Source organism: Neodiprion virginianus, chromosome 6, assembly GCF_021901495.1.
Source record: "Neodiprion virginianus isolate iyNeoVirg1 chromosome 6, iyNeoVirg1.1, whole genome shotgun sequence".
Taxonomy (NCBI): domain Eukaryota; kingdom Metazoa; phylum Arthropoda; class Insecta; order Hymenoptera; family Diprionidae; genus Neodiprion; species Neodiprion virginianus.
Genome location: NC_060882.1, coordinates 15918957 through 16207314, shown reverse-complemented (window position 1 = coordinate 16207314; position 288358 = coordinate 15918957). Strand labels below are relative to the sequence as shown.

The 288358-nt window shown below is 37.8% G+C and overlaps 6 protein-coding genes and 1 long non-coding RNA gene across 14 annotated transcripts; 3 read left to right on the top strand and 4 right to left on the bottom strand.

The window, feature by feature from the left end:
* Positions 1-89558: 89558 nt before the first annotated feature.
* LOC124306996 (RNA-binding protein MEX3B) lies at positions 89559-130958 on the bottom strand. The gene is made up of 2 exons (XM_046768245.1): positions 129600-130958; positions 89559-91435 (listed from the first exon to the last, which is right to left on the bottom strand). The coding sequence occupies exons 1-2, from the start codon at positions 129859-129861 to the stop codon at positions 90456-90458; spliced, it is 1242 nt and encodes a 413-aa protein (XP_046624201.1). The 5' UTR covers positions 129862-130958; the 3' UTR covers positions 89559-90455.
* An 18159-nt stretch (positions 130959-149117) lies between these two features.
* LOC124307181 (methyl-CpG-binding domain protein 3) lies at positions 149118-153891 on the bottom strand. 2 transcript variants are annotated; one of them, XM_046768620.1, is made up of 5 exons: positions 153647-153891; positions 153361-153502; positions 151475-151528; positions 149705-149950; positions 149118-149593 (listed from the first exon to the last, which is right to left on the bottom strand). In XM_046768620.1, exons 1-5 carry the CDS (start codon positions 153775-153777, stop codon positions 149495-149497), a joined length of 672 nt encoding a protein of 223 aa, XP_046624576.1. In that variant the 5' UTR covers positions 153778-153891; the 3' UTR covers positions 149118-149494. The 2 variants fall into 2 exon arrangements, with proteins under 2 accessions (XP_046624576.1, XP_046624577.1); XM_046768621.1 differs by lacking the exon at positions 151475-151528 and having other exon boundaries at positions 149120-149593; positions 153647-153888.
* Positions 153892-161988: 8097 nt separating this feature from the next.
* Positions 161989-163176, bottom strand: LOC124307168 (holotricin-3-like). Of its 2 annotated transcripts, none has more exons than XM_046768606.1 (3): positions 163071-163176; positions 162675-162955; positions 161989-162586 (listed from the first exon to the last, which is right to left on the bottom strand). In XM_046768606.1, exons 1-3 carry the CDS (start codon positions 163080-163082, stop codon positions 162406-162408), a joined length of 474 nt encoding a protein of 157 aa, XP_046624562.1. In that variant the 5' UTR covers positions 163083-163176; the 3' UTR covers positions 161989-162405. The 2 variants fall into 2 exon arrangements, with proteins under 2 accessions (XP_046624562.1, XP_046624563.1); XM_046768607.1 differs by having other exon boundaries at positions 162735-162955.
* A 1848-nt stretch (positions 163177-165024) lies between these two features.
* LOC124307167 (helicase swr-1-like) lies at positions 165025-170421 on the top strand. Its single transcript, XM_046768605.1, has one exon. The coding sequence runs from the start codon at positions 165448-165450 to the stop codon at positions 168823-168825; it is 3378 nt and encodes a 1125-aa protein (XP_046624561.1). The 5' UTR covers positions 165025-165447; the 3' UTR covers positions 168826-170421.
* Positions 170422-176453: 6032 nt separating this feature from the next.
* Positions 176454-185858, top strand: LOC124308223 (galactosylgalactosylxylosylprotein 3-beta-glucuronosyltransferase I). The gene is made up of 4 exons (XM_046770730.1): positions 176454-177212; positions 181828-182372; positions 184475-184771; positions 185678-185858. Exons 1-4 carry the CDS (start codon positions 177083-177085, stop codon positions 185774-185776), a joined length of 1071 nt encoding a protein of 356 aa, XP_046626686.1. The 5' UTR covers positions 176454-177082; the 3' UTR covers positions 185777-185858.
* A 970-nt stretch (positions 185859-186828) lies between these two features.
* On the bottom strand, positions 186829-262075 carry LOC124308222 (fasciclin-2). 4 transcript variants are annotated; one of them, XM_046770725.1, is made up of 10 exons: positions 261723-262075; positions 218757-218922; positions 218285-218308; positions 215224-215393; positions 213601-214923; positions 208578-209018; positions 195479-195604; positions 194621-194690; positions 193451-193576; positions 186829-191643 (listed from the first exon to the last, which is right to left on the bottom strand). In XM_046770725.1, the coding sequence occupies exons 1-10, from the start codon at positions 261775-261777 to the stop codon at positions 191502-191504; spliced, it is 2643 nt and encodes an 880-aa protein (XP_046626681.1). In that variant the 5' UTR covers positions 261778-262075; the 3' UTR covers positions 186829-191501. The 4 variants fall into 4 exon arrangements, with proteins under 4 accessions (XP_046626681.1, XP_046626683.1, XP_046626682.1 ...); XM_046770727.1 differs by lacking the exon at positions 193451-193576; XM_046770726.1 differs by lacking the exon at positions 218285-218308.
* Positions 259524-280890, top strand: LOC124308224 (uncharacterized). Of its 3 annotated transcripts, XR_006908948.1 has the most exons (5): positions 276060-276288; positions 276421-276519; positions 277885-278367; positions 280226-280422; positions 280491-280890. It is a non-coding gene; the product is annotated as an uncharacterized LOC124308224 (long non-coding RNA). The 3 variants fall into 3 exon arrangements; XR_006908949.1 differs by lacking the exon at positions 276060-276288 and adding an exon at positions 259524-260082 and having other exon boundaries at positions 280226-280890; XR_006908947.1 differs by having other exon boundaries at positions 280226-280890.
* The last annotated feature ends 7468 nt before the right edge of the window (positions 280891-288358 follow it).

The window sequence follows — 288358 nt, the reverse complement described above, 5'->3', positions numbered from 1 at the left end:
CTCGTTCACCTCGTCCCCCTAGTCCATCTCCTCCTTCTTCTCATTCTTGTCCTCCACGTCCTCTTGACCCTCCACCTCCGCCTACTCCTCCTACTCCGACGACCTTCAACCACCGCCAACCATATCCAACGACCATCGCTAGCCACCTCGGGTCATACCTCGAATACTAATAAATATTATCAGTATTAGGACACATCAAAAATATTATGTAAGGATTAGTATAATTTTTTTATCGATACATTTCGCCGACAAGATTGTGAGATAATTATAAATAATTATATAAGTTTTATCAGCGCATTGATAGCTACTGAAGTTGGGCTTGCGCGAAAAACGAATCTAAATGATTTATTGTAAGTGTCAAGTTTACAAAATTTCAGATAAAATATAATTACAGTTGCCATTAAATATTATAAAAACGTTATACTTACCGGGCACAAATAGTAACATAGTATTTGATTACAATTATTCATTTTGTACTATTATCGTATACAAGTGGTTAAAAACTGAACGCAATGAATAATTATATAACTAAATAATTAGGTAACACCGAAAAAAGATCAATCATAAAATCAGATAATGAAGAAATAATATCTTCTATGTCGGTTCAAAGTGGAAACCAGGTTCTTTAAATGCTGCCGTATGAAAGATCGGGAAAAGTACACATATTTTCTTTCAAATCAATCAAATACGATAAGATTTAAGCGAAGCGTTGATTGTCGGCTATTTTTTTTAATGGGAGATAACTAACGAAGCTTTTTAAAAAATCGAGTTTCACCAGGTGGCGGACCTGGGGCGCCGGAACCACGGAGCGCTCGTCCTGGAAGTTGGATTTCACGAGGTAGTGGACCATGTGCGCAGAAACTACGGAGCGCTTGTCTTGGAAGTCGAGGTTCACCAGGTAGCGGACCTGGAGCGCAGGAACCACGGAGTGTTTGTCCAGGAAGTCGAGTTCCTGCAGGTAGTGGACCTAGAGCGCAGGAACCACGAAGCGCTAGTCCCGGAAGTCGAGTTTCATGAGGTAGCGGACATGGAGCGCAGGAACCACGGAGCGCTTGTCCTGAAAGTCAAGTTTCACCAGGTAGCGTGCCTTGAGCGCAGAAACTGCGGGGCACTTGTCCTGGAAGCTGAGTTTTACCAGGTGCGTACCTGGAGCGCTCGTCCCTGCAGTCGAGTTGCATCAGGAAGCGGACCTGTAGCACAGGATCCGAAAGGTAAAGAATCCGGTACTCGAAATCTGCGGAGCGCGATTTTCATACGTCCGCTCTACTGCGCGGTTGTTTCCAGACTGAGGAATTCGGCTAGCTGATTTTAGATCGATGACGTCAAGAGAAAAAAAAATTTGGGTGACGTCACTTTCTGAACAGCCGTACATCCAAACTTTGGTTTCGAACTTTGATACTATGTATACGATGTATGATGTATGATGTATAAGGTATGATGATATGATATGATGTATAATGATTTTAGCTTTCACATTTCATACAAGAAATACACACTTCATCTCTCCTGCCGATTCCAGACTCAAGCGGCCAGGCCCTTCGATGGTCAGCCGTTGACTAAAGATATATTCTTCAGTTAACGGGTCAGCTAATAAAGCTGCCGTTCTGCCACAGTTGGATTTTAAATAATTTTGCTTGTACCGTTCAAATGTGTGTTAAAATACATTTGAAGTTTCAAGAAGCTTCGTACTTTCTCTCCCTGTCACCTTTTCAGGTCGTTAAATCACTACACTGCGTTAAATATTGTCTCACATACGGAGCATCCATTTTATCTTGATCAAAATTAGCGCATCCCTGATGTCATGCAGTTACTCTGAATTTTTTTCCATCCGAACACTTTTCGAAAAACAATTCTGCTTCTTTATCCAACGTAGACATGTCACTTGCGACTAGATAAAACAGCGTTTCGATTCTATGCCTACGAAAATTCAAGATCGAGAGAGCAAATGAAAAGTTGTTGGAATAATTATCAATACTAATGTTATGGAATACATCGAGCGCGCGTCGAATAGAATCCCATTTCGAAATGAATAATTCTTCACTTTTCATATTATAGACGTATTATTGTAGGGTAATCTAGTTTGTCTCTTGGAAAATTATAAAATTTACAGTATGCATTACGTATTAATCGCGAATGGGTCATATACATATATTAATATCGTACATAGACCGCACATAAATATATACTGTTTGGTCTCTGCATCATTTTTACATCTGATCTATTATTATTTATGATCTATGTATACATTATTCTCTCGGGTACCTATACCTCAATTAAATCACTGTTTTGCCACGAATTTTGGACGAAATTTATTCTCATTAATAATTTCTTGTATAGCCGACAAGTCGGTTAGTGTACACACAGGCCAAGTACTGGTTTGGGTTTACCATTGCAAAGACTGTGTTACTCGGAAGGTGAATGCAGCCAGCATCATGTCAAAATCGGTAATTCTCTGAATTTCTGCAATAATTTGTCAACTCTACCGTTGAAATATCTCAGGGAGCGCAAACGCACGACGATTTTCGGTTGACACACCAAAGTCCATTGGGGCAAATGTCTATATTCTTCAGTCAACGTAGGAGGTGTTTGGAGGTGTATGGCGGTGATCGGTCGTGGTCGAGGAGGATGACAAAGACGACGATAACGAGTGGTCGGCGGAGGACGAGGAGGAGGACGAGGAGAACGAAGGTGGTCGGTGGTGGTTGGAGGTGGTTGGCGGTGCTCGGAAATGGTAGGAGGTGGTAAGCGCTGGCAGGAGGTGGTAGGAGGTGGTTGGTGGCAGTAGGAGATGTTTGGAGGTGATAGGAGATTGTAGGAAGTGTATGGTGGTGGTTGGAGATGATTGGTACTAGTCGAGGAGGACGCCGACGACGAGGACGACGAGGGGGTGGAGGAGGAGGTGGAAGAGATGGCCGAGGTGGACTCAGTCAACGCGTTTATTGAGATGGAGTTTGTTTCACGCTCAGCCGACTATGGCGCTGTAGTTTTCTCTGTGTTGCCAACATAACTGTCTAGTGTAAAAAATTAGCCGTCTCATATTCATTGTCCCCAAGTTTACATATGAACTATGCAATATCCAAGTGCGCGATGGAATTACAAGACATAGTCGTACGTTGAATCTACGAAACAATGTGTGGCAGGTATCGAACTTGAACCGTCTCCCTTGATAATTCTAACAATAAGTACAGTTAACTGTGAATGCTCATAAACCATACATAAATTGACTGAAGATTTTTTAGACATTTTTTTGTGTTCAGTAGAATAGTCGTTGCAAGCGCAATTTACTCACAAGTCATAATGTTAGTTACGTATGACACTTGCATTCGTTGGTCACATGAATCAACAAAGTTCTGTATGATCCAAATTATAGAGATTCGATTGTGGGTATACATCATCTAATAAAATTGTAACAGCTTTCTCCCTGCGCCCAGACACAATAACAAGTTTCGACATATCGTCATGGGGTGCACCATTAATAATTTTTTTCTACGTATTCGATTTTAGCAGAACATTTGCGTTTACCTCCAAAGCCAAAACTGTTCACACCGACATAACCGCCGTCCCATCGCGTCGGTTCGGTAATAACTCAGATACGATCAGTCTTCAGTACTTCGATTTCATCGCGAGGGCAATGATAATTTATATTCGGCGAAATGATTCCACTCTCTATCGCAAGTATAACCTTTTATTGAAATGTCATCTATTACTATTATGGATTAGACAACACGAATTTGGTTAATAGTAGTTAATGAAAATCAGTTTCTAGACTGCCTTTACCCATCTCTTCAAAAACAATCACGCTTGTAATAATATATAATAATATACGTATTTAATACATACGAGTGGCATTAACTTCTTCAGGGTCATCTGCTTTGGTCCCAGTGCGATGAGCTTCTAGGTATGCCAAAACAAATGGTCAGATTTCGCACTCTTCATAAAACTGTTCCAGTAAAATATGTTGCATGTTAGTCGACTGAAACGTAATTCCCTCTTCTTTGAAACCATCGCAATTTGTTTTTGTGATTTACATCTTCCGTCTGCCGAAAGTATATCTGGTGAAGAGTGAGGAGTAGTAAGAAATATTATATTGTGCAGCGAGTGAGCAAAAGTGTTGATTCTAAGTGAGTGCGGATATCATACCATCTCAGAATCGTCGTTGCCCACGAGTTGCACACGGTATTTTTCACAAGGCGATTTTGGCCGCCTCCTGATATGAACAAAAGATGCTATTTCCATGAATGAGTAGTAGTTGGGAAATGGTCAAGCACTAATTCACTATTGTTATTGTTGTTGTTAATTTTGTTGCGGGGTAGACCGGGGGACGACGGACCCCCCAAACCGCTAATTATTTTTTTTGGTTTTGAGCACCGGGTACAAGTTATTTTGATCTATCTGAAATTCTAATTACACTGAGAGAAATTTTTAGTTCCGGTTACCGCTCAGTCCTTAAATACCTATTTTCATTTTTTACCATAATCGAAAAATATAATTGTAGGTACAAAATGAAGATTAATTTTGTAGCCGTTAGCAGAAAGTCTAGTATCCCTTATGACTGTTTTTGGATGCGAACTTTTATCTTGTGCTTGCGAATATTCCATACAGTCAAATTCTGATATATTTGGTAACATATACCATAAGGGTCATTTTTCAAAGCTGTGCATTTCGAGATTGAAGTAAAATGTTGATGCCAAAACGTATTGTACTTTCGTGTACACGTAAATAAATGAAATTATAAGCTTACTTCGATCTGAACATAGTCACTTGTTACCCTATGACTAAAAATGATAAAACTTTATAGCACTTCTCGACGAAGTGCACATACTATTTTCCAATGTGTTATTAATACGTACTTTACGTCATAAGCGCACGGTGTTATACCTAATGCAACTTCGAAAGTAACCGCGTTAGGAACAACACTTGTGACCGAAGGAATCTCAACATCATTAAATATGGATACGTTGTCTATGATCATAATATTTCGCTGACCGTATGAGACTGCCACATGGTTACCATACATAATACATTTTAAACAAGAACTAAGGACTCACTATCTGTGCGGACATGCTTACAATTAGTCTGGGATAAGAAGAACCGCATTACAGATTTCATCGGTACACCGTTTAAGTCACATCATAATAGATGTCATTCTACATAAACTGTGTCATTTTGTTAAAACTTCGGGGAAAGAAGTTACACAGTTGTGAAAACATCGGAAGCCGACAAGTTCATGGAAAACTGCAATAATATCAGCAACACAGAGCATAAGTACTTGTGGCCTATGCAATTTGAAACCCTACACGACTTAGTAGGTAACTTTGCGTCCTACTTTTGAATAGTAAATAATTATATTGCCATATGCGATACAGTTCACAAGAAAGTATAACGATAAGTGTTGCGTGTTGCAATTTCAATAACCCACTTGATTTTTGAAATACTTACTATGTATTTGAAATACTTGATAACGGCCGATGATTGTGAATCCATGCAGATGCTTGTACCGAAAAGGTCAACAGTGTCCATTTTTAGGTTTGCACTGCAATTTCAGGTCTTCCCAATGCTACATAATTATATATCACCGATATCTCCAATTCGGTAGGAAATTGGTAATACCTACAGGAAGTCTGAGGATTGTTCTTCAATCTTGAGGAGGTCAATCTAAGACCTAACAAGACGTATCAAATGCGAGTTCATGTCATAAGAGATCATTTGCAAGCTGAGAATAATAATGTACATCAAGAATTGATCTGAAACACACCAGCTGGTATTTACCCAACGAGTATTCGGAAGGTTCATTTATGGTTTTACAAACATTAATAGCTATCGTGTAGTACGTGATTATTATATAAAAGGTAGCCATTTTCGTTCGAATGCATCTGAATCAGTTGAGCATATTGAATATTAAAAATTTTCGATTAGAATTCGTGTCTTATCAAGTCGATAGAAGCTTGTGAAAACTTCAGTCCACCGTGTAGAAATTCACGCAAGTGCGCACGGATTCGAATGGAACCAAGAAAACTGCGGTTTTTACGCAAAAACGTGTGAAATTTTCCAAGAAAAGTGCTTACTTCATACTTTTACTAGTCCAAAACGGTTTGGAATAGATGAACTATTATAGAGAGATTTGCGATGTACAATATCTGTTCGAAATGATGTGACGAATGATCAGATCCAAAAACGAAACCACCAAATATAAACTCTGCTGATCTGTAATGTTATGTCCTTTATATTCATGATTGATAGAATTGGGCAAAGTCCAAAACTTGTCTGTTGCGTCTGTGCCGTCGAATCAGCCTTGAATCGATTCAACAGCGGGGTTTATATTTAATTACGCCATCGAAACGTTTTTATGAAAAAATCTTGAGTAATAATAGTCACCGAAATAATTGCATTATGACTTGTCCCCAGGCCACAATAAACCAACGGATTTCACGTGGATTCTACAGGATCATGGAAATGTGAGATTGGAATTGGAAGCATCCCGATGAAAAAATCTTTCCATTTTCCATCAATGCATATTGAACTTCTGGCGATGAATTTACTCTGAACTCTAAATACAGTCTATAATCGAACATTGTAGGTTACGGGGAATCATAAATGTTACAGAACGGATGTTCAGTTTGCATCTTCCTCGATATACAGCATTTCCCTCCGTGCAGTAAATCGGCATAACATCACCAGCGAAGCGGCTCTTCATCTTCTTTCAGTACCATCCAACGTAACATTTAGGGACTGGGAGAAACGAGAAAAAATTATCATCGGAAATATTAGCAAACTCAAGATTCCTAGCGAGGAAAATCCTACGCGCAATATTATAGTCATTGTAAATATCAAGTCAAACTTGACCTGTAAGTTGGATAAATCCGATTCATCTATGCAAAAAGAATTTTGATTGCAAGAATCCGTTTGCCAAGAGGTGACTGCAGTGTAACAGGGTAGCCCAAATTCTTTGCTGTTTCAACCACCACGCATCTATTTGAAAGAAAATTCCGCTCTATTAGTAAATGCATACCTAGAGCTTAAGTCTAACCGAAGACTGTTCGGATTTACAGGTCAGAGACACATTTCCCAAATATTTTTCTATGGATGCCATTTTGGCTAAAAATTTTGCAAACAACTATGTCATCCCACTAACCCTACAACTAGAACGATCTCTTGAAAACGTGTAAGAAACCATCAAAGTCTGGTACTCTGGGTCGACTACCAAAGTCAGGAGCTACTCCTTAATTTCCAGGACTGTAACTAACGGACAATACGTTAACAATTTGCATTTGCATTCGAAATTCACCAAGGTTAAACTGACTTACGCCACTTGCATTCTCAACCCTTAGATCGTCCAACATATTTTTTAATATGCTTAATTTGATAACGGCATAAATTTCAAGTAAAAAAATGTACAAGTCCAAGGAATCCATCGACAAGGTAGTTTCGTTTCTCACAGTTGGTAATTTCAATGGTTCTAGTCAGTAATCTTGAAAATCAGGGTGTATTTTTGTACTCATCCTCTGCGCGAAAACTGTAACCCATCCCCCGTGTGCAAGAGGAAAAATTAATGAACTACTTGGCCATTAATACAGAATTTATGTCTATGCACTGTGCTTCCACGCTGGAAAGCGTTTGTATTTCTTGCGGGCAAGCAGAAAATTGACCAGCCGATCGGAATGTGATCTATAGTCGGATATTTACCTCACGAAGAAAACACATCGATGCCAGGTTGCCTTCATACCACACGCCGGTTGCCTGATGGTAATTCAGAACTCTTATTGCAGAGGTACCTACATTCAATTTTACGAGTAGGTACAACTCATGTGAAATTCAAAAAGCGCACCGAATTCGCATTTTGTTCTCCTGCTCATCATGTCAAATAACTGATGAAAAAATGTTGAACGATTTTACTTGGAGAAAAAACCAATTAAAGCGTGGGATACCAAAACTGTTCGACCCTTATATTTTGTAGAATGTCTCATTGTTATCATTATGCTACCTACTGTGTATCCACGTGTAGAATATCGAGAACCTTAGGTAGCAGCAAAATGTATTCATCCATCAGAATCAGATACTGCAATGTATTATAATCATTTGAAAACTTTGCGAATAGTTACCGTGTAGACAAATGGTTCTTCGTAGTTATGTATTCCCTCTCGCAATCAGTTACAGTTTAACAATTCTCTTTCTGTCCGTGAGTGAATGTAGGCGTCGTCTAAACTTTCTCTCCATCTTGGTGTATTCCAGTTACTCGAATTTATCAACCACTGGATTGCGCTTTGAAGGATTGCTGAGCGAGTATTGAGTGGTCTCTGTAACGGAGACAAAAGGAAAATCACCATTCATACTTACCACCAACAATGAACTGGGAAACGTGATACTTTGTCCCTAGTACAGAGTACAGGTTGCACGTGTACGATGGTTTGTGAAAATTCATCTCTGATGCGGAAGAAACGACTCATGATCGGCAGTTTACTTTTTACTTGAAAAATATGTGTAGATAGTAGTTGTAAAATTGATTTTATTTTGTCGTACTATATTTTTAGTTTGTTGTACTATACAAATATTGGTGTACTATTGGAAAACTATATGAACACTACATAGTAGTCACAACTATATATATTTCGCTCAGTGCAGACTTCGGCCATATTACCTAATGTTAAGGGCAATAGTAACTATTGACAATACTAGTCCATCCGTTCTATAAATACTCAACAGTTTTTGTTTTACTAACATTGATTAATCATTATTATTTTTTGTTACAGTATTAAATCGTACTATAGTAGAACCTATTACCATGATCATAGGAACTTAGATATTAAACCCGATATCGCACTCTAAAAACTAACATTGGAGGTACTGTACTAATATAAACGTATAGAGACATGAAATTTAACTATAGCACCGCTCACAATCTCGTTTCCGCATTCGGGAAAAATCATTGGTTGTGGAATTTGTTTGACCAGTTACGTCCAGGTGCACGTTTTGTTTAACAGCCCCTACTGCTCAAATAATAAGGTTAAGTATAAAAATTACATATAAAAAATAATAATTCCAAATTTCGTGTGCTAGATGATCAATTGAGTAGCAAGGTAAACTATTTATTCTTAGCCGTGCACCTTCTAAGAAAAATTCCAAACTCAGCCGGTTGCAATTGAATAAACTGACAATCAGAAGCGGCGATTTTTCTTAGCATCCCGATAATGAGCAATTCGCTTCGAAATGATGTATCAACTATTGGCCATGCAATAATTAAACATTCACATGGTTCCGATTATTTTTTTCTCTTCAGACAGTTCGTTCGACTCCGACGTAATTCCCCTCTTTTCGTGTAAAATAGTTAGCTAGATTTGCGACTGCGCAAAAGTTATTAACGTGTGTTTCCACGTGTCTCATTTGTTTATAGGTGACATGAAAATGTCCATTGATTAAAAAAAGTGGTTAAAATTAGAGCGAGGTGGGTGTTGGTCGCACGCAGAGGAGTGGAGGAGCGTGTTCCCCGTCATCTCGTCCCCTCGTGTCGCCGACCCTCCAATCCTCCCACCCTCCCTCGCTTTAAGCACCCCCGAGCTACGACCCTGGTATCGTGTCTCCCGGGCTGCACCGGAGGGTGAACGGCCTCCTTTGACCCAGACTCGGAATCGATCCCCATATTCACTGCACAGAACCGACGACGGCCGGCATCCATTCGTCACCGTGCTCACGTCGTCTGGTTTCATAGCTTGCTGAAAGAAAACCAAGGAAAGCCACGAAGCGTTATACAAGTACACGCATGTACCGACGAATTCGATCGATCCGATCGATAGTCAAGGGTAGAAAGTAAGTGGAAAAATCCGTTTGTTTGTGGATCAGAGTGCGACGGCAGGGTAGAAACGGGTATCCATTGGATCCTTCCGCTACCCGGTAGCTCCTCGCATCGCGGTCGACAAGGAGGGAAAGGAAACCCCTCTAGACGCTCGGAGAGCGCGAAGTGGGCTTCAATCGTCGGGGTGCGCGAATTAACGAGATCAGCTCGACGCCCGGATGACAAAAATCGACGGGGCCGTCCCGGAGACGCGTGTACGCACTCCTCCTGGGTGTGTACGTGCGCTTCGAGGCGGAATAAAAAATCCGGAGCAAAGTCCAGACGCGGACGGTGGGACCGGGGATCCGCGTGAAGGGGCGATTTGGCGTGTGGTTCTCCTCTTGGCCCCTTCGCCCCTTTCGCTGGAGCCGCGCAGGCGCCTTTCCATCGCCCGTGACTGCAGCGTCGGATGGTTCAATGTTACCCAGGGCCACTGACCTGGCCGGAGCGAACGACCACCCCGCTGATGCACCAAGGTGGATACACCCCTGCGCCTGCTTACCCATCCGCCGCTGCAGGGTGCAACCCCCTCGGGTGACGCCGCGGCTGCCCGGGAAACCAGCTAGAACTCCCTGCCGTATAGATTCTGCCTGCACGCACGTTGCGACCCGGAATTCGTCCTCCGACCTCTGACCCTTCCAGTCCTTCCGCCGTTCCCTGGTTATCCGCGCACCAGCCATTGCCCTCGGGTTACCAGGGTCGACCACGCTGCGGATCCCGCGGCCGTTACCCCGTAGATATCGACACGGCTCACTTTTCTTCGACTTGCAGGACGGATCACTCTTCGATGATCTTCGATGCGACATTTTTTACACCTTGACTCAGTTGACGTGCCGCCTAGCTCGTGAATAAATTACCGTATAACTACGAGTATAATACTTACGTCCAATGTATATTCAAATACTTGTTACGTCAATATTTACTCCTTCGTTAAACTTTTATGACTCACCACGAAGTACGCTAGATATTTTCTTTTAAGCCATTCCTTCCTTCAATTCGATATTTCTGCAAGAAAATAATTTATATACGTATTGAGCACAGATACCAAAAAAAATGATAGAATTACACTTACATCAATATTCAGTGAAACTAGTTTCAGTTAGAAGATTCGTGATTTCAGATTTCGAAACAGTTCCAAAAATCTGTCTGCATTACAAAATCTAAGTATTCAATGAGCCGAAATTTGGTCGGCGCCTTACATTACTCTCGTGTCGTCAATTACTATTCATTCTCGAGTGGACCATCCAGGAACCTTAAACACTTATTTATTTTTTTTCTACAGTGTACGTGGCTTTGTAGCACGGCTCATAATTTGAAGCTGAATTAAGAATGCAAGAACATCGTTAGAATCAACCTTGCTGTTCAATCGGAGATCCGACTGTGAAAGGTGAGAAAAACAGCGGCGGAACAATTCGCTGCTGCGTCTTTGACCGTGGTTGAAAAAAGCTTTTAGATTGGAGTGCATTAGGCTTAACGTTAGTCACCGCTATAGGCAGCGTCTACAATTTTTGTCAACTTCCTGCCTACCGCGAATGAAGAAGGCAGGAGCGATACGTCGGCGACATCGATCCGTTCGAGTGGATATTCCAGGACATCCCGCGTCGCCAAACAAACACCACGCTTTATCCCCGAAGCTTAGGAAGATCTCGTTGCCCGAAAATACATACAGGGAGGATCGATGAAATCAATTGACGAGGACGTGATGAAATCACGTCCGACTGAGTAATCCGTTGCAGCGCCGGGGCAGAAGAAAAGTGGTAAAGTCAATACTTGGCCAGACAGACTCGAGGTACAGCTGGAAGCGTCGAGTCCCCAAGCGGAGCTGGTTCATGGTTGGAAATTCGTTTACCTTTCAATTCAGTTACGTTAACGATAATTAATCCCTACTTTTGCCTGAGGCTAATCGTAAAACAAGAAAGCACCTCGGTAGTCGCTGACGAAATAAGTGGTTCGTTGTATGCTTTTATTGTCTGCTGGATAGAATTCGTAATGCTCGTACCTACTCCGCTTTTAATACTCGTAGAATTTTTTTACTCGAGTGTTGACTTACAGCTACGGAGGTACACACGACGCGTACACACTTGCCTATCTGTGGGAGCTTTGAGCAGGTAAGAACCGCTGTAAGGTATCGTACGATATTCGATGCCGAATCTCTCGATGCTGCATGCGTGTTGGATTGGCCCTCGAGACAGACCCACGGGGTACAGGGAACGGACTCGATGCGAAGGGGAGTCAAAGGGGCTGCCGCGAAGGAGGGAGGGAGGGAGGAAGGGTATCGGGAACCGTTGGGTCGATTCCCTGTTATGCTAATTTGTCAACCGTCACTACGAAACCTGGGGTGGCTAACCCAAAACGACGGAGGTTTTCCTAGCTAAACGAGCACTGCGTCAACTTTACCTTTCTAGTTATTGGCTTGCCGCGCGTATAAACACATATCTGTATACGTGATATACATGCGGTACACGCACTGCGTGTGACTTCTGATTCTCTATCACTATACGTCACGCCCATTCCCCATTCCTCCGTGTTTCACACTAATTGAACGTCTAAGTACGCAGGTTTACGTCGTAATTTGGCGATCCACCTCAGGTCAAGGATACAAACACGCATGGGTACCTGCCTAATGTCGTACGTATATCATTTCGTTGCATAGCGAAACGTGAGACGATTCCTATTTTCCTAGATCCTTTCCTGCCGGTTCGACCTGTGATCTTGTACAGCGAGGAAATATATTCACTCTAAGAGTTGTTGCATACTGTGTGTACTTACGGGGTTTATTCGAAGAATGTTTAGTCCTCTAGTAGGTATTGTGTATCACGGTACTACAGAGAATTAGTTGAAAAAGCTCGGCTGACATTCGAACGTTCCTAACTTCGCGAGGTGCTGATGAAATGAATTATTTATTTTTTGTAATGTTTCCTCAACTGTTTCTTTTTCTTCAATTGATATTTCATGTACTTATCCCGCAAACAAAGCAGAATCTACTAAAATTTTTCAATATCCACCAAAAGTGTGTGAGAAGTATAATATAAAACGAGAAACAGATCAAAAGTCATTGATATCAAACTTGAATATTTCTGGCGAAAAATTTGCCATTTTTAACGTCAACTTATAAATAATGATTCGCAATCAACAATTCACAGGATTACACGCAAAGAAAAAAATTTGTTAAGCAAATTGGAAACAAGTTGCACAATTAACAGAATTACAGTTCAAATGAAATTCACCGAACTAAAATTTTAGTATTCTCTTTAAAAACTGCCAAACACTTAACGTTTTCGCAGAGAAATCAAGTACCGATTTAGAAACCTCGACCTCGATGCAACAGTGACGTGAATTTTGGTAGTTACTCTACCTAGAATTTTCGACGTAAATATTTTCCAGCAAATTGTGAGGAGTAGTAACAATGTATCAATACAATTTTTTTCAGACTATTTTCAGGCTTACACAAAATTGAATGTAATTGGTGCTGCATATATAGGTATATGCGTTTCGAATATCTTTTTTTTGTAATTCGCAACACCAAGGCGACAGATGTTTCCCAGGCCGAGATCGTCTTGCTTCACGAAGGGTGTAATTATGTTGGTATAAGTATTAATCCGCGACAGGATGCAGCTGTGTCCAGCGATAGCTGTTGCAGATCATGCACATATGTACAAAGTACATATGCATTCAAGTTTCGTACCTCGTGTACTCATACTTTTATCCCAGTGCATCATAACATATAACTAATGATTCTTTGCAAAAACGTCATATACACGCGTTATTTTAATATACAGGGTATCCGAGTTGCACGTTTAAGGTACATGATTTACGATAGCACCGAAGTAGGTAAAAAGGTCTATGATGCACGATATGAAATTCAAATATCAATTTATCGAAATAATCATAAATCGTATCACAGTCAAAGGTGAAAAATTTTCACCATCGCTACACTTTTCATCTGAATCTCTGGTTACAAAAATTGAACCACGTGCTTTCCGATGTCGGAGATGTTCGTGGCTTCGTGAACGCTAATTATCGGTAAAGAGCACCGTCCGTGTTTCTCTAAGCCTACATTAAACATATCGGTTACAAATCAATACGCTAATTAAGTATATCAATTTGCACTATGCAGTAGCAAGGAATCTCAGGTTTCCTTCGATGGGAACGTGACATGTTCAGTGAGCGTGAGCCGCGGGCGGGATCGAAGTTACTTATTTTATACCTGTTCGCAGTTTGAAAGAAAGCGAGGATTCGACATCAAGCACGATTCACCACCAGTTCTAATTGTCTCGCCTTCAGCGCGCTCGTACAACGCGTTCCAACAATGTCCCAGCTCCCGTTTCTGACTCAACTGTCACGACGCTATTTACGTACTTGTCGGGGTACCAAGTTCTAACCAACTACTTCTCGAGCCAGTTTGTGTCTATACAATTCCCACAAGCACTGCATTATCTCCTCCACGTGTGCGTGCGCCCGTTGCACCGATATACGCATGCATACCCAGTCGGGTTCGTTCGTCGCGGTTCGAAGCCACCGAAATTTGTGTCTTCGTTATGCATGCACGCGACACACTACTTAAAGACTACCGCTTGCAGGGCTGCCTGTGAAGAGAGTCATCTTTGCTCGCATAAAACTCGATAATCACGGGTTTAAAAGACATCAATATCTGTATGAAAGATGAGGAAATACATTGAAGAACACATAGATGAATTTTTCGTTCAGCGCAGGGAGTGATAAATAGCAGCGTTTGCCTTACTGAAAATATACGATGCTTATCATAAATCTATCTTACGATTAATGAATTCACGGAATATTTTTTTACAGCTAAATGGGACTTGATTCCTTAAAAATTGATTATATTTGCAAGAAAATTCCTGTACATGTACACGAGATTTAGAGCTCTTTAAGGGGGGGGGGTAAGGGTTCGCACTTTCGAAAAATCGATTTTTTTTTTGTCTTATCTTATTGTTAAACATTTCAAGAATATATTCCCAAAATTTTAAGTCGAGCTGAGCAAAACTCTTGAAGTTATTGTCTAGTTAGTCTCCTGCCCTTTAACACTATAGCTCTGACAGCAGGTATACAGCTTATTCACTTCTATCGTTCTAGTCCATTATCCTGTTTCGAGAATATTTTATTTAGTAAAGACAGGTAAGTAAAGCCATAAAGACATATTCTTTATTTGTATGTATACTATACACTGTACAATATTTTAAAACGAGAGACGAGCGTCAGTTTGTCGTTGTACGTTCGATCGTGCGCTTGTGATTTTTTCTCAAAACTACTTTTTCAAAGTCCGTGTTCACTGCGATTTAAAAACTACTTGACCGATTCATTTCAAACTTGGTACACATTTTCTACATATAAAATACCTCCCCCGAACGGTTAGTTAAAATTTTTTTTTCACTTTAAGGGGGTTTCCCACTTACAAAATGGCGGAATTTTTCGTGGAAAATAGCAGTCTACACTTTAGATGGCCACCAAAAATTTTTGAATGAAAAAAAAAATAATCATAGAACGTTGGGGGGAGGATTTGATGATACTTTGACTAAATTTTAATGGTTTTTGATTTCAGATAATTTCCGACCGAGATATAGTGAACACCGCAAATTGTTTTTTTTCTAAGACGTTCTGGGGCAACCTCTGTCACCGGCTTGTATTTCAATATTTACGCATGAAAAACTGACATAATATTGTTAAAAGTATTCTTAGTAATGTGCAAAAGGTTTGAATAAATTTGCTAAATCAATACTTTTAAAAAAAATTCACAAAAAAGTGTTTGTTTTTTACGCTGAAACCCTTACCCCCCCTTAAGTACAGTCGATGAAAATGGTCTTTCGCCATGGAAATGTATGGACTATTTCCAGAACTTAATAAGTCTTGAATTATGTACCCTCGTAAAATACATAAAAGTGTTACGTTGATCCTGTGATTTGAATTGCAATTGAATTTTTTAGCTAAATATAACTACCCCTTTTATAGAATATAACTTTTGTGTTCTTGGGTCGAAACTCAGTTTTCAATTTATCGTTAAAGATTGTATCGAAAATTCTAAACAAGCTATTATTGAAAATGCTTCAAATACGATCATGATCGCAAACATTCAGGGCTGGATCTAAAACATTGCAAAAAAGGTCATACAGTGTTCCAAAGTAGAACAAATATTTCTAGAAAGAACTTCTGTTAAAGTTATTCGTGTACCACGACATTGAATGTTTCGATACTAGATGAAAGAAGGATTTTCAAGTATTTCTGGTTTACGACTATTGATAATAATTTTTTCACCCAATTAGACGAATATAAACCATGTTTCCGTCGCCTTAAGCGTTTACCCATGATATTACTGATGCTGTATTATAAGAACTGAATAAGTACATGTAATTTGTTGCGGTTTTTCTCAGCAATATTGTATGTATAAAATTTCGTGGTTATGCACATTACCTTAGAACAAGTTGTTCAAACTACCATAGCTAAATCCCATTTTATAGTCGTATTATGTTTATTTTTTCGGACAAAGTTGCGATATTTTTATTCTGGTTTTTTCTTCGTCTTCCATCATTTAGTCGTATTATTTTTCGGTTTTCCGTAACGTACTGGCAGCGGCAAGTTAAACCGGAGTGTTCTTCAGCGTCTGCCTGAGCACCTATCAATGCTTTATTCACGCTCGAGTTAGCACGGCAAGTTTTAGTCCCTTCTTTTCATTTTCACCTTCAGTTTTTTCTCTTTCTTTGTCGCTTTATTTTTATACGTATAAGGCAGACGAAATTCAGGCGATTTCAAGACTACCACAATTGAGTGATCGTGCGGCCAGGAAAATCTCTAGTTACAGTTACCCAAATTGGCTCGTTAAATAAGACCATGTTTCTCGGTTTTAGATGGTTGGGTTAGAAATTTTTACGCAATTGCCTATGACTATCATATTCAATTAGTTATTCAAGCATAGTAAATTACACTGTACAATATATGATTACCTTATTCTTCCAGTGATACACCATTTATTTGCAAACAAGTTACTGATAAACATCTACATGGTTGGGTACCGTCATATAAAACCTAAGTCAACTGTTTCTCTCATTACGTGTACCATTTAGGCTCTGCTTATACATAAGAATTTACAAAATCTGCTCACAAATCTATGCGATAATCCATTTCGTTTGTTGTCGAAACGCTGACAAAGAAGATGTGCTACGTAAATCAAGGCCAATTCAAGATTTCTTTTCATTAATTATGACACATTATGCAAGCTATCTCATCAGTTGAATATCATTCCAATCTACAACAAAACGAATTCTTATCAGGGAATGTGTAGCTGATGCTAATCTGGAATTTAAAACAGAACAATATACTAGAGACTAAACAGGTGCCCAGATAAAATCAGGAATGGTTTCGACGGTCTGAGTTGTTAGATGTCATTACAGCTTTGAACAGCTTTAGTCAGCAACGTGCCGGGTGTTCAGTGATATCTGGTGACTATCAGCCGACCATCTAACCGTTCGTAGTTCTCGATATTTTGTGTTGTTTCGACCAAAAAGTAAATAGTTGACCTTTTCGAAGCTGCAAAGAAACCATTAGCGTTCTGGTTGCGTTAAGATTCGCAAACTTATATAGACTAGTTTTGCCCCAGATTGTTTTACATTAGAAAAATATTTTTTAATAGGTATAAGGTCTAAACGTTCCTTTCTACCGAATTAAATATCCTCTCGAAGTGTCGAATTTTTACGTCAAGTCTACAAGAGATGTCTTATACCATGAAGCTTTTTTCTACTTGAAACAACGTGTAAAAAGAACACTTATACTAGTTTATTTGCACAAGTTTGAAAAATAATAATGTAGTTTCGGCTTCACTATCGGATCAGAATCATTTTAATATAAATTGCACCACACAAGCACGATTGCAAATATTTTCAACAAAAATTACGAAACGTCCTGATTTTTCTAATACCTGGTTTCATGATCATTCGGAAATGAAAATTATTTCTTTCATTTTACAGATAATTTAGTTATATACACAATTACTTAGGTACGCATGTAGGATCGTAAACACGGTTAATTTGAAAAATTCCGCAAAGAAACCGAAATAAATATATATTTTTCTACGTGTTATTTAAATATGAAAAAGGCACCATTAGACTTTATCCAAAAATTCTATACTTCAGGAGGATTTTTTGCTCAACAAAGTCTAACGTTTAGATATTCTCGCAGCGAATAAAAATGCGTTGCCTTAATTTGAAATAGTCCACCTTGTCCACAAAACATGGTTCAGAGACCTTAAAATAAATATGATGGATCTTGGAAATTTGAATATTAATAACACACTCCCGAATACCGGGAATAAAAAATGCGTCGATTCTGCGATATGCGCCGAACATAATATCCCTCAGGTGCAAGTTATACTTGTCGGAGTTTGCCAGCAACGTATATAGCTTGTAGCTTGACATACGAGCAGGGGGGCATAGGTACCTATATCGAACTATATGTATCACCTTGCGCGATAGAGTGGGTGCAACTGCTAATTTAATTCACCGAACTGAATTAAGCTGTACTACGAGCGCGTTAATCTTGAGGAAACGCTAGTAAACGAGAATTATCGTCTGTAGTGGCCGTGGCCCTGGCAACCTCCGACGTACACCTACGCACACCTGCAAGGCGGTTCCGAGCAGCGTCCGACTGCTCGCGGATTTCCCTGCAGGGTACGTTCAACCCGGCGTGGCGCGGCGGGCCGGGAGAGAGTCTGACGGTGCAGGAGCGAATTCGCCCCCATTCCCCACCCACCGCCCCCCGCCCCTGCCGCGCACTGCCCCCGGGAGAAGTCATGGCGAGAATGCCGGAATTCGAGTCCGCCAAGTTTACGGGGATGCAGGCCGAAGACTGGAGCACCAGAAGCAAGAGCGGACCTGTAGACAGAAGCGGCTGAGGAATCGCGGCACCCGGGAGAACGGCGGGCGTTACCCGCGAATAGAAGCTCCTAGAACTCATCGGCCGGTGGAGAACGCGCCGCTACGCTTTCCGCGGCCGCTGCACGCTGTTCCGCCGCTCCTTCCCGTCACGGATGCTGCGGGATCAATAGCAAGCGCAGGCGAGCGACGAAGACGGCGGGAGTCGGTGCACCAGTGACGCCGGGGGGATAAAGACAGACGACAAAGGGTGCGCACCCTCACCCTCGTGCCACCGGCCGCCGCCCCTCCCGCTTCGCCCCCTGATCCCGCCCCTTCCTGCTTGCAGCCGCCGCCGTTCAACCCCAGGAGTCGATGCACATCCAGGGTCGTTGCTACCGACCCGCCGCCGCCGCCACGCCGCGCCCCACGCCCCGCCGGGCGAATAAACGAGCAGGCAGCGCGGCTCTCTATAGTCTGTGCCAACCGGGGGATTTGCCTCGGTCTGAGGCCGCCGCCGCCGCCGACCCGCCGGAGCCCCGGAATCCGCGCCAAGAGTACGTGCTGATCGCCACGTGTGCTCCGAAATCGGGGATCGGATTTTCAGGGACAGGCAACCGCGGGACCGATATCGCCTCGGCAACCCCGAAAGGGATAATGAGAGTGATTATGATTGAATTCTCGTTTCAGTTCGTCTGTGAGAGGTTGGGAATGAAATTGTAGAAGGTAGAAAATTTTCTGTTTTTCGTCCACATAATTGTGCAAATAACGGTGAATAATGATAATAAAAGTTCATGAAAGCTCACTGCAAGGATTCAACCAATAGAGATCACTCGTCTATCCAAGTTTAAAACTTCTAGTCTACTTATATATTTGGTTGGAAAGTCGATTCTACGTCTCACAGTTGCTATTAATAGTGAATTTGATAGAAATTCACACATACTTTGAAGCAGTTGCAACGTGTCAACAGGTTTTCACGGACAAAGAATGCCAGTTCTTTGTTACCTCGTTGAAACAATAGGAAATGGAAGTTACTACTGTCCGGGTGGGTAGTTGTCACCAGATGTCACCAAGGACTCACCATTCCCGCTACGAAAGTTTATTATATTCGGAAACTTGTGTAACCTCCGGCAAACTTCAACTGACAACGACACCTGTTTGACATTTAGTGCCTTTTACCTTTTGTATTTTCGGTGCCGATTCACTACATCAAATGAGTTTTTCATAATATTTGTAAGCATCCATTTAGTGTTCGAGTTATATAATTCTAATTCAAGCAAGTATAAACTGGTGTTATGGCAATATTTGCGTTTAGAATGACCCGCATTAACATATAAACTCAAAGATCTGAATTTGATGTCACTCATATCGAGCAGTAATCCACCCCGTCTAGAATTAGATCCGTCATTATTCGCTGTCAAGGTGATGCCGTAGCCAGACTTTACCGACCGCGTTGATGTCACTTATTTTGACTAGTTTTAAATGATTAAAGGCTAGGCATGACTGATCTGAAAATGTCGCAGTCAGGGCCAGTCTATTTTTTGTTGCCGAAGACAAAGATCCATAAAAAGAATGTTTTACCTAACGATACCAAAAAATTGTATTCCCGTTATTGAATTAGCACTTATTGCAGGAATACATTTTCTGGTATTATTCTCGCGTGAAAGAAGAAAAGCTTTCGAATATTTTTGTTCAACGCCGCATGTAGAACTGCGTCGACTATAGAATTTTCACGTCACTGATGGGTAGGCTTTAATAATAGTCAACATACGTGACATTTCACCCAGTCGGTAAAGATTGGCATGTTATAACATTGTCTTAATCGATAGAAAACAACACCGGGAAAGGTGCATTTTTCCTCAAAAACGTCAGTTTAACTACTGGAAGACCGTCGTTCTCTGTCAAGTGGCATCAAATTAATAACGCTAAATGTTGGATCAAACAATGTAGAACACTGTGGACTTTGAGCATTTAGTACTCTAATTGACATCGAACATTTTTCACGGTCCCAAAGGAGAGGACTGAGATCATAACGATTTCACGCGAAACGATACTAAGATATCGTGTAACTCTGCTACGCAACTTCAGCGACTGGACGTACCCAAAAGCTGTGATGGGGTGGATGGCTAACACATGTGTAATTAGGAGTAGGTACACCGTGATTAAGAGACCGATTTTGAGCTGCGTCCGCTTTAAAAACCTCCTTTCGTCCACCGGGTAAATCCGGGCGCCGTGGCGTTCCTCATCTCTAAGAACATTGGCTAAAACACAACGAAGATTTTGGAGGCGAGTTCTTTGTACTCCAGACGCTCACCACGAAAGAAGTCCGCCACGCTTGATACGCCGGTTTCTACCGTGATGATGCTTGGGTAGACCGGATTGTGAGACAGTTATAATGTACGCATTTTCCCTCGAACCTTTGAGTGGTCGTACTTGCTCTCGACTACAGAGGTATAACACACCGTTCTGGGCTGAATGCGCGAAGGTACGGCGGTTGCGGATCGAGCTAGGAAAAGTCAACAGCCGTAAGAATTTTCCACAGGAAGTAACTAGGAGAGGCAGGTAAGGCGATATTTCCCCTCATACAGCCGCCGTGTCAATGGTAGAAGAACTGTCTGGAAATTTCAAGGGAATAACGCTCAATAAAGGCACGGTCGGAATTTGTATAATGTCTGCTTTTCTCTCTCCCTTTTCCTCTCCCTCTCCATTCGACGCCCCTATCGCACCCTGTGCTACCCAACAAACTCTCCCTCGGTTAGCCTGCCCCACCTCACCCCTGCAGCCATCTCCGTTTGCTAAGAGCGTTGCTATCGATTCGTCTGCCTGCGTACATATGCATTCGCTGCGTGCAATTTCTTCCAAGAGACATTGTCCGCTACCCACGTCTCTCATTTTCCTCCACGTTGCTCCGTCGCAATGTGTTCAAACCATTGAAATACAGAATCCCGCAAATTCCGCCAAACCAAAATCACCTCAAACCACTGCAAACTGCCACTGTTCAGACCCTTTACCACATGCGGCGAAGGTAATCTTCAGCCCGTACGAAATTTGTACCGCCTCTCTTCATTTGAACACAAGAAGTTAGTCCGAACTCAAAGTTGCAGTTTTACAGCTATTCATGTATCAGGAAATGTTTGTTCACCCATGCAACGGATATTTACTTAAAATGTACCAGATGGATAGTCACTTCCTTCTGAAACACCATGTAACCAACATCGTTAAAGCAAAGGAATGTCTAAAAATGTAAGTTTGCAATATTTTATTTTCATACGACAACTTATTAATAATATTTAATAATGGCACTTTTGTACGATAACGTAATTGAAAGCTCTGTTTGTGAAATTTATTATTTATTGAAATTTAAGAAACCTGACGATCGCAGGCGGGGTCCTGCCGAAACGTCGAAATAAAAGCATCATTCATTGTGAATTGCATCTTGTCATCATTGACTTTTTCACCCAACGAAAATTAAATCATATAATAAAAACAGTCACGAACTTCGAACTCATTTAAAATGTACCGTGCCGTATATTTCTCTAGAGTAAGACAGGTATAAGTAGATAAAAGTAATCTGACGTTATTTAGGAATATACTTGGTATAGTAACTGTATATAAATATTTACTTTTGATCATATTCCAATAATTTTTATGAACCTATCAGAGTCAGTTTCGAAGATGCTTTGGAAGTTTCGTAACGCTTGATGCTCCGGCATTACTTACTGCCTAGCTTCGCTTGGAAGTTGCACGAAAATGAAGTTCAAGAACTTCACTAATCACTACGCAAGTTAATATACATTCTTCAGTGTGGTAATATTTTCTTTCCAAATGCTTTCGTCTTGCCAGTTATCGACGTTGTCGTTGACCTGTTCCGGTTCAGAATAAAATCATCCAGATAGAGGCATCTTTAGTCAGATGCGTTCAATGTGCCTGTCGTATTACAAAACATGCACGTAGTATACAGTTCGTCAGGTACACGAGCACCTTGTTGCCGGTGGTTCTCGACCCGCGCGTCTGCCGTATGAAATAATAAATAGCCAGACACGAATAATGGGCCTACCTGGGCCTCAGCTAAGAACGCCGTGGTATAGACCGAGCAGATGGTGTGGCGGTCACTTTTTTCACCTTTTGTTCAGACGAGTTTGGGTCGATGCCGCGGGTTCGAAAATCCTGAGATGAGAGAGCTGAATACACATTTCAAGGAATCTCATCTATACTTTTCGGTCCAACTTTCACCTGTGAAATGAGTGGGCATAGCAGTTTTCAGGGGACAAAACAACTGCACGTTGTTACAAAGGTGGACTATCAGTTTGGAAGTATAATGAATCGCAAATTTTAGAAAACATCCGAAAACCTCGTTTCGCAATAATCGTAGTAACCAAACATTGTACGGGTATTTTCAATTAAAGTAAATAGTATAAATAACTCATTGCGTTAAATAAACGTGAAAATTCGACGTGATTGTAATCGCTCCACCGCCGTTATAATCGTTTAACAAAGTCCTTCGTATAGTGTAGATCAATCACACTTTTTGACCATGCGCAAACAAAATTTTCTAAATAAAAAATCCGTTCATCTCTATGCATCGTATGTAGACGAAAGCCTATGGTTGACAATATTTGATCACTAGTTCGGTGTAAATCGTCGAAACCGTCGGCTGTACGAAATTGGGAAAGAGGAATGAATTTCATCCCGAAATCTGCCTATCCAGGGTGAATTAGGACCCGGTAAGGCACGGGTCGACCGAAGGGGTGGATCGCTCGCGTGGCACGTGACACATCGCGTACCTCGAGCGTTCCTTCTTTGCTTACTGCCTGGTAGAAGGGCAGCTCGAGAAGGCACGCAACACAAAAGTTCCTTAGCTACGTCGCAGCCCGGCCAGGTGATGCTCAGGTCCGAGCTGCACGCACCCGGGACCGGGAGTCAGTCAGTCAGCCGGGACCAGGTGGGAGGCAGCTGCGAGATGGACGCCCAATGCCGCCACCTGCCTGCCTGCCCGGTTCCCGAACTGCCCATCGCTGGGACCGACCCGCGAAGACGCGGGCCTTGGACACCCAGGCGCCGTAAGACCCGATCCTAACCTCATGCGGGCGCAGGTGTATCGCTCCTGGCCCAGCTGGCTGATGATCGGCGCCTCTTAACCGCAGCCCGCCGACCCGCGCGTCCTCCGGATCGCGTGCGCCGAAGAGGAGGATGAGGGAAGAGTTCGATTCGCGATCTCTTTCCTCCGACATCTTTGCTTATTCGTCCATTTTGTATGTATGGTAGACAGTCTCGGACGAGTGAAAGCGCAAATAATGTGATTACATGGAGAGATTTAACTATTTCATCTTGAGTTTTTCGTCTGCTTGTCAGGTTGACCAATTTAGTTACGGCCAGACGGTGGTGACTCTAAAAATTTTGGTAAAAACCAGACGAAGTTGGTCAGCCTGCCTAAGCAAATGGAATACCAGGCGCATGCGTACTTGGATGATCAATTTACTGAGATTATTGTGGCATGTGAATTTATCATGAATGTTTGCAGGTTCTGCCGGACGAGCATACACGATATTCAAACAAGCGGTTTGGCCAAAAAACTGATTTTTTTCGCGAAATACGACCACGAATTTTACCTCCCATTTTCACCTGTGTACTTTGTTTTCCACCCTAATTTTCAAAATCTGTTCAACGGTGTTCAGAATTCTGCTCAGAATACAACTCGTACGTCACCCGTGAGATTAAAAATTATGGCAAAATTCCTGAAAACGTATTGCAACGATGGAAAGTTGTATTACAAAATTCAATGATTCATTTTGGAGAATGTTGAATTTAGCAATTTTCAAACCGGATGTGGAAATAATCTGATAAACTTACTGGAATGCCGTCTAGATATAAACAACTTTTCTTAAAATTTCAGGCAAATCGGTCAAATGGTTTGCTCTATATCGTATTCATCAAAATTCGACACGCAGGCATCCGTTTTTTAAAATACTTGCGAACCATTTGGTAAGTGACAAACCATGTTTCCAACGTGGTTCACAGATTTTTTCTCAATCCGACGTTTTATGCGAAGGCAAACGTATAAAGCACACCGCTCACGAACGGTCGGACCTAAAAATGTAGGGTACATTTAGTTTATACCATTTCAACTTTATCGTCAAGTGCCATTAATGTGTTATTATTAACATCTAGTGTGTCGGTCGGAAGGAATGAAACGGAGAAGACACATTAAGGGTATTTATACAATAGAGTAAATATCATAATACACGAGAAACGATACAGTGTATCGGGCAGAGTAACAATATGAGAATATACTGGTTAATTTTAATACTCATTAATGCGGATATCGTAGAATATTGCAGGAACGCGAGGGCTTTTTTTAGATAAAATAAATCGTTGTGTTTCAGATGATTCCGGTATCATTATTCCCGTGGATGTCAAACAATTGTGATAAATTTTCCATCAAAGGAGGAATTTTAAATCGTTTTTTATCCGTAGTGCTGCTGAAGTATAATTCCACAATCTCCAACTTTTCATAACAGAAAATTCGAAGAGCGACATTACGTGTCTACACCCGCGGCAAAAAAAACATGATCTGAAATCATTCATGCGCAGCTTACAATTGGCTAACTCATTTAAAATTCAAAAACGCAAATGATATTGAATAGTTGCGATGTCATTCGTTTGTCAACACTTTCTCTGCATAACTCGCATTTAACAACGAACAACCGCCAAATTTCAATACGCCGAACAATTAACCACGCATCTATGCTGCATAGTGATGCCCAACAATGATACGGTGCGGTAGATAACACGTGTACCATGCGTGTAATATAAATTGAGTTACGGGAATCGACGCGATGCATACGATAGAGTATCGAAGTAATCGACTGCGGTTGTCCCGCGGGATTCGCGTCAGGACGCAGCGGACCACCAACTTCACTTCGCATGATAACCGAAGTTGTTCTCCGTGAGCAAACACGCCGATTACTCTTGCGGGTGGTTCGTGTCAAAAACGAGATAAGTCTTCTTCCTGTCCCGTAGACTTATCTTGTTTTCCGCGCTAACCCTCGACCCCTGTTATACATATATATATAATATAATATATACGAGGTTTATACCGGGCGACACGGAGACCGCTAAAAGCGATCGTGACCCGCAGGCAGATCAGGACGTACGCAACGGGTTTCCCCGTGTCTAAATCCGCGACATTGTGGTGTTTTCAACAATTACCAGCAAATTATTCCATATGCCGGAACATAGTGTCACCGTCAAAACTCTGTTATTTTTTATGCGATGTGAGATTTTTTCATTCGATTTAAACTAATTCGAAATCAACAGCAAGATACTTGAAGGTAATATGTTTCGTCGATTCCACCGGATAAACTTGTCCTCGAATCCTCGTGAAAGAACATTTCTTAAATTTTATTTTACAAAGCCACTCTTGGAATTCCAAGTTTTTCCATTTAAATAACATCACGGGGAAGATATTCGTTTGTGGAATTGGGACCGCTCACAAGGAAAATACCCGCGGTGTAGGTACCTCGTAATTTTTTTTCATTCTACGATATATTTTCTTACATCAAGAAACATTGGATACCTGTTTTTTTAGGTGCTAATTCAACCGTTCAAGGAGTACAAACCATCCTCAAACCTACTCCGAGAAATTGATTTTCAAGGATTTCTCTATAATGGTAGGCAATATTGTGATTAAACTAATTGAAAAATATTCTCTATACTATCAACAAAGGGTAATTGATAACTTAAATTCTTGTTGTAAAGTCAACAATTTAGCTACCGAAGGTATCTGAAGAAGTATTTTTACACAAAGTTCAAGTTGAAGCAGAGGCTTCTAACTTTTAAACCGTTTTAGTTGCGGCTTTTGCTTGCTAAAAATTTCAGAAATGTGATGATTAATTGTGAGTAGTAACGATTGAAAACGATAACGCCTTTCCTGTGTTATTTGACAGATCAGTGTAGATTTCGTCACCCGAAAAGGTTAATTGAAAAAAGTAGTTCGTCGGAAAAGGTCAGGGATTGACGTGTGGTGAAATAATCAAATCATATCATTTCTTATTTCAACTTTTCGGCTGGGCCCTGCCAGCCATCTTCAGGATAATTTTGCGTGCTATTTAAATGTGAAAAATTCAAATTTTAATAAAGGCCTTTCAAAATTGGATTTAAGAAATGCTCTCAGCGAGGACTTTTGTTTTTTGACGCGGCAAAAATATTGCTTCAAACGAAACACCCTAAGAAGCAGTTATTGAAACTAAGATTAAAGAATCTAAAGTTTCTGCAATTGGCAGGTATATACAGAACTCTAGTTTGTAATACGATGCATGCAGAGTATCTATTACGAAACGAACGTAATAATCAACAATTTACGACTGAAATCAGTAATAAATTATACACTAAAATATCGTGTCCAACGACTCAACGAATTGCTGCATTTTGCCTTCAGATTCACAATCAGTAACCTTAAAACCCCTGAATCCCAAATTTCAAGTAGGTCAGAGGTCATGAGAACTGTACACCCCAAATGGGTAAATAGTTACACCATTGTTGCACTTCATCTTCGTCAATGTGCTCGACAAACCGCGCTTATGAGTATCCATTTTTACCTTTCATTCACAACGCCGATCTCTCGACACCGAAAGATGATCCAAAACTCTGATAAGCAAATCGAAAGACTCGCAGGTACGATAAAAAAAAAAAAAAAACGAGGCCATTGCAACGCTCGTTACAGCGCGTAAATAAATTTAGGTACACAGTCAGCTTCAGGGTTTCCTCGACTAATTGGAACTTAAGCGACTTGTGGCTCGAGCCTGACATGAATCTCTCAATAATACGACCGAGAACCAACCGGGAGGAGAGGGGGGGGCAGGGCGACGGGGGGTTTGGTAAAGAAACAAACCACCGGGCGCATTACGCAGCTGCACCAGATCGCCGCTGCGGCTTTCTCGTTACACTTCTCGTCCGTTCCCGTGCAAGGTGCGCGTGCCGAAAGCTCCACACATGTAGGTAGGTACGTAGATGGCGCGAGGGCGCGTGCGGACACCTGCTACCCATGCATCGCCCTTATGGCTATGGTTATTTTTCTTCGTTTGAACAAGAGACTTCGGCTCTTCGCGTTCACGCGCAGCTTCGTGTCGCCGGTCTCGGTTTTGAACCGCTGCCGCGCTGCTGCAACCGTCGAAGCGGACAATTAAAGGAAGGAAATTTAATTTAAAGGAGCGATTTTACACGGGTGTAATGATTTCACGAGATCGAAAGAGAACGATGGGCTTCGGCTGTCGATCGAGTTTAATCGAAGACCCAAGCCGCTACTGATACTGCGATTTAAGGGTGAATGACGAATGTTTGAAGAGAGTATGAAACCTGATTTGAGTAGTATAAAATAGTAAAATTATTGTGCGACGTTGAATATAGCATTGATATATTTGTTGATTGTTCACAGTCATCCCCAAGTTCAGGGCCGTAGGGAATGAATGTGTCAACGCAGTGGTGAGAATTTTTATTTGCCGTTTTAGAACTAATCGTATCGAACTGCGCAACGTATGCCTACGGTTTTTGTTTTCCTGTTTTCTCTTCTTTCAAGTGTTTTTAGTCGGCATCGTTTCAGGGCGAGGATCAACGTCGATGACAATCGGAGCCTTCAGAGGCTTAAAAATTAATATCAGTGTCGAGACTCAAGACGGGGAAGATTTAATACCCTGGTTTTGCGACCAGAAATAGATACCAATTTATCGATACTGCATCTAGACTTTCTCGTTGAAAACATTTTTCTCAAAATTCCTGCTTCAAACAAGTTTGTAGGAAATTTTATGATTTAGTCTTCAAAAATTTGAGTGTCCAAACATTCGAAATACAGTTTCCAGTGTCTTGCCGTTTGCAGAAAAACTCTCAATTTTCAAAAAAACGCAACGAATAATTGGAAGGGTATGTAAGATAGCCAGCTACAATGTTGCCGTTGTAGTTAGAGACTTTTAGATTAGTCACAGAAACGTACGAATCATAATTTGTACGATTTTTTACCTCATGTAAGATCCAGAACATATTTGGGATTCACTAAAATTCACTATTCAAAAACCTGTAGAATGTATGAATCCGGGAGCTTTTTTATAAAGATACAGAAATGCAGCGAAATCTATAAAATTACAAGAAAATTTCTCACGTCCTCGGATATACAGCGATCTATGAAAAATGAGGAACGCAACATTCATATATACAGCAATCGTTATACCAAGCAATTTTTACGAGTGATTTGATGGCGACAGAGTTGGAGAGTCAGGTGATCAAAATTTCAAACTAAATGGCAAAACATGAAGTTATGGCAAGAAGAAAATATCCGTTCGAATTGACTTGAATTGAAAATTGAATACCGCGCGAGAAGAAATTTAATAGAAAATGGTCTCAGGTCAACAAAGGGTTTATTGTGATAATACTCATCATACCCGCGTGTAATGCGCGACTCAACGCATCGTTGCACAACGCTGCACGTGACTTATGCATCGATTCTATTCTTCCGGTGCCACTTTTGCCTGTCAATTTTGCCATCGTACAATCAGGGGCTGTACATGAATTACGTGAAGTATTTAGGTTCACTTTTTTACCCCTACCCCCCAGTCTAACAAACCGTAACAAAATACTGACATCCTCCCCCTTCCTTTCTCATATATTGTATGTCATTTTTCAATTTTTGAACATTTCTGGCCTCTTATTTAAAATGTGGTTGTAATTATTGACTAATTTTCAATTATAATATAAATTTATAGTGGATCTGGATAGTTGTGGTTTTGTTATAACACATTACTCGATATTAAAATCAAGTACATTTTATTTTTATCTTTCAATTCACAATTACTGGATCAGCTGGCAGAGAGATGTATTCTGCGTGAACTAAGTATCGATCAATTTCCATACGATTCCATATTTCACAGAGGACATTTCCTGTCTGTTCGAAATTTTTTATTTCCAATTCAGCATCAACGATCGTGCCTTGGTCATTTAAATGTGTTCCAAAGTTATCATAAGGTAAAATAAGACCAGAAAGTTCTCTGCTCTAGGGTACCATTCTTCTTTCGACTCAATTAAATGCCCTTCTATCTGGAGTGTTTGCAAAAATAAAAAGATCATCTGAACTGCTCTTTGAACATCTTTGAACTGCTTGATCCCTTGTGCGATTAATTTATCATTCCTCGTATTTTAATCTGGACCATTGTCTGCTACCAACATCCAAACAGGTTGCGGCTGTCCATCACTATTCTTCATAATAATATCAAACCTTTCTAGATCTAGCAGTCGTCTGAGATCGTTAACATGGGTTGCGGTAGTGGAAGAGCCGTGTTTATCACTCCAAACGGCGATATATGAAGGCCCCGAGTAAGAAACATCTTCGGGTTGCCTTTGCTGGGGTTGCAAATGTCGCTACAAATTGTCTTCAACCGAGTGCTACGTTCTTTATAAAAAATTCTTTGTCTTTCTGCATTTAGATGTAAAGTCTTCGACTTTGATTCTCATTTATCAAGATCCAGTCTTATTCTAGCCTTTTCATAATTCGATGATTTTCCTCATCTCCGAAACCTGTACCACACTTTTTTATTTCAAAATTGAGTTGACTCTGGAACTATTGAATTTTCGATCGTGACATATCTTGAACATGTGTACAAAATTTATGAGTTACTAATTCACATGGAGTTATACCGATACCTTTACCTTAATTTTTATTTGCAGACTATGGTACAAATTTTCTTTTTTTTTTTTTGCACCTATCAGTTTGAAAATAATTCAAGAACTATCAAATCTTACTATTCTGTTAGAAATGTTTCTGCAAAGAACTCAAAACGTAAAATACGACGAAATATAAAAATTGTAAGTGAAGAAATAAGACACATACGAATTAGGGTTCTGCAGTATAGGCGAAGTATATGTATTAAAAAAGATAGTATTGAAAAAGTATTATTGTAAAAAATGACACGACTACTAAACCTAACCGTTATTTCAGAAGCAATAGTTAGCTATACCAAGTTATTCAAATTAATGTTGTATGAAGCTTAGAAACATCGAAAAGCAACTTTGCATGACAGAAAAAAAAAGTAACGTGGGAAATGTATCATAAGTCGTGGTTTTTATTTATCATAGAAAAAACTGCTGCCATAAAATTTATCTGAAGGAATAAATAAGAAAGAAAACATCTTCGAAAACAAAAGAATATTTTCGAATTTTTTTACATAAATAAAGAGGTATATTCTTTTATTATTTTTTCTGCTTTCTCAGCTATCTCACTTTTCGATTTACGTGACGCTTTTAAAGCTTTCCATGTTTCATTATCTAGACATTATATCGTATATTGAAAAAATTTTATTGAAAATTGAAAAACCTTTTTCTTTCAATAATTTATTTCTGGCTAATAAAAAAAAAACCTTCAGCTGAATATTATACCACACTTTATTAACAGCTTGAACTGTGTCCAGTAAAATTTTCAGGAGAATCACGTAAACGTCCAGTTTCGCGTGGAATAATCCACACGTTAGGGTCGTCCTTAGTATAAGCATAATCAAATTTTATCGAATCCATGGGTAACAATGTCTCGGGATAAAATTAGAAAAAAAATTAGCCGAAACCTTAGACTCCTGTCTCAATTTTCAGTTCTGCTATCAGAATCTTCGAATTTTTTCGTTTGAATAACACAAGATTTTTGATACTCCGCGTTTAATTATTTTTACCCGAGAATGTGTTGCACAGAAAGAATCTGAAAGTTGGTAAATTTATTACTCAAAGTCAACCACGAAACCCCGAAAAACCCATGTTAACCAAATATGAAAATTCTAAGGCTTCGATGTTCGTTTCTCTTTCCCAAAATCTCTACCAGTACTTTGGATAAAAACGGATTAAAACCCAGTAAGAAAACCTAGAGAATAGCGATAACGAGCCGCGTATCGTGCCGGATGAAATTCGAGCGTAGATTGCGAATATCCGGCGCACTGCAGAACTCGCGCGTTAATTAGTCCGACTTCTGCGCCGGTTGAATTGGAATGCTGCGGTAGTTTCTGAACGAATCTTTTGCTGAATACTCAACCCCGCGTATGCGAGCCACAATGCAGGAAGTGTGTTCGCCGCGCTTGAACTTACAGATTGATTTTTCGCTTTAATCTAATTAGTGCAGGTCGGTCACAGGATGCTTGAATATCGTTTACTTCACCCAATTAAAGCACATACCTGGTACGGATATGTATTTATTAACGTTCGAAATACCGCGTACTATTCCATAAAATTGCGATTTGCAAAATAGAATGTACGGAAAGAAGATGGTGAAACTTAGTAAATTGAGCATCCGACCGCGCAGGCGCCAGATTTGTTGTCTTTTCATGAAGGCTGACCATCTCAAACTTTTAACCGTCAAACGCAATTTATGAAGGAGTAGGTAACGCGAACTTTTGAAGTTGAGCAGATCTCAACAAGTTAATGTAGCGATTCGCGAAGGCTTGGCAAACTTTGATTTTTTTTTTTTTCCAAAAATTGTTAACTGATCGATGACTTGTCGCAGCTACAAGTCATTGTAACAACTTAACGTTAATTCGCCACTTCACGTGAGAAAGTTTGACACCTCGTACCTCGTGGGTGGGGGTAAGAAATGAAAAAAACCGAAAATCAGAATGGCCAGAATTCCGAATCTAATAAACTCGAATAACAAATATGAGAAATACTATGAGAAATTTTAAGTCCCGAATGGTGCCCAATGAAAAGTTGCAGTTTACCTAAAATGTATTCAGTAGAGGTCTCTTTTATCCGAACTCACCTACTTCAGAAAACGTTAATCCAAGAATTCAGAGATGCAGAATTTAATAATGTATAGAGTCAATATTCTAGAGAACGAATTTGTAGAAAGTTTCATATTCTCAAATGTCCAAATATTATAAAAATAAAAGTTGGAACTTCATCATCTAGAAACGGCGGAAAACAGATATCCAGAATGTAGAAGGGTCATTATTCAGAATCGTACAATTCAGAATTTCACATTAACTAATCTATTTTGAATTGTAAAATATTTTATACACAGAATCAAACAAATTCCTAGGTGCATCGGGCGTATCTTTTCATCTGCAATATTTTTATCTCATTAAAAGATTAAATACGACTTTTGATGTCGTAAACTTATATTTCTTGGCTTCTAATACGATATGAGTTATTGACTCTTCTGATATATTGGGATTCTTCATTCTGACGATTCTGATGTACTTCAATTCTATATTCAGAGCCTTCTATGAGATTACTACTCGGAGTTCTAACCGTTCTGATCTGATCCTTCGCATTTATAAATTCGAATAGATGAAAATTCTACTTTACGATTCATCTGAAGGTTATTTATTTGTGTTTGTGAGCAATCGCGTTTGCCGCATTCTGCTAATGGCCTTTCGGAATTTTCACCACTTGTGTATTCTACAAATTTCGATACTTTTATATTCTATTTCCATTATTTCTGGCTTAATAAAGATTCACCACTTTGTTCTTTCGTGATTGTGAGTTTTCGATATATTTATGTTCAGAATTCTGACCATTCTGATTTTTGGTTTTTCTGATTTCTTACCCGCACCCATACCTCGTCCCGGGTAAGTTGGCTCCTCTGCCTTCCAGACGAAAAGATTGGCGCGGTACGAACTCGCCGACTTATATGGAATTCAATTATTTTGCGTGATCTTAGTCTGTGACTCAGCTTACTAAGATGAGTTTCTTGCGGTATATTGGTTCTCTCGATTACACACTGTGCTTTCATGACTTTGAAAAACTTGGCACCAATATTTCACGAAGTGCTTTCCACGACGTGGTTATGCGTTTTTTGCGACGGTCGTCGTTTCACGTTTCTTACGACAATGATCAACGCACCAAACACACGCAACTTTCATTCAAGTATTACTGAATTCTACGGTGGGCGTAAAAACGAGGAGTTAATCGAACATGCGGCTCAATCATCGCCCAGTCTGCAATATTTTCGACCGTCTGTGGAAGACTTGGCATATTTGAATACACGGAGAGAATTTTAATATCAATGTTTGCTTTGTTGCTCATTCGCAATTATTACAATAAAATGTAGTAATGGTCATACCTATAATAATAAAATATCATAGAAGTTCTATATGATTTATTATAATCTTGATGAACAAGAGTCAGTACTGTATGTTTAGAGACAGTATTATTGTTGGTGTTGGTAAATTGGGATCTTGAGAAAGTGATAGGGACAAGCAATAAGCTTATCAAACGCAACTCTGAAAGTAAGTTTTTTGAATAACGTAAGTGGTGAAAAATGTGTGAAACTTTAATACTCTCAATAAGAACGCGTATCGAACTGAAAGTGACTTATATTTTCAGCAACTGGGATTTGAGATAAATTTTAAAAGACTTTAAGACAAGTTTCCGAATTCTTCCGTACTGTTCCGATTTTATCCAACTATCAGACCCGCCATTGCGTTAGTTTGCGCCAATATGCGTGATGCGTTCATGATCTTACACGTGTAAAGTGCAAAATGATTCTTCAAGAAACTGTTTTCCCGCAGTATGCATGCCGAATTTTAGTCCCTGACTTGTGGAAGAAAAAGGTGTAGCTATTGCCCAAATATTAAAGTAATTCGAAAATATGTATCACCTAGTAATGACGTAGGCGGTTATTAAGGTTAAGAAAATCACATCAAATACCGGCCTTTTTTAATGCAAGGTAAATTTTCGTCAGATTATAATATGTAGGATCAATTAGTTTTAAAATGTTAAAGTACACTGTTATTTTGATTGTACTGGTCAACACAACATTTTGCCGTTGTTGAAATGTTATATTTTTCGTATGTCAGATGCGTAAGTATTATTAAAAAAATATTAAAAACATTTCGTTAGCTCGAAATATGTAGATATACGACAAAGTATATATTTGACATTATTTTTTAGGGTTTATCACGTATCAGTATTATAACTACCTGTGAATTACTGTGGATAAACAGACGATGTACCCATCTCTATACATTTTACACAATATTGACAGCACGTAAACTGTTCACTCTAAATTAATTGATGTTCACAATTCTCGACGGAGAAGAGATATCAAGGAAAATGAGTGTCAAAAATGCCCGCAGATTTTTGTTGGACGTTAAAACGAGATAATTTATAATAGTCTAGTCTAAATAGTCATCAGAATAATTAAAAAAAATAAAATAAAAAATGAAATCAACAGATTTTTCCACGAAAATGGGTTTCCTTTTTTTTTTACAGATATATGTCAACTAATCTCATGCCAAGGTACGGAAAAAAGCATTGTCAAAGTACGGAAAAAAAGTTTTTTTTTGTTGAATAGTGTTATTTCTTCTCTCCACTCCGTGTGAAATACAATTCTTTCAAATTTTATGACCCTTACTGCTACGTTGATTGACATTCACATTCTGGCCGATCCGGTAGAATCGTGGTAGTCTGCGATATCTATGAGTCCACATACATTAAAAAGAAAGTCATTTCGTTTCAGTTTCTCCTTAACGATTTTGACCTCCCAAATACACAATCCACCGATTTCATTATTAAAGCCTTCGCCTAATGTACGCGCTAGAAAATGCCGCGTAGAACATACGTCGTGTGTTCTGTATCTAAACCCACTGAATAATAATACTCAAATAAGAAGCGTACGATAGAAACATCTGGCGACTGTCTGGTGCTTTTATGATATTAAAATTTTTATCGAGCATTGATTCACACGATCACTGCACCGATTATACCTGCACGCTTTTGTTGATCCGTATCGATTCAAGCCACAATCCCTGCATTTTTCAAGCTTATAAAAATGGATTAAGGAAGCCAATAGAGCCAACAAAATACCAACTTTTTGTCCTTCTTCCTTCAATTTGAAATGATCGAAAGTCACGCTGTCTTCGAAGCCGATGCCTTGAATTGACTCACAGTTAACTTCCGATGTATACCTAGATCTATTACTCAATCGGTCAATTGCATCCAAAAGACTGAGCACTTTGAATCAAATTCAGATTCAAATACGAGGATTCAAACTGACTCACGATATACGCACTTTTTCATCGCTCTCGGCTAAGGACACTGCGAAAATTTATAAATAAAAATTCCGTCACAGTTGCATCATAAGTTTCGCAGAAATGATAACTTTTTTTCGAGGGTTATGGTACGCAAACTTTTTCGTTCAACCCATAACTCTGCCGTCTTAATATTTAGAAGAAAAAAATTTAGCATTATCCAGGAGTTGGGCATGCGAATTTACACCCAAGCTGGTTCTTTTTGCCGTAAGGATGTGCAAACCGACTCAAAGACTGCCTACTATTTACTAAGGCAGCATGGGACCATCACGAAGTGCCGAATTCTGTGGACGCTAGAACAGGGCCCGGAGATTATTTAAATTAATAAATTTTTAAACATTACAACAAGGAAAATGGTCCTTATTAATTTAGTTACTTACCATATAAAATTCATTCGAAAATCATTCCATTGCCTGAAACCCTGGAATTTTTCCATTTGTCATGAAAATCATATAAGCATCGACAAATCACGCAAGATAACCTCGCTTTTTAGCCTCGAAATTCAATAGTTTTACTTCCGACCTCGACACCTGCGATCTTGTTTCCACCTTAGGCCCTTCTTACAATGTGTAAGGGACAGAAGCTTTTCCTGTTTTATTTTTCAAAATTTCTCCACCCACCGTTCCAGAGGTTTACGGTATCGACAAATTTTAAACCGATCTTATCTCGGGGTTCACGTACCGTATCAACAAGAACACTGTGGGTAATGTGGTTTCGACGTGAATGCAAAATTGTGAAAAAAATATTTTGAAAGCTTCAGGAAACGCTCTGGTCGCCGAAAGTTAATTTGACAAAGAAAAACTTTAATTTTTGTCGATTCGTTTCCTTCTTTAAATTGAAAATTTTTATTTTACGATTCTCCAATACATTTTTCAACACTTGACGTATCCCTCCGGATGGAGGAATTTAATTGTTATTTACCACAAAATGAATTCTCATTTTTTGTTATTCTATAAAAGGTCAAAATACTTTTTTCGAATTTTACAAATTGCTCACATTTGATGAAGTCTTCCCCGAGATTTAAGGAATTCAATTTCCCTACCGTAAACTAATTTAGTATTTATTTTGGTTCTCTTTACGACAAGTGGAAATCGAATTCTTTCATCTCTAGAAACATATTGTTTTTTATGAAATAGCGTGTAGATTCCAAAAACAGGATAAAACTTTTTGAAAACGACAGCTTTTGTCATAGCAATATTTCTGAGCTGTTCCGTGGTGAATGAAAATACAATTTTTCCATTTCCAGAAAGACGTTATTAAATATTAACCAATGTGTACAATCCGAAAAACATTTCAACATTATTAAAAACGACATAATCAACAATATATTGGTTTTTGTCTGGCAAAGTTTCGACTCTTGACAATCCTGGAACAGGGATCCGTTAGATTTTGAAAAAGTAACGGGAATCACCCTTTAATAGCGTAACAAAACCCTCAAAGGGAAACAAGGAAACAAAAACGGAGGTGTCGAGGTCTAAAGGTGGCGCAATTTACGTCAAATACCATATTGACAAGTCTTTCTTACAATACTAATCTAGATCTACACTGCCGTTATAGAAAGAAAGCGTTTGATTGTTGTCCATAATGTTCAACGCTACTAGACTAATTTTCATAAAATTTTAACAGAAGCTTCTGTACCATACCTAAAGTGTCGAAGGTATGAAGTAAAGTTTTGTTGTCAAGGAGTCGAAAAAAAATAGGCCTGCCTCAGTTCCCTATCCTTCGCCAGGACAAGGAAGCAAAAACTTATCCCCGTAACTGAATCGGCGTGTCAAGGATTATAACCCCCGTGAAGTCGAATGAACAAATTAATTTGGTTTTCATCAAAAACGTACATAAGTAACCCCGGGTGGAGTATGCCAGTTTTACAACAACTTACCACAGAACTTGACTGTTCGAGAGAATGAAGATTTTTTGCCGAATGGAGATCCGCCCAACATGCCACATTACCGCTCTGTAACAGTGTAAATTACACAGCCCTGAGTCGGGGCGTACGACTGGGTGTCTAACTGTCCAGGAGTGACGGGGTGTTGCTGCGGTTGTAATAAGGCAAATTATGCAAAGGGCTACTTAGGCCAGATATGTATGTATATGAATGTGGAACAGGCAGCCGGTGCCGGGTTAGCGTAGAACCGTGCGCAGGTGGAAACAGGCGCGTAAGCGCTGCAGTAATCAAGGTGCGCATGCGCGCACGTACGTGTATGCACCGAATGGTAGTTACGTACGCAGCATCGCGCGTAGAAGCCACATAGCAAATCGCACACATACACGCATGGCGTACAGAGCTCACCCCCGGATCGACGTCCGCCCCGTAGGGCATTGCCTCGTGAAGCTACCGGTAATAAAAGCGCCCTTAGAGCTTAGCAGCGCGGATAGCGCGATACTTATAATGCGGAAGATGCGTGGCTGTGTCTGCGCAATCCGTGTATATATATACATATATATATATATGGCTCCGAACTGCCCTCGCGGATGGACGGCTGGTGATTCAACAGCAAATACGAGTAGATGAACGGTTAGGGTTGTTACACGGCCTTGGTAGGGACGTCGAGGTTCGCCACTCATGTGAATTGAATACAAGGTGCGAGATAGAGCTTTCGATATGGCGGACATGGGCCAGTCGCTAATTGAGAGAAATTTGGTGACGGTAGTGGGACACAAATGTCAAACAGAAACCAAATCAGCGTGTTATTTATAAAGCCAACTAATTTTTCTTCATTTTTGTTTTGCCTATGAACCCGGAAACTCGCTTTGTCGGGGAACAGATCAACCGTAACAAAACGGTCCAGTCTGCAACTTCGACGTAGCAAGTACGACGCATGGATGAATTTCTCGTCGTAGAATCGACAGGGTACTGTAATTAATGCTAAACGATTTTGTGCCAGTGGTAAGATAGGAACATCAGAATATTTTTTAATCGAAAGAAATCAGCACCTTGTTATTATTATCTATTCTACAGTTCAAATGCCTCGTAAAATTACAGAAAAAAGTCGTTGAGCGGTACCACAAACGTTTTATCGCCCTTCCCGTTTTCGTACCGCGAAAAATTATAGTATCGTAGTTATCTCACATATAATGATTTGAAAAAATACCATTTCTGTAAAAAGCTGTTAAAAAGCTCAAGACTTCCTGTGTTTGATTCGCGTTTCCTCGAATAAGTCTGAATAATGCGCACTGAGAATGTTGGGTAAGTACGATCAATGATACGTTTCGACTAAATGGCTTCGTCGATGAATTATTTATAGGTTTAAAAAAAAAGAAGGAAGTAAACAGACCTTAGCATGCAGATCCTTTTATAAACAGGAAAAATACGCCCCCTCCAATTTCTCGTTTTTCCGGTTACGCTTCGATATATATATGCGTATAATTACGTACATGTGTAAAGACACCGGTTAATGTTTGTTTCGCTGTTTTGCGTACCGAGTGTAGAATTATAATGACAAGTTATATCCGCTTGGACGTTAATAATGCTGGCGGTGAAAGAGAGAAAAAGAAGGGAAAAGAGAGAATTTGAATTGAAATTGCCGAGCCACGATCGAAGTAACAAGTAATTAAAATTAAAATTTTAATAACAGTACTTACATTGTCGTAACGCCCCTTATCAATTAGCGCGGCAACTCGAGCTTACACCCACTTCACATCTCGATAACTATAACCCGTCGTCGCGATATTTCAATTAGCAAAGGTCGTTCAATATTTCATGCTTTTGTACCGTTCGCTGTGCAACTAAACATAGTGCAATAAGTATTTCCTTCCAATTTGGTATCTTACACTTGACCAGTAATCGACGAACGGACGAACATCAAACCACGAAGTGATAATGCCTCAATTACATAAATTCGTTCGAAAAATTTCATTGAGTTTTATACAGGCTTACTACATAATCTTCTCCTAATTGTGTCATATTTCATTAATAGCAAAAGTGAATTTCAAAAGATCGTCAGAATTTATACATGTATGTACGTTTATTTACACTTGTTTGAGAACAAATTGATATCATGAAAAAGAACGATCAAATCAAGCAACAATTTTGTTTCCTTTAATTCACATTAATTTTAATGCACATATTTCATGAAACTGTAATATTGGGCTGTGCATCAAGGAGGTAAGCTAGGTATTTTTACACTTGGAGAAAATAACGTTGCCTCCACGGTGCTCGCGATATTTCACGTAACAAGAATGCGGTAAAAAGAAGATCACTTTTTAGTACTGAAACGTAAAAGTGCATTTTTCTTTACTGTCGCAGAAACGATAACTTCACCTACGGAACGCGGGTAAAAAAAACACGCGTAAACCATACCATTGTTGCATGTAAAAAAAAAAAAAAAAAAACTGCTCCGGTTCAATAAACTTGACTTTCAATTACCGAACGAAAATGGTAATTCGCTCGTTTTTCCCGCATGATACTTTCCTCTGCTATTGAAAATTGTCACGGGGCTGAAGATAATCTCGAGTGTTGTTGAATTATAAATAAAACAAGCTCCGTTCTACAGGGCAGTTAAAGCTCATGAAGGTGAAATCGAACTCGATCGTTGCGAATTTTTATAAGAGCCGGTAAAGAATACTGCGAGTACACGCGTATGTACGTACGGGTCTGTACTTACCGTGCTCGTATTTTTCACCTGCAGGCTGCCGCGCCGCGCGGTTCTTCACGGGAGTTTAAATTTTCGCCCCTGGTCTGTTGTATTGAATTTTTTATACCCCACCCTCCCATGGAGCACCCCTACGCTCCGGAGAAAGGCTCGCAGCACGTACGAGCCCGGCACCCGCATCTGCAACTTCTACCTGAGTTTACCAATTTATTAACGCGCTTTTTAGAATTCAGCCACTCCACGGAGCGGCCATGAGCGGCGTGGCTGTAAACGGAGGACGAAAGGCTCCGTCGATAAGTGGCGGTATGACCGCGGAAATTTATACACTCGAGGTGCCGAAACGAAATTATTGACGGTCTTGCGACATTTTTCGATTTTACATTTTCCGCGTGATTTATACACAGGACAGTTCGTTTCTCTTGGTATCGCTCTTTCCGAGCTCGTCGAGTATGCAGAGTCTATATATATGTGTGTGCTTCTTCGTAATGTAGTTTCGATCGGACGTGGACGAAGAGAAGCATCGCTTCGCTTTTATCGCCGCCAAGTATTACGCATGCCGTATTTTCGCGAAAATCTTTCATCGCGATGTAATACGGTCAAAGCAGAGTCGAGCTGTGAGAATATACAAAAGCCTCTCCTAAATCCCGTCGATACGTGTCTGCAAGAATCCGAGACCTGGTATTCGGGATAATTTTAGAATTCCGAATAGTGGCACTAGTTGAGAAATTCTTGGGAGTAATCGTTACCTGTATGTAATCATACAGTTATATGATTTATGAATTTCTCGGTGTTAACTGTAAATCATGCCGTTAACTTGCCTGCCTTCATTTTAGCATTTTTTAATCGTAAGTTAAGAATGGTACGCTGCATGAAAAAAATTATGTAACCGAAGTGACATATCCGCGTAGTTAAACAGTTAAACTTTATCCACTTATGGTGAGACTCAAATCATGGATTTAAATACAGTGCGTCGATTCTCATTCTAAAGATGAAACGACTACGCTTATTATTGAAGTTTGTATCACCATACGCACATTTTGGTTAGAATAACTTTCGGTTTATTCAAAGTCAGTGATGAAGCATTTTGTTAGTTATTTCAGTATTTTGAACTAATAAAAAGTGATACATTTTCTAGCTCAAACAAATAAATTAAGGATTGATTTGTGTATCAGTCTGTCGACGACTGTGAATGGTTGTAATAAAACATTACTTCGTGGTGGTGAACCACGCGTCATCGAATAATTTCTACGGTAAAGTGCCTAGCATTGTTGATTATACATTTGAAGATCGAGGAAAATCAGTTGCAATAACATAGTTCGGTAGCTTTGTTTGCAGGTCCGAAATTCAAGCGTGTCGAAACTTTCTTACTATTTCAATCAAAGGCCGGGTCTCAAAAAATTACGCGGCCACTTCCACGATAGAATCAAATCTTCACCGGTATTACACAACGACGGCGTATAAAACCACTTCTATCAGAAATATTCAATATAATTTACCTTTGTTCGCCGCGAAAAAGACATCCTCAAACGACATTTCCATAAAAAAAAACCAGTCGTCGCTACCACAATATACACCCAGTTGTATAGACACTAGACTGCTTCGGATTAGGGCAGTGTTTAATTTTTGCTCCGGCAAAACTTTTGTTCCAACAAGATAGAAACCTTAGTTTCTGCCTAATCAAAAATCCTCCTGAGGTATAGAAGATTTTCAACTCGAATCTAAAGGGTGCCGCACAACATCACGCATGTGTAAATACTTTCTAAGGTAGAATTTTCGTAAAATTTTACGAAACAATGGTGTAGTACAGTTAGACGATTGGACTGGTTTCATTTGAATACAAATAATAACGTTTTTTTCATAAACCTTGGGACGTCGAGTTTAGTCCGCCATTTTGAACGGAACGTACGAAAAGTCGCGGTTATTCTAATATCCGATTTGTCTTTACTGCAACGTAAAAAGAAGCCATTATCATTTTCGAATATATTGCGATTATCTAAAGGTTAATAATAAGCCCATACAAGTCCGTTTTGTCATTTATTTTAGAAAATTCCGCGAACAAACTGATATCGGCACTTCTTACGAGACTTGAGTTAAAAGTTCCATACTTCAGGAGGAGAAAAATAAAATCTTTCGAAACAAAAACTGTTACACGAGACTTTAGTCCGGTAGAGAAAAAAAAAAATAAAAAAAAAGAAAAAAGTTTAAAAAAGAAGAAAAAAAAATCACCGTCCCAATCCGAAAAAAATTTTGTAGATACGCTAGACCGTGCATTCGAGGCCCTCAGTGCCGGGGTCACCGGGTCAACTCTTAGCACAGGTGTGCAAATCGGGGTACGCGACCTCCGAAGAGGTCGTAACCAGGAGTACAATAACCTCGATCAAGGCGAGCAACGGCCGTAAGAGAGATTCGCAAAATGGAACAGTCGAATACGAATAGGAACACACCCTCATCCCTCTGCCCCCGATAGCGAGGGGCGATGCGGAGCGGGATCGGCGAGGGATGGAGGTGGTTGAACCAGGCAGCAACACGCAGTAGTAGCTGGGTTTCCTGGGTGCGTTGCCATGGCGACCTCCTCCGCAGCCCGACCAGACAGATTCGTATCCCCCGCAGACCAGCCCAAACCAACCCCAGACTGTACCAGCTCGCCACCCTCGCGACTTAGAGTTCGCCCCGAACCCCGATGTCTGCAGATTTGTTGCACCGTTCTCATGCCATTCCAGCCAATCTATGCGCGAGCCGATGCCCTGCGTCGTGACGGGCTTGCGATTGTATTTTTAACCGAAAACATGTACGTCGAAAGATGGAAGGAACAAACCAACGTGGGGCGGTCTTATTATGGCGGAATGAGCCGGACCGTCGGGATCAAAAGTCGGGAAAAGAGAAAAAACTTGAGCGATTTTATTTGCGCCACTGATGGTGGACGCCGGTGAAACAACGCACGGCTGGAGGCGATAGAACCGAATCTGAGTGAGCTCTGATTACCCAAGCTAAGAGACGTCGGCAATATGAGAAACGGTTTTATAATTAAAGCGTTTCAAATGACCGAACTTTGGTATTTTTCATTCTATCCTAATGTTCTTTGACATTCAACAAATCTTACATTATAGTATTGTTATTGAACGTAAATGTTATTGTTGGCCGACAGATGTCGTACGGTATTTACACAAATTTATTTTGACCCATCGGAAGATAATTATTAGTAAAGTTTTCTCAGGAAATCTATATCTGGAAATCCCTGCGGTGAAAAAAATAAGCTGAAAAACATTCGGATCGGATCGGATCATAAAAACACCAGAGTTCAAACGTTTGAAATATTCTAATTGCAAAACCTTTTCTGAAATTGTCGACATCTTATGGATTGTGTTTTTCAAATTAGCTTTAATTCATTGCTATTGCAAAATAGGATATTTCTTCAATTCTTTCTCGACGTCATTGGCGCAAATAGCAATACTGAAAAGTTAAAAAAGTTTTTTCCTCTCTTTCTATCTTCCAATTTAGAAGGTTTTGCCCATTCATGCTTAATGCAACGCCATGCCAAAATTCTAGATTATACCGCAACAGTTTCTTATTTTCACGTATGGCAATATCGGAGAGTGAAGTTCAACTTCAGTGTCCAGGTTATACAAAGATGAGAATATTCACGTGGGGTGCTCATCGTGCGAAGCTACGTATGCAAGAATAATTTTCAATGTTACAAAAAACTGCAGAAATATCTAATAATATAATTTATCAACGCTAGGCTTGATAAATAACTTGAAATAGACACCTACAAAAGAAAATCGTCATCCCAATAAGCTGGCAGTTTTTTGTAACTTCATTATATTTTCATAGTGCAGATTTTGAAAGTGAGAAAGTGATTACAGCGTAATGAGAAACAGCCGAAGTGCGTTAAATTACGAGGTCTTACTCAATGGCAAAGTGTTCGGCACCGAGTAGGAGTCAAATTCCAGTAATTGACGATTGTCACCCAGATGTCGCAATTTCGGAAATTAAACGAACTCTCGGCATATGGGGCGGCTTTCGTTTGTGCGGTAGAGTATATATACCGATATACCATCAGCCAACCGCGTGGCAATGGTTTTCAGTTGATGGATGATAGACGAAATATTAAAACAGGACCAACCAGCAGGTGAGGGATCTTACTCCTGAGCCAGGAGAGTAATATTACCTTGAATAAAAAATTCTTGGCTTTATTTCAGAGATTCAATAAACGCGAACCTACTGTTAGACCTACAATTGTGTGGTCGAGAAACGAGAACTAAAAACAAAACAGAACCCGAACAACGCAAAATATTGCAAAACGTCTGAGAAATGTAACAAATTGTTAGGTGTAAAGTACATGATTAAATTTGGAACTCTGTTTTCATATTCTATTCCGCGATGTGTCGTTTCGCACATTGCAATATTACAAAAGTGTAGAGATTTGTAAACTGTTAAGACATCGTTACTGCAATGATCTGCATGATAATAATGGTAAAGTTTTTTTTTAAATTTGGTACGATAACTTTTCACATCTGACTTCAAGTTTTCAATTTCTTAGTTTCTAGACTGTTCCAAACTCTGCGACTCTAACTTCTATTGTATCGCATCCAACTCTTACGCTGCATACATACTCCTGTGTATATCGCTGTTGTCACGCCGGGACGATGGAGACCCCACAATAAAATTCATTGCATAGAAACGGAGATATCGATTCAAATAGCTTGAAAAATTTCTGGGATACTCTTTAGCTATTACATTTCAGAGCAAATTAGTTATTTTTAACACAATGAAATTTTGAATACGAAAAACAAAATTCATACAACAAGGAAGTACCGAAAAGTGGATCATTTCAATCAAAAAATGTCTCGCTGAATTTTTAATATTTTGAGCTGAAGATTAGCTGAGTAACTCTCAAAACAGATATAAAAAAAAAGAAACATTGAGATACTGCGCGATAAAAATAAACACATTTTTTGAGTGGGTGAAGTTAAGTTTTTGGAAAAGGAATGAATTGACGATTTTTACGATATTTCATTACTTATCTAGGATCAAATCAGATTATTATAAATGTTTTTCATACAAGATTTATGGTGAACATGTCATGGGGTCATTTTGACCTCGATATGCAGCGTAAGGGCTAAGTTTTATAGCATGAACTGACAATAATCTACGACAATTAACAATGGAAACTGCGTCCTTTCCCCAGTATAAAAAAAAGATTCAGTACATAATATTCTTGAATGTTTACATTTCCTGCTCGAACCCGCGTTCGCACAAATAATAAAAAATAAGGTTTTTCATTCTGATACAAAAGTCGAGAAGCGGCGTAGAAAACGGTATTGTGCTCGAATTAAAGTTTTCAAACCTGAATTTATACATCACAAAATTTGTACAGCCAACCTTAATTATTGATTTCACAAAATTACTCAAAATTTATAATGCCGTAGACCTTCACCATTACCACACACTCTGCTGCTGAGCTCCCGTCACGGTAGAGACTCACTATGGGTTAGTTCACTTAGAGTCAATGATTCTGAGATGGTTAATTTTTTATACAAGTCGGTTACGTTGGCAACGGAAAATCAGATCGCAGCGCCACCGCCGACCGGTCGCGGAACAGGTTCAATATTTGTAAACATAACATAAACTAGGGCTGAAAAGATTTATCGAAGAATCGATTCTCGATTCCGATTGCGAGTCTATATTTTATTATATATCGATTCTAGAATCGATTAATTGACTTTAAGAATCGATTCCTAAGTTTGAAATTAATTCTAATTGAAAAAAATTATAATTATTCATTAAGTAAATCTTTATGGAATGATTTTTCTTCAATTACAACGGCCCAGCAAAGTAAAATAATAATTCGTGCAAAATGTATACGGTAAAATTTGAGCTGGAGTAAGATTAGCTGATATTAATTTGAAAATCAATCGCGCCTCTAGCCGAGCAGCAAACAAAAAAGAGTCTGCGGCGCGCGGCCGGCAATGCAAACGGTGCTCATCCAACACCGTGGATCGTAAAATTTGTAAATAAATCGAAAAGTCGAATACTAAGAATCGTTTGTTGATCGACTTTAAGAATTAAAACTCGATTCTTAATAATCGATTGCTTTGACAGAAGAATCGATTCTCGAGTAGAATCGAAATCGCCTTTGCTCTCCCTGTCGTAACCCACGACCGTCGCATCTAACCTAGAAATACAAAATTCATCGGGTGTGTCATGTTTGCAAAGATTCAGCCTGTTTCGCAGCCGGTCGGCGATGGCGCTGATAGCTGATGTTCCATTGCCAATGTAACCAGCTTCTCCAAAACATTAGCCGTTTCAGTATCACTGAGCCCAAGTTTATGCTCATACTTGATTTATTTTAAACACTAGATTGTTTTTGTTTTTTATTAATTTACTTTGCACGTAACTGCCGAGTCTCTTAATAAATTGAATTTAATCAACGATCATGTTTGATCAATAGTAAACAAGCTTCGGTCACGGGTGCAGCTGCATTGTCATTCGGAAAACATGACGTAGCTTCCGTGTCTCCCAATCATGAATTCTTTTGTTAATAAAATTGCGTCTTCAACAACGTCTAATATCACAGAACAATGTTGTTGATGTGAAAAGTAATCGAAAAATCGATTATATGAAAGGAATGATACCATGTACGATGCCATACAAGATGTGGTCGAATAGCTGTTGAAAGTATTAACTCAACTTGAGTACATTGTTTAATGTAATTAAGGTTACCGGTATCTAAATTTGCCACGTGCTAATATTTTATGCAGTATTTAACAACAGTGTAGTCGAAAACATGCCTTCGCTCTAAACAGACGAAATTTTATTCTTTTTCACACGGACTTAATAGTCATTTTTTATCTCAAAAGTCACTATATGATGACAATTGCGTTGATGTCTATTCTTTACTGTTTTACTGAAAATTCTGTAATTCCCGATCAAATGGAGTAACCGGGATAAATTATTTTCTTTAATGATGTCTTTTATTAATATTTATTAATAATTTTAGACATCATCAAAAAAACTCTTGTCAGTATCTGTGAAAACTTGTAATGTTTAAATGTTTAAACACCGGTGTCACGTGTTAAGCAAAGCAGGATTAGAAACAGTTCTGCGATAATTATAGACGTTGGAAAAAAACAAGTTGGCAAAACGTTTGTTTCAGACGTAGATCTTCAAAATGCATAGCGGAGTTTTTCTAGTAGAAAAAAATCTGAAATCACGTTTCAGATGACCCTTCGAAAAATTATTTGGCGCACTCTAGCCGGTAGAATGTAATGGCTGAAACGGCACGGATTGGAAATTACCTCCTTCTTCTCTCCTTCCTTGCAACTTTTTCCCTCATTCCGTTTCGTTGTCCTCGTCCGTTCCTCCGTTTTCCGCTGAGCGCAACGCGGATAAAGTACGGCTAGTGCTTGGCACCTGCTTGCACGAAATGAGGGAACTCCGACCCTCGCAGACCCTCCGAGAAGTTATTACCTTCCTTTCTGTATGTATACCTGCCCTGGGAGGAAGAAATGAAAATATTTACCGATAATCGAACGGAGAAAGAACCTTTCTTTTTCCTTCTGCAGCCCTGATGGATAGAGCTAATGAAACTGACATATACGTCTGCACCTCGATATGATTGAGCCCTCTAATTAGGGAGGTTGATTGCCCAGAAATCGATAATTTTTATTAATTTTGTTATCAGATAGCAGTACATGGAGTATTTATTAAATTATTATATTCGCAGATCAAGATCTTTTTTAAAAATACAAAAATTCATTATACTGGAATTATGAACAAAAGCTTGGATATTGATGCATTATTTCAAATAGGTTCAAATTAGTATAAAATCTGATAGATTCTTCGTAGATTTTACTTTATAAAGGTTAATTTTTTCCCGAAGATTATTTTCTACAACTTTGACCAAGCGCATTTTTATCATCTCTACATTATTAAATATTTAATTTATACAATATCGAACCCATGTTTTGAACCCAATTACGATCAATAAATGGACGAGTTAAGTACCGAAAAAAAAAGAAAATTCGTTCCAGTGACTCTATAAAAAACAGTCTTCTCTATAAAATGCACCGTCGTAGAGTACAATCGAATAAATTAAATGGATTTTTAATCAATGCAAACCGTTTTGAAATGAAACATCGATATTCAAGCTTTAATTTGTTTATAGTATTTTTTTTTTGTATTTTAAAGAGATTTCTGAAAGTAAATTAGAGAGATTAGAGAAGAGATTAAAGAGAACAATTCGATGAATACTCAATGTACGAGTATCTTAATAAAATTCATCAAAAGTATCGTCTTTTGGCCAAGCATCCTCCCCAACATCTTTTTTATATAATTCCATAATAGGTTCACGATCATACGCTACACGAAGCGAGCAAATTTTACTTAAAACTGCAGGAAAAGAGGCACTCATCAGATTTTTTGGTAAAGTATAGTTCGTAAAATACAGAATTTACTCTGAAACTAGTAAAAACCACCAAAATCTCCTAGATTTCTAGTAAAAAATATAGTTGGCATGGTTATAGTTTATCAAAAAATTAAAAGTGCTCATGTTTTTCTGCATTTTTGAGTAAAATCTGCTCTTTTCCTTCTCTCCGTGTATGATAAGATAAGTTAACTTAACGCATATGGTCAGGAAACTCGTCCAAATACGTCAACTTGTTACGATTATAACCTAGCTCTTCCTATCAGGCTATAATGTAAATTAGTTAAAATTACGAAATAATTGTTTCACATCATTTATTCACGTGCCATCTGTACTGGGCGCATATGACAAACATTCTTGAAAACTCGAAATAATCCGCAGTCAAATCGAGGTTCAAGTGTATCATATTTCCTCTGCTTGAATTTACACTCGACTACACTTTTATTTACGTAAAACTGTTCGTATTAAACTCTAAATTGATCTCAAACTTTCATACAATATTTCTTAACTTCTTCTGAAATTTCATTCTGATACAGAATAGGGAATTAATCGCCAGACAAATACAGTTTAATTGAAAAAAAAAACTAACTGTCAGAATAATTTTGCTTGTACCAAATTCAACTCACTGAACTGCTGTTGCACCTTCTATCTTCTAACACTTTATTGTCTTATTATTTTATTTGTGTTCCTATGTAAATGAAATTAAGAAATTTTCAATTTACTTTTTAATATTAATGCGTGCGCATGTGCGTTTAACACTAGAACTACATCACCAGTAAAAACGACTGGTCCTCAAAAAATTATAATAATAAAAAATGTTTATATCAATATGATATAAAAACATCCCATCACATATTACGTATTTTTTAAAGACCAGTCATTTTTACTGGTTTTAATAAAAATAGCTTCGTCTTAATTTCAGTGGTTCTAGTTTTAATCGATTTCCTTTCTGAAATTTGTTGCCTACTACGGTTAAAGACACCGGGGGGAAGGTAATGGATTTCCTAAGAATGATGGAGATGCGATGGTGGGGATCTTGGAGGAAAGAGTACGTGCACTTCTATGCGAAGAACCCCATATCGTTAACGCAGATTCAGAATTTTTAATTACAACTGCAGGTTTGAATATATTCCCCCGTTCCTTGCATTTATTACATTTTAACGGCAGAGGGAAGGAAAGTCTCTCAATGGTAAAATTCATACGATATTCTTGATCGAAGCGTCATCACTTTTGGTCTATATTAAAATTTCACCAGTGTTTCCATCTGCTATTCTCTCCCACATTTCCTCCCTGTACGTCCATTCATAATACATTACCTCGAAGTAGAGACTGTGTCTCGTCCCGATCCAAAGAAATGATTTTAAAGAACTTTTTTGTAAAGATTATACGCCAGGTTCGTCAATAATGTAACGATCGACACACACACACACACACGTGTTCGAAAATCTCCTTCAATGGTTAGGAATAACAAATTTCCATTGACCTACTAAGGTACTTACCAAGTTGTACGTAAATTTTCCTCCAAGTTTTTCTAATACCTTTTTCTTGTATTCAAATCGTTTGCCTTTTTTTAAAGATTTTGAATGAACGTACATGAAAACTAGTTTCTTACAGATCACAAAAAAGTTGGTTAGATTTTTTGTTCGACGTTGGCACCAAAGGCATTCCCTCAGAAATACCAAAATTTCCAAATTACCAGCTCGCACATGATTTTCTTACTTGTGATTAAAAAAACTGTCAAAATATCTATATTTGTTTATAAATTTAATAGTTGTTCTATATCTTAAACAATTAACTGTTTTTCTACATTTCCGTAATTTCGTAATTAGGCAGAAATTAAAATTCGCTATAGTGACCCATCTCATTCTTGTTTTTTTGCATTTTGTCCTCCATCCAAGAAAGTCAACCTACTCGAAACGGGGCACAGGTAAAATGATCTGTAAAACTGTTTCGCGTCAAGTAGAAAATGGAGATTATGTTGTTGTGATAAGTCCTAGCAGACGTCAATTAGTTCACTCTTTGACACGCTTACTTCTGGCAACGATTTTGACACACCGGGTCAATTTGACCCGGACGTTGCTTTATCCACCTATCATTACAAACTTTTGGTCGGATTTTGGGTAAAAAATTCAGGAATATACTTTAAATATTCGTTAATACGTCTGCAAAATTGAAATTCGGAAAATATAAAATAAAATTATTTAAAAAAAAAAATTATTGAAAATTAACAATTATGGAAACGTGAGCATTCAATGAAAAATTAGTCCGTGTCAAAATGACCCGACGTGTTAACGTAGGATTAACAACAAAGGATTGTCAAGCCTTTTCAAATCAATGATTTGAGATCCGGTTATGCTAGAAAAATTTACATCACCTACGTAACTTTTGTAATCCGCGTTTAACGTCAAAAGCTTTGGAGGGTCAGACTGATTGTGAATGAGAAGATAACTGCTGTTTAAATAGATTGCAAGCACGAGTAATAATACTGTGGGTACATATTTTTTTATATCGTTAAAGTGTACCGAAAAAGTTCTATTTCTCGCCAAGGTTTTTAATATACATTAATTTAACCTGAATGTACTCATCCGTCAAAATAAAGTACCTCTTGTGTCCGCATGGTTTACTGCCTGAAAATGGAACGACATAAGAGGTTTTACGAGTGAAGAAAAATATGTACACAAACATACCTCGCTGACTCTACACAGAGCCATATTTTTTATCCCGTGGTGTAATTAGAATTAATCGAAGATCGTATTCGACGATCTGATATAAGGTATTCTTGCATTCCTCGAATTTTTAGTAACTCGCGTGCATGTATTAGGAATGAAAAAAAAATGCCAAACCATAGAAGGGCTCACCCCTATATATCTTAAAGCATTAATTTAACACGAAATTCCTACTCCTATTTTATGAACCATTTTCATTATACATTCGCCTAGAAATCAAGGTTCGAGGACCTCAAAACTCAAAAGTCGCGGTTGTGGATATGAAAATGAATTTGTAACGGTAAAACGATGTCGAGATTCTCAGTACATGTATAGATACTATTCACAGAAAGAAAACAAATCAGGACTCGTCGTGTCACAGTCGAAGATGCTGCTTAATAACAATACAGGGCGCCATAACAAACGATAACAAAAATAATTTATTAACAAAATAAACACAATACTACACATGATGCAATATTTTGAAATGTGTCCTCAAGTTTTTGGAAATATGTACCTTTACCTGTGATTACTAATTGCATTTTACGTAATTGTTCCGATTGTTTCATCTAGATTTTGGAACCTGATAATTCACTATTTACTAACAATTTATAAGTGAATCCGATTTCAGAATGAAAAAATATTCACGGTGAGATTGAATTGGAGTTTTCTTTCTAAATAAAAATAAGCGGGAATCAGCCGCGCCGAAGAGGATTTTCTGAAAATTAACATTTCCAAGATTATGTTGTATCACTTATTGTTAAATCATTTTGTATTTTTTTTCTTGCTCACATCTAATCTGACAGAGAGAAAATTTTTGTTGCAAATTAAAGGTTGATTATATAGAAGAATTCAAATAGTATAAGTTAGAAAAGCGACCTGCAAGAAACTTTCAAACTCTAGCAACGTTACATAGAATAGGAAATGTTTTCCGTAACAACTTAACACGATGAACATAAAAAGTAGATTACAGAGTAAGACAATATGCAGTTTTGCAAATACGATCAATAATAATTCTACAAGTGATGGCTTCGTAAATCTTCGACAAGATTATCTTACCTAATAAGTTGATGGAACGGTACACATCCTTTACAATTTTGCATGGTTAATATTGCACTGTAAATTCGTTTCATTGATGTAATCATAGTCATTTATATGATTTTCATGATGATACTTATTATTCATTGTATCGCTATTAATTTTCATAATAATACAGTTTTATTTTTCAAACAGTGTGCTATTTCAAGTTCAAAATATGTGTGCGTATTCATTTGTATTTTCTATGTGTAGGACTTACTATTTATTGATTCGGTAGCGACTCTTCGTGTTCACTAAATTAATGAAAGTCCAACAAGTTTCGCATACCACCGTTTTTATTTTACCAGAAATGTGACAACTTGTTCGAACCCTTAAAAGACATCAAATTTTCAAATTCCAATTTTCATCGTGAATGTCGTACTTACCGATCCAATAATAACTTGGATACATATTGTGCGTTTCACGCGTGTCTGATCTTTCCAAATCTTGAATTTTATTTGTGACGGATATTTAAAAGCCATTTGAAAAAAGTTTTACTTGTGATCGGCTATTTAATTTTACCGAAATTAGGATTCGTTTTTTTCTACACAACCGCGAACTCATCTATTTTATTCTTAGATACCATCAAAAGTATATCAGAAAGTGGAAAAAACAGCTTCGGTAACAATTTATTGAAATGGATTTCTTTTACAAGATCACATGGCCATCCATGTCTGAGCGCCGAGTGAATTTTTAGTTGGCATAATGTAAATTAGACAAAGCTGGTGAAGTAATCTCGCATCACGTTTTGTTTGCACGAAACACTCAAATGCGAACCCGAGATCCTAGGCGTGTCGGATTTGTCTGTCTCGAATAACGGGGACCAGCAACTTATACAGACGACATTAAATCTCGGGGCGTGCACCAAGAACAGTAAATATTACTAGCTTCGAATCGGCTTTCAAAGTCCAAATATATCCGTCAACTATTTTTCGTACACATATTACGGACGTTGAGTAGATGTTTCATTTGAATTGTCGTTTTTAAAAATTTGGAAAGAAAAAAACAGCCGTTCAAAAGATCTCCAGCAATGTTCTTTGCAACACTGTTAATGAACGCGAATGAAACATCATCCTTTCAGTCAAATGGAACAGAAGTTAACATACCAAGAATTGGAGGACAAGTTTTATAAGTAGAAAGCTGAAAATGATTGAACTCTGCTGTCTTTGATCTGATACTAACATTTTGGGCTCATTCTGCAAAACGGTCAAGAAATTTTACATTATAGGTAATATGTATAGTTATAACTCACCAATGTCATCCTGGACGAACATCTGATTTATCTTACTTATAAAAATTAGATTTTATCCATCTCAGAGACAACTATGAGTAAAAAAAAATGTCATCTGATCTCTGGAGATATCTGCAAAGAACAGAATACGTCTAAAAAGTTTTAAATCAGATTGAAAAGACAAAATTTGAAGCATTTTAAATGTTTTACCAACAAAACCTTTTCACAAATTGGTGATATCTTACAATTAGGTCTTGTTATTCGAATTTTCTCGGATTCATTTCCTCCATATAAGGGATGCCCTTTCATTCGCATTTACTGTCACCGAAGCAGACAACATTGCTGAAGATTTTGCAACTGGTTTTCTCTCATTCGATAACTTTTGATTTAGATTAACCAGTACTTGGACGAAGATTTGTTTTTCTTCGATCACAATTCATTTCGCAAGGCAATACGTGGTGTAGAGTTTACCGAAAATTGTACTTATTTGCATTGAACTCCGCTGAAAATTCAAATTTCAATTTCTATTTTTAATCCTTCTACTAATAGAAAATATTTGTTTTTTTGTTCACAGACAAAGCTAGCATGAGTTATCGTGTCCACCACAAAAATACTAGGTTTCCGAATACCAGGTCTGAACGGCTGAATTTTAAAAAAATTTTGATGAAAATTTTATGCAATATCATTTAAATATTGTTCTTTCAAATGCCTTAAGTTTGAATCAAATAATTCTTTGATTATATTCCTTTTTTTTCAATTAGAGAAAACACGTTTTTGTTCATCCTTTGAAACCCATGTAACCCGAAGTTAATCAGATCTCAAATACTGTATGTCGTGATTCGGGAATGGTTAGAAAACTTTTGTTAGTAACTGACAGATGACTGATGATTGCTACAATTCATCAGAACAACATAAGCTCAATTTGCTATTTGCGTGGTAGACTTCGATATCTCACGTTCTGTTTCGAGTAAGTTTGCAATCGAAAATACTGCCACGATATGATCCAGCCGACTAATAGAGTTCAATTATTTTGCGCATACTCGGTCGGTTATTCAGCCTGCCGATCAATTTCATTGTTTCCTCTCGGTACATAGCAACAGCATATAGTACGTCATCAGTTGAAGGCAAAGATCCCTCGCCGTTGCATAATACTAATTTATGTTTAACCTGCACACCTCCGCCACGACCCGGTGACTCGACATGGGGTCGATCTGACCCCACTCGATATTTGGCTTTGAGTATCTCAGCAGCTACGAACTTTTCGATAAAACGGTACAGATACTCTTTGTAGTAAATTGATTAAACTTTAAGCCCGTGCGGTCAGATTTGCAAAAATGAAAAATGTAACCGTCGGAAAACATGCTTGAAGTGGACCGTACCGCTCGACGTTATTGAAGCACAAAGAATAAGTTGGGATCAAAATGACCGTGTGTGCAGAGGAATGGTTAAGCTGGTTGTGAGCCTGTATGCGGTGATGTCGGCAAAAATCCCTCCCCCTCCCAATTTTGATCATAGAGAATCGGTCCATGGGGTTCGAGAACAGTTCTTGCTTCCATCAATAGTCAACCAGCAAAATAATCCGATAAAATGAAATTCGAAAACTTCTGACTCCAAGATGTCTCTCGCGTTGATAAAGTATTTCAGTATCTGTTACACGAAAAACATTAATGGAAATGAGCCGAAATGAGTGCGAAAGCTTTGTTGGTGTTGATAAAATATCGAAATTAATAACGACGAGTCCAATATTATGGCGCACGTAAATGTAATCAAAGATTACGATTCTCCCGAACTTGCATCTTTTCCAAATCTTTTTCGTATTGTTAATTAATAAATCGTTAGATCGAAACATTAGAGAAGAGCGTCAACTTTACCATTAATTGTTATGTCTTTTGATCGGAAAAGAGAATCGCAATATTATTTACCAATTTGTTTTGTAACCGCGTTCGCAAATTTAACGATATTTTGTTGAAATGAGGAAACGTTACTTCGGACGAAGATAACTGTGAATGAATTGTTGGCGAGGTTAGGTGCGGATAATTGATCACTCCGTACGTTAGATATGATATTATTTTATTTATTAATATAATGTATTTTATAATGTATATATACATATGTATATGTATATGCATATACATACATGTATATATTCGTATTATTAAACATACATGAAACCCTGATAGATTAGGATTAGCTGTGCCATGTATTTTGTATTACCAAGCACATAACATAAAATTCCATTACACCGGACTTCGTGTCATTGCAATGAATCGGAATTTAATTCTATACTTTGAAGATCGTGTTTTATTATAAAACTTATACGTATGCAATTGTGTATTTACGTGTGTGCGTGTCAGTGTGTGTACGATCGTGAGGAATTTATCTGGGGAACATGTATCATTAATCAATAGCTATATATTATTAAATATCATAATAGTATATGCAGATCATATAAAATACAACCATCTAAACAGTACTTAACAAATGGAAAGCATGTCGCATGTTTTCATGGTTCAAATTTAGTGCTCTTCGTTATTATTATTAATATTATTCCCATTATTACTATTATTACTATTATTATTATTATTATTATTCAGCATATATTATAGTAATATCCTTATTACAGGCTAATCTGCCGATTTTCCTTCCCTTTATATTCTTCTTTTTTGATATATATATATATATATATAATAATAGTATATGAAGAAAAATATTGGTGGTTATAGCGCCGGTCGCGAATACAAAGCTGTTTTGTTTCTTCGCTGTTACAATATTTCAATATCATAATATATATGTATATATAAGTATATATGTATATATATATTTACGGTTATTATAATAACGATTATTATTTTCATAGTATACGTATATACGAATATATTTTCATAACCACGCGACCACAAACAAAATAGCCTCGCTTTCGCCCATAGTCGATCCACATACATCTTTTCACATTAATACGATTGACCTTTTTTTGGATTTTTGTTTTTATTGTTTTCTTTCAACTTACATATAGCATAGATATATAATAAATGTGTGTAAATATTATTATTAATATTAATATTATTGTTGTTGTTATTATTATTATTACTATTATTATTATTATTATTATTATTACGTTCAAGAATGGGTATGTATAGAATATGAATGTTCACACTGAATGTAACACTTAACGACGATGCAATACACTAAGTGTTACACTAACAGGACAGACATGCATATAATATAAAACACTCAACGAACATAAATTTCAATGCAACGTACTTTTACACAGTACCGTTGGGCAATATAATATCATATTATTTATTAATCGTCGATAATTGCAGTCGATTATATAATACGTAGGTATATATATGTATATTATATAGTATCATTATATCGGAGTCCAGGATGAAAATATTTCGAGACTCAATTTGTCACACCGTATTATGCATCTGCACGTGTGTGTGTGTATGCGTGTATGCGTGTGTAATAAGTATAGATATATATATCATGTGTATTTATACAAACTATATATTATTGATGCATATTATATATATGTATATATGTATAGTTTATTACACTTTGTGAACTGATGTACGCATTTTGTTATATATGTACTATTAAACGCTTAGGGTACAATCATTATTCTGTTCATAACATAATATTTACTCCTATACAGGTTTTTCCCCCCTTTAGATTATTACTTGTTCTTCTCCATTATTCGTTAATTAGATGAAAAAATGTTTGGCACCAATTCATTCTGCGAGATTGTTTTCCGAACACCTACGTATAATGTATATTCATTTATTTATTTATTTATCATATGTGTGTGTGTGTGTGTAAATGATTATGTACGATCGCGATTTCTTGGAACACAGCGATCATTTCCCGGCGGCGCATATGACGACGGTTTTTAACCATATATAGGAATATATATATATATTAGAATTTATATATTTAGCATTTTTAATGCAATCCTATCGTTTGGTCAGCTAAGTAAATCTAATCGCGTGTGTTTCCCAGAAGCCGCGAATCGCGTGAAAATCTACTTTGCGAATTTTATATGCTGCAAGAATCTCGGTTTTTTTCAATATATATATATATTATAATGATTTGGTATTTGAGATAATTCAAGTTCATATAGCTCGAAAGTTTCTTAGTTTCACGTTTTTTTTTTCTTTTTCCTTTCTTCTCCTATGTTGGGCGTAGGTAGGGCATGGAGGGAGGTATAAAATATGCATCGGTACGTATATCGTGTTCAGAACTATCTGTAATACGTTCGATAAAAATGTACGAAGAAACCGATACGGTGCAGCTGATCGTACGTCAATACTACGATTGCTTATTCACAACATAGATAATACCGTGAATTTTCACAGGGATCGAAGCAAGCGTGTAATAATACAGGTAAGAAATATCGAACCACGATACGATTCTAATTGTATACATTTTCCGTAACCTCCGCGTGTAGGTAATCCTCTGATGGATAAGTTATGTATGCATATGTGAGTGATTAGTAGAGTATATTAATGGGCTATTAATCGAGTATATTAATCGCCGCATACGGGTTTCCACGTTTCACAGGTTACAACATCGCACGGGTTCGATTTCATCCAGTCTTGCATATGCATGTCAATGATATTATACATATCGTAGATGTATTATTGAACAATTAGTCAATGAGATTTGCTTCCCAACCAATGCCAGCTGGGGCTTTGACGCGTAGGGTGTGCTGGTGTGGGTTCTTATGCGCATAGATAGTCGGAATGATTACGCGTATGTTATAATTATGTAATGATCGCGATTAATGACGACCTAGCGTCAATGATTCAGCCGAGTGAAATACGAGAAACGAGATCCTAACCTAATTACGCATGGCATGAACGAGTGCGCTTCAAACGTATCGCCTTGTACGCAGCTTGCGTCGATTGATTTCACGACACCGATGTCCTGTTTTCAAATTCTTTTCGAATCATTTTATGCCCCTCCTTTATTTACAGGATGGAATTAATCGATCCTGCGACAGCTGGTCACCGACGATTGAGGTGAAATCAAAACACGAGGTGTCCGCGTATCCTGCGAATTTTGACAATTTTTGAACACAACGTAATGCGTGGTGGTGGTGGTGGTGGTGGTGGTGGTGGAATGAATGGTGCGCTTACAACGGTTATAGGGAATAATGAGCATTGATCCTGGAGCTCCACGCAAGTAGCTGCTTTTCGTCGGGATCTTTTTTTTCTCATTCGTTTACTCGTGATTTTTTAGATCTGTTTTTTAAATATCGATAGTTTTGAGATTGGTAAGCCGATTTATATATAGCGTTGCTTGAATGTTATTGCATTTTCTTTAAAATTTTAAACTAATCAGTTGTACACATGTTCCTACAAGTATAGTCAACAAGTACAACACGCTCTAATTTATAGGATATATATATTAAAAGTTTATAATAATATTTTTATTATAGGCATATTTTTAGCTGTTCCAAAATATATCGCTCTCCTGCTGTGCCAATTGATTAGAAATTTGCTTTTGCAATTTGTAATTATTACTTGTTTTATTTATTTGTTTTTTTTTTCGTTTTTCTTAAACTTTGTTTTTATTTTCAATAAATCATTCGTCATACTCTTATTATCATTACATGAATATATATCTAACCGATATATGTGGGTGCAGAGCGATGAAGTGTTCAATTTTAATCGACACTCGTTTCAAGCCCGCATGAAATATCTTCCAAAACTATAGATTTTCTCTTTGTTTACTTATTTTTATTTTATTTTCTGTTTGTATTTTTTTTCGCTTTTTGTTGTTTTTTTTTTTTTTTTTTTTTCGTTTAAATTATTTATTCTCCCTTTTCCTTACCATGTAAGTTAAATTTTATTTTCTATTTACTTTGCTTCTTTATGCTTAGATAGAGAAATATATTTATCATTATTACATTATATATTTCATTTCGTACTTCGTTATTCATCTCATTTCTTTCCTTTCGTCTTCTCCTTCTTCTTGCCTTCCTTTTTTTTTTTTCTTCTATCATCTACCGTGTATTACATACCTAAATACGTTACGAAGATTAGACAGGTAAGTATTACTCTGTACGATTGCAGCCTTTTTCGAAAAAAAAATTTTTGAAAAAACTTTAAAAAAGCAGAAAAAAATACTCATACAAAAGAATTGGAAATGGTTTTGCATACTAACAGCGATATACCTACGCGGGGTTTGGTGTATACACGCAATATGTGTGTATGCGAACAGTGACGGACAGATAACATTTGAGGAACGGAACTACGGAATGTTGCGTTACGTACAATGCACATACGTATATACGATGTATATAGATACAGTTATAAATACTATATTTTTATTCGTATTACAGTTTATTTGGAGCTTTATAGATCGGGACACGAGAATCCATCCAAGGGGTGCATAATTAGAATTGTTTGTTAATTTAATTTAATCTTTAATTTATCCATTCAATATGAATATTACAAGTTATTACCAATATTACTGTCAACTTCTAAAATAGATAACAATTGTTATTTTAGTGAGTATGTAATAACGAGATTGCGAATGTCACGTGCTACTGGAAATATGTATAATTTTTTATACAGAATAAATGTATATGTATAATATTACTCTCGTGTACACGTGTTTGAAACACATAATAAATAACGCAGTGCACCGCGAACTAGTGTAAATCTAATATCCGCCTCGTCGGAATGTTTACACGACAGTTGACGCTTTTTAGTGTCTAGTTTGTCAAGTATCTAGTCAGATACTATTTCTTTCACGCAACGGTACATGGTTTTAATCCCCCCGTCTTGATTGTACGAATGTAAGGAGCATGTTGGCATTTCTAAGAAGAGATGGATCAAAATCATCTTTGTAGATAAATGAAAAACCGCTACGAATGTTGGTTTGCCAAAAATCGGTACTATTTGTACATTTTTTTGTTTTTTTACCGAGATAATCGCGCATGAAGTATTTATCAAATTATTAGATTCCTCAGCGACGAGGATCGCTTTGAAAATACAGAAACGAGAAATGTTGAATTTATAAACGAAAGTTTAGATACCGATTTTTCATTTCAAATCGTTTCAAAATCTAACAGATTCGTTTTATTTTACGCTACGATAGCGCATTTGATTCAGAACACTATTTTCTACAACGTCGCTGAAACAGTTTTGTTTTTTTCAGCAATCAATCCAGTATTGCTATTTGATGATCATGATCCATAACGGTGCAATGTTGTAAAATTAAATATCTAACGATGCCAACATGATAGAAAAATATATTTCAGTCAATTGGTACAAGATAACAGTCTTCTGAATAAAACGAACGAATCTATCGGATTCTGAACCATTTCTAATGTAATGGATACTTAATGTACGCCCATTTCGTAATGAAATTGATTCATAGTGCTGATTTTTGGCCAACTAACCTCTTTAAAGAATCTATCATTACCCTCAAATTTGCGTACGGTATCATAATGTTGTAGGAAATGGCGACTGTACTTGCTTGCATATTTAGGGTGTTGACGAATTTTTTTAAGCCAACCCCCCAAACTAATTTAGAATAATTAAAAAACAATAGACTAATATTTTGAGATTTTTATCTCAACTCTAACCCGAGTCAACAGGGTGGATTTCCCCGTTAAAATACGTGTGTTTCGGACACGGTCTCAGTGTATGTTTTAGTATAAAGGTAATAATGTTAAAAAAAATCTGTAACTGCCAGGTTTTAGCGGTCAGCATGCAATCGCGACGAATTGCACACCCTCGAAATCAGACTTTTTTTCCATTTAAAGGAAATACGATTCGTCCATATTGCATTGCACGATGATGTGAATTTTATCTCAGATAGTAGCACTAATAACCAGTAAAACCTCGCAGTCACAGATTTTTTTCAACGTTATTACTTTTATAATAAAATATATATCGATAACGCGTCCGAGACACATATTTTAAACATTATAGAGTTGAGATAAAAATTTGAAAAAATTAGGCAATTGTTTTTGAATTATTTAGAATTGATTTGAGCGGTAAGCTTGAAAAAATTCGTCAACATCCTAATGTAGATATAATGTGTAATGGTTAAGCTCTGTATGGTAACGCAACGAAAAAAGAAAAAATGGCAACAATGGTTCGTTTTTCGAGAGAAGTTGAATGTTACCGTTGTAACGTTCGGTCGTTGTTGTCAGTTTGTTTCTTTCTATTCTTGTTTAAAATATTGGCCACCTCGGTGATACTTTTTTGTCGTTTCATTTCGTTTCTTTCATTTTCTTTGTTTTCTTCTAAAACGGACGATCGGCTTCGGTGAATCACAGAAAGCCTTGATATGGCCTTATTGTAAACAAATTTTCTGCACAGATTTTTAATTTTTAATAATTTTCTTTTTCACTTTTTAGTTATTTTTTTTCACTTCTCAATATTTCTTGAGCTTTTTATGTTAAATATTAATAAATCATACATATTATGCATATGCATGTATATATATATGTATATATCCAGTTCAATTATGTGTACCGGTGATAATTATGATACGTAGAACCGATAATGAAAATTATACAGCTTGCCAAGACAGATGAAAATAAGCTGATTCCTGAATGCAGCTGCAGTCGCAAGTACAACGCCATTTTCTACGATCCATGTCGCACGTATCAAAATTCTGAAGGTTGTACATTGCAAAGTATACACTGTTAGAAATCATCGGCTTAAACTGCTACGGTATAAAAATTTCTATTTTCCACTGTCAAAAGTCGGATCACAGAGAAAAAAGAAAATGTTATGATTCCTGGTTAGCCTTCAGGTTTGTCGAAAGAGTTTCGGTTTACGTGTATTATACTCACACACTCACACGCATACATACGTATACATATACTTATGAAGTACCGTACAATGATCAGTTATTGTTGCGAATGGTGGATGATTCTATCGCGAGAAAACATCGAAACTCGGCAGATTGAAGGCTCGACTGCGCATGCGCGAGCTTTGCGCGTGCTGATCGCTCAGACGCGGCTTTTTGAGGTTACGTAGGTGATGCTATTTTCTTAGGTTGAGCAAGTAACTCAAATATTTCATGTAGTGATTCGGAAGGTCTTGGAAAACTTGGGTGGGGGTCAAACTTGGAAGGGTCAATATTACGAATGGCCGATATCTCGAAATTTCAAACATACGAAAATAAAATAAAGAAAGATGAATTGTTCGAAATCTTGATTTTCGTATGTTTGAATGACCACTGATCAGTGACACATTCAAAAATCAAGGTTTCGAACGATTCATCTCTCGTTATTTTATTTTGGCATATTTGAAATTTCGATGTATCGGCCATTCGGAATATTCACCCTTCGTTTTGACCCCTACCCGAAAACTTTTATTGTCTAACCGATGACTGCTACGAATCATCGTAGCGGTATGATTCCAATTTCTCATTTGACGAGGGAGAGTTTGACATCTTACGCCCCGTTTCGAATAATTTGAATTCCTTGTCGAAAATATAGGCACGGTACGATTTCGCCGACCAATGGAGTGGAATTATTTTGCGCAAGCGCAGTAGGTTATTCAACCTGCTGATCAGTTTCACCGTTTCCTCTCGGTACACGTATCTGATGACGGTTTTTGTCGGACAAGTTCGTCGGCACTGCGTGTGTCAATTATCAATAATTTTGAACAGAGTCATTCGCGGAGTGCAAACGTTAAAATAAATGTAAAATTAAGATATCGTTTCAGACAGTGCGGTGTATATCATGCAGCGAACTACCTGCATATGAAACGTGTAATCGCAATCTGCATGAACAATCTGAAGAATCTTCCGCTACAAAAATCTTATTTATAAAATAGTTTTGTGACTTGTATATATTTTCATAAAACTATAAAAGCAGACAATTTGAGTAGTTTGATTTATTTGAATTAACAAACGAGTTAGCGTCCTGCATGATATATACACATATAATATGCCAAGCTTGGAGAGAATGCGTGTATAAATTCGTGCAAAATAAAATTTATATATCAAATAAAAGTGAAAGAACTAAACTAAAAAAACGAAAAATGCGCAGGTATTATTGTGGAGTGAGGTCATCGGATTTCGCAATTAACAATAAGAGAACTAATTCGAACCGAAGGTCCAACTAATAGGATCGGATATGCGACAGCCGTACATTTCATTGAATTGTTCACCAGAGCCACACTTTCCAAAAAAATATTCTCCGTTTCAATCATTCATTATTAAGAACATTAGAAGAATATACCGTTCCTCTCAGCTTATAATATACGTTTAAACTTTATCCATACGCGGAAATTAAACCGATGAAACCAATATACCGATCTCATAATATATAATAGAACATAATTATTTCGATTCACATGCCTAATAAATATTTATGACTTTTCGATTCGTCTGAAACTGATGAAAATTTCCACGATGCTCGACCGCTATGTAACAAATTCCATAGACACGATACATGTTTGTATATGTAGGGATTCTACAGGTATATACAAGAAACCTATCAAGGTATTGAATTAATTATAAATAATATTATTTCGGGTATATAAAAACGTCGGCATTTTACAGGCGCAGTTTACGTTCATCTATTATGCGCAGTTTAAAAGGGACATTAAATATATTAATTTAATTTTTGCTTGTTTCTATTTAAATAAGTTTATTCGTACAATTGTGCATTATACGAGTTAATACACACATACATATATATATATGTGTGCGCTTGTGTATAATATATATTGTGTTTGTTTAAATTTTCCCGCTAACTTTTATTTTATTCCATATTTTTCGCCTTGATTTTCTTATTAAATTATTGCTTTCAAATTCCGTTTTGAAGACATGACGCGTTTATGTACAAAAAAATCATTGCCGGTAATTCGTTCATTAGCCGGGCGGATAAGGAAGGAAAGGGACGATGACTTACAGGGTGGGGGGGGGGGGGGGGGGAGTAAATTTAAAGAGTGGGCGAAAGAACAGATATGGGAAGGGGTAAATGGACCAGATAATATAGACACGATCGCGCCATCTGGCTGTTTACCCGAGACACTCTATGATCTCCATCTATTATACTTTTATTAAAATTATTATTACTGTTGGTATTAGTATGTTAAATATAATAAATATATCGATACATTACATGTATTGTGTGTATATGATATTTATATATTTATATACGCATATGTGTGTGTGTGTGTGACGGGTGGGCGGGGGGGGGTGATTTCTGTTCACGTTATGTTTTCATTTAGGCCTTAATCATGCGTCGATAAGAATATATTTATATATATATATATATGTGCATATGCATGCGTGTGTGTGCATGTGTGGATGTACATTATATTCAACGCATCTGCGGGATAAAATGTTGAGAATTTTAATATATGTATATATGCTGTATGTAATTATACAACGCGTGCCTAAGATAGGATTTTACCGTCTAACATTAAACTTCCGAAGCGATGCGAAAACAGAGCCTGAATTTCTTACAGTTAGGGTATATAAAGGATTTTAACAACTATACCACCACGTTTGAGCTTTGTTGCCTGTTTTCCGCTCACTGGAGAGTTGAGATCAAAACGATAGGAATTATCTGGAACCGTTCAGATCGCCCAGTGAAATAAAAATTGGATGTTAAAAAGCAATAAATTTTCAGAATAATAAATAGACCGTCGTCAAATTTATGGATGGTTGTTACGCTGACGATTTAATTCCATCGAAATTATCATGCGAAGTGGGTACAATGTGTTATAATTTGTAATAGCAATATGGTGTGGTCAAAGAAGTATCGTCGACAAGTGGCGTCCTATAATATTGACCGGTAGTCACGATAGTTTACCGTCTCACAATCGGTATAATGAAGGGATGAGTTTTGATTCACGGCCTTAGCATTTTTCTACATACGACGAACCTAATCAACGAATTGAACTTGAAATTGTAAGGAAGAAATATTCCTATTTGCAGAACAGTCATTTGCTCAGCAGATTTTTGTGATCAGTTGCGTCTCGATTGCATCGACATTTTCACCACAGAAACCTTCACTTGATTCGTGAATTTGCAAAACTTCAAAATTACGCTGCAGGTTTCTAGGAGCCAGGATTAATTTCTGTAAAAAACAGTTTAAAAGTTGCAATAATTTACCAGAATTGATGATACGAGATGAACTGAAACGGTTTTACTCCGAACTAAAAAAAACTTGCGTTCTTTGCTCAATCCGGCAGTTGATGAAAAAAATTGTAGTGACCTGGCAATAAGTTTTACAAGCGATTGCTCGCGTACTTTTGTTCGAGTTATTCGCGTGAGTCAATGAAGTTTCCCTGATAAAGAAGTTGAATCAAAACCGACACCGAGTTCGTGATTCAGGGATAAAAATTTTTGATCTTGCCGAAAATTTTCGCGCATTTTTCATACGAGCCAGATTCTAAACAATGTTCTCAGAATATTTCATCCCCATTATCGCAATGAAGTTGTTATTCGCTGATTTGTTATGCGTATATGCTTCAGCGGCAATCTTGCTGTATTTTTTTTTATTCTTTATTTTTGCGATAAAAAAGGACTATCCGTCGATACGTGCGTATCGTTATTACTTCGCTCCGCGTGTATAGGTATACCTACGTGCATACGTGTAGATATAATGGAATAATTTTAGAATCGCGGCGGATCATCGCATGAAAAGATATATCGTTAGACAGGAAAATCTGCGACTTGCTATGTATTTATGTATGTGTATTCAATGTGCATTATACCGTATTGTTTCGTCATATCATTCCGTCTGACGATAAATTTAATAATATGTATTTACGTATGTATACATATATATAAATATATGGGGCATTCCATACCAAAACGATCAAGATTCTACGGCGAGGTCTCAGATTTTTTCAATAATTTTTTTTATAAAAGTACATGACAAAAAACTCATTCGGTAATTTTTTCAGAATTTTTTGACCCAGCGTATCTGAGTTATGATTTAAAAACTCGAAAAAAAAACCCACTTTCTAAAACCTGAAAAAATTCTGAAAAACCTTATAAAATATGACAAAATTTTTTGCGCTTATTAGAATACGGAGATTTCACAAATTCAAAAGATAAATAATAAAAATGATTGAACAAACATGTATTATTATTATTGGACTGCATTTTTGACCAAAAAATAAATATAAAATCTCATTATAATATCTCTGAATAGAAATATTTCGGCCTGTATTATAATAAGGTTTTATGTTCATTCTTATGTAAAAGATGTAATCCATTAATAATATTTTTTTTTTTTTTTTTTCAATTTATCGTTTCAAGTTTTGAAATCTCCATCTTCTATTGTTTGTTATATTTTATAAGATTTTTCAGAATTTTTTCAGATTTTAGAAAGTGGAGGTTCTTTTTCGAGTTTTTGAATCATAACTCAGATACGCTGGGTCGAAAAATTCTGAAAAAATTATTACAAAAATCTGAAACGTCGCCGTAGAATCTTGATCGTTTTGGTATGGAATGCCCCATATGTATATATATGTATATATATTGAATAAATACTCGTGACAATATGTAATGATAATAATATATATATATATATACGTATGTATATTTGTAATATTTTGGTATTATATAATAATCAGTCAAAAGCTATTATATGCGTATATACAGATACATAGTAACATATTATATATCACTTATTACAATAGATCGTTCGTTAAATTTATTCAATAGGTGAGTGTGTGTATGCGTACGTGACATTAGACGAACGAACGAACCTCTGTTATTCTTCACCCTTTTATTTAGTCTTTCTACCTTTTAGTCTCTTCGTTTCGTTTACTCTTGCCACACCATAGTAATTAGATAAGAAACTAATAAAATACTCGATGCTTGAATATATAGCGAACTTGAGTTTCATCTTTCTTAGAAATATTTTTATGCTATAGATACCACTTAAAAATTCTCCTCTATTCATTCTTTCATCGATCGGTGATCACGATTTTATCCGCAGGCTAGGAGTGGAGAAAAAGGTTTCTTTTCGCTTCTCGTGCGGGATAAGCGCTCAGGTTTGTCCGCAGGGCCGAGCGGCCGAATCTCACAGTTTTAGCTGACAAGCTAGATAGAAAAGGGTCTCGATCAAAATGTCCACTTTTTTCAAGGTTGGTTAAAGATCTCTCGTTTCGATTCCTGCATTAAACCTAAATATGATCAGTTAATTTACTAATTACGTAGGTCGAACCGCGCGGGTCGTATTAGCAAAATGGATAACATTTTCCCGTTTTGCCAACACGTTGCAGAAATAAACCCGCCGGCTTCTTCGGAGCTTGAATATACTTTCAAACCGTAACGGTATTCTTTAAAGATGTAACAAAAGAAAAAAGAAAGAAAAAAAAAAGAATAAATACGAGAGCCCCAATGTCTCGAGTGGATGGTACGAATGTCCGTCGAAATATGGGGTCAGTAAATAAAAATTTTCATTTCATCCGGGAAGTGATTGATTATTAAATAATTAAGTAACTGCTCGCCTCAAATGTGTCGGTGCTCGTGAAATCATCCCCGCGTACATGATTCAATTGACGTTGAAAGGATGTTAAGGGCATACAAAGCAATACAAGAAACGGCTTTGCCACGTTTCTCTCGTTAGTCTCAAGACACGATTTCTTAACCGACTGTTACACCCTTTCCTATCCGACCTCTCAAACCAAACTATTTTGGAAAATTGGTGGATTGACTCGTATCTGTGTGCTGGCTGTGTACGTGTGCGTGTGTGTGTGTGTGTGTGTGTTATACTCTGTAGATATATAATTTCGCGCGAGTGACGCAGGGTACAACATGGCGGGAAAAGGCATATCGCGTATGATTGGGATACTTGAATATAATAACGATGATTATGATTTCACACTGGCTACAATTTCATTCGTATCATACCTATTTAGACAATGGGTATGATGATTTATTATATATGGTTTTAAATACAGTCTAACACTACATTGAAATATGCAATAATTTCATAGTATTATATTATAGGTAATTGTAATAATACGGGGTGGGTTTTATTATTTGTTATTAAATTCTATTGCAATCAATATATTACTATTATTATTATTGTTATTATTATTAATATTATTGTTATTATTGTTATTATATATAGGTATAATATTCATCATTTATAGTTAAATTTAATATTACTTTAGACTTTTATAACGTTTCATAGATCGAAAAATAATTATAAAAATAAACCGGGTATTTAGGTATTAATATTTTGTATCAATAATTTTTTTTTTGTTTTTTTTTTTTATTTCGATAATTTTACTTTTATTTACTTCTTCCTTTTCATTTTCGTATTCTTTTTTTTTCTCTTTTTGTTATATTAAACGTTTTCTTCTCCTCCTATCAATATATTTTATAATCGCGTAAATGGTTTCCATATAGATATATAATATATTGTACATATTATACATGTATATACCATTATATATGTATATATGGGTAGAATTTTAAATGTGACGTATGCATGTGACTTCCCTCGAATGTACCTAACGTTGTTTTTCTTTCCTTTTTTTCATTCACTTATTAGCTGCAGTAATGACACGTACGATTACAAACGTGGTTTTAATTATCAGTGAATTTTTGTGCAGTTTCGCTTGAACTGTTTCATCCATCTTTTTTCCCATTCCTTTAGCTATTTTTTGACGATGAGTACACTTTCGTCTCTCGTTATAAGGCCGGCAAAGGGGCTACTGCGTAGCGTACTGCGTCAAGTGACTTTTTAACTTGCAACTTATCCTGGATCAAAGCGACAGAAGTAAAAATAAATGTTTCTATAAAAATCCCGCGAACAGTCATTTTGATGAGAATGCCTCTAGAATATCGTCGAAACGTAAACGCTGATCTATTTCGTGATCGACATTTCACAGGCGGAGAAAGTTTTTCAACTCTGCAAGTTAAGCAAAGCGGCCGTATAACGTGAGAAGCTTGTAAAATACGATTAATTTTGTATTTTTTCTTTCTGGTTAATAATTTCTTTTCCCGCATCCTCTCTCTTTTTTCCCCCCACTCTGGATACATATACATATACTATAATTGTATACATACGGATATATTGCGACTTTGAAGCAATCTTTCGATTCAACCTGCATAAGTCAATTGCACGTGAGAAGAAGACCTTGGGTGGCAGTATTTATACATACACTCGTATTATGTGTGTAATCTCGTGTACACTTCGCCCAGATTTGACGTCACGTCCGGTTTCAATACTCGGCTCTTTTCTGCCCGAATTTAATAGCCGAATACAAACCTACCCACTCTCTCTCTCTCTCTCTCTCTCCCTCTCTCTCCTCTCTCTCTCTCTCTCTCTCTCTCTCTCTCTCCCTCTCTCTCTCTCTCTCTGTACCCAAACTTTACGATCATTCCGCATTGCTTATAGTAGTTAATTAATTGGCGAATCTGATACCTTCATCCGGAGCTTATTTATACGTGACTCCTGAAATAATTCGCTACTGCGTCTATTATATAGCGTATATATAATATAAAGTAATAATAATAATAATATAAAGTTTTACACGCACACACACGCACACACATACATGTATATATATGAGACATTTATATTTTTGAGCATTTCGCAACGTACATCACGAAAAAGTACAAAATTATTTCTTTACATAAATACTATTATTTCATTTCATTTCATTTCCTTTTTTTTCTTTCCTTTTTTGGATGTGTTTCTTGTGATTATTATTATTATTTTTTTTTTTTTTTTTGGTTTTTTTATATTTGTTTAATATAATTACTTTAACATCGCGTTTTTTGTCGTTTCACCCTATATACGACATATTCAACCATTCAACACCACGGTTTTACGCCTAAAATATTATGTATGATGAAAAATTATAATAATATTTTTCATTCTTTTACCTTTCAATACTTCATGTACGAGTATATAATATACGTATGCATATATCAATCGCCTATCTTATTTATATATTTTTACGTACGCTGTATCAATAGAATATATATTCATATTATATATTTATATATATATATATTGTATTTTTTTATGTTTGTATCGATTATAAATATATTATTCGTGCACCGTACTCAGTACACCGTTTCGCATGCGCAGAAGATTATATGTATAATAAAATAGAAAAAACTCCGCAACTCTCAACCTGTCGCAATTATAAGCTATTTGTATTGAAATATATGCGTAATTACGCAAATCACAAGTGAACAATCACGTGCAAAAATTTCGATTTGACTACAATTCCGCTAATTTATCATCTGTAGAACTATTGATTAAAAAGATCCCTCAAATTTCAAATATCCAGGTTTTACCATTTACGGTAAGCACGTCGATTCATTTTTTCTTCTGTCATTATTGGCGTCAAACGACGATATGCCGCGGTGTCGTTCCACTTCGAAAATCCAAGTTCTCCATGGTGAAATTCTCAACTTTTTAGTGGTATTGTCAAAATAACTTTTTTAGTTGCGCGGTCCATAAAAAAAAACAACTACTTTTCTTGAAAAATACGTGTTATTTTTTAACTGCTGCTGAAAACAGTACTGCAAAAATAGATTTCATATTCGAAAAAATCAAACTTTTTTTCGAATGAAATACACGTTAGGTGTATTTATATTCTTTTCCACTGACGAAAAATGCCGAAAACCAAAAAATTTGTGTTCGTCGTAAACGGTAATGACTAAACGTCTAAAAATAAGGGGATTTTGATACTTAGTATGTATACCAGATCGTCAAATTTTAAGCTTATTAAAAAAATTTTGCACGTGACTGTTTAACTGTAATCCGCGTAATTACCAGTGTTTGTGTGTATTTGTGTGTAACATACTCATCGGGTTGTGTAATATATATTAGATTACAAATGAATTTCCGACTTTTTTGAACATATGTATATATTTGATTAGATGTTCAGCTCTCAATCTTTTACTTTCGCCTCGTGTACGTAAGTACATATATCTTCTTAACCTCTGATAACGCTGATATTATTATACCTATCTATTTCATGCGAGTTCGCGGAAAATCTCTATATTTACCCCTATATATACGTGCATGCGGGCTTTCAACTGAAAATAAAAATAAATCCGAATTATTGGGATTGTCAATGGTCGTAACGCACGTTACATTTTTGCGTATTTAATATGTACCTATACTAAAATCATCTCTGATACAAATTTCGGCCAACAACGGTGTATAATGTATATCAGTTTACTTTCCGCGTAACCCCTTTATCGTTCCTTTCAGATGAAACGCGGTCCTTTCTTTTTTAGGAGACGTATTTTACTTTCGCTACACTTGTTTTTCAAAGCCCCGCTGCAGTTTTAGATACTCGACGGCGTTAATAATTATATTCAACATGTTATCTGTGAAACAAAAACAATTTGTACGTTTAAATGAAATAAATCGTAAATAAATGTATAAATCAGCAACTGTAATTGAAAAGAAAAAACTGTGTCTCTGTCGCTTGGTATATTATATGCTAGGAAAGATTGATTGCTTCAATTTCAAACCCTCCGGCTGGTTATTTCAAATTTAACAGACAACCGGTCTCGCACAACCGTATAAAAATTTAATTGCATATTCGTCGTTACACGGTGGTTATAAAAAATTGTATCGAAGTCCCTTCGATTTTTTCTACGGGTCCTGCGTAACAGGAAATTAGATTTGTTCGATGGGCTCGAGCGGGTGTTTTACAGTCACTTGCTTTCAGTGAAATAGTCAGAATTCTCTGATATTTTACCAACATCTCTTGTCTGTAAAATATTGATAACAATTCATGATATTCGGTATTCCAAGCTTCTATTGCCACTTCGAGATACTTCAACATTATGATTCTCATTTCAACAGCACGACGAAGTAAAGTGTCATGAATTTTCACGTCAAGATGAAAGGCGATTCCTACAGTGGAATATTTTTGATGGAAGAAAGTTTGAATAACATGACAAATGGCGGTATTTTCCCTGTGTAAGTGACTTCGGCGGAAGGTTTGACTCGATTGCAATGGGAAAAACCCCGGCAGAGTAAGGGAACGTTATCGGATTCACTGCAACCGCGATCTGCCAGGGTGTAAGTTCGAACAGTTTACGTCGTGCACCGTAAAGTGAAAACCTTGGCTGGATAAAAATCCGATCCTCGGAGTTGACCTAAGCGAAGAATCCAATTCCGACGCGGGTTAATTCGAAGAATGGTACACCGATCGAGCGACGTCGCGACGCTGAGCGTCACTGGCGTCCCGTCAAGGGGGTGAGTAGGGCGTCGCCGCGTCTCTGGCACGAGGTATCGACCGTCCCGCAACCACTCTATACGCGTTTGGACAAAAGCGTCGGACTCGAACACTGTGTTCCGCGTGCGGGAAAAAAAAATTTCCACACTGGCGTGCGATATTGTAAGAAAATCAACGAGGAGAAGAAATTGCAAAAACTAAGACGTAATCAACAGGGTGTGAATTTTTGCTTAAAATACGAGGGCCGATCGCATCTCCGGTTGTTACAAAATGGCTACCGATACATCCCAACGCATTCAACGCATATTTCTACCGCAGTACGCGATCTTCTGCAAACAGCAAAATACTTTGAAATTGGTGATATGATGTGCAAAAGAGTAGTCACGTATACAGGTATTCTTTACAGTTTGCAGTTGAATCGGCCAGATCAACTGTTATTACAAAATGTATTCAGTTTTAAGTTGTTTCCAAAATTCCGCGACTGTTTTACGGTTCCACGGGCTATCGGCAACGACCCTGATTAACGAGACACTGTATCTTTCCAACTTCTTCCGAACATCGCTCCCTCGCGGTTCGTTGAACTTGAACAAGCATTACCGATTTATCTTTCAGAAAATTCACGTGATGACAGTTTAACTCGAATCAAGCTTCGTGAAAATGTCGCATATCAAAGTTAAGTTTCCCTAGTTTTCTTGTACGGTGGCGTTAAAAATTCCATCATGACGTATGGCGTAGAAGTATGTTTTAAATTCGTAGAGGATTGGCTAAAACGCGACAGCGAGCGATTCGTCGGTCATTTTATGAAAAATCGGGAAAATAAACTTTCCCTCTGTCGATATCCAGTCCTTTTTTATCGACCCAACGATATTTCGCCTGTCATTCGGTCCTGTCGCAGAGACCTTATTTTGAAAGTCTATCACTTGCGTTGCAACGGAACGGCGGCACAAGCGATACAAGTCAACGTTTTTGGGTTAGATACTATCGTTACATGATTACGGCACCTTTTTCGCAGAGGTTACATAACCTCCAAATTGGTTTTTAGCTGCTTCAAAGGTAAAAACTCGATGAATGTTATTTTGAGGGTATCGACAGAGCTGTACAAATACAATCAAACTCTGTTAGAATATCCCTATAAAATTATCCACAGTTTCCACTCGGAACTTCTCGCCTTGTTAACGTTTGATTAAGTGAGATTTCAGCAGCCAGTGTATCCCATAGACGAATTTTCTTTAAAGTTCGCATAGTAGCTCTTTACGTTTTTCGATGACCGAGGTTAGGATTCGCGGAAAATGTATGTAAAAATATTACCCAACGAAAAGACATTGACCCCGACGACTCGTATCGCTCTTTCGCCGTGTCGAGTAACAAAATTTCAAAATTTAGAAGGTGGCGACTGTACAAAGAATCTCGTATAACTTCAGCTACACCCAACATTGGCTTCGGCCTGGTAGGTATAAAAAAAATCAAAACATCTCCCCGATCGTGATCGCGAGTTCGCGAATTTCCATCCAGCTCCCATCGTCGCCTCCCCTCGTCGCCGCGGCGCGACCTTTCATTTTCTTTTCTCCGACAAAACGGGACCCCGCTGTTCAACCCCCGTTGTATTTGCGGCGAGAACGACGCGCCTCGTGCGAATGGCGTTGTATCGATCGCGTGGAGGAAGAGGACGCGACGGCTAGGGAGGGTGCGGAGGGGAAATACGATGGGGGTGAAAGCGAGGGTGGTTCAAGCACAGACTAGCTCGACGCCCCTTCGGCCCCTCTCCGTGGCATCGACCGCAGCCCAACGCTGCAATGCGACGTTGCCACCCCAACACGAGTCTGCGGAGGTCGGAATCCTGGCCCGTTTTCAACGCTTATTGTTGGATACCTATCGTTTTCTTCCGCAGCGTTTCGTTCGCGGCGTTTTTTTCACGTCCCAGGGATCGTGCCGTTGTTTTTAAGATGCGCCGAATTGGACTCGCTGTTATTCCGGCGCGACTTGTCAATCTCGGATTAATTAGGGTCGTTGCGGAGGGGCGCCATCTTCAAACCACCGTCTTCGTGCTTAACGTCTACTCAACTTAGGCTGACATAAATTTATTATCGGAGGTGCGGTAACCGCCGAGGGTGCAATAGTATCATAGCTGGCATAATTAGCTGGAGAGGAGTCGCCCGTGTTGAAAAAAGTGACACCCGTGATATTACAATGTTTCACGATCGCTTACATTTTATTGTTAGAGTGATTACGAGAGATTGCTTGGCAGATAAATTTTACTTTCAATTACTAACGCAGAGTTTTATTTTCATATTAACGATTTTCAGTGGACTTTTAAAAATTACGAAATCATTTCGAATGATTTCGACACCACGATTACTCGAGCGGATGGTTTCTCGTTAGCTCTCAAGTTTCATATGCATACGTATGTGATATACGTATAAATGATTCTTGCGATTACCTCATTCGAAGATATTATACCCCGTTAAAAAAAGAAGATTCTCTCGCAACGTTATTCGTTTTTCTAATTTTTTTTCTAAAGGCTGCATTATTTTGCAATTTTTTGCATACGGTTAAAGTATCGTTGCTTATTCCTTTTCGGTAACCACACCCCAAATTAATTCTCGACGTATCTCTGTTTGAAAAACAACGATTGCCCCTGATTCATCATGTGTGTTATGATTGCAAGTTTGGAAGAATTACAAATTCACGGATCAATGAAGTAGAATCGATTTTTGTACTGCTCTTCTGCTTTTCCGCTTCGCAAACAAATATTTACACCATTTTACTCGAATCGATTGCAGAACCGTGAAAATTTTTATACAAATTTCGACATATGAACTTGTACGTGTACTGAAAATTAGTGTATTTGTTCTAATGAAAATAGAAACAAGAGATCTAATATTAGTCGTTCTTTGCTTATGCAGCTTTTTGGCTCATTATCATTCCGACGTTATTTTACATTTCATCGACTTTCGCTTTTAATACATTCAACCTTTTACAAGTTTCAAAAATTCCAAACTCGTACTGACGCAACGGTGTAATTCCTTGTACTGATTTACAAATTTTCTTTGAATGTCAACTCCAAGATAAAAAATCAACTCACAATACTGTAATTGTTCATATCAAACCGATTCAATTGATGACGATGCGCGAAACAATTATTTTTTCCTTATCAAAATGGCGCGGTGTTTGGTATCCAATTTTTTGATTCTCTTTTTTAGCTGCTCGCGTTTGAACTCTTAACGAGTCAAGATTTAGCGTTTACTGTACAACGCCGTCGAAATGTTTGAAAATCGTATAATAAAAGAAATAGAATTATTGAAACAGACATACGAAATAAGAGCGAGATAGAGAGAAGGAAAAAGAGAAAAACAGAATGAGTTCCAAAGGAAAAAATAAATACTTTCAACGTGTGTATACGGATATGAAAAATAAAACGAATATTTATGTTACATACTTGTACATGTGTACATATACATATAAATATAAAAATTAAGAGGCAATGTAAAAATTACGTAACATTTTATTATTTTTCGGCAGGTTTTTCTTTTTTTTTCCATTTTTTTTTTATCAAAATATTTGGTACCACTTTGTAGACATACTTATATTAGACTTTTTCAATCCATTTCTTATTGATCATCTTTCTTGAGTCTGCAGTCAAATCAATAGTAATACAAAAGAAGACACAGCTAATTTATTACAATAAAATAAGAATCATATATCGTACAAAAATAAACAATTAAAATTAGAATAATACTAATAATAATAATAATAATAATAATAATAATAATAATAGTATGCTTGAGTGTGTGTATTGAGTGTAGGTATTGAGATTTTGAATACAATATAAAACAGTTGTATAAAAAAATAATTCGATGAAAATATATTATCGGATAAAATATGTATTTTGATAAGTAGTGTTATTACGTAAGACATATATATATATATATATATATCGTCTCAGCGTAGTTCGTGTGTTTATAATGTGTGTGTGCGTGCGTGTGTGTGTGTGTGTAACATAGGACAGTCAGGTTCCCTTGTCTCGCATGTGTTTGATTATAATATTTTTTTGTTTCTTTTTCCCCTCTATTTCTTATTCCCGTTAATTCTGTACTTGTTAGCATTTATTTTAGTTTAATTTTTTTCGTTTACTTCTGATCAAAATGAAATCATCTGTATCATCCTCGATATCATCTATATCATATGTAACCAAAATATAAAGGCATAATCAGCTCGTATTATATCAAAGTCCCTATTCTCCCCTACGCATATATATATATATATATATATACGTTCAAAAATTCTGCAAACAGACGGACACAGAATATTTTCATTGCCGGGTGTTCAACTGATCAGCAATGAAAAAAATTTAGGCAAATGGTAGACGAAAATTATATAGTTATACGAGAAGCGTCTTGACTGCATCGCGATGCGGATGAAGCGACGCGCCCGAAAAAACATAATTGCTTTACATGATTAACAAACTAATTAAGTAATCAATCGATTAAATATTGGGAGCCGATAATAAGGAACCATGAAAGATGTGTAGATACAGGGCATAAACAAAAATTAAAATAACAACATTAATAACAAGTAATGGATGTTATATACGTGTCACACGAGGTAACACGTGTTTGAAAAACAAAAAATTTTCCAATCAAACACAGAGATACTTATATAAATAAGAAAATTGGAAAAAAAAACCAGACGAGAACACAGGTAGGAAATCATAAGTGCGCATTATATTAAATAATAATTATATGATATATATATATACACATACACACACGCACTTAAAAAATATGAATAATAATGTGTGTATATATATATTATCGTGTATTCGTAGAATTACATAAAACAATATAGAAAATAAAACTAAACTCGTACTTTTTTATACTCGCAAAATATCTCATAATTATATAATCATCATTGTTTCCATCAATTAATACTATAATAATAGAAACAGCAGTGTTGAACTTTTTGTGTTCAATTTTTTTTGTCTTTTTGTTTTTTTTGTTTGTTTTTTTTTTTTTTTGTCATCAAAGTATAAGTCAAGTGTAAATGTCTTCTTTCCGTCAATTTATGGTTTTACTTTTATAATAATTATCAACTCGTTGAATACATATATTTATTTTTTGTATTCATTCTGGTCCTCTCAATTCTTCCAAACACCCGATCGCTCTCTCGTCGAATAGTCTTATTTCTTATTTCAGTTCCGGTTTTTTTTTTTTCTACTTTTTTCTTTCAATTTCAAACAAAATAGTAATAATAATAATAATAATAATGGTGATGATATAGAAAAGAAAAAATCACGTATACACGTATGTAATATATCAATTAATATTTTCTTAATGCCCAATGATCGCATTTCGTACGAGTTGGATATATGAACATTGACGAACAATTAAACGTTTATAAAGCAAAGTATATCAATTTAATAAATAATCACGTATTGGCGGTTATGAGAATCTGACGAAATTGAGCCACGAGAGATCGACTCTCTAAATCTAAACAACAATTATCAGGAAAAAAAAGGAGAAAATTTGCAAAAAAAAAAGTACAAATATATGTACATATACATACATACATACATATATATTACGACACACACACGTATATATGTATACACATATATATGTATGTCAAGATCATACGAAAACAAGAATTTAACCGTGGCAGTTACGATATAATATATTATTTGTAATAGTAATAATAATAATAATAGTAGAAATAATAGTGATAATAATAAATTATTATTATGAGTAAATGCAAATGTCAGTCAGTCAGCGTCTCCGCGTGTCTCCGCAAATATAATAATATAAATGTATAAAGAAACACGAGAAAAAAAATTTAAAGATATATTAATATTAGATATATAAAATGAATAAAAATATTTTTGAGAGCGTCATACATATATATATATATATGATACGATATATGTATATGTGTATATGTATATGTAGAGAGAAGATCGGAAAATCATTTGTTATATAGTATAGAGAAGTATTATATTATCAATATGTATTATATGTATATAGGCTGCAGTAAATAAATTATATACAAAATATAAAAACACAATTATATAACGCGCATCATGACTCGGCGCGAGCAGTTTGCAGCGGCAGTTAAACGCGCGCAAACGCAAACACACACACACAAGGGCGCGAAAGTTTACAAGTTTACATACATAAGTGTATACATGATAATATTCAATGTTGTGTTTCCTTACACTCGGCTGTAAATAGACATTTCTTCATAGTACACGTTAAATTATACTTTTCCTTCTTTTCTAGTTCAACGCACAATACGCCGCCTACAGCTTTTATAATATTCTTTCCTATCTATAATACGTAGTTTACTAGATAAAACCCTACTAATAAGTCCGTGTAATAACTGTTTCTTACAAGGTATAAACTCCCCACCCCCTCCAGATTATTATTCTCTCTATAATACCGTGCAAGCATATCTCTCCGTTTATAATACATATACGTTATCAGTCCAAAATCGGCGAATCAACCGCAATCGCGCCACGGAAATAACGCGATCAATCTAACAATGTCCTATTAGCTATATAGATTATTTTGTTGTGAATTTCGAAAACTGGAAAGTATAACGTAACCCAATTGTCTCGTGCACGCAATATATACGTACGTATAAAGAAATGTCAATCTGCGTAATTGTGTCGATGCATGATGTATGTATGCGTGTTCGTTTTATACGCGGCGGTCGCTCGCAGTTGTCATGTGAATAATGCAATGATAATGATAATAATCATAATTTTAGTAGTAATAATAATAATAATAATAATAATAATAATGATAATAGTAGCAATAATGGTAATAATGATAAATTTAATAATAAAATGTCAAATATAAAATATTTTTCACTACATATATTAATGCTTTATTAATTTTCATCGCGACTGAGTTATACTTTTTTTTTTTTATTATTTATTTTTTTTTTTTTAATTTTTTTTTTCCGTGTTTTTCTTTACTGCTGCAGGGTATTTTGAAACACTACGCACAACATTCAATATATAATAATAATATAATAACTATATGTATAATAATGCATGTAATATACATTATATAATTGCTATACTTTTAGGAAATATTAATTTTCATATTATTACTGAATTTTCTTAATTCACTTTATTTTCATTTCATTTTGCCGTCAAATTTTTTTTCTCCCCCTCTCTCTCTCTCTCTCTCTCTCACTTGTTTTTTTTTGCATTTTCGTAAATCAATTTTACATCGCGCGGTGTTCGCGATTTTCTTTCGGATATCCGAGTAAAATGATCGACAGAACGCGCGTATAAACCTCTGTTAAAGAAACGAAAATACCTTAAATTTCAATATTATCAAACTCCTTTCCTTTTTCTTTTTTTCTTTTAATCTAGTTTTAATGTTATATTTTTATTTAGTTTTGTCTTCATGCTCTCCCTCTCTCACTTTTCACTCTCCCACTCCATCGTTCGTTCTTATATTAATAATAGTTATTATTCTGAAATACTGATTCTAGATTTGGGGTGGTTGCCTCGCTCGGTTATCGCAAATATACGTTCATGTCTACGCACACACACGCAGGCACGCAAACACAAATTAAATGTAATTATTATTATATACACGTAATAATGTCATGAGAGGTGCGTCGACGTGGCATTAACTATAATGTTAATATTCCAGCAATAGGTGCCTCGCCATTATAATGGCAAGAACAATAATGATAAAGATAATATATCTATAATACGTATATATATAATTTATACGGGTAACTAATATGCATATTCATATCGTGACTCTCATATGTTTTTACGTACGCGGCGAAACTTTTATGCATATTACATACTAAATAATGATAGAATTTTGTTTAATGGGAAACGCGTCGGTATATGTGTATATATATATATATATGTGTGTGTGTGTGTGTGTGTGTGTGTGTGTGTGTGTGTGTGTGTGTGTGTGTGTGTGTGTGTGTGTGTGTGTGTGTGTGTGTGTGTGTGTGTGTGTGTGTGTGTGTGTGTGTGTGTGTGTGTGTGTGTGTGTGTATATTATAATCATGGTTACATTTTTTGCGGAGCAATCTGATAGCGCCGAGTGAATAAAAATAATGAAAAAAAAAAAAAAATTAAGGTAAAATAAAATAAAAAATCGATACCATCAATTGTATCAAGTTGTACAAAGTACACAGAGTTCGAATTTTTTGCCACCATTTATTCAGTAACCAACAATAGGAAATATCTGTTCGATAATAAACTGCGTGTTACGGGTGCACGCTATTCACGCGAAATTCGAATATTCACTGCCAGCACACGTCGTGTACATAAGTAGCCTTTTATGCACGTGATTTCAAAAACACGTTAATTAAAGAAAATTCCCTGCAATTCGTACCCGCGTCTCAACTTTCGAACCCTAGATAATAAACAAGATGTGAGATACGATTGGGTGTAATAAAGTGTCGCGAGCTACGATCAGTTCCGGAACGCTTGTATACTCATTTATATACTTCGTCTCCTTCGCTCTTTATCTCTTTTTCACATTCCTTCTCTCCTTCAAACATATTATATCGTACTAAAAATCAAACGAAAGATTAATTTAGCGGAAAAAAGTACAACAACAAGAAACAAAAATAAAAGAAAAGCTTTTCTATGAGATCGAGTTTGTGGGCTGAGAGACGAGCTACGTTGTTTTCTTTCCCCTACGTCGTAGAATGCGTAGGTGTCGTTATTGTTGTTGTTATCGTTATCGTTAATGTTGTTGTTGTTATTATTATCACTATTATTATTACTACCGCTACCACTACTACTGTTATTGTTGTTATTATTATTACTACTACTAGCATAATTATTATTGTGGAATATAGGTATGCGAAATTAACTGCATTAAATTGTATACATAGATACTAGGATATATGTATATAGTTTTTTTTTTTCCCGGGTATAAATATACGAATTTACCACGTACATATAGTTAGAGCGTGTTATTATTTCTTTAAATATTTCTTCGTCCCTTCCACCCCTATTCGCGTCTCTGGACCGCACATCCGCTTCCTCCCTTGCATATATATTATACACCGTGATATTATGCGAAAAGTGAAACAATAACTTACGCATCTGTTCATCAAATGTTTCTATTACAAATATTGTGGGTTCTCGTTATTATTTTTATTATTATCGTTGTCGTCGGTGTCGTTGTTGTTATTTTTTACCATTATATCAAATTTCCCTCTGAATCCAAATGTACTATAGGCGGAATTCGAGTACTATGCACAAGTAACCAGTTAATGTGCCAGGTTACGTTTGCTCTTCGTATCGCTATGCGACACTCTCAAGTTTTTTTAATCGAGAGATACGGCATCTTATACGTTGCAAAACCAGCCTATCAAAATGTGCACGGTGACGAGAATCAACATTATTCATGTATCATCGCTTACTCCGACTCATTTTATGTACAGCAGTGGTTTGCAATAGTGTCGATAGTGATGGATAATGATAATAACAACAACGAGAACAACAACAACAATAATAATAATAACAATAAAAATGATAATAATGATAAATATCTACCAATAATCTCTGTCGATTTAACTTTTATAATGTTAACGCGCGTCGGTTTTCCATGTTAAAATTTGAAAAGCGCGCGCGTTTTGTTTACCATCGTCTACGCGGAGAATAAACACACACCGGCGAAATATAAATCACGTACCGATCATCCGTTGAATTTGAATATATATTTTTATACAATAAAATGAGATAAAAAATCGAGATATAACAACATTGAACATATTATAATAATACTAGCGCAGTAATATATCGGATACATCAATCAAAGATATATATATATATATATATATATACATGTATAAACCTAAGACTGTAAACCCCAGACGTTTTTACTTACGACGGAAGATTTTTCGTTCAGAAATTACAGCCGTTCGAAATTGGTTCATAAAAGTGCTTCATCGGATTGCTATCGGATTGGCCAATTTCGAACGGCTGTAATTCGTCAATGACAAATTACCTATCGAAAAAAAAAAAAAAGTTTCAGTCACACATTGGTAGCCTACGGGGGCGATATTCCTGGGTCACCTTGTATATATGAGAATATATATATATATGTATATATATATATATATACGCAGGTATATAATATGTACGCCTACACGCACGTCAAAGTACACGAGAATCCGTAATTTTTTTTTGTTTTCCTTTTTTTTTTCTTCGTTTTTATGTTTCATACTATATATAAGCAAAAATCTAATTTAAATATAATAATGATAATATACCTATTCAATAGAATATAATAATATAGTAAATATAGTTAAATTAAGCAACAATGATCATCTATTCGTCTATTTATTATATTCATTCAATATTCCTATATTTTATTTATAATTCCCTTATACTTTAGTTATTATTCTTTGAGATATGTATCGTAGTTCATATCATATATCATAGCGTTTCCAATCTACAGTAATTAATGGAAAGTCGGACTGTGTCGCCAATATTCCCAGTTTTTGCCGTTACTATTTTACTAATTACTTTTCATTTCCCAATTTATTATCTTTATCCTCGTTGTTGTTTTCTCTCCCCCCCCCCCTCCCCCCACCCACTCTCTCTCTATCGTTCCGTCTGGTCAACAGCGTGTTCGCGAGTTCAACGTCTTTTTTCCGTACCTCTGCACCGCTTAGCTTCGTATTTCAATGCCGCTGTAAACTCTGTGACAATTCATCGGTAAATATGATATGTGGCGAGTTGGTGTTTCGCGAGTGAATTTTTTTTTCTTTCTTTACAATTATCATTATTATTATTATTATTATTACTATTTTCATTTTTTTTTTACATAACCCTTTAAGAAAATGGCAGTTATCGGTCACAGCCAATGGCTATTTATATATTCATTATATTTTATGTCCTTAATACGTATAATACGATTATCATTATAATATTACTTCGTGTTACACATACGTTTTTTTTTTTTTTTTTGTTTTTTTTTTCAATATAATAAATTACTTCTTAAACGAAGGTGTCGTCAAAGAGAATTAATATCGTTAAACGAGTTACGCAAATTCGCCACATATTATATTTCATACGATTAAATAAATCTTAACCAGTCTCGACGATTTTTATACGCCCATTTTAGTATATACGAAGCATTTCCGATTTTTTACAGGTGTACCGGTAAAATTTATAAACGCACTTTGTGCACGCAATATGATACGCATAGTACAATGCTGTGTAAATGTCACGAGTATTTTCGAACGGAGAAAAACTGAAGTCGCTAATGACGAACGTATTGGGGAATAAGAGATTTCATGCATTTCCTTGCGGGATCACCGAAAATTGCAAACACCTGTCAACTTCAGAAGGTTTTACACCGTCGCGTTTTATATTCTTGTCAATCCTTTTTTTGTCTTTGTAATGCAAACCCCTCGACGACGGGATACTATTTGCATTGTCTCTCTCAATTCATTACTCCTGGTTCTTCGCAAAAATTCAGCAAGTTTGACGAAATTTAAAAGTGGTCTAGGTATCCTAACCTCTTTCTATCCAACTCACAATCAGTTCAAACACAAAGCCAACGAGTCTTTCCTGTTGACCACCTTTCTTCTTTTTCAGTAATCAAAATAGACCGAAAGCTCATCTGCTTTTTCATAAATTAATGTTATCATTAATATTATTATCAACGCTGTCATTATCATTATTATTATTATTATTATTATTATTATTATTTGTTTGTCATTCATTATATTATTACTATTATTATTTATAACTAGCTGCACCTAGATACGTACAAGTTGTATAAGCAAGTAAGTCTCACCGTCTGATGTGACGCCGAATACGGACGAAAAGTATATAAATGAAAGTAGAGATAAAAAAAAAAAAAAAAGATCACCTCCGTAATTAATAAATCGCATGTCAGAACCTCGGCCAAAGTGAAGGCTGCCAAATGTTTAAGCTTGTTATATTTTTAATTTTTTCAAGCTCAGCTTATTTTTTTTGTTGTTTTCTCTTATTGTTTGGATCCCTTGCGGTTTTTATTAATTTATTATAAAATCATTGTCTTATATTCTTATTATAATTATTATTGTTGTCATTATCATATTAATTAGCGTTGATCACTCAGGCAGGGATTTCCCTCATGTCTAGCGGAGATTCTAGACAAACTATCATGCCACGTAGTTGCCTAACAATCGAAGCTGCTCAGTAATATGTAGCAGGGATGAAAAAAAAAAAAAATAATGAACCGAAAAACGAGAGGAAGTTGAACGAAAAATTCACCTTGCGAAAAGAAAATAATAAATATGAAGATAATCGCCGCGTATCGAACGTATCCACTATGAAACGGGTCAAGTTATGCCTAAAGTTACTCTCTTTCTCTCTATCATTAGAGAGACATTGTTTTCTTCCTTTCCTTTACAAGCATTTGTGTGCGTGCGCGTGTCATATATATATATATATATATATATATTTTCTATCAGAGTTTCACTCTTCGTCTTTCGACGGTGCGTGGTTATTACCATTCTCTAACCCCGTTGTAGTTTTCCCCACGAGCATCGGCAACCACCCTACGCCTCATCTTTTTTTTCGCTATATACTTTTTTCGTCACTCTTCAATTTTTTTTTTTTCCCTATTCTCTTTTTTCACTTCAATTACACGTAAAAACTTCTTTTCACACGCGCGATACGTATAATAATAATAATAATGTATAGAGATACGAGCATTTTTTTTTTTTTTTCTTTTATTACTGTTAATTATTTGTGTTGTTTTTTGTTTTTTTTTTTTTTGTTTTTTTTCACCGTTATTCTTTTAATTACTAATATATATTATATAATCTTATAGATCTATATATGTATATATATATATATAATATATATATGTATATACACGTATACGTATATATATATATATACATATATATATATTGAGAATTTTCATTGTTCATCTAAATTTTCACTAAAACTGATTATATTAAATTTTTTTTTCTGATTTTTGTATCATTTTCTTTGCATTTGCTCATTTCATTTTCATACTCGAGTTCAGACTTATATATCGAAGTAAACAACATAGGTATCATATCATGTATGCATGTTGTGTTTTGCGTGAGTGATGTACCATACATATTTACTACACCTATGCGTATGTATATAATGTATACCTATACAGGCGTCGAGTCGGATGATCATTACTCTGGCACAATCCTACCTGTATACATGTTACTATACGTACGTATGCATGCACGCTTCACGACATCATCACACCGTTTCTGCCTTAATTAAAATTTAAAACATAGAAAAAATATATAATCCACTTTTGCTTTTAAACTTAAATAATATGCGACTTTTTCTTGTCTTTTTTTTTTTGAGTTTTTTTTTCCTTTCTTTCTTTTCGCGTATTTCTAGTATGCATTGTTCTTTCTCGCTTATCTTTTTCGAGCATCCATTTTCTGATACATACACATACACATATATACATATACACGTACTGTATATAATTGGTGCAATAATGTAAAGAGCTTCGGTGCTCTGCGAGGGTAACGAGAAGAAAAACGATCATCGATATTGTGGGAAGTAAAAAAAAAAAAAAAAACAAACAAGAAAAACTTCATCACTAAATCACACCGATAATGGCGGGTCAATTACGCGCGCGCACACATACACACACACACAAACACACAAATATAATAAATATATATATATATATAGAGGTAAATATAATTATGAAGTCGTTAGTTTCTATGAAAAACAGCGTAATATATAATTTACGTAATACGCACACACACACACACATGTATACATACATACATACATACATACATATATATATATATATATATATATATATATATATATATATAGACACACACACACACGTTATGTCATGTTATTAATATACTATGTGCATACATACTTAGATATTATATACGTAGCGGTAAAAAATATTTCTTTCACCGATTGGATATTATTCGAATAATGTTAAGTATTCTCGTCGGAGCTGCAAATTGAGCATTTTTTATATACGTTTACACCATTAGCAACGAGTCAAAGCATATCTTAATGACTACTACCTTTTTTCTATTCAAATACTTTTATTTTCTATCTGTTTTTTTTTTTTTTTGAAATTAAATTATTATTATTGTTGTTATTGTTATTAATTTTATTGTTATTACCGAATCATTATCATTATTTTTATTCCATTTTTCTTTCAACTCCCGTCATTTTTCGCCGAATGGTTTGTTAATTTGCCTTGTTTAATTCATGTGATTTTTTTTTTCTTTTTTTTTCCTTTCTTTTCTCACCCCCAAATGCTACTGTAAAATTATATCATCTCGCCGATAAAATAGGCGAATTTTAGCAAATGTGGCTCCGAAACAGAAACTCCTCATCGTGTTATCTTTTCAACATTGAATTTCACCTCTTCGTTTAGTTTTTTGTCACGTTCGTATAAACATATGCAAATGAGTGTTTTGTGTGTGTGTGTGCGTGTATGTGCGCACATATATATGCGTTTTGCAATCCGGGGGGGGGTATCAAAGTTCTATATACATATATAATACGTCTCTCTTCAAAACGAAAGGTCTACATGCATTAAAATTCTAAAATATTCATTAATTATCATTAGTTATTACTTGATTATTACTCTAGTCAAGAATACACTCACGGGTTAAGGAGTGAGATAAGCCCGTTCGCAGCCTACAATCCGTCCACTCGTGATCCGTCACCATTTTTTTTATATCAACAATAGTTTACAGTCGTAGTTTTCCTTCCTCTAGCCCCCTGCCAAGTGTTCCGTTACACCCGTCCGAAAAACGTCATCCCCTCCATATACAAAAATCGACAGACGCGCAAAAATACAAAATCTAAGACTCATCCGACGAAACATCGTGCACGTTTCACATATACAATTTAATATCTAACACGTGTACGTGCGGGGGTGTGTCATACTACTCGTAATTGTCGAACCATGTATGCAATTTCATAATAATCGGATATATATAGATATATATATATATAATGTTTAATACTCCGTGTGCGGAGGGGACATGTGTGTATAAAGAGCGTCATAAACGTGTGACATGTATAGTCGACGATCGTGACAGAAGCGGGATGGTTAAAATACAGCGATCGTGTTGCCGACGAGTCGCACTGCACGCTGCAGCTTATTTCACCGTCATTAGAAATTGTGTGTTCGAGATGAGGTGGAAATGAATTGGAATAAAGTAGAAAAGAAAAAAGGAACAAAATAAAAAAAAAAAAAAAAAAGTATCCGTACCGTGTATACAAACGATATGCATGTAAACAAATAATGGGTAATATAAAAAATAGATTTAAATGGAATGAAAAAATCGAGATTTTCTTTTAAGCTGACACGTGATCGCTATTTTTTCAATATTACAAATATAACGTATAAATCGGCCGGATCAGGAAATAATGTACATCAACAAGTAAACAGCGGCTGTGCAACTCCACGCGTGTATAATAGAATAGTAATATACGGTAAGAAAAAAAAAAAAAAATAATAACCGGGATTGATTGCAATTTTCTTCAATTTTTTCTTTTTTCTTCCCATACATATATATTTTTTCTCTTTTGACCGCGTACGTATCGGTACGCTTATTGCATCGCCAGATCGTATATCTTATTGTGAGAGTAAAGAAAAAATTTAACATATAATAAAAAAACAAAAATAACGAAATCCGGTTGAAGTCAAAACCAACAACTAATAAAAAGATCAGGGGCAAATATAGATAATGTCCGTTATTAAAAATTACCATTACTTGAGTGTTTATTATTGCTGTTATTACTACTACTACTACTACTACTACTACTTCTACTAATACTATACTTGTTACGCTTCGCCGAAGCCTTCCGAGAGAGGAAATTTTCGTGAGAATATAATAAGAATCGTCGTAAGTAGATGTACCACCGAAGTAATGAAAATACAGTACACTGCTGTACAAAATAATAATAATAATAACAGTAATAATAATATTAACAACAACAACAACAACAACAACAACAACGAGTTGTCGTTAACCCACTATTCACGGCAATGTAATATATCAACGTGATCGTCGCGGTTGTCGTCGTCGTTGTCGTTACTGTAATTTTTTTTTTTTTTTTTTTCAAACCACCTTATTTTATCATATCTATCGTAATATTACATCGTATATTTAATTATATATTTCGTTGTATCGGGTTGTGGCGGGAATTTGCAGCGACGGTTCATAAAGTCCCCCTGCAATCGGTATTTTACATATACACATATATGCATATATTGTGTGTACGTTTCTGTGTGTGGCTGTGTGTCTATGTACATTCATACATATATGTATACATGTATGTATAATTACACGCATATCCATACATAATAATCCAATAGTATTTAGTAATTATTATTGGCAGCAGCGTTGCGAAGGCTATGCGATATATATATATATATATATATTAATAATTAAATTAAATATATATATATATATATATTATATATATGTGTGTGTACACACACACACACACACAAACGCGCGCGCGCGCGCGCATGTATACACGTATATATACATGTGTATATATGCATACATATTTTTGAATTCTGATAATTTTTTTGTTCGTCGGTTCTAGAAAAGAAATATTTTACATTGTGCGCGAGTTTCCATTGCTCGGAGGCAGCATTCTCATTATTGTTTATTGTTTATTGATTTATTTTTTCAACTTGCCGTATTCAATAATATTATTATTAATTGTTTCCTCTGCCAGAGGGGGGCAGGGGGGGTTTGCTTCGTGGTGCTGGCGATGGGAGGCTAGTTATTTGCCGTGTATCGTATATATCTCTCCCTCTTTCTTTCTTTCTTTCTTTCTTTCTTTCTTTCTTTCTCTCTGTCTCACTCTCTCTATATATATATGCGTATGTGTTTTTGTCGTTTGCTTATTATTTACTGTTGTTGTTCTTTCGTCGTGAAAACGAATTTTACAGCGTACATTATAATCATTGTTGCTTGGTCAATGTTTTCATTATCACCCGACAACAATATCGCACATGATGATTGGATGCTATATGTGAATACATGTATATATATAATATACCCTACATTACAAGTATGAATATAATCACACAAACAGCGTCATGAGAATCTCATAATACTATTATATATCTCAGTTATAGGTACTCGTCTCGGCGATGTTTGTGGTATTATCGATAATAAACGTACAAAATATAATTATGATCGAAACTAATAAGAGGTAAAAAAGAAAAAAAAAAAAAAACAACGCCCAATCGAACCGAAACGAGACGCGACGTAGCGCGGTGCAACGAGAAACAACAACAACAACAACAACAACAATAATAATAATAATAATAATAATGAAATAAAAATAGAATTACAATTTTTACTCGAATGGGAAGTAAAAAAAAAAAAAAATAAAAATAAAAATAAAAATAAAAAAAAGAATAAACAATCGTAGAGGAAAATCGCTCGACAAAGGTTATACATACATGGCGAGGGATGATTGGAGGGGGGTAGGGGGGTCGCGTCCTCGCGTCATTTATGAGAGTATGCGGAGAGCCTGAAGCACCGGTCGCGAGCAGACCGGACAGCACGGATTGGGGCTCTCGCAAACGCGGTTGCCACAGTCAAGGCAGAATAGATTGTGGCCGCAGGGAACGAGGGCCGCGGTGACCTCCTTGTCGCCGCAGACGACGCACTCGCGCCTGCCGATGCCCCCGCCGAGGAGGGAGTCCGTCGGCGAGGCCGGGCTCGCCGAGGCCGGTGGCGAGGGTCTCGAAGGCAGGGCGACCCCGGGGAAGGACCAGATCGAGGAGGCAGCTGCCTGGGACTCGAACGACGGGGACTCGCCGAGGCCCTCGTCCCGCTCGAGGCCCGCGCCCCAAATCGCTACGAGGTCGTTAAGCCCTGGGGCCCCGGAGCTGCTCGAGGAACTGCTGCAGCTCCCGCTGCTCGAGAAGGCGCCGCTCGAGCCGTTCGAGCCGTTGGAACCGGGCGGATCGAGGCAGCCGAGGATCGAGCCGAGCCCGCCGAGGCAGAGGGCGCCGAGGAGGTCCGCCTCCTCGAGTCCTGGGCCCGATCCGGTCCGGAGGGCGATGTGGGCCTCGATCTCGCGCCTCGCGGCCTCGACGCTTTCCGGGAGTCCCGTCACCTCGAACACCGGCTCCTTGTCCCGGCTCGGCGTCACGATGTAGGTGTGCGTCTGGTGCTGGATCCTCTTGATCGTCGCCCCCTTCGGCCCGACTACTAGACCCACGACCCTGTAAGGTACTCGAACCTGGATTGTCACGTGCCCCGGGACTGAGGCCGGCGGTCCTGGAGGGGCGCCGAGCAGAGCTCCAAGCGAACTCTTCCGCGACGCCCGGATCTGCGAGAAGTGCTCCGCCGCCGAGAGGATCTCCCGCTTCGCCCTCGCCACGTCCTCCTTGCGCCCCGTAACCACGAACACGGGCTCCTCTCCCCGGACCGGCGTCTTTATGTACGTGTTCGTCTTCGCGCGGAGCGCCTTGATCTTGCAGCCTGGAACAGGAGAAACGGATTGCCGAACATTAATCTCCCGTCGTCATAGTCGTGCTTTTCGCAAAATTTACCCACAATCAGATTTAACGGACAGCCAATTCTCTCATATTCGGTGAAAAACGGCGGCGGGGGGCATTACACGTTGATACGCGCAGAGGGAATGGTGAAAGTTGGCGAGCCGGGCGAGCTTTGTGCCTTTGTCGTCGTCTCGTGCAGGCTGGCCATCCTGACCACGTGCCAAATACTGGTTGTAATATGCAGGCGATGAACGTTTGTTCAGGGTAAGAAAATCTCGAATAATCGAAGGAGTGGCAAACTTTTATCCTTGACCGCAGCCTTATCTCGCCGACTAATAGAATTCGATTATCACGCTTGTGCACGGTTGGCCACTCAGTTTTTAAATTTTCATCGCTTCCTCTCGATGCATCAAGAATAAACGCGCCCCGTTGTCCGAATCAAAAGCTACGTTGACTGAGATAAAGCAGTTTAAAAGATTTTCAAAAATGTTATCCACCCCATTGACGGAGAACACGAATGGAAGGATGAATCTGAACAAATTCCATTAAATCAAGCTAATTCGAAGATACGTCAACAATTTGAGAAAAGTTTTTAGGTATATGATTGCAACGTTCGAAACGATCAAACTCTGGTGGTTTCAATCCCATTCTGATGTTATTGGGATTACTTTCCTCGACGTAAGAATCACCAGAGACTACAGCAGATTTCTCGATCGTTTTTATAAGCCTGAAACATTTCAACAGACTAAACCACTTGAGCTTACTCATTTTGATCGTTCTGATGATGAAACGCTTTTTCAAATTGTTAATATCTTACAATTCGTTAGTGTTATTCGCATTTGCTCAGATTCGTTTCAACTACACACCAGGGAGTTTTACTATACTGTTGATCCTTCTCTTTTCCGATGCTTCGATTCGGATGGTCGGGGCCATTCATCCTCAACGAGAAGAGAAATATTTTATGTGACAAATTTGTATAAATTTGTATAATATAAAATATGTCGTAAAGTTTCAAATATTTTCACAGAAATATCATTCGTATAAACAGGCGCCTGAAGCGCGTTGCAAGCATTACAGGAACAAAAAAAAATTACGTAAAGGCTATTAGGCATTTACTATTACAAATGACTCGTACGCAAGTACAGATAGACGTAGATGTAATCTTAAAGCTGGGGAGTGAGGCCTAAAAATATACCCTGTACACACAGACGTCGAAGAACTAACTGTCGATGTACCAAAATACCCGCTATATTAGGGAAGAATAATAGAAACAACAGACGTTGGTCTCAAGTAAATCAATCCGCCTATCTATCCGCGTGTATCATATAACCATCCATCCGTCCATTCACGCGTGCGTGTTTAACGTTTCCAAAGATATATCGTACGTCCAATCAGCGACTGACATCATATTTGGAAGATTTTTTGTTTATTTATTATTCCACTCCTCTCCCTCGCACTGATTCGGAGAAAAGCAAACATTTGTCCCGAGAATAGTTTTCTGATGTATCCAAATTTAGCTACAAGTATGGTTTTATCCAGATTACGGTGAAGTAGCCGTGTGATTTCTCATCGAAATTTCAAAGGGGTGGAAAGGCATGATTTACCCATTTTCAAATTCATGTTACTCGGAATCAAGCGATTTTGCGAAATATTGAGCATATCGAGTCATCCGTGCTCGTCTTTGTTTCGAAATGAGCACATTTCGTTGCAGAGATAATTTCTGCACGCAAGAAGAACCACTTTTTGTTTCATTTATTGCGGAAGTACTTGACCGGTACCTGAACGCGGCCAGGTAAAAAAATAAACGCCGAGGTTAATAATTAATACAAACCAATTGTGTGTCTGCACCTCTTGCACCGAGAGCAATTTTCAATTTTTATTTACCATACAATGATCGTCAACTATTGTCTAGGTGCATAATTAAAATGACATTTCTAGCGATATTCTATTCGATTATTCAAACCGTTACTGTAACGGCGCGCATTTTACTAGAATCTTGTAGCAACTGTAACAATTGAAAATGTTCTAAAAAAAATTCTCTAAATTCTATTCCCCGGTTTCTGGGATTCCTCGATTCCATGGTCGGCTGGTCTCTCACTTGAAGAAGATCCCGATCCTCGCAGGATGCAGTTTATATGGTGTTATAAAGGGAGCCGAGTATAAGTAAGGAGGTCTCGACCCGGTCTATGGCTCGCAGACTACCTGGCCTTGAACGGGCAATGCAGGTGAACCACTCCCTTCCCGTCTCTCTTGCTCTCTCATTCTTTTTCACTCTTTCCGTCTCCCCCGTCCTTCCCCCACCGGACCATCGACTCGCTCACTCACTCTCTCTTTCTCTTTCTCTTCCTTTATTTCTATTGTAATTAGCTTTAGGTTATTATTGATTTTGTAAACTATCTTTTGTAATTTATGCCCCAGGTGTAAACTGAATTTCCGTCTATTTTATCAAGTACGTCATTTCCTCCTATATTCGTGTGTTTACTTTTACGCCATCTTGTACAGCTTTATTGATTTCCCCAATTTGCCTCCTGTATTATAAATATTTCAAGCGATCCGAGATAGCGGACTCGTTAGATCTCCGAATTGGTTGCCGTATTCAGGCCGGTGTATGGCCTCCTGTATTCTAAAGCACGTGTATATAGTGAGACGCCACTCCCGTTGTCCCCATTCATTCATAACATTCGTATAACACACCGCAGTGCCACAGACTATAGACTGTTTGTTATCTTATACATATACAATATATTTACGTACAGTATGTATGCAGAGGAGCGGAGTGGAGAGAAAAAGAGAGAGAAAAGCCATGCCCTGATATTTTGATGCGGTCGTACCGTGCCTTATAGCTCCACGGATTGAAGGTACCTTGTGCATGCTTACAGGTGTTTGTGACCAGGCGCACACGCATGTACGAAATCATTTACAACATCCATGTGATTGCACGTGCGGGTCAATTCGATTCCAATTTCATTCGGATTCCTTTTGCAACGATTAGGAAGGTCTCAAAGAAGCTGGCATCGCCAACAAAGATTTCTTGAATTACGTGGTATATGTACCGCTTTTAATAGTTTTTAAAAGGTGGCGCCGTGAAATGTTGTTCAACGTTGGGAGTCAGACGAACTTTTCAACGATTCGTTTTCGGCCCATTGTATTTTCATCAACACACATCATTTTCTAATTTTCCTTCCGTTGTAAATAATACGATACCATCCCACCTCAGTGATTTAAATTATTCGGAAATAGAAATATGCAAGACGACGAACTTGGCAAAATTTATATTTTTCAACAAATAATACGAACCGTGGAAGTAATGCGACGTATACATTATTTAAGTTATGATAATCTTCAAACTATAATCTCGAAAATCCGTTGAAAAAAAAAAAAAAAAAAAAAACAAACCATATCCTCGTAACACTGTGTGAATTTTTTGTTTACATCTCCCTTCGTCCAAAAGAACGTAGAGAAAAAAAAAACAAAAAAATAGACAGATGTATGCCAAGAGCTGGAAGAACGGGTCGGTGTGATTCACGTGCATATAATACGGTATATAAGGCGAGCGTACAACAAAAGTAATGAAAAACTATACATCTAGAGCCAAGAGTCTCGCGGACAATGGCCACGCGGAGAGAGCCCCGCGGGCTTCTTCGCGTAGTTGGTCGTCGGACTTCTCCTTCGACCGCAGGTCCCGATTCTCGGGTCGGTCGCACCTCACCTTGGCTGCGGCCCTTCAACCGTCTACGACCCACGCCTCCTCCCCCTCCTCTTCGCCATGACGCTCCGTCCGCTGCACTATTCTCCGATGCACGTTCACCTGCCCACGGATCCCTGCGTTACCCACGGCGCGACTCGCTCTCCGTTTTCCTCTCCTCTTCCTCTTCCTCTTCTCTCTTCCTTCTCGTATGCGGGACGGGGGACGAGAGAGCGAGAGAGAGAGAGAAAGGCTGGTAAACTCTCCTGCAGTCCTGGTCTTGAATACTGCATACTGCACGCTGCACCGAATGCCTAAGCTTGGACTTCTCGAAAAGTGGTCGCTCTGCTTTCAGAAAGAGAGACGGAGAGAGACGGAGGCTCGACGATGGGAAGCACGCGATGGATGATCCCAGCCTGTTAAGTTTGGACGCCAACTCTTCGCGTGTGTAACGTAGAGCCACCACCGCCTACGGACGTGTGTGTGTGCCTTCTGGTTAAGCCCATTCCATCATTTCGCTACTTTCTTTGAAGGTTATTTAGTGTTTCCGGAATATGATCGTGGTGATCGCCCCTTGTGCTGTGACTTCCTGACCCATATTTTGTATTTTTCAGGAAACAGTTTATATATGAGAGAAACGCGAGATTCCTCAACTTGTAAACGTTCGCATATGTTGGTGAATTCTATAGTAGATGAAAATTTCCGAGAATCAGGGTAGGTAGGTACCGAAAGGAAACTGTGAAACTCAGCAGGCTGAATACCCGATTCTGTGCATGCGAAAAACAATTCAACTCTTACAGTATTATTCGTTAATGCCTCACTCCTCGGGCTAACTTGTTTTCGGTTCGAAAAATACTACTTTGATTCTATACGAATTATGTGACAATGCATCCTATTCTCTCACGCCAGTCTCGGTCACACAATTCGTATAGAATTGAACTCGTACATTGTTTCGGACCGAAAACAAATTAACCGGAAGAGTAAGACGCTAATGAATATTACTGTACGCCGAAATGGTACATAAAAAAAATTTGCATCAATGCGTGGCATCCATAAACCGCGTTTGACAGCTGAAACTCGAGATGGCCAGTCTGCGTATGAAAATTCGAAAAAGCTCGCGCATGCGCGGTTGGATGTTTAATCTGCTAAAATTCGCCATTTCCTGACGGTATAGTAAACGAATTTATCAACACGTGTGTGCAGAGAGTGAAAAATGTGATTTTGAACGAGCATCGCCAGAGTTCCGCGGCATCGCTCCGATCGACCAAGTCGCATCTGTATCCGACCCAAGGTTGAACTCGTTGTTATTATTATTATTATTATTATCGAGGAGTTTTCTTATCTCCGACAACCTTGTCTGTACGTTGCTCGGCGGAGCACGATAAATGCGCGTATATCCGATGTAACGAGAAGCCGTGCGTTGTTTGTGTGACGAATTAAGCAACTTCAGTTCCATCGCGACGCAGTATGAGAATGAAATTTGATCGAATCTTAAAATTGTGGGAACTGCTGGTAGTTGGCGATACGAGCGGCGAAAGGTAATACAAAGAGGAAATAGGCAAACTAAGCTGGAAAAGCAGAAGCGTCGTGGGCGGAAGGTCGGGACGGGGCCAAAGCTGCAGCGAAACAAAGAAAAAAAAAATCAAAAGAAAAAGCCTGACCACGCAGATCTTCTACGTCGAAACAGCATAGAGAACCGAGCGATTATGCTTCTCGGGATCGAGAGAACGCCCATCGAATTCCTCAACGGCCTTTTCAGTTTCTGACCTGAAACTGCGAGAGATTCTCGGCTTTTGTAGTCCTCTACGAAGGGCAGAGTGAGTGAGTGAGAGAGAGAGAGAGAGAGAGAGAGAGAGAGAGGAAGGTAGGGAAGACAAGAGAAGTGCATAGTGCCGCGTTTTCACCCGGAAAGCCGAAGAGTCGAGGAAATTTGTTTAGGACGCTGCTGCAGGGAGTTGAAACAGTGCCGCGCGATAGACGCCCGCCTCTCTTTCTCTCTTTCTCCGTCTCTCTCGCATCCGAGAGAGCGTCGCGGCCACTCGGCTGTCCGCCGTCCGGTGGACCACGCGAGGCATGCAGGCAGCAACGGCAACGGCAACAGCAACAGCAACAGCGGCAAGCAGCGGCAGCAGCCGCCGCGCTTCGCCCGTTCTCAGGCAGGTCAGTGATACTACTGCGTCAAGTTGAAGGCCAACACCCCCACAACGCGTTGCTCCGGCTCTCGACAGCGCCGAGGCTGCGATCCTATATATGTATTATAAATACGAGCGAAGCCCGATATCTCGTGCTCGCCCCGATCGTTCCGCTAAGTCACGAGATAATAACACGTGATAACCGACGTGTACGACGAACGACGTGCGACGATACGTATTTTGTATTGAACGGTTAGGATTTAACTGTAATTATGTGTATATAATAACGAGAATCGACTAGCGTTCGATTCGAAGGCAGAGAGAGAATAGAAGGGAAATAAAGAAAGAACCGGCCAACCAAACTCCATTCGTTGAACCGGGAACACTTTGTCATCGATCGCTTTGCGACATTGTTGACTGGTCCCCACGTGACCGTAGGTATAGATTCAATGGCACGGAAATTGGTAAACAGTGAGAAATTCATGAATTTACGTAAGATTCTCTCAATATCAGGTTATGAGCGGAATGAATGGCTAAAGCAGTAGAGACACAACAACCGATAATTCGTTTACAATGTCTGCGTGTGATCAAGTTGAAATGTGACGATGAGTAACGTTGACGTAACGAAACTTTGACAAAAAATCTTACGTACTCTTTTGCAAATGTCAAATGACTTCGAAATAGTTGAGATGGCAAAATCCGATTACGATATGCTTCATTGCTGTTTACTTAACATTCCAAAATTCCGAAATAACGCGTTTTCCGAAAACTGCACCGTCAATATTACGTAACGAATTTCAACGCATCGCGAAATTTATGATATGAACAATGGGAAAAAAATTTTTCGCAACGTCGTAGATGGTTTAAATTTGACAAATAAATTTTTCTCTCTTACGCACTATACTATTCTAATCACAGAACAAGAATATGCCGCGCTTATCGCCAGATTCAAAAACTTCTCCAGCATTTACTCACGGACATTTAATTCTCGTAACCTTTCGTCTTAAAGTCGTACAAAGTGTGAAGCAAAGCCGGGCAATAAATTACAGCATTTACATTACAACATTCGGGGACGAGGCGCATTATGCGCGATGCCAACGGATATTGTGACATTTGACAGGGCGGGCCGACTCGGGCTGCAGGGGAACCCGGCGGTTGACTGACCAGCAGGCTGTCATTGACCGCAGGTCACCTCGGAGCAATTTGAACAACTCGAAGACGACGCTGGTATCATCGCTAATGGCATAGTGCCACGACGCCGCTTCGCAAATGTTCCACAAGCAAGGCTCCGTACAGGCATAGGTGGTAGCATCCTCGGCGAGGCCCGCCATTATGGACCCCAGCCGCAGTGCGTCCGTCCATCTATCCATCCCTCCCCCCCTTCTTCGCCCTCCTCCTGCCTTTCGGCAAATACGCGGCATATCGCGGAGCAAGACTGCTGCACGTTGCGTGATATTACTCGTGTGTTTTTTCGTTCTTTCCTTTTTCTTTTCACATACTCTATGCAGATTGTATATATCTAAATGTGTGTGACAAAATATGTACAGATTATGTGCGATACGCGGTGTACGACGGTTTCTTTATGGTCGGAATTAGGTGTATCATTGTGTGAAATGGACTTTGATAAATGGGCGGATCGAATTACGGGTTCGGCAAATATTGTGAAAAGGCAGCTAATTTAACTTTACAAGTATTGCGCAGTAAATACCGAGCTACCCTAACGGGATTTCAGAAAATGTGGATAAGAGAAAGTTTTAGAGAATTGGAGAGAGAGAGAGACGGAGATAGAGAGAGACAGAGCTCTTCAAATTTTCTTGGGTAAAATTTCACCCCTGTCGGAGTGGCTCGGTTTTTACTCCGAAAGACTGACATTTCGATCCGCAAAATTTCGAGAATACGGAGAAACTGAATCAAAAATATTTTCTAACGGTTGCATTTGGAGTCAACATTTTTCTTCTTTCAATTCATCCCGATGATTCTTTCTCAGTAGCACAATGAATACATCTGTAGAAACAAGAAATGATAGCCAAAAAAGAAAAAAAAAGGAAGAAAAGACAAACCACGGTGAGGGTTAATATTGTCGTGTTAAAACAAAAATTCTAATTGATTGAAAGTACGTTATCGCCGTTCTTGAGTTATGAAAAAACAAAGCACACCAAAATCCTAAACTGTACAGGTATAATCTTGTGAAATCATACAGACAAGTTTTATAATACAGGCATGTAAAATTTCTGTTGTAAAAAATGTATCACTTAATCTCGTTTGCCATATATTTCTCATTATTGAAACCGTACAAGCAAAACGTGCGATGCGATATATATTACTGTCTTAGATTATTGCAACGTTTTTTTCTTGCTGGAACAAGGTCTGAAATTTTACAGTGCCCCATACCGTGTCACTCATTTCTGATTAATTAAGTAACGTGTAAAAAAATACAATTTTCGAGAATAATCTAAATATAAATAATAACATATTTGTTTTCGTAGATATTGAGAGCTCGGCTTTAGCCCGCTCGTTCGAACAAAAAGTACGGGAAGATCTGATTTTGCTAAAATTCGGCTTCAGGTTGCTCTAACGTAAAAATAATAGGTATACAGAAATTTTAAGATAATTTGCTAATCTGCAAAATTATGTTCGTGTAAAATAAAAGGTGCTTGCAATTATTTTAGAAACTTCCTCGAGAAACTGTGTTAAGGATATTTTTTGCCACTTCACATTTAAATAGGAAAAAGTCATCTGCAGGGAGTTACCTCTCATACACACGTGAGTTGAACACATCGGGATGATTTTTTTTTTTTTTTGTTTTTTTACAGCAAAAACAAATATTCGAACCTTGGTTGAGGCAAAAAAAAAAAAAGAAAAGAAAAGAAAGTTCATCGCTCTGATTTGAAAGAGTCTAATTTAGACGCAGTTTCGATTTTCGAACGAATCGGCACGGTCTCGGGTTCGTTGGCGAGCACGCGCCAGGGTTCCTTATACCCGTCGACAGAGAGGCCGGAGATTCTTGTTCTCCAAATAGATCGATGACACCCGCAGGAACCATCCGACGCTCCCGCTGTGCTCTCCCTTCGCTCTCTTCTCAGCGTCGCGGTGGTGGTCGCAGACTCTCGCTGCAGCGCCCGGTTGTCGCGTTTATCGCGGATGCAACCGGCCCAGAAGCGGAGGGACGGACGCCTCTGAAATAACCGCGAGTCCGCAGCAGACGACGGAAGAAGACACGCGGCCGCGGTGCATTGGACGCAAGAACGTGGGTAACGGCAGCCACGCAATGTCCTCGACTTGTTGTGTGCGTGCGAGAAGAAGTTAAGAACGACGCGACGCGACGCGGACGCACGTCGGTGGGGGTCGACACTATATTAAGATTGAACTCCACTGACACCGACGCCGTCACCGTAGCCGCAGCCTCGAGAAACTAGCGGATATTATTTATCGAGCCGTAGGTGCAGTCGTTACATCCGTATGTCGGGTCCTGCCTTCGTTAGTTACATCGTGACAGGCGTCGGCGATTATACCGATGACTGCCAAAGTGCAAAATACTCTTGCAAAACAACAAACGTCGTAGTTTTATACCCACCATAAATATACCATAGAGTAGTTCGTTTCAACCCTTTCAGTCACGGTGGGATGCTCAGCTTCCTACCTCAAAAATTTACGTGTCCTAGCCTTTTCACACTTTATTTACAACTTTATATGATCTTTGTTACTTTTCATAACTCCAAAAACCCCCTAATTACAAGTTTCGGTCAGAATCGTCGACTTTTGATAGTTTTTTCCATTTTACATCCGCCATATTGGATCTGCCATCTTGTATTTAAAAATTATCAAATTCAGACTTCAGATTCGTGATCAGCGACTCCGAAAACCCCCCAATAATAAAATTCAGGCCAAAATATTGAGTGACTGAAAGGGTTAAAGCAAGAACACTTTTTTTTCATGTACCTAACTGAAGTTAAATTTTCGACGAAACTTTATAGATCCGAACTTCACGATACATTGATTTTTGTTTCAATGTGCTAAACTTGCTGTATATAACAGAAAAAACAACAGATTTAGATCACATTATGATAACCATCCATACTTTATGTACACCGGGTTAAGTGGTGGAAATTATCGGCAGTACAAAAGTTGTGAAAACTTCAAAACTTTCTAAAAGAGCAATACTCGAAAAGCTTTGCAGTGGAAACTTTTTCTGCAACGGTTGAGAAAAGTCACTCGTTCTACTTTGGCAATAATAAAAAAAAAATGTTAATACTTGAGTTAATTAGTGCAAAAAATTGGATTTCAAAGAGCCCGTAGGTAGACCAACACATGCCTGCAAGTTACATTGAGGAAAAAAAACAACGCCTACGAAGAGGCAACCCGACTCTCTACTTGCCTTCTGACGGCATGCTCGGTTGCCTATCAGTAGGCGTCTTTCCCCATGGCGAAAGGAGTTGTAGGCATAATATATTCTTCGTGCGGTGTTCCCATAAAATAAAAGTATACAACAAAGGTCCGTAAACACGTGAATTTATCGATTATACGCAAATATTGTTTTACTGCTAACGAAGATATTATTTTTGCAAAATGCACAGAAATTAATCGCAGAAAATAGGAAATGGAATTATTAAAGGCGTGTAATATTTAATCATCACTTGAGATCAAATATTTACTTTTATTTAGAATGTAGAACAAATATGTGCTCGAATATGTGTATGAGATGATTGCAGTGATACAAGAAATTTTCGTGACTCGTATCATAATAATAATAAAAAAAAAATTAAAAAAAATACGATCTTGTCTTTGAACTGGAATTTCAACGAAGATTCTCAACGAACCCAAAGTTTCAATTGAATCTTATAACGAATTCACGTTACCATCGTTAGATGTACAAAAATTACGAAAAGTCGAAGCGTTCGGTTCTCGACGTTTCGATAATTCTCCCCCTTTCCGATCGAGAACTCCGTATCTTTTGCAACCCCGCGGCCGCGGCGCGCCTGTGGGGTTCCATTATATTTCCACGGGGTGATTACCGAAGGGACGGCAGACAAACACCGGCTCCATGCGAATGACTCAACGTTAGGGGTGTATCAACTGTGCCATGGTCCTAGCTACAGCTGTCGCGAGAAAAGGAGAAAAACGAGAGAGGAAGACCGAGTGATCGGGAAAGGGAGAGAAATATTACCAGAGCCTGAGAATATGGATGGTGAGATTGTATCGATTCCGAACCCCGCGCAGCGCGAAGGTCCTCGTGTATAATATAAATAAAACAGCATTGTTGGGTATACATACGGGTAGGGATAAAGGGCGTGTGTGTGTGTGTGTAAACGGCGAGCGGAATATCAGACAACCACCCTCTAAGCTCCAAGAGACTGGCGCGACGCATTGTCGCGTGACGAGTTGAATTTTAACATAACGACACATTAGGACAAAAATCGTCACGTTTTGCGATTATTCTAAAGTAACTTCGCAGGCGTTGAGTTTCATGGACGATATCTTATTTCGATTTACTGCAGTACTGAATCCCGCAGATAATCGTAAGGTTGCGCAATACCGATTTTTCCTAAAAACACTTACGATTAGCTACATCAACATTAGAAAGTTTAAATTCATAAATATTTCTCTTCTTTATTTCTCTCTCTTAGCCCTGTTTAGTCTCTGCTCTTAGAATATCCATTTCATGTTTTCTAATTTTCCCGTTTAATTACAAAGCCTTTTGTCAAATTGTTAACATCTTAGCTCGTGTTATTCAAAGCTGAAATTCATTTCTATTATCGTTGCTTCATTCGCGTTCACCGTCATTGTCAAATGATCAAACTTTCCTGTCAGGTCCAAGTCAGGCTTTCAGACCTCCTAGAGGCAAGGAGCTAACCTTGTAATTGTTCAACTGTGATCGCTGCATCGGAGCTACCGTCATGTTTCGGATTTTTTTTTCCTTGACGAACTTGATCCAAAAAAACGTCAGTAAATATCCACTTAACCTTATTTTCTCTCGTAAAGAGTGCGGACCCGCACGTCGCTCGTAGTTCTACAGAGCTCTTCAAGTAAAGACTGAGGAAGGGGGAAGAAATTTGAGTCTCAACAGATCGTATGGTAGCAACAAAGAGCCACATGACACTTTAACGTGCCTTTCTTCATCCTTTTTTCGTCTTTCGTCTTTGTTCCGCGAAGCTTATATCACAAGAGTAAAGCAGGAAGCTAATGTCCGACAAAATTCAAACGTCGTGATAATCTTGCAGACATTTCTTAGAATATAATTCAAGTATCGAAGTATGCCTAGTTGAACATATGGTACAATTTAAGAAAAAAAAAAACAAGCTAGTATTAGCTTAAAAATGTATAAATGAACGTAATTTCATTCATCGACTTCGACTTTGAAAAAGGTTTGCACTGAACATTGTTCCAGTTTCATTTACCGTCATCGATATGTTCACGTAATTTATCGAGGAAATGTTTGATACCTTATAAAACATGTATACTGATTATTAGGCGGGAGAATAACGTAAAAATGAAAATAGAACTTTTAAAAACAAGTAAACTTTTCTATTGGAATGATTTATCTTCCCACATTTATAATGTACTACCAAATTTTAAAGATTTTTTCAAACAAACAGGAACGCAAAACACATTCGACATTCAGTGATACAATATCGAGCCTGCTGACCAAGGATATTTCAGGTCGTTCTTGTACATCTTATTATACGATATGGAAAATGTATGCTTATTTGGCGACAGCTTCGTACCTCATACGTAACCTGTATGTATCCAAAGTACGCGAATCTAGCCAAGTAACCTTTAGCAAAATAACATTTTGCACTTACCTAAATTAAACTCATAAAATAAGCAGTATAAAGATAACTCAATGAATTTCGGAACGTTCCTGCAATCCGAAAATTTCTCCTTGTAAACCACAGTGTTTAAATTACTTCCCCCGCATCTCTATCTCATCATTTTCAACTCACTTCCTTCTTTTATCATTCGATTCTCGCTGCAGAGGTACAGTCCGATTCTCTGAAGCTGGCGATAATACGGGCCGCTTCTGACCGACGGTTATTTATGGATTCCCTTGCCGGGCAGCAGCGGACACAGCTTTAGCAGAAGGGAACAAAAACCAGTCTCTCTCTCGTCTTCGCCTTCGCTTTCGCCGTACTATTATATACCCTCGCACAAGTGTCCGCAGCGCATTTTCCAGAGTTACGTAAATCGGTGTGTGCGTGCCTATACGCACATATATCCAGGAGAAAAGAATTGAATCGATTTTTACGCCGAGCTGTTAACCACTCCCAAAATATGCTGGTGTATTTACAACTGTTCGTAAAAAAATTTTCACCCGACACTTGAGTGCCGAGGGAACAACTTTGAAATGTTAAATATACCTTCCAACACTCCGTGACGAAGTCCTGCGAAACTTATCCAGGAACGGTTGAAATTACAACCAAAAATTCCCTAAATCCGATTTCAATGATCCGGCACTAGATTTTTAATGAATCGACCACGCGAAAATTTCAGATATTTTGATACTGATCTCATATTCATAATAAGTACGCTATAACCAAGGTAATGACGAGTAAGCATATCCAACCGCGTGCTGGTTTACGCTTATGGAACAGCCTTTGTCGTGCTATATGCACGATCCGCAATACAAGACGATAGCGATATCGCCCGCCAGGTCTGCTCGAGGCCTTGAGAACTCGGTGCATGCTCGGTTCGACCAGGGAGTGCGAATAACTTGCAAACCCGAGGAGGTAGGTTACGTGCATTTAATGCGCCGCGCACGTCTTGCAGTTTACTTATTTCCCTTCGCATCAACGCCGCGTCGCCCTCTTCGGGTTCAGGGTAGTTTCGGGGCAGATGGACAACAGGATTCGACTCTGCTGCTATTCGTGTAATACCGTAGCAGAGAGATATTTTCTGCGATATTTCAAGCGATAGAAGTGTACACTTCGTGCATGTTCTTCAGTATTAAACAGATAAAATGGGAAATGTACATTTGTGTTCCCATTCTGGTGATGCTTTAATAAATTGGCGCAACGTACCAGAAATGAAAGAATTATTTTCTGCTATTTTACGATTAGTTGGAATACCCGAATACGATCTGTATAGGTATACCATTCAAACGAGCGTTCAACGTTCGATCGATAAAACTACTGCATGCTGCAGCGGCAGAAACACACGTATGCATTTATGTACACACGCGTATGTTGTATTTACATACAAATAAGGGTTTCGAACTATATATATGGTATATGTACTTACACGTATCCCACCTATACCTACTGGATGATCACGTCTAAAATATACTATACGCAAACTTGACGTTATGCAGCTGTAAAATCGTGCAGAGCGTTTTATCACCATATTTCAAAGTGGGAATCAATTCTAGATTACATCATGCATTCATTACGGTGTATTTGTTGGCTGTAAGGCAGTCCGTTTCTACGCACAGCGCTGTCGCTAGATCGTCACAAAGAACAAAATTCCCCAACTTTTCTCAAGCTGGATAAAAATAGTAATCATACGTTTACTTTCATTGTCCATTTGATAGGGCAAACAAAAAGGGGTTTCTCTGTCTCTGCACGTGACGCAAAAACTGTTTCAACATGAAATCCTCTGTTTTTCTAACAACCCCCTGAACATTTCATCGGAACTCCGGATTCCTCGGACTGCTTTCCGGGCTGCGGTTAAACCGATAGTGAAATCTCATCGCGCCATCAGAAAAAAAAGACACCTTTCCTTTTCGAATTTGTCGTGTCAGGGATAGGGCATCGCAACTCGATGTTATCAGCGACGACTGAAGCCAAGGTGAACGGGATGCGAGCAGGGCTGAGTTGATGGTATAGGTTCAACGGAACGATGTTGGAAAGGTGGTAAAATGAATAGAAGATGGGCTGGCGTTTTTCTTTTTCCCTCGGTTAACTTGCTGAAATTGACTACATATCGACAAAAATTGTTTAAAAAGTCAAATATTCGAATATGAACCCAGAGCTTGGAGGACTTTGGTAAAAATTTCCTACGGTATAATACACCAGTGTAGAAAAAACCTCGGGGTGTCGCGTGCGATCTAGAAAGTAGACGGTAAATTCTTAGAGCGACAAGAGGAAACGCGGCAATGTATTGATCAAATACGGAGCAACCCTTAAACGTGACCGCGACTCATAACCCCGCTTTATATTGACTTAATAGTGAATCACCGGTCGGTGTATGGTTACCTCGATATAACACACACGATCAACGCACCCCGTGGTAACTTTCCCTGCGAGAATTGAAGTCAAGTTTTCCCGCTTAGGGTTCTATCCTGCCCGCTTGCCTGACTGACTGTCCAACCACCACCTCTCATCCCCTGCGGTCACCGGGTATAACGAGCGACCGCGATTGCCAAGGTAGGCAACGTACTCTTTTCAGGTTCCATACCGTCGTTGATGCCGATCCCGTGGGAACCAGAGCGCAAACCGAACCTACCTCGGCGGTTACTTGGATCAATTAACCCGTATAATCGATCTTCTCCTGCAGGCAGCACTTACCGCGTACCGTGGTAATGTGCACTGATTGTGAGTACAGGCCCAAATACGCGTGTAAATCCATAAGTGTACAAGTTTCTTTATCATAGTATATTTTTTCACCCGTTCTTAGTTACAGGTTACGCTTATTATATTGGTGTCTGGGATGCGACTTTGTCCTTATTGTAACACGTCGCTTTAAACCTACATCCACTTTTATTCGTTCGCGGTAAATCAGCGTTCCGTATAAACAAACCGTGATCGCAATTATTGCTAAACCAGTCGTCGCGTACATTTCCAGAACATGTTACGTAGTTACGTATCGCGATTATGGATTGATACGACGAAGATGGACGACAACGAGGGTAGGTACTTGAAGAAAAGTTTGCCGAGGGAAGGAAAAATAAGCTCTTGCTACGCTATTGGTTTCTATGGAAACCATTCGAAGGATCTGCGGCAGTAAATATGGCAGCAACGGTTCTAGCGAACCCCAAAATACTTGGCGCTCAAGGGTGGCCGCCCTGTGCTGCTTCAGGATAACGATGTCAGTCCGAGCCCCAAAACCGCGGCTCTGGCTCGTTTGTCATGCTACATCGTGGCCGACACACACACACACACGCGCGCGAGTGCTTTATATTTACTCATCTATATACAGGCGCGAATGTGTGATACTTTAGGCGATCTCTCGATCAGCTTTAATCTTCGTCCTGCACTCTGTCGAGGGATTTCGCAGCTGTAGGGATTCGTCGGTTCTGCATTATGCTGTACACAAGGGGAAACAGCACAAAGGGATAACAATAGTACGAAGGATTTCAAACTCGATGGATTCACCTTTTGAGGGTACGCTGTGATTGTTCAATGGCCTTTGATGTCGATGCATCTGTATCCCGTGGAAAAATCTGATATCGGCAGCGGGCTGGGCCAACATTGGTCGCCGCTGGTTGTTAAACGGCCCGTGCTTGGTAATAGACGTGAAGTCAGTATTGCAACGTAATGCCGTGACAAGTTCTGCCAACATTGGTCAATGTGTAATGTAATGTAATGTGCAATAATGGGCCAGGCTCGGTTCGCGTTCCTCGCCCAATATTCTACGCTCTAACGGCCCGATATCATAAGGTGAGGTCGGAAGAAGTTACAATTGTGACGTCGGGCAGTTATTAGTATACAACGCTTAAATGCAAGTTATTTTTATTGATTCTTGCCTCACTTGTAATATAGGACATCGATAATAACTGTTTTAGTCAGATTTGCCACTTCAATCAACGTGTGTAAAAGTTTCGCCAGATTTTCAACTTGCTAGTGTAATTGGTGTGGAAAAGATTATAAAAATCTAGGTAAAGAAAGAGGATATTTGCTATTTTGCACAGGTAATAATGATAGCAATAGCCCGGATTTTTGAGCAATGACGAATGCATTAACCAATATACGTACAAGCTTTCAAATTTGTATTCGATTAGAAACAAAATGAGCTTCGATTTATCAAGACAAAAAAAAAACGTCGATATTATGGTTTCGGCATGACAAGATACGCCGAGAACGTAAAATGTTGAAGATTTTGGTACGAATTTTTGATAACACCAACCAGGTAGTCTACTAACACCTCAAGGCTGAGTAAACGGGGACGTTTCCTTCCAGGTTCTTTTAACATACTTACAAGCTTTAACCAAACTACAACTCATTTAATCTTCCCACATAGTTTTTTTCCCCCTCTTACAGAGTAGGGAGAGAGAAAAAAAAGATGCTTTCATCAAAGAGACGTAAGTCTAGTGAATGAACCGTGAGAGTTTGTTGTTTGTTCAAAAGTGGTCGGTCGTCCTTCCAACAGATTAACTTTGCTCGAAGCTGTACGGTCCGCAAAGATGGCAGGCATGGTGTATACGCATGTGAAAAAAATAATACAATATACCCACTCGAAGCATGGCTGGCCGAACGCAAGGCAAATGCGCGTTGCCAACGCATAACAGGGACCGGAGTTCACCAACGCCGACCACTGCAGGACGACACTATACAGAATGCGACGAGGTCGGCAGGTATAGGGCACAAGCATGGGTATACGCATCTTTGACCAAGCATAATTGGACCTCTTTCTACCTGCTTCACAACCAAGCGAAGAAAGAATTTCCTCGGAGATCCCGCGTTCGAGGACCTCGCCTTGTAGCAGCCAGCAGCAGCGGCGTCAGGCACGAGGTTAGAGGAAAGATAATCCGAGATGGAACGCGAGAGGCCCCGTAACGCCTGGTCGCAAAAATTTTTCACTGCATAATTTTAACGTTGATGCAGACTTTTCTTGGATGCCTCCCGAATCTCTTCGACGCACAATTACGCACGCGTATATCGTGGTACGGGATCATGTTTTGAAACGAATTTTGAACGGTATTGGATATTGAATGATATTTAAAATTGTTCGTGTTAAATGTGATAATCGCAACATTTTTAAGTTTCCCGAATTTTCTCTGATCTACGAAACTACGAAACCGTCAACATTTTTTTGAACATTAGAAACGTTTACTCTATGGAATGCAATTCATTGATAACGCCTTAAATACAATATCACAGAAAAAAAAAAGTTATAATATTCTGAACGTCGAACATCTCGATCGGTATAGAGAAAAAATGCTTTCTGGTTACAAAATTACAAAAATTTTCCGATTCCCCCGAACGCCTCAACCATGTAACGCCTTATAAAACTACAGCATATACGCGAATAAAAAACGTTACGTAAATTTTGCAACCTTTCGGAATATCTCTTTGAACGTTGGTGGGCGGGAGCTGCCTTGAGACCGAGACAACCATGTCATCAGACAACGTCTCGAACGAGCTCGTTGCGAAATATTCGCTCGACCGACGAATGCTACACACATTTGCAAACCTGGATCCCCCCCTTTCTCCCTTACCGATAGGTCACGGTTAAGCTGAATAATTCGAGGTCGTTGCAAGTGCACCGTCGATGATTTTCACGCCGGAGCAAACACGGAAAAACATAATCTTTTTCCACCCTTTTCTATAAGCTGCAGCCATGGTGGTGTCTGTACAATTTACTCTTGATATCTTCGGACGGTCAATTCAAATACCGATAATTGAAATTTGTGCAATTTATATTACCCGTGCAGAAAACACATGCGAGATTCAAAATACAGACCAAGTTGAAACTTGGGTTCTATTTTCACAGCAATTTTTCTCAATTTTTAAACATCAACGTGATCAGAGAATTTCAACGCGTGTACACTAAAAGAAGAGATCGAAACTACAAGATTTTGGGTAAGTCAAATTCTGTAAATCAAAACCTTAGAAGTACTACACAACGATGGATGCACCATATTTTCCTCTCGGTACATGAAACCGTCAATATCTTCCGCGCAGGCAATCCCAAGAGACAATAACAAAAGTCTCGAGCATCTTGCTCCCGCGCCTCCTTCGTCATACTCGAATAAAATTTCATTCCAAAAATGGTTCGGCGGCGCTGCAGACGGACCGACCCGTTCCTTGCCATCCGTGGTCACTGCACGGACCTAACCTCATACCCACAAACCGACCAGTCAACAAACAAACAAACAAACCAACCAACCAACCACCCAACCAACCTAGCTACCTACCTACACAGAAGGAATCGAATCGGATCGAAAGGAATGGTGGCGGAATGCGTTCAACTTATACCGATCCAACCGCTAGTTGTACTTTGGCGGCCGAGGGCCAGTCGGATGCCGCATTATGTTTGTATGCGTTTTCGTAGGAAGGTCTCGCTTAAGCCTCGCAATATACCTTTCTCAAGGTTTAGGCACTCTCCCTGCTATGGCGGAGTGTCCATCGCAGTCGGTAAAGAGCTGTCGCACCAAACCAGAGTGGACCAAACTGGTTCACGTTTTGTACATTTTCTTTTTCTCCTCAATAAACTCGAAAATAAGAACTTTGTGGTTTCTTATTACATTTGCTCATTATTACAATTATTACGCAATTAACATTCTATAGAAATATATTTTTACGCAATGTAACGTACATGTTCGAGAAGATGGGTACAGAAAAACTTGGTCGGATCAACGATACATTTTTATGATAAAATAGTTGTACTGCAGTTTCGAGATTTAATAAAATCCAGTAAACCGTGATAATTAAAAATCTATCTGAAATTGCAGAACTGTGACGATTCTTCGATATTCCGTCACTTTAACGTAACCAACGTTAACCTAGCCAATAATTAATAGCTCGCATTTCACATAACCGTCGAAAATGTCTAGATATTCAAATTGTCTCAATTCTTTCCGGTTTTCCATATCAATAACAACAATCCGTGCATAAATTACTTCTTATCTCATTTCCATAAATTCCTCCCGTTTTCTTAGAATTTACAGTATTAAACTGTCACGAGCTCTGGTGAGAGCCGCACTACTTTTTCTTGCCTGCAGTTTTTAGCATCAGCCTGAGCAACGAAACTCTCATTTCGTCGGCATATTTCTGTATCTTACAACGAGGGACCGACGAGACTCGCCTTGCCCGTTCGGAGTTTCGCCCGGTTTAGACTTAAGCGAGACAGAAGGTTCTTCGTTCGTTGTTGGTGTATAAAGAGGGACGGCATAGCGAGCGTTACACCCGTGTAGTTTACCTCCGGCCTTGGAGCCACTGAACCACTGCGTGGTTCAACGATTCAACGTTTCTCAGTGGTTCTCAGCCGGCCGCGAGTCGCCGAGGGTAGCGAAGAAGGGCGGCGACTCACGTTTTATCGGCCGTTCTTCGAGAACCGACCGCAGCGCGATGCTCATTCGTCTCTTTGGGCGGAGCGAGAATGAGAATGAGAATGAGAATGAGAAGAGGAAGAGAACCCGGGTTGCGGCATCGTGAGCACGCGGACCCTACTAGCCCAGATTGTGAGCGAGTACGACACCTAGTCCAACCTACTAGACAAACTTTAGATAAAGTTATTTGTTCGGAGAAAGATAATAATTTTTCGACTCCGCAGCCTACGCGTAGAAAAAAATTAAAAGAGAAAAAATAATACGTCGACTTCTAAACGCTAGCGATTGAAATCTCAACACCGCACCTTGTAGGACTTCTGCATTCGGTCGTCGATCCTGTTTTTCGTACTGCTTTCTCCATCTCTTTCTATCATCGTATAATCTTTACTAAAGGTTGCGGCGAGTATAAAGTTATATTTCGAATCTATTCTGACAAGTGAAATTTGTTCATCAAATCGAGGGAAAAAATTTGAAACTTACTCGTATTGAATAAACGATGTCAAAAGTCTGATAAATAATGAAACGTAAATTTGAACACATCCTCATACGTCAACGATGAACTCGATGCGCGTGTTTCGAATCAACAAACAATTTTCTGAGTACGCTTCGGACATTGAAAAAGCTGATCGGAACTCTGTCGGACAGTGGATATCGCTACTACATACCTTCTACCCACGCACAGTAACACGTTATACCTACTGAAGATTCTTGGAAAACGTCTGTCAATTGTCACGTATGTTACATAAAAAAAAAACGACAGAGCGTAAGAAAAAAAAAAAAAAAATACAACCGACGACAAAAAGGAAGAAGAAGGCAAAGGTATGTAAGGTAAATTGAAATGAAATGTAGAGATTTGAAAGGAGGCTAGATTTTACCGAAATGTTGGTACAGAACCGCGGCAGTTAGAGGTGCTTTTCTCTCTCTCTCTCTCTCTCTCTTTCCCCCCTTCTCACTCTTCATATGTATAATAATGCAGCGTAGAAAAACGTATGGAAAAAACAAACACCGACTAAATGAATTGAGATTAAAATTCTCGACACGCACTGGCGTCTTCCGCTGATGCAGGCTGCCATGCACCTCGGTCGTCTGCATCGTATCTCTCCTCGCGACTACTTCGAATCCTCGATATACAAGTTGAGCCCAATTTTTCTTGTCGCATCTTACACCAGCGTTATTCAATTTTCTATCGCTGCTGCAGGAAGTTACAGATTGACGAGTCTGGTAGCAGTTGCAGTTGCAGTTGCTGCTTACACGCGACATTTTTATGGCTGACAACGAGTATGAGATAACGCGAGAGGTGGGCATCTCGACGAATGACAATGATGATAATTCCTCCTGTCCTTCCCGTAGCTAGTTACCATCAAAATTTTCAATATCGAAACGGCCATGTTGATAATTTTCTTGCGATTTCCAAAGACCACGAGAAGCAAAGATTCAAATACGTATCTCGATGACCACGTTAAGGGTGATCGTAAAATATGGAACTTTCAGTATACTTAATTTTTCAAATATTTCAGTACAAGATAATTTTTTTATTTACGTTCACTAGTTTACAGTCATAATCTAGTATGAATTTCGAGAGGCATTGGAATAATTCGTAGCTCCGGGAATCTCAAGATTTTATAAGCATTGCCGCATTATACACTGACCTTCGTCTATCGCGTTAGTCAAACATTCAGAATAATTATTAGGTATACTAATTAAAAAAAAAAAATCCGCAAATAATACAAAAAGTAAAAAGAACCGCTAGAGCTATCGTAGTTAGTAACGAACCGAGGTCTTGCTTCGCTCTTTTTTAATCTCCATTCCGAATCATATCCGCTAATAAGTAACGCGTTCTCACTCTCTTCGTGTAATTCCTTGAAATTCTCATGTAAATTGACGTTAGCTACTGCCGTGGCGCTGACCCAAAGTATATTAATAAGATTCTGAGGACCCGCACTTAAGGCGACAGTTGCCGTTCCGGTAACCGATGTGTGAATCTTTTACAAGACGAGGCAACGACGACGCGACGAAAACAACGCGTCGAAAAGACTAATTGTAATTCTGCAATCGCGCAATTGACCCCGTGCACCGTGCAACAACAACAGTCTAAGCTTCGTTGGCAGAATGATATCGTATTGAATTTGTTTGTTACAAGAAGAAAGAAAAAACATTTTCGATAGAACGATTCTTCAATTTTGGAGAATCGAGATAACAAATATTTTCCTTTCGACTATACGTATAAACACAAAATATAGTTTGTGATCAATGCGGCAAAAACAAATTTTCAGCAGACCTTTTTATATAATTCCCCAAATGTCGTGTATCTCAAACACAAAAAAGGATTCGACCGCCCCGTTCCATATGCAATTCTGAACAAAAACACTCCAATACATTTTCATTTGATACAGAAATACAGCAATGCCGTGAATTGTACGAAACCACAGTAATAAATCTGTAGAATTCATGCAATTTCTTTATTTCTGCGTTTAATCAAAAGAATTTGTGTGTAGAATGAGGCTTTCGAGCCCAATTTCGCATTTGAGATACACGGACTTCGATATTTTAAGATACATACGTCAACGTCAAAATCGACCAGGGCACCGTCTTGAGGCATAAAAAGAAAAACATGTTCCTCAGATTCGAAACCGTAAGTTCTAGAATATTTCCAAATGTGTAATGACAAACACGCACCACGGGAAACATGGGTGAAACACCAGCGATTGCACTTGCTCTAGCATATGGGGAAAAAAGAGTTTCCGCGGCGGCGGCGGCGGCACCAAGGTTGTCCCTCCACGTGTAGGTATAACACATATGGAAAAAGGTATAACAACACCAGACTTCTTCAACCGAGTGAATGGCAGACACAAATAAACGATGTCGAGAACTTAATAATAGTGCAGAATGTACAGCGAGGACGAACCGTTCGCCGCCGCTGCATCATGGTGTTGGTGTTTGGTGTTGCAGGTATTCCCTGGCGCTTAACGTCAAAGAAACAAAGGATCAACAAACGCGGCAATGACCCGAACGTTTGTCGTTTTTTTTTTCATTTCAAACCATGTAAATATAATGCACTCGCCTTTCTTTGTCGTCTGCAAGATCGTTGCCATTTAAATCCGTGTGCAAGACACATGCAAACGGACCTAAGTATAATTCGCATTGCTATTCGTCGATCGGTATTACAAATTTATCACGACTGTGGATGATTACGTTCGAAAGAAACAGTAATTAATAATAAATTGATAAATATTATAACTCGCGTCGTTCGTCGATTATACTGAACGTGTATCTAATTAAAAAATTAACAATTTTCTAAAGGAGACTTCATTCTTTCCTAAAAGTATAATTAAACAATTAATCATAGATGCCAGTAAATTACAGGTTAAATATTGACGAAACTCGTTATGAAACAATTGCGTGACTCCGGTAAGCATCCCATAATTTATGCCATAATAAATTGTGAAATCGTTCGACAATCACGGAAAATCACATTTACGCTTTGGGTGATGAATTAATATCCGGTATGAGTGCAGCAGCAGCAGTGGCATCCACATATCAAGTCGCCGTCAACGCATGACGAATGGTTGTGGTAAATCGCACTTGAACCAATTGCGCTCTCTATCTATCTCTATCTCTATCTCTACCTCTATCTCTATCTCTAACTCTATCTCTATCTCCATCGTCATCTCTTCCTCTCTGTATCTCGTTCCGCGGTCTTCCAACTAATTAATTCCCCGGTGAACGAGTTAAATGACCCCATCCGAGTACAGAATCTGACCGGGGTTTAAATATTGTTGTGCACACCTACAGGCATGTGTAAAATTCATGTACCTACTTTACATGCTCGTGATTCACCTTACGGTACAGGTACGTGTTACGCGAGTTGGACTTAACCGCGTCGTGTTACGACGTCGATAATCCCTTTCCTCGATCATTGTAATTGGCGCGAGTCTGATTCGAGTCCCGAGTATAATCCATATAAGAAAGCATATCTTTGATACGCGTTGAACCGCCGCGCGATCAAAAAGTATTTTAAGATGAATGACGATAAAAGAAGAGGGTGAAGAAAAAGAGAAGATGGGAGAGGGGAAAGAATGAAAAAAAAAACGTATAATCCCCGACGGTTTTTCACCTCGGTATGTGTATGATATTACACCGCAGGTGGTATAATGCGTTTTGTACAACGGTGGCAGTAAGAGGTGTACTTGATAATGCCTGCGCATGAGCAATTGCATACATGGAATTTATGAAACGTGGTTGATTAGAGTATGTAAAGAGGTGAAAAATTGATGTGAAGTTGAAAGAAAAGAAGAGAGAAAAAAAACAACAGCAACTATAATAATAAAAATAACAATTAAAACTAAATAGAAGAAAAAGGAAGCACCGAGAACGGCGCAACTCATTTTCCTCCTAAGTTTGTTAGTACAAGTTAGTATCGAATCGAGGTTAATCCTCTTCTCATACGTTCGCGCCGTTGGTTATAGTTAGTACGACAGTGTTAGAATAGAGGTGATTAGAGAACGCGGTAGTTAGTGGCTCGTTAGTAGAAAAGCGATTTAAAAATTTGTCGCGCCTTTTTTTCTCTTTCTTCCGCAGTTTCGTTCTTTCGTCAAAACTTGGCTACGCTATCCATTCGCATATTATATTGAAACGCGAATTGTGAAATAATGTCGTCTGTATCGTTGTACCTTGTGCACGCTTCATTCGGAATACGAAAACTCGAAGTTTGTAAAAAAAAAAGAAAACAAAAAGATAATGATAATAACAGAATTTCGACGTAACTTGTCGTCAAAGATGCAAAGTTATGATGTAAAATTTGCCCTTGAAAGAAGTATGACGTGTAATTATAATTTGTATTTTTGTATTTTAATTTCGACATTTCGCAATGAATACGAAGCTTATTTCGTATTAATTTGTACACACGTATATCTGTGTGCGACAAAGACAAATTTTTAATATCGACAACTAGGTCTAGCTGAGGGCTCGATGATGTGTGCTACATAGTTAAATTATCGCGTGTTCCACGTTAGCTTCACAGCTGACGATGCACAGTGCAGCGGTGCATATATTAGGTACACGTCGCTTGCATATAGTTTAAGTTGTGTCCCAAATTAGAGCAAGTATAACCTTGGGCTAATTACGATTACGTATCGTTGCAAGAAATTAATTACTGGCATCCAAATTTCTCGAGTTGGATCTTAAAAATTTGCCGTCATATTTTTATGACTAGAGTTCGAAACAATTAATACTGATATTTCGAAGTTTGCTATCCAGTATACGAAACAACATCAGTCCAATACAACACTCGATGCGCAATAAGAACTCTCATCCCTGAAAAGATGTAGGAACAATTGAAAGGCGGAACGCCGTTGTAAAATACGCGCAACTCGTCGAAATTTCCCAGAAGAAAATAACATACCGTGTGTACGGTGCATTGCGTGTAACGCGATCTTTACTCAACATCAACGCCGACAATATATCAAGTGGGTCATTGCCGAAGTCTTGAGGTGAGACTTTGCATTTATTAGAATAACGACATACGCCCAAAACCCCCGCAGATTTTGTTTTACTGCGTTTCGCAAAATTCAGCGGTATTGCATAATCGTTTCAAACGTACTTTATCCGCAGCCTATGGATGAAATAAAATCGGAATTAAAGACGGCTGCGTTGAGTGCGTGTAATGTGCAACATAACGCGTAATTATTCTTGTTAGTAACGGTTATGGTTGAATTACAGATAATTGAAATGGTTTTGTCCGAAAAATTATTAAGGTTAATTATAATAATTTACTTTACATCAATCGGTCTTGACTGGACAGAGAAGATAAATCACACAGGAAAATGTTAAAAATTCAGAATTTACGTTTTAGGTAACATCGTTTGGTTATGGATCTAATAACAAAACGGTGTGGAAACCTGACGGATCATTTTCGAATATGGCTGACATCGACGACTAGTCTCTGCGAAAAATATAAAAAAATCGAGTTTTACAATAAATTCCTCCAAAGGCAACTCTTTTTTGTGTACTTCGAATATTACACACATCGAGGAAAAACGGTGAAACCTACAAACTTGTCAGCACCGACTGCGCATGCGCAAAATAAACGAAGTCTATTCGTCGCCGAGATCGTCCCGTGGCAATATTTTTATCTGCAAAGCAAGAGGAGCCAACCTACGCGAATCGTAGTGTAAGATGTGAAGCGGCAAAATGAAATTATGCTCTTACGATCACTCGTAGCAGTAAGCAGTTTACGACGAAAGATTGCAAAGCCTTCTCGAAACCCTACACAGAATATTTGAAGTCCGGTAAACCTAGGAAAAAAAAAAAAAAAAAATAGCATCCCCAACATAACCTTCATAAGCCGCGTTTGATAACTAAAGTTTGAGGTGGCCAGCCTGCATTGAAGAACGACAAAGCTCGCGCATGCTCAGTCGAAAGCTCGATCTGCAAAGTTTCTACGGTTCCTCTCGCTGTTTCGCGATGCAGCAGCAGCAGCGGCTTTAGGACCGGCTGTAGAGGATTCAGCCAGCGCGGCTTGGTGACCGTGAGGGAGAATTTGTTCCTTCGAGATCGAGAGTGAGCGAGAAGATGGATATAGACGCAGGTGAACGGCGAAGGGACGGCGAGAGGGAGACGGAGAGGGAGGGACCGGCGTTCGTGAGTGAGAGGGAAAGCACGCGGCCGGCAAACCACCTCTCCCTCCTCCTTCTTCTCCTCTTCCTCCTCCTACTCCTCCGCCGCCGCCGCCGCCGCCGCCGCCTCCGACTCGGAACAGACACGGCTGCAAGCGGTTTAGACTTGCGGATGAGTCGACGGGGGCGACTAGCCAGCGTAGCCTAGCTTTCCAGACCGGCTAGTCGACTCCGGTCGGTGCCGCCGGGTATAAAGAATCGCTGCACGCCCGTTGCGTACACAATCTTGACCTAGGATACGCACCGTCGCCTCTATAACAGAGCTCGCCCGGTCCTCCTCTCTCTGGTTTCTAGTGTACAACGATATACACTCCCGACTCTCTTTCGTCTATCTTCCCGAGCTTACGATTAGCTGTGCAAGGACGAGGCGAACGCGTGAGAGAAGAGGAGACAAGAGAGAAACCAAGTTCGATCACTACCTCGGAAATCAATTGTACTATTTATCAACTCATCAATCACGAGATTTCTATTGATTTTCACCTTATATAATTTCGATCGATTTTCCTAATTTCGAGTGTTTCGCGTCGTTTCCATTAATTTCCAATGTTGACTCCTGATTCCTAGTGATTACCCGATCAGACGGAGTCGCAGGATGTGACAACAAATCACTGAAAATCATAGTATAACAATGGAAATCGCTTGGAACATTTGAAATCAATGAAAGCGTCAAATTATGAGATTGAGATCAATACAGAAAGCACTCGACACCTATTTTAATGAATTAAAACCATTCCATAATTCCCAACGCGCTTGCTTTTTAGCGTCATCGTGTAATTCCGAGTGATTCGCAATGATTTCAGTTACCTCGATTAATTTATCGCAATTTCAAAAAAAACTCGAGTAATTTAATAGTTGTTGGAATGTTAAATTCGATTTCCAGCTCTCAACTTTGTGACTAAAAGATCAGCTCACAAAGGGAGATTCGTGCCGTCTCAGCGTACGTATGCGGCCCCGTAACTGAAGGAATTCGTCTAATTACCGATTGATTAGATCGCCCGGGTCTGCTGTGTTTCATTGTAGTCGGATATAATATTAAACACATTCAAATAACAAAATGTCAGTACATTGGTAATACAATTATAATATAAAACGGAAATTCTAGTTTTCGTTTTAACATGAGTAAACTCTTGACCATTTGTGCCTGCAACGTTTCCATGAACCGAATTCAAAGTGCTGAGTGATAGAAGTACAACTGAATCGTCGACGAGTTATTTCCTTTTTATATCGTTCATGATTAAAATTATACGCATATAAGAAAAATTGACATCCAGTAAAGAGGGAATTTTACTTTGAAAAGCAGTCGATAATATTTTATCGACTTGGACAATTAATATAAGAACACGAAACTCTGTGGTAAAACTACACGTAACTAAACTCACATGACACTGATTCGCGAAATTACATACGATAAGCGTAGGATACTCTTCCCTCCTCCTATACCTAACACCTACACCTAGTCGCGCGTATATCTATAGACGAACGGGAGCATCGACCGGCGTGCATCAATCCTCTGCATGCGCAAGCAACGTGGTTCGTTACGTACGCGAAGGGTTTCGGTTGGCGCGAAAACTGGCACATTGCACAAACCACGTGACGCAGAGTCAGTCAACGAGCAGGCTGCGCGCGCAAGTTACGCGTACACGTGCGGACGACGCGACGACGGAAATACGGTGTCGCAAATATCGCGATTCGGTTACATGTTTGCTTCCACTTTCAGCGTATCTTCCGTGCTTTTTTTTTCAATTTCATTCCAATGAGATCGGTATATACCTTTTATACAAATTGCAAGAACTTGATTCGTACGTTTATTTATAATACTTTTTCTTCAACTTTCTTACCAAGCATACATATTATATAATACGATAACGTATTCAGTATAAGGTTCCACTTGAATTGTTGAAAAATATAATCCTTATTTTGTACATAAGACAAAAACTTTATCCGATATAATAAATTTTTATAAGGAAAATAAAAAAATGAGAAAAATTGATATTATATGTCGCCGGTTCTACAATCCTTCCTCTAATTTGTTAATATCAAGGATATATTCACCCGCACGGAGTAATCATTTTTGAAGAATTAAAATTGTAATTCATCCCACTAATGATAATAATTATATGTATAAGACTGGAAATAGAACATGGGAATAAAGTTGAACGAAAACACTTTCCTGACCGACATCTCCTCCGTCAGCATACAAACCTAGACCCTGATCGAACTCTGTGACAAATTCGGTTCGACGATAATAATTGTCAAGCTAATTGCTAAGCCAAGGCTAAAACTATCCATAAGTATGGATATCCACCTTGCAGCTTGTACAAACCACACCAGCTATATTACAAGCATGGGTATGCGGTTATCATATGAACGGTATGACGGTAAGCGTTACGAAGAGGGTGTTAAGTGCACGGACGGCGAGGTGCGGTGGGGGGGAAAGGGAAAGCGATGGTGTTCAGCGTCCGACTCAAACCACTTCCTCGGCGGATGTGCGGTCCTCGAACAATCGGACACTCGAGGCTGGGAACGACGACGCTTGCCGAGCTATACTTCGGTAGGACGTGCGAGGATGGCCGAAGAGTAACAAGGCAACAACGGCTCTTCGATTCGACGCACGATCGGCACGTCACGCGTCGTAAGAGAATAGTATATGTGCGTATTGTGTCACGAGTGCGGAAAGCGGACGATTTCCGACGAGAGTGAAATTTGCAGCGAGTGACACGACCTATTTTTTCTAACACCTGCGGAAGAAACTTCGTTTTGAGAAGGAAACGAATTTAATGTAATAATTTAAAGGATATACATCAAGGTCAATCAAGAGGTTCAAAGGGCACAGGTACGGTTTCGTGAAACCTAACCTAAACGTCCTAAGCTCGCAAACTTCAAATCGAACTCACAATCAGCCAAAGAACGTCGCTGGCGGTACGCAAGATCCTTGCGTAAAATTAAGTTATGGGAAAGTGCGCACGTGCCATGAAACCCCTGGTGTGTAAAATTGAGGTTTTCAGCTGATCGCAATTTATAAATATGCGTCAGCGTAGTTTTACCGCGCTGTTCAAAAATAGGAGATCTTACGCACGCTCCCACAGGCTTCGAAAATTTTACTTTCCAACCGTGTATTGAAGAAAAGTTTTCAAGAAACGGCGAGATAGAAAAACGAGGTGGAAAAGAAATGAAGTTCGTCGCTGCAGCGCAAGATCCGTGAATCTCGAGAGCCAATGCGGCGCTCCACTCGGTCAGGTAGGTGGGTAGGTATATGGGACAAAGGTTCCGAGGCGAGAGAAGGTGAAGCAACGGTGACGAGACGGGACGAGACGGGACGAGTCGAGTTACTCGATGCCGCCCCCATCCCGGGGGAAAAATACTACAAGGCCCCCGAGCGAGCGAGCGAACAAAGAGATTTTGTAGTTCGCTACTTCCTCTCCCGGGTCAGAGCGAGCGAGATACGCCCCGGTGTAACAGGATCTTTCCTTTTCGAATTACTTCGGGTACCTGGTCCTTACATTTTGATATCATCATTCAATGAGCAAGCGTGCGGGCCAGGAAGGCATAACCTACATAGACGGCATCGAGATATTTGATCCCGCATCGCGCCGAGAGAAATATGGAAATATCGAAGCCCACCTGTACCATAAAATTGTATAATTTTTTCCATTTTTTTTTTTTTTCACCCCATCGCAAGCTTGGCTGAACCCTGGTAACGATATTTACGTTCACCTGTATTTGACCTATAAACACTACAATTTCATATTTATAAGGTACAGAATTATCATTTCAATAAAGAAGACCAAAAATAATACGCTTGAAACGGCATCTTGAATTGCAAGTTCCAATTCCTGACATCGACGGTTGGGATAATTAATCCAACTGTTTTTCTTCACTTAGACACCATGTTGCGACGGATAGTATACGATCCCAAGGGGAGAGTCTTGTGACAAAATAAGAACCTGACACCACTGAACTGTAATACCTCGACGTCGTGCGGAAAGTGTTGGTATCTGTGGTACTCGTTTTAAACATGTTCACGATGATGCAGTTGAGCCACGAGTTTAATAAACACTCTCGTTTTGGCGCTACCCGATGTCACTTGGCCACACCCATTTACGTTTGATCCCGATACTCTTGGGGAAATTAAACTTGTGTGCGTGTGCGTGTCCGTGTGTCTCATTAAGGGACTCGTTGAGGCCAATTTAGAGATACGAAGGAGACCCAAGGGACTCGCCTCGTGACGATCCACGCGGCAGCACCCATATGACAAATGTCGAAAATGTACATTCGGGAGCTTAACATGCGTGGTTTGTAACTTCCGTGAATTTGTGACAAGGGACTCACAGAGTGAGTACTGAATGCCTCGATTACTCGGCCAGCCAGTAAGCGTAAAACGTATCGCGAGTTCTGTCCGCTTCGTAGGACAGACAAACTCGTTATCTGTTGTCCTTCCCGCCAAAAAATTGATGCGACACAGATGAGAGTGATTTGGGATGGTAACTAACCTTCGGGAACAAAACAAGAAGCTAAGGCGTCGCCAAAATATTTGATTTTCTTTTGTGATGGAGTTTCGTTTTCACATTCCGCGATAAATATTAGGATTCTCCAGTGTGTATCATCCTAGAGCGTAGTTTGTCAAAAGACAACAAGAACAGAAAATAGATATTCTTATACAATTTTCTTTCGGTGAGGTTCGAATTCAAAAAATCGAGGCTGACGAGCGTAACAAAACATTGAGTAAAAAATCATTAATTTAAAACCTCATGGAATGACTTGAAAGGGATTTGTGAATCTTTACGATTTACCGAATTTTTGACAATCCTTAAGCGGTGAAACAACATTTCCTAAAATTGCATCGTTACGAGCTCAACCTCGTTAAGAGAAGAACAAAGTTTCATTGCCGCCGATTTACGGTTGTTGACCTTTGCGATTTAGCTGTACGCATACGTAGATATTAAGCATATCGGAGAGCACTCGGTAGACAAAAGTTGAACAAATAAAACTGATCAACAACGAACAAAGAAAGAAGCAGATCAGAGAATCAAAAACGATATGAAAAGAAAACGAAAGAAAACACACGAAGAAGAGGAAAGAAGGGAAAAAAACCGTTAATTTCATACGTGCAGCAGTAAACATCTGCTACGCGGGGGCATGTTTCACGTTCGACAGTGGTTCTCATGGCTGGCACCCGGTACCGACACACCACGCGTAATGGCACCACATGTTTTGGCGAAGGCGGCGGGACGACCACCTACCTCCTCGTCCTGTGTCTCGAGCATGGGAGATGTTGTTGGGACTCGAGGGTTGTAGCAGACAGACCCTCCAGTGCATGTATAATTATACGGTGGCGGTGGCTGCAACAGCAGCCCCATACGGTGGTAGTGAGTTGCGGCAGTGACGACGGTAGGGAACCAAAGAACGAGCGGGTCGGCGGTGGTCGAGTGGTTATCGGGTTTCGAGAGTATAGTTTGAGAACGGAAAGACCTTGTGGATCGACGGCAGCTGCGCCAGGGACTGACAAAGGCGCCAGGGAACGGGGCCCAATTGCTTTGGGCCCCTCGACAGCCGTAATCCACGCGTTTCCCCCACGAGGCGACACCCGACATATAATTCTAATAGAAAATTGTCCTCATCCTCGTAGTCGGTGTCGTCGATTGTCACCTTTTATACTTACAAAATTTATTATATCATTTGCTGTACGTACGCGGAGAGAACTTTTATACGAGATTTTGAATTGGGTATATTAATGCTGATGGTAAAACGATCGTTCGCTAAAAATCATGAGACGAATAGATACGCTTGTGGCGCTGCATATGCGGCGTACCATTGTGAAAATAAATATTTCTCACATTCGTGTTAATCGCATAGTTACAGAAAAGATGACACATGTTATAGAAATAAACTCCTCGAATTTATTCCAACAATTACAGACCTTGACTTTTCGCCGAGTTTTCCAACATAGTTTGAATTAGTCAGCTCTATATACTTTATTTAATTTGTTTTGGATGTACTTAATCCGGTACAAATAAAGGTTTAAAAATTAAAATAAAAAAAAACAAACCGAAAAATAAAACGAAATTTAGCGACAAAAATAATCCATTACCAAAAGCTTTTGTTTATAGCCCGATGCCGGTGACCCTGTATTACATTATTGCATGAAGGTTAAAAACGTATGTAAAATTAAATCAAAATTCACGTTCGGATACTCCTCGCAACGTTCGTAAGCTTAAGCACGTCGATCGGAATATTATTATAAAAAAATCACCAGCGTATGTTACGTGCTTGTATGATTTACAGTAATGTTACAGGTACATAAATTATCGTTCCGCAGGAAAAAACTAGATTTAGACACGCGAAAAGAAATCAATTCGGTGTTGCCGACCGATACGAACTCCTCGCACATCCTCGCGTCTCGCCTAACCGTCTTTCGCGTGTTATTTCCGATCGAAATAATCCGCAGGTGACTTTAACCGACCTATCCGACCTTTCCGGCTTGTATTTGTACGGCGAATCAGCCAGGAGAGTTAATGACAGCTTAATCGCGAGCATGCGTCCGTACTTATATCAATGGTATATTTATTTTTTTTACTCTTCTTCATCTTCTTCTGTATTTAAGACTGTAATATGTGTTTATCATAAAAACTGCACGATACGAGACTAAAGAAATAACCCGCGTATGAGTCGTAAATCGTTATAGAAATATTGCAAAAATTTTTCTTTCCGGTGGAGATTTTCCATCTTTTCATATGTAGAAAAATATTGAAAATATAATGCAAACAATGGAATGAAAGGTTTGACGTAAATGAGTGAATGGATGAAGAAAAATAAAAAGAATGAGTAGCCAGCTTGAAATCCAGGCTGAAAACGATGCCAGTTACGAACACGTGTGAGCCTCCGTCCAACCAACTCCCCCACATCCTATACACATAACGTTTTCCGATCGCGCTAACCGCCAAAATTACATTTCTCGACCGGATACCTCTCATTTGCGGTCTGCAGTGTTGTAAACTCGAGCACACGCAACGTCGGTTTGAAAGGAACCGAAGAACCTGGAAGTACAATAACTACAAGGCGAATTTTATAGCTTATTAAACAGAATTTGCTACAGGATACTCATCATGTATAAACGCGTGTCGATTTACGAGTAGCCAAATTTAATGTCTGTTTCATGATATACTATATTTTGAAATCTCGCCGAAAGCGCGTGAACCAACGTGATGTGCATGAATGGCCAAATGAGTGAATGAACGAGAAAATTCATCACTATTCGAAACGGTTCACAGTCACAGAGAAAGTCATGTGGTCGCGCGGAATTCGAGAAAACAGCCCGGCTTCAAGACTGCATATGAGATAAACGAACATCTGTTGACCAGGAGGAAGCTGCAGCGCAGTCTGCGAGAGAAGCGAAAGAAAAGAAAAGAAAAGAAAAGAGAATTGGGACGTCGTAGAATATCAACCTAGGACACTATATATTTCTCTACAATAAACTCATTTCCCTGCCCCCTCTCTATGCGTATATCTCATTCTCGCTTAGCGCGAAGAAGAGTTTTCAAAAATATTATCCTTAGCTTGTATACATGCGTGCACAGATACGCGCAGTGTGACACAAGTACCACAGTGAGACGACGAGACAACCTAAACTCAAATCCAAATCTAAACCTAAATCTAAACATGCCCTTGTTTACAGCGCAGTTTAAAAACGCGTAGCTGTATACTAAAATATTATAATCATCGTACCAGTCATCCGACAACTTTTAACGCGGTAGTTCCAGCTCGCCGTGAAAGTATGATACGCACATTATCTATGTCCTTGAACAGGCACTCTTAGCTTACAGGAACTCTTCGAGATCCTCACCAAAATAAGTGGAACGTATGTTTCGGTAGCAGGCTGAATTTCTGGGTAGGTAGGCATTTGAACAAAGTTGATATCGTCGGTCAGAGTTAACTGTCGTCAGTTATTGATGAAATGTGAAGGAATTTTTGGTGCAAGCCTTACTGTAGGTACTTGAAATGAGAGACAGTATTGAATTTCGCGAGGCATAGATACAAATCTAAGGGCGAAAGAAGATTACGCGACGATAATGATGATTTACCTTTATGCGAGGTTTTACATTATCAATAGCTCCATCGATACATGTTTGTTCGTATTTGTCTGCATTCCTGTATACACATAATGTCCGTAAACGTCACGCCGTGAGTGGATAAACTCTTGCCACGTTTCAAAACTATGTAACTTCATCATCGGCGAACTCGGGACTCGGCGTGTCTGGCGACAGAGGCGCTCATTACTGCTTCCGGTCAGAGCGAGCGAGCGAGCGAGCGAGCGAGCGAGAGAAAGAGAAAGAGAAAGAGAGATGGAGGGAAAAAATACAGCCTTAACGAACGGGCTCATCTTTTTGAATGGGACGCACCTTTATGCGTTATCGAAAATGATTCGTTCATGACGAATTCGAACACTAAAATACGTGAGGTAAATAAATACACAGCAGAGCAGCTGCGCCGATTGAGTGTCGAACGGACGACACGAAGCCTCGGCGACCTTTCTCTCACTCTGGCTAATTATATTATTTCCGATCATTAAAACGTGAATTAACGCATGCGACGACGCGAGGAAGGAGGGGGAGAGGCAAGGCGATTTTTCGCCATTCAATGACCGCCGTACTTGGCCGTGTAACAGCCGGCGGACGCGCATCCATCGGTAACACAACGAATCAGTGTCACCGTTCGTTTTCCGTACAGCATGTTTCCCTGTCTAATATTAGACGGTCAATGTTAGCAGTAAGGTTAGTAAGTCTCACGTGGTCCCGCCGAGCACATGGCTTCGCTTCTTCGTCTTCTCCTTTGTCGACGCGATGGACGCCCTCTTCTCTCTCACACAGAGTTTTCGAGAGAGGTATAAATAATAGAAGTCTAGATACGAGACGCGCTCTTCTCTCTTTTCTCCGTTTATTCTTCTTCTTCTGCGCCGCTCCTCGCGACGACCATTTCTCTTTCTCTTTCTCTTTCTCTCTCTCTCTCTCTCTCTCTCTTTCTCTCTCGGAGACAGCTCGGCGCAACTCGAGCGCACACCACGTCCCTCTCTATCCACGAGCGTTTTTAACACGTTGTGCGTAGAGCGTATGCGAGATATTCGGGCAGCCGGGCGCAGGTACCGTAAAATAATGCCGTCTCATCGACAGAGCCGAGATGACGCTTATAGGTTTAATCGTTAGCCTCGACACTGCACAACGCTTCTCCCGTACGTACGAGGAGGCGAGTACTCGGTGTTGGTCTGTTATAAAGTTTCGGCTGGGTATATCGTAGCTATGCACACAAAGGCGAACGAACGAACGTACCGCGGTCATATACCTTTAACCACGCCGCTCTAAACGGGTGAATATACTAAAACCACGGTCAGCCGAATGACCAATTACGTAATATAGAGACGCGATACGCCGCGACGGCGGTCTTGTTGTGTTTTTGGTAAACATGATTCTCGAGACCGAGTAGATTCGAAAATACGGTTGAACGCAAACCGGAGATGCCGATTCGTCCGAGTGGAACGAGAATGTGTTGCGGAAAATGAGCAGCTAACTTTAAGAGGAACGAAGGATAGTGTTGGCAGGTTCGTGTCTCGCATAAAAAAAAGTCCCCGACGCGCAAAACCTGCACTGGGGGCACGCGTTATTGAAGCGTTTGAATAATGAGTCGACTCTGTTCAATTACGATTCGAATTGCCTAACGAAGCTCGCGCTCGCGCTGCGACGAACTGCGACACGATACGAGGGGGGCGTCTGCCTGGGAATCTTAATCTCACAGTGAATTACTACTTTTATTGCCACAGTCTCGACGCTGGCTGCTAATAGGTACACGCAGAGTTCGCTAATTTTCTTAACCGCTTATTTACGAATTTTATTTTTTATTCGCCGTGATGCAATTTTTCGGGATGATACATTACTACGTCTGTAATACCGCTTGCGCCGAGGCGATTGGCAAATTCGTCGTGTGGGTCGAATCGCGCACGCACCGTGCAAAATTGTTGGCAGTGAAAGTTTCGTCCCCCGAAACGATCGCCCGATCAGGAATAATGATCGGCGTATTATTCATTGGATATTTGTTTTCCTTTTTTCTCTCCTTTTACTCTGAAACCACGGCCGAGGGTCGGGCTTGAGACCTTCGAAGCAGGCAGCGGCTGCTGACCGAACCGCGACGACAAAGTACGAACATCATTCGAATGTTTGAGCCGTGAGAACGATCGAGAGACTTACTCGGCCGGCTAGGCTACCGAGAGATAAACAGCCCGACGACGAGCACACTTGCTCTGACAGTTTGGCTATCAACCCTGCCGACCGAGATAACAATTATTACTTCTTACCGCTTTGCGATACGGGTACAATATAGGTGTACACAACACATCTGCACCATAGTATCTGAATTTATAAATATTAACGGTCATTGTAGCAGGCTGAATAACAAAGGCACGAACCTACACGCGAAAATTTCGCAACTTGTACGGAACAAAAACTGAACCCAGAGTCTGACCTGCGGCAGAAGTCCCAAAGGCAAACAAGAGATTTGTGCACAGAGAATTTGAATCAAATCCAACGATGCTGACTACGGTCATCGTGCGAAAGAGAAAAATCAAAATATAATTTCGCTCATTCTACTACGAGATGGTCGCATGTGAGGATTAAACGATTTCACATATTAAGAAGCTAAGGACATTTTCCCAGTAATGGAAGAAAACTAGACCCTTAAACTTACAGACTAAAGTCTGGATATCATCTTTGAGTTTCAAATCACTATGAAATGATCAAAATTCTGAGATTCGTTCGATCTGATCTCACGGTGGTTTACTTTGTTGACGAGACTGTTCTCTGCCGCAATACCACAAATTTGACGAAAAGAAAAACGCAAAAATATGAAATTCGCTACCGTAAAAAGGAAAAAAAACAAAATATCCCCAACAAACTAAGCTATCGTGGAGTGTGACTCGAAATGGACATTCGATATCTTCCCTTTGGTTTATAATTCTGGTATTTCCTTACCATACATTTTTAACATAATCTTCGTACCTTCCGAATACATGAATTCGATAAAACCTCAACGTGCGACTATCTCTCAATAATATAAAAGAAGAGAAATTAAATTTCACTCGCTAACCACAACCAAACTGTCGCACGTGGCGGAAGGAAACGAGCGGCAAGCAGCTTACCGCACACTCGCAAATGTGGCAGGAAAAGCTCCTTTCGGAACATGCATTTTACCCTTTGCAGACGATAACAAATTTACGCGTCGATGACGTGAGAGTGAACGAAGATTGTGGGGAGGGAGGGGGGGTATCACGGTTTTAATCCGCCGGTACGAAGTCGCCGCGTGTTTGCCTCTTTCGCTTCGCGACTCCTCAGCGGGCTGTTTTTCTTCTCAATGGGAGGGGGGGGATGGCATTGAACGGTGGTGAACAAGTGCGTAAGAATAAGGTTGCCTACCTTGTCGTCCAACGATTTCGGCGACATGCTCGCTGCTCGGAACCGGAACGCACTCGGTCATGTTTTGGCTTTTCTTGGATCGAGCCTCCTCGAAGACGCTGGCCGGTGTCGCGAGGTTGTCGTCGCCGTTGGATCCGTTGTTGCCCGGACTCCCTTCGAGTCCGAGCATGGAGAGCTCGAAGGCGAGTTGAAGGGCTCTCTGCTCCTCGAGGGAGCCGGTGGTCGTGCCGCGATCCATTTCGCTGAACAAACTCGTCGGCATTTTCGATTACTTACTCGTCTTTATTCCCTCGCGTATTTATCTCGCTCCTCCTCTTTCTCGAATCACACCCGAGGTATATCGGCTCCTTGTGTCTCTGTCCTCTGTAAACGACGCGAGTGTAGAGATACGTATTTCAGAACTGAAAAAAGCGCGTCCGACCGTTGCTCGCTCACTATCGACGTTGGTTTAATATTCGAACAGCACAAGATGATCGATACAAAGTTCTTTCCTTCGAGTGGTTGATGTTCTTTATTTTTTTTTTTTGTTTTTATTGATTTCTTTTTATCAACCGTGGGTATTCGTACGATGCATTCACTCACACATGTAAGTATATATATATATATACAAATGTATATATATGTATATCGATTTATTTATATATAAATATAATACGTATGTATCATTAGCTGATTATATCAGATCGCGATTAGCACGAAAGATACATATACGCACGGGACACAACAGAATATTTTACGTTTCTTTATTCCGATTGTTAATTTAATACCGTTGCGTTTTTATCTTTATAATACTTCTCGCAGTTTTATCCTCGTCGTCGAAATATTTATACAATATGCATGCACGTGGTATACGTATGTATGACGAATGAACGATGTATATGTAAAAGTTATTCACTGTACAAAAATAAATTATAAACTTCTTCCTTAAGTATTTTGTTCTTTTTACTGTTTCTTTATCAGGATTAGTTTTGTTTCGTTTGTTTGTTTATTTTTGTTTCACGTATGATAATGGAAACGTTCAACGTAATAATAATAATCGTAATTACACTTCAGTCGGTAAGACCTCCCGGTGAGTGCGAAACTTTGTTTATATTAATTGTTTTTAATCCGTTAGTTTTCGCGTCCGTTTACTTATTTGTCTGTCTTTCAACAGTCCTCTCTCCGTTTGCTCATTAATTTATTTACGTAATAGGTTTGTCGTTGGTAAGCTTTATCCGCGTTCTCTCCGTTGTTTTCGAGTATATTTACTATCGTTAATATTTAGCTTAGAAATCTGTCCTTCCACGGGTGCAGTATATAACGTAGTACAACAACGTGGTCGCCGTGTATATTTTGGTTAGTGAGATGATGGTCACGTTGGCGTCACCGACCGACTGAAGTCTGATCGCTGCTCGACGGGAAGACAGGCGCGCGTGCAGCCCGGGCGGTTCTCCGCCATGTGCCAGACGCCGGCTTTCCGCCGCTCTGATTGGCCCTGCTCGTCACGTGGTCCGATCCTCGGCACCCCCTCCCTACCACGCTCGCAGCCCGCCCGTCTCCTACCCTTCGCACAACCGGCTCGACGACGCTCCGCAACCCCTATCCTTCGGACCCTCGTGTACCTTCGGGTGCTCGTTGCCCCCGCTGCCCGCTCGGTCATGCGAGAACCTTCTCGAGCCGCTCGTTCCTTCCACATCGTGCAAACGTGCAACGCGATTTGTACGTACCTACGGACACACGGAGTCACACGTGTAGGTACCTACCGCGTCACGAAACATTTTATTAATTACGCGATGCGTTGGTAGGTACTTTCGGCATCGATTTTTTTATATAAACAATTTATCGGGCGTAGCGGTTCGGCCGGAAAGGTGACGGCGAAACGATGAAACGGTTGACGATTTTAACAATGGTGGTCTACGTAAAGAGGACAAACTTGAAAGACGCAGATTTGCACTGGAAGTATACCGGCGGTCATATGTTTACGAATCTAAGACCGCCCATGATACAATTAGACCGTTGAGTGGCTGAAACGACTTCGGGCTTTGTCTGAATTGTAAATCAAAATATTTTCAATCTTATGATGTTACACGTAATCGGCTGTACGGGATTAATGGCTAACGATGAGCTTGGATGAAATTCCTGAAGCATAAACGCTTGCAAATCATTTCATTTTTCTAATAAGACAACTGAAAAGCACCGAACAGCGGTTATTTCGGCAAAAAAAAAAAAAAATTCATTTCGGAAAGCCTGCGATCTCAAAATATTCCAAGAGGAATGTTTTTTTTTTTTTTTTTTGTTTCGAATCAATTGTACGCACATACGATAAATATATACCTCGGAAGAGTATTAGATACATATTATATACGTATGAGGTTCACGTCGAACAGAAAAAAATATGTATAATATATTCTTGACGGCACATCTTGTGCTAGACATTTGTTTGAATATCGAATGTAGATAAATGTACACGCGCAAGCCCCGACTCTGTACCGTGCTTGTGTGATTGATTAATTTGCCTGATTTTTCATACGCACATTGTACGTACACAGTGTGTAAGGTATTGGTAAAATTGCGATTCGTTGATGATGTGTGCATTATACATAATTATCTAGATACGTGCGGTGCACGCATCTCGCGAACGAGCGATGTATATACATAGGTGCATGATACACGAGGCTAGGAATCTATTGAACTTTGCCGTGACGCAGAGAGGTAGCTAGCGGCTGGCTGCATGCACCATGTTTGCTAAAAATAGAAACTCGTCCGCCCGTATATATGTATTATAGTATGTATACACGTATATATAATAGCAGCGGGAACGTTGCCGCTAGGAAAATTCTGAAAATCCAGACAATTATATATGAAATTAGTTCGAAACCTGTCGAACGAGTAGGCCGCGCGCGCCTGCTCGGCAAAGCGAGAAGCATATATGCCTATAATATGAAACAGCGAAGCGAGAGGGAAAGTGAGAGACGGAGAGCGAACGAGGGGGACGGGAAGAAACGGCGAACCGGAAAACGGCGGACACAGGCGAGAGGGCTGCTAGCCGGGCGGCGCAGCGCTGCACATGCACAACGGTAACACACCGACGCGTTCGGCACCGCAGAAACGCAGCCGTGCCTTTGTCTCTCGCGACGAGGCTGCACGCACGCGTGTGCGCGCGGCGCAGAAACGAATGAGAAACGACGACGCGGGACCGCGTGAATAATTATTATAACCGATTAATTGGCGCGCGTAAGAACAAACCGGAAGCCATCTTGCGAGGAGCTCGATCGATAAGCCCTCGAAAGCCCCCGCGGCTTCTTATCCCGCCCGATTTGTCCTCACAATCAGTCTCCCTCGGTCTGTCTCTCGGAATTACGAACGCTCTCACCTGCCTTTGTGCGTATGACAAGCCGGGCGGACCGGCGGAAGACCAACGCGAAGGTGGAGGGAGAAGGAGGGACTCGAAGAATTCCGTAGTTTAATCAAATAAGGCAGGGACACGCGCTCGTTATCCGAACGTCTATTTCTTTTGATTTTTCGCCTTTCGATTGCGTCGTTTGCCCGCGTGGCGGCGGTGGCTGCAATCCGAGGCTGCGACGACCGGAGAAGCGAGTCTACGCCCGCTACGGGACAACCGACCGCCCGACCCGACCGACCGTCTCGCCGCGTCCCGGCGTCGGGCCTTGGAGCGGTTGTTAGCACTGCTTCGCGGCCCGAGCTCGGAGACCCGGCATCTGTTCTCAACGCCCGATTGTTCCGCGCTGTAGGCCGTTTCGGATCTTTGAAAATTCATCTTCGTAGATTCGTGCTCGTTCGGGTATCCCGATGCTTTTTGAAGTATGCTGAAGACCAGGGTGCTCCTTAATAGGGTTGTTTTTCAATTTTTATGCCGCCAAGGGCTTAAACGCTTTCGAATTATTAGAAAAACGATTCCCTGAGTGTTTGAGCTCTCTACGTGAACTCTGAGATAGACTGCTCTGTGATCGCAGTATTTTATGGAAACGACATGTGAAAAACTTTTTTTGGTCTATGAAATTTTTTTAAAGCGTTGACGAACGTAAGGAAAATAATGGAAAGTTTCATATTTATGTAGAGAATTGAAAACTCTGCCAAAAAGCTCTGACGCATAGAGTTCGTAAGCGAAAGCGTTCATATGTTAATTAACGTTCACGGTTTAATAAAATTCGTTAAAGTATTTAAAATATTTCGTACCGTGTGGGCAAGAATTTAGACATTTAGGTTTTGTAAGTTACAGGTATTGTTCACAGTTGGCACAACTCGAACCAAATTATCGTTAATAAAGAGATTTATTCCTGAAAATTATTGAAGTTTGCGTGATCAGCGTAGTTTTCCGAAAATTAACCGCAATTATTTTTATTTCTTTTACTCGATTCGCAAGTTCCGAGAAATTATGATAGTCGTAACATATATTTCGTCTTTCACGTAACTTTCACCGTGTTTTCCGCACAGATTTTTTTCCTTCCTTCTGTATGCCTACCAAATTCTGCGAAAAGTTTGCGTTATTATCCAATTTTCCGTTGATGATACTCGGTTGACAAGAATAATATTCAAAAATGAGGTGAAATTGGCCTCTTCTAACCTGATTTGGTTCAACGATTATACGACCGAACATTCTTATAAATTCTATGAATTGCAATTACATAGAATATTTATCCCAAGACTCATGACTCCAGCATGTGTAAACAAATGCAGAAATTTAATCAAAATTAAAAGCGTTATTATCGTATGAGCAAAATATAACTGTCATAGATGACTGAGAAATGCATGTTGTCGTTTATTATTCTTGACACATATCGCGTCATTAATGATGAAAAGACGTGCAGTGTGCAGTGAATAAGCTTAAAAGATACGAAAAAAATATGGTAGAAATTGGTTTTAATCTTGATTCAAGCTTAAGTTCAGCGATCAAAAGTGTCCTAGTAAGCATAATAATAGCAGAGGTTGCCAAGAACCATTGGAATCGAATTAAAATCACCAGAGATTACTAATTTTGAACGTTGTAATTTAAAAACCTTCCAAATTGTTAAAATCTAAGGACTTAGCTTGCGTCATTCGAACTTTCACAAATTTCTTTTCCATACTTTATAAAATAATGATTTTGATTCATTTACGTTCACCGTTGTTGACTCTATACACTAGTGCTTACACGTGGGTCCGAGCTATTTGGATATTTGGGTATCAGAATTACTCGGGTCCATCAATTATGAAACTTCAAATCCGTAGAGTTCAAATATCCAGATCAATTTGTACAAAATTTGAAAATAAATTAAATTACGTTCACACCACAATTTCAAGAAATTTTAAAAACAATTGTGTATTTGTGCAACAAAGTTTTTTGACATTGTGAGTCAGCTGCGTCGAATTCGCACGCAATGTATGGCAATTCCCCTTTGCCGTACAGAAATTGTACTCTTGCTCCACTTCTGCGTAGAAAATCTGCAGTCATTCGCAAACATCTTCAAGAGTATACACATAATAGTAGTTATAACTAGCACGTATCTGTAACCTAACTATTCGAATAGTTTGGATAGCCGGGTACTCGAATACTCGAACTATCCGGTGGATCCGTATTGTTTGGATAATCCGGATCCATTGCTGGAGATTTTTTGAACGGTTATTTCTTCCTTTTTCCTAACTTTTGATTTAGACGGTTGGACCGCCTCATCCGAAAAGTCCACATATTTTGGGAAGCGAGAGATGGTCCAACCCTCATAGATGGTTCGTTCCATCTACGTACCGGGCGAACAGCCCGTGGCTACGACACTGTGTGCTGCCTTTGTACCGCATTCTGAACTCTATTCCGCGGGTATTTTGACACGGGTAGGCTGCAAGGGACGTTTTCAGGCAGTTTTCGGCGTCTGAATATGTCGAAGGAACGTCTCCTGCTACGGCGCAATTAACGTACAGCTCTAGGCAACGTTCTTTTGGCCAGGTATATCTTTCGTCGTCGCCCGTGCTCCGGCATCCTCTCAAGGCTGCTGAACGGATGTCTACCACCTGCCGATTCGTTCGTTTATAAGCTCAATTTGGGCGTAAAGATGAAACCGCGATTAACGTTGCTGAATATCAACGATTTTTTACACACTGATTTATCGCATACGCTAATAAATTATTTGGTTTAATCAGGGCTCATCTCACGAATTACAAACATGTACCGTATAGGTATGTCGTACGAATACCTTGTTCGAGTACAACAAACTTGAGACACAGTTGTATTGATTGAGTTTGGTTTTTACGAACTTTTGTTATTCGTAGTTTATTGAATGTGATACACGTGGAGGAAAAGAAGCAATTCTGTTACATCAAATTGGGGTTGGACTGCATGTTTTTCACATAATATGAACGAGCATGGTATTGGTTATACATGTTAAAAATTTGCACGTAGTTTTAGAAAATTCTATGTGAAATACGAATCTTGCAGAGCTAACCGAGACAAAGAGATGCAGAAGGTTCGATAGAATTGAGATTTTTTCCGAGCAATCATATGTATACACCGATAAGAAACGGCGAGCAAGTGGTGAAATTTCACAGATTCATAGAACGACTGATTACGCATGCGCGAGCTTATTGTTAGTCGGATTTTCACGGCGGCTGGTTACTTCCAGCTTCATCTGTCAAACACGGTTTATTAAGGTTATACGTGTACATGCCATGCAAATTTTTCTAAGTTAAGCAGATCTGAAACAGTTGATTCACGTTTGCCGTTTCTCGTACAATTGTACTTTTCTAGAACATTTCAACCGTTTTTAGTACGCTAATTCGCTTTATGATTTTTCAGTACATTTAGACATATTTTTGTGAATTTACATTTGTGGATTGTACTCGATCAATGATCAGATATGCTACTCCGTGATCAAGAATGTCTAGTATGGAAGAGATTGAAGTCTTGAAACTGTATTTATTTCAAAACCAAACACCTCTCTGACAAATGCGCAAACAAGGAAAGCACCACCTGGCGGAAAAAACCATAACCTCGCAATAGTTGAATTCCATTTAGTGCATTCTACTACCTGACTAGTAAATTTTTTTCATACAGCTGGCATATTCTCGATTACCAGACCGATAGCCCTGGGTTAATATTTACAAGTCATTAGGGAGGGTTTAGCACTTGGCGTTTTCTGCGAACCGACTAATAGCGGCAACAAGTCATTAAAACCATGTAATTTCTATCCGCCACTCGATGCACGCAAGTTTGTAGTTATATCATGCCTCGTTTCAAATAAGTCCGCTCCCCTGCGGTGTAGCTACAAATATTGCCACCCTATCGTGTCACCGACCGATCGAGATTCCATTATTGAGCGCGTGCGCACCGAGTTACGCAGCCTGCTAATCGTAAGTTTCACCATCCTCTCACGGTATGCATGATAAAAACAATTGAACAAAGTGCAAAAGAAAAGATTTTCAGGATAAAAGTAATAAAATTGAAGTTGAAAGTTATAAACAGATGGAAAAGTACATTTTAATTTCTTTTAAAAAACCGCTTTGGAAATTTCATTTACTACAAATTTGAAAAAAATAATTTTATAACGGACGTTATTATACGGGTAAGTACCTATAACAACGGATCTATCGACAGAAAGACACGCATAATCGATCTAGATCGTTCCCGAATGACAATTACATGGCAAGTCGTTTGCCATTCACTATACAATGCACGCAGAATTGTTTCTCATTTGAATTTCTGTTCATTTCTTGCGTTTTTTAGATTCGGTACGGGCTGCAACCGGTTGGTCCAGACAATATTCATTGTCGTTGATTTGCAAAAGTTGAATCAGAGATATTACACGTAACACCGGCGCTGTTACCGAGCGTCTGTTATATACAGTAACTAGCTTTATGCCACGACCCAACACGGCCCGAGAAGAATTTCTTTCGAATTCGATCTGAGAGAACCGCATTGCTGGCCTGTGAGTCGACGGCTACTCGTTCACCGCCTCTACACTGCACACCGGGACGTATCTGCGTGCTGCATCGTGCAGAGCACCAGGATTATGCCTATGTGGATGGAAAATCGCGAGGTTTATCCTCCGTGGCCATCGTGGACTTCCACGTCCCTGTAAAACGTGAGCTTTCGCCAGTCGCAAGTATTAACTTTTGTTCAAACCGTTTCGATATAAGCTGTAAAGAATGACCCGAACCTCCAGGCCTTCTCAACCAATCGGTCTACATCGGCAATTGAAAGTCACGACATGAACTCATTTTTACAATCATCCAGCTTCTAGCATCACAGCATCTGCAGTAGTGACACTTGCAGTTTATCCGAATCACAATTTCAGGCCCATCTTCGACGTAAATGGTTTGTGGAAATTCAAACATATCGTAAGGTGAAATATTTTGCAGAAATTCCGCACGATAGATTTTTAAATTTCGTAAAAATATTTACGAAAAAATCATACAATTTTACTTCATTCTAAAAGATTTTTAAAGACTTGACAGATCTTCAGCGGGATTTCAAAAGATTCCAAAAAATTTTAAGTCGTAAAATATTTTACTGGCCGACGCACACCAGATCCCACAGGTAGATTATGGTAGTTTCACAGGTACCTCATGCCTGTATGTATTTATCAGAAGGTTTTATCTACGGCTGGTGTCTGAAGCGCGATTAACTATTTAGGGTACGTGTAAAGAGAACCAGACGAGTGGCACATTGTTCTGCAAAACTCGTGTACCTACACCGAGATAGGGTAGGTGTACATATGTACAAGGTACGGAAACTGATTTCTAAACAGGAAAACGACGAAGGAACAAAGTCTGCCTACCTGCTGCTGTTGAGCCGCCTGTCAATCGTTTAAAAATTAGAACCGATAATTTTTACGCATACCTACCTCAAAGAGGGTCCTTCAGTTCTCTGCAGGCGGCTCAGTTTTACACCGTCGACACCAGGCATCCTCAGCTATTTTTCCTTCGCTTTATATGTACCTTTGTACCACCGTTTTCCTCGGAATTGCCAGTTTAATGCGTGTTGACAACTTCCGTTCGAATATTTAAATTGATTTCTTTAATTAAACCGTATGATCAAGACTCGCGGCATCGAATCGCTGCCAAGTTTAGACTTATATTTTAAACACCGTCATCATTGGCCGAAAAATTGTCGCTACAGTTTATAACTGACACTCGAGAAACTTGTGCGCTCCTTATTAATGAACGTAACTTGACGGTTGCATTAAAAAAATTAACTCTTAATTTACTATATTCTAAATTACGTTTCATGTTTCATTTTTCATAAATCGGTTACAGGCATTTGCGCTCTGTTATTTACGCAGTATCGGAAATACGACGATGCGTAATTTTTTCATTTCTAAGTAGCTAGGTATATTTTAACGGATAATGAAAAAAGACGATGATAATTAACGATTTCTAAAACTTACTTAAACAAACGACGTCCGCACATATTTTATTAAAAGCAGTGTATTTTACGAATCAATTGTATGCATAGGTATAGGTATACTACAATCGAAATGCATATTTTCTAACGGTAGGCTGCGACCGACGGTCGAATCGTTAATCAAATTGTTGGCTCTACATTGTTGTATGGCAAAAACATTCATCGGAAAAATAAAATTTTTCTTATCTGTTATTTACACGTTTCGTATATTATTATTATTTTAACCTGACTCGTTTTGGATCATTTTCGACGGATGTTAGTACATTAGAAATTTCGGTCAAGGTTATTAATTTGTTTTGGAATTTTTTCGAGCAAAAACCACCGAATCAGTTGCGATTGAGGATTGCTGCGATTTTATTACAGCCTCTAATACATTTCACTTTATATTTCGAGGAAAGTGATCGAAACGACGGCATTTTAGCCCACGTATACCAACGGAAACCGCGATTTTACATCGCTATTTGGAAAATACGTGCACCGGCGAGGTGGGTGGTCGGGTTTAAAAATCTGAGACGGAATCACATCGCGAGAGGTTCCCTCAAGCAGTTAGAGTATAGAAATCGAAAAATTATGAAAACTATCCGCAATCCCATATAAATCCAACGTATAAAGAAGCTGGCGAAGATTCGAGTTGCCGTTCATAAATTGCATCATTTCACCGGCACAGAGTTGACTGTTATATAACACGGGTAAAATTTGGGGTAGAGGGGGGGAGGGGATGATTCTCCTTCTGCACGGGCTTCCGAAGGTTGGCTTTCCGTGACGGGAATAAGAAGCGAGAAAATCTCCGGCGAAAACTGCGGTGCAGCTGTTGCAGCGAGTTGTGTGAGAACGCGAACTCGTCGTCACCGTCAATGGCTTTCAATCCGAACGCTGAGCCAAACGCACATGTGTCGGTACACGCGCATACCTCCCAATACACGTAGAACTTTTTCCTCAAATTTTTCTTCTTCCTGTCCGATCGTGCGTACAATCGGGCCCCGTCCGGTCCCCGCAGCGAAAACTGAGCTGACGTATACAGTCCGGGCCTCGTGTTCGCGTTCGTAAAGGACGCTGCAAGCCATGCCACGCACAAAATGCTGCTTGCAGCCTGGTTCCTGCAGTGCGAAGTGGTGGGCGACGTAGATATCGGGTATGCCCGCGAGAGAAAGTTAGTCAACAACAATGATTACGTGGCACATGGGATTCGGTATTCGGTATATTCGTCGCGCATATGTGTTTTATATATTGGTTATAAATAGCCGCGTGTACACGAAAGTTGGGGATATTTATTAATTTTATTACGGCCCAGCCGTGCATCGAGTATTCAATTAATTATTATATTCGCGAGGTAAGAAAAACTCTTTGAAAATGAACAAGAGCTTGCGATTAATGACTGGTGTTTCGGTTCGAGTCGCTTCGAAGTTTCTCAAAATCCATTCTCCGTTATCAAACACGTTTTTTTGTCATGTTGAATTTTTCCAACATTGCAACGATAGTGATCATGATCAGCAAATGGTAATATTGAATTGACTACTGAAATTAAAGAAAATCTGTTTCAGTGAATTGGTAGAAATAAAAAAATAGTTTTTTCAATAACGAAAGACTGCCGTGGATTGGAATCGAAAAGACCTGCTTGATTTTGAATCATTCTGAAATAAATAACGCATCGATACACAAGCTTTCCCGTTTGTATTTTTAATATATTCTGTTTTTATATTTTCATCGAGTTCTTTGTAGCTTATGAATATAATAATTTGATAAATCCTCAATGTACCAGTATCTCGCCATGAAATTGATAAAAAGTATGGATTTCTGGCCAACCAATATCTTTATGCAACTCGACGAATCTATAACGTAAAACTTAATACGGACAGATTTTCTTCTACTGGATTATTCATGTTTCAAAATAATTTGTATACAACATTTTTTGCAACAATATGATGTATAAAATGATGAAATGTGAAATGGAATAATAGTCATGTAAAAGACCGAGTTTACCTCTTTGTTACACAATATATACTATTTTTGTGCTACCTCCGATCAAAAACTACAAAGCCATCGAATTTTTGACGGAGGTAGTGCAAAAAAGAATAAACACTGCATTTATGTTTTTAATATGCATATCGTACAGATAAAAAATTTAACCGTTTATCGTATATTAAACTCAACAAATAGAAACGGCTCACTTTCATCCACAATTCCAAGTCAAATAGAGATGGGTCCATGTTTACCTCGTCGTCGGGACAGAGATTAAATAATGCGACGCTGCAAATTTTTTCGTTGCGCACATCGCGTTAGAAATACAAATGAGAGTGTAAAACACCGATGCCAACAGTTGGATCTATGGAATTTGGATGTTTCCGGTAAAAAACATCGTCATGATCATCTGTTTGAATATACCCCTTTGTAATTTGAAAAATGTTACAGAAAGAGCAAGTTGGAAGTGAATAAAGTAAACTGCTGGCGTGTGTTTGAACTGTGCAGATTGTGTGCAAATTTACAAAAATTATTACTCGTTAGAGGTGATCCCTGCCGTTTTCTAAGGTTTTGCGTCGCAAAGGTACGTCGCAAATCCTCGACGACGAGGACAAACAAAAGGCTATATCATCCCTTTGTAGCGTATACTAACAATAAGCTCGCCAGTACGCCACACATATACCTGCAAAAGCAAACTTTTCCATTCAAGGTATTAGACACACGGTGTGCATAGCTGCATAGCCCGACCTTCCGACTACCCAGGTATAGCCGAAGCTGCTTGTTTTCAGTAAAAGAAATACAGAAAGATGAAAGGCAGACGGTCTGATTTTATTACAACGATCAGACCTGCAGTAGGATCTATGAACTTTCGTAAAAACGAATAATTTTCCAACCTAATCACCATCGCTATTCATTCCGATAAACAAGAAATCTTGTCGATATATTTATATAAGAGAAAAAAAAGCCTACTCAAACATTTCGGACAGTTTTATAGGCGAAGTATCGAAAGAACGCGTGAAATTTGGAATGTTCTGGAATATATCAATTTTCGTGTTCCTCGCGAGTAGGAGTCAGGTGAAAATTCGAATATTCTGAACTACCAAGAATTAATTATACCGTGTGTCGGGATAGGATACATTTCCTTTTCTCTTGAAGGTTCCATACCTACACGTTCCAGGAATACATCAGCGTCCTAAGTTCGGAATAATTCTCCGAGATCAAAAAATTTCTAATAAAATATTTGTTCCGAACCATCTCGACATATTTTTATATCTTTACTATATCCGCGAGAAGGCTGTAACTCCTGCAGAGTTTGTGCGAAAATCTGGAAACAATATTTTCATTTTACTCTATTCGTCAGTGACGGTGAAATATACTATTTAGATTATCTCATACAAAAGTGTTTTGAATTAAAAAAATATAACTAATCTCTCGAGTCGTGTAGAATGATACTGGAAATGTAAGGAGAGAAAAAAAAAAAAAAAGAAAAAGAAATATTTGAGTAAACTACCCTTTTCCCAATAAGATTTCTCGGTTTCCCAGATATTCCCGAATCCATCATACATCCCGTGTCCCGCCGGATGGATTTTGCGGGTATTTCATCGCACACGTTCGCAGTATAGCACGCATCGATATTGTATAAGAATAATTCCCCGCATCCGAAAAACTGTTCGCGGCACACGACAAACCTTTGTTGTCGCCGGAACGAAGTGTATAACTTTCGCATCTCCCTCTTCCGAGGCCCAAACGCACACTCGCATACCAGGCATAGGTGGTTGGGTTGAAGGTTGGACGTGTGTGCGGCGTATCTCGCATTGCACGGTGTTGTGTGCGGATCGGGATTGTCGGACAAAAGACCCCGGCGTACCTTCGGGACCCAGAACTCGTCCAGGTATACAGCGTGGGGATCGAGGATCGTGGTTCAGGTACGCGGCGTCGAACCCAGGTACGCCAGGTGGCAGCCTCTTTTTTCATCGGCGATCGGCCCGGCGAACAGCTGTTTCCCTTAATAAAGGAGCCCTTCCCCAAAATCCTGCTGCCGCCCCTGTAGGCCCCCGGGGCTCATGTCCTACTTTAAAACGCAGCTCGTAACTTACCGAACATATGACTGACGAACCGGGGATTCGAGCGAGCCCAAAGCCCTCGGATCTTGCCCGTGTCTTCGCAGCCCTCCGAATACCGACTTCGAATCTACTCCGACTGACAGAAATCGGTAATTCCTCCACAAGGTGAGTTCAACGCTGACTTTCGGCACTTTTTACTGCCGTGCGTTTTTTTCAAGGATAATTTTATTTTTCTACAGCTTGCACTGTAGAAAATTCTCGTAAAATAGGTATCGTTTGCGCGATAACGATTTAAATATTACTGTAATTACGAGAACATGCGAAACAAGTAACTACTTAGTGAATTTTTTAAGGAATACTACATTTTCTGGTAATCGCGACGTCGGATATATTTGTATCGGGTAATTGCGTTTCGTTAGTTACAAATAAGGCATTAATAACAATTTATTCTCGCACCGACATCGAGTTATAGCAATAGTTACTACAAGAAAATACAGCACGAAGAGCCAGTATCGAAGAGAATAATAAGGATAATATATTAGACTTTCTCGTTATAGCTACAAAACTCATCATCATTTTGTACGCAGAACTATATTTTTCACATACGGTACATAATAAAAATAGCGAAGGATTGAATACTAACCATAACTAGAAATTTCGGACGGTGTGAGCAATGCAAGCCACCGCTGCACCGTGTGGTGATACTTTTGGTACGTCCCGTCAATTTTCAATAGGTAAGTAATGTTGTGATGCCAAATGGGATTTTGTTTTTTAAATAATTTTCAGTTTGTCGAAAAGAGCTCCACTTCAATATTTTTGGTCGACTGATATATGTATACGTGCATGTGTATATGTATGGGAGATTTTAGTTCGATTCAACCGGATCGAAACTGTGATATTTTAGAAATGGCTGATTTCTCTTTTTTGACTTGTAATGTTAGTTTTTTTTACTATTGTGACAGGATATATTCTATAATGATAGTTATATAGTTAATTGCGAAAAATAATTTAGAGTTTGTTGTCGATTAGAGCTCTCCGTGGTGGAGTAATCGATAGAAAACGCGAGCGCGTGTAAGATTTGTTATTTCCATGGGATCCGAGATATTCATATATGTGCGAACAATACATTAATATTACATTATTACAGACCAGGTAGATACTCATGTTGCGAAACAGTTCAGTATACAACTTGGCCAAAATGAAAGAGCGTAAATTAAAAATTGTACACAGACGAAAGAACAACAATAAGAGACAATTAACAAAGAAATATGCGATATGATAATAGATGTAGCAGTACAATCTGGCTTATAATTTCGTAGAACATTCGTTCAAAATGACTCATAGCTGTAACAAAGAAATAGGCGATATAATAAAATTTACATCAATAAAACTTGGCTTACAGACTCGTAGAAGTTTGTTCGTAATAACTTATATGGCTTTAAACCACATCGAAAAGGATTTCAATAGGCTGCAATAAACAAGAAGGTTCGGTGACTCACTTCATAGATTGTATGTAAATACAATATTGTAAGACAACGTCGTTAATGCATGCGACAATAATCGTCCTGCTTCGTGGAACAATGCGAGAAAGCAGAGTGCGGCATATAAATCCTCACCCCCAAAATACCCAATTAAAAGGAGGCGAGGTGAGCGAAACGAACGTTCCGCAAGTTTACTGGTCATTATAAGTCTGACTCATTGCCAGAGCGTGTTTCGCCTAGATCGCTCTGCTAATGACGAGCACGGTTACCGTCTACGTACACGGCGACGCAGAGAGGTTAACGTTTAATAAGATATCGATAGACCGAAGCGTTTCGTTTAAGAGATTGGTTGATCCGTTACACACTTATGAAGGACTCTCTAATGCAAAGGCTGTATATTAATATTCCGTCATTCAGCAGCATAGTTTCGACGGGACAGACTCTCGAAATTTCGGGGTCTGTGTTTACTCGCAGCAAATTTTCAGACTTTTGTAACTCCGAATGTTGCTGAAACAAAGTAAATCTCACATGTTAGTACTTGTATTGCTAAGTACTACAGGTATAAAGTACCCGCAGTTTCGGAATCGTCAAGCTTATAAGAGAGCGCTGTAGTCAGTACTTACCGACCGAGTAAAATGACATTTATCTTCATTATTATCAGAGCCGACTCCCCATAAACGTAAAAATACCACATGTTGTGCAATTATACTTGCAATACCAAAAGAAAAAAATGTTCAGCAGTATGTTGTGTGACAAGAGACGAAAGTTGGCGATTGCGTGGAGCGTGAAGTTTGCGCCTGAGCGAAGCGAGGGCTGCGATCAGCCGAGTTGCGATCGTCAACTTGCGGCCCTAATCCTTAGAGCATGTACGCTCTAAGCCCTAATCACACACTATAGTTTTTATAACAAGGGAATAAAAAGTGGTGGGGCTTTGTGAGGTAGTTTTGCCGAACGTGAGTTTTTTTGAGAATGGAATGAAAAGGAGAATTTCTTCTCCTTCGGGAGGAAAGTGATGGAATTGTATCCTGCGCTTGCGCGAACCTATCTTCACGACACTGGGATGAAATCGGCTATCTTTGTCCCGCTAAGCTGCTACGCAACGACTCACTTTTCATGCATGTGCGATAAAAAAACTTTTTCGTTTTCTGTGATAATAACACCAGGAAATGCTGTTACTAAAAAAAGTCGCAATTCAATTACAGGAATATATTTTTCGATCCTTCGATCGGAAGCAAGTCCAGTTCGACCTCTCAATAGTTCAACTTCCCCCAGTTTTATGCTCGGACTGTTTCCTCCACTACTTAGAGGATTAAACGCGAGACCGAATTTCGTATACATACTTCTCAATAGTTCCGTCAACCGAAACATTTTTTCACTCGTATTTCGAATCGTAAGAGCGATCGGGACTATCGAAGGGTCTAACCACCCAGAAATTTCCATCTTATTCATTTTTTTGAATTTCAACTAATACCTTGAAGTGTTACGAACAGTTGGAGCCCTAACTCGTACTGAAATTCGAATTACGTGACAATGACTCCCAATATCTTACGTCGGCTGCATCGCCAGTCATTGTCACATAATTCGTATAGAATCGGACTCGCATTTTGTTGCGCACCGAAAACAAGTTAACCGGAAGCCCAAGGCATTAATGAGTATTAGTGTACATAGCAGGGGAACACCGATACGTGGAAAAACTCTTCTCGTTTCATTTCTGTCTCGAACTATTGAGAGGTCGAACTGTATAAGAGGTAATATTCATAAGATTGGACTAAATAGCTATAATAATAATGTAAATATAACGTCTGATTGAATCAAATGCGCCACTGTATTTAATACATGAGATTGTTTGAATTGAATTACTATCCTGTTGAAGATCCTAATAAATAAGCCGTAAAAATAGTATGCTTTGCTGTACTTTTCATCACCTCAAAAACCAATTCCATTACTGAAAGTACGATCAAGTACGATAAAGATCTTGTGTCGTTAAGATTTTCTTATTTTCATAAAATGGTTCCTCAATTTTTTTGTAAAATTGCTTGTTGCATCATTTTATCGGTTTTATAGCAATTTGTATCAAGTTTTCTATAAACATTGTATCAGCTATATCGACGTTTTTCTAGTATCGTGTATTTTTTCACACAGAAACACATGGTCGAGGAGAACAGGAAATAGCAATTTTTTCAGCTGCATAAATCAAATTTTTTCATCCAGCCATTTCCAAGATCATCGCGGGAGTTTGTGTTTTTCGGATACTATAGGTTCGAAAATATAAGGATTCATTAAAATTGAAATAAGTGATTTTCGACTGTACCAATGCTTTTAGACCGTACTTATACTACCATAGACGATGAAAAGTAAAAGAGCAGAGTATATATTAACGACAAAATATTTTATTATCACATTGGATGGTACATACATAGTAAAGTAATTGATTTGTAAAAAAAATTGTATTTTTACTTCGTATTTCCGTTGTATTACGCAACTACTTACTCGAAAGATGTGAAAAATAAAACTACAGTTCGCGGCGAAGGTGGTTTTACACCGCGAGTCGTTGAATGAATGATGAGTCTCGGTATAAGTTGTTGGGTATGTATACATACAGCATGAACTTTCTCAGCGCCAGATGCTACCCGCTTACCTACACCAGCCAGGATCGGCGCAAGCTGCATCGGATGCTGATGTGTACCGCTCGCGAGGGAAAGCACGCGTGCGAGTTACGTGGTCTGACTTCCAGTTGGATACGCGTTTGTAACACTGACCTCAATGACGTAACAGATCTCGATCGAGAAAGGTCGTCTGCCCTTCGTCGCGTTAATCGTCCTGAAAATCTTGAAACCGACCTGCACCCCCGCGAAAACTTAAGCGACGTCCTTGGTCAGGGTCCTCGAACACTGGGAAAAAACTGGGTATGCGTAAAGACCTAACAATAAGTGTAAGTTAAGTTTTTCGTTTACTCGATTAACGTAATTCAGTTTATATACACCTCATACTGACCGAAATAAGGTTTGTTTGGTTTGAGACAGAATCACTTGAAAGTAACAAATTTATTCGAATTAACGCATCGTGGTCTGGTTTAATCGAACACTTATTGTCTGACAAACTAAATGAATATTAGGTACTATGACTACTAACAAGTAAATACCGAAATACACTTCTTCCTTGTCAATGAAATATTGATAACGATTGAATAATAATTTATTCAGGTTGTGGAAAAAAAATTTCAGTATATAAAATGGACCGTAATTGCATAAATTAGTTGGTCAAGAATAGTATTTTCATAAATGAAATAACAACCGTATTGATTGAAAAAAATTTACCAAATTCGATAAAGCTTGATACGAACAAAATACGAAAGCTTATAGTTCGTTGAATTCAACAAATGAGAAATCAATCACTTGTTACGAAGAATTTTTTTTCACAACTGTTTATCTCACTCATTTATTGCATTTTCGGAAGAAATTCCTAACACTCAAAAACGCGAAGTATAGCTCCGGGGTGTATTGCTCTGATTTTACGGTATCATGCAAATTGCGAGGCCTCAGACCGTTCAAGCGTTTTATGTACAGACTGATTCAGAATAAATATATCATATGTACGCTGAATTAGCAAGACGCATCCGCAGAAATGCATGCAATTTTGATAAATTCAAAATTTCATAAGATAGTAAACGAAGCCGCTATGCTGAATCGGCAAATTGGATTCTCAAAAAGTGTATCTATAAATCATAGGATAAAAACCACATTTTCAACACGAGATATGGCGCGTGGACGACGAGGATTTTAAATTACATTGAGTTCTTCGGATCACGTTGAAAGTAAAATGACCGTCAAATTGTTTCTACTGTAATGTAATTAGGAGCGCACGAGCGCTGAATAACTACCAATTGCCGAGCATAACGGTACAGGCAAGATAGAATCGCACGTCGTAGACAATGGCCATATCGATTTAGTCTCAGTGTTTCAAATTATCTGTCATATGTTTGACGAACATGTTTTCTATAACTTAAGCCAAATTCGCATATTACCTGTGGTATTGGACGGCAAAAATTTGAATGCAAGCATGTTTTTTCTATAAAACATACTTTTCTATATTTAAAAACATTTCTCTGAGTATAGTTTGTTTACTTCAAAGGACATGTGTGCACGAGCGAACCATTTCAACTCATTCTATTCGTCCCTTTGAGATTGAATCACCCTGTACGGAGTGCACGGTATGATGTGTTTGTTCGATTCTTTATTATTGATTCTCTTTTAGTTCCTCTTGCCGTTGTGTATACCTTAGGTCTGTCCTTTTGGAACAATTTTCGATAAACGCCAGCTTCCTTCTCCCCGTCCGCTTCAGAATTTCGCCAAATTACGGGTGTACGGGTATGGGAACACTTTAGTGTATTGTAGTCGAGGTGAGAACCAGTTTTAACTTAACCCTCATTTTCCGAGAAACATTTTAAGATGTTTGCTGCAAAATGAAATATAATAACGGTGATTAGGAGTGGTGAATAATTATCTGTTCGTTTGCTTTCTTCGGCGAAACTTAATTATAAAACTATTTTCTGCTGTGCGTAAACACTGATAAGACTAGATTTGTGAATAAAATATGTATCGGGTGATTTAAATTGCACTTTTATTTTATTTTTTTAATATATTAATTTGTGTTTTCTTTTTTCCTTAAGTCCGGTAAAAAACGAAAACAATTATGAAGACACTTGGAAGAAAGAAGAAAAAATCGAACATACCCACTTTAATAACGAAACTAGATAACTGTAACGAAGACAGAATTTTGTCGAAATCGTTTTCCAGTCCTTGATTTCAAGGAAGGTCGGGACATGTATAAGCGTTCCAATTTCATATGATGTTTAAATATATTTATTAATAATTATTTATTATTTTTATTAATTTATTATTTATTAATTATTTATAATAATAAGAAAATAGAGAAAAAACGAAAGACGGACGAAAAATATTTCACAGTTGTCCTATAAATAATCAGTTTGCAGTATCCTCCAATGTGCTACGTTATAGCCGTTCAAGTAGCTATGCCCCTGAGAGCATCCTGTAGCTTTTTCCTCGCTACAGTAACGCGATCTTCTTGTCGTTTGATGTCATCGTCGGCAATGGCTACTGCCTAAAAAAAAATACATATCCCAATTATCAAGCCATAAATACCACCACTAGTTTTATTATTACTCGAAATCGAGATTCGTAAATTGAGGCAGGTATCAAAAACAAGGAATACCTGAACGAGGGGCTGTTCCGGGTTGAGAAAAACACCAGGATTTTTTTCTAAAGCGGTTTTCGAGCCAGTTTGACCTGTTACGGGTTGGGAAGACACGTGGAGGGCTGTGGCAACACTTTGAAGTAAAGTCTCCTCGGTTACGTAGGGGCCGACCGGCTTCAGAGTCTTTGGTAAGTCCATCCCGTCGAACTCGTAACCATCCGGGTCGCAGGCCCGCAAACCTTCGAGCCGCTTCTCCCAGAAGAGCTGTAACGTTAAGGATTTATTATGTATACCCGGATTAACGTGAACGGCATTTCACGCTCGATGCATAAAATAAAATAAATCGATGCCGTAAATATTACATTATATGTACACCAAAGTCCGCAACGTTAGCTGATAAGTTATAGCGCATTACAGTTTAGAATGACCGAAAGTTCTTTTTTTTTTTTTTTTACTTCCAATCTTATACAATTTTTAATTTGTCTATTTCTGTACTTGTGAAATATTTTATACACAGATTACCACTCCTAATTGTAAGTCTATTCGGCATATTATATGAATAGCGTTATGAAATTATGAAAACTATACATATACCGTTTTACTATGTTTATGAACAAGCATGCCTTAACGTTCGTCCGATACTTCAATTACGAACGATAGATACAGTATAACTAAACGAAGGGAAATTTTGTACGGGATTTTCTTTCTCGACTAGGCGAATTCTTTCGGTGAATTATCTAGCAATTTTTGTTTATAAGCTGCTCAATTTCATTATGTCGTAATGACGAAAGCCTCCTCTAGTTGTTTAAACTCAATTATTTCGCAGATACATTTTTTCCTAAATAGTATATGCATAGACCTGGAAAACTGCAATACTGGATGAAAAGTAAAATGGAGTACGAAAAAAATTCTAATTAATGGTGATGTTCTACACTGGAAAATCAGCCACAATACTAGTTCCATTGTTTTCATGGAGAATTGTTTAAGAAATATTCTTTCACCGGATTAGCGTTCACTCTATTATTCCAAAATTATCAAAGTTGAACATTTTGTAATTTGTCTGTGAGCTCTATCTATTTCATCAAAAATTCGGGGTAATACATCAAACATTTTGAGAACTCAAATATCAACGTGAATTAATCGTTCTGCAAATTTTTTACCAACAGTTCAGTTCGGTTTTTGCGGCCAGAATCCCGTTGAAAACCCCTTTGAAATAGCGTTCTTTTTGTGTACGTGTACACTATTTTCATGCGATATATTTGATTTTCATATGGTATAACAATTTACAAAAAAAAAAATCAGAACGGTTAAGTTTAGAAATTTGATGAAAAAGTTCCAGGATTATTTTCAGTAATATGCAAAGCTGAAAAACTGTAAAAAATGTAAACAACGAGAAAACTGGTCTAGTTGAGCACGAAAATCCCGTATATATGTATATGATATATATATCAAATTATTTCGGTGAGATGTTCCATGGGCATTTTAGTATAAGAAGGATAAATCCGCCTGCAATTATAAAATTCGGTGTACATTTTACCGATCCATATTTGTTTCGTGGTAAATGATGGAGAGAGTGAGAAATTCGTAAAAAATTGACAAATGTCGATCGGTAAAATATACCTTGGCTCACATAAATACAGGCGGATTTACCCTATGTTAAATTTTGTTTGAACTTCCTATCGAACATCTCGCCCAGATATCTCGCAACAAAAAGAATACATTGTAATAAATTTGTACGTCATTTTAATTTATTAACGTCATGATGATGATTCGTGCCAAGTGAATTACCTGCTTCGGTTTGTCTTGAGAGCCATGTTTGCCTTCAGACTTTTCGGCCCCTTCCTAAACGAATGAATGTTACATACGATGGTTGGTATCATACATATCAAGATTTAAACTATATTCTATAATGAATACTACACATATAGGTCGATGCATCCACACACATTCTAACGCGTGTAAAAATAATGCTGATGTTTGTTTAGAATCATTACAAAAAACTCACGAGGTAGTTCAATTATGCATGTAATACGTAAAACTGACGTTGGGCTATTGTCGCCGTTTGTAAATTATTTGTACGCTTACTTCGAACGGTCTTATATTGATTCAGCTATCTGAACAATCGCAATCATCAATAAATTGTACGAAAAGATAGTCAGTTATTTATGTATGTATAAAACATCGAGTATCACGCGAAAAACCAAACGTATTTTCATTTCCCAATTTAGTTTTGGTGTTTGTTCATAACAGCTACGTTATCGCTATTATGTTCTGAATATGTAGTTTTGTTTTTATTCAAACAGTTAGATGAAAAAAGAAAATCTTGCATAGATTCTTTTTTATTATATCGGATTAATCGGTCTAAAAACGAACAAAAATTTTCTTTTATATCGGCTAAAATCCATTGTTACACGTATCAGTATAAATATGTGTGTTACATGAATGAACGATGCAGTTCACTTTGCACTCACTAAGAGAAGGATTTTGTTACAACGACTATATTTCAATAAAAAAAAACATTCATTAGATTCCAGGACAAATGTTCGGCGCGACGTGATTAAAATGATCGTGCTATATATTAACAAACTGAAGTGCCTCGAAAAGAGTAGTTGTATTCACTAATTGTTCAATACATTGTACCATTAATATGTGCAACCAAACTGCATGTGTTTCAATTACCTACTTCAATTATTTTTCACAGCCGCAATTTTTTGCGAATTATTAACTTGACTGACAAAAAAATAAGAAACGAATGCATTCAAGTTTTATAATATTCGCATAGTAAGTTTATTTTCATAGTTAACATTACTGGTTATCAAATGTTGAACGAATTATTCATGTATAATGTAAGTCCAACCAAGTGAAATTTCAATGAAAATAGTTTTCTTAATATATCACATTTTCATACAGCGAGCCATTAATTATTTAAGAAATTTGAGGCGTAACTTTGCTCAGCTGCTACACCCGAGGTGGTACCAAAAAATGGGGAAAAATATTTTTTTGTTTTGGATGCAAAAGGGTTAACACAAAGGAATGACGATAAAACTATTTAGAAGCTGCAATTAGAGTTGAATTTGAATGAAATAATATTCTCGAAATTTACATTGTACAAAAGTACAATTCATAAATTCTATATTCCGCTACTATTCAAATACCGAGAGCACAAAGATTGTACAATTACTAATTAGAAGTACAATTCTGTTTTATTCATAGGTAAATTCTCTTTTTATGGATTATTTTGAATGTATGACGTTGCAAACATTTTTCTTTGTGAACTGGAGAGTTTGATTAACAAATTTATTTAAAATGATTTGTGGAAAATTCATTCACAAAGTCAACGACGATTTAGAATTGGAGGACGAATACACTTGTGGAATTCGAATATATTCTACAAAAGTGTGACACGTCTCTCAAGACGCGGATCACCGGGTTGTTTTACACCAAGTTGACGATCTTGTGGCAAACTTTTTTCTTTCAAGAAGATATTGTTTAAATGGAATTGAACTCGATCAATATCAGGTACACCTTTTTAACCTTCATTTCGCAATTCTCTTTCATGACAACTACACCTACTACATCCTCAAGTAAAAATTGAAAATATTCGGCAACAACAATACAGTGTCCCGGTACCCACGTTGTATCATATTAACAAAATGAGTCTTGAATTTGCGTACCTGTTTTGGTTTGTCTTGATTACCATGTTTGACGTCTTTCACTTTTCCCTCCTGTGTTTTGTATATAGTTACTGGCTGTTTGAAAATCGACGCAGTTTGCCTGATCGGAGGTACAAGGGACGCGTCGTTCCTCACGCCACGACTGTAATCGAAAAATAACAGCGTTACCTCACGTGAAGTAAGTCGAAAACAAAAATCTCAAGGAACCAGATAAAATAGCCTAGTTTTGATATCATCCAATCGGAAACAATACTCAGAAAATAGGGGGGGGTCGGTTTGTTCTTACCTGTAGTAGTAAACGTCAACTTTGCCCGTTGAGGATAATTGACTCGCAGCTTTCCTCGATTGTTCGTCTCTGATCGGCCAATTCGTTGGCAGTGCCGACGGGTATTTTTTTTTCTCTACTGACATATTCATCTTGTCAGTCACTTCGATATCTTTCTAACGTAGCGTGTTGTTGAGTCCCTCGTCGCGTTGCACCCGCGTCAACACTCGGCCACCATTTCGATTTACAGATGCGGCCGCGAACTTCGCTCGCCAACCACTCGCGCCGACGCGGCAGCACCGTCCAATAATTTCAATGCGCTTACGAGGAGGAATACCGTTTCGACCGGATCCACGTGGAAATTTCGACTACCGCGAAGTGTCGATCGCCTCGAAAATCAGCACCCGGTGGCAAGAAAGTATACTACATTAACTATACGGACTGAACTCTATATGGACTAGAGTTCAATGACTACGCGTTATGCGGCAAAGTTGCGCGATTGGCGTTTGTCGAGGTTTTTGGTTGTAAAATTCGACGAAACGGTTTAGTACCTGCATAAAAAATCGCAAACAACGGAGTAAACTGAGCAAAGATGGTGAACTTGGAAGGACGGAAAAAATAACAATATGGTTATATTCAGAGAAAAACGGCATAAATTCATTGAAAAATGACATTATTTATTAATAAACAACTGCAACGTTAATATATTTTATTACTTAACAGAATTTCCTTGAAGGTCTATAACTGTATCTGCATTATTTTAAAAGTTAGAAGTCATAAAAGTTCCAAAAACATCGAAAAAACATCAGTTTTTATAACCAAATGCGCGTAACAACAGATTAACAATAACTTCAAATTTTTTTAATAACTAATTTAAAAGATCGTTTAATTCTTTATAAAATCGACTTGAATATTCATTTTCGTATCTGTAATAATTTAAGAGTTATATTAGTTTCTCAGTAGACAAATGAAGCAGCCGCTGCAACTTTTGTAGCCCGTGTTTTTTAAAATTACAATAAAAAATTGAAAAAATTTTTTTCCTATACTTTGTTATGTATGGTTGTTTTTGTAATTTTTAGAAGTTTGATAAAAAAATACAACAAAGTTAAAAATTTCTTTATAACAAATTGATAAGTTAATAAACAATCTAATTATTGATAAAAAAAATTTTTTTTTTGTTACTTTATAGAGGACTGTCAATTATGATTTTTAGATAAAAAATAATTTCTTAACTAATTATTTAAACAATAGAAATATAAAAAAACGATTATAAACAAGTAAAAATTGTTGTTGGGAAAAAAATTTTTTTTTTAAAGCATAATATTCTTAATTTTATAAGGTTCTGAAAAAAAAATTTTGAAAAAATATTCAAATAATCAATTTGTTTGTAAAAAATTTATGAACAAATGGCGGAAAAATTTTTTTTTGCAAATCAATTGATATCTTGTATTGATAAAAAAAACGATAATATCATGATTGAGAAAAAAAAATTTTTTTTCAACAGTATTACTTGGATTTTTCATTTTTTGTTCGAGTACAAAAATTATTATAAACAAAGTATGAATATTTCTTCAACTTTTATGGCGTGATATTGTTGAGTATGTATATAAGAAAGGCTCGACGAAGCGAAATATTTTTGCGACAGTTATTTAAACATTTTTTTTCATTTACAATGAAGACGGAAGTTGGAGAAAATTTTGTTACTTAACAATCGTTTAACTTGTTGAAAAATTAACTTTAAGTAAAATTTTCAACGAGGATAAATTTTTTGAAGTGTTCAAAATACACCATAATTTATTCAAATTTTTAAAAAATATTCAATACCTTAAAAAAATTAATCAACGTGTCGTACTCGCTTTTGACGCCACGCGTGCGACCTAAAAACGAAGCGCGGAGACCCATTTTCAGCGTTGAATTAAAATTATAAATAATGGAGATAGAGTTCCGGGAGCTAGGAGTTTTTTATTGGAAATTTCTTCCTCTTTAAGAATCTTTTTTTTTAATTTCAGAAATATGAATAGTCTATGAGATATTGGCGAAAAACGAAATGCCTTTTTTTTCATCTTTAATTGTTTATAACTTTTGCAACTTTTTATGTGCTGATAAAATTTTTTAGTACATTTGTCTAAGCGTCATTCCGAATCCAATGAGCTATCGCACTAATTTTAAGAGCAGTATCTCTATTTTAGACCATTCTGAGCTTATCGACTAGACTATTCACTATACTCTCGGCAAGGGATGGCTCTGTCCATAAAAAGTCTACGGAAGTCAGTGTTACCAACTCTCAGAAATATTTATCCCTAAAACTGAAGTCAAAAACTTCTAATATCGCCCCATTACTTAGAAACCCCCCTGAAAAAATAATATTCTGTATAAAATAATAAATAATAAATTAATAATAATTAATAAATAATAAGTAACATGCTATAATATTTTTTAATATTTTTTATTGATAAATTATTTAACACTTCAAATATAATTTCGTTTTCTTCTGAAGATTCAGATTTTTTGAAATCATATATGTTGACATTGAATAAACTTAACATTTTATCGGATGGATTAAATGTTGCGCAAGATCCACCATTTCGATTTAAGGTGAATCGGCCCATCATCACACTTTGTAACATTTCAATAGATAGTCTATTCCGCAACTTATTTTTGACGATTTTATAGATGGAGATAATGCGCGTTCGACACTTGCGTTTGAAATTGGAATCGTGACAAATGCTAGTCCGCATTTTGAGACATTTTCAAAACGTTTACAGCCAGCTGCGTCACAATCATTATAAACTTCAAAATAAAAATCAGCTGAAGTAAAAGTATTCGACCATGTTTTGTTACTCAATTGGTTCCACTTAGACTCGATGTCATTTTTGTTGACATAAATATGAGTTCGCTGAATGTGATTCAATATTGGTGTTATATCGTGGTTGACCTGAGATGTAGCAACCTTTGAATGCAAATCAGCAAGTGTTTTTAACATTGATAAATTATCCGGAAGCCTTTTTTGGATCTGCTCGGCCAGACACATAAAAAATTCTTGCATCTTTCTCTGACATTCAACAAATCATTTTCCTAAAGTTCTTGTGATATATTTTGAAAATCAAAACCGAAATGCATTGATGCTGTATGCATCAGATGCTCGCGGGAATTAAATTCTACCAATTCACAGTCCACCAATTTTTCCAATTGTGAAGGTACAACAAGTCGTCTTAGCAAGTTTTTGTATAACAATAACAAATCCTCAAATAATTTGATAGGCTCAACGTTGTCACTTTCAAAAAGTAAATTTAATTGAGTCACATTTTTTAATTCATTTTTTAGAAAAATCAAATAAACTTTAAAAGGAAGCCTCCGCATGATATCATAAAGCTGTTCTACCATGTAACATTATATAGTCATTAGATTTAGCAATTGAAAAAAGCAGCTTTAATTCTTCCCACTGCTCCAATATTGTGTTAATAGCTTGATAGCGAGCGAGCCAGCGGGTTACTTGAATTATTTTTGGATCCTTGTTATCATTCATGGTTTCGAATAATGTTTTGTGGTGGTCCAAACGTTTAGGGCTGTGTGAAAACAAATTATGGGTTTCTCTCACAAGAAATTCTAATTGGCGTGGTAATAGTTTAGCCGCTTTGTTCGCACATAAATATAAAGAGTGGCTAACACGTTTGACAATAATTAAATCAGGCAGTTCCCTTTTTAATATAGCAGTCACCGAATTATGTTTACGTACCGTAGCGTTTGCTCAATCAACGCCGATTCCGATGATATTTTCAATTTTTAAGCCATCCTTTTTGAGTTAATTTATAATTGCTTCATGTACACTTTTTGCGTCACATTCTTCTACTATCTTTATTATTTTATAGAAAGCTGTGACAACTTGCCATGTCTTGTGTGAAAAAACGAGCACCATAACACTTTTTGTGTCGAAAGATCAGTGCTTTCATCGATAATAATCGAATACGGAAAATCTCCTATCTCTTCAATTAAACCTTCAAGCATTGATGGACCAAGCACATTTTTTATTAACATCGAACACTCAGTGCGATGAAGTTTAAAGCTTGTTAGAGCATCTGATGAAGGATCCAACTGAGGAAGTATATTAATTAAATGATCTACCGTTAACAAAGAACAGTGCTCGGCGATAAAGGCAGTCATTTTCACCTCGGCGATTTTTTTTATTTTCTGATAAGGCTGGCTTATATATTTCAGATATAGATTTACATGCCTTTGCTGAGTTTTCCCAGACTGTGGCTTTTTTACGTTTTTCAGTTTTAGCATGACAGCGCAAATCCTTCTTATGGGATTTTACACTACACGGGAATATTTACAAGTCACCAATGTGTCATTCGTAACATCAGGTACAAGCCAACCTGTAATAAAAACATAAATTGTAAATAACGATACATGACTTCAGTACCTATACAGATATAAGTATAGTAAATCACAACAAATAGGAAAACATTCAATCACGACAATAACAACAACACATAATTTTTTATAAATATTTTATAGTATATGTATTTGTATATGAATATATATATGCATATGTATATGTGTATATATATTGTATATATGTCCACACCAGACTCCAAACAATCTTTAAAAAACCTGAAAAAATAAGACATCACAAACATCCTGTACTGCCCGACCAGTCCATTCCAAAAAACGTGCGTAGTCATAACATTGATTGTCGGTTATGTACCTAAATAAAATAAAAAATACCTCTTTTGAATTTTATTGAAGAACGGGTACTGCTAGAATTCGATAACGCCGATGATTCTATGGTAAAAGATCATAAATATTGAATTTAACATTGTCTATCTTGATCACTTATAAATTACAAAAGTGCAATGAAATTTCTTTACTTTTTAAATCTGGAACTATTTCCCAAATCTTCGTGTACTTCTGACTGTACTTCTTTTTAATTTTAGTTTCTTTAGGCATCATTAACAAATTGCTTGTCGACACAGCAGTACAATAACAAAATTGAATTAAACAAGTAAACAAAAATCAACGTATGTATTTCCAGTAAGCATAGGAAAAATAACCACCAGTCACCGCAAAGTAGTTGTAATATATTTGTACTAGATGTCGCTAAGTCGCTAGGTCAACAAATAAATATGATTAGCTTTAAGTTTCTATTGTCCCAGGGCCTATACTTTTACATCTTTATTTTTCTCAATAAAAAAAAAAACACATATATACGAAGTCAAAAAATCCCTAAATATACCCCCTAAAAATATAAAGCCCCTAAAAAATCTCATTCCACTTATTTACCCCCTAAATTTGGGGGGAAAATCCCTAAGTTGGGAACCCTAACGGAAGTAAGATTCTGACAATGACTACACGCCTGCGTTGCGCAAATGCCATGTTGCTAACGTATAATACATTACGTAAGAAACTGGAGACGTAAGTTATATACGTAGAATACGTAAAAAATGTATGTAATTCACGTAAAGTTTTTACAGACGGAAATTTGATAGGTTGTGTTCAATTGTAAAAGATGTTCATTCACGTAAAGTAGTGCCATGTTGTTTAGAAATAATAGAATTAGAATGCAATTTATAACTTTATGTATTATCTGTTCGGACATCTGCTGCGATTCTGTTTTCAATCCCTATAAATAACAATGTTGTATTTTTTTCCCATAGTATTTACGAAAATTTTCTTCCAACTGATATCAGCAACAGATGATCAAGGTCTTTGACGAAAATCGATCATCGACCGATAAAACTGCAGAGAATCCAAGCTTTTAAGTCCCTGATTGAATACATCTATTTATGTGATGAAACATAAGATTGCAAAAAGAACAGTCAGTACATAAAACGCTTTTTTTCTCCTCAACAACTACTGTAAGGATTTTATTTCTTCTGCGATTTATGCACTAAAATAAGAAAAAGACACAAACACATCGAATCAGACACCAAGAGAAAATGAGTTCTTTATATAACTTTTGGAATTTATATTTTTTGCTTTTTTATTTCTCCACACTTTCTTAACTTAGCTATTTTATGTTTACAGGATAAAAGGGACACTACTCGTCGCAGGTCTAACAAACTTAGCCTGATAGTTTAAAAAAAAAAAAAACTAATACTAATAATAAATAACAAATAACACACACATGTATAAATAAAAAGAAGAAAACGATGAGTAAGGAGAAAATTATCCGTAAAATAAAACTGAGACGAGCGAGGTGGTTTTCGGCTGACATACAGATGTGTACAGAAGACGATGGACGATGTCAATAATGAATAAAAAAGATTGTGGTTGAGGTCTTTTTGTTCTCGGTTCTATATTTAGTTAAAATTTCTACCTGGCCAGGGTTTCGCTGCAAATCACCATTGTCACACGTCTTATTTTCTCGAGCTACGTAGATCTACTAACTATTTCGACCCAAACTCGTCTCTCTCTCTCTCCCTCTCTGTCTCTTCTCCTATTTCCAATACAAATCGTCACACTACTGTAACCTTGAATTACCATCTAAAATCTTTATACACGATCTTTCATTTGTTTATTCTGGGTTTACCCTACGGATAAAAATGTCTTATTGACCGAACGTGTGGCTATATCGTAAAGAAATTTGGAGCCAAAACCGTTACATTCCACCGTCCAAAATGTTAGCCCGGTAACGTTAGTATATCGAGACCAACGATTAGGCAGAAATTCCCTAATTCAAAAATTTACAGTGATGTTTTCTTGTATTTTTATCGGTTACGCGTTATCCAAATTAAACAAGTAAGTTGTTCCTATAATAAATAATTAATTATTCATTGAGGCAATTCCCCCTTGAATATTTGTGGCGCAGTGGTTGCGGTAAATTGAAATAGAACACGATTAATGTCTATAATTTCCGAAATTTCAACCTTAAAATACGTCAGAACAAGCACTCGGGCTACACACGCCTCCAAAAGATTTTCAGAACGTTTGACAAAGTTTATGTGCTCTTGACGTAGGTGAATATAGAAATGTTCAATTACTGCGAAGTAATCAAATACAGGCACGGAGTGGATGAGAAATAAAGAGATAAATTGTCTAAAATATTCATCTGAAGTCGTTAATGACTTGCATACATGCAATTTCCTATATCTGTAAATTATCTGTAAATGTCATTAAGAATTACATGAAGCAAGAATTTTGTATAACAGTATACGTGCATTTACAAGTTACATTCCACGTCGAGGTATCAGAATGCTTAAACACCTTCCTAAATTCTTTGAATGCAACAAAGACCCACTCCTTTTTTGATCAAAACAGTGACATTTCACTGGTAATTTCATTGCAGACTCAATTGTCAACAGTGTTCGTTACAGATTCTACGATATTGCAGCACGCAGCATATCTTTACGAAATTTAGCTCTAACCTACAGATTCGTTCGAGTTCCCTACATTACCATAGTAAGAGCATTGTTACCCCAGTTTATTTTAGAATTAGTGAATACTAAAGGTAAACCTTCTTAAGTCTACATCGAATATAAATTCGCCAGCTACATAAATAAATTTTAGAGATTTACCTAAAACATTAGGCTAAACTCTGACCAAGACATACCGTTCCAAATCATCGGACTGATCTCGAGCTGACAATGAGTACAATTTCTAATTGTAGAATTTCCTGCTTTTGTTACCGTTTGAATTCGCCGAATCGACGGAGTTCAGATCGAACATTCGTTTCCGGACTGCCGACGGTCGGTTAATTGTTTCGGATCGATATTCCTTCCTTCACAGCTGCCGGATGCTCCGAGTTATCAGAGCAGCGAAAGGATGAACCAAATCTCGAAACACTTTGTTCGACTTTTCGCTAGGTATTGTCTCGCTCTACACCGGTACGTAAGTCAAATAAATCGACGAAGTTCATCACAAACCTGACAAGTCAAAATATGTAGAAACGCGTCGTCGATATCGTGAGTTTAAATCATGTCGCCTGATTCTCAATCAACGAAAACATGATTCCGTATGCTATATTGCCCATTGATTTTTGAATAACTGAGTAGAGTTTCTTGGTTTCCTTGTGTTTTCATCCTGTTCCTAAGCAACAATATAACCGTATATATTATCCACCATATAGATTCGTAGCCAGTGCGCTATTACACTTTCCAAGTCCTCTGAGACTAGTCGCAACTTGCAATGACGGATCAGTGCGACAAATTGAAAAAAATAAGAGACCTGACAAACGTTTTGAAGGTAATTTCGAATATAGTTTTTATACCCGCCGTTTCCGCTTTTTGTAATTTGCGATGTCGTATACTTTCACAGGATACGGATAGGAATTTGACGATATGCGAAGAACTTCTGTCAGCTTATATGGAGAAAAGAGTTAAGGTACGTGAACGAAAAAAGAAAGGCTGATACCATTCGGCTGTTATTCGCTTAGTTTATTGTCCGAGTAGATACAAGTATACAGTTAGTTAAAAACAACGAATCTAACACCGAGCATGAAAATGCGAATATAAACAACGAATAATGATAATAATCATAATACAAAAATAAAAACTAATTGTAAGTGACGATGATTGAAAATTGCCGCAAGTATTGATGTAAAATGATAAATGTACGGTAGCTGGATCGTGGAGATGAATAGTTGAGTGTACCAGGAAATGGCTCGCGTCGATGTTACGGTGATAACTATTCTCCGCGTTTAACGGGACGCATTGAATCGCACTTTCTCGGGGTGAGAGAGTGACCTCAAATTCACGAGCTCATTGTCAGCGACCTTCGTCGGGGGCATCGTCCGCTCCGCCTTATTGGCCACCGTGTGGAAGATGAAAAGAACAAATAGTCTACCATTTCCCGTGCCAGCCACCGCCATGCCCGCCATACCACCACGGCCAACCGTGACCACCGTACCAACCCCCGTGCCAACCACCTCCGTGACCACCATACCCTCCGTGACCTCCGTGACCTCCGTGACCTCCGTGGCCACTCCATCCTCCGTGACCCCAGCCGTGACTCCATCCGGGCCTAGGAAATATTCATTTTTGTTTCGAAGAATCGCTTTGAGATATTTAAACGGTTTTAGGATCTTAATTTGTGCATTTCAAGGCCTTACGCTATAGCAAAAGTGTTGATCAGCGTTATAAAGATGTTCTGAAGAAAGGAGGATACGTACCAGGGCCATCCGTGACTATATCCCGGCCAATCCCAGGGTCCCCACCCATAGCTACGCTTATTTAGTTTCTTATCTTCCGTCTGTGCTGGTTCCTGGATGGGCTGTGCTTGGGTGATTATGACACCTGCCGGTATTTCGTTGGTATCGCCAACTTTCGTTGGAGAGGCTGACTCCTGGCTTAGAGCATTCGTGGCCAGGACTAGCAGCCCCAGTAACATCAACTAAAACGCATTGAAACACTGTTATTGGCTAGCTTGGGGGGCGTCAGGGGGTCACTTGTTAACCCTTTCGAAAAACTTTGCCAAATGAGTCGGCTTCATGAGTTAGAAGTCTTACCGACAGCTTCATGCTTTGGGTTATCACACGATCTGCTGAACTGATAGCATTCGCAGCACAAGCACTTCTTTTATACCAGATCGCCTAGGTCTAACTTGTTTTTCTAGATTATGGTAAATTCTAGATCTTGAAGTGACCATACCTCACACGAACAACCTCCTGACTGTTAAGTGGCTGCTTCCATTTACAGATATGCCAAGTATGTAACGTTGGGCGTGTTGAGGGCATTTATAGGCATAAAAATTTGCTTAAGATACATAACTTCACATCTCGTGAGACGAGGACCTATCAGACTAAATTGAATACCTAGAAAGTATGGAAAACCAGAGGGGGCATCAATACTATAATTCACTTCGTTCTACAGGCCTCATTGCGTTTCTCTAAATTTGCCATTTCACGAACAAGTCGAGTGATGTAATACGTCCATTTTCATTCACGGATATCATTTGTGTACGGATATACCTGTACAGATCAGTCAAGAGTGAGTTATGAACCACAGCACATTGACAGTCGTTTAACTGGTCTGGTGTTAGTTTTTTTGTTTGGAAATCGATTCTTGCGCATAACTAAGAGAAATTTATCCATACTTGATTATATATCTTTATCGTGAATGCTCAAATTTTTTTGTTGATGCCACCTTAAAAATTTATTGAACTTTTAAGGGGATGCTTTACAGAATCCACATTATTGCAGAAAAGATTAGATCGGAAATGTTCAGGATTGAATTCAATTTCAAGTTTGCGATATTTATCAATGCTCCATGTTTATTCAATCCTGAAAAAAAAGTTCTTCTAAACACGACATGATATTGAGAAATCTAATTTGCAACAAGCATTAAATTTGAAAGGCTTGTAAAAAATGAACAAGTAAAAAGGAAATAAGCAAATCTGGAACTCGACTCATTTGCAATGCCGAACTGGTTCTGTTGAAACTTCGATCCGGCCATCGCAGGTTTGCTAAGGTATTCACCTGCTGATTCCATCATTCACGTAATCCCAGGAAAGTAACACGTGTTTTTATATCAGCTCAGACGAAGTATTGTGGCTGCCGTGGGCCCTGCCGTATACGCAGTGAATCTAGACTACACATACTGTAGACTAGGAAGCTGATATCAACGAAACTTTCTCCAGATGCAACCAGCAAGCTGGGGAGTTGCTTTATTTAGGAAAGCGACTCGTGCTGGTGCGACACTTTGGCAAAAATCTTTTGCAGAACAAAAAAAAGGAAAAAAAGAAAAGGAACTAAAAAAAAGAAGAAATTAACTTTACTGGTTAGATAATGCTACCTAAAGAACATTGAAGGTAATTTTAGCGTTGGCCATGCAACTGGGGATTTCTAGCTAATATGTGAATTAGTTGAAGAAGAGTTTGGTGCCGTGACTGCAAAATTATTATCGAATAGTAAAAAGGAAACGTCAAACTTGAGATATCAATTGGTGTCAACAATTTCAAAAATTCTTCACATTTCGACCGGTTTTCGAATCCTAAACTACTTTTTCGTGGTTAGCAATTGTCGTCAAACTTGCATCATCGGTTGCATCATACTTCACAGTGCTGAGAAACTTGATACAAATACTTTGTCACAGATGACAGCACGATCTGTTATAAATTTAATCAAACAATCAATAAAAGTGCTGATCCTTTCTGGTGGCGAAATGATTGCAGGACCATGTGCTCGCGCATAGCGAATCTATGCTCGATGGCGTGAAGAATTGATTTTTATTGCAGCATAGTTATTAACAGTTGCCTACCATTCCATTATGCTTACAGTGACTAACTCCCTAACTGAGCACTGATTATCCAATTTCTACAGTATAGGTCCGATACCGTTGACAGCGTGTCGTTGTAACGCTTCAGTTGCTTCAAATCAGCGAGCGTGTGTCCATGTAATTCAGGTGAAACTCGCATTTCTTTGTGATATTATGCAAAAATTCTAACCACCAGCAGTCCAGTCCCCAACAGAAATACAAGCGAAAAGACCGACAGTCTACTGCTTATCGCTGTTTGAATAACTCGGTCGACAGTTCATCTGCAGACTCGTCAAAGTTCTCCTCGGAGTCAGGCAACCATTCCCGAGTACTTATTGTCGAAATCTTTATAATAAACCGATCGTTAGTTCATGTATTTTGAAAGTAAAGATACTATACGAATAATTAGTTGTGCTTGGACCTAAGTGGTTGTATTAATCGCATCAATTCAAGGACTGTATACTGTTTTTGTGATAAGAGTGAAAAAATAATCCGTTGTGCTTAGATAAAGCTGTGCCAGGCGACTTAATCAGTGCTCTGGAGACAATTCAGTAATTCTAATTACCAACATGTTGAAAAAGTATTCAAGTTGACAAGTGTAGTGAAGTCATTACCATTACCTCATTAATAATGAAATTCCACGTTGTTTTGCTTTTGTTATTATGCGCCCAGAGCTGCCTCGCTCACTACTGGAGCGAAGTTCGGAGATACGCTGCAAATTTCGATGGCCTCAATAATGGCGATCAAACGGAAAAAGTAGAGAGTATCCTAAGCAGACGCCTCCGGTCTACCGTTTCCTACGAAGACTCGGAGGATGCGGAAGTAGTTTATGATGAAAATGAAAGGCCGCGGGACAAACGTACTTTGGGTTTCATCGTCCGGGGTCTGGCGAATGCTTTGGGTTACACCTTGACACCAGTCCAGGTTGCTTCGCTTCCCAATCCATCCCCATCGTCTCAGACTCCGCCTGCACCGCCCGCAGTACCAGTCGCCCCTGCAAAACCAGCCGCAGCACCGGCAGCTCCACCGAAACCCGCTGCGCCAGCAGCACCTTCGCGTCCAAAGTCTGTTCCGCGCTCGTTGCCACCTCAACCGACACAACGGGAAACTATTAGACTTACGGGAGTTGTCAATTTCGGTGCAAACGCGAATAATAATCTTCCTGGACAACTGGTTCAGTACGAGCAGCTTTTCCACGGAAATAGTGCAGCTGGAGCTCCTGCATCTGCACCGGCACCGGCTCCCGCTCCTGCACCAAAGCCAACCTTGGCGAAAATACCAAGTCCAATAGTTCCCAACCTAATTCCATTACTGCCACCCACCCGCACGCCTTCGACGACTTCAGGAACTCTACCGGTCAAACCTCCTAATCTCATAAAGCAGGAGGTTGAAACTGAATACAGAAACAAAGAAGACATGGTAACATTCAATGTCGAAAATAAAGATCTCAAGAGCGACAAAGATGTGTATTTTGCGTTACCCAATAACGGGCATATGCCAGAGGTCAATTGGCAGAAGGGATTGGATGAGAGACTTCAACAGCTGGAGGAGCGACAAAAGGCTTATTCTGATAAACTGAAGGAACACGAAGAGTTACTTGCGAAGCAGCAACAAGACCATGAACATACGGATGAGCGGTTTACAAATCGTGAGAAGGAAATTACGGCGAGAGATGAAACGCATATTGACGGGCCGAGAGAACTGGAGAGAGTGAACGTAGATCGAGATGATGAAGTAAAATTGGAGATAAATGCCGAGGACCCGAAGGAAAGGTACGAGAATTTCTCGCATGGTCAGGAGAAACCGTCGAACGCTGAAGATGAAGAAGAGCATCCCCAAAGGTACGAGTTTGAGGATGAAAGAAGTCCTAAACAACACTTTGAGTACGATGAAGAGCCGAAAAGACAAGAAAAGTATGAAGACTTTCCTCCAAGACATAGTAGCTACAACAATGAAGAGGAACAATCACTGCCAATTTCAAGACATGACGGTACTTCAAAATCGGAAAGTCTGCAGAATAGTTATGGAGAAAGCTTAGAAGACCAGGGGCAGATTGATGAAAACATTGCCGATTACTTCGTCAAATTCAAAGATCCCAATACGGGTTTATATATCCCTGAAAAGACGCAGGATTCGGAGAATTACAAAACGGAATCAAAGCCCTGGTGGGAAAGGAATCACGATGAACGGAATAGGGAAGATTTTGACGATCACTTGGCACAACTGAAGGAAAAGTACTCTTCGCCAGCTCCAGAACTGAAGTACGAAGAGTATGAACTAGAAGATAGGCCCGAAGAGAGCACGCAATCGGCAGAGAAATTGGAGAACGCTAACGACCAGGACGAATCAGCACCCCAGCGTAACGAAGGCTCGAAAAGTCCTGATTACTCGGAATCTTATGGCCCATATGAGCCTTACATGAAAAATGAAGAGCCAGATTATGATCTTGAAAGCTCAACTCAAGCATCGGATGTGGATCAAAGCCCTAAATCTGAATTGAAACAAGACTCAGACGGAGAATCGGAGGACAAGAATGAGAAATCAAAAGACGAAAGCTCCACCGAAGAGAAAGACATACCTTTGTATCATTTCGACTTCAAGAGTTTTATGCCTTACTATTCGCCGGTTACGTACGTTTATGGTCACAATGACGGTATGACTGGCTTAGAACGAATTATGTCTTACAATTATAATTCAAAGCCAAAAGAGGCTGAAGAATCTGAGAAAGAATCGCCGGTAGAAAAGAAAAACCCAAATGAGGATGAACAGGCGTCGATTGGACTGCCACAGAAACTCACTATGAAAAGTCTTCACGATGGTGAATCCAAAGATATTCAGGCTTGGCCAGCTCCGTTTGACTTCGTATTTGATAGCACCGAGCAAACTAACGTAGCTGAACTTCCGCTAGTTGAATCCACCCCGGAAACTGATATTCCTGTTGAAAGCGCATCTCCTAATGCAGGTTCCAGCGAAGGCGAGCAAACTAAACCTGTACAATATTTCGTGCCTGGGTACGACTCTGCCTCTAAAACAATGCGTGGTAAATATCAACAGAAAAATGAACAGGAACCTTATAAAGAATATTCTTCCGAACCTCGGAACGCAGAGAACGAATACCCGAGACTTTCGAGTGGCCAGGAATCGGATACAACACAGGAACCACACGCGCCTTACTTCCCATCAGCTAGATACGATTCTCAGGAAAGTAGGGCGCAGGCTAGCCATGACACAACGCGGTCGCGAGATAACATTCAAGAACAGCGTACTGACCAACCGTCTGAAGTAGAGAATCATCGGTATACCTCTGACGAATACCCATATGCGAATCATCAAAGTAATTACGAAAGCCGTGGACCGAATGCCAATTCGCAGCACGTTCAAGTGCCCTCAATCCCTTCAAGTCCTTCAAGTCCACGTCAGTATGAACCTAGGGAGTCATACCAGAGACAAGCCACTAACGAAGGAGTTCACATACCCAGAAATAAGGACGGTAGTCAGTTTGGAAAAAAAATCTATGACCAACCGGGTCGAGAGCCAATTTTCAGTCAACACTACACGCTGGCGAAACCTCGTCTCAACGGAAGAAGATTCGATGAGAGCACGAACGAGCAGCATCAGGCGCCCGTCCAAATACACTCCATGCCTCATGTCGAGGACAAGTCAACGCTTAGATTTGATGATCCCAAAAGTGCTCACGACTTCTTTGGCTTTAGTCAAAACGATTATGATTATGAGAATGGTAAGGGGAGCGAAAAGTCACAGGAATTGAAGGAAATGAATCCACCGGCTGCCAATGAAGAAGTGTTGGATCTGCTCGTGGTCCCAGAACCGGCACCCTATCATTATGATGAGAAGCTAACGGAGTTCACTGACCAGCCTGAAAGTGATACTGAAAAGGTCAAGGTCAAAGAGTACAGAAACAAAGTCGCAACAGTTACGGTTTCCGAAAGGAAACAACTTAGCCCGGAGGGTCCGGTACACCTTATTGGATACACTCAGCAATATTGAAAATACTTATATTAGTTAGCAGTGTTGTATAAGAAAATGAGATAATACAGTTATCTAAGACGATTGTTTTACTTAAAATTATCTAGATATTGTACAACACTGGTTATATGAATATTTTTTGTTTGTTCGTTATTTTTGAACTTGAACCATCTGTTCCGTATATTTTGTAAGAGTCTTTTGAAAACAATCGTTATAATTTTTTTACCGTACGCCCTCTATGGAGGAGATAAAATTCATCGACTTGATTAAAACAGTAATTATCTCGTGATTTCCTAAATCTAACTAAATATTAGCTTAAATCACCCAATGGTTATTTGCATCAATTAAATTTTTTTACATTAAATACATATTCTGGAGATTACGGAGCAGTTTCTATTTAGATGTGATAATAAATTTCTCATCTTTGCAGTGAATACGTAGAGTCTGTTCGAAGTTCTTTTGCATATCTGTATAACATGAAGCTCCAGCAAAAGTTTTTAGAAGGTGTTTCAGTCAACCGATCGCTTCTACGCTCGAGGTGTTTAACCGTGGTATTACATAACCGACATTAAGAGTTGTTACGATAATCCATTTCACTCTTTCGCAAAACTTTGAACCCATATCAAATTTTTCGTAAGATTGTCCTGCTATTGTCGGAAGGTGCCCTCGGGACAGCTACTCAAAATATTGCACAGGTTTTTGATCAATTTTCTTCGCCACGAGATGCCTTTGAGATTGCACACTGCAAATTATTCGATTATTAATTTACGTGACAATTTATTGGTCCTCACTGACTAGGACACACTTCCTAAAATCAAAATGAACGTATCAAAAAAAATTTCAAATCGAATCGACGTTTCACAAGAGAATGAGGAGGATTCGCGTAAAAACTCTTAAATCAGGCACGTGACACCACGCTCAAAATATCTTGACACATGCAATGATCTTAGGAAAAAAGTCACCTTCACAATTTAGCAACAAACAACTGTGGGGATATCCTTACTGTAGTGCATATTGTTATACTTGCCGAAACAAAATTTATGTACATATTTTGTACGTCTTTGAATCGAACGAATTTTTTATGTGAAAATTTTTCAATGTATATTCAGAGGATAATAAATAAACCCGTCTTCAAATTAAATTTCAAGTTAGCTTCTTTATACGTTAAAACACTGAGTCAGCCAAGGTCAGCATCACGTAGTAATTTTCATTGGCATCGAAATTTTGCTTCACGCAAATTCGGTTTCGAAATGGCTGATTCTGAAATCAAGCGACAGACTCAAAAATTATATCGAAGAATTTTCTTTCAAATACCGTTCAAATATGAGTTGCTGTAAAACAAAAATCAATCAATAGTAAAAAGCGATTAAAGACTTGGATGAGTTTGAAAAAGTTGTTGTTTTTTGTAGCAGATGAATATTGTTGTTGCTGTTATTATTATGGTAATTCTAATGATGAATTCACAAATCCACAGCTCCTAGCGTTTGTTTATTGTTTAACGGGAGCTGTGTTATGTTTAAGTATTTAGGGTATAACTATGAAAATTAATGAAAAACTAATCTTATGTATTATAAACGGATGTCGCCTGGCATTTTATGTCTGACAATAAATCGAACTTTGAACCTATTTGACTTACGCATTTATACCACTACCCTGATTATTCAGTAATTGTTATAAAAGTTATTTAAAGGATGCTATGCTGCTGTTATCGTCTCGGCAAAATTGCGCGTGATCTTAATCGTAGTTATAGGGCGCACTTTCATAGCCCTTTACTTATGTTTTTGTCCACTTTTTTCATGATTGATCAATTACTCTGAATATACTTGCTTCCTTTGCTTGGATATAGTCACGCCTTGTCGTATTATAAGTCGGATATAGTATTACTCGAGACATTTAACAATCATACTTCAATCACCGAAATGTTTGTTCAGCTGAGTCATTATAAGTCCTATTCATTTGCAGTTTAATTAAAAAATGATGAATGAGTTGGCATCTGCGGTTAAGAGATAGCTAGATACACTCACTTTACATTTTTCACAGCGGTTTAGATCACCGTCGAATAATCCGGGCTAGTTATTCACGGTATCTTACCCATACAGCATGTCATGCTGCCTCAAGATTGCATCAGTTTCGTTTTGCAAGATTAGAAATGTTACAGTTACTTTGCAGAAATGCTGTGACAATGCTGCTACGTCCTGTACCAAGTGGAGGTTCTGGCAAGATTGCGATAATATTATGGGGTAATATTGCAACAATGTAGGGGAACGTAGGGCGCGACCGATTCCCTAAACCGCTAATTATTTTTTGTAGCTGATGAGCACCGGCTACAAGTTGTTATGATCTATCTCGAAAAAATTCATCATTACATTTCCATAAGTAAAAAAAAAAATTCCAAGGCACGACGGACCCCCTCCAAAAAATGATGTAAATGCTGTTATTTTGTAAAACTTTTAAAGTATTCCATTTTTCCCGAAATACGCAATTTTGTTTACTAACCGATGATAAACTATCAATTATGAAACTATTGAACAAAACCTTTTTTTTGTACATTTTTTTTTTTTTTTTGGCATATTTTTCAGGGGGTCCGTCGTGCCCTACGTTCCCCTATTTAGAATCAGTTTCGATATCAACATGCGTGAAAATAAAAAATGAACGGTTGTAAATAAATGAAATCGATATGAAATTGGAATGCCGCTGAATCTTTTTTGAGAATTGGAATAATCAAATTTACTCGAGCAAAATCTACCTAAACTTATTGAGTAAGCGCAATATCAAATATGATGTGATGAACGTACTATATGATTAGTGAAGTAAATATGATTAGTGACTTTATGTCAAACGTAAGCCTTTGTTATATGGGTAGGAGCGTAACGAACATTTTGTGATTAACAACGCGCTTGGTGGCCAACTGTGGAACCTATTTTGAATTCAAAATTCAAGCAAGTCTGTAAGAAAACCGTTCTAATATAAAATCGATCCACTCTGCGCCTTTGAAGTTGACAATGAATTTGATGCCAGTAGTGCGTTAATGAATTAATACACAAAATATGATATGAGCCTCATTTGTTTGTGAATTTAATGCGAATGCGAATAAATTCAACGAACATTTATGATAGTGGAACATTTCTAACGAATTTCATCCAACTGTAATGTATAAATTTCAAGAGTACATATCTTATATGAACAACATAAAAATGTGTAATGCTACACTGCAATGTGTTTTAACGAAATAATATTTAAAATATTGTCATATCATATTGCGGCAAAAAGTTTCCACAACATTCCATCAATACTGCAATCATGATGCAAGATTGCAAGCTCTCTACGAGATTGCAGCAATATGAAATGCTGTATAAGTACGTAATGCTCGGGAAAAGAGTATAGCGTCATTATATACCGCATAGATCAACCGTATAAGACGTTATTTTGTTCCACCAAGATGACTGCGTTATAAATTGTATACCTGGTTATTCGACTACACAATCATCAACTACTTTTAATTATACACTTATTTCTATCTTGTATGTGGAAAACGAGTCGATATTATTTGTACTTTTCATTTTTTTCTACAGCAAAAACATGAGGTGGTGCAACGGCGTAATGATCTGGAGGCGAAAATGACAGAGATTTTGGAAAACCTGAAAACCCGATTACTGGTTGATTAGAATTATTGTTGGTGAAAATAGAGGATGAAAGGAGTTGTTCGTTACGATGAATATGGCGATGAAATACGCAGAAGAAAAACAATTTTTCTTCATTCATCAAAATGTCACTTAATTCAACAAAAAACTCATCGGACCAATAAGTTAGACGGTCAAGTAAAACCACATTTATTTAAATTTTCTAAACATTTTTTACGGTAGAATCGATTGCAATATTTAGTAAAATAAAATAAGTTTCTATGTGTGACTGAAGAACTCGTGAGTTATTCCATGTCGACTTTGTTGCTGATTTTAGAAGAGACAAAGGAACAGAACGTTTTTGTAAACTATAAATATTTGGATCATTATCTTGTACGAGCAACATTGTTTCATATCGCAAGGGATAAGTCAGGAATTAGGACCACCATTATTTATCAATCACTTTGTTTCTCGATTACGGATAAGCAAGAAATCAAATGAAAAAAAGCAAGAACTCGTCTTCTCAGAAATTTCGAAACTACAAGAAATTCGAACAACTAGTCCTGTAGAGCATTGCTTACTGAAAGATGAGAATCATCATTTTCACCGAGTGAGGTAATCAGCAATCGAACTTAGACAGAAATGGTGACTCGTCAGGCTAAGAAATAGCTGATAATCAAAAAAATTCTACATGGACATGCACGTAGCATATGATTGTCGTTTGTTGAACAATACATTGTATAAAAATGGTAAATCAGTTTAAAGCCTCGTGCGGTTGTGTGGCTAACGAATGCCGATCTATCATTATTGATCGATACTTTTGTAGAATAAAATTCTTCCAAAAAAATAAAATTCACACTGTAGCACACTTATCGACTCACATTTCCAAGTCACAAAGTGTATTTTTTGCGTAAGGTGTGTTTCACGAGAGCGTCAGTCAAGAAGAACTTATTTCTCTGATATTTTAAAACTAACTTTCCCGCCTGACAAGTGAACCTCACGAAAACCGGACCCTGATTTCCTTCTAAATTTTCCTGATCTCTTATAATAGAAGTCCCAAAAATTAATGTTTGTTGTAACTCTAGTTTTTTACCTAATTTAAGGAAAATCATTGAATTTTCGTTAAGGTCGATAAAAATCTATGAACACAAAAAATGAATACCGCAAATTGTATTCTACGAATGAATTTAATTTTTGCCTGTAAAAAGAAAAATAGTGACAATTATTTTTTATTCTGTTACAGAAAATTTGGATGCTGGTGTTTTGATTGTATTTTCAGCTACTTTGTTTTATATACTTTTATTTCAGAAACCTTAAAGTTGATGAATACTGCTGATGATTTCTATCTTATTAGTCACACATGTAACAATAGTTTGCGATTAGTGGAACTAGTTTCGGGACACAAGTCTCGTCTGCACGTGTCGACAAGCTTCTAATTTAATTACGCATCGTTTAAGTAGGGTTTTATAGAGAAAAAGATGAATAATATCAAAACTTGAACGTAATTTTGTTCAAACTTTAAATCTGAATCCTACAAAGTGCGTGAAAACACACCTTCTAATAGATTTTATTTTTTTAGCACAAAGTACGTCGCTGTGCTTCACGCACGCATCGATCAACAAGATCTGAAAATGATCCCAAATAGTTTATAAATAAATGATTCATCAGTAGATACTTGAGTAGTTATTATATGGAATAGTTTTCCGTTAGCGTAATTATTTATGTAATTGATAAATAAGATAACGTCTAGAAATTGTGGCTTAACGTTAAAGTTTGGCTTTGGAAATAAATAAAACAAAACGAATAAGAAACAAATTACGACAGATACTAACACCCACATTTTCTGTAATAAAATGCATAATTCTATTATATTGGTAGTGACAAACGACGAATGACTAGTGTGTATAAACAAACTATAATTACTGAATTGAGTAACTTAAAAATGGATTGCCTTAAATAATAATTTACTTGATTTATTTACTACAAAAAATATATACATATTTAAATGACATGAAGAATTTAATTTAGGCTACTTATTTTTGGGTTCTTTTTCGGTACATCGTAATAGCTGAAATAAGAAGAAAAATTTACAGGGAAATCGAGGCCTTTTGTTTGGTGAGGTTTGCTTGTGAGTTAATGTGAGTTTCGTATACTTATTCTGAAACCTCAGTTAAGAAAAAAGTTTATGTTTGGTGAAAAATATTATAAGAAGGAAACAATAATTCAATAGAATGTTATTGTAAGTAAGACTGATAGTTGATTTAACATTATAGATCTAATTGTAAGTGAGGTGAATGAAAGATAACTGTGTGGATGGATGCTTGAATCGCTTTGCTGGAGTACAAGCTTGAAGTGGCGCGTCGGAAGTGTGTTGATAGTGAAATTTTACTGTTAGCCTTGAAATAAAAATGTCAGTAAATAGTACATCTGGTTACAAAAACTTTGCAACAGGCTTCTTTTATACAGACTTATATTTTATGGAAAGCCTGCGCTTTATTCCGTGGAAAGTGAAAACTGAATGTAAAAAGAATTCACTTACAGTATCGTAACTCTGGCTGCAGTAATTAAACGATCTGTTTATTTTATTATTCCTGAATCTTGAACGACTTTTAATAAAATTCCACTCTCAATATGGTTCAAAATCTTGTGTACCTAGTTTTCTTTTAATATTTCCTGGAGACTTCTCAACTCACTTTTCATCGTTAAGAAATTGCTATTGAAATTATGTTGAGTGAAAAAGTGGACGGCGAAAAAATCATACATCACATTACAATATTAATCATAAACCTATACACAAACATCAAAAATATATTGTACTAATTGTAAGAGTACGTGCATCAAGAGTAAAATATAAAGAGTTGGAGTTTCCTTTGTTAGTCTTTTTGATAATATTATTTAATTGTAAGTCATCATTATACACATGTAAATATATCTAGACGTGGTGACTATATATTTCTTATATTAAACATTTTTATTTTTTATCATGAACGAGAATTACGGTCGTGGCCGCAAAAAAAAAAAAGAAGTCTTGTCGCTGCAACCAGAAAATCTATCGTATTAATATTTTACTTATTGTTTTTCTAATGTGACTATATGCTTGAATTTTTTTAGCAATTTACTACAGTATTCCTTAGAAAATGAACAATTTTTCAATACGAAACTGAACACCAGGTATAAGATCCGGGGCGAAGGGGGGGTTGAAACAGCTTTCCCCAGATGACAGGACAAGGATCGGCGCTGGCTGTGTTGCACTAACAAGGATAGAAAATCACTTAATTTAAAAACCGAATACGTTTTTCGCTCAATTCACAAGAAAACCATAGCTATAATAATTAAACGTAAGTAATTATTCTTCATTACAATAATATAAAATGTGGTGAAATGTGTCAGACATAAAAAAAAAGTAAGGCAAGCGAGCCAGTCGGTACGTTATAATGGAAGCATGGTTACATGGGAAAAACGGTTGTACAAGTTTATATGCTAAATGTATTTATTCAAGCCCAACGGAATGTGATATCTTTTTTGCAACCATAAGTATTATACCGTTAATGAAGCACACACATAACCACCGTTTACTTGCGGAAAATATCATTGAATTGTATTATGGAGTTGCAGAGATAACTGTTTTCACTGACATAACCGGGTGCTTATATTCGTAAAACACTCATTTCACACAGTACCGAAGCGATGGAAATTTCAACAAAGGTAACGGTGAAATTGATCGATTTAGTTCTTAAACCGTTCTGGTCAGTTTACGGTTGCGCAAGGTGTTATTATAACTTGTCGCGCTTTCTTGCGACTAGCTAATAATCGCAACGCATTTTTGCATTCGCTTAGTTACCTTCAGTTGACCTTGTCTGAGTGAATATCGATAAAGTTTTCTTCCTTTTTGATTCTCTCTAGTACAAAACTGAGATTATTAGGTATATCGGGGTTATCATCAATCATTTGGCACTTACATCACTGACATCGAGGCATCGCAGCAATTTATGTTACGTACTTGAATGTTTTTTCAGTACATTAATACTGTTGGAATCGAATTGCACCACGAAAAAAATGCCTTCCAGTTCTAATTTATTGGAAGAAGTGATGCAAATTAGTTAAAAAGTCACCGGTGCTGCAACACGTTTTGGATTACGTAAAACCATCGTTCATTATTTTGACATAACATGGTACGAGAATATTGGATTTTGTGGATTAAAACAATAGCGCGAGATTAGGTTGGGTAAATTGGCCAGTGACATCACGAGATTGTCAGGCTGCTAGAGATAATCGTTTGATACATACAATCGTACTGTATCCGTGATATAAAACCGTGATATATTTTTCAATTATAATTCGTAAAACAAGTTGTCGTGGCGAACAGTTCGTGGAAAACCCAATTACACACAGTTCAATTTATAATACTTGCCACGCGGTGGATGCACGAACACATACCATTATATTATATACATGTGTGTCAAGTGGTCGGGCAATAACGTGATTTACTATCTGCAGCCAACGATTAAAATTTTCGGATTCATTTCGTACTCGCAAAGCCCAATCATTCTTCCCGATAACTAAGATCCTTGGTATTGCGCTCCGGCGAGACGAAGCTTGGAATACGAAATGGGCGCCATACGTCAGAAGTAACATGGCGATTGAACGAAGCTCGTACGATGCCGTTTAGTGAAACGATATTTGTCGTCGACGGAAACTGTGAGAAATCTACAATGCGGAATCGGCGATTTCTAGAGTGTACATTCGTCCTGGTTCTTGTCACCGTTATCATACTTCAATGGATACGATGTAAGTAACAAGCTCAACTGCTTTGTTGTCCGTATAATCGAATCGCGACCGCTTGCCGAGTGAACGGCGTTGGTGCGTCGCGGCATCCAAGGTAGATTCATGGCTCATGGCAGGCGCACTGTCATTGGCTTACCCGAGCCACGTGACCGCTCGAGTGACTCGACTTGGCGGTAATTTTCAAACCTTACATCTAGGCTTCCGGATTCTGAGCATTTCTCTAATGGGAAAGGCTGACAGTGAGTTGAAAAGGTCCGTATTCAAAATGAAGTGACGAAGGCAACTAAATTTTATTTGTTTCAGGGGGGTGATCGCTCTTTCGCGCTATTTAAAGTTGACTATTAGAATCGTTGGAGCTGTGACACCTGTGTTTTTCACAACATTATGATGTTGTCATACACGACTGATCTGACATATGCACCATCAAAGTGCGTGTTTTAAGCGTCTGGTAGATAACTTCGGAACTACGCCAAACTCCATGAATGCTGTCATGGCACCTTCTTTTTTCCAGTATATACACGTTTTTTAAATAATCATACTGAATAACTGTAACTTTTGTCCTTAGCACATGTTCAATTTATAGCTCGTATAGAGTCTGGGTCGGATATGATTCATTTTAGTTTCTGTGGAAAATATCATACGTATCGTAATAGAATGTCTAGCAAATTTCCTAAAAATCGTAAGAATGGTTCCGAAGCTACCGTGTGAAATGTATTGAAAAACTCATTTCAAGTAAAATGAATGCAAAGTTCAAAAATTGTACATCGTTTCTAAGTCTCAAAGCTTTAATTGAAATAGAACTAGTATCCTTGAGCCTGCCTGGTAGCAGCTATTCAAATTCACGTAGCTGAAACTACCAGCGGGCGCTAGTAGCGAAGTGTCCCCCGGCCAGTGCCGAGACAGTCATCGAGCACCCCGCGCATACCTCGAATCGTAAAGGTCATAACTCTGAGCAAATTTTTTAAAATTTATACTCAATTCACTCTTTACCTTGGACAATTGATGAAATTTTATTTAATAAATTTTGAAAAAATCGGTCGCTGCTATCGTCAATTAGGGAATAAAATAACATAAAAAGCTTAAAAAATTAATAACAATTACGGGAGGGCGTGTCTCACGACGATTACTCGCTTCATCAATTGCCCAAGGTCAAGAGTGAATTGAGTATAAATTTTAAAAAATTTGCTCGTAGTTATGACTTTTATGATTCGAGGTATGCGCGGGGTGCTCGATGACTGTCTCGGCCCTGGCCGGGGGACACTTCGCTGCTAGCGCCCGCTGCTAGTTTCAGCTACGTTCAAAGTCAGCTTAAAAGTCAGACACGAAAGCATGATCACCACTTTGACCCTCTGAAAAAATTATATGCTACACACGAGCATTTATGAATCAATGAATATTTCTATTCTCACAAAATGATGCTTCATTAGCAAAATTAAGCTTCATTCGGTGTCGGACGTAAGTAGTTTTTGTTTTTAAATTGAATTCAACCTACCTGTTTGCCGTCACCGCATTTTTAGTAGATCCTTATACAAGTCCTTACACGTTTAGTTACACATCCATGGCAATCCATTTTATTGGGTAACAAGTACATCTAAAATACTATCAGGTACCTACTGGATGAGCAAGAGTGATTAGACTTCACTTTACTTACCAGTAGGCATAAAAGGGCTGGAAAATATAGTGGAATTTGAAGTAACATTTTTCTTCACTGCAGACCTGTTCGTAACTTTCGAATATCGAACATCATTTCGTAAACTGTCTCCAATCGAAAGTTTTCAATGAAGTATGGTTGTTGTCATATTTCTACTAAAACTACTTCGAAAACTCTAGCTAGAAAATTATGTGAATTTTTGATTTTTCAGAATTATCGTAGAATGGAATGATTATGACAGTGTGCTTATTAGGGAGTAAAGGGCAGAAACATTCGGAATGGCGATTTTTATTTTCGCATTGTTACATATAAATGATCCAAAATACAAAGATATCATTTTACACAACATTTACTGATAGTTCAAATGAAAATTTTGTAAATTTTGCCACTCAAGTGCCACGTGTGCTACTCTGAAATTTCTTTACAAAAAGTAATTGATAAAATGGCGGCGTTTTTATTGAAAATATTAATTTTTCTAAAATTAACATTCAAATGTTTATTATCTTATGATTAAAAAACTAAAGTTTTCACATCCTTGTCTGACCATCAGTTCAAAATCAGATAAGAAATAAAGATGTCATAGAAATTTGAAGTCGGTTAAAGTACTTCGTTACCCTTTCCAGCCTTGCCCTAAGTAAACCAATTGTCAAGTCCCTTTGGTCAAAACTGATGTTGCGAATTCTCATTTGTCTAGCAATTGTGGGCGGACGTGGCTATGATTACTGTTATCATTTCCTCTACACTGTTATTCTTTGACAAGATTCTTTTGCGAAGTCTGAAGCTCATACTTTTGTTCGGACTCACACACCCTTTTTCTGATAATTTCGAGCCTTCGCAATGTCGTTCCTCGTGCAATATTTCCAAATTGTCATCATCAATGTAATATTTTAACTTCACTCTGTATTATTGCCGTGATCTTTGGGACATTTCGAGAATTGCGTCAACCCCCGTCTTCCGGAACTTTTTTGTTTGATTTGTTTGTCTTCGTGGTTTTTCACCCATTCGTCGTATTCCTTAGAACCACAGCGAGCTTCCCATTGATTACAAATCGCACTCTATACAGTGATTTTATAACAATACTAACTACTTTTTTTGCATAGTATCCATGAGCGATGCGATATCGCGTAAAGATTGAAATCCATCTTTTGTCCAGCTGCCGACTTTGAATACTTCCAAACAGTATTTTAGCAGTAATTTCTGAAATCATTGATACGGGCATGGCAATGGCAGTAAAACTGCTACTAGCATGGCGCATTCGTTTGATAATTCTGAAATATGTATTGCGAAGATTCATGAGTCCAGGAAAGAACGTGAACCCAAATTCTTTTATTTATTTCGTGATAATATTTTCGATCTCAATTTCCGTGGGACTCGCACCTCAGTTTAAGCCCTGTCTTCGCATGTCTAGCACGACATATTTATTTTTCAAGTAAGCTAGTCCCCGTGGATCGAATTTATCGAAATTCATCTTCTTTCCAGCTTTTACGTTTCACGAATGAGAAAATGACTGTCAACGAAAGAACAGTTGTGAAGCTGATTATTTCATATGCTATTTCACGGTTCACTTCAAACGAACAATCATGACTAGTACTGGCCAATTGTTTTCTAGATTGAGAAAGTCGCCGGACGGTTTCGACGTGTCAGCCTTTTGGATTCTTCCTTTATTATCACGTCATACCGATTGCCAATACATTTTCTTTTCTTCGGTCATCCTCAAGTTTTCGCGTTAATCGTAAGCAGTGAGTTTCTCTATCTGCGGTACGATACGTGCACCTTATTCAAGCAACCGGAGTTACAGCTCTCGTTTCAGGTTGATTGTGAGCATCGTATCATATGGAAAAATAAGAAGTCAATACGAAAAATATAGAATTAGGGTCGAAATGCTAAATTTGGAATTAGTTTTACTCGGTGGGCCTTTGTAGAAAATGAAGAATGAACCGCGGTGCACGTCGATCGGTATGTCCAAGATGAACACATACGCCTGTGGTGAATATAAAACTTCACTACAATTGGACCTTTCAGATAGTCTATTTAGTTGAGAGACTTATATCTTGCCAATTCTGCAAAGTTTTCCATCCGGTTAGCCAATGAATAATTTTCCCATCAAATAACTTATTCTTAGTATTCAGTTTTAATATTCGTAATGACATGACGGTGCTTCCTGAAAATGATTGGATATAATGACATACTTATTACAATTACAAAATGTAAGATTTGCGCTCGAATCTCAATGCTTTCTTCACTACGTCGAAGTTATTATGGTACTCGATATTCTCTTTCGTGTATCATAGTCGATCCACGTCAATCCTTTCTCTATCACAAGTTTAAAGAATACCATTTTATTTCGTTTGGATCCAGCTAACAAAATACACCATTATATTCGCGTGTGTTGACTACTCTGTTATTGAAGTAGCCAACATAGGTATAGCTGAGAAGAGATGCTCTATAGGTAGAACTACCAATGGGATATAAATCTGAAACAATTAGGGAATTGTTCTTGAATTCTGACTCGAAAGCTGATTCGTGTGTTTGCTAAAAAATTCGTCGGAGACTCAAATACGGACCACTCTAACGTATATTCATTTACAACCCATGATTGTTGTGATCTACGTACACCTGAATACAGAAAATGAATCGAAGTCGTTTCGAATACCAGTGATTTGGCTGTCAACGAACCTGACAGAACAGAGAGAGGAGGAAAAATCGATTGATAAAATGCCGTTCAAAACTTCATAAAGACTTCACAAATTTCTTTGAATATTTGCGTTTCTACTCGTTTAAAAACAATAGATAAGTACATACTGTTCAGGTTCTATTTAAAGCCTCAAGTCGAAGCGTTTAGGTCTCTTTCTTCATTCCTTTCAGAGGTAAAGGACGGGTTATTACAATTGATAACATGATGAAAATTAAATTTTTTACATAGCCTGCAATCCGATTAAATACTAATTATTAAACAATAAATTTTAGACAAGAATCTGCAAGAAGAATGGTTGTCAGAGCAGAGGAGTACGATAATCCAACGGTTGGACGAAAATGCCAGACAAACTAAGTTGATCTCGGAAGATATGAGAGCTGCAATAAAAAGCATTGAAACGCAGAAGAGAATGTTATTACAAATGCAGGGCAAGGAGTATTATCGCAATAAGCCAACGATATACGCGATAACCCCAACATTTGCAAGGTTTGTTCAAAAAGCGGAACTTACTCGGCTGGCGCAGACCTTTGTGCACATCCCAACTTTCCATTGGATACTCGTCGAAGATTCGACGAACAAAACAAATCTGGTTACGAATCTTTTGATGGGCAGTGGGTTGGCCTTCACCCATTTGGCCATCCCTACTCCGCCCAATTATAAACTCGGAAGAAACGATCCGAATTGGAAGAAGCCCAGAGGGGTCGAGCAACGGAACGCGGGCCTCAAGTGGCTCCGAGAAAATCTCACGCCCGACGACGAAGGCATCGTATTTTTCGCCGACGACGACAATACGTACTCCATTAAGCTTTTTGAGGAGGTAAACGAGGGGTGTTTCATTTATTTTTGTTGTTTTCACACCGCTAGCAGTCCCAGTATTCTAAATATACGTCTATTTCCTTTAGCAAACCAAAAACTTTTTAATTTTCATTCAGAGACAGCTGAAAACATTCTAAGATTGCTATTTTTGTACCTGATTTGCTTATCAAAATAAATGGGGCTTCATTCGAGAATACAAATTGTTTTTGCCAATCGCTTTTTCATCGAATCAAACGATAATTTTTTGGCCACAAAAAACATTTCCCTCGCCACACATATTTCGTAAAGTCAACAATTCGTTTTTTTTTTTTTTTTTAATGAAGAATTTTGAAAGAAAACTCCGGGTGACAATTTGCTTTGTAAATCTTGTGACGCTTCTGCGCAACTTGACGAATAATTTCTTCGAAAATATTTTTTGATTCACCGAAAATACGTTCGTGACTTTCTTCATCCTTCCCCAATATCTTCTATTTGTTACACCGTTCGTATTTCCTCCAAATACTCAGGTTATCGTAGTTTTTCATAGTTTGTTATATCAAACTTTTAATACTTCTTCTGCATTTTCATGTCTACGCTACTCTGAAATATCTCCTTTTATTCTGAATTTTTCAACAAGTTTTTATCGAAACTAAACAAGTTTTTACTGAAAATCTCTGCACTTCTCGAAAATTACTCTGTTTAAGCTTTTCTATGGGTGTGTGTGTATGTCTTTTTACAACTTCTTCACTGTAAAATTCTTATTGTTTATGAAACTGTCGTCGTTTTCGTGCTGTCATTAAACGTGAAAGCATTAAAATTGTCTGTTCTATGAAGTACTAGAAATTTATTTACGAGGAAGATTAGTGTAACCGGGTGAAAAATGATGAATTTTTCGCATTTTTTTTTCTAAAAAAATATCGCAGATATCATATTGATTTTCTTGGGATATAAACATATAAAGGCATTTTTAAGGAATAATAAGATATTTTGTTCTTCGGAAACAATTTATTTATGTGATGGTGGCGTTTAATTTTGTTCGAGGGTAACAGCGGCAGATTGGTAATTGACTGCGGTTATAGCACCGAGCTGAGTCATCTGAGAGCAAAAAAAAATAAAAATTTACTTGAAAGCTAACTTAATTACGTAGATATTTTACCTATTGGCAAAAACTTCCATGAAAAATTAGAAAAGACCAATGTAGATCAATAAACTGTAGTAAAGTGTACGGATTCGAACATGCTGTAGAAAACGCCATTCAGTCGTTTACAACTTGAGTTATCGAAGCAGCCAATTTTGAACATGTAGTTTCGACGAAAACGAGTTTAAAGCTTCCCAAGAATTTTTGATGCAAATAAGCTAGCTTTTGATATTTCTACGATACTTACAGCCATGCCCGGATTAACCGTAGGACTAAAAGGGCTATAGCCTTAGGCCCTCAAAGTTTTCGGCCCTTCAATGTTCAAAATCAAATTTTTTAAAACGGTACCTAGATTTCCAGAAATTACAGCTCTTCTACAATTCCAGGTCTATATAATATAGTATATGTATAGTAGTTCAACTGATTTTAGTTGATATCTGCTGGTTGTACCAATTGATATTTGTAAGAATTACATGAATATTTAGTAGCTGGAAAAAAGTGAAAGTGTATATTATATAATATAGTATACCGATTAGTTAAGTTAGTGGAATATTTCTTTGATGTATAATTTTGCAGGAAAATACAGATAAATTGAAGCGGGTTTTATCAGAGAGAAATGAAAAAATACTAAGTAGATTCGTAAATAATGATATAGAATTTTGAAGTAACATTTGAAGAGAAAAACAGAATGATATTAAGGCAAGCACAAAAAACATAGAAATTTAATTTTTTTGCAGGTTTTTTGTTATTGTCTTCCGAAACATTTTGCACCGAATGCCATTGTTGAAAGATTTTGTGTAAAAGCATCGAGGAATAAAATAATCGACAGATTAGTGCCGCTTTAGAAAAACAAAACTACGGCATTCGGAATACTATGAACTTGTTTGAAATTATGTTTTAAATAATCTTTGGTATATTTTCAGAGACCAATGATCATTCTCCCTCATTTATCATATTGTTACCAGATAATTGTTAAATGATTATAGATGGAAAAGATTAAGCATGTCGGCGTGTGGCCCGTTGGGTTGGTCGGAGGTCTGATGGTCGAGAAACCGATATGCGACGAAGCTACGCGTAAAGTGGTTGGTTTCAACTCGGCATGGAAATCCGACAGACCATTTCCCATTGACATGGCTGGATTTGCGTTCAAGTTGAAGCTGCTTTTCCAACATAAAGACGCTTGGTTCTCATTCGAGATCCAATCCGGTTATCAAGAGAGCGAAATATTGCGACACATAACCACCAGGGACCAGCTGGAACCCCTGGCTGATTGTTGCAAAAAGGTATAATGTTAGACACACTACGTACAAAGCTTTTTTTCGGTATGAATTCAGATACCATCCTATAGGAGTTTCTTTGAGAATGTTAAACCCAACTATTTTTCATTCACTATTTTCGCAAATTTATACATCCCGATAATTATCAGTCGAAAAAACAGGAATATTCGTGGTAAAATTTTGGATACCATTGAATCATTCGATGCGATTTTAGCTGTAATTCAATTGGTGAGGATTGAGATGTAATTTTCAGTTGAATGTAATAATCATAATTTATAAGAATATTGAAACATGATTTATCTTATCCAATTCGAATAGGTATAAACCTTCGATTTTGTTCACAAAATTTACGGAAGTATGCTAGATTACATGAAAGAATGCAGAGACTGGCAATTCAAATCTTAATTTCGAATTAATTAGATGTAGGTAGAAGGTTTTGTTAGCCATGCATTTTCACACATCAGTTACTTTATTGGAAAATTTGTATCCGTAATTCGTACAAAAAATTAAATCAATAATTTTCATTATGTATCAATAATTGATTCTCTGTGGAAGAGTCACTAACGATTCGACAAGGCTTGGTCAATCATCGTCAGGCTGTAAAAAAATCTTGGACATTTTATGTTTAACTTCTACACATTGTCGTTTTTCACAAGCTATAGTCAGTTTGTTGTAAAGTTACACCTCACGTGTTAAACTAGGTTTTGTTACACTCGTATGTGATATCATAACTAGCTTAACAAGGAACCGCAATTACTCTCCTGTAATAAATAACCCGAGAGTCGTGACTGAACGTAAAATTGTTATCGATGAAACACATTCCCTTAAAAAAAATTCAAATACACTGTTAAAATATGTTGTCAAAGAATTTTGACTCGCAGCTTTCAAAGATTATGTGATTTTTATTTTCAGGTATACGTCTGGCACACTAGAACCGAGCCACCTAAGCTAAGTGCCGAACAACTTTTGACTAAAAAAGGCAAGAAATCGAACGAGGGTATTGAAGTCTAACGGGTGGACAATTGTGGGCATTTGTAATATTAAAAATAATCAAATACTACTGTATAGCATTCATAATAATATATCATAATAATAAAAAAAAAAATAGTTGACCCACGAATTGCGGGTTGGGCCGTTAGAACAAATAGAACTATTGATGAATGCTTGCAAGACTGCGTAACAAGTACGGTTGTTTTTTATATAGGAGATATTTATAGGGTTAACTACATGTAATAAAAATCTAGTTTTACGTATATGAATAGTTACGTGAGTATGTGAGTGATATCGTAAAATTATGAATTTACGGTGCTTAAAAACTGTTTTTAAATAAAGGTTCCAACAATGTTTGTTGTTAAAGCTATAACTGTTCTTATCTCGCATGCAACCTTCCCCTTTTAGTGCTGTCAAACATTGTAGGATTATTGATAAAGATATGAATCAGGCCTTGGGCCTATAACCGATTATAACTTCTTTTCACCGCATCAAAAAAGCGCCTGGCTAAATCTAGAACTTTTCTGTAATTTTAATTTAGCTATACGGATGCATTTTTTGTTTTATTAAAAAAAGGCGTATCTCTATACAATCGAACTGGTGCTCGTAAATATTCATGTGATTACAATTTCAAATCGCTGTGACTCGGACAATCAATGGTGTTTTCACTTCGAATTGTGAAGACAATCTGCCAAAACAGTGACAGTTTTAGAAAAATTTATCTTCTTATCAATGTACAAAATACATTACTATGACCCAGGGACAGTTTCAATTCAGGAAGAAAAATTGGTGTAAAATCATAGTCCAGAATCATATAACTTATCTGTGATCGAAACAGGATTCAAAGCTTGATGAAACAAAGTGAATCTGTAGATAACTGAATTACTTAGAAGTAATTATATTTTGTTTTTATCAGTCAGTGTTCAGGTGTTTGTAATATCCCTTATTCAATATTTGTGTTAATTAAATATGATTTTATTCCTTTTTATTACCGTGAGGTATTTGTTCACTATAAATTGATTAGAGCTGAACAGAGAGACGTGAAATTCGATTAATACGGTTATCTGTTTTGAAAATGGTTCAATTTTTATTGATTTTTTGTAGTTTTTTTTTTGATTTTTTTTTTTTTTTTTTTTATCGCATACAGAAAAAGCATACATAAAAAATATGCCTTATATCTACAAAACCTTCTAATATTACAAGTGTGTAAGTTTCAATCAATATAATAATCATATACATGTATTTATATATATTTACCTAAGATGTTTTCTGGAAGATGCGTGTTTAATACTTTTTTGTCTTTTGGGAAGCCGCACGTACATACTTTTATGGTAACAGATTAAAAAAAATAGCTGCATATCTTTTTGTTTTGAATTTCCTAGATTTTGGCGTGTTCTTTATTTATCATTAACATTACTATTTTATAATTCTTATCGTATGCAGGTATTTTATTGTTTGACATAGCCGTGTGGGTGTATACCGTCAATCAGCATGCTCGATCACTTACAAGCTAATATATGTATATATAAGTACTCTATTATATAGTATTTGGCAAAACTGTTGTCATATACCTTACGTAAAAAAGCTACCTGCGCACCATATATGCATTCGCTAGAAATTGAAAACAATATAAAGAACTGGTAGAAAAGTTGCTTGTAGGTATATAATGGGCAGTGATCAATTTTCGATCATTACCGAAATATCGACATTTCACGCAAATACATATAATGCACGCGAGTTTAAAGACTAAACTTTATATATCCCACTGGGTTTTCCCGTCCGAAGCTGGTTACATTACATATATAATTTTGATATATTATATATTTAATATAATCGTAGTTCCCCTCATCTCCCGTCCTTCTCCCATTAGGGTGGAGAAAACGTTCATCAAGCATTTACAAAAACTTATCACAATTTCAACTGTATTTTTGCAAAAAAGCCTTATTCCCAATACACTATAATCTAATGCACAATGATACAATGACAATGAACTGGTATCCCCGCCAAAATCGCCCATTGACCTTTAAGCTTATTGTTCATGCATGATACAAAATACCTTTTCCGATGAAAAAGTCATTTGGCGATCAGAAGTCTTAAAATAATAGGATCAAAAAACTTGACAAGCATCTTTGAATCGTGTCAATAACTTTCTTATCTCTTTCGTATTTTCCAAAATACGTTCACCTCGATCGAGAGAAACCAACGACGAGTAAATTAAGGCATAGTTCGAGGTCGATTTCCCTGGGATTAATCAATGAATGTAGGAAAATTTTGCGTGAATAAATCGCCTGACAAATGCCAAAAGGGTTTATTACAGCAGTTAGTTAGGGTTTTGTGCCAAAACGACGGATAAAAAAATTTTTTTTTGCCATTAAACTTGGAATCGCTTAAAACGTAAAGATCTGTAAAAAAAATTCTTTGATGTACTAACGCCAAAAAAGCGTATGTTTAAGATATACGCCCTTTTGGCTTTGCAAAGCAAAAAGGACGTATAATTTTATATAAGTCCTTTTGGCATTTGTCACGCGAAATATCTAATGATAAATCTTGTGGGGAGTCTAGAAAATGTCATTATACAGCGTGCTTATACAATATTTAATTGTGATGTATATATGTATATAAGTATACGTGTACATTGTATATATATATATACATACATCTAGAGAGATTTTTTCGTCAATTATTTTAGGTTATACGGTACGCGTTATATAATGTTATAGATGTATTATATATATACCTATATATATAATACACGATTACAATTGAGAAAAATATATCTCAAGTTATTACGATATTATGGTTGCGATTTGAAAATAAGATATTAAAAGTAATAAAACGAAGGAAAGGAGGAATTATGATGCATACAATACGATATCAAATTAAAATCTAAATACAACGATTAACCATTAGTTATACAAGTTTTACACATCACATATTTAGGGCCGTAGATAAAATCAACTGGTTCATAATTACGGTATAATTGTACATAATATAGAAGTACTTATCGGCCATTTGAAATAAGTAACTTTTCGTGATTACATAGCGTGCTCAAAGTAATCATTTATTAAAAATTAAGATTGATAAACAAGTAAACTACTCAGTTTCCAGGAAATGAGACAGATATCTTAATTTACTTAAAGAAATCAGTCTTCAAAGAAACGACAGATGATATTAGAGCAATAATTAATTATGGAAAGTGGACATTCTGATTAACCGTCACTCCATTTGAACAACACTTATGGTACATAAATACAGGTTACACATTATATAAGAATGCTAATTAAACTTGTGTGATTCATTTTCTTCTTTCAATTTTTGTATCTCGAAATATAAATGTGATTAAAAAAAACTTTCATACGATCTTCATATACATATAATATCTATGAATAATGGTGATTTTGTTTTCTTCTGCTTCATCACTACGAAAACTATGCATTTACATATGTACGCATAGATTTGTATTCTTACATTGTTATATGTGCATAAGTTAAGATTTACACATCATGTATATATAATGCAAATAATTGTAGGTACGATTCTTCAGAGAAATACTTCTATTATCATTGTTAGCATTATCATTACTTCACCCCATCATCTACAAAAGCGCAGATGATTATTTCTATTATCCAGCGTACTAAACTGTTCATACACCTATAAAATATAATCCTGCGTTTCTGCAAATTCGTTATCAAAGAACATTAATCACATAGCGATTTAATACTTTGATATCCAAGTTATGGAAATTACTGTCACGCAAGTTAGTTCTTTCCTTACTTCCGTCCATGTGTTTATTTGTCCTTTAGTCCAATAAAAAAAAAAAACCTATATTGCATCTATCGATAAACTGTAATTCTAATGTAGTCTTTGCAAAAGTTTACGGTTGTAGTTTATTACAAACAGGAATATTTTTGATTCTGAGCTACCACCTAAATGTTAAACACAAGGCCGACAGTTCCTGATTTTCTTATTTTATCTTAAATGAGTATCAATTAAGTATTTTATATACTATATGCGATTAAGACTCGATCAATTCTGACACTATGAAGCTCGATTAAAAGGAGATGGACGTAAGTCTTACATATTAATAGCAATCTAAGAGGGTGAGACTAAAGCAGTCTTACTTTCGATACAATATTTTTGACAAATATTGATTGGAAATACAACACGTATATGTACAGAGTATATCCCTTTTATCCTTCTTCACGAAAGTTGCGAAACGTTTTCACGACAATTTCAATCATCATCGTGTGTTTGGAGTTTATTTCATACTTGTTTTCATTTCATGCGAAAAATTTAATTCAAATTTTTATTCGTATCTCTACCTCAACACGTGAATTTTAATTAAAGTTATCTTAGTAAAACATACGGGGACTTACATTTTAATCGTCCTAGGGGAATAAATCTCTGGAACTGGAAGAGATACACAGAACTTGAAAGGCTTCAACGGCAAAAGCTAATGTTGATATGAGTTTACCTGTAGATATTGTCACTTACACAAATATCGAATTTTTGCAAGTAATTCCTAACTTACAATAAGTAACCAGTATTTTAACTATGAGCAGCGATGGCGGGATTGAAGGCAGATACAAAAACAACCATTTTTTACACCACATAACTCGAGGCAAGTGTCCACAAAAATCAGGAGAGAAATTATTGTTAATCAATTTTATTTATAAATGGTGATAAATTCAAAATTCCATTCCACTAGTCTGATAGAAACAAAAAAATCTCAGTGATGACATTGAGAAACCAGATGATGTTTAAAAGAGTTTCGTTACAAGCAAACTTTCAACCATCTCCTGCAAATACATTTTCATTGCGGGCAATTTTTTTCTAGTGTATCTAGTGCCACAGACTATAAATTGTAGTACAGAATTACGAATTAATTGTGTTTTACTAATAAAATAGATTACTTAATCATTTTTAATCCGATTTTCGAAGACTCTCCTGTGAAACTATAATGAAATTATATTTTTTTATTTCTCTTGAATTGTCTCTGATTCATAATTTTTAAATCAGGAATTATTTGAGAAACTCGAGAAGTGGTAAGATTCAAAATTCTCTTCATGTTAGATTTATCATTTTTCTTAAAGGTCTTTCAACTTTCAAAGAAAACTTCCCTGTATCTCTTTTAGTTTTCGACATGTTTTCCTAGGGTGAATAAAATAGGTACTTCCAGGTTATATCGAATCACAACTGTTCAAAGAAATCCCCTTCCTCAAATACATAAAATGGTATTACCAGTTCGCTTGTTTCGCTATTTCGTCTCTCCCTCTTGCTATTTTCTATTCTGATTCTATCTTCAAGAAGGCATAGTTCACTGTCGAAAAACTGAACGCTCGAATAGACAGAACTTTGATTAGGATTACAAGGGTTACAGAGATTTTCTCAACAGCATTCAAGTTTTCAACTACATTCAAACTGCTTTAAACGTTTCGAGTAAAAATTTTATACAAGTAGATCAATCGACTTGGTTGATGGCTGATGCTTAACGTATTTGATTTGTGCAGCTGAACATTTACGATCAGGGTACAGTTGAAAATTCAGTTTCAAATTCGATGACAATTATTCATTTTTGCATCTATTATGTTGTCGTTAAACTTAATTCAATTTTATATTTTTGTTGGTGATATTTGAACTGTGTCGGAAGTGTCAAAAAGGAAAACAATAATAGAAAATCCAAGAGAGTTGATAAAATAACATATTATTAATAAATATTTCACAATCTAGTACGCCGGAAGAATATCTAGACAGCTGAGTCTTTACCCACTAAGCCAGTTTTTGAGACAGATGTCTTTCCATTGAAATTAACAGACGTCTCTCGTCGCAGACCCGAATCGATGATTGGTGTAATCTTTTTTTCCTCCCTAAGAGGCTCTTTCTCTTCTCTGAAACCATTGAAATAGACATTTTAGTTTAAGAACAGTGATAAAGTATACAAAGTATCAAATTGCAGGGTACGCCGAGAGAAGATTTGTTAAACGTACCAAATAAATTTTGTTGAATAATGGATTCGTCACAAGTACTTTTTACTTTATTGAAATAACCTGTGTTTGATTTAATAACGCCAATTATCGCTGTTCTGTTACATCAAGTGAACATTTATTGTTGTAAACAAACATTGTGTCATAACATTTGACTGAATTCAATAAATGTCCGTTATCGCAACAAATCTATTCTCTCTGGATATACCTATGCAGATAATCATTTTATACGGTGAATACGAAACAATCAAACTGATGCGACATCCAATGCGTGCATCATGCTAATGAAATTTTGAAGAATGATTACTAACGGTATTTGATAACGATTGTGACAAAAAGATGAAGATAGAATTCAACATATGAGCAACGTCATTGCGCTGTCCAACTGCAGGTTATATAAAACAGAGCCACGGGCGATTATTCGAAGCAAACATGAATATGCTTTGAAAACAATCAGTATTAGTACTTCTAAATGTAGACATATATAGATTTGTTGTAAATCATTTCGTGAGCATTATTAGAGATGATCATGCAAGTTGCAGTTACATACAAAAGGTAGTATTTTTGTAATTAATAATTCTGCACATTATATATTTTTACAACAGGATTTGTGCTGGTCTCAAACTGAATTGTAAGTTCTATACAGTTGAAAAAAAAAATAAAAATCTACCGAAATTCAGCGTCCTATGCAATATGCAGATATTTTTTTATTCTTTAATTTGATTTTAACAGACTTGTAATAGAAGTGAAAATATTTTACTGTATTCAACCGCACAATATAAAATATCTACTGCCCAATTTTAAAATATCAAAAAAGCACCGCAACAAACATATTTAAATAGGTAAGTCAATCTAGTGATTATACTTTTTATATTAGTAATCGAAAGTATCATCTGAAGGCTTGTCGCTAATTTATTTATTCAGCGCTGTTTTATCTGTTGGGTTAAATCCTTATACAACGTTCAAAAAGAAACCAAAGACCAAAAATGAATTTAAAAAAAAAAAAAAAAAAAGCATGCGGCATTGCCAAAGCTTGAGCGAAATTATGATGGTGTCCAGCTATAATGAGCAGATTATAAGAAGGCTTATCAGGCTAACAAAATACATGTATATTATATTGGTATGTTGTAAGACAAACGAAGGTGGTTCGCGGTTGGCGGCTTATATTAGGCGAGATTTATCGATAAGACATTAATACAGGCATGCTGATATTATTTGCCATTATGTCGAAGTTTCGATCAATCAAGCCTGATCAAATTTTGCAGCGATGAAAACCCGTTTGGCTTTTGGTGAGAACGAAATGGTGAAATCATTACTGAGTATTGTATTAATCCATTTGTTTACTATTGGGCCCATTTCGATCAAGGTTGCCAGATCCAAACTTCAAATGTATTTGCTGCACATACATATTGTAATCAGCTGATACTGTTACTCTGCAGGTAATTCTCATAATTATAAGTTCATATTTGTTCATCAATTTAAAAATTTTCAACAAATCAATAACCATAGCAGATTATCACTTCTATTCTTCTATGCATACGATAGTCTTGGATTGTAAGCCAAACTTAATTTTTATTGTAAAGGTACATGCTAAATATGCAAACTCAATAAAAAAAAATAAAAAATTTAATCACAAAAAGTTAAATAAATCAGCAAAAAAAAAAAAAAAACGGAAAAATTTCATGCTAATTTGAGTATTTTTTATTCTTACATAACGGTATGTTTGACTAATTTAATCGTATTTTTTCCACTGCCTGAATCTGACATCGATGTTACACCGGCGACATTCGCCATTTTTTGGTCACAATATGGCACGGGAAACCGCCAACTGTACAAACTATGGTCAAAAGAAGAAAAATAAAATAAAATCTTCAAAATTTATACCTTTGACGCAATTCCTTTGTTTTCTTTACAGACAATATAAAAAGAATTATAAAACTGCAAATTTCAACTGATGACAGATACCGTGGAGTACAACATACATTTCAATTGGAGAAGCAATTTCATTTCTTCAATTAGAGGGTTTTACAAAAAATCATAGCTCAGATTTTTTAGTTTCAATGCGATGTATTTGAATTTACTTCTTTTCTGTCATTGTGATGGCATTTGTACCAAGTTTCGTTTGACTAATATCAGTTCCACACTTCAAGCCTATAATTTTTCACTTGTTACACATATTTTTAGAAAAATTCAAGTTCACATTAGAAAATATGGATAGGAAGGCCCTCATCTATAGGTACATTATTAGTGCGATAATTTTGAGAACACAGCTAGATTCGACTCAATTATTGCGCAATAGAAACTTTTGACTAATAGAGGTTTTACTTTCGGAAAATAAGAATTCTGGAATAATACGCAACGGCGACAGAGGCCCGCTCATCGTCTGCAAATGTGAATTACCCATATCAGATTTTCATTTTATTGCGACGGTGAATTTTCATAAGCAAAATCTTCTCAACTCGACGAATTTATTCAGCATCGTAAGGAAAAACTGTTTGATTCGAAGGAATTATGCTTATTATGCCTCTGTTCAGAATATTCACATGTACAACAGTTAGTTTCACAATATTTGTATCGATATATGTGTAAATGTTGAATGAATTACAAATGAAACATGAATACTTTGATAATTAGGATGTATCAGTATTATGTATACATAAAAGTGAGAGTGAATATCATTACGATAAAGAATGAATCTTATACATGATATGATAGCGCTAGACTTGCCAAAGCATAACGTATATAATTTAATGGTACACGAAAATATAAAAATGTATATAGAACAGAGAAAAATAAACAACAAAATCACTATCCCCTTTCTTCATTTTCTTTGGGAATTGTAAAAATATTTTTAAAAATTTTCTCGCAAGGTCTTTCTTACCTTCCAAGTTTTGCATCGTCCTCATCGACTGGTTTTCTTCGGGACCTTTCACACACGTAAAATATGATTCCTGAAATGGGTAGTTTTTTTTTATAACAGACGTAACACTGCAGACAGTAATGATAATAATTATTCGCAAACTGCAACGTAAATAAACAGAGTGATGAAATTCGAGTAAAGTCAAGTATATATATCTCTGACAGGTAAGGCTGAATGTCATAATATTTAGACAAGGATAAATTGGTTATCGTAACTGTCATCAAGACTCATATTTGAAATTTAACTGGACCATGATGCAGAAGCTCCATGCCTGAATAACATTAACCACATATATCCATTAACTCACACAGTTTTCATCAGTGGCAGATATATGTAACTTGTACGTACGTAATATGAATATCAATTAATTTGAACAATAGTTGCAATGCGCAATGGGGAAAAAATTTAGCGAATATTTTCCCTAAAGGATTAGTTCAATACAGAATTTCGTTAGATCGAACAATTTGACATGTAGAAAATACGAGTCCAGGTCAACTTGAAATAACACTGATAGTAACGCAAGAGGGGGAAACGAAAACTGTTGTATTATTGTAAATAAAATGAATAGTTTTCAATCAACGGTATTCATGGAAATAATTATGCCGGCGGACAATTTATTTGGCAATGGGAAAGTGCATTACGTTTGTAATAAGAACACAGTAATAGTTAGATTTACAGCTAAAGTGTGTCTCTCATTCCCCATTGAAGCATAGTAAGTGGCAGCGAGGAGAGTAGCAATCTTGAATTAAATTTCTACATATGAGATTGTTCATCTTTTCTCCTTTCGATATTTTACTGTGTTGTATAAGTAAAACTGACCTGTTTTATTCGCACAGCAACAGATAACGTCGATAATGATGATCAGGATAAAAAGAACAGCAATAACGATCCCAATAATTGCTGCACTGGAGATGAGGGGCCCCTCGTGTTCCGTCACTTTGATAACTTGAAAGGAAATACAAGTGGAGTCAATACTCGTCAAATGATGTAAACTTGACAGTTGATGCTTTGCAGTATATACAATACATACACATTGTACATAGTTAGTGCAAAAGCAAATAAACAATGTTTGGTGATTTGATGGTGTGAACATCATATTATAGTACACATATAACTTGTATAACGAAGTGCACATGCAATTACATACATATATATACACACATATATGTATGTAAGGCTGTTTCAGAAAAAGATAATTTACGATTTTCCACCGTGGCAACCCCTACAAGGTTTGTTTTAGTTGAAGGAAATATTCTGTCAAAAGATGAACATTTCACGTTATGTGGAAGATCGCGCTGTTTTGATTTTTCACTTTTTTTTTTAAACATTTTTTTGAATTTGTGAAGATACACGTTGAGCGCTTTAATTATTATTTCTTTACTGACATTTATATTGAACCCAAAGATCAGGATCCATAACACAAAAATATATGAACCGGGGATCTTATCAAATCATATTTCATATTAAATTATAACTATTTTATGAGATTGAATTAATAATGAAAAAGTCGTTAGATAAACTTCTTAAACGTGAACTGGAAACCTAATATTACAAATGGGGGTCTTCTTTGTGACTAAATTGATATTATAAATGGTGTAGGTAATAAAAAAAAATTTGATTCGCGATCCTTCGTAAATTCAAAAAAGTGTACAATAGTGAAAAATCAACTGAGCGTGATCTTCCGCGTAACGTAAAACGCTCACTTTTTGACAGAAACTTTCTTTTGAGAACTTTTTAGCGTGTGCGATGGTAAAAAATCGTAAATTATTTTTTTCTGAAACACCATAATGTATATGAATGAGATTGGTATGCATATGCTGATACGGTTATGTTACTCATATTACTCATAGATTTTGTTTACTTCGATCTGAAATTGACTTGCGACAAAGAGAAAGAAAAATATTCTTTTGTTTCGACATACAGATATCACGACGTGCATAGGCATGAGTATTGAGCATGCGTAGTACTCCTAACCTTACCGACCGAGCGAACTGACCCCTATTCTTCCTATATTAAATAAACCAATGATCGGCAAGGGTTCAAATTTTGACGGTGCATCGCTCTTTCGTGGCGGAATTCGTTATATTTTATTTTACTCTTTATTCTTTCCAGAATTGCGCAAAGTATCTCAACTACGCACTTTTTGGCCCCTGAATTGCGGGAAATGTGGGAATAGTAACGTGTTATAAAAAACCAAACTTTTTTTTTCACGATTTGCGGGATATCAGTAACTTTGCTGAACTCTGCTATAAAAAAGCGTGCACCTTCGAAATTCTAACGATCTCTGTTTATTTGTTTATTTAAAACAAGAAGAAAGAGGGCCAGTTTGCTGGGTCGGTAAAAGTAGGAGTAATACATACCCAATGCAATTTTTGTTAAACGTACATGACACGTATTACGTATATGCAAGATCTTAGAGATTTTTATTTGAACTTATTTGCTAACAACTTTTTTTTAATGGTGACATTATAATGTTATAAAATGTAAAGAAGAATTAAATATCACCAAACACGTTTTATTTTTTTAGTACCTGAAAGGGTGCCAAAATCCGTCTTTATCAAAAACAGAACCAAACCAAAGTCTAATGTATAGATAAGAGTAGGGTTTACTTTTCGTTTACTTGTGTGTATGTATTGTTGAAAAACAGAGGAATGATGTGAGTGTAATGTAGCATGAACAGTGAAAAATATTTATAACATTAATCATAGTAAAAATAATAGTAATATAAAAAAGAAAGCGATAAATCATGTTGTTAGATATGCCAAAAGCCGAAAAAGCCCATTTTCTTTGTGTTAATCTACACTAGACTATTCTAACAATCTTATCGTTTGTTTGAATAGCATAATTCGAAAAAAATATTATTTTTCTTTTTTGAAATTCTTATTACGTAAGTGCAGATATTTACCAGTTTCTGGTCGCGGTGTATTCGCCACAGGAAAAAAAAGCAGGTAGGCAAAAAATAAAGGAGACGGCCGTCAAAGAAACCATCTCAAATCGATCAGAAATATGACAATTGACGAGTCGATAGGCCTTTCGTACGCAAGCGGAAAATATTTGACTTAAAACCGTGTATCGAACGTAAATATTAAAGAAATAAAAAAAATTAATAAAACAGAAATAATGAGAGAATATAATGAAATATAACCGACAGGCTTGTATGAAGTTTATACAACGGTGAAACGAACAACTTGAACTGGCTTCTTCACAGCTGACGTGATCGGACATTTCACTGGATACATATATATTTTCGTATATGTACAATATATTCCACAAAAAAGTATATATTTTATTTATCTACCATAAATATGAGTGTTGCATGTATGTAATTGTTTTTGTATGCTTATGTCTCATTGTCATCAGCAACGTGTTTGAATTATTTCATCTAGGGTTTTAAAATGCCAAATTAAATCAATTTCGTAATCCGTGAGTTGTTGATCGTGTAGGTATAGTTGCCATTTTAATATATGTTTATGCAGGTAGGCAATCTCTACATACCATAGCGCTCTATAGTATTCTGACAATATGAAATTCGTTATTATTTTGATCCGTCATGTTTCTCATTTTTCTTTACTTTAATTTTGTTTTCCAGCGAACAAGAGTTGATTTTCTGCAATTACGTAGCGCATCGAATATTGTTTGATAGCAAATATTGATTCTCATGTTTTACGTTTGTTTATAATTAATCCAATTGCTATTTTCGTAAAAATAATTTTTAGCGCTACTGTATATCTACGTCAATGATCTTTCAAATATTGGAACAGGTGTCGTGGCTTCAATTAACGATTCGATTTTCTTTTTAGTAAAAAGTGTATTATTCTTTCATTATATATTTTTAATTACTTTGTGTACATGCCCTCATTAGCCAGTTTCATTCGATACAATGGTTTCCACCAAGTATTACACAAATTTTCTCGAATTCGGAGATGAGCAGTTTTTTTTATTTTATTTCCTTTGAGCGAAAATTACAATATGATATAGTGTTACGCATATAATTGTATAATATGCATGCCACGTATTATAGTACAATATACCTGCTGTGTGTACTGTAGCGTCATTTGTTATTACCCAATTCAACGTTTTGACAATTGGTGAGATTTAAGAATGAGAAGATAGAAATCGAAACGTTAGGAAAAATCAAAATGCAATTTATTATAATCGTAAGGCAGAATGGGCGCAAAAAACTTAAAAAAACATGAGTTTAATATCTCTGTCAAATTTTATATGTACTTTTAAATTTAACCTCCAAGTTACGTTTCTTTTATATCGGCTTAAATTTGTTACAAGAAAATATTGAAAGGAAAAGAAAGATTTTCTTCATCGATAAAATGATTTATATTGTATAAAATGATATTTGAAACTAATTAGATTTCAATAAGATGTTCGTTGTTAGATTATGGAAATTGCGTCATTGTCCCATAAAGTCGATGGCTAATTAATTTGTTCTTTCGTGTGCAAAGTTCTTTCTATGTATGCATTTACGAGTATCGAGTACAACAGGCACATGGTGTGGATGTACATTGATTGTGTCAGAAGAATAGATTAAAAAATACAGAAAATAGTAGATACACAATTATAACAAATCAAGAATCGAAATAATATTGGTTAATGTTAAATAAATGGTTGTTTATATGATATATATTTATATATATATATATACATATGTGTAGGCAAGTAATAATCGATTTACGATACCGTATGGTCCTGATTGCGAAGTGTTTGGAAGTTTATACGCTACTGTGAACTTAGATACAATATCAATAATAATAACAATAATAATAACAATAATAATAATAATAACAATAATAACTGTTGGAGCGGTAATAATGATGAAAATAACAAGAATAATTATAATAACAATACCATTGCGAATGCGCAATAGTCGTACAATGTTATTATAATAAAGACAATGATAAATTATAGGAGTATTGCCAATGTATAAGCAGCACACATACATACATATTTAATGCTTGGAGAAAAAAAGTAAACGGAATACAAAAAAAATGTATATTGAGATTGTAAACAAGAGATTACTAGTAACATGTGTAAGTTTTGTGAGAAATAATAATATAATTATTGTATAATATATACCACGTATATATACATATACATGTGTATATATATATATATGTGTGTGCGTGTGTGTATATATATATACACATATATTATACATAACGTTTCACAGATCATGCGCAGTAAATAAAACACATATATAATATGTAGGATAGGTACGTGTATATATACTAATTATTTTAATCTAGTCAAGCAAAACTATATAGTTAGAAAGTTCCCCATGAACATACATTCAATTTTCTAAGAAAAAAAAAAAAAAGATAATAATAATGATCATAATACGAGCCCAACTACTCTCTATATTAATTAACGATTAATGGCTTTCGTCTGTACCTTCGTTCTTCCTTCCTTAATATTCTTTTTTTTATACGATCGTCATTTCATTATCCTTGTGCACAGTATATTACAAGAGCAACATTTATTCATATGAACTACAATGAAACGGTCGGTGCGCCGTTACGTTGCTTAAAAGGAAAAAAAAAAAAAAAAAAAAAAAAATTATAGAAAAAACGAGAAAAAAAAACACCCGAATCTTTGGTTCCAACATTAAACAACATTGCACAGACGATAGCCTTGTACGTATGCATATTATACATGAACATGAACATGATAAGAATGTATAACTCCAGTTAACTGAATGAAAAAGAAAAAAAAATAAGAAGAAAAGGATATAAATGATGCAAATAACCAATTTTAGCTTTTTGTCTAATATGCAATAAAAACGGATTTTGCACAAGAATGGTTCATTAGTTTCTATTTTTCGTATCTTTCCTTTTTCCGTTTTTCAACGTACGAAAGTCACACATCGTAAGGGTATTAATTTTCATTGAAGGTACACCTAACGTATAACAATGAAAATCATATACATGATATAAGTAAAATGAGCATTCAATTTTAGTATATAGTGTATATTCATAAATAACGAAAAACGGAAAAATAAACCAAAAACGAAACGAAGGATCGAAGTCAAAATCAAATCCGAGATATGTTATTAGAATAATTGCATGTAATATATGTATATATGATGAGAATTGGTATTCGAATTTAAAAAGTAGGTATAATAAAATTCGAGTTTACGAATGAGAAATTCAAGTCTCCTTTTTTTGTTTTTTGTTTTTTTGTTTTATACAATGGAGGTATTTGGCAATATAAGGCAGTAGTAATAATTATTCTTCGTATCGTAATTGTTATAACAGATAAAATACGCACCAAAATATTTATTGTATATATAGAACATGTTTGTATGTAACTTTCTCTCCGTTTCTCTGGACGAAATGGACGCGTAGAAGTAACTAACCCGGAGTTGGAATGGTATATCTGAAATTTAACGCGATACCTTTCCACCTCTCTTCGTCGTGGTTCCAGGTGAACGAGACCTCGTGATCAACGATTCACGCATCACCTGCTAACACGCCGAGGAACTCCATTGTACAAATCACAGACAATTCACAGTTAGTTACCAGTGCACGCATTTCACAGTCATACTTGAAAAATAAAAACGCCCTCAAAGTAATTTTGCATATTCGAGTACATTCACAGAGCAGGAGAACAAAAAAAAATTCACGAGACCTCGTAATCCCATATTTATTCCAACAATCAGGGGTAGTTTAATTTAATAATAATTTCGAGAATTCGTAGTTCGTTAAATCGATTGTTTTGTTGGGAAATACGAAATGAAATTTGTTTTTCAGAAACAGTGAAATTACCATTTAAGAACGTAAATTTAATTTAAATTATGACTGAACAATTTTTTTCATATATAAACTATAATTTGATCGTAAATATTGACAACAATATTTGAATCGATTTTGTTGAAGGTTCGGTACGTCGAGGCAAATAGTTACAATACGTGACTAATTTTCGTTGTTATCGTCAATTAAATTTCCTGTCCGTAAAATTGAATGAATTTCAATCGATTCAATTCAGATATATTTAAGCATCGTGTTAATGAAAGTATGAAAAAAGAAATTTACAAGTTCTATGATCTACAGACTTTAAATGATGAAGGTTTCTACAAACAGGGATTAATAAATGTTCTCGCGAACTTTTGTCTTTGCTTATGCGAATGGACACGACAGAAAAGGCGTTTAATATTACACTTTGAAACATGTATCGAACAAGTATGTTACGGTTCAATTTATACCAACGACAAAACCCGCGGTGTATTAAACAGCGTCCTAATTTGTAGAATACAAAGTTGGCATTGTTAATTGTCATCGTGTAAAGCACAGAAACGTATATCCAGTACGTCGAATATACGTATGCATAAGGGAACAATTATCATTATGAGCATTGAAAAAATAAATATCCTTAACATTTTAATTGGTTAATTAATTAATAATTAATAATTACTTTGATGATGACTTCGGAATGTGTATCTTTTCCCGCCCTATACAACATCGTTTAACGTGTAATATAATTATTAATTCAACCTCTATTTTAATCTCGTTACTTCTATGTATATACATACATGTATATATGTATTATAACCATTACAATATATTATGTAGCCCAGCATATGTATATAGTTCATGATTTATCCTTTCGCATTTTGATTTTAAATTCAGATCGAGGCATCGATCGCGGTCAGGTCGTCTGGCTACGGTTCAATTTTATATCTTATTGTAAATGGAAAAAAAAAAACCGCAGCTCATTTTTATACTGACAGTTGGTACAACAGGCCGGATAGATGTCACTAGATACGCGCATATGATATCATACGTTTCCTTAATCGAAAGAAATTAAGAATGTACACGATAATAACAACGATAAAATAGTAATCATTTCCTGTAAGATAATTCATTAACTTACTTTCTGATTACTAGGAATATCGCACGATTCTACTGACATCTGTCAGCATGTAAATGATTCTTTATCCTCCCCCCCCCCCAGCCCTTACCAAAAAATTAAATTAAATTAAATATTAAAAGTCGTATTACGGCTCACACGTGGGGAAGACACTGTCAAACAGTGTTCCGGTGACAACTGAGAACTAGCTTTTTTCTCACTTTTGTTCTTTTCGTGTTTCTTTTTTTTCTTTCTTTCGTTTTGTATTTTTTTTTTCTACTTTTTATTTTATTTCACGAGAGTTAGGAGCAACGTTGGCGCCAGGAAGCACAGGGTAATAAGCGCTTGCTCGGAAGAAGCACTGCCACCATCTATTGATAAAAATTGGCTCTCGTTAAAATAAGAAAATTTTAAATAAATATAAAAATGAACACACAAAGAATGATAACAGGAATAATGGAAATCAAAAAACCAAAAAAAAAAAAAAAAAAAAAAATGAAAAGATTTCCCTCTTATACTCCTTTTTACCATAATTATGATTGTTAGTTATATTTATTTCTTTTTATCTGGTTTTTTTGCTTTCAATAATACTCATCAGACTTTGCACAATGTGCGATGCCACTGCAGATAACCGTTGGGTGAGAATTTTTACTTTCGCTAATTACGATCTAGGAAATTGACAAATGATCTAGAGTGTAGAAAAATGAATAAAGGGATAAAACGACGAAAATGAGGCAAATTCTTTACGTAACGCGAAAAGAATGCAGATTAAGAGCAGGGGCGTCACTACCAGTATGAATGAAATGGTTTTTTTTTTTTTTTTTTATTTTTCTCCCAGTATTCATCACCTTTGGTGATGTAAGAAAAGTATTGGTTTAGGTTTAAAATCACTTTTTCTAATCTCAAGGAATCTTTACGTTTTCGAAGCTTTGGAATTTACAGATTTTTGGAATTATGTTGGTCTGAATTTCGGTCTATCGGTCTGAGGATCTGTCCGACAAACTCCCGCGATGATCTCAGAAATGGCTCGATGAAAAAACCTAAAACTTACAGGATTTTGCAGGGAAATGATGGGCATGAAAAATTGCCACGTGCCGTACAATTTGAACTTCCGGTTCTACCGAAATAAATTAAACGATTATGTTTTTTCTAGTTAATATATTTATTTAAACAAAATTTATTTAACTTTTTGTAGGACAACATGTTTGATTAATCTTTCTTGACAAACATTTTCATTTGGCTGCCAAGTCTTATCAGTTTTTCACTTGTCCGTTTTCAAGATCATGGCAGAAGTTTATCGGAAAAACCGATAGGTGATGAAAAGTATCGCGAAAAAACTGTTTTTCCGACTTGTTGTTAATAGTAACAATTGCAAGTGTGATTGGTAATTAAACCTCAGTGTTTTTGCTATATAAAATTGATATATCTTAGAAGAGTGATGTCTGAACCTGTTATATTCAATCCATCATAGGGCTATAATTTTTGTGCAATTGGTAAAGTAAAAATTATGATCTAATTATCTTCTCCTCAACTATCGAAGTATATCATAGAAAAATGAGATTTGGGCAATTATGATACCTGTATGTTTCTTCATTGTCGAAGATAAGTTAAGACGTTTCAGTATCAACTTTGTATGTTAGTCAACGAAATAAATAGTCTTGGGTCCAACTTTCTATAATGTTTACTGTACTCGGTGATGCTACACATTGTTTTAAAAGCATTTACTTTCTCAACGATCTGATGGGCATAAAATTCGTGATTTGTATCCATATGTTGTATTGAGGATCTACCAAAGGTACAGTCCAGTCAAAGAGCTATTGAGATAGAAATATGTTAACGAAGGTTTGACAGAGCCACTGACGTTAATCCAGTTGAATTTAGCTTGAAAATTATTCCTCTAATACAGAAACTTTATGAAACCTTAAATTTCATTTACATTAGTATAATTATTCATGACTTTATAGAGATCTTATTATTGAATCATCACTAATATGAAAAAATCGCATCGCTTGACCGTTTCTCATGATCGACGGTTCATTTTGTTCGTAAATGAATTATTTACAAACCAACGAAACCATATTTTTCATTTGATCAAACAAAAACATGATAACTGAAATCATAAAATTATAAGCGATGAATAGTAAACCAATACTTTGATATATTATAAAATACTCTACTCTTACCCAAAATCTGATTTTGTAGATTTGTGGAGGATTCATTTACGAACAAAATCAACCTTAGTTGATTAAAATTGGTCAAGCGATGCGATTTTTTCAGTGTAGAAATAAATCAACAATGAAGTCTCTTCAAAGTCACTAGTAATTGTGCTAACGTAGTTAAAATTTATGGTTTTCATTTTTTTCTGGGTTTTAAACAATATTGTTTGCACTAAATTCATCGTGATTCATTTCAGCAGCACTTCCAAACCTTCGTTATATCATATGTGTCTCGACAACTCTTTATCTGGACTATACGTTTCGGACATCCCTAGGACTGTTACACCTTTGCGGTATTGAATTCGAACTTGTCCCGGTGGAAATCGGTTAACGCTAGCAGGTTGAGCTTTCGACTGCACATGCGCGAGTTTCGTCGGATTTCCATGCGGCCCGTCACCTCAAACTTCAGCTGTCAAACTCGGCTCATGAAAGTTATGCCGGCGATTTGGATTTTTTAGGTTAATCAGATTGCAAGAATTTAATGTAATAATTCGGGGAGACTTGGAAAACTTTTATTGTCAATTTACTGACGACGGCTAAATGTTACGAGTATGACACCTCACGACCCGTAATTATTTTGCGCATGCGCGATCGGTCACTAGGTCACTAAGCTTGCTAAGTTTCACTGTCTCCGTTCGGTATGCGTATGTCATTGTTCCACTATTGAGATGTACAAGAATTCCTTCTGACTCTCGCTTGTTGAACTTAGGACATAAGCAAAAATCGTAGTGACGCCCCTGATCGAGAGCTAAATAAAATGATGTGCATTTGTTTTTGTCAATCACTACGATTCATTACGAGAAATCGTTATGGAATATAAAGATTCCCAATTTTCAAAACAATCTGTGCCTATATGTAATGACAATTGATTTCAATACTTTACTATTAAATATGAACAAAACTATGAAGAATGGTAGTTTTCACGGCGTCCTTCAGATATCTTTGTAAAAAAGAGCGTTCAATTATGCATTGGCACATTTTTCATACACATATTACTAAGCTAGTGAACTTTTTAGAAACTTGTTAAAAAAAAAATAAATAGAATGTATAAATCAGAAAAAGTAACACTTTGTTTTGAGAACCTGACGCGTTATACTTGGTTGACATTACATCCTACATTAGGCTAGTCGGTAAAATTTGGCTTGGCAGAATTGAGAATGGGCGATCCACTAAATCGTATTCAAATAAATTAATAAAAATCAATTTCCAACGCATTCCCGAAAAGTTAGACTTTCGAAGCCTGTGGAGTATGCGCAAAGTGCACTGTTTCTGAACGTTACGGTAAAATGACGTTGGCGCATGCGCACGTTCGAATAACTCAATTTTACGCACTGTCAGTGACAACTTTGGTGCTTCTCAAATTAAACTTTCCTTCGTAGGTGTTGAAAAACTGGTATGTGTTTCACATTCGGATGGGCGATATCTGACTCGTGTGATTACAGTATTGCGGCTCATTGCAAACTGCATGCTTCAGACTCATCGGAAATCGCTAACTCTGCACTTGTAACTCAATATACTATCTCTGAATGCTAGATCTTTACCTCAATCATAAACCCTTCCGCAAGAAAGTTGAATCTTGCCATTAAAAAACATTAGTTTTTACTATATTTCAGGATACAGGGGAGGAGTGGGCAAAGTAGGCCAATTAAGAAAATAATGTTACAAGTATAGATTTTAATATTGTGAAAAGTATATATAATTTGAAAAACTGGTAAATTCGAAAAATTAACGACGGAGCCAGGAATCGAACCTGGTATCTAGCGATGCTTTACCGGAGCCTTACTCCACTAGACCACCTAGCCGCCCTCTAGTGGTCTAGTGGTCTAGTGGAGTAAGGCTCCGGTAAAGCATCGCTAGATACCAGGTTCGATTCCTGCCTCCGTCGTTAATTTTTCGAATTTACCAGTTTTTCAAATTATATATACTTTTCACAAAATGAAAAATTACCTCGAGATTAATATTAATATTGATGATGCATACCCGCATTTCAATATTATACGATCCGCAATTTAATATCAGACGGTCATTGACTGTCTTACGAGCTTCGCACCAAGAAGAGTAAGTTACCAAAATGTAAACACACTTACAGACACTCTTACAATTGTGCTCGAAGAGGAAGAACACTTTCTATATTCACATAGATTTTAATAGTTCGATCTTCTGATTTTAAGCAAAAAAACGAAAACCTGACCGAAGATGAGGGTTTACCGCAAAATTGGAAAATTGTGGGCAAACTAGAATCCACTTTGCACAACTTTCCCCTACATACAGTATCGTGGCATTAGTACCTTGCAACAGATATCTACACGGTGAAACATTAGTGGGCATTGATGTTACGATTTGATAAAAACATTAGGATTATCGGTGATGCATTCTATTGCATACAAGTATTCACGAGGATGAAGTTTATAACGTTAACGTAACGTAGCATAAGCAAAACATTTCACTACTTGAAAAATTTAGTACGACATTGAAGTAGTTAAGTTTGCAAAATACGAGTGTATAGTTTTATTACGGTTTACCGAATTTCGAACAATCCTTAAAATTACAAGACAGCAATTATTCCTAAAATGTATTGTTACATTAACGTCACCAAGTTCAACCTTGTACGCCATTTGAATCTGACTTTAGATTTTACTTTAAAATAAATATTACGGAAACATCAGAGACGAGAACATGGTCGCGAGCTCAAGTTATCCGAAATCAACATGAAATACAACAAGGAAATCAAAATTTAGGAACCAATGGATATTTTCACTTTGTATCAGATTTAAAATGAATCATTGAAATATCGATGTAAGGCACGGATATGAAATTTCATTCACCCAGTCACTTCGCCAGGTTCAAAAAGAAATCAGATTCAAACAATGTTCGATCAACATGAAATACCCCATAGGCATTGGTCATATTTTTACCAAATATTAGCATCAAGGCTCACTTATTTTTCATAGCTAAAGATTCTTTTGAAAATGATTGATCTCACTGTAAAATATAAACTGAAAATGCAGTAAAAACAAACTAAATTCGCCCCTCTTGCACAAGGGTATAGGGTTGAGATAGAGAACTGGCTATGAGCTACGGAAGATTTTTATATGTTTATTTGAAACCGATTTGGAGGGCCGTTCGATCAAAATCCTTTCAAGCCTGTTTGACGATCATCCTAGTATATATAAATTAGGGTGATCCTTATTTAGAGCTCGGACAACTTTTTCATCATACACTCCCCCAAATCAGTTCCAAATAATTCAAGGAGGTCGAATGACAAAAATTTGCCCAAAACCTCAATAAGGACCACCTCAATGTATATGTGTACGTGCACGGTTTGAAACAACGTTTTAATCAAGTATTAAACTTAGGTCAACAATGTTATAATACCGTAAGTCAAATTGACATTCAAAGCCATGTTAACTCGTGTGAATTGCCACGGTTGCAGACTTCCGGATCTTCAATCGTGCAATAAAATTGATGAATGGGAGTATATAGCCGTGTCCTTAAGTCTATCATTTCTCAATCCCAACGCGGGAATTTATTCTTTCTAACATACGACTGAAACGGCGAATTGATTACGCGAAACGTACCGTCGCGGCGTCGTAACAAAATGTGAGATAGAAAAACAAAATCATGGATTGAACACAAGTTTTAAGACGGACTTTTTAGGGTGTTCAACAAAAATGGACAAGCTGACATACTATTTCCAACAGTGCAACGTCGTTGAATCAATAACATATTCTTGAAGACGGTGCATACGAAACATTGTATTAAAGATTTAAAAAAAAACCATAATATCGAGAGTAAATAAGGATGCAACTATTTGAATATATTCATATAATGTTTGTTTTACTCACCGTCTGGAAGCGTTTTGAAGTCCGTGCTGCCGGGCAGACTGTATCCCATGGCGTTGTGCGCTTTAACTTCGACTCTGTAACGTGTGTCTGGCTGCAAATTCTTCAGCCAAAAGTCCGACTTTATGGCGCTCTTGACTTCCTCGCGCTTACAGCTCGCGTCCTGTACCTCCCAGTTTTCTCCGACTAAAGCGATCGGGCAGTATCGGATCTCGTAATAATCGATCGGCTCCCCGTTGTCCATCGGTATTATCCACCTGAGATGAAACTGACGATCGTTGACAGTCGTTGTGTTTAGGATTTCTGGCTTTCTGGGGGCTGATCGCCTGGGTGTCGTAGCGTCGAGACCGTTACCCCAATTACTGTCACCAACTTCGTTATTCGCGCTAAATCTAAACACGTATGATTTTTCCGGCGTAAGTCCTTCTAGAATATAGGGCGAACCTAGAAAACAATATAAATTCTCCATTTGTTCAACCAGTTTTGTGACATTTTTTAAAGTGTTCTTATGACTACTTTGTTTTCGAAGAAAAATTTTGTAAAGTTCGGCAAGCATACGAAAAATTGTTTGCGTTCCGCACGTATAGGTTCACGAATTTTCCATTAAAAGAACAATTCGGTATTATATGAAAAGGACGAACTAAAAGTGTTCGGAAAACCAAGACAAACCGAAAGAAATGAACAAAAAGTCTTGGTTTTGGACTAAAACTCGAAAAAGATTGACTTTGGGGACGCAAGACAAGCATAAATTTTGTATTAAGCATAAAAATTTGTACTGTAAGCTTGTATAATAAATTTTTAGAATGCGTATACTTATTATCGTAATAAAAACCATTTTGTTGTTCAATTGTTTTTGAATCTTGAAAATATGCCTTCTTTGGCCGCCCATTCTTTCACTGCTGCAAAAGCATGTATACCGGGACAATTTCTTGAAACTTGAAAATCAACTGCGTGTGCGCTAAATAATTCAATCTCATTGGTCGGCGAAATCTTCCCGCAGCGATATTTTTGTCTCCGATGCAGGGGTGCAACGTAAACAAAATGTGTATGTTTGTATTTTCAAAGAGCCTAAGCATTAAATTCCGACCGTTCTTTGAAGTATCAACTTTCTGACCCAATAAGAAATATTTCCCAAACGTTTCCAAGTTACCACCTCAATTATTTGCGATTCTAACCTCGAAAATTCGTATAACTGCGTCGCCGCCAGAAACAATTTGACAGCTGAAACTTGGAATGGCCAGCCTGCATGACCAGCCGATAAAGCTCGGGCATGCGCAGTTGATTTTCAAGTTTTAACAGATTGTCCGGGTATGTATATACACTTGGGGACAATGAAGCTGAGACAGCTGATTTTTTACATTGGACAGTTATGTTACCAACACAGAGAAACCTACAGCGACATAGTCGGCCGAGCGCGAAACAAACTCAATCTCAATAAACATAAGATAACCCACGACCGTCGTTGACGTGTCAATCCAACAAGTCATGATCTCTGCGGTATTCTAAGGTTAGATTCGACGGTCATGGGTTACGTTATGTTTATTGAGATTAAGTTTGTTTCCCGCTCAGCCGACTATGGCGGTGTAGGTTTCTCTGTATTGCCAACATAACTGTCTAGTGTAAAAATTAACCGTCTCAGATTCATTGTCTCCAAGTGTATCTACACAAGGGAACACGCATTCATGCACCGATAATTTTTCAAGTGAGTCGGTTATGTTGATGCAGATTTAGCCTGCAGTGTCGCTGTCAGTCGGCCGCTACGTATTTGAATCTGAATTGCCAACATAATCGACTCGGCCGAAAAATTAGATGTGCGTGAATCCGTGCCCTAGTGTGTGCATGGTTGTGAAATTTAGGGAGAAGGGGGTCATTATAATTTTACTCCTTAAAATATCGATACTAAAAGATTGAGTTTTCTTTTATAAAATTTGACATCCTGGACTAAAATTGAAATTGAATCATTTTCAGAAGCTTTATACGAGTATATGACTAGTTTCATGTTTATGGTAACGAATGATAAAAAATTGACGGCCATGAGGTGATAGAGGAAGGAAGACGGGACTGGTGAGGGCAGACACACCGGCTTTTAAGAGTCCTTACAAGACAAGGGACCAGCTGGGTGACACGCAATGCTTAAGGATAGGACCCTTATTTCGACACCGTATTGCAAAGCATTGCCACCTGAATCGAGCTGGGTGATTAAGTAACCAAAGGTTAGTAAAATTTTTGCATTTTCTTCCACGTTTGTTGGTAAGACAATTTTACCGTCACGCACTCTCTCTGTAGAAACGTAAACAAATTTTCATTGTTATTATTACAATCAATGCGATCATTCCCACTGGTCGATTTTTTTGGCAACATTCTTTTCTTTTGCTGTGATAATATAGTGCCATCCGGTCTCAAATAAGAAAGTGGAAGGGGAAACTTGTGCCGCCCCGCTGCAAAGCACACTTGGGGACATTGAATCTGAGACGGCTAATTTTTTACACTAGACAGTTATGTTGGCAACACAGCGAAACCTACAGTGCCATAGCGGGCTCAGCGCGAAACAAACTCAATATTAATAAACATAACATAACCCGTGGCCGTCGAATCTAATCTTAGAATACCGCGGGGATAATGACTTGTTAGATTGATACGTATTACAAGGTTAGATTCGACGGTCCCGGGTTATGTAACGTTTATTGAGATTGAGGTTGTTTCGCACTCGGCCGACTATGGCGCTGTAGGTTTCTCTGTGTTGCCAATCTAACTGTCCAGTGTAAAAAATTAATCCTCTAAGATTCATTGTGCCCAAGTGTACTCTAACCGGCCTCCTCACCGCAGGTAGCGCGCTCTAACGGGCAGGGCGAGAAGAAAAGCAGTTAGCGGGCCGCCACGAGCTTGGGCAAACGCGTACCTATTCTAAAAAGCTGTATTTTGCTAATAAATTAACCGTAATATTTTATTCCTTTCTTTACAAATTACCACGCGTATTTATTTTGATACCCGGGCATCAGTTCGAGCTCTGATACGTTACAGTAGTTTATTTTTATTTCAACAAAAATTCAGTCAAGAATCACAGAAAATATAATTTTGCAGATTGCAACAAAATAATCGAAAATTGTTTTTTTCGTACCCTTTTGTAATCAATGTTATTTGTAATTATAACGTACTTGCTTTTCAATGTCATCTGAGGTTCGATCCCAAATCGAAATATTTTGGCATATTTTTACTAAGAATGGCATGTAAAATGTAGCCATTCTTCCCTTTTTCACATTTGAGATCAGTGGACTTAGATATGAGTGGATATTTGGATCCAACCAGCTGGCGAAATTCAAAAAAGAAAATTAAAAGAGCAGGGCACACTGCCAAAAGTGGGTAGTTTTTAAGGAGAAAAGGTGCGTTTTAGGCCTTGGGGCACATCTAGAAGAAACCTTCTGTTTTAGACCGCTAATAAGGTAGGCAAAGAAATGGGTTACTTTTATGAGAATAGGGAAATCACTGTTAATGCATTGTGATTTGCATTAAAGTGCATCCTCCCCACCCAGAATCATTGACTTTATGGACTTGTGATTTGTCGTGGATTCTACAAAATAAGCCGAACAATAATTCGTTTTGATTTTGTTTATCTCGATCGATTCAGAACTAATAGGTACAGAACGCTTTTATAAATAATTCGATTTGTATTTTACTCCGGAATATCACTTCTGGTAAAAAAAAAATCGATGCAATGAGGTAAATCAGTAATCTTTTATCATTAATATTTCAAATGGAATCCCTCTCCATTTCGGGAAAAAAAACCGCATTTGCGGATAGAAAACTGCATTCTCACACATTTTTAATTTGACAACTTACCCGTTGTCATCAGGTTTTAAAAAAACTATGACCTACGATCCGAAAGAAGGTTTTTATCGCTCAATACCATCTTACTTATCGAGCAAAAAAAAAATGATAACGCAAATTCAAAAATAATGTACGAATCAAAAGAATCGGTATCCCAAAGATATTGTTAATTTCCAAGAGCAGAATGAAAAATTAGTACCACGAAAACCAAAAATTTTTTGTTCTGAAATATTGTAAAAAAAATGTCAGAACAATATTTGTCTCCCTGTAGTGTCAGTAGAACTATATTCATGAATCCTTTCGGTTATGCCGTTTATCTAAAAATAGTCTAAAGCTTAGACGTCATTTGAGTATGTGGTGGTGCAACGGTAAATTTGAATGAAAGCGCATCAATTTATCATAAGTTAAGATAAAATCACAGCAGGCTCTCGTTCGTTGTATCTATTTTCGAGGACTTTGCTCTGTATAATGATTTAAAAAAAGAAACTCATACGTCGTTTTATTCATGGTCTAGTCATTCAAACTCTGACTTACACTAGTTTCAGTAATCGTATATCGCAGATAAAAGGAGTGAATGAATTTTCAACAACTACGGAGTACAAAAGAAACAAAGTCGACTAGAGTTCAAAACCTGATAGATGCCACAATGATCAATTTTTTTTAGATACAGTAAACTCATGATCTTGCTGCGACTGTCGACCTAGCCTGAGTGGTTATATCATTATTCTGACTCAACTGAATAAGGTCAACAACTTCGAGGTTTACCTAAAATTCAGTGCACCGTAATAAAGCAATGAACATTCATATTTTGTAAACACGAATCCTCCAAAGTCATTTCAAAGTTAGGAAATAGTTAGTAATTTTTTCCAATGATTAGTTACTACACAACTGATGCTATCAGCCACAGTTAGCGATCAAAAGTACTAAACTTCTTATGAATAAAAATACTTAGTGCGGTTTGATGTCTAAGAATCTCTTAAAGTATTAGCTGTTCATGGGGTTTATCAAAATTTTGATCACTGAGCTCGACTGTCTTGTTTTAATAAAAACCGTAATTTTGGCTACTAGCTTCAGCTTCATTTGGCTGCCGTAACGTCACCGATTTCAATCTTGTAGAATAATGCATTTAGTCTTCTCGTAAGAACACCGTTCAACGACTGAATAGTCACTAAAATAAAAAATATTTAAAGAAATAGCTCACCAACAGCCCAAGTCTTGTTTTTCGCAGATGACCAGATATGATTGATCTCCTTATATTGAACTGTGATGGCTTTTACGGGCAGGTCAGGATGTGTTGGTGATGGCAGGAGTTCGAAGCTGACCGTGGTAGCAGTGATCTCGGATATACGAGCCTTCATAAGTTTTCCCGGCTTTTGGCCTTCCTTGAGACTGAAGGTATACTCTCGAGTTCCATGTATGTTGGAGGCAATACACTTATATTCATTGTAGTACCTACTGTCCCGGGTATCGATATTGAGAATGGATTGCGGGCCGTTACCGATTTGTCTAAACCTCGGGTCGTTGACGGTATCGCGAGTCATGAACTGCCACCGAATCGTAGCGTTCGGTATGCTGTTGGCGATACAGGTAAGGTTTACGGGGCGCTGGTTCCAGGACCACACAGTGTGGTTGGTCATCGACTCGAAGTTAGGTGGATACTCGACAGTGATGTGTCCGTTTTTCCAAGCGTCGCCGCCCTTGTTGTGAGCCTTGCACTCGTAGAGTCCATCATCGGAACGACGAAGGACGTCTATCGTCAGTTGACCGGTCGTGACCCACGATGCATTGTCAATCGTGTTCTCAAGAAAGATCCTATCGTTGTCCAGCTGCCTGCCGACGACGAACTCCTTGTCTGACGTATGTTTTCTGAAGGTGACCACAGGCGGAGGTCGGCCGAAAGCTTTGCAGGTCATCACCGCCTTCTTGCTGACAGCCTCGGTCACGTTAAGGTACTCCATGATCTTGGGTTTGACGATTACCTCTATCTGGATTACATTGGTCGCCTCACCGGCCGCATTCTTAGCCTTGCACTGATACTCCCCGGCATCGTTGCGATTCGCGTTGGTTATCATCAGTATTCCCGTGTCTTCGTCGACCCCGAACCTGTCCGCCGTCGCCATGTTCTGCTGCGTCAATGACTTCACCCAGGAGAATTTCGGCGGGGGTTTTCCCGTCGCCTTGCAAGCAATGTTCGCGTTCTCACCTTCGATTATCTCTACCATCGATTCCAGTTCCTGGATCTCAGGTCGAATGTGCACTTCGACTCGGATTGCTCGCGTGTCGAGCTCGCCGGTGGTAACGACTGAAGCTCGGCAAGTGTAAACGCCGTCGTCCGATTCTTGCACGTTCTTTATTTTCAGTGCGTGTGTCTCAATTATGTAGTGATTATCCGTCGTTATCAAATCTCCGTTGTAGAACCAGTCGACCGTCGGCGATGGTCTCGCCCGTACGTTGCACTTTACTGCGAAGTCTTCACCCAGTATTGGATACTGGTTTAGAGGCGCGTCAACCCAGGTTATTCCAACTGTGGATTGATCGAAACAAATATTATCTTACACACCATATTTAATATTTTTTCTTCTTCCACACTTCGAGTTATATCTTTACTTTACAGGTATTTCACGTTAGAAGTCAAAGGATTTCACTGTGTTCTATAGAATCCCGTATAATAAATTACATAGAATTTGGTACAACGTCGCATCGAATATACTTCCTGGATCTCAATCTTTGTGTACATTGGACTTCGAGATAACCATTTTTATTATATTTTTTTATTCTTTACTTCAAAATGATTATTGATACGCATTAGTAAAAGGCAAGTTACCAATTGTCTGGATCGTAATATTTTTGGAGAGAGTCTCGGTGTTGGCATAATTAGCCTTGCAGGTATATTGACCATCTTGTTCTTCTTGCAGAGAATTGAAGAAAAGTGCAAGTCCATTACCCGGATGAGTTTCCGTGTACATTGGCGGCTTCGAAATTCCACGAATAGCGCTGTCGAAGTTTGAGAAGGGAAAACATGTAAGTTACAAGTCAATAAACAATGACAGTGATTAAAATATGGTGCATGAAATTTTTGTTAGTGAAAATTCAACAACAAAAATCACAATATATCCGTTAGCGATAAAAATGTTATAGCTGGTTTTTAATATAAATTGTATACATCAAATATTATACATAGACGATGGACACTTATTCACAAGAATTGACATCCTGATCGCGCAACACCAATGTAGCCATGGTGGCTATTTTTTCATTTTATTACTCGCCAGACAAAGCATGACGGTTTTAAACTTGCAAATTATATTCCCAGAATCATCTGTGATCACATCGGCAAGCATACGTGCATGTATAAGTTACAAGTTTCAATCATACGAATACGCACGTACGTGTTCAGTGCGGAACTTTGAAATTGACAACACATTACGCATAATTATTCGCCTAGCGTGTAATAAATACGGAACGACACGAATACAGATGGGAAAGTACATGACGACGATAAACCGAGCTAGGCTGGATTAGGTCAAGAATTGCATAGGCAAGCTGAATTCAAATTGGTGAGAATTAGACTCCGTCTCCACCGACAAAGATAGTTCAACTTTTCGTGACACATAAGTATTTGGCAAAATATTGAAGCAATCATAATTCTGATCTCCAATAAAAATAGGTATAAATTTTTTAAAGAATTTACTCATTGAATTCAGCAACTTCAATGCTTTCTCTTCAATCACAAGAAAGTAAAAAAGAAATAAAAAAATGCAATTAAATGAAGAAGAATAAGGAAATATTGATAGCATGAATTGTGATTATCGTGAATGCGAAACAGGAATATTCACAGTATAATATAAATTTTCAGACGTAATTGTGAGATATATTTGAAGTTGTTTGCGACGAGAACAGAATGTTGATAAATGAAGTTGATGAGAAAAAAAAATATAGTAAAAATATCTACACTTGTTCTCAAATATGACACGGCAAAATGTGCTAGTTTATACCTACAAGGCAATATAATCAACAAAACTTCAGAAAACCGAGCAATTTATTATTGTAAGTGAATAATTGGTCAGTGCAATAGAAAAACACTCACAAGAGACATGAGTTTGGTATTCCCCTCCGATTTTGTTGCAACTCATGTATATTGCAGAACATTAAAAACTAAAACAAATGTATTTTTTTATCGGCGGAAAAACTCTTCAAAGAGGTGAAAATTCCCAAAGATGCGCACCCAATGGCGTGGTTTCTCAGTTTCGGATAGAAGCGCTAGATGTATTTGAATGAGACTAAGGCTAAAATGATTCACTCGTGAATAGAAACATTTTAGCGTTGGTTTCGTTCGAATACATTACGCGCATCAAGAAATCACCCTGTTGGGTGCCCACCTTTGGGAGTCGTTTTCATCTCTTGAAACCGTTTTTCTGCCGATAAAAAAAAAAAAAAAAAAAAAACTATATGTGTTTTAGTTTTCAATGTTCTACAACATACACGAGTTGCGACGAATTTGAAGGGGGATACCAAACTGGTATTTCTTGTCCGTAAGTAGTTATACAACGTGAAAATTTCAAGGGGGTATGTACACCTCGGGATTTTCTGGACGTTACCGTTATATTTTTCACTATTATGATTCGTTATGATATCGGTGATTGAACCGTTATTCATTCGACAATTTTATTGAAACAGAAGTAAAGAAACTGTACTGTTCTCAAATGACGAAAAATGTGCTTCAGACATTTTCATATCCGGATAAAGCGGAAAGATTAATGCGGAGCAACTTACTATGAAATGAAAAAAGGTTCATGAAAAATGTGAAACAATAACATTAGACGTGCTATTTTGTTTTGAGAAATTAATGAATGGTTCGTATCTTACACATACATGCCAACGAAGTGGATTGGCGAGAGTGCTGTGGTGCAATTACGATATCTCTATTCAAAGCCTTATTCTCAGGTATTCTAAGCGGTTAACTTCGAACTTATTCAATATTTTTAATTTTTGGACAGCACATCAAGAGATGCATGACTAAAGCTCGAAAATTAAAACCAGGCAGCACCAAACGCAAGTTTAGAAATATTCACCATACGGTAGATATTGAGACCTGCCATTCTGTAGTTTATTTAAATATGAAAACCGAATGGTTAACCACTCATCGGTTGTGTATTTACCAAATTAAAAAAATTGCAGAATTTAAAAGCAATTTAAAGGATTTCCAAAGATTTCGTGAGTGCTATGCACCAGATTCCAAGGGTGATCAACCTCACAATGAAAAATAATTGTTTCAAGAGTTGTATATTCTCCATTCCCTGCAGTTATCGTAAGGAATATGAAGTAAGCCGTTGAACTGGCTTTATGTACTAAGATCTTGAAATCTATGTATACCACACAGCTTCATGTCGGCGCAGACTAAACAATGAATAATTTTCTGTTATACGTTATAGATAAGCTTGCAATATTAGTATAATTTAATAAAATATACGGTGTTCGGGTAAATGTATCTCCGTTTACAAGTTTTGTGGAACGACAAAGACAGCTCAAGTATAATTTATTTAAAGCTACTGCAGCTGCGTCTGCTTGTGAATTTGAGTATCAGAATCAGAGACATTCTATTTTTGAATAATCAGAGATTTAAAATGAAATTTTCATCGTCTGACTCAATTCCTCGCGTTAACTGAGTGAACTTTTATCTCACAAAAAGACATCTCAAAATTAGTAAGTTTAGGGTACATACAGCGTAGTATTTGAAAATCACCCCACATGCAATATCCGTTCAATGTATAGAACAATAACCGATTACAGAGGTGTACATACCGCCTTGAGTGGAGTTAGGTTAAAAAAAACTTTAATTGCCATAATGATTTGATTGTAATTAGTTGATTTTCATCAATACTCGCCTTTCCATTGGCAAGACGCCTAATCTGCTTGTAAAAATTACAAACGATTTTTCATTAGTGTTTCATACTATCTTTTGATTTATATAAGAATAATAATGCGATAGAAAAAAAAAAATCCATACAGAGAAAAAAAGAAAAAAAATTCAAATATATATGTATAATATACGTATATGTAAAAAAATTTCTTTCGTCGACACAGGTCAGGATTCACAATTGTTTTATTAATTCATATGACAAACGACGTTTCGGTCGGGCTGTCCGCCAACCATCTTCAGGATCATTTTTTGACATTCTACAGTCTAAGGCGTTGTATTTAGCGCCATTGCGGAGGAAGTCACTTCCTGACCTATGTCGACGAAAGAAATTTATTTAACTGCATGATGGTCACGAAATTATCATCTATATAATATATATATGGGTACATATAGTAATTCGTGATATATGAAAAAGGGTTGGATCAATCACAAGTTACCTGAAGGGTTCGATCTCTCGATTCTGGGAGTCGAACCATTTCATGTCGCTGATCAGATTGGGTTTGGTGACGTTGGGCATACATGTCAACAGGATGCTGGATCCGATGGGTTTGATTAGAACCTCGCTACTCGGCAATATATCTAGATGGTCGGCATTTGCGTACGCTGAAACATACAGGTTGAAAAAAAAAATTAGTCAAACAAATATAATGGCCAAGAAAAATATAACTAACGATAAGTTTGTAGTTAGAAAACGTTGATAGAGAAATTAACGTATCGCATCTTGAAAATAATCTTTTAGGCGATGATTTTTCTACAAAATACGTCGTTACATTAACGTACGGAACTTCAACCATGTGAAATGTGTGAAAGTTTCGTTTTTGTTCACGGCTGTATTACAAAATATTTTTTGCTGTACAGTTGGATGACCAACGCGCAAAGATCTCCTTCCTTTCCCACGAACCTCGTGCACAGTTACGCAACCTGCTCACCATTCTGCACAGACCTCGAGCTCTCATTATATGTAAGCGCGCTTTTAACGACTTTTGTCTAGTGGTCAATATCAGCGAAAGTGCTGATTTATGTTTAACCGTGATGTATGAATCTGTAAAGTAAAGAATTAGATCTAAGAAAATGTGCACTGAAAAATGTAGACGCTAGTTTTCAGGTGTTCCAATTCTCTAAAAGTCGTCAACGCAAAGAAACGTTTTCAACAAATTATATTTTAAAAATTTACGACTCCTGTCTTTTGCAAGATTAATTAATTTCGGGGCGATTAATATTGGGCAGTTTTGATATCGACGATACCGCGATTTGCGCGGAGTACCGATTTCCTGATTCTTTACAAGTTTTCTTGCATCCCGTCATCATTTCAGATTTTAATGCGTACGTGTATAATACAAATTGGTGACTCAGATACGATATACACTAAATTAGGGACGGCGCCCGCGTAAGGTGCAATTAACATAATTAGCAACTCCAAGTCCCAAAAGTCATGTAGTAATGGGTAACGCGATAGCGGTGTTCTACGGTGATTATAAAAAGCCTCTCAATGCCACCGATAAAAATTTTCGTGCAATTTTTGTAAACTTGACATTGAGCCAAGTTAACGAAACTGTTTGTTTAGTCTATTGTTAGTCGGATGATGTCTTACGGCTGGAATATTTCACTTTTGGAGGTTCCATACTTGTGAAGGAGTACAAGCAAATTAAGGATACACAGAGCTTAACGTCACCGGTCATTGCGAGACGCGTACGTATGTGGTGCTAAACTTGATGCTGATTCAGAAAATACAACTGTCCGAAGCTACTCTAACGCCTGTAAACGCACGGACCGAAATATAAACGTACCGTCACCCCGGTGAGCCCGAGGGAATAACAGGAAACGCTAATTAAGTTAATTAATGTGAGTAAAAATGTCGAATTATAATAGCTAGGAAATGTTGAATAATTCAGACGCCGGTCGTTTTGTCCCCACCAGCTGCACAATGTTCGCAATAATTGTCTAGTTGCTTTATACATTTCCTGTATTATAATGCCGAACTAACGTCGCATGTGCATTCTTCGAAAAGATTCCACGTTATTTTATTCTATCTTCTTTTAATTTTATCATGCGAGATAACTTCTGTTCATTACAAACGTTTTGTTTTCATTTACGAGGATACCGGGTCACCTTTTCAATTATTCGTTCAGATATTGTGATAATATCTTTCGCCTTGGCTAAATGCGGAGTAAACAAAGCGAGTGATCGAAGAAGCACGAAGTAGCTATTAGTAAAGCCACTATAAAGATATTATTCATCTCATTCAAAAACACAGTCTTCCTATCCAAAACTTGAATATAAATTGGGTATGACGTACTTTTGGTAATGTTGTCATCTTAGACAGAACTGTTTTTTTTCCAAATTGCAATCAACGCTGTAAAAAATTTCAAGTAACATTCCAGTACCGATACGCGTTACATATTTAGCTCGTGATTGCCGTTGCTCGTTAAGAATGATAACGACGGGATTATGCTACGCGTAACTTCAGAGGGATGCCGTCACGGCAGGTCTCTTCAAATTTACTACCCCGTACGAAAAATTCCCGGCAGTGATTCCCGCAGGTAATTGGCGAGAAGTACGCGCTGCTGGCAGTGGTAAGATTGGCTCCTACAACGTGATAAGGCGAAGCCACCCTTACGCATCAACGAAACGACGCAACCCGTCGCTTCAAGACTCAGCGTACATTCCACCAGGGTGCACCAACTCCCGGAGTTTCGGACGCGCGGCCCGACGACGACGACGACGACGACGACGACGACGTCTTATTTACGTTAGTTAGGGTTTGTTGGCCAAGCCACCCTCCGAGGCCATTCATTGGCCGACCCTTAATGCATACAGCGCCTTCTCTCTTAGCCGGTCACCAACACCACCTTGGTCCGACTATTTATACTTTGTAGGTACGTACGCGCGGATGAATGTGTACGTGTGCAGTAATACACAAGGAGTAAGTCACAGAGGGGCGTGTATATAATGTACAAGTAAAAGTTTGCCTATGTATACCATCTAGATTCCCTTACCTCCATGGCCCGCGGAAGGGTCGATGCATACACACAAGGGAGACGCGAAGGGAGAGAATTGAGCAAACTTCGTGACATGTTACTTGAAGTGGAAGTATCCGATCTTGGGTCGAGCTAAGGGGATGAGAATTTTATCAAATTCCGATATCGAGGTAACGCGATGCCAGCTTCTGGGAGGGTCTGTAGAATTCAGGATAAAGGGGGGGATGAACCCGGGACCGTATATATAACGAGAATAAGAAAACTTTCTCGATTAGTCGAACCCCGATCACGATGATTGGTATAATGTGTAATAGTTTGTTGGATTAGATTCTTGATAATCTATACGGATTAAGCTAAGCAGATTAAACCCAACCTGTAGAATTTTTCGAAGTCAAATTTTTACGTTTCAGCCTTGAGGGAGGCCCTCATCAGAAAACTAAAAATATTGTTTATTGATAAAGATAATAAATGACTTTAGTTATGGTTTAATATTCAGGTGCATGTAAAATATGTTAAAGTAAACTTACGTTTAATTGCTTAAAAAACCACATTAAAGTAGGAGAAAAAAAAAACCGCCGCAAGCGGTAAAATTTAAATTACGAATTCATGGCAGAGGTATTATCAATCGGACAAACAATCAAATCCAAGTGACAGCCCCGTCATCATCTTGTGAGTGACAAGGTTATTGTTAACTCTCCCATAAACAAACTTGAGCTTTCGTTTGACGTTGGTAAGTTTATTTTAACATATTTTGTATGCAGACGGAAATTTTTTATCTTTATCAGTAAACAATATTTTTAGTTTTCCGAGGACGGTCCCCTTCAGGACCAAAATGTTGACGATACCTTCATTGATCTTTGACACCGAGAAATTCTACACATATATTCAACATACGGTCGAGAAATCGTTCAGCATTAAATCCAACGGACATATAATTTGATCCCGCGCGCCGATCGATTCTGCAGATTCGATTACAGGAGAAATTTGGGATGAAACGTAAAATTTAGACTATTTTCAACAAGATGTTGATGCAAAAATATTGAACATTCTGCACAGGAGAAAAGTTCTCAAACAAGGGAAGCTGTTTATTGTTCTCTACTTGTTACTGCCAAAACATACAGATAACCAAACTCTAGGTTAAACAGATCAGAAACACATAATGTAATCATTTTCTTAATCTTTATTTAGAAATCGCTCTAACCAATAAGTGCAAACCGTGTATGGTGTTTGGTACGCAAAAGGACGACTGGATTCCCTGTAAATGATAACAAAATTCAAAATATAGAGGCTGAGCGTTGAGGATCATTGGGCCCCACGGACTGAATCAGAAGTTCGGAGAAGAGAAAGTATCGTGTCAATAATCGAGTCCCACAAAATTACGAAAATTACTTGTCTATATATTGTCTCTATATAATAACTATATTGTGATACAAGATTTCCTTTGAACACTTTCAAGACAATTTTTGGGGATCTGGTTAGCGAGACAAATGAGTCAAAGAACAGAGTTAAAAACAGTTTGATTGTTTTCAACGTTCAATTACATAAAGTTTTCTCAGATTGTTCATATCTCAGCTTGCGTTATTCGAATTTAGTCTGGTTAAATTATATTACATAGTGGAGAAACTGTTTCATTTGTATCACCATCGTTGGCGCAAATAACATTGCTGAAGATTGTTCAAAAGGCCTTTTCTCTTTTCCTAACGTTAGATTATATCATTTAAAACAAGCTGCGTACGTAAGTCGCAGTAAGATTGTTCCAGACTCTGCAGTAGCATGCGCATAGGTACCAGACCTCGAATGGAACAATTACGCGCGTTTTACGGTAACAGGACCCCTACTGCTGCGTTTATTTTGTTCCATCAGCAGGGAACGTGGTCTCCTCGACAATCATACTGACCCGAGTCTAGACTAGACCCCGTGAGTATGTTTGGCTACAGAGACCGAAGAGTCGCCGCCTGCCTCTGAAACTGGCTGCAACGTTTCAAATGAAAACCCTTCGCATATATGAATTATGATAAAATGGCGATATGTGTCTCACAGTAGGCATGTGTGAGCGCCATGTGTGCGACGTGATATTGTATAGTGCTCCTTGGATTGTATAATAAACTTAAGAGTGTAACACAGCGTAAATAGATTAGGTAACTATACTCGACGATGAAAATCTACGCATGCCGCCCAGACATTTTTCACACGTGTGCCTATCACCTATGTACACACTGCATGCGTCGTAAATCTGCACATTTATGTAACTAGATATTATGATAATTTCAGCCGTAATCGGAATGATAATCACGAGCACAGCAGCTGCTCGTGTTGCTGATGCAGAATAGGTGCAAGTTTTGAAACCTCTTATCTAGTGACAAATATAAACGCACGTAACACTTACGATACATTGACAAAATTATAATATGATGAGATAAATACAAGGATTGTAAACTAGGAAGTGCAAGCTGAAAAGTTGGACTCTTTACTACAAGTTAACTTTGCCGTGATCACTTCTAGTAAACTCTTTAACTGAAGTGGCTAAGAGCATGTAAGCAAATTTCTTTTCACCTTCTAAAAAAAGTCACCGTATAGAAATTGCACAATGTTAAGAGTTCGTATTCCTCCTCGTAACAGTCAATGTTCGTGTCTACAGTTCAAAGAAAAGCCTATAGCAAAAATAACAAGAGAAGAGATAAGAGTTCAACCTGAATTATTAAATAAATTATCGTAAGGGTTACTCGTAGATGTGTGCAGAAATTCACGACTCTCTCGTCGCTTTCTCATTATACGTTATTCAAATTTCAGATGGTTGTGCACTTCTCTTTTGTGACTAGAAAAAGTGAGGTGCGAGTTTGAAAAGTTTCGCATATTTATTCGATCATCTCAATTCCATAGAAAATGTACCTGCGGACACGCCATAAATGCCTACAGTGTGAATTGCTAACGACGGAACGGTCCGTCGTCTGCTGCAGTTTAATGCGCATGGTTTAAAATCCGAGAGAAATTGTTTGCCAGGGCGACCAACCATCATAAATTCAGTACGACAGTTAGCCGCAATGTATGTAACCTCAAAATTGTAACAGCTATCGACGTTGAACACAATTGCCCGCGACAACTGTCGAAATTGTTGAGGTTACGTTCACGACGGTTGGTCACCCTGACAAACAACTGCTTTCGGATTGTAGCGCATGCGCATATACGAAAATGGGGCGAGAAAAACGAGCTGTGCTTCGAAGATACGAGGCAGACAGTATCCGGTACACTTGGAGACAATGAATCTGGGACGACTTATTTTTTACACTAGACAGTTATGTTGGCAACACAGAGAAATCTACAGCGCCATAATCGGCCAAGCGCGAAACTAACTCAATCTCAATAAACTTAACATAACCCATGACCGTGGAATTTAACCTTAGAATAATGCGGAGATGATGACTTGTTAGATTGACACGTACTCTAAGGTTAGATTCGACGGTCATAGGTTATGTTAAGTTTATTGAGATTGAGTTAGTTTCGCGCTCAGCCGACTATGGCGCTGTATGTTTCTCTGTATTGCCAACATAACTGTCTAGTGTAAAAAATTAGCCGTCTCAGATTCATTGTCCCCGAGTGTACATACCTCTACTTCCTATCGCGCATAAATACACTACAAAAAAGGGAGAAAAACAGAGACGAATTATTTGAAATATTAACGCAAGGGTTTAACTCTCGGTCCCAGGAGCACATTAAGGGAGAACCTGCAGACTCCGCAGGGTCGTAAACGAGTAAAAAAATTTCATATTTTCTGGGTTGTCGTCGCCATGGGGACGCCACGTGCACAGGACGATGTCTCAGCGAAAATATTGACGTCTTTTTCGCTGTGTCTGGACCACCGGGTGCCACCAGCGGGATAACTGGCGAGACAAGGAGGGCTAATATTATAGAAAATACGGAAACAGAGGGGATGAAGAAAACGTGGAAGGCATAAAGTGGGATTCGGAATGACGCGATGGAGGAAGAAACTAAAACATATATACCTGATACTGCGAATGTATGGTGGGATTGTGGTGTATGCGCACCCCACGAGCCGAAGGGAGGAGAGAGGGTCGGGAAAACTCTGGAAGTGAATTATTTAAGTCGAGACCAACCCCTGCGCGAACCCCGCATCAACCGTGCGCACTTTTAGCGAAATTTAATTTTCACCCAAGAAAAGAGAACCGCCAACGTCAGTCAGTTTCGGTTTGCGGTATAGACGCCTGTGTGCATACAATAAGGATATGTATAGGGTCCCAGCGCACTGGCATCGATCAGCCCAATTCACATAAGCTGGAACGAAATTACATCCAGAAGTGCAAGGATAACGCACGAGGGAGGTAAAAGTTGGATCCAGATGTTCGTTCAAGTTTCGCTCGATATTGACAATAATCAATATACAATCACTTATTACTGGGATTAACGTTGTCATTCTTTGGAGAAGTAATGTTTATAAATTTTATTTGTCGCGGTAGAAAAATCATGGAAATCAATTTTTGAACAAGCTAACGACTGTCACTCGAAATCATGTTGAGCAACTCGCATATTTCAATAAATTCATATTTGCAACAGCATATTGATAAAGACGCGTGTTGACATACCAAGACAATTTTGAAATAGATTTCATAATTCTAGATATGACTGAACCGATTGAGGGAAAATTCATTTGAAACATCACGTATCATAAGGAAAACGTTTAAAAAATTAAAAATTACGGGAATTCAAACTTCAAGAGTGTGATGAATATTGTGATCTTCCATGAATATCTACGGGATTTGGTATCAGACTTTTTACCGTCGTTTCCGGTGTTTCTAAATTATTTCAAAATTTGTTGAAGCCATCAATCAATATTTTGCAGAATATTCTACGAAACTTGTGTCAATCTTTGATATTAATTCTACTTTGAAACCCGCCAATCTCTTCAGCTTCAACAAGATGACAAACTCTACAACGATTTTCCGTCGCTGTAACGGTCGTCGTGCTGCAGAATGCAAACAAATTTTTTTCGTCATTGCGCATAATGACTTCGCTTGCATTCTTGATTAAACAATTCATTTCACTGCGAAGGTAACAGTTGTACTTATTTCACCATTCGCTAAACTTGAAAGCGTGTCTTTGAAGTTGACTGATACAATCATGCCGTTTATCCAACAAATACCAGGGGTGTAGACTCGAGTAAACCCGAATTCAAACCGACGTAAAATAAGCAGGAGCTCCTACTACTCGATACAAGACAAAACAGTGGGATTTCAAGAGCGGCACGCGCCCCTCGGCGAAACTTCATTGCCCGCGTCTAAGTGAGGAACGCCAAATTTCGTTGATGCTGATTAAGTCGAGGGTGCAGGGTTGTGCTGTTTCCTTACGCACTCGTGCTGAATTGCACCTCTTGATTTAGCATGCGGGGTCCGTTGTGTACACAGGCGAATAACGACCGTGTCTTCGCGCCCATTGCACCGGGACCATTAACGCACACCGTCGGAGCAAATGTGCAGGATAAATGCGAGCATGCAGACAAATGGGACTTGCGGTTGAGAGTTGTGAGCATTTGGGTAGGTGCTGAAAATTGCTAAGGCAAAAATTTCGGGGGCTTTTTGGGGAAAGAGGACGACGAATTGTACTCGGAAAGTGTGGCGCGGATCCTCGGACATCACCTGGTGCAACAGCCGCAGCGGCACAGCACCAACCTCCTAGTTTGTGAATAGCGAAACCCTTTTAACGAAATTGGTCTCGTCGGCTTGGGCATGCGGCATAACTGACCGTCGTCGGCCCCCTGCGAGTGTATTTATACACTCCTCGCGGCTATCCGCAAGCAGCCTATCTTCGAATTATACGTACATGGAGAGGATACGTAGACAAGGACCTACAAAGTTTCGGAAAGTCTTGGGAACATTGGAAATTTCGCAGAAGTTTAACACTCCGCCCGAACTCACTAAATTGCGTAGCCTCCGAACCTCGCTCCGAACCCAGGCTTACGGTTGCTCGTATAAACTTACAGAGGGATACGTGGAATAACTTGGACTTTTAAGCAAGTAGTAATGAAAGCACGGATTTACTCATTGTTGTTGTTAATTATTGAGAAATATTATTGCAAGATCATGATTCTTCTTCCCACGTTTCGTTATTTTAACGTTATTAACTTCACCTTATAAGACTTTACAGATGTCTTCCAAATTAGCGGTTTTTGCTAACGTTGAAATGATTATAGATTTTAACTAAAAAAGGTGAGTATATTCCCGAGTTATTTGTAAATGAATTTTTTTTGGTACAGCAATAACTAAAAGACGGACCAATTTTAATGGAATTTCGTTCATTGCGTTGGATTTTTTCAACTTAAAACGTATTAGATTTTGAGTAAAATGGTCCTAGCCATCCTTAGATTATTTACGGAATCAGCGGGTATTTTCTCCGGGCCATTCGATTTTCCTGCTTGTTTTAGGATGGTTTCAGAATTCGAATTTGGTCACAAAATCGTTGGATTTTACAGAGTAAATTTTTTCAAGTTTCATCTGACAACGTTTCGTGTTATTTAGGTCTTTTTTACGGCAAGGAATATTCGAAAAACGAATGCAAGTTTCGCACAGTAACTGAAACAACTCGATACTGGAACTCGTCAATGGAACTGATAAAAATTATTTATCACGCACGAAACTAACGAAGGCATTAGTTAATGGAACAAAGAAAGTAACCTCAACTGCAAATTCGGTCGATTCTTTCAGTCCCACGACGAATGATTAGGAGTATCCACCTCGATACAAGTCTGCCGCTGCATTCCCTGCAACTCGAAAACAGTAAGAACTGAGCTACGAGAACCGCATCGTGCAACTGCTCTCTTCGATTGGATGGGATCGTCGTGACAGCGGCGGAAGAGCAGTTTGACAGGGTGATAGACGGGTGGTTAAGTTTGGAGTTCGGGAGTGTGGCAGAAACATACAGTGCGAGTTGATCGGAACACGTCCATGTTCACGAATCACGTGGGTGAGCAACGACCCGTCCAACCTTGTTCGAGGACCCAGAGGAACGGGACCGACGAAATGAACTGTCAATCTCAATTCTAGTTTCCCCTTTTCGGACGCAGCGAGTATATAGATCACACTAAAACAAACGCTACGTGGCCGCATCAATTATAAACCCGGTTCACCATCTGCCAGGAGCTAATGTATCAGGCTCGTCGTGTTGTTATTTAATAAAAAGGCACGACCGATCAATCCTGGCTGATTAAGGCCTACTTGACGTAAGTCTGCGAAGCTTATAATTCACAGCTTGGATGTAAATATAGGCGACTTTGGCCGCCAGCTGAAAATAAACAAAAGACGCGCGCGAACCATTTCTCCGCTAGTGGCAAAAATGGTTCGCTATTTTCCAACACGCAGGCCATTCTTTGAGAAGTAGCGTCTTTTGTTCGTTTTCAGCAGGCGAAAATCGTTTAATTTTACATTTTTATTGAGAAAAATATCGTGTGCAGCTCGTATAATAATCACTTTTGCCCACTCGTTGCACAATACACTATTTCAACACGCCACGCGTCGATACAAATTACATGTTTTCCATTTTTGCTTTGTAAAAACATTATTCATTTTCTTACATTAAATTTAATCTTTAGAAAAATAAGATCCGCCGATTAAAAATGTTACATTTAGTTAATGTTATACCACGTACTTTTTCTTCGTTTTTCAAAGAAATTATACGATTTTGATAGTTTCTTACATAATTTTGGAAAATATTGCCATGATCTTTTGAAAAATCTTATATTCTTTTATGTAAGAAATCGAGGTTGCGCACTTTTCTGTCAAGTTTTGTCAATAATTGATATAAATTCGGATACATTTGGAATCAAAAATATACGTTTCAGGAAGCTCAAATATTTTGTACAAGTTTCTTGTTATTACTTCATTTGTCGATCTAGAAACTGATAAAAATAATTTATGACTTTAAATCTTCAATACAAAATTTTAAATTGGTGAACGAAACATTTTCAAAAGTTCCGAACAATTCTGAAATATTTTTTCTCACGTCTGTTACAGATTAGATTTAAGAGAAAAAACAAGGTTTCATCGACAACTTCACGACATAAACTTTTAATCGATATGAAAGTTCAGAGAAAGAAAGATAACGGAGACTCAAGATCTCTAAAGACATACTTAAATTTACAAAGAAAAAAAAAAAAAACAATTTTGTATCGTATTGTGTCGGAAATTTGCGTAGGTGTATGTATAATGGATAGAAATTGACCCCATCAATTGTATACGGTAAAAAGCATCGGAAATATCGGTATCATTATTTTTCACGTGAAACCGGAGAAACTGAAATACGCGATATGTCACAAGAGACAAAAAAGAAAAACGAAGGGAAAGGGACGAAAAAAATTCAACTGCGTGTAGCCCACTATCCGCATCAATATACGAAATACTCTCGTGTTACACATCATGGGGTGTTTTTGTTATACGGACTTGTCAGTTCACTGCCCAAGGCATTATTATTTCTGGCTAAAACCTCCCCAAAGAGCAATGCCGTGATATATCGGAAATCACACGATACACACCCTCCGATGATAAAATCCACACACACAGAGACGAAAACACACGTGCAACGCAGTCAACGCACGCGTGCCCAGATCCAATATATCAAAATTACTCGACCAGGCGAGATATCCGAAAAAGAAGGGTCCTTCCTCGAGGCTGCCCATTAAATCTGAACCCCCCTCCAGAAATCGTGCGTACATGAACCAATCCGGGACCCGAAATTAGCCCCTCAAATGACCAGCTTTTGGCCCCACCGATCCGCAGGCGTCGCTGGCTCATTCCGATCTTTCCGAAAGCTTTGTTCTCCGCGCTGGGTCGCCACTCAAGATTCGGCCAAGTGACGTCATTGCATGCTCGTTCTTTCATCGAGGTGTGAAACAAGTCTGAAGACAACGTATTCTAAGCTGGAATAACCAATTCGGAAAAAATTAGTTCGGATTACAATAGGGATACAGAGCTCTTTTGTTGCTAATTTGTTGCCCCACTCCCGATTTTCTTGCTCCAATCGTTTCGCCGGAATCGATGTTGATGCCAGCTCAACCGGTTAACTGGTATTGTATCACATATGGTAGGGCTCAAAAGTATTTTGATATGAAATTCGTAATTACTTTGATCAATCGTTTTTCTTACTTTTCTTTACTTTCACTTTATTTTCGAGCAATCGAGAGTTCATTTTTAACAATTATGTAAAACATCGAATTTCTTTCAGCAAATAATATTATTGATTTTTGTGGTTTATACTTGCATGCAATTAACTCAATTACTGTCTTTGTCAAAATACTTTAGAGCGCTACTGTATGTACAAAAAAAATATCATGTCAATTCTGGTATAGTATCATATATGTTATGGAAATAAATATTTGAATTTTTGATTGAATCAAAATTGTCATGTGTGATTACACCTAATGAGAGGAGCTTGCATGATAGTTTTCGATTTTCAACTGTTTCTAGTTTTTACCCCCCGTAGTTAGCTGGTGAGAATTTCAGAACCACAGAGTGTACCTGCAAGAAGGTCACGGAAGGATTTGACATAATTAATCTCAAATAGTAAACAGGCTGAAGTTTATAACGTTATCGTAATTATGCATGTTTCAAAAACGTTGTCATTTTGCAACTTCTAGATTACTTTAAATTTAATAAACTGTTAATAGAGCATCAACAAAACTCAGATTTTGTAAATTCAACTTAACGTTACTAACTTTAGCCTCGTAAATACTAGACGTCGTCTGGAAGCTTGTGTTGCAAACACGGTCCAATTACAGTCGTCAAGCTTGGAATTTAATAAAGCTAACATATCAAAGTTGGTAATGTAGTTTCGTATTATCTTTGTCTTAGAACAGGTATCCCGCATCCATTGCATTTTATAGAGCAAATTTAGATGGAGAAATTTAATTACTGAACCGTAAATGGCTCACCATGCAATTCAACTGAAATTTCGCAGGTTAATATAGCTATTTTTTTATATCAACGATATGTCGACGACCTTTTTTTCGTATATGAACCGAGTCGAAAATATGAAACACCTGGATAGATTTTTACAAGTTCTGTAAATTCCAAAGCTGGTCATCCACGAATACTAAGATTTAAGTTGTCATATTATAAGCTTTATTTCAATTTCAAAAATTTTAACACGGAGAGAGTATTCGAAATTCTATAGATTTAATTGAGTGATTTTTTCCATGAAGAACACTGATGAAGTTTGAAGAAATGATAATTCATTTGTAAAATGAGGAATTACATTTTTCAATTTTTCACATGTACAGTAATGTTCATTAATAGGTTCCCAGTTCTTAACTTTTTTTTTATCATCGAAACTGAAACCAGTTTCCTTTGTATGGAAATTTTGCGTCGCTGGTTATTGGCAGATGAAATTTGATTAGAAAGAAAACTCATTCCCGTTTAGAATTCAAAATAATAGTATGCCACTGGTAACCCATCAATGAACATTACTGTATCTATAAAATTATACGTGAATCGCGAGTTTTAGTCTCGTTCTAATGTTAATATTTCCAATTTAGTCTTGTATTTTCTCATGTTCTACAAACAGATGTAGATTACACTGATCGATCACGCATTATTATACAACTTAATGGTAACCACAATTTGAATGACAAAGTTTTCCCGTAAATTAATCTGTTCGGGGTAATTAATCATCGGGAATCAACGAGTCAGCGGTTCTACATCGAGTGACGCTACGCGTTCCAAAGCCAAAACGCTAATTGCTTGCCCTAATTAATTCGTCGGGTTGCACGACACTTCAAGCGTACGTTCGCATCGGTTAATTGTTGCTCCCCCTCGTATAATAAGACAATGGCTCTGTTTCGCGGTAAAGTCGAACAGCTTTCGTACGAAGCTGCTTTTCACGTTTGGTAAGAAATTACGCGGCAGGTTCGGGCCGGAAGAAAAGTCCAGAAGTCAATTTCAAGTGGCCGTCTCGAGCACTAGGCCCACTCAAAAACCCGAGAGCCCTTCTTTTTTTAAACGTACATATCAGTTGATTTTTTATTTACGGCTCTTAGCACAGCGACTCGAGTGTTTTTTAGAGGAAGAACAGAAGGATCGATATCGCGGGCTGTCACTTCTGCTCTTTCCGTTCAACAGCACGTGCGTTCAGAAACGTCTTTCACACGACGCTAAATGAGATAATATTGAGACGGTACTGCGTCGTCCGTTCTCAATGTTTATGCTAAGTTTCCACGTGAGCGTATATAGCGAGATATGGATGCAAATTTGAATGCGAGTTCGATACTGAAAATATTTTCTGTTTTGTAAAGTTTAGCTTACCAACTTTCTGAAATTATCATCAAAACTCTATTTACTTTTACATTCGATAAAATATGTCAATGCAATTCAAGATGCATGAAATTCACTGCTACGGAAATGTTTAATCCCGTTGAAAACTTTGGAAAAATGTTTTTATAAGAATCCGGTTGTATTAGATTAAAGCTTCTAAGTTGAAGTAACGATAAACTTTTAAAAAATGTATCATTTTCAACCTCGAGTATCGTCTGAAATTCAGTTATGAACCGGGATAAAGCAAACAATACACAAATTTTGCAAACTCAACTCTGTCGCTATCAAATTGTAAAATAATAGGATTTTTTTTCATTGTTTCGTTGCGTTTGTACGGGATTGACTTATTCTTTGAATTGAATTTTTGATCTGTAACGATTGGAAGAATTTGTCATTTACAAAGTTTTGTAAGTTCGATGATTCTTGTAAGTTCCACTAATTGATCTCTGGAAATGTACTAATTCGTTGAATTGAATTTTTTTCAATTTATATTTCTTAGTGGTTCGATTTTTATTGTTATTCTTGTAATTATTGCTCAACAGAAAAATGTTTGTTTGTCGAAGGAAAGGTTTCTCTGTAATTCGAAGAAGTGACGACGCTCAACTCATAGGTCTCGTCTCTACATCATATTTCTCGTCTAAAATCGACTGTCGAATTACGACGCTCAATTTGGTGTCACAACATTTTTGAAAGACAAGTTAATTCTGTTGTTTGCACCTTTTTATTATGCTGGTTCAAAAAAACTGTCCTAGAAGCATTAACGAATTTCATAGCAAATTTATCAAATAATTTTAGGCACAGCAACCGAGGTTAAAATCTTAGAAATCTTGCGATCATTAATCTTAAAATATTATATCTGACAAAAAATATCTGGTGAAGACTTCTTGAATTTGAATGGCTTGGAGTTATTTCTCTCCAAGTCTCTTTAAGGTATTTTCTGTAAATTAAATTTACATTTCACGAATAGAAATAAACTATTAGTGGAGTTTTCAAGAATCATCGACCCTGCAAAACTTGATGAAAGACAAATCTGTCTTCAATTATTACACGCTAGCATTACCAATTTCAACCTCATCGAATTTTAATCACAAAAAATCTCACTCTAAGGCGAATAATCGTCGTTGTAATTTGTATAAAAAAAAATTATTTATTCCCATGAAAATTATGAGATTTTTATTACACTTTTTCATTCATAGTCAACTAGTTTGTAAAAAATGAAAACACATTTCTAAAAACAGCTGAGCTCATTATGAAAATTTGACTGTGACTCGAAGATTATGATTATTTCAGGTTTTTGTAAATTACCTGTTTAATTCATTGGACCAAAGTCTTCGTGTATTTGTGTGCCAAGTTAAAGTTGTTATCGTCAATGTAACAAAGCATTGGGAAACAACATTTGCTGCAGCTTTAAAATAACCTTGAACAAGGTTGGAGTTGGTAACGGTAATAAAACTGAATGTAGAAAGAAAAATCACTATTTTGCAGATTAAGAATTACCTCGAAAAATTTCACTTTGCAAAAATATATGTTTCTTAAAACAGTATGCCAGTGTTCCGCATTTTAGACAGTCATAGAGCTACGAAATAACGATTTTCCATAAAAATGCATCGTTACATTAACGTTATTTTCAAATTCATTAGATTAAAGTAGTCGAGTTTGAAAAATATTAGTATATTTTACTTCACTACGTTTTACGAAATTTCAGACAATCCCAAAGTTACGAAATAAAAATCCTTCCATAAAGCGCATTGTTGCCTCACCATCAGGTACCTACGAATTTCAATATCATACGCGTATGCCATTGTGCGTGTTCTCGTTTCTATTTTTTGTTTTTTCCGTTCCTCGATAGATCCGTGGATCGAGGCTACCAACGAGATTCTAAGGTATCTTCAGCCCCTCTCATTTATGGGGGTGGGGGAGCAGAAGTAATCTGACCCTTCGCAGTCTGCGGTGACACTTTACCGGCAATGAATGCCGCGTATGCCATAGTGGGTAGGTATACGGTGTATGGCGAAGTGCCGTACGGGCGTGGTATTATTCCTAAAGGATATCCCGAAACCCCGAACCCCGTCCGGGTCCATGACAGGGTCCCGCCGCGTCGGTCGAAAGGAGCGAGGAACGAGGAGCAGGCGACAGAGAGGCGAGGGTGAAGTCATTTTGTCACAATAGTGATAAAGCGGGGCCACCCTACGCGGTATGCGCACAAACACCCCCACAATTACCCTGTTTATGTAAGGGCGTGGTTCCACACGACTAATTCACCACCCCGTATAAATAAACTTGCTTTATTGCCGGGAAGATTGGCAGTTCCGTTCGGTTCGCACAGTCGCGCGTCGAGTTTTTTGCAAACCTGTATAACATTGTATTTCGCACAGTAATGTATTATACATAGGTATATATCTGTATCATGGGTGGGTATATCAGTTGACTACGAATGTGTGTATATTTCTCAAATAGTTTGGTTCTGACAGCTATTTTTTCACTGATTCTGTGGTGTCAAAAATTTCTAATTGCTAGTTTCTACATGCGATTGAAATAAAGTTAGTGTAATAGTTACAACTATCTTCAAATTTCATGAGACAGTTGACAAACACAATCAATTATTGTTTCTCGCAGTAGGTTGAACTTCATTTTTTTTAATTTTCGATGGATGTATAAAAGAATAATATAGTATGTTTGGCTACCGGGAGATCGAAGGTGCATGGATTTTATTAATATCAAGAACTGACTGTCTATCTTTTAATATTATGCAACATGAATAATCTTTGAGACTCTGCTGAACCCAAAAATACCATGAAGACCATGTTGAGGATACGGTTTACAATATCATCACGTTCGAATCGGGAAAGCTAATTTTTCTCCGACTTCAAACTTGCAACCCTTCATGTTCCAAGATGACTATCTTCGAGATCGATGGATGGATGAAGTGAGATATGCAAGAAAGAATGAGCGAGTAAATAGTGCGTTTGGTAAAGTTTTAGGGAAGTGCATATTATTGCACCGGGAGATGCAGTGATCGAAAGATAATTGCATATCTTCATACATGAGTTATCACGATACGATGCAGAATCGAACATTGCCAATTATTTCAAACTAATTGTAGACTCTAATAAACATTAAACATTTCTGATTTTTCTATAAAGGTGTGTAATTTGTCTAAATTTTAATAATCAATATTTAATCATTACTGAGAAGAAATATTATTTAAAATTGTTGTGTACAAGTTCGATGATTTCGGCAATGCGGGTGGTACGCGGATATACCGTTGTAAATATAATTGGGGTTTTAAATGAAATTTTTTTATTTCATATTCTTGTAGATTGGAAAAAAATATTTCGGACGTATTTTTTATTTTTTCGATTGAATCAAAATTGCCGTTAATATAACAGATTGAAAACTATAACATTGTGACGTCACCCATGTTACGATATATCTACATATATTAAAATCAGTGAAATTCAATCACCTATAACATGAAAAATTATCATTTTTAACGAAAAACAAAAAATACATCCTATTATTTTGGCTCGCACTGCATTATGCACCCCTATAAATGGAAAAGAAAATTTCATTGGAAACCCCAATTAAACCATAGCAAAGGGCTTTTTTGTGACGGAAGACGACGAGGTCGTCTGAAAGGTCCGGATCATGCAGGGCCGGGTATATAATATGAAAGTAAAGTGGAAACGTAATACAGCTGCTTTGTGTCGGGTACTCAGACGGTCCAGAGCCCGGCCTCTTCCTTCCAACAACAATGGCACTACAGAAAACCTGACGGTGAACATCAGGCTGGAAGGAAGGATAGTGAACTCGTGACCGAAGTGAGGTGTGCAGTGGCATTGGGAGTTATGGGCAAGAGGTAAAACCCTAGACAAAATCGATCCCATCATCCGCCAGCTTCTTTGATTCAGCGAAATTCGAGTCCTTTCAATGTCCATCTTGACATACGCCCTGTTGTTTTAAGCCGTCGAGTGGATTTCACCTATGATTGCAGAAACGAGACAGAAAAACACGTATACCGTGACAGTATAATGAAACAAAATACCCAACTACGCATACACCAAGTTTTCCGCCAGCTTAGACAGGCAGTCCAATTCTATCTCTTTCTTACTCTTGACGATTCGTCATATCTTGTCGAGAAATACGTCGGTAACGAAGCGATGACGACCCATTTCTCTGCAGAGTTCTGTCCGCAGTTAAGCCTCAGCGCAAGCTTTCAATAATTACAAATGTTTGAAGGTTATGTTGATTGAATGTTGATAAAATCAGATGATATGACGTAGTCGGATTTGAATGTTCAATTTCCTGAGACTGCGGGTGTCACGATATGAGGGGCTGGAAATGAAAGCTGAAACAGCACGTAGAACTAATTTTATCCGAAAAAGAATGACCGCGCATGGTGTAACGCGATACCGGGCGTCATAATTCCTTGGTTCTCCTCGGAGAAATGGGTCGTCATCGGTTCGTTACCAACGTGTATGTCGATAAACCACCACGAATCGTCAAGAGAGGGAGAAAGAGAGAAAGAGAGAGAGAGAGAGAGAGAGAGAGAGAGAGAGAGAGAGCATGGGTATCGAATGTCTCCCAATGACGCACGCGAGCCTCAAGAGCGCGGAGGAGCGTATAGTGGAGGTATCGTTGGAGCTTGAAGTGCACAAAGCGATCTTGTGTCCCGCACCTCACCTGCAGCCTCCGCTCTCGCTCTCTCTCTCTTTCTCTCTCTCTGATGTTTGCCCGTGGCTATCCTCATCCTTTATGTATTCACGAGCAAAACCTATAACACCGGATGTCTCATGCATATTCGCTGACCCGTGGTGGGGTTAGGTATGCTCAACATAGGGTACGCACGGGAGAGAAGCGAAGAAACTGCGTGTGTAGAAGGGTGGTCGTGTTTTAATCTTGCGAAGCATGGTATGTGGACCCGTACAAGGTATAATATGTGTATTGGAAAGCGGCCATTTTTCTACCAGATATCCCGGAAGCTTGAAAATTTCTCGACGCTCGCCTGATATTAATCTTTGAACATTAGACTTGCATGAGAAATTTTCTACACATTCGTTCAAGAATACGTTTCAACTGACCACGAAAGGTTGGATTCTTATTGGAATCCAAGTGCTTTTGGAGGTTGGACAATCGCCATTTTGTAACAGTCGAAGTGTCGTTTCGATCACGATTCTAATGATTCACAATTTCTATTCTCTGCATCAACCATATCCAGCACTCTTATAGATTCATCTCCGCCAATCTGGTTCCACTATATTGATTTTGGAGATTGCGGTCTGAGATTTGGAATCAGTGACCACTACTACAAAATTTTTCGTTCCTACAGTAGCATGGAATCTGCTAAAACTATGTTTCCAGGTGAGAAAAAAACCGTTTCTTTTTTTTTTTTTTTGAATTCCATGCATCGTCTTTGCAACGATAAATCAACGTACATATTTCAAGGCAATCCACTTTACGATCGTGCCTGAGAAGCAGAGAGGAACTTCTCGTCCACGGAAAAATTATCCTGTAACGGCACGCTAGTCTTTTGTTGTTTGTTTGTTTGTTTGCTTCGGCTGTCCTGCGATAGACGGAACGGACTTAAAGTATTGCAATCAACTGGATGCCCGCCGCGGTACACAGGAATTTTGGAAAGCCCCTGTTTATTTACTAAGCACTAAGTTCAGTCGCTACTTCAGAGTTTATTTGAAATAAGTCTGGTTCCACGGATCCATTTTCTCTGTGCAGCAGGCTGCAGAAATCGAGATGAAATGGTTCTGAGGGCCAGTTCGCGAGAAGTCATTACCCACGTCATTACCATTGTTTTTGAGATTATTGAGAATGAGATTGTCAACGCAGACGAGACCTCGAGTTTTCAGTTCTGTTACAAGATAATTTTCCAGTGTAAGCTGGAGGTCTTTGACGTTGGGACAAAAAAAAAGAAATAAGGGCAAAATAAAATTTAATGCTCTCATGAGACGGTGTGTCATTACAGGTACACGTATGTAAGGCGTTCGATAACAGCTCGATTAACGTCTGAACTTCATCCTCTTAGATTTCTTTGCAGAATTTGTAATAAATTCCTTTCTACAAATTGAGTTCGACGTATTGTTTCAGATTTTGAAGTAACACAGTTTTCGATTCTGCCTATTTCTGCTGATCAACGTATTTCCGATCGGCTACAATCTGTAACTTCCGAAGCCGGAATCAGAGTAACTTGAGCGGTTGGTCGTTATACTAAAAATCTAAATTCATAGCCGATTGAAAATATATTAATCAGTCGAAATAGTCAAAATTAAAAAATTGATATTACGGTATAACTGCGTGAGATGAAAATTTGAAACAACACATGTAGTCTTCCGTTTCTCTCAAGGAATGCGATAGAAATCAGTAAAGTAATAGAGAGGAGTGGTAGTAAAAGTTTGTAGGTATACGGAATCTCTGTACCTATTAAATTTGTTACAGTTATAAATACCTCCATGGATTGAAGTACGTATATATTCGTATGGAGCAATGGATATTTATAACATTTCAACCGAACGTCTGCAGTAGTCGAGGTTGTCGAGCAACTCAATTTAATACGATGTACGCTACGACTGGAATCCTTTCTCTTCGAATGATGGTGACTTCGTCGTCGTTGCGTACCTGAAAAATATGATCACTGGCACATCGGGAAGATTTGTTTATCAACTGTCCCTAACAGTGTGAAGGTAGGCATGTCGACAAGTTGGACGAATGGACATTCATGGGTGGACAAAACGAAAGGTGTCAGGCAGAAACTGCTTCGAGTTAGGCAGGCATGAACATTGTTTCAAATACAAAGGTCCAACTGCGACTCAACAACATAAAAATTATCACGTCAGTTGGTCGAAAATATACACGATCCTCCTATTAGTCCGCAGCCTATACACCAACCACAGCTCTAGACTAAACATCGTACAGATATGGAACCGAGGTATCGGCACTGTTCATTCCACTGATATGTATACATATTCTCGACTCTATATGCAAACAGTGCACTTGTTCGTCGATGCGATCGCGATATCGTTGGGACTCGTAAATTCACTTCACTTTTCAAGGGACGAATGATATCATGTAGTAGACATATTATATGCCCTGTGAAAGATGTACCAAAGCTGGTATTATTGCTGTGCACCTTTTTCGTTCGTACTTAAAGTTGATGCGGTATCGTCAATATTTTTTAAAACATTTTTTTCCCCACTTGCAAACACCTCAAAGTTAATTTTGTGGAGTTATACGTATTACGTACGTTGTTAAAATTAATATACATCGCAACATTTTTATATCGAATATGAGCATCCACGAGTTGGCATATATTGGCAACACCTTTCCCTTTCGAAACCCTACAAGTTTTGTATAATATTTTTTGATTCCGATTGCGTTCCTGAAATATTTTCCTAGGACGATTAAAACCGATCATCACGTATAACATCACTTAATACGTGGAGTAAAAAGTCCTGCGCTTATTTATCCAAGAGCAGTGGGATCCTCATATAATGTATTGACATGAAATTCCGAAAGAATTTAGTCAGTCTCTTCGTCGTGTGCATGGGTGGAATTAAAGAGGCAAGATCTTCTGTCGGCATCAGTTGGAAAAATAAATCAACAACAGCGTTCGACTAAAACTGTTGGAATAGGTTCTGTTCATGATGAGTTGGTTTCTCATCATGCTTCAAGGATACGCATATAACGGCTGGTTTATGCAACGAAACATTTTTTCGACTATTTCAATACATCGTTGCATCCTGTTACTGTTTTATTACGTTAGCTGGCGCATTCTTCGCCGGTGATGCTGCAATACGTATTTATATCTTCAGTCTATGTGGCGACTGAGAATATGATGAAAAAGAAACAGCAACGAGACGCTAGACATGAATGACGAAATAAAAAAATTTAGAAAAACTTGGAACACAACCAACTTTTATTTTTTAACAAAACTGCACAAGGTTACATCTACATGTTTCTCAGACGCAATAAAAAATTGCGTAGTAGTGATCTAGATCTAATTATCCTTATACCCTACGCGTGATTTCTATGCTTATGTTTTATGTCCACTGTAATCAGAAAAGTGAAAACTTAGTTCACATAAAATTAGCTGGACTTCATTTTTAACAATACCATACCTATGCGTAGATTCTATATAAAAACAATGCGGTTCAATTCTACAGAAATCGGTTCTACAGAAATATTTTTTTACAGCATATTTTCTACAGAAAGAAATTCGAGACTTGTATCAATAATCATCCTGTATGAATTGTTCTACAGAAAAATTGTCTTACAGAATATTTTCCTAGATAAATTTTTCTTAAACAATATTTTTCTACAAATTGTGTTTGACACAACACATATTCATACATTTAATCGTCAATTTCGTACATTGTGATTTAATTTAATTTAAATTAATTGTGTTGATTTATTTTATTTATTTAATTACGCGTGTGTTGTGGGGAAGAGGTATTGCGTTGGATGAGTGAAACTAGAAAACTATTCTGTAGAAAAATTTTCTGCAGAACATTTACCCTGTAGAATCGATTCTCTTCCATATAAAAATACCTTAGCCACGTTACAGGCATAGGGAAAATTCTACACAAGCATATGAACAATTAGAAGTTGCAAAAAAGAACATTTAGCTGCATCCTCATTTTGCCGGCAAATTCTGTCTAAAAATATAGAAAATCTAACAAAGATGGAAAATAATTTATTATCTTAGATTAGATGAGTAAAAAAAGTTAATGTTCTGGTCGAAGAATCTTGCAAACATTTTAGAAAAAAACGTTGCAACGAGATAATGATAAGACGTAGCAAACGTTATTAGTTCGCTTGAAAAATCACAAACGAACTGCAATTTCACGTTCGATTCTTATTTCTTGCAGTCACAGGCTATTAAATCAGCCGAGTGAAGAAACCACATTTTTAGCAAAATGATATCTTGACGATAAATAAGCTGAAAACGTTTTCGTTCGTTTAGTCGAAAACATGATTTTGGCCCAAGAATAAAATTGTCTTGACACGAAGCGTTGAATTCGGATTGTAAATATACAATATATATAATTCGCGAGGTATTGCAAATTAACGGGATACTTTACCCGGAAGATTTTTAAATTTAATATTCAGCAGAGGCTTTCAAGAGGTAAGAAAATCTAGGCCGCCCTAAATCGCCTCGTAATTTCTTCCACCTTTCAGTGCCGCTTTGTGAAGATGGCGCGGACGTGCGTCACCGCGTTAAAGCGCTACGATCTGGAAAATCGATAAATTGGAGACGAGAAAGACGGCGTCGAGAGATGGATTACGAAGTCGGCCGTAGCTTCGATGAGGAAATCAGATATCGGCGGGGGAAGGAAAAAATTACACCAATTTTCACTTCGTTAGGCTCTGGCTGCGCGGATGGAAGATCGGCGCGGAAGGGAAAAGGGCCATGGGTAGGGCTGAAATCCCTAGGGATCCTCAGCCAACCGAATTATCCTTTGAATCTACAATTAGAGTCCTGAAGCATGCGAAGCACGTCTCGTAAAACTTCTGCGAGGAATACTAAAACCACCGCGATGTGCAAACAGGATCAATACCTAGGAGGGAGGCACCCGACATCCAACCGGAATACGAACAAATCCAAGTTCACCGCCATATAAAACTGAAGAAGAATACGAAGGAGAAAATGGAATCGGGATAGGAAAACTTGATGCGACATTGCCGCCACTAGCGTCGTTTTTTCATTTTCTGTACTGCAAGGAATTCAATATCTACATATCGTCGGTCTCGACGATTGAGTACATGCACCGAGAGAATATTTTTAAACATCAGTTTGCAATCACAGAATCATCAAGTATTTACATTTCTTACTATAACCGAATAATATAGTTTTGAGTAGAAAATGAAATTCAGTTTTGCGGCGTTGAATGAAAAATCTATAACTATGTCACTTGTAAACTACACGTATATATTTTGTTGTAATTGTTGCAATAATTTGATGTTGGTGTAACAGTGTAAATTGACGTTAAAGACCTAGTCAACTGAAAAAATGTAGTAAACTAATCGACAGATTTTATACTTTGAATCGTTATCGCAACGTTAATTTCCATGACAAAAATTGGTGCGCCCGTTTTGTTTCAGAGTATGTGTGCAACGATTTTCTATCGGATATTAATAGCACGGTAAATTTTGAATTTGGAAGTCCGTCAAGAGTTTCATGAATTTTCAAGCTCGCGCAAGAAACTCCAAAACTAGAGCGGTCCGGTAAGAGACTGCGGTGAATGCAACAGCGGCGACAGCTTGTCGATGAATGTATGTTTAGGCAAGGCGGAACTAACTCCGGTTCACACGCTACCCGGGGCAAACATTTTCTTGCACGATGGCCGGACTCGTGAACTTAACCCTTTTATTTTTAATATGTATACTACCGCGTGTTTACACTCCGCGGTAGCGTGGAATGAAAATATGTTACCTACATGCATATAAGAGCAGTTTCTTTTTTCCTCTATTCTTTCCTTTTCTTCATACCTTGCCGAGCGCTGCCGCGACTGTGTAATAACACAGCAAGAAGCGCACAACATAATGTTATTTTACATATGTGCAATAATTCGCAATAACAGAAACAAGAAACTGAAATCGCAACTGTAGTGGGTATATTGTGCGAGTATGATAATATCGTACCACGTCTTTCCGTCGTACGTGAATTTAGCCAACGATCTACTCGCTTACTCCGACGCAATGCGGTTGTCACGAATTGCGATCAGACGTACAAGATAAACAGCTTGCGGTGCTGACGTAGGTACGCAGTTTCGGCGAAAGATCTACGCGCAGAATACTTAATTGGAAATCAAACGAAGCTAGGAGATCGGCTCGTCAGGGTCGATTCGACAAATGGTGACAATAAAGGTTCGTTTAGGCGTTAGATGCTGCATCAATTATTTCCTGAAAATCGTAAGTCAATTATATGTCGGTCAGACGGAGAAAGTCGGTTACGCTGTGTGAGACGGTTCAGACTTTTCTAAACACAGGTAATTCTGCGGTTCAATGGTTATCGGGTGATAAGCGACGAATCTAGGAGTGATTTGTTCATTATTGTAATTTCGTTTAAAGTTAAATTTATACAAGTGTACACTTTTTTTTTTTACTGTTTCACGTACCATCTTCGGCAAAAATGTTCATTTCTCATACAAGTACGTCTTTTGTTTCTACACTCCGAGAAATTTTTTAGGTCCGGTTACCGCTCAGTCCTCAACTATTTTCATTTTTTACCACAATTGAAAAATACAGTTCTAGATACAAAATGAAAATTAGTTTTGTAGCTGTTACCAGAAAGTCTGGTATCCGTTACTATTCTTTCTCATTACGATCGCTGTTACTATATTTTCTTGTAACTGTTGCGAAAATTTAATGCTTGTGCAACAATAAATTGACGTTAAAGCCTTATTTAACTAAAAAAGTATGGTAAACCGAACCAACTGATTTTGCGTCGCAATTACGAAAAAAAGATCGACAATAGCGCAAAATGGTTACGCGTACCTCGTTTTTCGTAATTCCAACGATATTCAAACAATTTTTTTTCAACGATACCTGTTTTACTGAATTTTTGTAGTTACTATAACAAATGAAATTTTTCTCAATTTACAGCCGGAAACCTCAAGACAGATAAATCAATTTAAACCAAGACTTGTTCGATAAACTATGATTGTTTTCAAAATCTCTGAACTCGTGCGAAAATCTTAATGTAATGTGCAAAATTTATTCCAATAAATTACAGGGCTGTGAAATCGTTGTGCACGGTGAGGTTTTTGAAGCAACGGTCAGAGAGCAATACAAATATTTGGAGTTAAGTTGAAATTTGTCCGACAAGCGGCTTTGCAGTCTTTAATTAAGGGATCGTCTCAGTGTGACCCTCCGAAAAATCACTGATTTTCGCGATTTTTTTTTTTAATGTTCAAATAAACTAATCGGTCCGGTTTTTTTTTCATAAATAAATAGGTTTATGAAGAATACAAAATAATTTTTTTTAAGTTCATTTATTGAGTGCATCATTGTTGTATAAATTGTTGTAATTTCACGTGAAAAAAAAAGGTGCTGCACGGTTTCCACGATGACGGCCGCAATTTTGATCTGAAAAAAAAATTTCAAAAAGATTATTGATCTGTAGGAAAGTCGCTATCGCGCTATGGACGGTTTTTTTTCTTTTTTCAAATTTGACAAAATGGCGGCGGTTTGAACAAAAAGTGTCGAATGTGGCCCTTTTTTTCGACAGTTTTTCCTAAAAAAAAATAGGAAGTTTTCAAAAAAAAAAAAAAAGCTTCCATAGCGCGATAAAGAATGACGTTTAAAATGTTCTCCCGAAATTGGAACTAGATATCTTTAAAACTCTTCCTTTGAGAGTGGAAACCGTTTTGAAAAACACCATTCTGAGAAAAACGCGTTTAAAGATTGAAGTTGGAAAAGTTTATATAAATCGTTTACTTACGATCAATCGGCGATGCCAGGTCTTGATTTTTTTCTTGGGGGTTTCTCTCGTACGTCTATCCGTGGTGGATGTTAAAAACGAACTGAAATGCTTGGACAGTTTATTCTGCAAGGTTATAGAACCTAAGCACCTTAGTACTCGCGCAGGTAGAAAACCCGTTCCCTTTCTACAAGAAACGCTGTAGCGACCGTAATAATTTGAATTTCGATTTAAAAATTTGAGAGAATGTTTAGAACAGTGTATACTATACGATAATGCAAAAAAAAAAAAAAACAATTTTTTGAAAATTTCACACTGAGACGATCCCTTAAGCAGCTAGAATAGCCGTGCTCTTATATGCGACCGAACGCAACCAGCGGAGTCAAGAATTGCAAGATTTCCTGGAGATTAGATTACAGCTGCAGTGCTTTGTCTCACTTAAATCACACCAGTTAGTGTCACGTTCTAGCTTAACCGGCCACCGTGAAAGGGTCCGGTGTACTTTAGCCTCGCGTATAAACTGCAGCAACGAGACTCTTAACATAACCGTTCAAGGTACGAGAAAGAAAAAAACTGGCATAAACCACCGCCTGTCGACTGCAACTGTTTTGCAGAGCCTGTTATACGTGTAATATACAAGGAATTAAATTCTGCGCATTTACAATGATAAGGAGAGCAGTGATAATGAGTACGCTTTAATGGTATCAAATTAAAAATAATTGGTTGAAATTATTAATCACATATTTAACGCGGCGTAAAGAAATGTAACGCACTATTGGTAGGAGATTTGTAAGATGTTTGTGTAAATTTTGAATGCTAATGAAACGTTCTGTATAAGAAAAAAAAAAAATTTGGGAAGTGTGTGAAACAAACATGAGACAACAGTTAATAAAGTAATGAAAATTTAAAAATAGATAAATAGGTAAACTAATATATTCACATTCCCAAAAGTTGTTATACTTGAATTAATAGAGAATTGAAAGTTTTTAATGTAACCGTTTAATGAATATAAGAATCATGGAAATTTATTTATTTCGAAATAAAAATATGATATTATACAGTAGGCGAAAAGAAGGGTCTGAAAAAAATTCTGATTCTGAATAAAATGCTTTTTTTGAATCGCACAACATGAATGTAACAAGGAGGAGGAAACAAATACGACCGCATCAGAGTAATTTCAAACTTTTATACACTTTCTTCATTCAACCAATTGTGAGTCCAATTTATCAACGTATACTATAGAGAGCCAGAGAACTCGATTGACGTAGAACAATCGTCGCAGGTTTATAACAAGCACAGCATCGAAATTAGTGATTGTTTTTCCAACCAACGGAAGCGAAGACTTACAAGGGATAGAGACCCGGCAGGGGTTTGAGGTTCGAATGTAGCGGGCGCCCCCTTGAAGCCCTACAAATTAATTGAGAAAGCAGGGTGCCGCGGGCTGCTGCGAGGAGACAACCCTTCGATCTAAATTCAATTATTTACCTACCACTCAATGGCATTAGGTTTGTGCGCGGCTGCTTTCCATTATCAAGTTGAAGTTTATACCGTACATCGGCACACGGCAGCTTCCGCATGCCTATACGCGAAACGCAATCGACTTCCATCCCTTCGTTGGTGGTTGTACGCGCGTACTGAGAGCAACGATGCGCGGCTTATCGGATTGTCTACACGGACGAAAAAAGTCCGAATTCAATCAAGTTGTATAAAAACATTGGGAAGATAAACGTTAATAATTTCATGAATTATATCGCGCGCGCGCGCGCGTGTATGTGTGTGCATGTGTATTATAACAAAGCGCAGTTTATTCACAAAATTGAGCAACTGCAGTTTACGTGAGAACAAATTATGTCAAAGATTTTGATAATATACACAACCTTGAAATACTCGTAAACAAGTTACAGCGCATTTGACGGAATCCGGTTGAACTTTTGAAGGTTGAAGATAGCGTCATTAACATTACCGATAATAACCGCAGGAAGCTTTAAAATATTGATTTATAAACAATTTTTACTTCGCGTTTACTAAATTGGGTTCCAAAAAATCAAATTTTTATAAACTCTTCGACTGGGAACAAAATGAAATCATTATCTAGCGGATAATCGTGAAGCAAATTGCCTGTTATCGGATTTAATCGTATTCTGTTGAACTTTGTCAACCTAATAAATAGCGTTTCAATACGAAGCGTAGATAATTCAACACGTTTTTACATACGCAACAAGATGTAAACACGAATGATGAAATGACTATGTTATATTGTGAATATTAGGGTGTTTCAAAAAAAGACGATTTTTTTTTATGGTGTCCAAAAATTGATGGTATACCTAAAAATAAAAATTTTGGCGCCAATACGAGCTCTTAATATCAATAGTAAGGTTTGCCTCTATCCATTTCTTTATTTTCCATTTAAATAACACTGGCAAAATTTTTTTTTTATTTTTGAATTTTTATTACTTTGGAACGGTTCATCGTAACAACAATCTGAAAAGAGAGATTTGTAGGAAATTTCACGCTCTAGAAAAAACGTCCAAAGATCAAAGTTCCTCAGATCAACCGTTTCAAAGATATCAGCGACCAAAAATAACACTAATCAAAAATTTCAAATATTTTCCAATAAAGTTGAGTATTGATTTAATTAGCAAAAAAAAATAAAAGTTTACAGTCTCAGGTTAACAGAATTAAAGTAATTTTACATAAAAAATAATATAAATATGGCATATGATATTTTTGTGCAGTTTTATCGGCAAATATTTGAAATTTTTGATTAGTGTTATTTTTGATCGCTGATATCTTTGAAACGGTTGATCTGAGGAACTTTGATCTTCGGACGTTTTTTCTAGAGCGTGAAATTTCCTACAAATCTCTCTTTTCAGATTGTTGTTACGATGAACCGTTCCAAAGTAAAAAAATTCAGAAATAAAAAAAAAAAAAATTTCCCGTGTTATTTAAATGGAAAATAAAGAAATGGACAGAGGCAAACCTTACTATTGATATTAAGAGCTCGTATTGGCGCCAAAATTTTTGTTTTTAGGTATACTATCAATTTTTGGATACCATAAGAAAAAAAAAATTCGTCTTTTTTTGAAACACCCTAGTAAATATAAACTGTGAGTATATGAAAAATTTGGTGTTTTTGACGTTTCCTGTGAACTGGGGAATCAATTTTGAAAATATATTTTTCTATCCATGACATTCCACTGATTGCAACACCCAATTTCAATTACACCGCATTGGCACCGAACTGTCTATACAACCGACGTTTACCGTACATGAGCCGGCTCGCAAACATTGCAAGACGAGTCACGTCGCTTAAGGCGTCGAATTTGTTGATTGAAGTTTGAACTTGGTCCGGCTACACCTGGGCAAAAATTTCTGTAGTTTTTCTTGTCCCTTGTGCGAATGCGGGTATTTCTATTGAGCATCTTAAGAAGGGTGCAGCCGCATAACGGTGGTCACTAGTCCATTTCTTCCTTTGCCCCGCACAAGTCTGTTGTAGAATTCTGGGGGGGGGGGGGGGGGGGGAAGATATTCGACCCGCTACCGGGTATGGCGGGAAATGACAGTGATTATTCTGATCGTTATTAAATAAATTCCGTTGAAACGCGTTCCTTAAAAAAGTAACCGCTCTTTCAGCGGTGTATAATATGTACAATAATTGTACACAAGCTCCCTCGATCAATCTGATAAAACGATGCGTAGGAATGCTTACAGCGGTGTCGTGACGTAGCGAAGGGTGATCGGAGGCAGGAAAAAAGGAACTCCTCCATCTACGACGAGTGTAGGTGATTATTGCACCGGGCGTGGAGCGCAGTGCGGTTCTTGCTTGTGCCAACAAGCGAAATGAATAAAAGTAATAAGTAATTCATCAAAATCAACCCTTATCATATTTCACGACGTAGATGATAGACGCCGAAGGGATGGATACCTCGCCCGGCATTGAGCACGAATTAGGTTCTATTGAAGAGTTCTCTCCCTCCGCCCCTGCAGCCCTGGAGCCAAGCTGCTGCATCGCCACCGTCTCCGCCACGAAACCACGTGAATTACGATCTATTCAACAAAATGACTCCGCGCTATCCGCATAGTGCTGTGCGAGAGTTGAGTTATTAATTATACACCGTGTCCCCTACGCGCTTTGATAAATATTTGTACGTTATGCGAGGGGGATATGGGTATGTCCGTTTCAAAAATAACAAACCCGCGGCTGCTTTTCGCCGTGATTATCTATCTGTACCTAGACAGTTTTTTCTCATCACCTCTTGTCGCGTTGTCATTTTAAATAAACCTTTAATACACAGTAACAGCATGTGCATCGTAAATGCGTTTATAATATAGTTTTGTGAAAAGTATACAGGTATAATACACTTTCGTATAGATCGATTAAAAAAAGTTAGCATATTATGGTACATAGGGCATTCGATGGCATTGCGATCAAGATTCTGCGTCGATGTCTCAGATTGACGTTATAATTTTTTAAGAATTTTTCGACCCAGCGTATCTCAAGTATGATTTAAAAACTGGGCAAAAACCAACTTTCTAAAAAACGATATTTTTTATTTATTCTTATGTAAAAAATGCAGTCGAAGAATTATAATTATTTTTTTTTTTCATTTTTCTTATTCATCTTTTGAAGTTATGAAATCTCCACCTTCTAATAGGTGTAAAAAATTTGGTCATATTTTATAAGATTTTTCTGAATTTTTTTCAGATTTTATAAAGTGGGTTTTCCAGTTTGCAAATCAAACTTCAAATACGCTGGATTGAAATGTGCTAAAAGAAATTGCGATTGGATTTTTCTTCATTTACTTTCGAACAAAAAGTTATAAAGCTAATTTGAGACATCGACGTAGAATCTTGATCGCGATGTCATAGAATGCCCCATATATATGTATAATATATTAAGGTGGTCCTTAATTAGGGGGCTTAGGAAATTTCATTGCCCCCTCCCCCCCGCCCTACCTCAAACTGTTCCAAATAATTAAAAAAAAAATCTGTGTCAAGTTTCAAGCCGCTACGTCAATTGGAACACGTGCCTCAACAAGCTTGGATTTTCCCATTTAGGTGAAAAAAATTAAATACCCTCAGCGTTAATTTTGGGGTAGAGTAAAAGAAATTCTTTTGGAATTTTTCTTTCTTGAAAAATTTCAATTGTTGATCAAGAAATGCAAATTATTCGCATCGAAATATTTTTTTTCTCTTCAGCATCATATTATTTGGGGAAAAATCGATCAAGAATCGTGATGAGAAAAAAATCGAAGGTCTGAGTTATTTATATTTTTATATATCGAGTCGAATTTGACAAAACAAAATAAAAAAAAATTTTTTTATTCGATAGAATTGCTTTGCATTTACTTTGCATTCATTCAAACATAAATTTTTCTTCAGAACTGCTGGATAAAATAACGCGATTTGCAAAGTATTATTATATCTGCACATGATTGAGTGATAAACGAGAATCTCTCGTCGCGGCGTCGGTCGGAATGTCGAAGCAATCGTGAATTCTACAAGGTGTGGAACACGCGGGTGGAATGATTAAATGGATGCTACGCGGAAAGCGATAGTAAGAGATGATTCTCCGTTCTCGGAAATAGTTCTGCGGTTCGAACTGTGGTGCTGCATGTGCGAATCATGATTCACGTCTGATCAAACCCTACGCGTAGCTACGGATTTCTTTCGAAGCTAGTGAGTCAGCGTATCCATGGCAAGCCCTTGTGTTCCTGCATGATCGTAGCTCGAAGTGTTGCGGCTTTCTTTAACGCGGCCGAGAAGACTGTGTCACGAAGAATATTATTTTATGGCATGGTAACTCACAATAAGTGTGTCAAAAGGAAAATAAACTCATGAAACTATGGCTTATGGAATTTGACGAAATTAGGAATCTTCCATCGAATGACATGCCAGAGTTCGGCATTTACTACAATCATTTTCGAAAACCGCGGTTATTTCGTTGTTGAATGATCGGAATTCATTACAAAGTTGTAGTAACGCTAATAAAACCGAACGTCGAATGAAAAACATTGCTACATTGCAGCTTGAGAATAACTTCGAAAAAGTTTAATTGGTGGTTTTTTTTCATAATTTTCAAAAATGTTGCAATCACTGTCAAAATATTATTATCGGAACTCTTGTTGCGCCGAGGGGTAGGAAAAAACAGGAAAAAATTGGAATAATTATTATAGTTAAAAAACCCGCGGATCAAATCCAAGGCACTGAGAGTCGGACACGAGTCAAATTGACGTGGAACGCTCCATGTATATTCTCCCTGAAAACAATCATGAATTGTTTACAGAAAATTATCAGTAACATAGTACTTGCTTGGAAAATATTGTCAGCGTTGCTAAATAACACCGGTACACGGTGTGTGAGAATAACTGTAATTATATATTCGTGTACCCAATAGTGTTACCATATAATATAAATATTATCTGTTAATTGCGGCAATAATTCGTTCACTGGGTCTCTTGATATACGCCGTCAGCATTATCTTACGGTTGCACAAATATTCAAATTATTGACACACTTATACCAACATCGCGAGGAATATCCATCCTACAAATAACACGCTGTATACATTCATTCTCAGACAAGGAAAACGTGATCACGTGCACTTTCCTAACACCAACATTTTCCAGAGTAATCATTATTTCAGGACTTGCAGGAACCGAAGGAACTTTCTCGCATAAGTTAAAATATTTTCACAGCCATACATCATGTCGAAGAAACTGAACTTGAAAATAATACTTTTATCGCGTTGAAGACACGTTGCTATTATCCAATATAACTCAACTGACTTGAGTGAGAGGTTTTTCTTTGAAATCAACAAGTGCAACAAGTGAAAAAAAAAATAATGGCACGAAAATTTATATTTAAAAACCACGTTCAATCGCTAATCGGGTTAAACTGGAATCGCACTTGAGTTGAATCGTTATATCTACCTGCGTGCGAATGCTCCCTACCCTCAATTCTCTAGGGTGGGTTTAAGGTGCATGAATAAATGAGCGAGCTTATATACGTAGTATACTGAAGGAAAACGGCGAAACTTAATAGACTAAGTGACCAACTGCGCGTGCGCAAAATAGTTCAACTCTATTAGTCGATCAGGGATTGTGCCGTGGTAATGTTTTAAACTGCAAGGCAGGGGATTTACTTATTTAAGATGTTAAAGTCTATCGCGGAAAGCGGTGAAATGAAATTATGACTCGTAGTTGGTAGTTTTCACGCAATCATCGGTCAGTTGGCAATAACAGTATACCATCAAGTGCGTGAAATCTGCTCAACCAGATAAAATTTGCCCATCACCCACATAACCTCCATAAGCCTTGTCCGAAAGCTTGAGCTTGAGTTGTCCAGCCTGCATGAACGCCCGAAAAAGTTGACGCATGCGCAGTCAGCTAACTTCTACCGTTCTCACTCATAATCAGTAAACGCAAAGCTGACGACGAGGCCGAGTAAACCGGAATTAGGGTTAATCGGTGACGGTTAACGCGCGCGCACCTCAACCGTATTTCAACGAAACGCGGTACTATAAGTTTTACTCGAGATTGAGTCCGAGAATAATTTGTCCAACGGTTGTTTATTCATCATCATTTATCGTCCCGGCCGCAGCGGTCTATTTATCCGACGATTCCCACAGACTTTGAGGTTTCGTGAGGTGAGGTGAGAGGCTACTACCCGATTCCAGTCCAGTTCACGGCAACGACTGTTCAACGGAAACTTTTACCACTGCTGAAGTGGCACTCGTAAAACGACGTGTCCGTGACGCGGAAACACGGTTCGGCGAGTTTCACCGCGATGATTATATCGTATCCTACGCGGAAATCGTACCACCTAAAACGAACACCACGAACAGTACTGGGTCTATAATTACTGCAATATGTCACGGCGGCATTCCAAAAAACAATAACCCAGGCCGATATTTTGGAAAAATAGTGTTCAAATTTCAAAAAATTATATGTAGAAATCTTTATGAAAACAAATTCTGCTCATTGATTTCTTAATTTTGGGATACTAAAAATATTAGATATGCGTTGCATTTGAAAAATTGCAAAAAAGAAAGCACTCTTCAAACAATCATGTGGAGTTATGCTATGTTGTTACCATATTCCGGACATACGCACTATGACGGAAGATCGTTGAAAGCCTCTGTCAGATAAAAGCAAAGCTCTTTACGAATATGCATAAAGAAGATACTCTGTAGAGTTGCACTTTCTGCAAGATTGCAAAAATGCTTCTTCATCGTCAGACAACTCGTAGAATATATGTAACGTCGATTAGAAGCAGAAAAAAAAAATTAAAAAGTTAAACGCGTACTTTTCCAGCGTGCACAACACATGTATATATAAAATAGTGCAGGATCTCTGTGAGACGTTCCCGAGGACGTTTCGCTGCGCAATCTGCTAAGTGCCTACCGCGCCTTTTTGGAAAGCTGCACTTTTGATCAGTAGCTTCACTTTTGCTGAATGGCTTCACATACAGCAGCAATCGTGAGCAGTACGTTTATTTTCCGTGGAAAACTGCCTTCGTTTCAAGTTGAAAAAAGAAACATGTTACAAATTCTATGTCGATTCAGTACATTCCATACATCGAACGAATAAAGAAGAATCCAGTAAAAGCATAGTAGAACGAAGGTTGAATGAGATTTATGATCTCTTATGGTTAGGCTTGTAATTCAGCGATATTCGCTGAGAAGTAATTGTTTGTAGTAATCTTGCTAGAAATAAGAACTTTGCAGCAGATAAAACGATAACGAATTGTACCCGTATAACGATAGCTGAGCTTTTGTTTTTTCGGGATAAAATTTTTTAACGGGCGTCAAATGACGTGAGAAAAGAGAGTAGTCGAAGTGATTAGCGCCGCGCGGTGTTTTGAAATACGAAGAAGCCCGGCGTATATACGGTAGGTATACTTGTAGATGTATTTCTTATTATGTTATTCTTATTATTATAGTTGGGTCAAGCCCAACGATGATATATGTAACATATATAATGTATACAGATAACAGAACGGTCTCTCGGTTTGAATTTTGGCGGGATTCCGCGAACTACGAGGCAGGTTTTTTTTTTTAGTGTGTTCGAATTGTTGTTTCAGAGGTGCAATCTGAGTCCACGCAAACTGATTGAAACAATATACCCTCAACGTGTGAATAGTAACTCGAAAACTCCGAGGTTGACGTTAACATTTCAGTTATCAACAAATGTAAACATAGATTGCGTTTTGCCTCGAGTTTTGTGGCAGTGGTGTGAATTTATAGAGATCGCGTTGTTCTGTATCAATTTTTCAACGTCACTGGAAAAGTACACCGATCGTGCGAAATCATTTTCTTAAACAAACACTAAAGTCTTTTTTCACGAGCCACGATTTTTCTACTAAAACTAACTTCAAATTTTAGGTTGTTGTTCGTCCACTGACAAACTAGAAAAAAAAATTAATTAATTTTGGCCAATTTATAGAGTATTGCCTGTGGAAGAAAAAACGGCTATTAAAGTAAAAAAAAAGTCGGAGGAATCTTTGATATTCACGTAATAGCAGAATTTCTACATAGTTATATGGAGTAATCATTTGTTGATTTTGCTGTCAAGATGTCGATTTTTAATCGTCCATGTTGATTATGATAAAATGAAGAGATTGACAAAAATTGAGAAATAAGAATTAATTAATTACGATCTCCGATAAGACCGATAATTAGTGTGGAAAATATATGAGCATCTTCGATGAAAGGTGTCTTATTGTCGGTCAAGTACGATTTTCAACGTGCTTGATATTTTGATCATAGATTCGTCCGAAAGTGTAAACGAGCTTATTCAATTCTCAACTCGGCCGATTTCTGCCGAAACTAACATAGATCGATAAACTGCCAATTCAGTTAAAGAAAAATCTTTACTGAAAAGAAAACTTCTACGTTAAGGTTCGTTCAATCTATCGTTTAAAATTTCAGGCATAATGATTTTGGTTAGATCCTGTACCCCAAAAAATCAAGACTAACAAACAAACTTAGTTTGCTTCGATATTTCCTTGACTCGCTCGTACCAAGCTGAAAAATTTGATAAAAAAAAAGTACGAGCCACGACATTATACATATTTAGTCGTCGCACCTTGTACCTGCAGCAGCAGCAGCATCATTCGGTATGCGGCACAAGACATGCACTCTATTATCTTTACATCGCACAAGAAGGAGGCTGAGGAGGATCGGGAGGAAAAAGAGGTGGGTCGGGGAGGGTAAGGGAATGCAAGGAAAGAAGGATAGAAGGAAAGGAGAACGGACGGAGCGACCGCGTTGAAAAGCCGAAGCAAAAGAAGAGGGATTCCTTTGTCCGTACAGGTGCGCTGCTGGCAGGCGGACAGGCGGCAGGTTGCTGGATGCTGCAGAAACCGAGAACAGGTTTTCACAAAACTCAACCAACCCTCGAGAACCCTCCGACGTTGTACACACAAACACGCGTAATACCCTTGCCGCTGCTGCTGGTTCAGGGATTGTGTTCGAACTGAAAACCCTCTGCTAAACGCGCGCAGGTAAGTATGCATTAGGAGAAACAAAAACTCGAGCAACGGTGGTGCAGGACCCAGTTCGGCGTACCTACCTCGTCGCATTATTGACAAGCCTTGAAAGCCTACGGTGTGAGTTATTTTAGGTAGGTATGGTAAAGCTGCGAGCCTTGGTAAAAGCGGATATTCCTCGAGGCGCGAGACCTAAGCCTGGTCAATGGAATGGCTGGTCATAAAACCGATCACTTGGAATACGCATAGGACATTTTTCAAGCTCCTTTAAAAGCGTCGTGAATCGAACAATCGAATTGATTGTTGTGGGGGAACGTTAAAATATTCACAGCCTTTTTCAGTTATTCTATGAACTGAAAATTACTATTTTACACGTATGTGAAAAACTCGGTTTCAAGCTTAAAACACGGTGAATTTTATTGAGGACTGGTCATTCGACTCGAAATTTATCTTTAACGTACAAAATTGAAATCGAATCGGACAATCGTACTGTATGTATTACGTAAGAAACTTGTAGTGAGATTCTTTACATAATTCTCTTCAATTCTGACAAGTTTTTCATCAACCTCATTGTTACCCCGCCGAACACGAAAAAAATGAGTTAATATTTAAGTAACCAAATTATTCTTCATTCATATTTAACGGAAGATTTTGATTGTGTAGATCAGTAACGCGTTACCGTAATCAAATATTTATGAGGAGCGGCATATTGTCAATTCAGCGAAGTGAATATTGTTCAATTGCTACAGCTGTCTCGATGGTAAAAATTTTCGTCAAACCAGCGATAATAACTCTTTGTCCGAGATTTGAATAGGAAAAAAAGAAAAGAACATAGAATCGCGTGAAAATAATCATGAAAATAAAAGAAATATAGGGGAAAAAAATTAATGCACAGCCATAGCCTTGAAGCTTGTGGCCAGGGATTCCGACCGAGGAGATATTATCCCGCTGCAGGCGAGTGGACAGTACACCCATACGCTATAAATACTACGCAAAACTATATATACAGACGGCTGTACGTGCTCGTGTGTATATGTAGGTGTCAGCGTCGGTATTTGAGCCATGGACAACTTTGTAGAAGCACGCGACCCAATTACCGCGCGCGTTTAATGACGTACTGTACAATTGTACATACAGACGTCAGAGATACCTGAATCAAAAGTTGCGTTGCGTACGGTATGTATGCACAGGTAGATAAAACGCGCACCTCAGCATGATAGCACCCTAAATTTTCTCGGTAATCACAAACTCGTTAAAAGAAGGGAACCACGTGATCTATGGGTCACGACACGAGAGGCACGCACACGCGCGCAAGAACGAATATTGTAAACTTAAAAGTGTGATGTCAGATATGGAAGGCTGTTGGTTTTTTGTTGGATGATGACTTTGGAGAAAATGACGCGTGAATTCTATGAAATGGAGGTCGATTATTTTGTAAAAACCTTGCGCTATGCCTCCATAAATCATTTAATACTAAAGGGACGGTCGGTTTAGTATCACCGTTACGAAGAAATTCAAAAAAAAAAAAATATATCTGTGCGTATGGTGTTACATTTACGAGTACCTACGGTACTTGAAACACGTTGCTCGCCATCATTCCCACGCCAATACAGCAGCTGTCTCGACTGACCGAACAGCAATGGTCCCTGACATTGTGTCAAGTACGAAATATAATATCTGCAAAAGTGTCGCGTAGCGTGTACTACGTTCGTACTCTTATTTCTCCTCGGCTCCGGGTACACATTACATATCTATAGCTGTTGAAGAGTCGTAATATCACGTGTACAAAAATGATTCCCAGAAATAAAATTTGTTCCAAAGTATGCGACTTTATATCATGGAGATGATTGCATATAGCCTAGTGATTGCAATGAAATTTCCTGAACTCAGTGGTAAAGGATGTAATAACAGTTTTTTGAACGTACATTATACAACTCCGTCCTTTTCCTCGTAAATAGATTGTCAATCGGTTATTCAAAGTCATTACGGTAATTGCATCGTTAATGATAAATTTGTATCACGGATTTTTGGACGAGACAAATTAACGCATACGAATGAATTCCATTAGATTGAAACTAGTAACGTTAGCACAACGATGCATGTTTAGGAAATTGTTTATTCGCAACTTCACGACTGCTCGAAATTTAGTAAACCGTAATAAACTCGGTAATGAAGCAGACCGTGTTCATATTTTGAGAATCCAACTCTTTCGACATATCATTCTAAAATTCCAAAGTAATGATTTTATACCCAATGTTCCCTTACGTCAACGTTAATAACGTCAGCCTCGTTCGATTTCGATGAGCGTAGGAACTGGGGAAATATGCAGATCCAATCACGTTGTGGTTATAGTTCTTCGTTATATTATAAAAAGAAATAACACTAATCTGGTATTGATTATAGTGGACTCTAACTTCTCGTTTGCACCGGCTCGAGGGCAGGAAGTTTAAGAGAGTTTACCGCAATGTGCCTGGATCGGTATACTTTCACCTTTTAATCGTGTAATCCGAATAGTACTGGTTTTCGTAATCTTTTCAGATACGAGTGAAAACTTTTAGCAAATGTCACCAAAGCTATCATTTATTTCTGGGAAGCAGCTGTGTCCATAAATAAAATTCGTGAGCGCGATGTGATGTACAACGATATAACACGTAATTTGAAACATTTTCAAGTACAAGGTGGTTATTATACAGCACTCAAGACGTCTTCCCGCGAAAGAACAACCGTGTGCACATCTACATATTAAAATGATGTTGTTTCAGGTTAAGGTTATATTTTTTTTCTTTTTCAAGTCTTCTGCATACGTAGGATTGTATTACTGTATATAAAACGTCTGTCCGTAGTTCCTACAGTGCAATCGTGGGTGGCGAGACTCAATTTACGCCAAGTACGGTTAATCGCTCCCCCTCTTCACTCGCTGTCCAATATGACGTCACGAAATACTCGTCTCATCGTCGTATTGATGCTCTCCTCTCAGAGACCTCAGATCCGACTTTGAGATTGCGACGCGTTTCGCCGTAACGATATCGTGTATATTTTCAGAGGAGATGCCCTGTACGCCTTGAAGACGGTATTATTCGCAGAGCATTAGTCTGGTTCAAAATAAACTTGACGTTTGAAAAATAAGCCCTTGCCGGGGTTAAAATTGCGTTTTTGTTCCGCGACCATGTACACGAACACGATGTAACGGTAGGATTGATTGGAAATTGTCGTGTTTCGGCGAATGGACATTACGTACAGATTCAATCAGCGTGTACTGATCATTGACACTTGGACAAGAGCTGAACATTTGTGACGAGTCTCCGGAGAACTCGCGAGTGACTAATACATAGCACCAGGAGAGGCTAGCTAGTCTGTGTCAGTTATCGATTGAATTCTTTGAGCATTTTGCGATAAGGTACAGTACACCACGCATTCAGCAGATACGTCACAGTAGTTTAGTATCGTATATAGGTGTCAGAGGTGCGTGTTACCTAGCCACGTGCGGTTTGGAAAGATCAACTTGTATATATCGTGTCTGTAAGGATTGAATGAGTGATCGTAGATTTTTTTCAAATAAAATGAAAATCAGCTTGTATCTGATGCCTTCGTCCTACCAACTGTTTCAAGGTCGTACTGTTCGATTGTAAGTGAAAGAAAATCGATGAATTGTTATTATAATCCTAATTTTTTCACTTTCAACTGCGCTCAAAATGAATTTTTCAAATATAATGACGAAAAAGAAAACGAATTTCAGTACAAATTTGAGAACGATTTGATGAGTAGATAATCGTAATCCTGTCGTCTCGGTTTTCTCGCCATACTTTACGCACCGTACAGGCCAATGCGCAAAACCGTTACAAGAACGAAGTTATTAACGTTAATGTACCAAAATGTTGAAACAAAAAACACTATTTTGCACCTTTGAATATCTAAAGAAGTTGATTTTACAAAATCTGAGTTTGTTGATGCTGTACCAGCAGTTTACCAGATGTCAAGTAATCCCAAAGTTTCAAAACAACGACTTTTTCCAAAGACGCGTCGTTACAATAACGTTACAAACTTCAGCCTGATAAATCGTTAGCGTTTGAATACAAGTTTTCTTTCTAAAATTAAAATGTTACCGAATTTAACGCGGGAGAAACAAGAATTAGAAACGCAATAAGACGATCGTCGACTTCCTCAACCGACTGTACGCACCTTCAAACAGAATTGAAAGTGAAACGGTCGGTCAACGGTATTTTACAACGGTCGCGCGCACGTAACCGCCGCTTAGAGCGCGTTGGTGTCGAGTCTTTCGCATGGTGTGAAAATGGGAAGAAAATCGCCAAGAAGGAATATGGCCAAAGTGGCGGAATGCGATTGGGAGAATTTCACCGAGCTTCGGAAATTTCCGTAGCCGTTTAGTCCATGGCGAATTATATAAACGGTCGCCGCCGGGACCGGACCAAAGAATAAACAACCGCAATACCAAGGACAGAGATCGGAGGGCCCGGTGTAACCGTCGCGACGCGACTTTCAAGGCGCCAGGACCCGAAGAGAGCAGCCAGAGAGAACAAAGAGAGCTTGAGCGCAGGTAAGCATTATACTCATCTTCGATGTAATGCTCTCAGGTAAATTTCCCGGTAAATTTTTCTCTACCCTGCTCTTAGGATTAGTTTGAAGCCCAAAGGACTCGCACTCTTACAATTAGACCTTGCTGCAGGTAGATAATTCGGAGCCGAGAACAAACCGGATTCTCACCTGAGAACAAGTGAAAAGATTTTTCCCGTTTAAGGGGATGTCCTTGTCGATTTCGACGCCAAAGTATACATGTAGCTCCAAGTATCGACGTCCAGGTATCTCCAACGAAAAAAGGGCTCAACAGTCCCATTCTATACACAATTTTGAACAAGAACACTCCGATGCATTTTCATTTCAGGCAGAAATAAAGAAATTGCACGGATTCTACGAACCGTAACAGTAAGTTCGTAGAATTCATGCACCGGAAAATGGATTTCAGTGTTTTTGTATAGAATTGTGAATAGAATGAGACTATTGAGCCCTGTTTTTCGTTCGAGATACGTGGACATCGATATTTGGGAACATATGCAGTCGAAATCGACCAGGGCACCCTTTTAATAACCTCGCTTTTGTTTGACGATTTCACATTTTCCAAAGCTCGAAATTACACAATTTATGGATTCACCCCTCGTGACTTGAAATATTCATAATTATTCAACTGTACTATAACGTACCGGTGTTTGTGCCGTATTATCGAGCCTACTCTAAAATCTGATAAGGTAGTCAATGAAAAATAGTAAAGGCAAACGTTCGAGTGTTGCCGATGAAGAAAAAAACTCAACCGTACGATCACTGAAAGCAGTGCTAAAAAGCTATTTTCTCTACTGCTTAAAATAAATGCATCAACGAAAAATCGTGAAGCGATTGAGTCTCCGGGTGTTGGTAAACTTGAAGCTGAGTGGGCGAGCTATAAAGCCTGCCAAATTGCGTTTGGATAAATAGTCTAGGAATGTTATGGGTAGATGGTACGTATTTTTTGTCGGTTCGTGAGAAGTTTATCTGCTATGAAAGCGCGAATGTCGCCGTCGGAACTTGTCTGATCCCGCGACTAGAACATATAATCAAAGTAAGATTCGACTGACCCGCGAGGTAACCATCAGGCGTTTGCAGACAGACCGCAACGTCTGGGATTATAAATAGTTACGATATACAAAGTCTGACGGTCTGACTTTGGCGGAACTCGATCACGGGTAAACGACACATTGGCTAGAAGGTGTGTGTAAACAAAGGAATGACCCAGAAAATTGAAAAACCCGAATTAAGCCGAAGTTTGTAACGAGGTTGTTGTGATGATGCATCTTTAGAGAAAATGGTTATTTTGCAACTTTAGGATTACCGGAAATTTAGTAAACTGTTACCAAATACAGCATCACAAACTCAGATATTGCAAATTCAACTTCTTCAGTTATTTTAACGTTACAAAGTTCAGCCTCGTAAATCCAACGCCGCTGGAACCGTTGAAAAAAAAAAAGACTCCATCAACAACAATTGCACCGCGGTGCAACGCAGCCGTCCGACGGTTTTCGAAACTCGCGCCCGTGGCTCACTTCGGACACCTGCTTGAGAACGGTTGCGACACGCACTGAGATACGATCGCGATTAGCGTCAGCGTTGATACGAATTTTACCAAAAACAACAAAAAGTCACACTCACATGTAAGTTGCAGCAACAGCAAAAGAGCAGCCACCTGTCTCCCGTGAGCCGCCATTGTCCGGAGTTTAAAACCGGTCAGCGAGCGGTCGCCGTTCTCTTCCTCTCGGTCCTTCGTTCGGAGATTCAAATTTATTTATAACAACCGCCGTCGTAACGTTTTCGATGCGTATTTCGGGAGCGTCTCTTATCGCTAGTGAAAATCGGCCCCGAATAATCGGTTATTCACTCTGACACACGCGGTCAAGGCTCGGACGTCTCTCCGTCTGCGTCTATCTTTCTCCCGAGCTCTCTAATCACGCCCGCAAATCGACTTCAACGCGTCGTCGCTGTACGGTGGACGATTTCATACTGTGGCGGGGAGTGCCGCGCTCGTTTGATCCGACCCGTTCGGGCGAATTCGGCCGCGCTCGGCAAGCCTCGGCAAGCGGCGTCGCAGGTACAGCCGAAGAGCGAAGACAAACGGCCAACTTCTCGGTGTTCTCGCGCGGCCTCGCTACGCATTTCTAGCGACTCGCGAACCTCGGGCCGTCACGTCGGCCGCGCCCATCGCATCCAGCGCTTTAATTGTTACAGCACCGTACGCGTTGACCTGCAGCCTTGTTACATTCGTTACCGTAGATCCTGAAACCTGAGGTGCCTGCATTCTTCGCTACGACTCTTCGCCCTGAACACCTGCCTAATTGGTTTATCCTTAAAATTAGCCGCATCAGGATAAGGTGGGGAGGTTCGGTTCGTCCGACGCCAGCCCTCAAGAAAATATTTCGTTGGTTGGTTTCGGCACCATGAACTTAAGTATTGTTCAAATTTTAGGAAATGTTCGGGCAGTTCGGTCTTCACCTAGTAAATCACACTCGGAATGCATTTTCTTGCAAAAGAAAGTTTTTACATTTTTGTGTGGGTATTGACTGTAAAATTTCGAAAGTTGAAACAAAAAAGGACAAAAATTATTGCTAACAATAAGAAAATTTATCAATAATAATATGTGATATTGAATCGAATTACAGGAAAACGATTGAACACTCAGTTTTGTCAATTTCTAGTAATGCATTAAAACTCTTTCCAGTCATAGATTTCTCTATACAATTATTCTCATTGTCAGAAAAAAGTATATCAAGCGTTGATATACTTATACTTTACAAAAACTTGCAACGCGTTTCGATTAATACTAGGAAATAATAATAGGTAATGTACAAAAAATGCAAAGAAATCTCGAAAGTGCACATAATTTTATACTTCAGAGTTTTTCATTTACAACAAAGGGGTAAAAACCTTTATGAAAAATGGTGATAAAGGTGATTCCATTCTTTCTGGTTTTTTGTAAGTACTACACTCAAGTACTAATTCTTTGTCTACAAGTAACACGGAAATCTTCTATCACGAATATTTCTCAGAACAATAATCTACCTGCCAGAAGGAAACTGTAAGAAATGTATATGAGCAGGTATAAATTAATCACCATTTTTAAGCCATCATGAGACATTTCTTAACCCAGGCTGATTCATGTGTAAGCTATTCTAAACTAATGTTTGCCACATGATATTCGAATAACTGGTTGAATTTGACGATTTTCATTCTTCTCCAACTCTCTGTTTCCTTGTTTTCATGTACAGCATGTAATTATTATAAAAACGAATTATCAACATTGCGGTAAGTATCGTGCTTGCAATATGAGTAAACTAGCATACGTCGCAAGACAGGTTTTGAAACGTTGTTTTATCGTTTTTATCGTTTTTATCGTTTTTATCGTATTTTACAGTTTTCAACTTTTTTTGTGCTTTTAACACGAAAACATGAAATCAAACACACACCGCACCGCACAAAGGCAGAAACGGAAGCTCATTCGAAAGTCGAGGGGAGACAGAAAATTGAAATGGAATTGTGCGAAGGTTTGAAACGACGCAGGGATGTTCATGTGAAATTAACTGATTGTCGTGCGAACGAAGCTGATGTATACGCAACGAAATCAAACGTCGAGTATATTACCATCTCGCCGCCTATAGCGTTTACCCAGTACCCTATTATATTATACGCTCTTGACTTCGAATGGGAAACCAGTCGGGGTGAATTTCGTCGGAAATAAACACATGAGAGTGCGCGATGGCAAATCCCAAAAAAATCGCACAAGGCAAACAGAAAACGTACTGCGATTCATTTCTATAGAGCAGCGTTTATTAAATTAAAGGAGAGAATCGGCAATAGGAGTGAAATATCAGGCTTCAGGATAGTAGATGGTGTATCAAAAAGGCAATGTAGGTATTTGAACGCCGAGTGTAACATAAACTGATTTCTATTTTTTTAAAACCACCAGTTGATGATAATTACCCGTATAGCGGCATTGACTGTCTCAAAAAGCAAATAGATAACACAGGCCCACAAAAAAAAACAAGTGTCTGAACTCGGCATGCGAAACATGTTTTCTCGCGTACTTTTTATCGCTGAATCCGAATCTGAAGTCAGACTGAAGTCTTCCGAGCCGATTTTCAGTAAATGGCTGTCGAAAGTAAGAAAGTAAGTGATACACAGTCGTATGAGTTTTCGAAATTACAATCATCATAACTATACGTTTTTGGGGTTGCTGAATCCGAATCTGGGGTCGGTTTGACCGTATCAGGTGAAAATCAAGGTCAAAACGAGAAACAACTGATAAAGCAGAGACAATCACCATAACTATACGTTTTTGGGATCGCTGAATCCGCATCTTTAAACGTTCGCATCGAATACAAGATGAACATTTGTTTGCATAGTAGGCTGGAGCTTTTTTATAAAAAAAATTTGATTATCTACAAAATTAAACCAAAAACACCATCCCAACTTGAACAGTTTTCGAGATATTTCAGTTAGTGTTTGAAAAATCCAAACCGGATGAGACACCTTTCAGAATTTTACTACGGAGTTCCGACTTTACGAGGCTTCATTTAAGGCTAAAAATTGAATTTTCGAAGGGTACGTAAGAAAAAAAAAAGTTAGTGAAAACGACCCTAATAAATGTCTTTGAAGTTCCTATTCAAGTGGGAAAGTCTCTGCCGCCTAGTGTCCGAAATTGGTAATATTTCGAATGAATTATCATTTGGATTGAAAAATACAAAACATGCACATCAAAGAATCACAAGACTATCGAATCAACCCAAATTTTGTTTCGGTGAGATAGTATTCCTTTGGTATAACCAAACGTAATTTTTTTGTTGTAAGTGCGTATGCATTGGTGTTGAGACTTCTTGAAATAAATTTCAAGTGTATGTTTGCAATTTTCAACAACACGTGATTGTTTTAAAGTAAGTAAAGTTGTATTTCATTGTATCAGTGGATTACTTGAATTAACAATAAATACGGTACATATAGCAACTCAAGAATTCTTTTTTGGGTTCACTCAAACATATCCTCAATTTTTCGGATGAATAAAATTTTATTGTTTTGGAAACAGCAATATAATTTGATGAACAAAATAACTTTTTGAAATGAATATCAAAATCTGCCTAGTCAAACAAATGCTTGTTTCAATATATTATACATTTTTGATTATAGTTATCATTGATTATGTCTAACAAAAATCACAATGTAACAATTAGGGGAAAGTCCCCCAGTACCGGACACCTAAGGTTATTCGTTAATAAAATCGTTATTTAAGTGAAAACATAATTATTTTTATTTTTATCATAATCTTTAGAGTATGTTTAACAATATAGGAACTTTTGGAATTAGTATATAACGTTAAACTAAGAATAAAATACAATTTTATTTAGTAAGAAAAACTAGGGTGTCAGAGAAGTGTCCCCTAGTACCGGACACTAATAGTACGGATGGAAAAAATGTCTTAAAATTTAATGAATTTTGCAGTGGTCACATATATATTTGTCAAAGCACTCAGGGATGTCTGCGCGCATCTCATGCGCCCATTCCTTGCAATTGCAGCACTGAATCCAATCCTCATCGTTCTCTTCAAGACGTACAAGGCACATGGTTTTTCTTTGCGTTGCTTCGCGTGTTTCCATTGAAGAATCACCAACAAACTCTACAGTTGTCTTACGTTTTTTCGGTTTCGTAGCACGTTTATTGTCAATAGGCTTTCTTTTGTTTGTACTTGTGTTTGCCTTTGACATTTTGACGTTTCCTTTTTCTTCGAGCATGGTCTTGTACGGCGACGAAGTCAAAATCTCACTTTTCTCAGCCTTCCTGCGTCGCGTCGTGAAGAAGTCCAGTCGAGGCTTAAAAGTACATTCGCCTCCACTTCTCATAATCTTCACGCGATCGCACAAGGTACTTTTTGGTACTCCATATTTCACTGCAGTCTCTCTACCTGTCATGTTGCCACTCAAGACTCTTTGAACTGCCTTCTTCATAGTTCCTTCGGACCATTTTCCTCTTTCGAAGATTATTGATTGGTTAGCCATGGTAGAATAACACTAAAACACGTCTGAACAAGTTTTGTACAAATAGTCAATATCAGAGAAAAAATTGGGTGTCCGGTACCGGGGGACAGATCAGGTGTCCGATATTAGGGACCCGTAATGCACAGCTAAATAATGAAATATGTGCTTGTTTGCAAATATATGAATTTTTATTGACCATTACCTGAAAGAATACATACCAACGAACATCCCAGACCAAAAATAATAGAACAAAATCATGCGTTGTTTAAAATAAAGAAACGTGAAACTTAGGCGTGACGTAAATTTATGCCAGCCCAAATGTTCAACTGTCTCTCTAGCGACATACGGGCGCTCACTGCCACGTCGTTGTGCAGGTTCGAACCACACAATAAAACTATTGATACTTTGTTTACTTTGAGATTTACGACGTCTGTCCGGTACCTACTAGGTGCCGTCCGGCGTTACGGGACTTCCCCCTATCACGTCAAATAAAATAGAAATGAAATAAATTAGTTATTTGGTTGGATAACTCTTTTTCCTCGGTGTATACTTCGAGTATCCGGATAGTTAGTATATGCAGGGAAATTTATAGAAAATTTGAAAAACAAGTTTAAGGAATTTGAAAAACAGTCGTGTATTTTTGCAACACGGTTTTATAAAATTGTGAGCAAGCTGTCCAATCATACGGAATGAAAGGCAATCCCATTTTGCCGTACAAAAATTATATTCTTGCTCCATCTCTGCCAAGAAAATCTGCAGTGAATTCTCAGATACTTGCAAGAGTATACATATGATAGTACTCATAACTAACGCGTAGCTGTAATACTTGTAGTACTACTATCTTGACACGAACCCCGTGCGGGAAACCGAACTATTCGTATTATTTGGATAGTTTAAGGGATCGTCTCAGTGTGAAATTTTCAAAAAATTGTTTTTTTTGTTTTGCATTATCGTATAGTATACACTGTTCTAAACATCCTCTCAAATTTTTAAATCGAAATTCAAATTATGACGGTCGCTACAGCGTTTCTTGTAGAAAGGGAACGGGTTTTCTACCTGCGCGAGTACTAAGGTGCTTAGGTTCTATAACCTTGCAGAATAAACTGTCCAAGCATTTCAGTTCGTTTTTGACATCCACCACGGATAGACGTACGAGAGAAACCCCCAAGAAAAAAATCAAGACCTGGCATCGCCGATTGATCGTAAGTAAACGATTTATATAAACTTTTCCAACTTCAATCTTTAAGGGGTTAGGTGGGTTTCAAAAGCTCAAAATAGGTACATTTTTATGAATTTCTTTATACTTAATCAACAGAATATTTCATTCCATCAATTTAACACATAAAAGATACATATTTTATAAGTAGTTTGTGAAATTTTCATTGAAAAATATTGAAAATTAAGGCGTGGACACGTCGTCTGCTATGACCCCACAAAAAAAAGTTCTCTCGGCGTAGTCAGGATAACTCATGACAGATTAATCTGAAATGCAAAAACCAAAAATTTTCTGTTAGTAGATGTTTAAAACTCGTACTTGGACGAAGGAAAAAAAAAAAACAAAAATTACATTTTGGGCGGCGTTGAAAACAAAAAACCCTTATTTTGAGTAAAATTTGCACCCTTCATGGCCTTGAAAAATTACTTGGAATAGAAAAAAAAAAATTCCTTCGTTCAAGTACGAGATAATGTTATTTTGAAGAAGTGTGTAAAATTTGAAAGAGATCGGTTCATAAGTTTTCGAGAAATCGTGACTACCGATTTCAAAAATGTAGTTTCGAGAAAAACGCGATTGAAGATTTACATTCAAAAAACATGTAAATAATCGTACTTACACCGTATAATGATGCAAACCCACGTTTTTTCCACGTGCCATCACCTGACACGGTAACATCTGTCGTATCTTCAACATTATTTTCATCACACGTTAATTTTTTTTCTTGATTTGCAGCAGACAACAAAATTGATTCGGCAACAGTTATGACGCACTCATGTATTTTTATCAACATAAAAATTGTACGTTGATGCATTCAAGAATGAGGAACTTATATCCATCAAACCACAGAATGTTTTACATCCGGCAAGTCCTAAGCCTAGAATTCGCATCACAAAAATAAACGAACAATAGCTAAGCAGCTGCCTCGATATATCTGCCTCCATATACCTGCGTCACGCTCGGTTATAGCCTGATGGGTGAAACATCCAAAGGCTATATCTCTTAGAATATGACTCGGATCGTTTCAAAATTTTAAAGGAATATTCTCAACATATTCAATTATAAGATAAGCAAAAAAAAAAAAATTCGATTTTTTGAAATTTTGAAACCCACCTAACCCCTTAAACGCGTTTTTCTCAGAATGGTGTTTTTCAAAACGGTTTCCACTCTCAAAGGAAGAGTTTTAAAGATATCTAGTTCCAATTTTGGGAGAACATTTTAAACGTCATTCTTTATCGCGCTATGGAAGCTTTTTTTTTTTTTTTGAAAACTTCCTATTTTTTTTACGAAAAACTGTCGAAAAAAAGGGTCACATTCGACACTTTTTGTTCAAACCGCCGCCATTTTGTCAAATTTGAAAAAAAAAACCCCTCCATAGCGCGATAGCGACTTTCCTACAGATCAATAATCTTTTTGAAATTTTTTTTTCAGATCAAAATTGCGGCCGTCATCGTGGAAACCGTGCAGCACCTTTTTTTTTCACGTGAAATTACAACAATTTATACAACAATGATGCACTCAATAAATAAACTTAAAAAAAATCATTTTGTATTCTTCATAAACGTATTTATTTATGAAAAAAAAACCGGACCGATTAGTTTATTTGAACATTAAAAAAAAAATTCACGAAAATCAGTGATTTTTCGGAGGGTCACACTGAGACGATCCCTTAAGTATCCAAATAAATCAAGTGCTTTAACTATTCGAATAGTTCGGATGGTTCAGATAGTACGGTTAGCCGGGTACTCGAGTACTCGAACTATTCGGATATCCGAATTTGATGCGTTGGATCCGGTGGACACAGGTTGTTCGGAAATACGGTTATCCAAAAAAGTGGTAGCTCTATTCAATAGGCAATGAAAATACGTGCCGACAACACGATATGCCGAGAGAAAGTGCTTCTTGTGTAATTGGCATAATTGGCAAGTCTGCCAATTATCTTCTTAATCAACAACTTAACAGATTGTTGACGAGCAGCAGACGAAAAGATTAATACGACAATGTGTCTGCAGGTGCAGAAATCTGCGACGGTTTGACGAAAGCACTACAAGTAACGCTAATTGAAATTAATCGCTATACATGGTTTAGCTAACAATCGTTTTATTGCTCGGCGATTAGTTATCACGTTTGATTTCAGCTTGATCACCCCTTCTTAATATAACTTGTCAGTGATGGAGCGCTTCCGCGTGTGTTACGACAAATTCAAATAATTCCTAATTCAATATTTTGGGAGAAGTACAATGACATTGTGTAAATGATAAATGTAGGTGAATGAATAAAAAAGATAACAAAAAAAAAAGCATAGGTCATTACACGTTGCCAAAATAATAGTTCTCTGGATTATACGGGATTCCAAAATATTCTGACAAATCGGCGTTTCTATTGTAAAAGGAGGCGGTAATAGCTTCCGTAATTGTGATAAGAAGAAAAAAATATTCATCTCGAAATATCATATTAGCACGTGGTGTACAAGTTTTTGTTCTCATTTTACGACATTTAAAATTATTCGATTTCGCACCACCAAAATCAAACTGTAACAACTCAACAAATCTCGTTTCTTCAAAACCGCCATGAAGACTCATATATTACGATTCATTTAAAATGAATATGAATTCACGAAAAAAACTTTTCTTTCCACGTGTTATAGTTTTGTTTTAGGCATGTGATATAATGCTTCGCGAATAAAATTCAAAACTTCAAAATGACTCGGCAGATGTGCGCGAGTACTTGATTTCGTTCATAATTTGTTCCAGATGTTTCGAAAACTGTGGAATCGAGACAAAACCACATTGTGTACACGCAAGTGTAATCTTTGCTGTAATAACGAGAGTCACAAGACCGTGCGATAGCACAAGACTATCAAATTAGGCAATACAAACGACAATCACACTACGCTTCTAAAAACGAAGAGGCAAACAAATACATATTCTGTTCGCAAAAGACGTTAGCAGATAACGCTTGCTATTAAATGGTGGACTTTCTGCATTTACATAATTAACCGAGGAGAGAAAAACGCGAGTGTCTGCACGCAATTTAAGCAGAAAATTCACAATATAGGTTATACTTAATATCTCAAAAAATTTATATCCATTACGTGAATTTGTAAATCCGGTCACCTTATATTTATATTTCGATTTGTTTCAATAAGTGCAAGCATCGATCACTCACACGTATTTCAGATCGTTTTCCGTGATATTTAAAAAATATCTAGATGGCTGCAGCGATCGAACTTTGGCAGGTTGTTAACACGAATAGTGGGCATTGTAAAGGGTGGGAGACATTCGCATGTACATATGTACATACCTACGAGCACTATTGTGCAAAATAATGAGTGTTACTATCTAGATGAAAATTATTCATACTCAAACTCTTCAAGATAAGATGTAGGATGTGTATTCAAGCCTCTGTAAAGGAAATCCGATTTTCGCCCTCACTGGAGCGTGCGTAAAGTGTCCCATTTCCGGACAGTGCGGTAAAACGATGTTGTGGCATGCGCATAACTGATGTGCTATATTTTACACACTGGTGCTGTTTTGGAGCATTCGCACTTTCTAATAATTCAATTTCACGCACAACGTGAATTTATCCAAGATAAATAGCTTCCTAAACTCACAGAATTTAGACCAATTTACAACTTGGGATATCGACTCAACTATTCTAACTGTAATACTGTTGTGGGTGAAACGGTGCTCAGTGTCTGTAAAGTGCGTAAAGTCATTAGCTATATCTTGAAAATGTGATTCCACTCGTTCCGGGCGGTCGCCATCTTTATTACGTCAATGTGAGCATCTGTGTGTCAGCTGTTGCGCGACTATTTTATCAACATTTTACTCTAGTTTTAGGCTTGTTTCTCGCTAACCGGAAATACTTCGAAAACCTTGCGTGACAATTTTATGCAAGGTACCGTTTCCACTCATCAAATGTTCGAAGCATTTCTTACTTGTAATTGAGAATTTGAGGGGTATACCTGAGGTACCAACAATGTTTGCCTTCACATTTTGGTTGAATTTTACCAGCGTGAATAAAGTCGTTGGCAAATGCCTACGAGAGGTTCGTCCGTGCTTCAAAAAATACGACTGACTCGGGATTACTTCTTGCGTAATTAATGAGGTACTGCAAACACGTGGTGAGAGTAACGTATAGCTTGTACATGCCGACTAGTCAAGTAAGTGCGTCCTTGACGTAGACGGACGTGGTGGTTTCCGACCACGTGGGGTGGAGAAAAAAGGGGTTCGGTTACATCGCGTGGCGTCTCGCGGCGGCGGGAAGGCTTGGCCAGGGGAAAGGGGGGCTGCAGATTTGTTTAACGAGAAGTAACATGGTACCATACATTGTTGCAGGGAGAGGGTGAAAAATCGAAATAGTACAAAGCAGCAGAAACGGAGTTGCAAAAAATATCATAAGTTATAATGTTTTATAGGTGAGACTAGGTTAGGGTTTGTTTGACTTGCTTTATGTGTGAGTGCCTTGGTGACAACTTAAATCACGTTCAATATTTGCTTTCATTCGGATACTATTCACAGGATAGAAGTATAATACATGGACTGGTTTGAAACATTTTTCTCATTCTTCTTATCTTTTAATTCTAATATGGCGTGTTCCGTAGGTAATCGGCAAGCTTCAAATACCGATAACTTACCATTCGAGTATTTGTACTGAATTAAATGACATGAAAAATAGTTGCAGTTGATTGTTGGTCGATATGGTATATTTCCTTTATTTATTTTTAGATCGAAAGTGAGATCGCCTAATTTGAATACTGGCTTTGAAGATCCATCGGTGTGAGTGATTCTGAGGTTTTTTTAAAATGCTCTTCGTATTTGTTATAAGGTTACGATTTGAGTGTACTAGTTACTTTTTTTTGTTGCGACGTTGACCATATTTTTAGTTAGTTAGTGTTTATTTCATTCCAGTCGATTGATTATAAGACCTTGCTCGTTTGCATATACCATTCAAGCCACGACAATTAGATATAAATTATAAGCGCAAATACACACAAACAATGCCGCGTTTTCCTTTACTACGTATTAGATTTTAGAATTTTTATTTCGAACAAATAAGATCTCTAGTGGGTATATATTGTAACGATTCAAATGTGACCGCGCAATGAACACGGCACCAGCGGATGAGGTTCGACCCAGGGAGTGGGGCACCTGGTCACAAATTTAAGAAGAAAGGTTGCTTGGTCTATGTCTCTCCAGGAGGAAGGAGGTGCGAAGGTTCCCCTCTCTGAAACTAAGTCGTAACCGATCGAAAATCGACAAACTAATAATAATAAAGTAAATCTAAACCACGAGGACGAACATTTCAAATTAATAATTAGACACTCCAAAAGCCAAGCCAAATTTTAAAGAGAGACGATATAAAACGAAGAAACAATAAAAGTGAAATCAAAAAATATAGTGCCTCGACGAAAGACGGTTATTTACAATTATTTATCATTTTAACAATATCCACCAGTTTTAACAATATACACTATTTTGAACTACATACACCTGGAATGAATGAATTGTGGAATGGATGAATGAACGAATCTTGGACCTAATGACAGCTCATGTTTTAACATCTTTATAAATAAATTAAAATTTCACTCTGTTGTTCGTACTTTATAAAAGATACTTAATATTGATTTCGCCTAATTTTTAATTTTCAAAATAGTCTTACAATATTGAATTAAATATCGTTACTGTATGCATCGCCATTTGAAGGGTGGCACGGTGAAGCTGTGCAACTGCCAAAGTATCGAAAATACATTCGTTATTTTGAGAAATTAAAAAAAATTATGGGAAGTACGATATCCATGGCGTCAATTTTTAACCATTGATTCTTCACATTTTTACCAAAATAAAGAGAGTTTCAAAAATGAAAAATTTGCCGTTTCGGCTGCCTTAAGGAGGCATAAGCAAAACCACAACACTCCACCCAGTACGAAAAATGGGGAAGGTGACTGTCGCATCTCAAAGGTTAGCACAAGTTCGATCTCTATATCTTATTGAATAATCGAAATATCAACTTTTACCACTCTCTAATTTTTATTTACTTCAATTCAAAAACCCCAAATTTGCCATCGAATTTTGCCGCTATGAAAATCGTACTCTTGTCAAAAAATTCATACGCACTCCTTTGCAAAACGACATGGTTTACAAAAACTTATTCGCGAAGTTGTAAAAAGTTGGCACGGTAAACGGTGCCAGTATCATCTTTATGATTTTTCGGGAGAGCAAAAAATTGTCTCAAAATTTGATTGATTAATTAGAAAGAAAAATCGCAAAGGACTCTTTGCAGTTTTTCAAACTCTTTTAAATGGCCCAAGCCGCGATTTAATACAGCAATCCGTCTTCGAGAAAATGATGAAAAACTCGCGCAAATCGATTTTTTCTGTGCCAGTAAGTCCACACTTCAAGCCTATTCTTTCTTCTTTCACTGAGAGAAATTTTTAGTTCCGGTTAACGCTCAGTCCTTAACTATTTTCATTTTTTACCACAATCGAAAAATATAGTTCTAGGTACAAAATGAAAATTAATTTTGCAGCTGTTACCAGAAAGTCTAGTATTTGTTACTGCTCTTTCTCATTATCATCACTGTTACTGTATTTTCTTGCAATTGTTGCAAAAGTTTAATGCTTGTGCAACAAGAAATTGATGTTAAAGCCTTATTCAACTAAAAAAGTAGAGTAAACCGAACAAACTGATTTTGGGTTGCAATTACGCAAAAAAGATCGACAATAGCGCAAAATGATTACGGGTCACTCATTTTTCGTAATCCCAACAATATTCAAACGGTTTTATTAACGATACCTGTTTTACTGAATTTTTCTAGTAACTACGACAAATGAAATTTTTCTCAGTGCTGCTTTAGATTTAATGCCTAATAGTTAAAAGTGGTCTTTTCTGTACTGTGCGCACGCGCTTTCGGAAACAAATCTAACATTACGCGACCCTAACCTCAATTTCATGTTTCGTGAAAAAATGCGTAATATACTCTTGTTATTCATATAAAGGATGCGACAAGGCAACACGGATGCAACGGTCTTTTCGCCTCGCGTGTTTGCAATATTCGTCTTCGGCTCACCTACGACTCATATTGAAAACTTACGCTCGGCTCGAAAAGACTCGAGTTTGGTTCCTTGTTAAACAATATATCATTTCACTAGAAAAATTTCTCTTCGCCTCATTTAGTGAATTCCGTGAGCGAGAATCATACAATTGTACACTATGTGCGTGCAGTGAGAAAAAACTCTAAAACTTCAATGAATTGAATCGAAGCCTTTGTTCATCTAATGAAATAATTGAACGTTGATGACCATGCGCGAAAATAAGACGCAGTTATTTTTTCTATGATCAACATGTTTTATACAACTGAATAAAATTCAGAATGAATTTAATTATCGAAACACGATCAACCGAATAAGAAAAGAACAAACTGGTTGAAGAAGTCATGAATCCATCCGTAGGATGATCCACTAATTGCGATATACTCGATTTCAAAAGATTTCAGCTGAGTCAGTCTGCAATTAATTTGTAGAATTAAACAAATGTGACTGCGTTCCTTATTTAATCCTCTCGGTCAGGAGTGTCAAGAATCGCGTAACGAAGCATCCGCTTGAATGTCGATGGCACAGTTATTTTCGCGTGAAGAAGTTCCTGTTAACGCACATGCCACTGATCCTATTACACTACATATTCAAAGTAGTCGTGCAACAGCGATGGCCACCAAGCCAAAAATAATCAACGCATCGATTAATCAAGTACAAAAAAGTAATCGAACTCGACTCGATTGAATCGGGACGAATTAATCGATTGATCGATTATTGCGTATTTTTTTGAATCGTTGCGTATGAAACCAAAATTTCGTAAATTTCAGTACGTAGTCTTAATAGCAGAAAAGTTTTTTGATGATTTATAATTTCATTCAAAGTATGTTTCAATTCCAATTGGAAATATTTATTTATCTTTCACTTATTACATCAAATAGATACTTAATAAGTAAGACGATGATAATAATTCGTACTTTAATCCCATAAATTGATAAATTGTATCGCGCCGTTCATGGTCATAAAAAAACAAAAACCTATTGTAAGTAAAAATAACCGAGTCGGTCGATTATTTGATTTCGTAAAATAATCGATTGTCTTTGGTTATCCTTAGTAATCGAGTTTGACAACGAAGTTAGCGCAGAAAATCCACCTTACATCACGACTTACATCAGTTACAGCCGCTACAGTTACGCACGCATACGCATGTTCAGATCGAAAATACAGCAGAGATGAGCGAGAAAGGTAGCGAACATGCGGGGCTACGTGCAAGAGGCGCATGTAATACGCGAGCATTGAGCGGTCAAAGGCGTCGGCAGCGGAGGTGTTCGGCGGCGGGGGGGGGGGGGGGGGGGGGGGGGCGGAGGGGAGTGATCTCGCGAATGACGTCCGAGATGCTGGTTGTGTTGGAGCAGGTCGGCTGGCGCCTGGGAGGCAGGCAGCCAGACGGGCGCCAGTTGAGGAGAGGGAGTATTCCGCGGGCGAAATGGTGCGGCGGATGCCGCCGGGAAGAAGAGGGCGGCAGAGAAAGGGAGAGGCGGTGATGGGCGGGGGAGGGGGGGGGGGGGATGAGAGCAAGCGAGAAGAAAATACGACGACGCTTGTGACAAGGAGGGACGGAAGCTAGGCGCGGCTGCCTGCGAAGAGAAATGGGAAATGCGTGCCTGCGTACCGAGAGAAAAACACCGGCGTTGTATTGCGACAGAGATAGTACGGATAAAAAAGTGACGGCAAAAAGGGAAACGGCGGCAGTTTGTATTAGACGGCCCTGGTAATTAACGGGACCAAAAGTCGGGCGTGCCTTGAAATTCTGATACACCTTCACGTTAACGCGGGAGATGTGCTGGCTTTGCTGAAAACGAGGGGTTCTAACGGGCCTTGGGGTGTGCTTAAGTTGGGATTTGATTGGGATGGCTAGGAGAATTTTCGGTTCGCGGATGATGGTGCAGATTAGTAAGGGATAGTTATCGAGTAGCTTTAACAAGTTTGGTCGATATGGATTATCTGTCGTGCTGTTGTGAGTTTATGGAAACCGTATGGTTTTTATACCTGTGAGGAGTTCAAGCTTTGTAAAATTCATTTTAGATTTCTCGTCATAGTTATAGGAATTATGATGAAAGTTGGGGGCGCGTTCGCGGGACGTAACATAAACGGAAGATTGATCATCATTCGTTTGACTGTTGGGTAAGTTTTGGTATTGTAGTTTTTTTTCGTGTTACTCAATGCCTGTAGGGAAAAGCAAATTTGACCCTTGCAATAAATATTTTCAACCAGGCTATAAATATTTACTGTTTTACGAGAATCTCTCAAACATGTAAATGTTTTTCTTACGTTTTTCTAGGGAATGCTAGAGCCTCTGGGTGTAGCACGACCTTTACATTATTACATGTATCATTCACCGAATGTGCGGCTCGTGAGTTTTAAAAAATATAAAAGTTATAAGATATAAGATAATATCTGAACTTTCAAAAAATCGATAATTTTTGCCATTTATTTCTACCAAATTACATAGCTATAGCATTCAACCACCTAGACGTATTAAAGTTGAATTAGACGATTGTCACTGCAGAATCGCGTATTCATAAAAAAAAGAAATATCCTAATTACAATATTTCATCCACCGTAACTATAGAAACAAAAGTACATTATTTTGATAAATCACCGTAAACTTAATTATTACACATGTAACGGAAGCTACTGAAGACTATAATAAACGCACGATGACATCAGGCTTTATAATTGCAAAAAGGTGCAAAGCTTAGTTCATCCGGTTAGTTTTTATCTATTTTTCATACGTATACCTATACAAGTATGGAGAACTCTTCTGTAGCGTCAGGAATCTTAGCAATTGAAATCGGACCGATTTCTCAATTGCGGATCTTACAACAAACGAGTCTTGTTACTAATCAATGGATTGCTCGTTCGCTTCATCGTGTCGTTATATCGTCAATATTAGTGGTGATCCGTCATCGCCAAGGTTTCGAAAAGCTTGTACCTCTGATAAAGCCTGCACCGATTATTCTCATTAGTAAAATAATGTTACCGGTCAGTATATACGGAGAATGTGATTGGATCTACTTTTTCGATGTGAGATGCAGCTGGCGATATCAATCCTTACGCCAAAGAATACTACAGACTCTTCTAACTCGTTAGCAGGTATACGTCCTTCATTACGTAAGTCACAACCTACGTATTCAGAAGCGCGTAGACGCACCTGCCAGAGCCGACAAAACGTTGGTTCTTATCTCCAGACAAAAACAATGGTAACAGTCGTTGATAAGAGTATGGAGCTCAACCGGCGAGAAGCATGTCAGCTTTCGAAACCGTGGTTAGTCAGGGAAAGAGCTCGAAAAATTCCGTCTCTTGGGATAACAAGTGAACCAATTACATGCTGGACTGAATAATTATCGGAGGGCAGTAGCTCCAGACCTTCGGCCTCTCGCAGTCCTTTTTCTTTATCATTTGTCACCTTTGTGTTTACGGCGAAATGCAGTCGTGGCTCACTGTTTGTGTCGACTCAAGCCTGGATGCGCTTTTTTATTTTTTCAGTCCTTCGTTTTTACCCTTGGAGTTTGAAGTGGTTCGAGTATACGAGAACCATACCTACGGATGTCGAAATGCGCAGACTCTAAGTGGATGTAACAAACGATCGTGGTCCCTATCTTTTCCTTTTCCTCTTCCTCTTCCTCTTCCTCTTCCTCTTCCTCTTCCGCCTAGTCTTCTCTCTATAAAATTCTATTATTTACCCATTCTAAATGCACCGCAGAATCTGATTCGATTCGAATTCCTTGTACGACAAGGCATCGCCTCTAGATCGCGTCTGCCTTCGACGTTTCAACTGTGAAAGGACAGCACCCTTTCTAGTTCCTCTCCTTTCCTACCACGAGAATTGGCGAGGTAAACGAATTCCGGTATCGATCTCGCCGAGGCTGTACGGTTAAGAGGGTTACGCAACATACGTGGTGGTGCTGGGATTAAGGCGGCACCTTATACATACTCGTATACGCCCGCTTGAACGAGCCTGCAAACGTGGTAAGCCTCTCACTCTGTGTCGTTACTACAAATTGGAGCACGATATTTTCACACTGAAACCGTTGACAATAAAAACAATCCTGCGTCGTATACTTGCAGTTAAGGATAAATGGGCCCAACTATCCAAACCAAAAGTCAGCGAAAAAAAACAGCTCGAAAAATCTCCAGCAATCATATTTGCTCCAATTAATGTCAACACGAATGAAATAACAGGTGTCAATCTGAGCTAGTTCAAATAACGTAAACTAATGTTTGAATGATTTCAGAAAAGGTTTCGGAATTATTGTAGAACGTTCGAAATGATTCAACTCTGGTGCTGTTGATCCGATCAATTTTGGGCACCACTAGTTGCTTTGTGTAATTTATAATTAGAAAAAAACTCGTTGATATCGATGCTAATTACACTCGTAACTTGTAATTGAAATTTTTCTATCACAATTGTAATTAGTATTTTTCTTTCTGTCAATTACAAATTACATTTGTAATTTATTTATTTGTAATTTATTACATTGTAATTTATTACATTTGTAATTTGTAATTAGAATGTAATTAATTAATAAAACGACCAACACTGGACCCGATTACAAATTTTTTTGAGTAGACCCCTATTCACCCTTAATTAAATGAGACTTAAGAGAATATTTTTGTCTCGGCTACAGAAGTTTAAAGCAGGTTTCATCACATTTTCGACAATGAGCAAATGACTAACGAATTCTTTCGAATGTTCTGGAAATTTTTTCGTACTTCCGTATTTTCGATCGTTGTTGAATAAATTTTGTTCGTTGTTTTAAGCTTTACCGCGACCTCGATTATAGGCTCGTAGTCGAACTATCGTTACTTTAAAAGCCCAGCAATTCAAATATCGCTGGAACTGTTAAAAAATCGTCGCACTTATTACAAAAAGAGATCTTCCAAATACTTGCAAAACAAGAAGACATTATTTGGGGGGATCGAGGCTTGTTTTTTTGAGAGGCAGCAGTCCCTGGTAATTAAAACGTTGAAAAATAAATTCTTGCAACCAGAAAATATGCGTTTTTTCAACGTCCATGACAACATCGTAATTTGAGAATTGATCAAGTAGTTTTTTGACTCTCCGCCTGAATCGTGGCTTCTCATAATAAATTTGGGTCATTTCTCGATACAGGCAAACATAGTGACCTATAAACCGCTGGGATTGACTTTTTTAGTGCTCTCATTTAGCCGTAATCGAGGTCACTGCACCGCTTCGAACCGTCGTAAATACTGGAAGAATTTCTTTATATATGGTGCGTCGGGTAATAATTTCACTCGAAATGGAAGTTCGTCGCGCCTTTGTGTACATTAGACGATACAATTCGATCGTAACGAGGGGTGCAGAGTTCTTGAAAATCATAACATAGCTGTGGGTCTATTTTATTCCATTTCAGTGATTTGCACTTTGTTATACTTTAAAGCAGATTGTCATAGATTCGGATTCATGTATGATTTATCCATCCGTAGAGTGCTGATTTCACATACCTACATAAGATTAAATAAAATTAATTTATATTGAATTAAAAATTTTGCTCGCTGCTTTACGAACGTCACTGTACGCTTAGAATCCAAAGCTTACGTCATGAAAATATTGTATTCACCTCAAAAGTTTCGAGTGAAATGTTTTGTTAGGGGAAAAAGTAAAATTCACAAGTCAGTTCTACATATTATAATGTATCCGCACTACTCAAGTATCACTTACTTCTTGCAAAATATTGTAGTAAGAATTACTCTTGCCTGTTTCCATTCGGTAACGCTACGTCGTTGCCAACCCCTTTCGAAGTGTGCTGTGTGTCTCACTGCAGGGAACGACGAAACACTTGAAGGGTATGATTTATTTTTCCAGAACGATACAGCCTAGGAACCCTTACTGCCAGGTTGGAAAGCATTATTTCTCCGGGGTGAGTTTACAAACACAGACTCTGCGTTTCTGGTAAAAGGACTCGTTGTTCGGTAACCCGCCAGTCTAAACCCAACGTGCCGGAGCAACGGAAGCCGGAAGTTGGTTTCCTTGGAGAATTGCTGTTTACGTTGACCCAGAAGGTATACACAAATATGAGTCTTTTACTCTCGGATAACACAACGGCCCTCATTCATGTTCCCCAATACAGGACTCCGGCCGGACTAGCTTTGTCCTTGGGTCTTGAATTCAGCGGCCCCGTAAGAGCGCGCAGTCTGTCTTTACAAGTTTATGGTGGCAACGCATGCTTCCTAATGGTATTTATCGGACGCATACGTCAGACTTCCACACATATAGCAAATTCCCGTTTTTATGGGCTACGTGAGGTGTAATGATAACATCAGCGAGAAAGTCAGAGATGAATCAGTGTAGTTCTCGACCTTGAACATTAGGTCATTTGTGGGATTTATTCTAGAAATCAAATATTGAACACAACAACATAAATTTGTAGATGTACAATATGCACATATTTATTCATACTTCGTCAAGTTACATTATGTATTATTAAACTAAGACATTTTTTTAAAGACTATGAATAAATGGTGAAATGTAAAGACAAAACAACATGTATGCAAAATTAAAGGACAGATCTCTTTATTTTCTCGTATTAGATGTTCTGGTTATGTCATATTTTCCGTCGCTTAACTTATTAACGTGAGTTACGGCAGCCGCGTTGCAGATTGCTTTCATCGACAACTATGACCAAATATAACAATCATCACTCAATATTTCGTAACTTTTTAGATGTTCATCCATATGACAATAGGTTAATTTCTTAGCAGTGATAACTAGTCTTCATCTTCTTTTAGAACTAATGTCTGAATACTGGACTGTATAAAAAAAAATTGACCTTATTCGTTTCAAAATTCAAGTAACAAATATTATTCCAAATGACGAGCAAAAAATGCTTTCAAAGTTTCAGCTCTTAATATCAATATGAAGAAGTGTATCATGGCAATTTTCTACTTCCCATTTAAATAACATTATACATGGGAAATTTTTTTTAATTTGGAATTGTATAACTCGTCAATACATTATAAGACCAGAACGTACATTTGTAGGGAATTGAATGCTCTACAAAAAAGGTCTCTTATCATTTTATGATAAATCTACTCTTTCAAAAGTTATTCAAGTACCTCTTAATTTTAATATTAAGAGCTCAAACTTTCGTAGCATGTTTTTTGGTCATTTGGAACAATATTTTTGACTCGAATTATAAAAAGAATAGGCGGTTCTTTTGATACATTCTACTGTACACTATGAAATTCAGGAACGTCATCTGAAAAAAATCACTACAACACGCCTACTTCTGGTCTACCTCGGAAAAATAGCGTCCAAATGTTTTTACTATTTCGAATAGGAAAAATTACTACCTCGCCTGAGACGAACTTCGTGTTCGCCTTTGACTAGACGTCACCAAGTGCTGGTAAAAATCTGCTTTACAATCACGAATAATACATAGAAAGATAATAGAAGATAATAAAAAGAATATGAAAACCTATGAAATATATTGTAATTCTTATTATTAGGAGTAATTACAATATCGTATTGTAATTATACATCTGCGTAGCTAGTAGTGTATCTTAGTTTAGTTAGAAACTATCGCCGAAAAATAGCTATTTCCATTGGTTTCGGTACTTCATATTAACCTGTTACCAAAAATAGTAATCTTTCGCAAAAAATCTGGTAAAATGTTGCGCATCTTTTCTCTCGGTGTGCTCTACCTGATATAAAAGTTATGTTCATGTACTGGCGAAACGAAAAATAACTGTACTCCAACATACTGTTTACTTTATTTTAATATCATTTTTGTATCTCCGAGAATGTTTATTACTACGTAGATATAATGTACGCGTGTACACGCATTTTAGTTCTTAAAAGCTTGCCCTGCGTCCCATGACACTTTACCGTATGACGGGGGCGCTCTCCATACCTGGGTTTCTTTTCCATAAATTTTCTCTAGTTAGAATCTTTCAAACACGTGTTCATTGTAGCCGCGTTGAAAAATGGAGGTAAGACTGCTTTCACTAAATCCGAACTTAGTATTTTCTCAGTTTTTCATGTACCATACTCCAGATACCAAAATCTACTTGGGTATTCGTAAAAGATTTTTTCACCGCGGCTTGGCATTATCATTTCGTGTTTGAAATATCACAAATACTTCGTATGTTTTGAATTCTTCTAATTCTCCTTGCTGTGACGTCACAATTGCGCATGCACAGTCACTTATAGTCGCCGATGTTATCTTTCATGAACACCCTCGTTTTTGTGCGTTAAATACTGTCAGCCCTGCTGTTTGGGGCACGAGACCGTTTTCACAGTGCAAAATTACCGAGCAGCTTTGAGATCATTTTCTTCAAGAACGTCTGGATTGATCCAAATTTTTCGCATTGCGCAATCCTCAGAGTAACGTGTACTTTTGTAAAAGAAAAAGTGTAAATCATATTAATACCCGATTACAGTGAGTACACGGTTATAATTTCGACCGAGTGTAGCGCGATAGCTGTTAATCTTCCGGGTAGTGATTAGCTGGTGACCTGATACCTTATTGAAACTGCGGAAGGCTGTATAGTAACTATAACAGCAGCCAGTCGTTGCCTGGAAGACTAATTGCAAGAGCGTTAGTGCTACACTTACAAGGAAGGTCACCTTACTGTACCCCCACAACCTGGGTCAAAAAATTATATTTTGTAGTTCACACCAAAGTATAAACCCTCACAAAAAATTAGCGGCCCACTCGCATATTTAAGGGGTGAAATTAATTCCCAAAAATCGGTGGTTTCTTCGTTTTTCGCTGATATCTTCGAAACAAAAATAGATACGGCAAAAGTTTAAAGAGCAAAGTTGTTCATTTTTCAGTGCTCTGCAATATTATGTAGTCGGAAATTATATAGAATTTTTTTGTTTTTAATTTTCATAAAAAAACGGGTTTTTTTACACATCTTTCTCTATCATTTCATAATAAAACGTAATTGTTTCTACTCCACATTTAACGATATCAATCTACATTTGTTTTTTACGGCTCAAGAGGTCATGGAACCGGAAAGTTATTTTTCCAAACGCAAATTTTTTTATAGATTTGGACTGATTACATGTTCTTATCATAATCAAACTGTGAGATCGACTGTTTGAAATACGTTTTATTTTTTCATGATATCCTATCTGAGATGTTTAATACCGTCATATCAGTAAATAATGAGGTTCTATATAAACTGACTCTTGCCACATTTAAGTTAGTATTGACGGTTTCCGTTCATTAAAGTTCTCTGGTTATAGGAGTGCATTATTAAGAACGTATTGAATACTGTGAACTTTTTCAAAAATGTATATCAAGCCCGTGAATCTCATAAATATTTTGTCGACTTATTTTATGATGATGAATTTGCCCGAAACACCAGTGAATGAGAATGAAATGAAATTAGCAGATACAATTAAAGAGTTTTTAATTGAAAGCATAAACACATACACGAGAATCGAAATTGAAGAAGACGAAAGCTTGGAATTTCAAGAACAATTCAAACACCATGAGCCTGAAAGTATAGAAGACAGTGAATTGGAATAGGATTCAATTTCATCTGACGAGGCAGATGACTCTCAATGTACAAAAAATGAAGATGAGATTTCATTCGATTACAAGAAGAAAGCTGTGGAGTTTCGGAGAAGTGGAAAAACAAAAAATTTAAATATTCGTACAGTTGCACACCGTTTTAAAAAAGTGATTTCTAAAACACAATTGAAGCGTTGGGCTCATCAAATCAATAAAGGAGGGACTTTTAAAGAAAAATTAAATGAGATATCTCAATATACTTTAAATCGCTTCATTGAAGCAACTGAATGTGGCACGATATTGATTTGCGACGATGGGCTTTGACCGTACATAAAAATTTCATGAATTCCGATGCACGATTCAAAGCGTCAAAAAAATGGGTGAATAAGTTCAAAAGAGCACATCGCATTACGTCTCGGAAAATTACAAAATTTATTACCCGAAAAACTTTAGAAGACTCAAAAAATTTAAAAAAAACGGCTGAAGAGTTTACAAATAACATTAAATCTGTTATCAACGACCTTGGTCTGGAAAACGTTTACAATTCAGATCAAAGTGGATTTCAATTTGAAATGCATTCTGGTCGCACTCTTGCAAACCAAGGATCAAAAGAAATTGAATGCGTTGTTCAATCGATATCTTCAACAACTCATTCTTACACGATTCAACCAACGATATCCGCCGATGGAAAATTACTTTCACCGTTATATCTTGTATTAAAAGAAATCGGTGGTGACTTTGGCCCACGCGTAGAAAAAACGTTGTTCAAACCCACAATCGTTTTTGTTTCGGCATCGAAATCTGGAAAGTTAACATCAGGTAAGAACTATTTAAATTATACATTCTTGTGGCATATTAAATATTGCGAACCAAATCAAATTAAATATTTCTTTTGTTTTTTGGACAGATTATTTCAAACAGTGGCTAACCGAAATCCAAAAGGGACAACAGGACAAATACAACCATTAGATGTGTTTGGTTTTCGAATATGGAAAAATTTTGTTCGGCATTTTTCAGATATAGTAATTCTTTCCGGTAGCGATATAAATCTGCATTTAAGGAATAACATCATCAAACTGCAGTCACTTGTTCACAATCAACTGTCTTCCCCACGTTATATTAATATGCTTAAATATGCATGGTACAAAAGTGGGTACACAGAAAAAACACCCCCTGAGTTCATCGATCCGGTGACGTTTGGTTTTGGAGATAATTCGGAACCGCGATGTCACATTTGTGGTGATTTAGCTGTTATAACATGTTCGTGGTGCAAAAAACCTTTGTTTCTCAAACACTTCTTTGAGGAGTATCATTATTGGAATGAATACATTCCATAATACGAAATGAAGAAACTGATAAGTGCATTGTCTGCTTTTTTTCCTGTCATGAGTACTAGATATTTTAATAGCTATACAATATATGAATTAAAGGTTTCTAGTAAATAAAAAAACGACATGCATGTTAAATAAAGTTTTATATAAAATGAAAAAAAATCATATGATACTTATTCGCTTGTACTAAAATGGATGCACAAAGCTAAACTAGATGTAAAAGATTTATGAGTATTTTACGATTAGGGTGGAACAGCATATGTGGATTTACTAAACCTATATATAAATATAAACATATTCCGTTTGACGGATTTGTCAACCTTGTTTAATTTTCAGGCGAAACAAGAACTTTTTCAGTGATCAAATGACGAAAAATGTATTAAAAAACACTTTTTTTTTTAATAAAAAAAAAATAAAAAAATTGTTTCCAATTGTCGAATACATATTATTGCAGAGCACTGAAAAATGAACAACTTTGCTATTTAAACTTTTGCCGTATCTATTTTTGTTTCGAAGATATCAGCGAAAAACGAAAAAATCGCCGATTTTTGAGAGTTAATTTCACCCCTTAAATATGCGAGTGGGCCGCTAATTTTTTGTGAGGGTTTATACTTTGGTGTGAACTACAAAATATAATTTTTTTGACCCAGGTTGTGGGGGTACAGTAAGGTGACCTTCCTTGTTAGCACCGTAACTAGAGGTGGGAGAACTTACATGCCCAGGTCGCCCTTCTGCAGGGAATAAAATTTCGCGGGAAACCGGAAAAAAATTAAAACCACCGGCAGCTAAAATAGTACATTGTGTGTTAAGGGGGGTGAACAGCGTGACATTGACGCGAGAGCGATTTTCAGGATGCCGAGAGGATCCGAAGCACCCGAGGCTCGCCGATTTTGTAGTATCATCAAACGAATTGTACGAACTTTTTGGTCAAAAAATAACGAAATAATATGATTTCTCGTCATTGTTAATAACAAGGTGCTTACAATTGAATTTTAGTACTGGAACGGTCTCATCTGGATCACAGAGACGTTCTCGAATCAGATTCAACTTGATCAGCTTCAGTTGCCTTGTGTAACATTCGTTTCGTTATGTTTTTGATACGACACATTTTTGACCTGATTTTAGGTCTCATGCATCCTTAACTCGAAGTTTGAAAGGATTCCTCTAATCCGTGGAAGAGAAAATTTCTGAACACGATTTGCTCACTTCATCGGCACTCCGATCTTCCCTTCCCTTTCAGGGGCGCATTAAATCTACGGAACAGATTTTGATGAAATTTGGTATAGAGGTGTAGGGGTTTTTTTTTTGGTCACCGATCACGAATCCGTCATTGTAATTATTCACACTTTGATTGATTATAACAGTTGCAAAATTAATATTTACGTAAAAAAAAAAAAACGATCAACTTATCTTTAATAACTGTCCTGAAGTCTCCAAAGCTCGAAAGTGCAATTGTTATTGTTCTATTTGCAGAAAAATAAGAAATAACCGCATAAAACGAAGCGGCACTCCCCGAGTGTCATTGCCCTGCAAAGGGGGTAAAATTTTGTTGGTAAAAATTCGCCAAGTACAGCTGTTGATATCCTCTAGCTGCGTTACATGGTGGAAAGTTTTCCCAGAATTCCTCGCGTTTCTATTGGTAAAAAGGTTGAGCGTGGCGCAGGTTTTGCAACGCGTGCGGCGGTTTGAAGCAATTGGCAAATTAGACGTGGCTAAGCCTAATCGTTTCAAGGCGTATAGGTACTATGCAGCCGGTGGAAACTGCAACAGATGGGCCTGTGTGCGCAGTGTTACAGATTTTCATGGGATGCATTGTAGCGTAATCCGATTACACGGCCCATTGAAGTCGCAAGTGTGATCGTCTGAAAAGGCATGGCGGGGGAGAGAACGGGCCGGCCAACACATAATACGGTTGTTAAGCGATGAGAACAAATCAATATTTCACCACGGTGAAGATGCAACGGCTGTGTTCGTGACCCTAACGAAGGGTCCGGTGCGAAAAGAACATACGCGCAGCGAATCGGTGACGTCAGTAACTTTTCGTATACTCTATCCGGTATTCAATAAAAATTGAAATAAAGTATAATTCGTAAAAAATATCTCCAAGTACAACTGCGTATGTATGCGATTTTCAAAATATTCACAACTTCCATGCTTACGGATGGTTACGCGCAATAATTATCGCACCGGAAATATTGCGGTCGAAATAATTTGTGACCAGAGGCAAAATTTTTATTGCGATGATAGAGTTTTTGTTCTACTACAAACGACCGAAGTCATATTACTGCGAGAAATCAGAAACTTATTGAGACTAATTACTTCACCGATTAACGAAGGTCTCACAATATCGTTACATAATCCAGGTATTGTGGTATCAGTGCGGGGTGCAATTAGACTATACGTTGTAACAGTCGAATAAGCCCGCCTAAATCGCAATAAGATTTTAATGTATGTAGATGTAAAGGCTTGACCGTCGTAGCCTATAAATTTCGTCCTCACCGTTTCTCGCTCTCACTCTCTCGACGGCAACCAAACGAATAACATGGGTCAACACATAAATAGATATACTTACAAAAATGGTGTGAACTTGTGAAAGAAAAACTAATTGTGTATTTGAAAATTCACTAAACTTTAGAGTTGAATATTCACTTAAATTACACGTAAAGAGAAAAAAAGGAAAAATGTATATCTTTAAAGGAACATACGGAAATACAACACAGCGCATTCGAATAAATTAACGGACGAAACTGGACAAACACGAGGATAAAATCAGACGTGGATTGCTGTCGATAAGTTTACCATACATCTATTTATATTCCTTTTACCCATATTCTATCATTTTTATACAAATAACGACAATTTTATTATATACACCAAATAGTTTATTCTTTTAATTTATTTATTCTATTGTGATGGAAAACGGGCATTACGTTACAACGTTCGTGCAGCTGCATCCGGGTATCAGTCGCTGAAACCGCATGATATGATAGAACGTCAAGTTTTGATTTTGAAGAACTTGCGCGGCGAGGAATCGTGCTGGAGTGCTGATAAAAAATTGATATATGAGGTCTCAGAATTAGGCCCTTGTGGGTTATAACGGGAATAGAAAGTGAATCGAAGACCTTCCATTCGGCCAGTTCT

Coding starts and splice junctions, on each gene's coding strand:
- LOC124308223 (XM_046770730.1), top strand. CDS start 177,083: ATGCCGTTTAGTGAAACGATATTTGTCGTCGACGGAAACTGTGAGAAA. Junction 177,213..181,827: donor CATACTTCAATGGATACGAT/GTAAGTAACAAG, acceptor AATAAATTTTAG/ACAAGAATCTGCAAGAAGAA. Junction 182,373..184,474: donor CCATTAAGCTTTTTGAGGAG/GTAAACGAGGGG, acceptor AAATGATTATAG/ATGGAAAAGATTAAGCATGT.
- LOC124306996 (XM_046768245.1), bottom strand. CDS start 129,861: ATGCCGACGAGTTTGTTCAGCGAAATGGATCGCGGCACGACCACCGGC. Junction 91,436..129,599: donor CGAAATCGTTGGACGACAAG/GTAGGCAACCTT, acceptor CTCCTGTTCCAG/GCTGCAAGATCAAGGCGCTC.
- LOC124308222 (XM_046770725.1), bottom strand. CDS start 261,777: ATGGCGGCTCACGGGAGACAGGTGGCTGCTCTTTTGCTGTTGCTGCAA. Junction 218,923..261,722: donor GCTGTTGCTGCAACTTACAT/GTGAGTGTGACT, acceptor TGTATGTTTCAG/CGTACGCAAATGCCGACCAT. Junction 215,394..218,284: donor GGCGTCTTGCCAATGGAAAG/GCGAGTATTGAT, acceptor AAACTTCGACAG/CGCTATTCGTGGAATTTCGA.
- LOC124307168 (XM_046768606.1), bottom strand. Junction 162,587..162,674: donor ATCAACACTTTTGCTATAGC/GTAAGGCCTTGA, acceptor AATATTTCCTAG/GCCCGGATGGAGTCACGGCT.
- LOC124307167 (XM_046768605.1), top strand. CDS start 165,448: ATGAAATTCCACGTTGTTTTGCTTTTGTTATTATGCGCCCAGAGCTGC.
- LOC124307181 (XM_046768620.1), bottom strand. CDS start 153,777: ATGAATATGTCAGTAGAGAAAAAAAAATACCCGTCGGCACTGCCAACG. Junction 153,503..153,646: donor GTTGACGTTTACTACTACAG/GTAAGAACAAAC, acceptor TTTCGATTACAG/TCGTGGCGTGAGGAACGACG. Junction 149,951..151,474: donor CTCAAGACAAACCGAAGCAG/GTAATTCACTTG, acceptor TTAACGTTACAG/CTCTTCTGGGAGAAGCGGCT.